This window comes from Argiope bruennichi, chromosome 1 (genome assembly GCF_947563725.1).
Source record: "Argiope bruennichi chromosome 1, qqArgBrue1.1, whole genome shotgun sequence".
Lineage (NCBI taxonomy): Eukaryota > Metazoa > Arthropoda > Arachnida > Araneae > Araneidae > Argiope > Argiope bruennichi.
In genome coordinates this window covers 102505650-102714311 of record NC_079151.1, presented here as the reverse complement: position 1 = coordinate 102714311, position 208662 = coordinate 102505650, and the positions used below count along the sequence as shown (strand labels likewise).

Below are 208662 nucleotides of genomic sequence, written 5' to 3'. Positions count from 1 at the left end.
GACCACTCTAATCTAAATAAAAGAATATGAATCCATCCCATGGACAAATAACTGCTTGATGTCTCCTTACAAGAAGAGCGAGAAAGCTGATGAATGTCAGTTGTTAACTCTAGTTGAAAATGAAGGATCGATCAATTCTATACTTTAAAATTGATAACGTTAAACAACATAGTGATTAAATTCAATGAATATTTTTGTGTACATTTGAACACATCTATTGTGTCTCAGGTGATTTTGATTGTATACAGTGAGTAATAAGATTAACTGCGATCACATTAAGTAGTGTCCATTATATACATAGTGATATTTTGAGATATTTATTTTTCTTAATATATTTTTTTGCAAATAATTATATAGTATTATATACATTGAAAAATTCATTTTGATTCCCGGAGTATTGGGCGGTCATAAGAAAGCTTAACTGTTATTCAATTTTTAGATGCTGTAAGAATCAACGAATGCGTTTGGATATAAGTATTCCAAAGTCTGCATTTCAAAACCAAATGAATAATAAAATATATGCTCTCTGAGGGTTACGGTCGCATCGACAGTATTTTGGGAAATTCAAAAAACAGCATCATCTTCCGTGCATTGCAGCTTGATCGGCGAAATGAAAAAATGCAGGTAGCAGGAGAAATGTGAAAGCAAAATAGCAAAACACAGAAGTTTTAAATAAAACCACAGAAAGGAGAAATAAAGACTTAAATTGAAAGAATAACAAAACATATTAATTTATTTTCCAAACTAGGCATATTTAACATTTCAGTAAGAGCAACGATATGTCTGTGTTGCCATTTTAAGAGGAATCATACCTTATGATTGTTCTTAATAAACCTAATAAGTAGTATAAAATTTGAAAATTTGATTTGTAACCTTAAATCTTAGAAATCCCTACAGCCAGATATTTAGTATAGCACCATCAAAGACCATGGTGTTCAGAGAAACAATAAATGGCTGCCGATGCACTAAATAAATTTCTTATACCAAACTGCTGCGTTAGAAAGCATTTGAAAAAAAAATCTCATGTAAGGAAAACGTGGCATTTCCCATCCATACTAAATTAAATAACTAATTTTCTTTACTGCAATTTAAAAATGAAATTATTAGTAAAAAGTATTTTTCAGAAATCCCTCATTGCAATACAGATTCTTTCATTTGTGGGAATAAACTAGTTGCAGAAATAAAATTCATAAAATGAAAGACAATTTTTATCACCTACCACAAAATTATTCTTGGACGTTTTAATTAATGATAGTTACGTAGACGATATACTTCGCTGACCTTTTAAGTAATTTTTATGTTTCTACATTATTTTGCTTTTAGTAGAGCTTATTTTTCCCTGGGGCGATCGCTTATCAATCTATGAGCAAATTACTGCCTTAGAATTTTTTTTTCTCTGAGATCGCAACCGTTATAGCTCAGTTTGGTTATTATTCATAGTTCGGAACGCAGGCTTTGAAATGCCTATATATGGATTTCCATTCGCATTTGAATCATTGGGCATACATATAATTGAAATCATCTTATATTTATTTTAAAGGGGAATAGCACTTATTCCTACGAAACTCTGTTCCACACATTTTATTGATCAGAGAATTAAATCATTTATTATTTCATATATATATTGTCTATTCATTACTTCTAACTAAGATGACTTGCCTATTAAAAATCAATTAATTCATACATTTCGAGCATATTTTTTACACCTCCTCTTGATATTTTAATGATTAATTTTTATGCATTATTTGTGTTGTATATTGGAATCGATTGCAATAATCGAATATTTTAGCCCGATATAAAAGGAATTTCTTTATTATTTATCAACGCACGATTAAAGTTACTGTCCATTTGTTTAAAAGAAATTTTATTAAGGATTTTAAACATATTGTTTTATTATGATTTAAAAAGAAAATACAATCGTAGAATAAAAAGAATTGAGATTGTCTTTATTCAATATCTAATAATTTTACCTGTTATGCGCCTCAATAATATATCGTTATGTGCACCAATAATATATCGTTTTTATCAATAATCTATCGTTTTGCATACGATATATGAATAACATATCGTATCTTAAGAGGGATAAAAAATTCTTCATATAATGAATTAATATATTTATTGTTTATTCTTTCCCTTGTGCACAAAAGATTTTTTTTTTTTACAATTTTCTAAAATTCTACATTAAACCTTGCATTAATCATACATTAACTACACTTGTGTAATAGTATCTGTACTTATATTTCATTTTAATTATTACTTTATAAATATTTATCTAAAATATTTTGTAAAATAAAAGATGATTTAAGTATTTATTATAAATGTTTATTTCTTATAATAGTTATTCAACTTCATGTCAAAAACAACAAATACAATATATTTAGTAATCACCACCTCAAAAATAAAACATTGAGTGTAAAATATCTGGTTGTCTATAAATTGGTGAAAAGAAAATAATAATACAATTAATAATAATAATAATAATAATAATACATAATACATATTTAGTAGACAATTAATAATACAACATATATCTTATTAATAACGTATGCTAGCATTAGTAAAAAAACCATACTATTATCATTCTGTGATCATTATTATAACAGTTTACTTTTCGTTTATAAAAATTATCTTGCATTATTATCAAGAAAGAGCACGATCTGATGATTAGGATGAAAACGTATAAAAAATTATATAATCTTATAAAATGTAATAAAATCTCTTTTAGATAAAAACAATTTTTTAAATTATTTTTTTAGTATTACTTTTGAAGTTCAATAAAAATAAAATTTCAATATTGAGCTAGAAATGACCTTGAAGTGTAAAGTGCTAAATACTTAGCGATGACTTCAAAAGAAAGATATTTCTGTTTTTGTATTAGCTAATTAATTAAGTCACGAAACTAGACATTTTTACGATTTCACAGAAGTCTTAAAGTTTTTTTTTCAAACATGCTATGTAAATAATGTTTTTTTTTGAGATAATAAACTAATTTAAGTACCTAGTTTGCAAAGCAACTGTCAAGGAATATAATTATTAATATGAAAATATTAATTAAAACTACTGTGCTGTTCATTTTTATGTAAGACGCATTTATTTTAATTCTGTCTTTTAATCGGTGAATTTATTTTTATACTGCATTTTATAATTTAACCATTTATGGCCGTATTTTATATGGAAGTTGGAAACAATTTTGGTAGTTTGGGGCGCATTCGCCGAAAATCATGTCCCTAATGTTATTCTAACTAGAATACAAAAGAGATAATAACATTGAAAATATACCAATTGAATAAAAGTATATAAATATTGCATGTAAAAAATTTAATAAAAGTAATTAAAGTTTTTTTTTCGCTGTAGAGCATATAGTCTCAGATGCGCCTTTTTTCATTTTTCATGCATGTTATTTAAATTAAAATACTTCCGTTTTAATGAAATATTTTGTGTCAAGTCATATTATTACTAGTATTGTAATTTTAGTTAACAAATCTGTGTATATATTTTTAAGGCCTTAGACAGTCATTTTTCAAATTCTTTGTTTCTACAATAAGTTTATTTACTATTTTAAAAATTTCGGTCGTGTTTAATATTAAAAAGGAAAACAAAAATTGTAATTCCGATATATCCATACCATTCAAATTGTTGCATAGGATCATGTCTCTTCATGGTGACTTAATTAGAAATAAAAGAAAATTAACCAATTTGCATATATAACCAATGGTTTGGTGAATAGTTATCACTCTTCTGAAAAAAATAAAATCTATTCCTTGTATAGAGAATAATCGGTGAGAAATAATCGAAAAGGATTTTTAAATTGTAGGAAGAAAACTAGGATTAAGTAACACAAGTGCATTTCTAAATGCTATCTATATGTTTTTTTATGAATATATGTATATCAAGAATTTAAATATAAAATGATTCAGTAAAAATATAGAAACTACATTTCGAGTGACATTTAACAGTAAATATATCCAGAAAGTAATGGCAAAATGTATTATACCGAAATAAATACTTATGGAAAGCAGGTGAACATGACTACTTATTTTATAGTCAAAATTATTACTCTCAACAATGGAAAAATACTTTTAAATCTTAAAAAGAGATCAGCACAAATGTGTACAGAGCAAATCGCAGGCAGTGAGATATAAATATAAAATCATAGACTTGTTATTGAATATATTTGCTGAAAAATATTCAAAATATTCTATAATTTGATAGATCAAGCACTGATGGCCATGACATTTAAAAAAATAAAATTAGCAGAATAAAATTGAAAAGATCTCATAAATTAACTTTTTAAAATTAATTTATGTTAGTTAACAAGAACTCTTATGATAGAAATATAAAGTTGCTTAGATTTTTTCTTTCAAATTTTTTAGGCATATATATAATTGTGCTTTTTATACAATTGAAAGAAATCTTGTGCTAAAATATTGGGAAATAAATAATAAATAAGTTGTATATTATCTATAAAGCTGTCTTGACTATGTTGGCACGACAGTGCCATTACAAGCATACTACCTTTTTAAATCACTTATGTCTTCGCAAAAAACAAGTTGATTTTTTAGCTTTGAATTTAGAACATTAATCATGAATATGTTCAAGTAAAAATTAGCAAGAAAATTATCTTGCGTAACATTATTATCATAAGGAGCGAAAGCGATATTTTTGGTAAATAATCATGATAATTATAGTGAATACCTCTAAACTAATAAGCAAGATTTAATTTTTTTCCTTGTCACTTATTGAAAAATATATTTTTATGCAATAAAGTCAGCATTTTGCATCACGTGGGCTAGAAATATCTTCAGTTTTAGTCTCATATTGAAAAATTCAGGTATTATATTAAAAACAACTCTTTTATAACATAATGTTGAAAGTATTCAGCTTGAGATGAAAGAGAAAAAAAAATCAAAGACAGAAAAACTATCGAAGAAAGAGCAGGTTTCAAATTCAATGGATTCAATTCCAATTCAATCGCCAATTACTATTCTTACAACTTCAAAACTTTGATGAAGAAAAATTTCGATGCAAATTGCAATTTTGTACATGTGTGTCATTGATTGCATATATCCAATGATGCAAGATTACAAATATTTGTAATTATATATGACAGAAAATCTGTTTTTAAACCTCCTCAAGAACACAAAAGCAATGCACATAAAGCCTAGAGAGTTTGAGCATAAAACTTATGTTGAAACAATCTTAAACCTAACCGGCTACTCCGACTCTCGTCGAAGGCATACGGATTAATCTGATTGATGAACCACCGCGACAGCAACAATGGAGGAGCTATGGTTCAGTTCTAAGGACCATCACCGGCCCCGGTATAACTCTTCCCGTGAGAAGCACATTCCGCAATCCATAGGAGATAGCCGATTCCCACCCTTTTTGTACCCATCCGAGTGGCGAGAACCAACCACCATACCGGAATATACTCATCTTCATCTCTGAAGTGCCTCTCTGTGGGATTGATGATGAAAACAAATTATTCAAAATATTACATAGTAATCTGCATCCATACTTATAATACTGAAGATTGTTTTAATATTTATTTCTCTGTCCCATTTTGCACAATATGAAATTTATTGATCTATAGCATAGGAATAAAATAGCTTGATCCGTATACAAGATGGGATGCTACAATAATAGATGAATGCACTTAAACATATGCATTCCAATGCATTAGATGAATTCAGAATTAGATGAATAAAAATACTTCTGTCAAGGTTACGGCTATAATGCAAATGTTCAAAGAATTCAAAACAGACAATAGTCACTTTCATGCTTCGATGCTTAATTGGCAAAGTATATATATATATATAAAAAAACAGGTAGCATAAGAAATGTTAAACAAAAGCACAAGAACAATGAAATGCAGACACAGCAGAAAAATGACTGAAGATCAAATTAAAATATTTTGGCTCCCAAAATAAACAGATTTATTTGACACTCCACAAATAAGAAAAATATTGTCTGTGTTCCCATTGTAAGAAGAATAATCTCTTATAAATGTTCTAATAACCATTCCAAATCGCAAGATTTGAATTGAATCTTTAATTTAAAATAAATTAATTACATATATCTTAACTTTTTAATTTTAATTTTTGGAATTTCCACAACCAGAAATTCATTACTGTAGCATCAAAGTCTGGGATGGTCTTAGAAACAATAAACAGATGAAGATGCTCAAAGGGTACACTTTTTGCTTCAAATTATAGTGTTCAGAAGCATTTAAAAGAAAATAGCAAGTAAGAGAAAAGGCAATCTAACACGACATCAACGCCGGGTTTTATTTTGCTGTAGTAAAAAACTTAGTCATTCTTGAGTCTAAATATGTTAACGTCACGTTTCATGTCAACACTAAGTTTATTTAGCGACGGATCCCTAATTCTGACCCGTGGTCAGAAGAGGAGGACGGTACCTAAGCTGTTGCCCCCTTTCCAAATTTCCGCATCACACCAGTAGGAGGGCGTTTGGTCCTGACGGATTGTGCTTGCGTCACGTCCGCTTGCGCGGCGGTTCTTCGGTGGAATCGGGTCTCGAACCTGAAGCCCTCCGTTCCGATGACGAGACCTTACAACCAGGCTTTTAGTAATCTATTTCTAATATTTAAACTTGCCTTTTTTTCACTCGAACCGTAACCATGAAACTCGCTTTCTTTTATTCATTGCCTTTTGGGCCATATATTTTGAAATATTTATATCTTCTATTTCCTTCTCATTTGTTGAGCGCTTCGATCGTTCTACATGAGAATCAGCAATTATTTTTTGACTATTCTATAGTTATGTTGGAAGGGTGTGTTATTGTTGTTCAGCGCTTTTTATTGCTCAGCGAATTTAATCAAAATCACTGAAACAAAGCGGCTTTCGATTTCTTTTTCTTGTTATTTATTCTCTAATAATTATATCTGACATATGCATTAGTAATAGAGCTATTGTAAGAGAGATAACCAAATGATTCCTTTAACGGTTTACTTTTTTGATTTCTATTTTATGCTTTATTCTCTAGTAATTTCGTCTACTGTATTAACCTTAAAAATACATCAAAACTTACATTAATGATACATTAGCAACTATGGTATACTATGTGAATAGTGAATTTACTGTTTTATAAATATTTATTCTTAAAAATATTTTGTAATAAAAGCTACTTTCTGCATTTATTATAAATGATGTACAGTTATTTTTTGCAATAATTATTCAACTACGACGTGAAATACAAACATACATCATAAGATTTATTCATTTGGATAAAAATAATTTAATTACTGATAACAAATAGTTGATTATAAATTGATGATAAGATATATTAATGATTTAACATTTATCCCATTGATAATATATGCTTGCATTAGTAAAAATTTGCTGATAATTTACACATGTCAGTATTATTTTGTGATCTCGAAAATTGTTTCGAATCAGCCTTCCGGGATGTTTACCTCTTAACGTAAAAAAAAGAAGAAACCAAGGCAATATTATTAGAAAAAAAAATTATAATAACACTTATAAGCTGTCTCAGACAAAAAATTTCGTTAATGGTTGAGCCGCGGTGGCTGGGTGGTAAGTCTCGGCTTCGGAACCGGAGGGTTTCAGGCTTCACCGATGAACCGTCGTGTAAGCGGGTCGGGTAAAACGTTAATTCCGTCGGGGCCGAATGCTCTCCCACTGGTGTAGTGTGAAAATGTGGAGAGGAGGGTGCCAGCTCAGGTATCGTCCTCATCATCTGGCACGGTTCAAAATTATGAGGTCCGTCCAGAAATTGCTCTAGTGTTACTGTAAGACAGGAAGTTAATATAACTAAACTTCTTGCGTGATTTATAAATATTTTTTCAAATTCATTTAAAATAAAATTTTAATATTCAGCAAAAAATGGTTTTGAAGTGGGCAATGCTAAGTATAAAGTTGATATAATTAAAAGAAAAACCTCCTAGGCACAGTCTAAAATTTCTGTTCTATATTGCTTTATCTATTAAATCATGAGATTGGATATTTGTTATGGCTGTGTCGCGGAGGTTTTTCTTTTAATCATGATATATAATGTAAGATTTTCTTGAGTTGAAAAAATATTTTGAGTAGCTAGTTTGGAAAGGAGCTAGAGAGGCATATTATTGTTAATATCATAATTTTAACTCAAAAGATTTCGTCCATTATTTAGATCTGTGGCAGCCCTTTCTTAAAAATTCATGTATTCATTAATTTTTGAAAATTTCTTTATTCATTAAATTTATTTCTTTAAGCAGAAGTATTGAATTTAGACATATACGATCGTAATTATAATGGAAATGAGAAAATTTTAGCAACTTGAGGCACATCTGTTCGAGCCAACTCAATAATTAAAATGCTTTCTAAAGTTGCCATAATTCAAAGAAAAAATGAAACAAAATAGCTAACAACATAAAAACTATACCATTTCAATAAAATTATTTCTTATCAAAGGAAAATCCCAAAACAAAATAAAGCAAACATTAATAAAAGTTTTTAGCTGTAAAACAAATGCTGCAACATCTAAAAATAAAGGAGTATTTTAACTTATTCCAAGAAGGGAAAAAAACTTGAAGATATAGTGTAAAAGAATATAGTAAAAATTAGGAATAAAAACAAAAACGAAACTAATTAATAAAAAAAAGGGAGAAGTGTCAGGTCTTTACAGAAAAAAAAATTCCCTTTTAATTCCTGCCTGAAGGTGATCTTTAATAAATTTTTAGGCAGGTTTGATTTTTTTCATCAATCTTTTTCTTTTTTTAGTTTTTATTCTTATTTTTTTACTCTATTTTTTCCATTATAATCTTCGAGGTCTTTCTTCTTTTAATAAGTTGTTCTTAAAATGAAAATTATTTTTTCTATGGTGCACATATAGTCTCAGGCGCATCTTTTTTTTATATATAATTTTTGCTTCTTGTTTGCATAAGTGTAAGTAAAGTATAATATTTTTAATGCTTTCATTTTAACAAAAAAAAAAAAACTGCATATACGTTTTATAGGCCTTAGATAGTTTTTCGTATTCTGTGTTTTCGTACTATCTTACTTAATGCAATATTTTTAAATTTTAAGTTTCCAAGTTTAAATGCATAAAAAGTAGACTAATTAGCTAGTAAACGAAAGTAAAGAAATCACATCAACAAAACAAATAAATATATTACTGGCAATAAATAATTTTTAAAAGAAGTATTTATAAAAGTTGCATCGATAACATCTTAAAAGTACTATTGACACTGAAGTTTTAGACCTAAATTTCACACATCTAAAAACGCACATAACAGTAAAAGACCTAAAATTATTTTTAAATAATTAAAACTATTTAAATATCTTTAAAACATTAAACACGATCCATCGCTTAACATTTCAAACACTCAAAGACACAACATTAAACACACACACACCGATTATTTTAATGCACATGTTACTGATAACAGTTTTATAAAAATGACATTCAAAATATTTATTCAAGATGAAATCCACGAAAACTGCTGTTTACTCCAACTTTTATGATATAATATTGATAATCTAAAGGGTGTCCCAAAATTAACGCAAGATTTGAATTATCCGTGCAGTAAAGAGTTGGTAACCCAACTAAAAAAATTATTTGAAGTTGATAGTTTAGGGCTAATAAAAAAGGTGCGTTACACGATAGAATAACGTGTTCCCATTGTTGAACAATATTTCAAAAATAATAAAAGTCTGGCGGCCACAGTTCAAAAATTTGAGAATCGGCCCTTTAGATCGTGGGATTTAACACCATTGGATTTCTTTCCATGGTGTTAATTGATGCTAACAAGCAAGGTATTTAAGGAAAAAATTCAAAGATGCATCAAAGAAATTCAGCTACATTTATGCAAAAGGGTCCTGGAAAATTTCGACAAAAGAGTGCGTATGTTCCAGCAAAGCCATAGGGACCATTTGCCCTATGTGTTATTCCATACATAACTCTATTCTATGTACTTCAAGATTCAATAAAAATATAACAATTTAAAGGCCAAAATGTGTTTTTTATTTAATTTAAATCTTGCGTTAATATGTTGTTCTATCGTGTAACGATCCGTTTTTACAAACCCTAAACTATCAGCTGTCAAATGGATTTTTTATAGCGTTGCCAGCTCTTTATTGCAAGAATGGTAGGAAATTCAAATCGTGCATTAATTTTGGGACACCCTTTCTTTGTTTTTACTGTTAGAATCAAAATAGTCAATACTTACTGTATAGCAAACTCTTATTATGCAATAACTCATAAACCATTAATATATCTAAGACATCAAAAATTATTGCTTCATTCGCAGTTTTATTTTCACACTCAAAACGAATTAGCAAATCAGAAGCTGTTTAAATTTGTCATTATCTGGGAAATTCATAAAATAAATGGAACATTTTTATCTAAAAGAGCTATGTGTAACTAAATTTGTATTAAATTGTCAATATTGTTTAATAAGATATCTTCTGTTCGAAATAATTTTATTACAAAAAAGAATTAAATTATATTCGAAACTAAAAGGTAATTTTTGTGCGAAAATTTCATTGTGATTCTCTAAAAAAGTGTATCAATGTGTAAATGCAATAGAAGTTAAGCGTGTTTTTTTTTTATTCAATGAAAATTTTTCTTTCAACACTTAGACTTCAATAACGGTACAATTGCAAAACTATGAACTTTCATATGATAACAAGAAACAATTGGCATCTAAATTTATGAATAACATTTTTGGGGAGTTGCATTTGCATCTCGAGCAGTTTATTTACTATTGTGTGACAGAAAAAGAAACTGCAACGTCTGAAATATGTTCAGAGAGAAGATCGACATGAAAATAGTCGAAAAGGTGAGTCTCTGATTTTTTAGACTTTCAATATAGAATGCGAATTAATCTCTTTAGAAAAAAATAATTTTCTAATAATCGCCTTCGGCAACAAGTTTGTTCGTCGTTGATATTGGTTATATTTCTTTCCAATTAAACTGTTTATTTATACTTTCATGCCCATAGTTCTACTAAACTGTCAGAAATTGATTTCGTATTATTTTAATTGTCATACATATATTTTTATAGTATACATATATTTTACAAATGGAGACCAGCCAAATGATGTTATAGCGCTACTGAAAACGTAATATTCCTATTCATCTATCCTTTAAATTTTGTGGCACATATTTTTATTCCTTCTTATAAACTACACATATTAAATACAATTCGTTTTCTTTAGCCTTCAGCAATGAAAGGAAATCGCGCTATTAGCTATGTGATGAAGCAATGCAAACAGTTTGAATTTCAGTACAGCAATATCATGTATTATTGGAAATGAAAATAAAAATATTTTTTAAAAATTCCGAGCATTTATACACATTTTGCATGATTGTAAATTTGATATCATTAAAAAGACAGTGATTTAAATTTTGAAACAATATAAAATCCCTTCTTGTGCAAGAGTATTTTTTGGGGAATTATCTCTGAAAAATGCCTTTAATAAATTAAAATTCTAATTGAAATTACAAAAAAAAAATGTCTTGAATTTATATTTTCACTCTCTAAGTTAGATATGTGTCAAATTTGGTACCTGCATGCCAAACTGTTTGGTTTGTAGAACGCTAACACGCACTTATTCATCTATATCAGATCAAGATTAAATCCAGATGATTCATCTAGTGGATCAGTAGAGATAGAGATTAAGAATGAATTTTCATGTTACCTAACAAAAAAAATAATCTATTTATGATCAAATTTGACTTATACATTATAACTAAAGTTATCTTAATTATTATATGTTAAGATTCAAAATTTTGTTACTATTTGATAATTCTATCTTAGTTTTTAATTAATTAAAATTCTAACTGAAACTGTAAAAAAATGCTTCGAATGTTCATTCCCACTCTCCAAAATGTATATATATATATGTATGTGTGTGTGTCAAATTTGGCAGCTGCATACCAAACTGTTTGGTTTGTAGAACGCCAACACGCACATATTCATCTAGAGATAAAAGATTAAGAATGAATTTTCATGTTACCTAACAAAATATTATCTATTTATGATCAAATTTGACTTGCAAATCATAACTAAAATTATCTCAATTATTATATGTTCACATTCAAAATGTTGTTACTATTTGATAATTCTATCTTAGTCTTTAATTAATTAAAATTATAACTGAAATTACAAAAAAAAGATGCTCCGAATGCTTATTCCCATTCTCCAAGATGTATATATATATATGTATGTGTGTTAAATTTGGAACCTGCATGCCAAACTGTCTGGTTTGTAGAACGCCAACACGCACATATTCATCTATATCAGATCTAAATTAAATCTAGATCTGATATAGATGATTCATCTAGAGGTAAGAGATTAAGAATGAATTTTCATGTTACCTAACAAAATATTATCTATTTATGATCAAATTTAATTGGCACATTATAACAAAAATTATCTTAATTATTATATGTTCAGTTTCAAAATTTTGATAATTATATCTTAGTATTTAATAAATTAAAATTGCAAAAAAAAAAAAAAACATTGCTTCGAATGTTTATTCCCATTCTCCAAAATGTATATATATGTGTGTCCCTTTCTGAGTCAATTGTGTTTACATCCTTAAGAAAGTGAAAACCGACAGATAATCATCTCCTTAACGGATTTGACTCAAAATTCAATGTGGTCTGACACTAAATCTATGTAACATATTTCATCCATCTAGCCTTTTACGTTTTGTAGTTGTTGTGATAGTTTGTAATTGGGCAATCATACTCGCAAATTTTATTCAAAATTTGATTTAAATCTATTATTTTCATGTAAAGAATGCATCACATATTTTATTAATCTAGTTCTGGTCATTTCTGAGTTACAATGCTGAGACAGAATGGCAGAGACTAAGATGACAATTTGATGATAAAAGTTTGACAATTTTTATCTTAATTTATGAGAAAATAGAAAGTGAACGTTTGTAGAAGAATAAATAATTTTCTTTGACTATGTAAATCCCGAATTTTTCTGAATTTGTCTTTTGAAATATGAAAGCATTTTCTTCCTAAAAATTCAGCTATAAACGATAAATATTATAACATCCTTGTGCCTTTCAGAGACTGTAAAATATTAATGATATTTATTATTATGTCCCTGTATCAAGAAATCTTCCGTGATAGATTACTGGATTATATTAGAAGAATAATTTATGAAATAGGAGAACAAAAGTTCTTTCCATTCTTATTCTAATCTCTTCCTTATTATTATCTCACATCTTGAACAGCTGTTAAAAATCCCTCTTTAATCCCTCTTTAAAATACTATTTTTATTCTCTTCACCTCGAGTACAAAGCCTTTGTCTATACAAAAATGCCTTGCTGATTATAATGAGACATGCAGGAAGTGTCTAAAAATATATGTAATGGAAAAATTTTCAGGGCCTCTCACCACTTTTCCAAAAAGAAAGTAACTCTGTAATTTATGCAATAAAACAAATAATTTTTTCATTATTATAAAAATACAATTAATTAGTTGATTATTCAAAAATGCGATTATTGATCCTAATTTGAGCTCATGAGTGATTAGTGGGTTAAGAGAAGACATGATGGGAGTTTCAAACTGGTGGAAGAATGGCACGTGCTCTGTCATGCTGGACTTTTAATTCTATCAATACTGACATGCCATCAAACGCCCATTAAACGAAACAACAGCTGTTGCACGAGACGCCTTGATATTACTTCAAAATTTTCGCCTCCTTACGTTAAGTGATTCAGATTGAATACCCATGGTGTGTGCTTTGTTCATTAAAAAGACCCACTCGAGAGGGTTTAATTACAGAAAGCTTTTTTCAGAATCTCACTCCGAGCATACATTTTTATACAGTTAAATGGGGTCCCATTTTGCGTTTCAAGTCCTTAAGTACAAAGGCTGTCATTGTGAGAGAACCTGGGACATTATAATACTTTGAGACACCTGAACTTGAATGTTCTTAATAATGGGTTTAATCAGTGAGCAGTAAATTGGTAGACAAGTACGTTCCATAGAAGCGAATTCCTGGCTATAGTAAGGTATGATGTGGAAGATTTTTCTTAATATAAAATATAAATTTAGGTGATATTTATTTGAAATACTTCCAGTAAGATAACTTACTCCCATATACATACATGCATACACACTCATACACATATATGTGTAATGATATCTCAAAATTTAAATTAAATCCTAATTAATTTTAAAATTTTAACTTAATTTAACCCATATTAACTTTTCTAAAATGTTCTCCTATTTCCTGAACAAATTCCACCTTTTTTATTTAATTAATGCTTCGCAGCTCTGTAAAACTGTTGAAATCGGCAAGTTCCCACACTCCAAGTGAAGAGATAAAAATCTGTCGGTCTGCTCAAACGTTTTGAAAAGATTGCATATTGATTGCTTATATAGCTAGTTCAATTGGCAAAAATGCTTTCAGGAGTGATATGAAGAAGATTTTATACAATATCATTAAATATTGTGGTCAAGAAGCTGAAAACGGGGAATTATTTATTCCTTTCGCACATTCTTGTTTCTATTAGCAGCATTAAGAAGATTCGACGAGAAATAGGACATAAACTTGATCCAAATTCTGTTTGTCCTAGAAAAAACAGTGAAAAAGGGATATTCTTGAAAAACATCAATTAATGAATTATATTGTAGTATTATGAGACAAACTGTGCGGGATTTTTATGTGAACGAAAGTAAAATCTCTTCTTTGAATAAATTGCTTCAAATTTTGAAAAAAAATCACACAATGAAATTTAATTGCAGTAATTGAACTTTAAGGAAAAATTTACATAAAATTGACTTAAATGGAAAAGGTCTCAGAATAAATGAAAAATATTAGTTGAAGGGGGGGGGCACAGTTTTAAATAGAATTCAGTTTTTGAGAACCATAAAAGGAAAAAATGAACTTTAAGTGGAGAAAGGGAGCTTTAAGGAAAATTCCACATAAAATTGACTTTACATGGAAAAAGTTTCAGTATAAACGGAAAATATTGGTTGAAGGAGGGGACAATTTTAAAGACAATTCAATTTTTCGAAATCATAAAAAGATATCGCACAGAAAATAGACCAATAATTTATACTGATGAAACTTGGGTCGATAGTAACCTGACTTTTAATAAACTAGCCGCTTTTGGCGAACGGTTCGTTCGTCCAGTTTATCGACGTTTTAAGTTGTTTAATGATTAATTTATTTGATACGACTGAATTCAATTAGTATACTGCAAATTAAAAAGTATATATATATATATATATATATATATATATATATATATATATATATATATATATTGCGGAATAAAAGCGTAACTGAAAATCCTACTACTGAATTAATGACTGGGAAAGGCACACGATTGAATATTTTGTTGTATAATATGAATTCCTTCATAGCATTTAAAAACACTTTTTTTACATAATTTATCAAATTGAATTAAAATATTATAGGAAATTGCGAAGAAATGAAATTGATATCATTTGAAAGATAATTTTTTGAGTCTTCTGACAATACAAATATCAGTTTTTTGCAAGATAATCGCTTCAGAAAATATGAATATCAATTTCCAAAAGAAAAAGATACGGTTAGACGTAAAATTAATGTACGGTCGCTAAAACTGATTTTTAGGGGCCAATATTTTTGAAATCTCTAAAAGTCATTTGTTACCATTGCTGATATTTCCATCCAGAAATGCAATTTTTAAGCCGTTTTTGGACGATTGGCATGATTTTTATGTGCTTGTTCAGAAACCCTAAATTTATCTGAAACCTTACCACGATTACTTATATCTAAATGGTTAAGCCTATTTTATCACTCGATTAAACTTTTTGTTTGAAGTCTTTTTCTTTATTTCATTTATATCTTCTTTCCAATGAATGAATGTACTTTTTGGTGAGATGGCGAAACATCTCCTTAGTATTTCTAATAATTTTTTGCAGTTCCATTAAATTTCTGGAGCAAGCGTTGGATTTAATTCACCTGTAAAAATATTCATTCAATGAAACAATCTGAAATACGTATGATGGTTTGTTGATATTTGAATATTGCTATTCTATGGTAAGAAATAAGCATTATTTCTGTGCCACATACGTTAGCGTTTTATATATTTAGATATTGTCAGTCAGAAAATATAGACGGCATACTCCAAACAGGAAATGCTTCATGTCGCATTATTGTGCTGGGAGCTTCTTCTTCTTTTGTACAGACGACCCCCCCCCTCCACCACTGAACTCAGTACCGAGAGTATTTGTTGTGGCCGATTATGGCTTTAACATAATCTATCCACATTACTGACAAATTCTCTCAAATAGCATCCTCTTCGAGGCGGTTTGCTCTAAGCCACAGATGGTCAATCTTTGACCTTCCTCCTTATCCTCCCCTACATTTGTCATCCTATTTTACGAACAGAAGGTCAACACTTTGAGAAAACCTTCTCAAAATTCTCTGTATTCGTCTAAATGTGCGTCCCACAACAGAAGAAAGGCAAACACTTTTAAACACTAAATTTTTGGTAAAAAAAAAACTCAATTTTCAACATTATGTCTTTTGGTATTTTAAGATTTTCTGCCACCGCTGAATTTAAGTCATTATTTTCAACTTTCAGATTCATTCTTAGTTCTGAGACTTCTATATATTCGTTTAAATAATGGTAAACACTACCGATTCCTCCAGGGATGGATTTATTTTCCAGCATTCTTCCAAATCTTTCCAACATTCTTCTCCCCTATCCTGATATAATTTAGATTATCAGTAGATGGTATTTTATAATTTTTATTTCTGGGTTAGGAATAAAGTCATAAGTTATTCTTCCAATCTTGGACATATATCTGTCAAACCATTGTAACTTTATTTCTTCTATCAAATCTCATTTTAAGACACTATTTGGTTTGGAGACAATTATATCAACACTCTCTTTCTGTATAGCCAACTTTGCACATTGATCCGCCTTTTCATTACCATATATTCCAATATGGGCTTTAACCCAATTCAACTCTCTCCACTTATTATTTTTACATTTTTTATTTGATGGAAGCTTCATTGGATTTTTGCATTAAATAAATTTTATCTATAAAGTCAGCAACACGAAAGGGGACTACCACAAACAGATGAACCTGCAAATTTTTGAGAAGCAAGCTAAAAAAAAATTGATCCCTAATTTTCCAGAAAATGCTCTGGTTGTAATTGTAGCGCACCATATACTGCACAGGTTGATAAAGTTCCAAATTATAAAAGCCCCAAAAGATAAATTTTAGATTGGCTGGCAGAAAATTCTGTTATTCATTTACCTGATTCCTTAAAAATAGGATTATTACAAACTTGCAAAATCAAATGACCCAAAATATAAGAATTATAAATTTAATATTATTTTGCAAGAACGCGGTTTTCAAGTGCGTCGCCTTCCGCCATAACATTGCAACATCAATGCAATCGAGTACAATTGGGCAGATTACAAAAAAGACAAATTAGAGATGCCAATTTCACAGCCGACATGTCAATGAATAAATTACTCAGAGAAACGGAAGATAATGTCGGAAGTCCAATGATAGGTGGCAGTCTCATTGTAAGTACGTGGAAAAACTTGAAGTGAAATATTGGAAAAATGACGCTATTATTGAAGAAATGTGCGAAACATTCGAAATTTCTTTAATGAATGAAGAAGAAAGTGATAGCGAGCATGATAGCCACCCTTTCAACGGAAAATGAGGATGACAATATTTAAAGGTAAAATTTTGCTTATTATTTCGTGTAATATATTTTAAAATAATAAGATTCTTAAGTAGAGAAATCATTAATAATAATGTTTTTATAAATATCAAAATATATAAAATATCATATATTTTAAAAATAATATTTATAATATTTTTAAGACGTTCCATATTTATCTTATTATCCTTAAATGAAAAATAAAATGTTTTAAATAAAATAAACTCTTGACTATCCATTGTTGTTTATCTTAAAATATTGTCAAAAAATTCAATAACTTATAAAAAAAGAAGTCTTTTAACATTAACAAAAAATCGTTATTATTTTGTAAAAAATTGAATAACCATCTTTTATGAACAGAAATTTTTCATTTATTTCATTCATTCTATTTTATCATAATTTGTTTATGCCCCTTACATTAAATAAAAATTGCCCTGAAAGACTTTATTGTGCATTAGTACCTTTTTCTGTCATTATTACAAATTATCTGCAGTGTTACGCCCCATAAATCCGCAAGTAATCCGAGTATACTTTATTGTTAAATGTTAATTTCTCCTCCTATCATCTTTCCTCCCCCCCCCCCCATTTTGACGAATTAAACTCATCCTAATTCGTGCGCTGAAAATCTGAAAATCAAATTTGTGCTTTAGATACATTTTTATCAATCGATTGCAATAAAAATTTGACGCAAACTGCACTTTCAATAACAAAATCCTATACCAAATTTGGTATATTTCAGTCATTGCGTTTTTGAATTATTGTGTATACACATATCTTAGTGAGGAAAAGTAGATTTATTTAAAAAATGCTCTACGGAGCTGTAAAGATTGTGTTTACTAATATATTCTATTTTATACACTTATCTTAGTGAAGAAAAGTAGATTTATTTAAAAAAATGTTCTACGGAGCTGCAAAGATTATGTTCACTAATATCTTCTATTTAATACACATATCTTAGTGAAAAAAAGCATATTTATTTAAAAAAATGCTCTATGGAGCTGCAAAGATTATGTTCACTAAAATCTTCTATTTGATACACATTTCTTAGTTAAGAAAAGTAGATTTATTTAAAAAATGCTCTACGGAGCTGTAAAGATTGTGTTTACTAATATATTCTATTTTATACACTTATCTTAGTGAAGAAAAGTAGATTTATTTAAAAAAAATGTTCTACGGAGCTGCAAAGATTATGTTCACTAATATCTTCTATTTAATACACATATCTTAGTGAAAAAAAGCATATTTATTTTAAAAAATGCTCTATGGAGCTGCAAAGATTATGTTCACTAAAATCTTCTATTTGATACACATTTCTTAGTTAAGAAAAGCAGATTTATTTAAAAAATGCACGACCCATAAATTCTGGGAACCAACGTCTTCTTCCAGAGGAAGAAAATGTTGTATATGTTATTGCTGAAGTGCAGAAATCAGTTAATCTGCAGATTCGCTTGCTAATATGCACGGACATCAATTAAAGTGCTGAAAATTGTTTCATTTCTCAAATTACCTAGGTAATCTGCAAATTACCTAGATAATCTCATACATTATCTACAAGGCATTCGTAAAAGTGAAAATAAAATCCTTACTGGAACAACAGCAACATTTCTGTATGCTTGAATTAAATGTTGTTTATTTATTTTTGATATCTAAAGAATGAATTCAATCGAACAACCAACAGATTACTTGATAGAATTAATCGTAAATCAAATTAAAAACTTAAAAGCAAAGAATCAAACGGTTAAATTATTTTTGCAATTAAGGAAATTTACCTAATATTATTTATTTATTTATCTAAAGAATTATTATCTAAGGAATCACGTTAATAAATCAAGCAAACAACAACTTAGTTGATGGAATCAATCATCAATTGAAAAAAATATAATACAAAGCATCAAATGGGTTAAAATATTATTACAATTAAAGAAATGAATTCATGAAACGCATGCTAAAATTATGCTTACTTATTATTGCAATCTAAAGATTGGTGACACTTTGAATTGCATAGCAATTGGGTTTTGTTAAACGAACACCTATTTGTGGTACATTTAGATTTGCAGTCACACTTTTTGAAACCTTGCCCTGTATCAAGGGATTGTTTCATTGCTGATTGTCGTAAAAATATTTCTACAGCAGGGATACCTTCTTTCGTTAAAAATCTCTCTTTGCAAACACTGAACTGAGATCTCGGATACAATTGTTTTAAAATACCTGTTTTAATATCAAGTTTATAAAACACATCCTCTGTTTTACTAAGAACCACAGCTAAAATTGAGCGAGCATCTGTATTTGCTCTGTATACGCCGGGTAATTTTAAATTTTAATGATATGGAAACCACTTATGTGTATATTACCTAGATAAAATGCGGAAAACTCTTGATTCTGCACTTTAATGGCGCAAATCAATTAATCTGCAAATTAGCGGGGTAATCTGCACATTAATGGCTTTCGAGTTTTAACGGTAACATATCCATAAACAGCAAAGCGTCGTTTATCTTGGGAAAAATAATGGCATACTGTAAAAAAATTATGAAATTTCTGCGAAATAAATAATGTAACATCTTATTTCAAAAATGATTAAAATAATGGATTGCATTTCAAGCAAAATGTTTTGGAAAATTGCATTTTTTGATGAGTTTTTATTATTTTTAGATGTATTACCAATTATAAGCAGGAAACTGATGAAAAAGTTCTATAAATACAATAAACTTTTTGAGTAATAGGGAATGTGTAGTAAATTTCAACGAAATTGACTGAAACATTGAACACTACTCCAAATTGCGTTGTCGCAATCGCAATTTATTTCTTTTGCACATAAGTTATAAGAGATAATCAGTTACAATTATGAAAAAGCGCGAAATGCAAGTAAATGAGAGAAAAGGCGTATATATATGCATTTCCCCCATTTATCTACTACTGATTTATATTATAAATGCCTATAAATGAAAAAAAAATATTTCCTTGAATGTAAAATCTTTGCCTCATCTTATTGCCCATATTATTTGGAACCTGTTTTGAAACATTAAAGCAATTACCTCCGTTAGATTTTGAGTTACCATAGTGACGATGTGAGATTTTTATGAAGAACTAAGTTTTGAAAAAAATTGCAGTTAAAGAGCTCTTTTAATTGAAATACTTGTTCGCAAGATTTAAAATTTCTTAAATCGATAGATCTGACTTTCGTCTTTCTTTTTTTTCTGCAAGGTTTTTGTTTCTTTTTTTAAAAAGTTTTTTTCAGCGAAAATAATTTTTCATTTAATCTTTGCTTTTGCAAAGATTGTCTTTCGCAATCTTTAGTTTGATCATTTTCAATTAACGTCAATTCTTTTCACAAGCAAATTTTATTTTTCGTTTTTAAACTTTTTTGAACCATTAATATAATTTTATAATTGCTATAATTTAATTTCACCAAAGAACGGATTTAAATTATCATAGTGGCATTGTTTTTAAATCTACAAATTGTTATTTTGGAATTCTATAACATGCCATTAAATATTCATTTGTGTTTGCGTTTTCCTATGCCGGTTCTTTTACATTTTTTAAAAAGCGGCTTTTTTAATGTTTATTCTATGTTGTGTGCCCTGCTAACTAATTCTTGAAAGCCTTTTCTTCTTGATATTTGCAACAACAACCCACTATTTTTGGATTTTAATAATTTCACTATGAAGAAACATTAAAATAATAGCACTTTGCAAAACTTGTGTAGTAGTTTTGCAATTTCTTGATGTAGCGATAGTTCAATTTTTCTTTTTAATTTATTTCTTATTTTTTTTTGTGTATATATATATATATATATATATATATATATATATATGTAATGATATTTTAACTCTAATTTCAATTTAATTAATTTTCATAATAACTTCATCTTAATTTAGCCCATAGTAACTTCATTCTAAAATATTCTCTTATTTCGTGATCCAATTCCACTGTCTCTACTTAATTAATTCAAGAGAAGCTTTGTTAAATTGTTGAATCAGCTAAAATCTAACTTTCCCACACTACGCGTGAAGAGATAACATACCGCTGATCAAGTAAATTCTTTTTTAAAATCTCCCTTTGTTTCCCCTACCTTCTCGGCGCCTGTAATGAAAATCCCTATCGAAATCTCATAATACATTAGCACTGTGAAGAAATGTTTTCCCTATCAAATTCATAGGTTATATAAGACCAGGGATAAAATGTCCGAGAGCTCTTCCCTCATTTCCTTTCTGTGTCGTTCTGTGTGCTCGTCGCTTGTACATATGCTTGCTTCGTCAAAATGAAATAAAACGACGTCACTAAATTAAAAGTATCTTCATTGTCTTCAAACTGCATCATGCTTCACATCAAATAATATTACATATATATATATATATATATATATATATATATATATATATATATATATATATATATATATATATATATATATATATATATATATATATATATATATATATATATATATATATATATATATATATATATATATATATATATATATATATATATATATATATATATATACATACACAAATTCTGTAATTCAGTTTAAGAATGCTACTTCCAGTTTTTTTTTTTTTTGCTTTAAACACAGCATATTATAGTCACTGTAAATTTTTTCGGATATACTGAGGAGAAAAGGGCAAGTAGGTTATGAAAAAAAAAGTGTGATTAACAGGGAAAAAAAATCGATTTTTTTTTATTTTTTTTTGCAAAAATGGTCTGAAACCGATGTTTTGAATATAATCGGATACTTTAAACACATATGTATTGAGGTTAATTGTTCAAAGCTAAGAAGATGGTCGGATGAATGAAAATGCAGGGACAGTAACATTCATTAGTGACATCGTGTAGAGATTGAACCGAAGTTTTCGGAAGTTATACTATTTCTCTTGGGGTTTTTCTTCGACACTTAAACTTTGTACTTTTAAAAATTGAATTCTTAGTTTGGGATCTGCTCATTCTTTTTCAAACAATAACAAGTGTTTTGGTCTTTTTAAAAAATTATTATTTAATCTTGATCTTGAAATGAAATTGTGAGCGTTTTCCTTTGTACTCTTTTTTTAAAAAAATCAAATCCTTTAAACTTTTTTTCCTTCAAAAATCAACAGAATTATTTTGTTAAATAGTATTTTCTTAAATTTCATTCGCAACAATAAATATTTATATATAATATATCTATTGTTTGTTGACGGATTCTAAAACCATCCTCACTTTTTTGTATGCATTAGGATGGGTTTCAAATAGGGGTAAGAGGAAAGATGAAAGGATGAGATGTTTACATTTAATAAAATCTCGGATTACTCGCAGACTAAATTAAATTAAATTAATAAAATAAGCAACGATAGGATACTCACATACACGTGAAAAAAATTGAATGAAAAGTATCTAATAGGGCGGGAATCAAGGTCAAAGAATGTCTAAGAATTCCGGAAATGCGCTCATTCTTTCGTGTCTCACCCTTGTTGAGATTGAAGCGAACAGTAGGTCAGATTTCAACCTCGTACAATCTAAATTCTCCATGCTCCTTTCATAAATAGCAACTCGCACATTTCCGCATTGTCAGTTCTTGTCCAATTATGTTAGATTATGTGGGATTGGTCTAGCGTAAATTTTGAATTTGCAGAATTTTAATGCAGGGGTTTTATTCCATAGCGGTTACAGAGTAACTTAGAGTTGCAATCCAATTTATTTAACATTTGAACTTATATGGTAAAATATTATTATAGTGAGTAAATATTATATAGTGAATGGAATATGTTATTATAGTGAGAATTTTTTATTTGATATATTTCGTACCTGAAAAAGGTGAATTTTTAAATATATGTAATCCAACCAGGAATCTAAACGAAAATACTTCTTTATATTTAGTACTTAATATACCTTTATAATCATAAAATGCATTAATGTCCTTTATAAACATAAAATGTTTTAATTACTTAATTTTTCTCTTTTTAGACTCTAAGATTCTAAGATATCTTCTAAGACTTTAGATCTTTTGCAAACTAACATTTTAAATTTGTAAGTCCGGTCTGTTTTTTTTTAATGAGATCTGCTTTGAGACAAAAATGAATAAAATAAAGAATACGGTAAACTAAACATTTTTTTGTTTAATATTCAATTCTCTATTTTTTCATCATAATATCCTTACCGGCTATTACATTTACCATAGCAGACTACCAGTTGTTTTGAATATTTCCTCAATAGATATGTTCCGCTTGTGATAATAGTCAGTTATGCAAAACCATTTTCATTACTCCATCAATGTTTACGCAATGGCCCTGGTCTGATGGTAGAATATGTGATTATTTGGTGTCAGGTCCAAACTATACTTTCTTTCTTTTGCCACAGAATATCCCCGAACTTGGAATCTCGAGGATTCCCTGTCGGTTGAAAGGATATACGTGGGAGTATTTATTAAGATTTTTTTTTAGTTTACATGTACAATATTACATACACATATACAACTATATTACATACACATTACATATACAACTATATACAATATTATAATGATGAAGGAAGTGTTCGGTGGGGAGTAGGAGTAGATGAAATCTATTGAAGTTAATATATTCTGGAGCTTGGTTGAGAAATGAAACGAAAATTTATACTGGGCTTGGGTCTGGAGAAATCAATTCCTCGTTCTCTTGTAGGAACAGCACAAGATTTTTAATTTTGACCTTGGACATCTTGTTTCTCATAACGTTGGTCCACCAGATATTTTCTAGGTCGTGGGGGGGGGTGTTTTGAGATGAAAAGATGTGGTGAGAGGGCAATAAGTGGCATAATGAAGGGGATCGCCTATTTCGCCGCAGCCACATTGATCCGATCCTTTAATATTGAATCTCTTGAAATATGAAGGGAAAGGGTCATGGCCAGTTGCAAAGATAATGTCATACCTATTCCAAGATGATGGGTTAAAGGACACTTTCGAGATGATTTGATAGATGTTTCTGCCAGTTGAGCCATTGTCCCATTCTTCTTGCTATCTCTATAGGCTCAATTAATTTAGAATACTTTTCAGGTGGCTTTTAGGAGCTGGGTATTGAACGGGCGTACCTGCAGAAATGGCGTGTTTGGCTAGGGAATCTGCAACCTCGGTCCAAACTATACTGCGGATGGTTGAAAATCATCATGTTAAAAATTAAGTTAGTCTTTAAAATGTTAACGTGTATCATCAGGACGACGCTATCTGACAGCATTTTACAATTTTTATTAGAGATATTTCAAAGAAAATCATTGAGGGCTTCACAGATGAAGGCGAGTAACTCATTGCTCGTTTGGTATAAAAAATATCTCATAACAAAGATATCCTGCTTAACTCAAAACATAAATATAACTTTTTGAAAGCCTCTCTTCCTTATAATTTGACTGATAATGATATATATTGTTACTTTACTGATTTTTTTTATAGAGATTCATATTTTCCTTTGACGATATAACTTTAAAAGTCTACACGCTCTTTGCCTTAACGGTACAAAAAATTTAAAGTACATATCATTTTTTTCTCATTATTTTAAACTAGAAGTAGTTTAAAGACAGATATTTATTCTTGTACTTGAGTTCTCAGACACAAATTCAAATAAAATAAGTCTTGAAATTTCGAGGAATTCTGATTAGAGTTTAGAAGTTGTGGATATCCTGTTTGAATGATTTTCGTTGCCAATTACTTGTCATAATCATGTGTTTTATGGATGGTTGGGCAGTTCCCGAACTTCCTTGAACTTCCTTTTGTCCATTTTCTTAATTTACTATCAGTCTTTGCAATGTTCATTATTCCTTTCATATATCTGAGGATGAATGCATGTACTCTTGTGTTTCTTACTCTCATGACCCAGATAACTAGCCGTGTTGTACAGTCCACTTGCTCTCGAATTTCTTAAATATTTTAATTTTAATTATAAAGCGTATATACTGACTCATTGGATAGGACTCAGACTCTGCGTTAAGAATGTTAGGAGCATGATTCCTTGCTCATTTTGTTGTTTTACGAGGGAAATCTGAAGCAGTATCAACAAAAAGAAATTACTTAAAAAATGACAGTCGCATAATTGATTCGGACAATAACTTTTGAATATTTTATTATTTACTTATTTCTTGAGTTTGTGTATTGTTTCACATTTCTGTATCTCTGTGTTAGCACCCTACAGGATAGAAAATTTGATCTACAGTTAACAAATAAAATGTATATGGGGGATGACTAAGCACATCAGAGAGATTATTTTTTAGCGATTCGAGTAAGAATTTTCATTAACATATTAGCTGAATTTTGGCATTTTATATAATAACTTCCAACGATATCATTAAATCAAAATTATTTTTATTCAGTTTGAAAATACAAAAAATTTCTTTTTAAGGTTTTTATTTATTTTTTTGACAATATTTTAAAATTTTTTATTGCAATAATTTCAATAATAATATTGTTTCTTTTTCTTTGTTCAAAAAATTTGGCATTTTATATCATAACTTACAACGATATCATCAAATCAAATTTACTTCTACGGAATCTGAAAATGCAGAAATTTTCTTTTTAATGATTTTTTTTCAATTATATGCAGTTTTTTCTATTTTTGATAATATTTTAGAATTTTTTTATACAATATTTTCAACAATAATATTAATATTATTTTTTCTCTTCGCTGTTGAAAAATAAGGAATGAATCTCCTGTTTTTTTTTCTTTCGTAGTCTTTGAAAATAATATTATGAAAAGTTACTTTCTTATTTTATTAAATCAAATATTTTTAGGAACCTATTAACAAAACCCTATAAGATACTAAATAATATTTCGATATGCTGAAAATTATAATTACTATTTTGTAGTTTTTCAGCAGCATGTTTGATTCCAGATAACATGCTATAAGTATACTCATAGAATACAGGTAATATTCGATATATCCTTTTAGTATTAGAATCAATTGCACACTTCAAGAAAAAAAAATGAAATTATCACACTATATAACATAGAATTAGATGAAGTAGGAAATTATATTTATACTAGCCGCCTTTGGCGACCAGCCGGTTCGCCCATCTTAATGTTCGTTAAAATTTTAATAATTAAATATTTTATGCAATTCCTACTTTAATAACTTCTTCATCAAAATATTTTAAAACTTCAAATTTTGATATATAATTCACTCATAATATTATAAACGCCTTCAGTCACAACGTAATATGTATCTCTCTCATTTTCTGTTAGTTCTCGTAGAATTTATACTATAAATTAAAGTGGAAAGGATTAATCTGCAATTAATATAATAATATTTTTTACTGAAACAAAGTATTTTTTTGTAATATGATTACTGAAAAGAGTCACTGAGCGTTTAAACTTCATGGGCACTAAAGAATATCTTTCCTAATTTATGTAATATTTCAAGAATTTGTCAACAAAATATTCTCAGATTCATCATGACCAGAACGATTCATTAACAATGTTTAATTTTAAATGCATCAAACATTAAGAAAATAAAACGAATCGTTTAAAATAATCGGTTGAAAACAGGTTAAAAAAAACTACTTAAAAAACGATGTACTTAAAACTATAAGCGTATACAAAAAATATATAACTAACTTAAATACAATTTAATTACAAAAACATGCAACGAACCTAAAAATAATTTAAATCGAGTCCGCTTCCGTTGAAATGTAAACAATCATAATACAATGCGCATGCGTGAATTTTCAACGCCAGTTACGGAACGCAAATGCGTGATTTTTTCTACGCCAGTTGGGGTAACGCTATGCAGATTAGAAATTTTTAATTTCCTTTATTCTGTTTTATTTTAATTCAAAAGTACTTAAGAATGAATCTGAAAGATCGATTCATTAACAATGTTTCATTTTAAATGCATAAAACATTAAGAAAATAAATAGAATCGTTTCAAATAATCAGCCGAAAAATCTTAAGCCTAGCCTCATGACTGTTGGGAAAAAAAATTGAAGCCGTACTCATTTGGCGATTTGAAGATTTTTTTGGCGGGAAAGTTAGTTTTTAATTAATAATTAAAATTCTAATTAAAAATTCAAAAAAGGGCTATCCTATCTTTTAAGTTAGATCAAACTGCACACGGTGTGCAAATTTGATTAAAATCGGTTAAGTAGTTTAGGAGTCCATCGCGGACAAACAACGTGACACGTAATTTATATATATTAAGATGAAAAAAAAAGATTTGATACCAGAAGGAATGTTCCTCTTTGCAATATACATAACAGGGAAACAACACCATATAAATATCTATTGTACTTTGATGATAAAAACCTCTTATTGATGGAATTATTAATAGTAAAAAAGTTAATTGATATTCAGCGCCTCCAATATTGTTGCTGAACCGTTTGCCAAAAAAGGTTAGTTATCAACAATAGTATAAACCAAAATAATGTTCTGCTAGAAAATTCTGCATTAAAGCAGATTATTGGAATGCAAGAAAAATTCTGTCATTAATGTAGATTATTGGAATTAATTGCCCACTTCAAATAAAAATTTGAAGTTATCACTCTAGGTAATATGTAACTAGAATTAGGTCAATGGGAAATTACAACTATATGTAAAATTTATTTGGCTCCAGGAGGAATGTTCCTGTTTGCAATAAACATAACAAGCAAATGACACCATATGATCTGTCTGTTATAATTTGATTATTGGAATTAATTGCACTCTTAAAATAAAAAAATTGAAGTTATCACACTAGGTAATAAGCAATTAGATTTAAGTGAATAGAAAATTACAATTACATGAAAAATTGATTTGATTCCTGGAGGAATGTGCCTATTTACAATACACATAACAAGGAAATGACACCATATAAATATCTGTTGTAATTTGATGTTAAAAATTCTTTATTGTAGCAATTATTATAATAAGAATTTTAATTGAAATTACGTGCCCCCAATACTGTTGCTGAAGCAGGTGGTTCCAAAAACTGGCTAGTCTACAACAATAATATAAACCATGACGATGTTTTGCAAGAAAAATTCTGTCATTAATGCAGATTTAAAAAAAATATTCTGTTTAAACAGCAGTGTGACACATTTTTATGAGGTTGTTAACATATGGTTTTTCTTTTCACCTGTTTTTAAGTAAATATTATAAATTTCAGTGACCAATCTTGTAATGATAAAACACTCTCTTTAATCTAACATCACATTTGGAATGAGCTTTAATACAGTATAATATCTGTCATAATTCTTCTTGGCCTTGTAAATTTATATTGAACACCTGTTCTTGTATTTTTCTTTATGCAGTAAAATATCTAACTTCTTTTCAGAAAACTAAGCTACAAGATCAGTCTGTTGTTGGTCTATAAGCTCTGCGTGTTTTAATAAATAACTCAGCAAATGTAAGTTAGTTTATAATATTAATCGCTTATCATTCATTAAAAATGTAATTATATTACCAGCCTTTATCAATAAATCGTTAAATTAAATTTAAAAGAAAATCTTACTTAAATATGAGAAAATAAATCCGTAAGGCCATAGTTTAATGTGAATTATTCAATATTTTATATGTGCTTTCACTTTAAGATTTTTAATTGTTTATTATTCCATCATGAAATTAAGTTGATTCATTAAACAACTGAAACTCTGCAATCAAATGACTTGCTAAGAGGTAAAAAAAATCCACGTCATTTTTTTGATTTAATTTAAATTGTATTTTAATATTTAATTATAACATTTCTAAACATAATATAATAATTTGACGGAAAGGTTTTCATTATTTTCAGTTATACACATAAAAAGTCTATCGTCAAGACATATGCTTCTAAAATGTTCATTTTATATAAAGAAACTAAAAAAATGCTGAGTAGTTGTTTTGAATATTTATTTCATTCATATTTAACCCTTTTGATAAGGCAGGCAAAAAATTACATGTTTTTTCTTATAAATTGAAACGATTTATTGAATTTTAAATAAATGGCTTTGCTTAAGGTATAATTAATTGCATTTCATGATAACATTAAGTATTCACTATATTGTTCGATTTTTTTTCTTCTTTTTTTCAAGAATTTTTCCCCCCAAGATTTTATATCTCACAATTTAAATGGATATTCGAGCGTTACTTTCTTCATTACTTTCTTCCCTATGTTTTCTTTAAATTCGTTTCTTAGATTCAAAACTTCTTACTGAATTTCAACAAAAATGGTTATTTTTCTCAGAGCAAATTTTAACAATTTAATTGCTGCTGATTAAAAAATATTTAGTCATATAAAATAAGTTTATAAAATATTTTTTTTATCATGAACATTTCATTTCGTAGCCTGTATTGAATTTCTTAAATTTCAATCATTACCAATTGATGATGATAGCAAAAGGAAGTGCCTCATCTTTTAAATTTCATAGCGACTCATCATTCATCATTATCATGGAGCCCAAGTCTTTCAAATTTTTCTCTCATATCAACTTGGATTCCAAATCAGCAGATTTAACAATCCATTAAATCTATATATATGGCGACTTTTAAGTGAAATCGCTTTTCACAACCATGATACTATGATAAGTATACTGAAATTCTACCACGCAATTACAAACAGTCAAACAAAATGAAAAATCTTAACATGAACTTATAGATATCGACGAAGATAGACGACAAACGAAGGGAGCCATATCTTTTGTGTAGGATATTTTTCTTGTTATGGCCGTTCATTTAGTAGTTACATATTGTTTTACAAACCTGTTAAATTGCTTCCCAGCATGGTTAGTTCTATCACCGGAAAGACTGATTTACAATCATCTGTATTGGATGTTGCTCGGATACCGAGCAAGTAATCCCAGAGCTTGGCGACAAACTTGACGACCATTTGGCGACTTGTATTGGATGTTGCTCGGGTACCGAGCAAGTAATCCCACAGCTTGGCGACAAACTTGAAGACCATTTGGCGACTTGGAGACGAATTTAGCGACTTTGGCGGCAAAATAGATATTACTGGAAACTTCGAGAATTTTAACGATACATCCATTAGAAACCGAGGTACGTCTGATTGGCCTAGAGGTTTCTCGGCCCACCTCCCGGGAACTATAAAAGGATGGCAGTCTCAAACCAGATCGGATTGTAGAAAAGTAACGAGTTAGCGAAGCAACGGAGGAGTGCCAGTGTTGTGTGAAACCCAAACTACTGCTGAACTGGGCTGTGTGCCGAGTCTTTTGTTGTCTATTGTGGAAGCAGCATCAAGTTGTATGTGGAGTAGCCAAACGTGTGGCAGTGAGTTGGCGATTGGATACAGCTAAAGTGAAGAGACAGAGGAGTGATTCAGTCGTCTGGAGAGACCGTAGAGCGAAGCTCCGGTGACCCTCTCTCCTGCTGAATTCTGCCTGGCCGCTTTGTGAGCTGTGGTCGATTACTACTTGTGGGCTACTGTTTGCTGTAGTGTGCTGCTGTGTGTGTACGTTTCGGCTGTATAGAATCTTGTCTGTCGGCTGCCGTCATCTGTGTCTTTGTGTTTAATAAACGTCGTCGTTGTTTTCTACGGAGGCCTGCTGATTGTGTTTTCACACCATACACCCACTATAAGCGAACCCGGTGACGTTAAGGACTTGGTAAGTACTTAGAAATGGAAGTAAATTCGTAACAATATTTTGGAATGAATTTTTTAAATTTTAATGATAATCAGACACCAGAAGAACTAGAACATCATTCTTCAGATTTTCGTCTAACTCTAACATGAGAATATTTTATTTATGACAGTAGGTTGCTCACTAGAACCTATAAACACGGAAAAACGTCGATGGAATTGCGTTTCATAGTCCTGATAATCGGATATATATATATATTGAAACTTTAACATGCAATCCTTATTATACAAATGAAGAAGAGTACTACAATCTATACAGGGGATTTAATTGAAATTTATTTAATGCAGGAACACGGCACAAAGATTCCATCAGAAAGATGTAAGATCACATCCTGTACAGAATTTTAACTTCCAGTTCCCCATTTTCAAACGAAAATCATTGATTTTTCTCAATTATTTCCATTTTTTTCCTTTCTTTTCATACTTTTATTTTGTGAACTATTAGCATAGAGTTGACGCTTGAATTTAATACACCGCTTTTAAGCTGTAATTAAAGGGTGAGATTGTCCTATAATTTCCTACAGAATTGAAACAGTTTCTCATTTGGACTAGCCTATTACATATAAATTCTTTTGAATTTTAAGGTTTTTCTAAAAAAAATAGAATTGAATTAATGATCTTCGGTTTTACAGAATACTGAAAATATTTTAAAGGCTTCATTACAAACAATATATAAATGTAGATTATTATATATAGTTGCCTAACTATAATGCCATTTATCATTATTTTCTGTTTTTCTAGCTATGATCTATTAGGTTAAACCGAACTTCTGCTTTTCCATAATGGCTCAGCTCTTAGATTCTTGGGACTATGTGGTTCTTGCATCGACTTTGGCTGTGTCCGCTTGCATAGGAATATATTTCCGTTTCACTGGCGATCGACAGAAGAGTCTGGAACAATTTTTATTAGGTGGAAGAAACATGTCAATACTACCTGTTGCTATAAGTCTCCTAGCAACTTTCTTATCAGCAATAGCTATTCTTGGAGTACCAGCTGAGATTTACTTATACGGATTACAATTATCTGCAATGTTATTAGGACTTCCATTAGGATACTTCTTGTGTGCATTCGGGTGTTTGCCTATATATTTTGATTTAAAAGTATCTACGTCATATGAAGTAAGTAAATTTTACAATAAGAAATAAGAATCAACTCGATACTATAAATGAGTGTTTTATAAGCACAATACGTAATGTTAGTGTTAATTATCAAGATTCAGTAAAATTCAAACTAGGATCATTTATAATATACTGAACATGTAATCAGTTTCTTCCTTTCTATAATTTCAAGAGAGAGTTTCACATTAACCATTGAACTGTTAAGACTTTTAAACTACGTAAGAAACACACTGATAAAATGACTAGAATAAATTTACCAAAGAAATAACGAATTCTTTAGTTTTAAATCCTGATGTTAAACTAACAGATATTCTTAACACGGATAATTTTGCACTATTATTTACATTGCGATGTAATTCTGCGTAATCGACTATTACAGAGAATTATATCATTCTAGATATTGTGCTGAAGTATTCATCGTAAGTGAATATTTTTAAGAAAAGAAAGAAAAAATAAACCAGGAGGAGTGATTTCCACAAAATTTTCTCGGATACACTCTAATGAACGTATTATCCTAAAGAGCGCCTTGGATAACATTGGTGAACAATAGTTGCGAAATATTAAATTTTGGTGTGAATTTAGTACTTTTACTGAATCTATCTTACGATCTTTGGCGAGTTTTTTGGTGATTAATCCCTGACATACGCTTACTAGTATCCAAAAATCGAATTTGTTCTTAAGACATGTTTTTCCCAACCGATTCAAACAAAAACCTGACACAAAACTATACTTGCAGTCACAAAATACCTTACCAAATTTGATATATTTAAAAGATTGCGTTTTTGATTCGTCGAGTTTACATGTTTCCAAAAGAACAATCCAATAAACAGTCAATCCCTTGCTGGATGTAACTCAAAATTTGATTGGTGTGTTAAAATATGGATGTTAAATCTGTATACCGAATTTTATCTATCTAGCTTCTTTCGGTTTGTAGTTATCGTTTTAATATATATATTGAGACAGCCGGACAGACAGACTTTCTCAGAGCGGATTTTATTCAAAATTTGACAAACATCTATAAGTTTAGTATAAAGAACATATACCTAATTTCCCCTGTCTAACTCGAAACGTTTTTGAGTTATCATTGTCACAGATAGAGAAAGAGACAGATGGACAAAAAGATATACATTTTTACAAAAATGAGGTTTTTAGAACTTAGGAAGATATAAAACGAGAAGATTCGTCAAAATTTAGAGTTTGAAATTTTTGACGATTACAGTACTTTTTTTATACTTCGTACACGAGAAGCAAAGACATTGCACAAACTGATTATTGATAATTTATCTGTACTTATAGGGTTGGAATGTGAACCTAGGGGCGCTTTTTTGAAATTTTAATTAAGTAAATATAAGTTAGATTTTCATGTCTTTTCGCTGTAGCATTAGAAAATAATACTGTACGAAAGTGACTTTTACGTCATTTCAAAACTAAAAAAATTAATTTTCTGAATATATCAATTTAACAGTAATATACACTTATACCGAATTTTATCAATTTTTTTTAATAATTATTTCATTTTCGCCTGTTTTCAACAATAGATGACATCGATATCCTAAATTCAAACCGTCTCAATTATTTCATTAACTAGTTGATTGCATGATTTTTTTCCATTGTTAACAGTTAAATAATACTTTTTTAGCATCTGTGCAGTTTACGAGATAGATTAAAAACTGAAGTTAAAACACTGTGAAATTTCGAAGATAGATGAACCACGCATTTATATATTTAATGGCGCCAAGATGTCATGGAAAGCCAAGGCGCCAAGCCAATGGAAAGCCAATGGCGCCAAGATGTCATGGGTCTGGTGTCCATTAGAAAGTTTCATGTTTCAAGAATGAATTGAATACTATAAAAATAAAAAGGTTTTAATAACCGATAATTTGACGGATCATGGATGTGAACTTTTATCTAAACGATTTAATTGAAATTAAATATAACCAAATAATTCTGCGAACTAGTTAGTAGTCAAAGTCCAATTGTTTTAAATAAAATTACAAAAAAATGAAGGTAAATTATATCTTCAAACAACAGCTTCCTTTTTTTACTATATTTTGATTTGCTTATTAGTGAAAAGAAAGAAAACAGCTATTTCAAGCTAATTATTGATGATTTTATAAACAGAATCAGAATAAAATAAATACAATTTATATCTTCAATAACAGTTTCTTTTTTTACAGTATTTGGAAATAAGATTTGGGAAAACCATACGAAATATCGCTGCTTTTCTCTACATCATTCGATCGGTCAGTTCATATTTTGTAAAATCTTATATAGAAATATAGATGATTTAAAGTTATTTGTGAATTTATAGTATATAGGAAGCATGGTATTTAAAATATATGAAGCTGAAAATTTTTAAAGATTTAATCATTTATTTATTGTTAGAGAAGGAATAAAAATGTTAAAAATATATTTCCGCGAGGATACAATAAAATATTTTTGATAGTTATTTTAAAGTTATTGAAAAGTCTTATGGTGTCAAATGTTGGTCTCTATGTCATTATATATCATTTCTGTTGATATTTCATGCTTAATACTTTCTACTTTCTAAAACGCGAGCCTTTTGAAGAGTTTTAACAATTAAATGCCATTGTATCCCAAGCTTCATTAGTTCAAAATTCTTAAGAAAAAAGTCCCAAAATTATAACTTTTCTTTCATCATATTCTTATTTTCTACTGACAGCCTAAAGGAACGGAGACTAACTTGCTGAAACTTAAAATTCTGAGTATGCATAGCAAACTTAAATGTTAAAAAAATTTTCTGTATAAAATTATCCAGAAAATTAGAAATAGTTTTAAGGCTTTTGTTTTTTTAATATTAAAAAAAAGTTTCCTATATAATATTATCCAGAAAATTAGAAATAGCTTTAAAGCTTCAGTTTTTTAAATATTAAAAAAAGTTTTCTATATAATTTTATCCAGGGAATTAGAAATAGCTTTAAAGCTTTAGTTTTTTAAATATTAAAAAAAAAGTTTTCGATATAAAATTATCCAAAAAATTAGAGATAACTTTAAGGCTTTTTTGTGATTAAAGTGTCATTATTTATACATAATGAAAGTAAAATTAATTAAATTATTTAATTAAATATTTTATTCTTCCATCGATGATAGCTAAAAAAATACAAATAAAACTACCTTAAAGATGAAGAAGGGATTTTTTTTTTAATGATTTCATAAAAGATTTTTATGTTAATAGTTCTTAGTTTAAAACCCATGTATTTCATGTATTTATTTTTTACATTCATATATAGAAGCTACTTTTATTTACCCTTTTTTTTAAATAAATATTTCTATAGATCTTTTACACTGCACTAGCATTATACACACCATCACTTGCACTAAACGCTGTTACCGGCATATCGACTTGGATTTCCGTACTAACTCTCACAGCAGTTTGTTCATTTTACTGCTCTTTGGTAAGAAAAAAAAATATCTGTTTTTATTACCTTCAAATATTAAATCTATTACTAAGAATTTTTAAATAAATGCACTAAGAAGTGCGATATATTCATATCATTTCCATTTATTTGTTTGATTATAACTTGTTAAATATTGATTAGATTCAACATTTTAATTCAAATTCTTTATTACTCAAATGTTATATATAGTCCCTTTAATTCCCTTACACACACACACACACACACACACACACACACACACACACACACACACACACACACACACACACACACACACACACACACACACACACACACACACACACACACACACATACTTCATATTTTTTTTCTTTCAGTGATTTTACTATGGGATTATTTTGACACGTCTAGACTTAGGAAAGGGAATCTTAAATATCTTTAAAAGAATGTTATAAGCATTAGAATTTTTCACTCCTTCGCTCGGAGCGTGAGAAAAGGATTAAGTAATCAGTTTTCTAGAGGTGTGTTAAAAATAATTAAATAAAAAATTATAACTGAATTAAGAAATAACAGAGCATTTTAGAATGATGTTAATATGGGCTAAATTAAGATAAAAATTGATATTAGGAAATTAAATAAGGTTTAAATTATATTTTAAAACATCAGTACACACACACACACACAATATATACTAAATAACATACAAACAAAAGAGAAATTTGAAAGAAAAGTACAACGGTAAGGCTTCAATAAATTATCTAATGAAGAAATTAAATACATGCTATGCCATGTATTTAAAAGAACCGAAAGTGACTTCAACGAAAAATTTAGCAATAAATCTGCTAAAAATTTCTTTTGCTCCATTAAAAATAAATTCCTTCCTTTTCAGAAAAGTTTTACGCCATTACGAAATATAAGATCATTACTTCCTTATTCTTATAAATAATCTTTATAGAGCAAGGATTAAAAAAGATTTGCTTCAAAACGACGAAAAATAAAAATATATTATACGTGACCTGTAGCTTTAAAGATCTATTATATGAAAAAGTTAGATCCAACTCTGTACTAATTCCGAATAATAGCTTCCGATCTATTTCCGATCAAAAACGTAAAAATGAACAACTGCTTCAAATACGATCAAAGTATTTGGGAAAGGATGTTCAGTTATCGTTCTTTTCTTAAAAAACACAGGAACAAATAAAAATGTCCTTGTAAAAAAGAAGAATTTTGAAACTACGTAGATATTTTTCATAACCATATTGTCACAACAACTTGGACATTATCAGAAATAAAAGAATTAAGGGAAACATATATTCAGAAGTGTTAAATTAAACTCAAAATTTTTTTGAAATGCATATTAAAAATTTTGCTTAATGATTTAGGCAATTTTACATAGAATAAAAATGAACCTTGTATTTTTTAATTTTTGAAACATCTATTTATATCTTCAGCAGTCTATTTATTCACTCCAACAAAATATAATTCTTTATACCATTTAAAGTATTCTTCTAATTTGAAGTTTATATTTATCTCTGATATTGTAGAAATATGCTACTAAACCGTCATTCGAGGGAATACTCTGTGTGTTAGTGTTTGTTAATCATACATTCATTTCTTTTCTTTTTTGTTTTAATATAGAAACAATTTTCAGATTGAATCAGATTTTTTTGCTTTTCTCTTTATATATATATATATATATATATATATATATATATATATATATAAGAGAGAGAGAGAGTAAACTTTTATCATATTTCATACATTCCGTATTCTATTGTCTTATTTATTAATGTTTAGAATTTGGTTTTGTTAATATTTCATATGTAATATTTGTAATATGTTTGATCGCATAAAGAAACTTAATCACTTTTTAATTACTAAGTTGTTGTTGTCATTTAAAATGGTGAAAAATTGACTTGAATTATTTTGCCATTTGAACACAAAACTGTAAAAGGTTTTTAGGAGACGGTTGTCTCAGTAAACTGTTTTATGTGTAGATTCCTTTAAGTTAGTTGCTCCTTTTGAATGAATAAAATAAAAATATTCCTTTGGTGTCCTTGTTAAATAATATAGTTTATAGTTTTCTCAATTAAATAATATTATTTAATTGAGAAAACAATTAAAAAATTAGTGTCATTGTTTTACACAAAGATGAAATTAATCTTTGTTTTAAATGAGTTTTGGGTGAGATTGTAAGTGTTTATTTCATTAAGACACTATAATAGCAATTGAAACTATTAAAACTCACTCTGGCCTCTAATAAAAGACTATCTCGAAAATTTGAAACTTGATCGTCCTTTACATGATTAATTTCTGAATGTGCAAAGCAAACTTTTGTTATTTACCTTCAAGTTTTACTTTAATATTTATTATGTAATCTACATTTGAGAATTACATGGTTAATTTTCATTCATTTCAATTGTATATTCCCCTTCTTTTTTAATAGAATTTCAGTTACTTACATTTATTAGAGTTTTTAATGTCATTTCCATTATTAACATTAATTTATTTCTTATTCATTTTTTCCTTTTATTGAAAAAAGAAAACAATTATATATTCAAATTATTGAAATAGATATATCACCGGGACGGCTTGTTAAGCAGTTTGTTGGCAACGCGCCAAGCTCCGAAGTTTCCGAAATAGGTTATATTATTTCGTAATTGTGTGAGTTTCGTCCAGCCAGAATCAGAAACAGAAAATAGCGTGATTTTATACTGTTAATAGTATAGCAATTCAAAGCTCCTTCTTATATAAAAATAACCCCATTTTTTATATTAGCATCATTTACATTATTTTGTCTCATCATATATTATTCTATCAGTATATTATTATTATATCAGTATATATATTATTCTTTCCATATTATCAGTATTATTATTACATCAGTATATTCTATTTTGGAATGCATTCTATAAGGGACTTCAAATTTACAATATTCTACTTTATAGCTACACAGCAACTTCTGTTATTAGTTTACCTGCATTAATAATACCTATTATCGGTCACAACAGTTATAATATTCCTCAGTGATTTTGCTTTTAAAGGAGAGATTTTAGTCATGGAAAAGAGAAATAAATTTCTTTAAATAAAGACCACTGTTTTAAGAAATTAATTATTAACAAATATTATTCCTTAAGACAATTATCATTCACGTAATTCATTGTATTGTAAAATCTAGGGAGGTCTGAAAGCTGTAGTGTGGACAGATGTCTTTCAGACTATTCTTATGTTTATTCCGTTGGTAGCAATTATTGCTTCAGGAATCCTGGCCATCGGATTTAGAAAACTATTGGAAATTAATACAGCAGGAGGGAGAATGATATTTTTCAAGTAAAGTATTCTTTTTATACATATACTTATACTACACTCATGTCCAAAATTAAGGTCACAAAAATGTTTTTCAAAGTAATTTTAAATGGTTATCAGTAAAATTTAAACAAATTATATTTTATATATTGTGAAGGACCGCTAACACGATATTAACCTTTTTTGTGGGAAAAAAGTGTTGCTTAGCATCAGTTTTTGGGGAACTACTGAAATTAGACCGTTTACGCATCTGATATTTTTGCCTGCAATTTTGTGAATATTGCATGAAAACAAAAAAATTAACCAGTTTCCAGTGAGAATGAGTTCTCATAATCGGTTAGACGATGTATTGAGATGGAGAACCGTTGGTAGGCTTGAAGCTGGACAGTCTCAAGCGGAGGTGGCTCGATGGTTATAAGTGGCACCAAGTGGTATCCAGATTGTGGAATCAATTTCAAACAAGTGGTATTGTAACCAGGAAGGCCGGCCAAGGCCGTCACAGAGCAGAGACACCTGCACAGGATCGCTATTTGGCATTAAGCGCACGACGGCATAGGCTGACAACGGTTACTCAACTTGCTCATGCTCTTGCTGCTGCGTCTGGAATAAGAATTTCCAGACAAAAAGTATACAGACGTCTAGCAGAGAGGACTCTTTATGCCCGGCGACCAATTTAGTGCGTCCCTTTGACTGCATCCAACAGAAAAGCCCGGCTGTTGTGGTGCCTAACATATCAGTCTTGGGCACAGTAAGAATGGGGGCGTGTTCTTTTCAGTGATGAGTCGAGATTTACCACACAGAGTGACACTTGTCGAATCTTCAACTGGAGAGAACGAGGAACTCACTATCATCTCTCCAACGTAAAAGAAATCGACAGATTTGGTGGCAGAGGAATCCTTATCTGGGGTGACATAATGTTGGACAGTCGTATACCACTGCACCTCTTCGATGTACTGTCAATCGGGTACTTCGGGTACTGTCAATGCACATCGCTATAGGGATGAGATCCTTGAAGCCTATGTGAGGTTGTTCCGGGGTACTTTTGGCCCAGACTTCATGTTTATGTAGGAAAACGCGCTTCCATACAGAGCCGAGATCTTTGATGATTTTCTTGAGGAAGAGGGTATTCGACGTATGGACTAGCCCTCGAGGTCTGCGAATCTCAATCCTATTGAGCATTTTTGGGATGGTCTCGTAAGAGCCATTTCACAGCGTAACCCCCCCCCCCTCCTAATACCCTCCAAGAGTTAAAAGTCGCGCGTTTGGAAGAATGGGCTTTGTTGCCCCAAGCATTTACTGAAACCCTCATAAACGGTATGAAAGCTTGTTGGGAAGCCTGTATAGCAGTGCACGGTGGTCACACTCCATATTTGACAGGCTTTTCCTGAGATAAATGCTTTATCTCTGATTCATAATGTAACACTTTTTGATATATCCTGTTTCTTAATTCCCAATTAAAATCTTTTCCATTATGTATCTATGTTCTTTCTTCCATTGTAGTGTACCTCTGTGCCAAATTTCGTGGCAACACAGTGAATAGCTTTTTATTTTTCACAGATTTTATGTTTGTGACCTTAATTTTAGACATGAGTGTAGATGTAATGTGATATCCAAAATTTAATGATTGGAATTCGAAAAAACAGCTATATCAAAATAAAATAAATAAACAAAATTCCAATGCCGAAACAAAGTATTCTTTTTATACATAAACTTATACTAGACGTAATGTGATATCCAGAATTTAATGACTGGAATTTAAAAAAACAGCGAGCTCAAAATAAAATAAATAAACAAAAATCCAATGCCGGAACATAGTAAACATCAAAATTTTTAATTTGAAAAATTATGGAAGTGTCTAATATAGTGTATAAACAAATAATTGAAAATCGCGATGAGTAATAATGGCATAATACTCTGATGTGACCTGGAGAACGTGCCATCAGGGCCAGCATGAAGGAACATAGTATAAGTGACATAGCAAATTCAATTAGTGCCAACACTGGCTTGAAACTGTTTTTATATGATAATTTGCAGCTTATTGAATTTTCATTTATAATTAACTGATTTGATATCCTGACTGAAAACTTTAATCATGATTGAAATAATATAGAAATTGTAAAGTGCACTGCATTACATTGGGAGCGAAGCTGTTATTTTATATCTAGTTATTTGTGGTTATCAAGATTATTTTTTTATTAATTTATAATGTCCCTAAGCGGACACCTCGTAATTGAGGATGAGAAACTTCCGGCATGGTAGTTGGTTCTTGCCACCCTTGAGGATATATGAAAGGGTGGGGTGACTACTTCTCATCGATGATGAGACGTACTTCCTTAGGGAAGGATTGTACCGTGGTCGGTGATGGTCCTTAGGACTCAGTCACAGTTCCCGCAAGTACTGCTATCGCGGCGGTTCGGTCATTCAAGTTTTTCCGTGTGCCTTTTGGCGAGTCTGAGTAGACAGTCGAGGATTTTTAATTTGGAATATCATTTTTAATTTTAAATAAGAATGTGTAGTTAACAAGGATAAAAATATTAATACATTGATGAAATTTAATGAAAATAATGAATTGATAATGCATTACTTTCACTATGATTATAAAAGATTTTGCTTGAACGAATACCTTTTGAATAGTTTTTTTGAAATATCTTCAATTTTTTTCAAATTAATATGACGATATCTTTGATTATCCAAAATGAACTTTAAACTTTGATATAGTTGTCTTTCATATTTCATTTTAATAAGTTACTTTTTTATCGAATTTCTTCTTGAAACTAAACTTTGAGAATATTAAAATACTATAAGCTAAAATTTAAACCCATACATGATAACTATTCTAATGAGTTTTACTTAAGGTATTAAAGTTAAGTTTTTTAAAGTTGAATTTTGAAAAAGAAATCTGACAATGTTTTCGATAATTATCATTTAAATTTTAACAAGATTGTCTTTGATATTTCATTCTGATATATTTCTACAGACTATTTTCAAATTTATTTCAAACTTAATTTTGAAATAATAAATACAATTCTTCAAAAAATGCAAATTGCAGTCATTTATTTTGGCGAAATCTCGGAATTTTATGTATAAAATAGTTTGGAGATCTTCACATAATCTGAAAATCCCCAAGTAAATCTGGGGGCCGTAAAAATAAACTAGTACTCTGAATTTTAATAAAATCGATATTTCCATGAAACGGCTTTCACTTTATTCGGAAGACTTAATTTTTCTTTGCATTTGCGTACATAAAATGATACTTGGTAATTGATGGTAAATGAATCTTTCAAACGGTTCAGTTGTAATAATTTCTCTTTACTAATCATATCCCTTTTTTATAGCATGTCTTTTGATTTGACGGAAAGATATACTTTCAGCAACTGTGTATTGTTAGGTGCGTACATTATGATTGAATTCAGTACAACAAAACAAGCACAAGTTCAGAGATTATTGAGCGTAGGAAATTTCAAGAAGGCCCAATGGTAAGTGTGCTGTATCTCCGGTATTCAGAGAATTTAGATTAAGTAAAGATTTAAATATTCAAAAAAAATTCCCTAAAAACATCTATAAGCAAAACTTCTATGATTCAAAATTTTTGAAATTTTAACTTCCATCGTGTTCTTAAACAATTATACTTTCGTGTATTTGTATTATACAAAGAAAAATCATCAAAAAATTGATTTCGGCATTTCGATGGATATTCATGGTTTAAATAGCATTCAGACAGAAAATAACGTTTTTGGAACTACGTCCGTCTTTCTCTTTATGTCTCACAAAAATCAGAACGAAGAATAAATATTTTTAATGATAATTACAAAACAATTTTAGATCTCAATCGCATTCTAGATGAAATCTATCAACTGAAGCCCATGTGTATATCCAAATGTATATAAACATGACTATTCAAAAAGAAATGAGCTATTTGGCTTATGGTTTAAGTATTGTTGGTTTGCAACAAAAATTTCATCGAATCCGTCAAAGATACGGTGTTTATGGATTTGTATATTCTTGTTTATTTGTATTTTATATATGCAGTTATACTAATTTCCAGAATTCAAAGAAAAAACAGTATGACCGGAGTTTAACCCCTTGCTTGGCGCAATTTTCAAAAATCGCCAACAATGGTCTTGCGAAATGTTCAAAAGCAAGAGAGCAGACGTCCAATCATAGTGCATAATAAAGATTGCCAACTTTGGCGCGTTATCGCAACTTGGCGAAGAAGGGGGTTAAACTCCGGTTCACCCGAAAAAACGAAAAAGAAGTTATAAAGTTAGAAAAAAGTTATGAATGTAAAATTTCCGTTCGTTAATATTTTCTAAAATCTGGCGAATGCAATAAAAAAACGTTTTTTTCACAAATTTGGCATATAAGAACAACAATAGACTGATTTTCAGTAATATGCTTATCTTGCTCCAATGGAACCATAAATTGTTAAATATTTTGGACAGTTTTGAATCATATTTTGAATCTGTGGAATGATCAATGTCATATTAACGATACTATATAATATCGGACAATATTCAAAATTGTCAGAAATTTTTATACAATTAAAATGAAATGATAACACAAAATATTAGTTCCAGCAAGATAAATCATTTTATATGGGATTTTATTTTAAAACACTCACTTGAAAACGTTCTGTTAAAAACTAAATAATTAAAATATTGGTAAAATTTTTAAACAATATTCAGTTTTATATTTAAAAATTTTAACCAATATTGCTTAGCATTATTATAAATTCTATATTAAATAATATCAATCATAGATAGAATAATAACATTTTAACACAATATATTAATTTAACAATATACATTTTTGTATATCATTAAATAACTACATTGGTAGATTTTTATATTTTTTTGTGGTTTTATCTAAAACTATTATACATCCGAGACAAGTTTATATATGCTTTAGTTTTGATTCTTTATTACAATTTTTAAAAACATTCGATTTTTAATAGTTTTTTAGATATATCTTAATTTGCTTATTTTTAAGTATATAAACTAATATTTTAAAAAAAACCTAACTAAATAACGGTATAAAAAGATGGTTAATGAAAATCTTTTACTTACTGCTTCTGTATCTCTTTGTAATAAATTACAAATATCATCTATGGCACTTGAAATTCTAGGTCTTTCTCGATGGCGTGTACTTCAAATTGATCTTATTTTTAAAATTGCAAAGTCTATGAATTACACAAGAGATTTTACTGTTTTGATATAAAGGATTAATTATTGCCCGAGTTTATTCCTTCAGCAATACGCTATCGTAGTTCTTAAGAGAAATAATATTGATTATTCGTCAAAAATCCATCAAAAAATTCACAAAATTTGCAGACGATTTTAAAGTTAAAGTCAATTATTAGGCTTCAATAAAATTCTATGTAGAAATTGAAATTCGATCTTAACTAGAATGTTTGATGATTGTTATTAGAATATGCTTGTAATTTATTATTTAATGATAAACAGCATGTTTATTAAACCAGAATATGTTTAATACTTTTTAAAAAAATTATTAATTTATACCATCATCTTGAAATGTCATTGGAAGGATAATGTGCACTTATTTTTCAGCAATTTTGAGTTATTAATAGTAATTTTAACATCTAATGTTTTTTTAAAAATATAACGAAAGAATTAAATAGAAAACGATTTGCAGCTTTCAATAATTTAATTCCTTTTTACTTTATTTATCTTGGTTTCTAAATATTTCCATTTTTAATCTGTTATTATCAGATTATAATTATAATCATAAATTACTTCTAAAACATTAATATAAATGGAAGTCGAGTTTTTATTTTTTGGGGAAATTAAATATCTTATTTAAAGTTTACTGTTTAATATTCCTTTTTGCAGGGCTCTATTTTGGGGAATGGTGTTAGTTGGCATCTTCAAGATATTTCTTTTTTTCACCGGAATGATTTTATATGGTATATTTCATGACTGCGATCCAGTTCAAAATCCTGAGGTCCAACTTGGTTCAGCCGATCAAGTAAGAATAATACTGTTACTTAAATTCAGTTCCTTTGGCTCCTTGTTGAAGTTCCAATTTGGCAATATTTAAGGCGAAATGGCGACAGATTTGGCCATATGTTATATTTTTACTTTTTTTTCAGAAAATTTGAATTTTGCTGTAATTGTTCATCAGTGAATTTCAACCTTTCTGCAATTGCTGATGCTATTCGGTCAATAAATAAGAGTGATATATGATTAGCAGTCTACGATTTTGATCATCTGACCGAAAGAAAATGGCCAAACTTGGCGTAGAATTTGAGATGATTAATCGCATGTCGTTTAATGTTTTTCACGTTCTTTGTGAGTGAATTAGTTTGAATTTTAATGGTTTATTGAAGATTGGATTGTTTATTCTTTTATCAACTGTAGATATTATTAAATAATTTTGCTGCTGTCTAAATGCTGATGCTGTTATGCTGTCTAAAATAAAGTTCATTCGAACAACGAACATGTCCAAGCCGTGTTAAATATTAACTCAGATGGTGTATTTACCTTACATGACCTTGCTGGATATTAGTTAGATTATTTAAATGAAAAGTTTTAGACTTTTATCTTTTAATTCATATTGAAATTAATTGTTTCTGGATAATAATAGGAAAGTTTCTCTTTTCCTTCAATGTTAATTATAGGAAACGACATGAATACGATTGAAATAAATAATTAACCATAGTGATCCCCTCCAAACTTTCTCGCATATTCTCTAATAAACTTGTTATGCAGAGAACGCCTTACATGACACAGGCGTATATTAGTTACGAAATATTAATCTTTGTCGCGAATTTAGTATTTTTGCTGAATCTATCGTGACATCTTTAGCGATCATATTAATATCAGAAAATGGAATTTTTGTTTTAGACTCGTTTTTCTCAACAAATTGAAATAAAAATTTGATGCTAAACTACTCTTGAAGTCACAAAATGCCCATACTATATGTAGTCCCATACAAAATTTGATATATTTAAGACAGCGCGTTTTCGAATTATAGCGTTTACATGTTTCTGAAAGTGCAGACGGACAGACTATCAATCCCTCATTGAATTTTCCTCAAAGTTTGACTGGTTTCTATACTATAGATGCTAAATCCATGTACCAAATTTTATGTATCTAGCTCTCTTCGTTTTGTTATATTCGAAAAGCTGGACAGATGGAGTTCATCTGGACAGATTATACTCAAAATTTGATTGAAATCTGAAAATTTCGTTTGAAGACCGTGTATCAAATTTCACCCTTATAACTCAAAGCGTTTACGAGTTATCTTTGTCAAACAGACAGACAGACAGACATTTTTCAAAAATGTGCTTTTCAAACTCGGGAGGTGGGGGTCTAAAACGTGAAAATTCATTGAAATCTCGAGTTTAAATTTTTTGACAATTATTATATTTTCTCTGTACTATATACATGAGAAAGTAAAAAAATGTACACAAATGTACGCATGAAAATTATCATCATAATAAATCTGTTTTTTAAATTCTTATACCTAGTTATAATTTTATTTATTATAATTTTATGCAGTATTTAATAATTTTATAAATTATTATTTTTTTATTTTGTTTTTATCATTATAAAATCCTAATTACATTATTTTCTATAAATTTCAACTAAGAAATAAGTGTGCATTTTATACAAACAAAGAATATTCTGTATAAAATAACATACAGGGACTTGTCATTCTAACGATTCAATTTAAACCTCCCAAAAGATATTTTTATAACAATCTAAACTTTTACTTCTACGATAGTAAAAGTATTTCGAATACTTCCTTCTGAAATACAGGAATTGATGAAAATGTGAAATCTTATTTTCAAAAAGATATGCTATTAGTTTTGAATTGATAAGAAATACTTTTTTTTTCTTTCTTACAAGATTATTTTTAATAGTCTCTCTTATATGCGCTTATTTAAAATACGATTTCGGGCTCTGTTAAATTGGGATGTGTTTCATGTTATTATTAGTATTAAGTAAATTACACATTCTCAAGTTACTGATTGGAACACCAAAAACAAATATTCTCTATAGGAAAAAACCCTCGGAAAGAAAGGAAATTTTCCAAACTGAAATTAATGGTTAACCTGAGTAGTATAGAGATGATGGCTCTCATATAAAAAGTACCTTTCACTAGATGATGGCTCTCATATAAAAAGTACCTTTCACTAGATGATGGCTCTCATATAAAAAGTACCTTTCACTAGATGATGGCTCTCATATAAAAAGTGCCTTTCAAAATAGTTGAAATATTCAACTAAATGAATTTTTTTATCTCATTTCAGAATTAAAAATTTAGAATAGCATTATAATTGCAACAAATGTCTCTAGATTATAATAAGAAATAAGTAAAATTTTATCTGTATACGGAGGAACATTGTTAACTCATATATTTAAACCGAAGCGATTAAATTCATCTAGAATTGTTTTTATAACTTTACAAGTTCATTTTTCACCGAAAGGAAATTGATAGAAGGGAAAAAACGTTACGATCAAGAATAAAATCATGAAAAACAATGAGTGAGAGAAGCATTGCTGGCTCATTCGATTGAACCGCGGCGATTAAAATGAGCGAGCAATGTTTTTGCAAGGTTATAAGTTCTATTCCCACTCAAAAAAAGAGGCACAACAACTAAAAGAACCTTCAGATAAATTACAGATCTGAAATGATGCACGCTGCAAATGAAGTTTGCTGAGAAGAGAGTATGCAGATACGAACCTTGGTACCATTGAAATCACGGTAGAAAATGATCCGTTAAAGCGGGGATGTATTCAGGTCGGGAGGAAAGGTTAAGTACAAGTTTGCGAAGAAGAGGAAATGCGCGTTCCATTTTTTTTTTTCCTAGGTGAAAAAAAAAGCATTTGTTTATAATGGGGGACATCTGAAGAAAAAAAGAATATAAAGAAATTTATCGATCGAAATCGTCATTTAGTCACTCAGTATACACGGGAAATGGATGGAAAAAAGTTGAGCTTGCTTGTTTTAATAATTCTAGCTACAGCAGAATTAATTTTTATAATATCAAACCACCTTGAGACGACTGACAACGAAATTAAAATTAATAATAAAACGTGCTTTCGTTCGATACATATAGGAAGGAAATTATTTTATCATGAATGTTTAAAACAGGGTGCAAATATTCATGACATACGATATTTTTTTAACGTAAATTCAACATATTTATCAGCAAGCTTTTTAGGAGTTCAAATGACTCAGAAGGAATTTCAGAAAGTATGTGAACAATGTTCAAATTGAAACATCCTTCGTGTTTACTATGTGTAGGAGCATCGCAGTCGGGTAAAACCTCATTGGTGCGACAAATGATTGCACATAAAGCATATGATTTTGAATTTAAAAATATTATCTGGTGCTATAAAGTTTTTCAGCCATGGTTTGCTAAAGAAAAAGAAATGAAATTTGTTCAAGGTTTTCCAGAAAAAGTCGAAAGCGGAAATCTATATGTATTTGATGATCAGATGGATCAACTTTGCCAAGATTATGCGGAATTGTTCACTATTACAGCACACCATTCTAGAATCAGTGTGATTCTGATTTTGCAGAATCTATTTCCCCGAAATAAAGTGATGCGAGACATAAGTCTGAATGCACAATATGTAATATTATTTAAAAACAATCGTGACGTGGGACAAATCCAGTGTTTCGCAAGACAAGTATACGGAAATAAGGCAGCATATTTTATGGATGCTTACAAAAAGAGCACGCAAGGCAATTTTAACTATTTGTTGGTGGACCTACACCCGAGAACGGATGAAAAATTTAGGCTCAGAGAGAGCGTGTTCCCTGATTCCAATGGATTTTATTGGATATATTTACCGATAAAATGAAGAATATAAAGAAGCATTATCACTTACTGAAACTACTACTCAGCGCATCTCCAGCACAAAAAAGAGCAATAATACAGACTGCTAACAAAAGTCAGTTACATTGCTTATGCGAAATTTGTGTAAACGTCTTAGGTGGTAATTTATCGGTGAGCGTAAAGAAATTACGTAAATATAAAACGGCCATAAGAAAAATTGTTAATAAAAAATTATCTTTAGAAAAAAAGAGAAAAGAATTAATTAACCAAACGGGAGGCTTCCTACCCCTCATTCTTTCCGCAGTTCTATCTGCGTTAGTAGGCCTTGCCGGAAAAGCAATAGGAAGCTGAATTTAATATTCGCAGCAATGTCTCGGAGAATGGCTCTCGTTCCTGAAGATTTAGCAGCAACTAACTTTTCGAAAACATCAGATACCGGAGTACATGGTATTGAAAACCAAATATTAAACCTTCTTCATGAGTCAAACTATTCGGATGATGCAAAAGCAAAACTGTTGAGCCAACTGCTTTTAAAATATCAGCATGCTATAAATGTGCCTAAACCACCGATACGTGTAACTATTGAAGACTCTAAGGAACAAGTTCAAGAATCGCCTAAAAGTAACTCAGTGGAAGATCCTATATTACGTGATATCATACTTTCAGTTCCTGCGAACTTCCAAAAATTTATTTCGCCTATTGCTGAAAAATTGAATACACGCAGCTATGCTTGGAATGAATATGGTGAATTGATGAAAGATAACGAAATCGTTAAAAACACAAACGTTATTGACTTATTTTCATATTTAATGAGAAATGTAAAGAAAGGTTATGAACCACATGGTTTTTCAGTGTTTTGGAGGGGTATTAAAGAGATAAAAATACCAACACGTTGGATTGGCAACCAGATGCTAGTAGAAAATTTCGGGTTTGACACAGACGCAGGCGAGATCCAAAACGAAATTAATCTGAAATCTCCAGATTCAAAAGCAAAGAAGAAGAAGCAAAACTCGAAAAGAAAATGGAAAGAATATTAGAAGCAGCATATTACGATTTCGCAAATCCTGCATCATTTGGCGGAATAAAGAAACTATCAGCAATCTCTAAAGTTCCATATGAGAAAGCTAAACGCTGGTTAATGACCCAAGATACTTATTCGTTACATAAACCAGTTCGGTATAAATTTTCTCGGATGTCGACGCTTTCATATGGTATAAATGATTTATGGCAATGCGATCTTGTGGATTTACAGCATTTAGCAGAACATAATAATGGGTTTAAGTATTTACTCACCGTAATTGATGTATTTTCGAAGTATGCCTATGTTATACCTCTTAAAAGCAAAACTTCTGTGGCTGTAAAAAATGCCTTTGAAAAATTGTTACAGCAGGTTAAGCCTAAACACATTCAAATCGATAAGGGCAAGGAATTTTACAATACGCAACTTCAGTCATTGTTTAAGAGGTACAGCATTAACCACTATTCAGCTGAAGGTGATCATAAAGCTAGTGTTATTGAGAGGTTCAACAGAACTTTAAAAAACAAAATGTTCAGGGTATTCACATATAGAAAATCTTATAGGTATGATGATGTGCTACAGTCACTAGTGAAGTCGTATAATGACAGTCAACATCGCAGCATTGGCATGGCACCTTCAAAAGTCACTCGTGATTTTGAACCACATATCTTCAAAAAATTATATGGTTACACATTGAAGAACTCGCGAGTGATTTTGAATAAGGGAGATTTAGTAAGAATATCGAAAGCGAATAAATCGTTCAGACGAGGATATTTACCAGGGTGGAGCGATGAGGTGTTTATGGTGTCAAAAGTATATCCCTCTTATCCAACTACATTCGAGCTTCAAGACCTTAAATCAGAAGCTATAAAAGGACGATTTTACGCAGAAGAACTCCAGAAAATATTGAAACGCCCTGAGGATTATTGGCATATAGAAAAGGTGCTTAAAAAAAAGGGCAAAGGTACGAAGAAAGAATATTACGTGAAGTGGAAAGGCTTTGATAATCGGTTCAACTCGTGGGTAAAAGCAGCATGGATGAAGTGAACGATTTTTACATTACGCTTCCCAGCAACTCTAGCATGGATTACTTTCCAAAAAATACGCAAGCATCATTCAGAACGAAATTATCTCGTCCAATAATACTAACTGGTGAATGGGAAGTTGGTTTATCAGAAATATTCGTTCCTCGAACCTGGTTCAACATCGGAAATCATAATAATAAATATTTGATAACTTACGAGGAAACAAAATTGGTGGAAAAGGATTTTCTGGAATACTCAATCAGAATAAAAATTGAACAGGGAACTTCTGATGAGGATATAATCGATAACATTAACCAAAGTATTGAAGCAATATGTGGACATTTCGTCTCTTTCGAACTGGATCACAAGAATATGAATATACTTATTGCTCCGAATTATGAACTACACTTGACAGCTGCTGATTCACCAAGATTGTTAACTATGTTAAACTTACCTAGAGAGGATAGAGTTATAAAAACATCGGAAAGTTTTATGTACAGAAAACCATCAAAGACAAACAAAGACAATATTTTCAAAATTATCGCTCGAAATATGAAAAGGCATTTTATAATTCGCGCCACCAGGTTTAATCATAAGTATACTGATATGGACAACATACATCACGAACTCTTTCAGCATATAAATCATAATCTAATGCAGACCGGTATAGGAGGTGCAGCGGATTTTATATTCGACTTTAAAGAAGATAAAGTAGAAATAACGGTTCAAAAGAATGTTGAACTCGAGTTTAGGTTATTATATGCCCCGTTGTTTATGCGAATGTTGGGCATGACGAAAGATATTGTTTTAACGGGTAGAACGTTACATGTTTTGCAAAAAATTGAAAGGCCTCCTATGAACGAATACTTCCGCGTGAGCATTACGGATAAACCAACAATTCCTGTGAAAATTAAAAAAAACAGAGGATATGGAACTACAAGTCGGATTTTATAAAAACTCAGAGCAGTTGTTTGGATCTTTTAAACACCTTGCTTTTAATCATTTAGCGAACAATAAGATCAAAATTCATATACCAGAAAATTCAACTCTGACTTTACAAGAAGGATTAAGAGATCTTTTAGGTTTCAAAGAATCCACATTAAATGGCGGAACTCATATATCTGACTATCAATTGGAGTTAGATGGAGGAATCACCGAAATTTATGTCTATAGTGATATCATAGAATCGCACTTTGTAGGGGATACAATTGCTCCTTTACTCCGTATTATTCCTGTTATGTCGAAAAAAGAAGACCAAATAGTAATAAATTATCAAAGACCGCTGTATTTTCCTTTGCGCAAAAATTATATCGATTGCATAGAAATCGAATTGAGAAGTAGCTCTGGAGATGGTATAATTTTTACCAGTGGGAAATCACTCTTGGTTCTCTCCTTCCGTCGCAGAACACTATAAAACTATTACTTATTTTGTGATGAATCATTTTAAATCCGATCGTGAAAGAGAATGCATTTGGATCAAAAAGCTTGTGAAGATTATTACTGCTCGCAAGTGCAGGCTGGCGGTGGACCATATTTTCAGGGTGTTGGCCACCAAAGAGGATATGGAATGTTTTCAAATTTATTTCGATTTATTTCTCCCATAGCACTGAAAGCTGGAAAGTATTTAGGAAAACACGTTCTAAGCGCAGGTTCAAAAGTAATGTCAGATGTTGCTTCAGGTTCATCTCTTAAAGACTCGGCAAGATCGCGATTTCGCGAAACATCAAAACAAATAAAAGACGACATTATTCATAAAATTCAGAGCGGTTCGGGTATAAAAAGAAAGAAATTCCAGAAGAAAAATCATTCGCAACGTGTCAAGCGGAGCCGAAAGAAATTAAAGAAAGCAGACATATTTTCATAATGGATTCCCGAGCGTGTGCTTGCTTGCAGAGTGAATTAGACCTTTTTAACGTGAATCCTGTACAATTATCAACAGAAGACAGCTCATTCACTGAGATTTTTCCTGTTGCATCTCTGAATGAAAAGACGCCAATTGAATTTTACGTAAGCGGAAGTGGTGAACATTATCTGGACTTATCCCATACACTCCTGCATCTACAAGTGAAAATTAAAAAGAGAAATGGAGCAGTAATTGGAACGCCTGATCAAGTGGCTCCTATCAATTATCTCCTTAATACGCTATTTTCTGAATGTTCAGTTACATTAAATGACAAGCAGGTTTCTTCGCAAGCTAACTACGCATATAGATGTATTTTCGATGCTTTGCTTTCACCTCGAGCTGTTCAAGAATCAATGCTAACATCGGGTCTTTTCTACAAAGACGCTGCTTCTAAGCATGAATCAGTAGAACTAGCTAATGTTGGTGATAATGCAAATTCCGGTTACCAAACTAGATATAACATCTGCAAAGATAGTAAACTTATAGATATGATAGGTCCATTACATTTCGATCTAGGCAATCAGAGCAAATGTCTTATAAATTCGGTGAATCTTCGGATCAAATTAGAAAGAAATAAGGATTCTTTTGCTCTGATGTCAGCCACGCAAGATTTTAAAGTAGTTATATATCATGCATCATTATTTGTTAGGAAAATTAAAGTCGCTCCCTCAGTCGTGATTGCCCATGAATTAGCTTTAAGCAAGGGAGTTATAAAAATGCCTATTCGCAGAACAGAAGTGAAATCATTCACACTTTCTTCAGGAATGCAATCAATAACTATCCCTAATGCGTTCATTGGACAATTACCGACACGACTTATAATGGGTATGGTATCTAATGCTGCATTTAATGGGGATTTTTCAAAAAATCCATTCAATTTCAAGCATTATGATTTATCATATCTTTGTATATTAGATGGCAATCGTATGATTCCGTCAAAGCCCTTTCAACCAAAATTTGATAATTCTAACAGTTACAGCAGATGTTATATGAGTCTATTTACTGATTTGGGTAGATATCATAAAGATCAAGACATTAATATAAGTTACACTGAATATAAAGATGGGTATACGCTGTTCGCTGTAGATTTGACGCCCGATCTCAACGCGGACGGAATGCACGAAAGTATTTCACGCAATGGTAATTTAACTATTGATATAAAATTCAGCAAAGCATTATCTGAAACTGTAAATTTAATAGTTTTTTCAGAGTATCGAAATACTATAGAAATCGACAAAAGTCGCAGTATTTTTTCAGATTTTTGAAAATGGATAGCACAACTTTGTGCAGACTTGCATGCAGCGACTTCCGTCTACGTTCTAAATTTGGAGGCGTATACGCTTCAGATGAATTGCCTAAGACAATAGATAGTTATTCATGTTTTATTGTAAATTTAGATCCTAAAACAAAACCGGGAAGTCATTGGGTTGCAATAGCATTTCGGAATAATAAATGTTACTATTTTTGTAGTTATGCTTCTGTGCCGAATAACAAATATATTTTAAAGTTCATAGAAAATAACGCTGCAAAATTTGCTTGGAACAAATGTAGATATCAAAGCTTAGTGTCGTATACTTGTGGTCATTTTTGCCTTCATTTCTTGTACAATTTTGTGAGAAAGCAAACTTTGTCACCTCTAGATTCTAATAAAATTGAAAATAACGAGAAGTTTATTAAAAAATTTGTAGCTAGCAAATTTCGTTTACAAAATTGCTGCTTTTCTCCATATTCAAATCAAATTTGTGAAGCTCGTGATTTCAGAAATAGACGTCTTTAGACATGTTTCAACAGAATATAATTATATATGCTCTCTCTATAAGCTCTCTATATAAATTTAACATATTTTTTTGGAGGTCACTTTTCATACAGAGCATATAAAAGAGATACACTAACTGTGGAATTCTCATTGTGCTTCAACTGATTCAGCAGAAACGATGACTTCCGAACTGAGATATGGCTTTATGTACTTGAAGCGTACTGGATCAGCTTATATGATTCATTGCTCCACCGATTCCCTTTACGAAAATATGATATCCTGTGTTCAAGCTGCGAACTCCTATCAAATGGATACAGTCGATTCAGACTGCAGATTGAAGATTGCCTATTTCAAGGTTCTCAACAACAATGATATTGTCAGAGAACTCCATAACGGTTCTGCTATGAATTATCGACAGACATTTGATTGTAAAACGTAATACAAAGCGAACTTCGGCGAATCAATTACTCATGATTCAAAGATCTGCAATGGAATTGTTGACAACTTCAGAGAAAATAAATGTAAATACTAAACTATACAGCTAAGATACTGAGAATAGCTCAGCATTGTAAACTCTATATAAAATTGTAATACTAAGCAGCACTAACTGTCATTTAATGTAACATCATCAATGAATCGATGTTCTACATGCATAAGCAACACGAAGAAACTGATTGCACCACTCGATGTAATATTTTAACAATCCCTGAATAAAAATATAATTTAACTGTATAATTGCGTCTGTCTTATTTTGCTTCGCTACATCAATATGTTTTTTGTAATATCCTATATCACCGTAAAATTACGTTGTTTTATTCTCAAGGTGGTGAAAGTGGGTTAAGGTAGGAAAATGCACATAAAGTTATTTTAAAATTACTTTAAGGTCACCAGTTCAGGGAGAACAAGGCGTTCCTGGGAAATTCTACAGATAATAAACAATTATTCCATTGCCACTTACATAAACAGGGGTATAAATATAAGCTACATCAGCCTTTGTACATATACTACCGATCTTGTTGAAGACTTCATCTTCATCTCTGTCTCCGTCTTCCTCAGAGTGCGTGTATCTAAGTACTACTCAGCTATCATGGACAGTCACAAAGCGAGCGTCAGTAAGTGATTGCATTTTCATATTCTTTTTAGATTGCTAAGCATGTGTAACATAATTTTTTAAAAATAACGTTAAGTTTTCACACTTCCTAATAGGCTTAACTGATAGCGATTCAGACGGCGAGCAGTTATTTCCCCTTCCTTCCAAGGAAAAGCATACAAGCGGTAAATTAGATTTGATTTTATAAGTCAATTTAGACTTTAGATTTTTAAATTCCCAAAGAAAAAACATGACAGTAAAATGTAAAATCATTTTACATTTTGTATCTTTAGATTTAATTTCAAAATATTATCCCTTTTCTGATAGCTAAAAGAAAATCAAACGATGAGAAAAAAGAGGAGTCCACCAAAAGAGCAAAGAATTTCGAGTATAATTTTTCTGATCCGACAGAAGAGAAAAAGCTCATACCCCCAATATGCGCTTACCTAGGAAAAGGGATTAACATCAGCATCAAGGAATACAGAAAGTCCTATTATCTTGCTTTCCAAAAGAATGTTGGAGATGAAACAAAGAACAGATTCAACATGAATCTTGACCAATTGGGAGCTTTAAAAAAAGCTATAAATGTGTTTGCAGAACATATAAAGAAAAATTGACATTCACGAGTTAAATGAAAATTTTGTAAAAAAATTGAACTAACTTGACAATTTTCCCTATATTCATCTTCTTAGAATGTCGTTTAATAGAATAGAATCAAGTTTTAGAGGTTATATTTCAGCTTACCGACACTCTCCGATACACTCTGATCCCTACAACTTATATAACGAAATTCGAGAAAACATTTACTTACTCTTATTAGAGCAAAACCTACCTTTCCGTCTTTTAATATGCATAAGCATTGAATTTATTAAAGATACTCATCCTGACAATTTACTGCAAAACGCTTACTTCTGTTCATTTGCTGAACGCATAATATCATATAACCAAGTAAAAAGTAAAGTTAAAAGCTGTTTTCAGAAAATATTCAATTCCATTGAAACATATATCCAAAACGGTAGTGGTTGGGTTATTAATAAAATTAACTTTTTAGATGTTAATATCGGACAGTACAGAGAACCGCGGGGAGGTTGCGGTAATATAAAATTACCTGACTGTTTAAAAAAAAAAAGAACTCTTCTAAATATACGTTGCGATGATCACAAATGCTTCATATATATTTGCTTAGCTCATCTCTTTCCTCCTGAAAAAAATTCTAATGCTCCAAGCAGTTACCAAAATAAACTAAAATACTTAAAATTGAAAAATGTAACCTTCCCCATGAAACTCTCTAACATAAAGCATTTTGAAAGTATCAACAGCTTAAAGATAAATATTTTTACTTATGACAAAGAAGTTTTCCTCATATATATCAGTAATAAAAAGTTGGGTTCGGAAATAAATTTACTTCTGTATAAAGAGCATTACTTCTTAATTAAAAATCTAAATCGTTTATTAAACTCCAAAAAAGGGATTCATCATTATTGCTCGCGATGCCTGATTGGATTTCAGAGGCGAAATAGTCTTGTAGATCGTAAGCGAGTGTGTTGCCAAAATGCCCCCCAAAAACTATCACCGCCTAAAATAAACACTGTAAAATTTACTAGCATTTACAAAATGTTGTTCCATCCTTTTATTTTGTATGCGGATTTTGAATGCATAACGAAAAATATATCTACTGTTTTACCAAATACATCTCAGAGTTTTTCAGCCAACCTAGAGCATCACGAACCAATCAGTTTCGCATTAATAGCAATTAATATAAAAAATGAAATAATATATCACAAATTCTATTGCGGAGAAAATCCAGTACAAATATTTTTAAAAACAATAAAAAAATTAGCAAAATCTTTATTTAAAAGACTATCATGCAATAAACCAATGATCGAGGAAAATATACCAACGGGAAAGCCTAGCACATGTTACATATGCAAGTTAAAATTTGAACCGAGTGATCGTATTGTCAGAGATCATTGCCATGTTTTAGGCATATTTAGAGGTTTCTGTCACAATTCATGCAATTTAAATTTAAAAAGAAGTAATTTCATTCCTGTAGTCATTCACAACCTTAAGGGGTACGATTCCCACTTATTGTTAAAACATATGTCTCCAGAATTCGCGCATCAGATTGATATAATTCCGACGAATAGTCAAAAATTTACTAGTTTCACTCTCGATAATTACATTAAATTTATTGATTCGTACGCATTTCTTGATTCTTCCTTATCTTCTCTTGTAGAAATTTTGAAAATTTCTGAACATCGGTTTGACATTTTTGATTCTTTTTTCCAAAATAAAACAAATAGAAACTTACTCAAACAAAAAGGATTTTTTCCTTATAGCTATTTTTCATCAAAAGATATTTTAAAACAAAAGACATTTCCACCTCACGAAGCCTTTTTTAACATTTTGACGAATTCGAACATAACAAAAAAAGAATACAAACACGCACTGAGGGTTTACCAAGAATTTCATTGTAAAAATTTTCAAGATTACCTTGAATTGTATCAAAATACAGATACAATTCTTTTAGCTGAAGTATTTCAATCGTTTCGACAAACAAGCATGATGCACTATCATTTGGACCCTGCTTATTTCCTAACTATTGCTGATTTAACGTGGCATTCTGGTTTAAAATTCACAGGTCAGGAATTAAAATTGTTATCGAATGTAGAAGACTATGTCTTACTTGAGACTCAAATGAGAGGTGGAATTTGCTTTCTCGGTCAAAGATATGCCCAGGCAAATAATCCATATCTTTCTTGTTATAACCCCGATGAACCTACAAATTATATTGTGAATTTAGATGTTAACAATCTTTACGGACATTGCATGTCTGAATATCTACCTGTGGGGGATTTTCGTTGGCTTTCACCTGAAGAAATAGCTGTTTTTGATTTAGCAAATGTATCTCGATACTCAGAAACGGGATATTTATTAGAGGTAGATTTACTATATGATAAATCAGCTCATGATTTCCATGATTTTCCCTTAGCAGCAGAACACTTAAATATAAATAAACAAATGTTATCAGATTATCAAAAAAAAATATTGTCTGAAAAAAATATTCCATTCACCGAGTGTAAAAAGTTAACACCAAATTTTTATCCAAAGAAACGCTACATTTTACACTACAGGAACTTAAAATACTATTTAAAGCATGGGATGTCTTTAAAAAAAATTTATCGGATCTTGGCTTTTTCACAATCAGACTGGTTGCGAAGCTATATAAATTTTAATAATGAAAAACGCCAACAAGCCAAAAGCGAGTTTGAAAAATCTTTCTTTAAAAAAATGAATAATGCTTTTTTCGGCAAAACATGCCAAAACGTCAGAAAAAGAATTAACTTAAAGACTGCTCTTACACCCGCTGAATGTAGAAAGCATTTAGCAAGTCCTTTACTTGAATACTTTGAGAGCATAAACGAAGACTTCGCTGTCTTTAAGATGAAAAAAATTAATCTAGTTCTCGACAAACCAATTTATGTAGGATTTTGCGTGCTTGAGCTAGCTAAATTACACATGTATACTTTATACTACTCTAAGTTCAAAAAATATTATAAAGAAAATTGCAAACTCTTATACACAGATACTGATTCTCTATTCATGCAAATATTTACAAATAATGTTTACAAAGATTTTAAAAACGAATTTTTTGATATCATGGATCTAAGCAACTATCCATCTTCAAGTGAATTTTTTAATTCGGAGAACCAAAATAAGTTAGGGTTTTTAAAAGACGAAACGAAATCTAAACCTATTTCAGAATTTATCGGTTTACGATGCAAAATGTACAGCTACAAATGTGAAAATACTGAAACGAAAAAGGCAAAAGATGTAAAACAGAGTTGTTTAAGAAACATAACACATGAACATTTTAAAACCTCTTTACTTAATGAAACGATTCATCGTCACGAGCAATATTCTATACAGTCAAAATCACATATTCTTTCTACAACCATATCAAACAAAATTTCTTTATCTCCGTTTTACGATAAAATATTTTTGAATGAGGATGGTGTGACCGGAAAATGCTTTGGTCACTATTCCTTGCTTGAAGAATAATGGTAGTATAATTTTCGTTTATTTTTATGTTCTTCAAAAAAAATTTTTTTTTTGAAAAACTATTAAGCATTTAATAGCTACCTTCTGTTAAGGGGAAAATTGTCTCTTAGTTCAATTTTATTTCACATGCTTTGTAAGTGAATCAAATGTTTACTCAGATCGACTGGTTGGACTGAGTTTTTTCATGGTTTTCTCAGTCTATAACGCAAATGCGAACCAATATAAGATCTTCCATAAGATATTATTAATAAATACCAAGAACATTTTATTTTTTAATGTAATCAATTTTTATACTATTTTTGCATGTACATATATATATGATTCAAGTTGTTGTTTTGTCTTACTTAATATTGTATTAATTGTTTGCACTGCTTTTTCGAATGAAATGAAAATAATTTGTATTCATATCCTTTCTTTATACATATATTTCTTTCTTATATATACAATAAAAATCGTTCAACAATTATCACTCTGTGCCTCTTTTTTTTGAGTGGGAATAAAATTTATAACCTTGCAGAAAACATTGCTCGCTCTTTTAGTAGTATAGAGATGATGGTTTTCATATAAAAAGTTTTTATATGAGAGCCATCATTTAGTGAAAGGTACTTTTTATATGAGAGCCATCATCTAGTGAAAGGTACTTTTTATATGAGAGCCATCATCTAGTGAAAGGTACTTTTTATATGAGAGCCATCATCTAGTGAAAGGTACTTTTTATATGAGAGCCATCATCTCTATACTACTAACCTGCAAAATCAATATGAAATAAGAATTTTAAATAAAAGCTAGAAAAAAATTTACATATACTAGAGTCTGGAGGAAATATAAGAGAAATTTTCACAATATTGGAGTATGTCATTTGATTCGATTGATACGAACATGTTATATCAATGCGTGGTGTAGATTATAAAGGAATTGCAACAATGCTGTCATTTCAATGAAATTTTATTGTTTGTTTCCTTAGATTTTACCATATACTATCCTCAAGATGTTTGGCGGTATTCTTTTCTTGCCTGGCCTCTGCATTTCCGGTATTTTCAGCGGAGCCCTCAGTTCCGTTTCTTCTGCTCTGAACACCATGGCGGTTGTGACAGTGGAAGATTTTATGAAACCGTACTGCAAATGCTCACAATTTACTTCCAAATGGATGAATATCATTGCTAAACTTTTGGGTGAGTATAGTGTCATTATTACATATCCCTTCCTCGAGGGGAATTCAGATATGCATCACCTATGAACGCCTCTCACAGCCGGGCCTACCACCCGTGCATTTCTAGAAGTCTAACTCTATGGACAGTGATGCATATGTGCATTTTAAATTGGAGCAATTTTTAAACGCCACTAGATGGCACCCTGTGTTTATTACTTTTGAAATAAATACAGTTTTAGTATCCTGACCTTCAGTTTGCTCATATTCAGCCTCACATTGGTATTTTACTCATCAGCTGTTGCGAGGGGGAGGGGTCAGTGTTATGTAAATAAACAGAGCTGGGCTGTGTAACTGTTCACTTGATAGAATCGTTCGCATTTTTTATCTCCCACCGAATTCCTTTCTTCTTTTTTCGTTATTACTGTGTAAGTGTAACAAGTCCTTTTGGTCTTTACCGTCAGTTCTGTTGTATTTCGCGTAGCTTTCGGATACATTTAGCGCACTTCCTTTTTATTACGGAAAAACTTGGTTTTGGTTTATAAAGACCAGAAAACGTTATTTTTCAGAGGAAAGATGTGCTGGTATTATGAATTAACTAATAATCTAAAAAGGTAGCAAAAATGATAGCGTTAGGACTTAAACTTTATTTTTTGTGATTTTTTTAAAAGTTACGCTTGGCGACTCAAAACCCCTGTCCAGTGGGATGATTCCTTTCGCGTACGCTCCGTCCTGTGCGTGTGTCTAGGGTTGAGGCCTCCCGTTCCACAAAAGGCAAAAGAGAATCAGACAAATTACAAGATTCCTTCCCAACAAAGCAGGAGATTTCTTTGAATTTTTAACAGAATCTGTCACATAATATATATTTTTATATAATTTTGTCCCGCGCACTTCTTTCTCCCAACAATTAGTGAAATAATTTTTAATGCTAGTGGCATCAAGGGTGTATGTTAGAGTTTTGACCATCCAAATGAACACAAAACTCCCAAATGGAGATGGAAAACGTATGAAATTTTGTATAAAGTTTTGACATTAAATTTTCTTATCTGTATTAAATATCAAGACAGTGTGTAAAAAAAAAAATGTGCTATTGTAAAATATGTTCTCGTTTCTCTTAGCTACATGACTAAGACAAAAACAAAGAAAACAATGTTATGGAATTTTTGCGAGCAAATTAAGGAAAAGCATTAAAGCTTGTTTGCTGTAACTAACAGAAAACAGATGTAAATATTCTTGATCTTTTACTTATAATTTATAATTACCTCCCTGCGTTGTTGCGCTATTGATTATTGTTAGAATAGTCCCATGGGAGAGGGCACCTCGTAAGTGAGGATGAGAAGTTTCTGGCAAGGAGATTGGTTTTCGCCACTCTTGTGGGTACAGATAAAGTTGGGAGTTTGTCTCCTTCCATTAATACGGGGCGTATTTCCCTCGGGAAGGATTGTATAGTGGCCGGTGATGACCTTTTGGACTCAACCACAGGTCCCTCCAGTATTGCTGTTTTGGAGGTCCGGTCATTCAGAATTTTCCGTGTGCCTCAGGGCGGATCAGAAAAGCCTGTTTAAAATTTAATGTTAATGTTACATGGGGTTTTACCACGAAATAGAAATGAGAAGCTTCCGGTATGGTGGTTGGTTCTCGCCATCCTGGCGGGTACAGAAATGATGGGAATATCTCCTATCGATGACCGGATGTACTTCTCTTTCGAAGGGTTGTACCGTGGCCGGTGATGACCCTTAGGACTCAACCTCCGCTTGCTGTCGCTTCGTTCTAACCAATCAATCTGAATGTCTTAATTAATCGGGACGGAGTAGCCAATATGATGACATCGGGTTTTAGAAGGTTCATGTTATAACGCTAAATGTTTTATCTATGAAATGAGCATTGCACTTACAGATAATGCATGGGATCTTATTAAAAAGTAACATCGTTTAAACACGACAGAAAATATTTGAGAAAATGTTTCTATATTGACTATTTTTCTTTCAATGTAGCTATTGCATTTGGATGTCTCAGCATACTTCTCATCGTTTTCGTCTCCCAATTTCGAGGAATTTTTGAAGCGGCTTATGTTATAAACGGTATTTATGATGGAGCATTCATTGGTATTTATTTGCTAGCAATGTTTACAACAACAGGTAATGAGCATGTAAGAATTTATTGTAATAACAAAAAAAGATTTCGTAGTTTTTTTGCAAATGTTTTTCGAATAATAAAATTTTGTTTATTTTTTATTCATCTTAAGTGAAAAATATATGTAATTTTCCATTTCTATTCCATAATTATGTACAATGTATTCTTATATCAGACGACTGCCTATAGTATCGACAGTACTCTGTATGCCTAAGAGCTCTTTGCAAATGTTTTTCGAATAATAAAATTTTGTTTATTTTTTATTCATCTTAAGTGAAAAATATATGTAATTTTCCATTTCTATTCCATAATTATGTACAATGTATTCTTATATCAGACGACTGCCTATAGTATCGACAGTACTCTGTATGCCTAAGAGCTCTTTGCAATTGATTTTTGAATTATAAAATTTGACTATATATATTCAAATCGTCGTCAGAGAAGAGCACATTTTTTCTTTTCAGATCCCATATCTGTGCACAATGCGTTATCCTGTGCATCGCATGCTGCTATATCAGATGACTACTTATTGTATCAGTTTTACTCAGTATGTTGATTTTGGGAGATAAGATTTCAGTGAATGCTTTTTGATTAATAATCTTTTGAATACTAATTTTATTCAGTATGTTGGAAGGGAAGATTGATTTCTTTTTTGTTTAACACTTGTTACTATTATGTTCAATATTTGGATATTATTTGTCGCTACATCAGATGATCATTTACAATATTGATATTATTTTGTATCGATTCATTTTTCTAGAAACCTGATTTTAAAAAAAGAAAGTCATGCATTATGTACCATACTTTATTAACATAATTATTACTTAAAAAGGAAGAAATAAAAGTTTGTTGAAAAGGTAAAGAAATGAAAGTTTTGGAAATTTTCACATTATTAACGGAGATAAATCCTAAAAGAAATGACAATTTCATTAGATTAAAAATAAGCATGTATATTTCGTCTTCTAAAAATAATTTAAAGAAAAATAATAAAGGAGATGCTTGTAAGTCTGTATGTTTGTTGGCGTTCCACAAACTGAAATATTTAATTAATATTTGTCACGTCTATAATTTAGAGGATGTAAAGTGTGTATATGAAAGCCATTTTTTGAATTTTTTACTAACAAGAAATTAAATTAGATGTTGATATTTTTCCACAATAGTTTCCAAAGGTATTAATGCAGAAAAATATGAATACAGTATTAAAAATTTAATGAATCTTGCCTCTTTAAAGACACCGATTTAAAAAGTGCTTTCTATTTATAGAATACAATTTTTTACTTTAATTTTGACGATTTTTTAAAAATACTTTTTTCCATATTTTTCAAAGCACGTTTCATAGTTTTAATTAAGTTTTATTTTTTATTGTTTCATCAAATATTTAATCATGTAATTATTTTCTTGATTTTCATAAGAAACAATGTTAAAGTACTGCTAATGATCACACGTCATTAGAAATAGTTTATCAGGCCTGTTATGTTTTTAATGGCATTCCGATACAAAAGATTTGACTCGAGTAAAAAGTCTCCTGTATAAAATTCGCAGACTAATGTAAACGTATTTAAATAATGTGTTTTCTTTCTGCCTTCGAGGCTTGAAAGTACGATGTCGGAAAAATCATAAATATCTAGTTTTCCAAAGAGAATTAAACATAATCAGTATTCTCGTTGAACCAGATGGTTAAAATAGTAGTCTCTAAAGGCGGTTAGTTTAAAATAAAATTAAAAAGATTTCGGATCAATTTTATGAATTTCTGTGATTGATTCTCTTAACCCTTATGTTCATTTTGTATAGTATACCATACATAAAACTTTATACAAATATACAACCACTATAAAATAAAAATATATATAAAATATAAAAAATATAATATATATATATATATATATATATATATATATGTTACAGTGAAAACCCGCAATCAGTCAAAACGCGAATTAACTAGTGAAAACGCGTTCTAACTGACATCGCCAGAGAGAACCCGAATTAACAAGGAAAAATGCGTTTTCTCACTAACAGCGCTAGATATAACCATTTTATTCATGTTTTGACTGATTTGTGGGACAAAATTATTTGCATCCATCCAAAATTATTATATTAAATTATACTTAGTAAAATAGTATTTGAGGAAAAACCCTATCATTGAACAAAAAATATTTTCTTCGGATATTCTTTAAAGCAGTACCGTTATTACAGATTATTTCGACAAGGCAAACTACTGTGACACAATTGCAAAGAGAATCATTTTTCATACATAAACATCTCTTTGAAGAACAGTGTTTTTTTACAAGAACAGTGGACTAACCCTTGCCCAGTTCCTATACTTATTTTTCTTTCTGCGGTTCGCAGAGATATTTCCTGATTCGGTATTTGTTCTTTAGTCAAGAAAATTTGCTGAGATTCATCGAATTCAGATCTAAAAATCAGGGAATATGTTAACCTTTTATATCAAACTTGCACAATGAATAGATATAATCTACTGTATAAATACTTATAAAATAATTTAAAGTTAATATAAATTGAATAAATTATATTTATAGAATAAATACTAAACTACTTAAGTTTAAATGTCATTTCTTACCTAGAATACAGTTTGTTCAGAACCAATTTTGTACAGGCCATCTTTATTTTTCAAGCACTACACAGATGATATTTCGAAAATTAGCTTTTGCTCTATCAACATCTGGAACGGGAACAAGAGCATTATCTCCAATATCAATATATGATGTGTTGTATCGGTGATCTTTTTTATTCATTTGGCTTGCTTTATTAAATTTTCTTTGGCTTCCTCTCTAATTAGAAAAATATTGATCGACTTCTTAGTAAGCAGTGCTCCCCTGATTATGCTTGCTCAGTTTCTTGTTCTTCTGCATTCATATCCTCGAAAATTTTTTGAAGCTCATCCTCGTCTTCGATAGTTTTTATAATATCTGATGGCAAAGTTGAAGTTGTCATTCCAACCCTTGGTTCAATCCCAAACATAGCTTTGTATGGTGATTATTTAATTCCTGAATGTAGAGCTCTGTTTTTCATGAACTGGACAAAACGAAAACCATAGGACCACTTTGTAGTTTTATTATCCTTGATCCATGAAGCTAACATATTTTCTATTTCTTGGTTGGCCCTCTCAATCGAACACTGCGACTGGCTGTGACGAGGTCTCCCATGAACATTCTGCAATTCTGGCCAATACGTACGTAACTGCTCTATAACTGAATTTACAAACTCTTTTCCATTATCAGATTTCAGTATGCAAGGAGCCCAAAATATCAAAAATATATCAAGTACTTCACCGCAACCTTTTCCACTTTGAAGTGGTCGCAGTAACACACATTTTATTAAATAGTCCTGGTAAACCATAATAAACCTAAATTCATTATCTGCCTGAGATTGCATGTTAATCAAATCCACTTGGCAGCGACTATTCATTTCTGAGTGAATGATAGGTTTGGAAACAAAACATTTCCTTTTCATATTTTATTTTCTGTTGACATGTTTCATACATTGATAAAAAAATTTGTGTCATTTCAGTAATTATATTAGCATATTTTCTTGAAGTTTCAATTTTAAGTCTGTCTCTACCACCATGTCCTATGGCCATGTTCACTTTCGATGACATCAAAAATTTCTTCAACTGGTAAATAATATTTGATGGGCTCATTTGAAGAAATCAACTTTTTTTACTCCACTGATTTCAAGAATGTCAAACCTTTTTAATTTTCAGTACTGAACAGAAGTCTTGCTAACGGCAGATTTTGCTTCTTTAACCTCAGAGAAAAGAGTTTTGTATTCATCACGTGTAATCACACTCAAATTAATCTTTTTCTGTAACGTAATTGTTCAAGAAATCTATTTTTTTTTTTCACTTTTTAGCCCAAAAAAAGCGTTAACAATATCTTCACTCATCGTATATAAATCAACCAGCACAAACACTTTCCAACAAGAATAAAACTGCACTTTGTTTTGAAAATTTCACGAACAATGAATCTAGATTCGCACTGTTTTACCTCGACAAAATCGTAAATAACTAGAGAAAATCCGTATTCCTTAGCGCTGTAATTCGGGTTTTCCCTCGCGCGCTGCCAGTTAGAACGCGTTTTCCCTAGTGAATTCGCGTTCTCCCTAGCGCTGTCAGTTAAAACGCGTTTTCCCTAGTTAATTCGCGTTTTGATTGATTTCGGGTTTTCACTGTAACATATATATATATATATATATATATAATATAAAATAAGCTACCTATATACATTTTTTTTTTGCTTTTCTTCAAAAAAAAAACCCAATCTTGCCACGATAAGGGTTAATAAAGACCCGGCAACGGAGAAAATTGCAGCTTATTTTGCGTGAGTGAACTGCATATTTCAAGATTGTACTAAGATCTACCTTTTAATTTCAGGGAGCAGTTTTAGGTTTTATAGTTGGGTTTGCGTTTAACTGCTGGATAGGTTTCGGAAACTACATGTCCGAGCATAAAATCGTGACTTTACCAAGAAGTATTTCGGGATGTGCGTCTTCAGCAACTGAATCAGCATATTCTTGGCAGTTTTACCAAAATTTTACCGAAGCGCCCTATTTTGATACAAAATACCAGAACATAACAATTCCTGATGATGTGGAGAGCAGGTGAGAAATCGTGACGTAAAACATTGAATAAAGATTTCAAAAATGTGGCCTAGGACAGATGCTTAGGGTATTTTCGAAATAACCATAAACATATATTCTTTTGGTAAGAGATATATTGATTGTAAGAATTCTTAACTCAGTCAGAAGTGAGAAAAACATTAATTGATGTCCTGGCAGTGTAATATGTTGCTCTATGTTATTGAAATCTTACAATAACAGTTATTATGTTACACAGTAATATGGTCAAAACAAAAGAATATAGAGTCTCATCGTAATACTGAGTTGCAGGTCCTGTCATTGTGAGATTATCATAATAAATTTATTTTGCTCTCAATAAGTTACTACAAGTTACTATAGATTATTTACAAGATTGCCTATTGAGAATTGTCTATTTCGTTCAGAGAATAAGTACATACCATTGATTGATTTTCCCTAAGATCATGGAAAACGATGGAAATGCTCAAAACAATCTTAGAAAAGGAAGAACTTGTTATATAGATACATATCGTCAAAGATATAGTCATAGATTCATATCGACAAAAGTAGCGTGATATGTTGCTAAGTAAAAATAATGAGTGTACGAAATACGTGTCACAGAACAGAAAGAGACAAAACTAAAACTATTTTTTCGCTTACCTGTAATATTCGAATTTATATTTCCCATTTTCAGTCTTCAAGTATTGATTTAACAGGAAAAGGTGATTTTCATAGGAATATTTAATTGAGAGATGAAAGAAAGGGTTTTTGATATCCTAACACAGAGAAATGACACATGGTTATTGGTATATGGAGCAATTTAAAAAATTACTTCGAATTTCAATAAAATTATTTTTCTTTCTTCGTTTTCTACTTCATTACATTCAGTCATTAATTTAAGCGATTTTAATATGCTATTTAATAAATGTTAGTAAATATGTTTCAACGTCCTTAACTCACTTTTAAAATTAAATTTTAATTAATATGTTATGTTAGTATTTCAGTTAAATTAAAGGATACGATAAATTTACCAAATGGAACTTTTCCATGTAGTTAACTCGCAAAATGTGGCAACCATCGTCATGATGATGAGCTATAACATAATCCGAAATTCCTTGGAAAATTTTTAATATTTTTCACGATTAAAAAGATTTTGTAGAAACTCCGTAGGATATGCTTTTGTTTTATAACAGTATTTGATTGACCATAATTGAAAAAAATAATCTAAATAATTAAAATTTAAAATAATTAAATCATACCTGAATAATTTAAATTTATCTACCATTTTATCTGAACAAACTGCCTAAATTTTGCTTAACAAAAAAAGGGTTACCTTGTTTTCATACAATGAAAATATTATTGCCTTATAAATACATATGCATAGATTTTTTTCCATTATGACAATTATATAAAATAAATTTAATAATTCACTCCAACATTCATTGATATAAATTATTAATTAACACCGCAACTTATATAGATAAATTTGTATGGAATTATGGGTCAAATTGGGCCAGTATATTATTGAAGAGATCAAAAATATTTTTCATTTAACATTGAACAGAAATAAAGATGATCAATAGTATATAATGTACTACATTACAAATTCTAATCAATATTTACAAATTCTATTCAATATTACAAATTCTATTCAACATGAATTTATTCAGTAAAAAATGTGATTATCTTTTGAAATGATGTTAGATAATAACAAATATAAATTTTATAATTTAAATCTCCTCATAAAGCACACATTTTTTTTTAATTTTTCGCAAATCGGAATTTTTCTAATGTTTCATGTCACTGCTCATTCTTCAGGCTCGTTTAAGAATAAAGTTGTATTTTAGGTATACATTTCCATTGTACAAATTATCCTCAGTATGGATGATGTCATGTGGCATGGCAGTTTCTTTTATCGTTGGATACATATCAAGTTTACTGCTGGGTAAGTTATTTAATTTTTCTACAAAATATTTAACAATTTAATTTAAACTAATTATCCTAATTTTTATATTAGCATAAATGTGTATGAAATTTAAAATATTAAAGCTGCCTGTATGTTATATTTATCTTGCATTCAATGAGTTAAAAACATTAAGAAAGATACTTATCTTTTCAGAATTCAGATGAACTTTCATGATCCAAAAATACAATCGATTTCTGCCATTATTAAAAAAAACATTTTATACATTGCAACTTGCATCAAAAATATGTAAAAGCAAATCAGAATTTTATTTTCAAACATAATTAATATAGAATTATAACATTTCACGAAGAGAAATACCATATTGCATAATATTGTAAAACATCGAATTAACAATATTGATCAATATGGAATAATATTTAAAGAGCATTGAAAAATTTAAAAAGCATTGTTACTGTAAAATTCTGGTGGAAAAATATTAATATTATATTAATAATTTATTTAGTTTTAAATTTTATTCCAAAACATTTAATTAGAAGGATTTTTCATTAAAAGCTAATTATTGTTTAATATTGTGAAAACAAAATTAAAAATTTTTCATTGAATAACGTTGAAGAATATATTGAAAATTACATTGGCATTCTGTGTTAAATAACATACAACGGAATAGTTTTAATCCGAAATTATCTTTCAAAATTAATATGTTGAACTATATTTTTAGTTCATACAATGCGCGAAAAAAGTATAAGGACAACATGTAATTGCATGAAAATATGCTTTATTTCCATTTCACCTAAATGAACTTTTTATATTTCTTACTTCTGCTGCATAACTTTCTGATAACACTTATACCACATAAAAAACATAATTTAGCTTCAAAATATTGATTTTAAAAAATTTAACATTAAAGGAAATACGGAAAAAATTATAAGGACATGTTGTAAAATACTTAAAAAATGTTTCAATAATCAAGAAAACTACCTTTTTTTTTTCAATCACTTGAATAATCCGAGAGGTCATAGATCCTGAAAGATCTTTTAAAATGTCCACAGATATTTTTTTCCAAGCGTCTTTGATAGCGACGACAAGATCTTGTGTACATTGATACTGTGTGCCGTTTTTATAGACTTCTCGGGCTAGAAGTCCCCATAAGTTTTCGATTGGATTAAGATCGGGACTTCTCGCCGGCCAATCAAGTAAATTTACAGAATTAGCTTCAAACCAGAGTTTTGCACTCGCAGAAACGTGTTTCGAGGCATTATCCTGCTGAAAAATATAGTCCCCTGAAGTAATTAGGGGCGCTTCAGGTAACAAACTTTCTCCTAACATATCAACATACCTGTCCGAATTCATTTTATGGTTGATAAATACAATTGGAGTGGTTCCATTTGCCGCAAAAGCGTCCCATACCATAACCGAGCCACCACCATATTGACGCCTGGAAAACACTTCCTTTGTCTTTCGCAGATCATACCAAAAATAACGGAAACCATCAGGTCCATCAAGATTGAACTTTTTTTCGTCCGAAAAAATTACATCAGCCCACTTTTGACCAAGAGAAATGTATTTTTTGGCAAAGTAAACTCTACTTTTCTTATGATGATTTGTAAGAGGGGGGCGTGACACTAATTTCCCATAAGAAACTTGAGGATGTTTACTCAAAACATTTTGAACAGTCCTTGTTGAGCATGGTAAACTCAAATTTTGTCTAACTTCATTTGTGGTTTCTCTTTTCTCGCAAGTTCTCCTTACAATCATTCTTTTTTGTCGACTAATGAGAGTTTCTGGTCTCCCAGTTCACTTTTTCATACCATACATCCCAGGATTTTTTAGAAAATTATAAACCACCGTTTTAGATCTCTTAATTCTTTTTGAAATTGCCCATCCACTTAATCCACATTCTCGAAAAGCAACAATTTTTCCTTTTTCAGAGTCAGAAAGTTGAGTTCCTTTGAGCATCGTTTAAAAATTCACACTGAAAGTCGACGAGTGGGAAATTCTTTTCGCAAATGAATCTTTTAACTCGGAATTGTCATTTTATGCTTTCAAATATGCAAATTTTTAAATAATTACTGGAGAAAAAGCAATGTCCTTATACTTTTTTCCGTTTTCATTTAGGTTTAAAAATCAAAATTTAAATTTTAGAAGATTTAAAATTGAAAATTTTAATTACTTTAGGCATAAAATATTTTAGTTTTACTTCTATTTTTGCTGCAAAAATTTGCATACGATTCTGTAAACAAGGCTTCTAGATTTGGAGATTTTTCGCTTGTCCTTATAATTTTTCGGGCACTGTAGATGTTTGCATGGTAAGTTAGGGAGTTTAGTTTAGCATGATAATAGAACATGCTTAATAAACATTGAATCACAAAAAATGCTGAAAAAATGAAAAGATAAACTATGCCTGATTGATTATTACACGTTAAAAGTTAAGTAAGGAATCAAAATATAAAATTTTCATTTTTGGTTATTAAAGTAAACAATACAGAAGAAAAAGCGAAAGAATAGAGTTCACTTTCTAAAAAATATAAAATTTACAACTAAGAAATGAATAAATTTTAAAAATTAGAAAAAAATTCATGCTTTTAGAATGAAAATAAGAAAGAAAGAATATTGTTAGGAATTCTATACATGGAAAGTTTAAAATAATTATAAATGCTTTTAAAAACTGTTATTTTGTTGGAAAGTTCATGCAAAAAACTTAGACATAACACTTAGTTATTCAACACGTGATCACTTTAAGTGTTCTTATGATAAATTAGCCGGAACTTTAAAATTACTGATATGTATGAATAAAATTAAAAAAGACAGAATATACTTTTGTGTCATAAATCTTTTTCTTTAATGCCTTTTAAAAGAACATATATATCTCGAAATGTGTTTTGGAAAGTCTTTTACAGGCTATTATTTCATCTAACTGCCACTTAAAACCATTTTTTGTGTTTAAAAATTTAAAAAAAAAGTTAATTGGGAGGGAAAAAATTTAAGAATGTCAAACATCAAGAAAACTACGACGACAGAATTGATGAATATTTCGAAAGATGGCTTTAAAAGTTATTTCCGAAATTTATGGAGCAGAACACAGAAGCGCATTAAGGCGGGTGAAATAACTAGAAAATGTATTAAATTATTATGTAACTTGCATGATATTTTCTAAATTATTAAATAATCAGGAAATTAACTGTGGCATCTTCTAGATTTTGGCAATTTAGATTCTTATAGAATTATGGATAAAAGAGTTTCTCTTTTCGTATGAGTATAAATATAAAGAGAAAAAGACAACATATTTTGATGATTTACTAATTCTAATAACATTTAGTTTATTTCTTAAATTCTATTTATTCTGTTCATCAAAATTTGGGGACGGTATTATAGATCTAGCTGACACAAAAATAATTTTTTTTTTCATTTAGAAAAAATAGTATTTTTTGTATGAATTGTGCACAGATCATCTCTAAATCTAACTTATATCTAATCTAAGTTTTATCAATTATCTCTACAGCTAACCAAGAGTCTATTTATTAATAAATTCACTGAAATAGATGCATGCTTCAAGTTTGTGCAAGATTTGTATAAAGATTATAAGATTTCTCAACCTTTCAACTTATTGGAAACAATCCTATTGCACTTCAAACTCAGCCCAAAGGAAAATTTTTTGTAATAAAAATGCTTCAAAATGTGTTGTGACAGATTTTAGGTTTGTGTCATCAGTCAAAGTCTTTTTTTGTATATTTCGACATATTTTTATACCTTGTTGCAATTAATTGTATATGCATTACATAAATTAGGCTCCTGAAAATAAGATACATTTATTTTAAATCTCCAAGCAATGATTTATCGATCCATTCTGAAATACCAAAATTTGAATTAAAATATTAATAATAATGTTAGAAATTTAAAAAAAAATCAACATCCTTTTTGCATTTCTAAAAATTGGCTAAATTTGATGGAGTCTGCAACCGTAACTTCTTATTTCAAATAAACTAAAATTTCTTCCAGACTAATCCATTTATATTATTATTGATTCTTAGGACACTGGAAAGAATATCCTAGTATTAACCCGAAGTGTTTAAGTCCATTTCTGAGAAGACTTTATTTTACATCTAGTGACATTGCCAAAGCTGAACAAACAACACATGAGGTAAAAAGAATATTTAATTCGATCTTTAGCTATTCTTAACTAAATGTAGATATTTATGAATGGGAATTTTCTGATTCTTTTTCTGATAAAAAAAGATACATTACTTTCTATTATATGTTATTGTAAGGGTATATTATTGTAATTAAACTAATCTCTATTAAGCTGTGTTTATTTAAATCAACACTCATATAATGTTTTGTTATTTATTAGAAGTGATTTAGTTCTTTTTGGTTTATTTTATATTTTTCTATGTTAAAATGTTAGTTCATAGCTGTAAATATCCATATCTACTTCATACCGAATAAAAACTATTCACCAAGTAATTTTGAATAAATATTTTAGAAAAAAAAATGTTTTAAAACGTTTACTACAGATATAGAATCATTGCTTTCAAGAAATCATTAAATTTTTTTGCTCATTCTCAATCTTATTTTTGTGAGTCCTCATTTTAAAAGTGCGTCACTTAGTCAGCAAATATTGGATGTACATAATTTATCATTGTGATTTATTCAATTCGTAATTGAACCTTGAAAAGATATGATGTGACATGGCATTTATATATGCCATAAAGTTTTTATCTCTGATATTTTGAAGCAGTAATACATCTATATATTTGAAATTACCGTCAAAACAAAGAAGCAAAACTTCTTTGTTTTGTCAGCTTCGAGCATACACCCAATTCTGTCAGTTTTTTCGGATAAGAGAGCTAAATTACTTGATATGTCATCAAAGTTCGCCTATCCATCATTGCCTGCAAAAGCACTACTTCCAAGTACATTCTTTATAGAAAAACTTATAAACAAAGTACCCTGGATACCAATTTCGACTTCGATACTAATTCAGTCAATTTAAATTTTTTTTCATATGAAAGCCCATGATCTCTGGATGTAGCATCAATGATGGTCAATGCTTCGTCACCATCCATATTTGAGAGGAATTTTAAAAACTCTACTTCATTATGGTTTTTTCCAGAGAAAATCGTGTTGGGTCCCCATCCCACATTAGAACCAGTAGCGATTTTTGCAATTTTTACTGAAATCATGAAACTTTAATACGTTATGAATGGTTTTCTGTCTTCCATTACTCCCCAGTTCTGAAAAATATCGCAAAATAGAGATTTAGAATAACCCTCTGCCCTTAATAATTGAACCGATTTTCTCAAATGATGTTGCCACTTGAAAATCAATTTATCAACCACAAGACGCTATATTTATTTCGCAGTTGTGTTTTCTTTTGAGGTAAACATCTGATCACCAAAGACGGCAAATGCTTTTTTTATTTTCCGTACTTCATATCGAATAAAAATTTCTAATCGATATTAAATTATTTTCTTGGTTGTTTTATTGCACTGAATTTTCATAAAATATTAATTTTATGAAAATCCATTTAAATACTCTTCTATCAAGGTCCATCTACTTTTCAAATAGAAACTTAAGTCTATTTTTTTTCCTAAAAAATGCGGAACACTATTTTATCATTTTCTTACGCAAAAAAATTTAACAGTTTTAATGTGTTAACATATTCAAGTGTTATGCAAGTCAATGTTTGAAGTGCTATTATTGGATTTTAAAATTAAATCCTTTTCCAAAATGTTTTAAAGTAAATGCATATCATTATTAATTTTAAAATATTAATTCAAAACGCGAACTTAATGCTTTATTTATTAAAAAAACAGAACAATCACAAAATACAGGTAAAATTGGCTAAGTAATGTATATTCGCCAAAATTTAATGATTTTGGGACGATTTCTCATCATATCTAATGTGACAATTTTTAATTACACAAAAATACGATTGTTACCATTTCTGATAGCGATACAAGATGACGGATTTTTGGTGAGTTTATGGACGAAGTTCACGATTTTTACTTGCTTAGCAAGAAACGATTTATTAAACTTCTTACCAAGCATCTTTTCATAATTAACTAAAACTACAAATTACTTCATAAAAATTTATTAAAAGGCTTAATATTCTATGACTGGAAACGACATATGCAATATTAATTGTGATTATACATGTAAAATCAAATAGCATAACCCGTTCTGAAGATTATATAATTACATGCTTTGAGAAAGTAAACGATTGAATCATGGTGAATTAATTTTGCTCATTATGTTTGTTAAATGTTTTAGGTTGAAATCAAGCAAAAGCAGATGATGGCTGATCTTTCTCCTAAAATTCATAATTTCACACAACTTTGATAGAGTTGACAGAGAATTCACATAATTATTATGTGAATTTCAATATACACCAACTGAAAAAAATTAAAAGCAGCGCCTCATGTGTAGAACTACTCTTATATGGATGTAAAGTGTTCGGAATATAAGATCTACAGAAGAGAAGATTTGAAATATTTCCTTTTCGTTTGATTATGGGTTCCTGCTTCGAGGAATGGACACTTATGTTTATCAAAGTGAATAACACTTTGCTGAAATAATAAGAATAAGCATATACTTATTTATTATATAAGACAATATTATATTATTTACTTATTTATTTAAATTAATTCTGTTAAGATTTGTGTGATTTGAGGGTAATCATATTTGAAGATGAAACAAAGAAACCGAGAGACTTGTTCCCAAACAGAAAAATTTTGTTCAACAAAAATATATTTATATGTTTTTTTTACTATTTTTACATTTTGTATGCTGAACAAAATATGAAATAAATGCATTATTATTGTCACCATGGAGATTGTAATGAACTTCTCAAAAGAATAAAAATTAATTTACACATTCTTAAAATTATTTGAACAAACTTTTAAAATATACAGAATTTGAACTTTTTAATGTGCAATAAGAATGTAAAAACTCGGTGTTACTTTTTCCTCTAAAAAAATGGCTTCAGCTCGGATATAATTTAAAATTTTAAACTATAATGTTGATGTAAGTAAATTAGTTACCTTGTAAAAATACAATTCAGTTCTTATTTACTTATTGATTATTTTTAATGTCCTTTAATCTTGCAACAGCAAATCTAACTGATATATCAGGAATAATTTTGAAGATGTTTGAAAATTTATCTTTATATTATTATTTTTTGACTTTATAATCTTTATATGCAATAGATTATAAAGCCAAATTAATTGCAATAAATACAGATTTAATTATGAAGCATTAATAAATAAAATTTATCCGGAGTTTAGTCAGAAATTTAACAGTTATTCTATTCATGTATTTATATAAGTCGACAGACAAGAGCCATAACTTTTACATAATCAGAAAAAGTTAACTTTAGAATTTTTCTGTATTAAAGATATTGCAAAATTAATCATAAATTATAGTTGTATCTAGATATTACAAATAATTGTTAAGTAACGCTTTGTTGAAAAAGAAATGATTTCGTAATTATATTTGTATCTAGATATTACAAATAGTTTTTAAATAATGCTTTGTTGAAAAAGAAATTATTTCGTTATTCCCTGCATAAGCTCCAATGGGAGGGGGGCACCTCGAATAGAAGATGAGTTGCTTCCGGCATGGTGATTGGATCTTGCCACCATGAAGGGTACATAAATAAGTGGGGGTCTGGTTTTTCCCATCGATGACTCGACGTACTTCCTCCGGGAAGGGTTGTACCTTGACCAGTAATTGCCCTTAGGTCTGAATCACATTTCCCGCCAATGTTGCTGCTGCGGCGGTCCGGTCATTCAGAACTTTTTTATCAATACTGATATGAATTCACTGCATAAGCTAATTTCACTGATGAAATTTTATTGGCATTATAAAATGAAAATTTAATTAAAATAACTAGGTTATAAAACAAAAAAATCATTATTCATTTTTTTATGAAAAAGATTTTATTTGCATTCTATTTTGTTACAATTTTTAAGGACATAAATACAGAAATTACAAATTTATTCAAGTAAAATTAACAATTGCTGTAAAATCTAGATGCACAAAAATTCACAACACATCACACAATCATGAAGCATGGACAATACAGTTTTAAATACAAATAATGAAGTCCAACGACAAATTGGAGGTTTTTCACCCGTATTTATGTTTCTTGCGTGTTTTTTTTTTAATTCATAAATATAATACCTTCCATCTTGAGATTTATTTTTGAAAACTGATTTTTATATCATATAGCAATATCTCACTGTATATGACTATATAAATATAAAGGACACTTTTATTTAATCTCTGATGAATCATAAAAAAGATAAGGGCAGAGAACAAAATAAATTTATTGTGGAATGCTGTGCCCACAAATGTTTACTTTTCGACATAATCACTCGTGAAATTACTGTTATTTTATAAGTAAATCCTCAATTTATCTCGCACAGCCACTTTTTAAGTACATTCAATTCCATGCCTTTACTGTATTTATCTCTTATGTCAAGAAATTAAGAACCTTGAACTCAAGCACCCCATGACATTCCCCTCAAATCGGTCGTGAAATTAAAGGCATTTCTCATATCGGTAGATTACGTTTTTGACATCTTTTTCGAGGAACATTGCCGTCGATGATGTAAGATGGGCTCTAATATTTCTTTGAAGCTCTTCGTTTGTCTGGAAGCTTTGATCATCGTTTCACTGAAAAAGATTAGGATTACTCAGTTCTTTCTTTCCCAATTAAATGGTAAAAGGGCGCAAGTCGGTTGCAACAAATGATCTTGTTCAACGAGATGATAAAGTAGCTCGGAAGAAAGGAGGATACTGGATTTTCCGGCTATGGGCTGGCCCCAAAACATACAAAATCACAATTTTGGTGAGTAAATGTTTAAACGTTCTTTTCCATATTTCTTCCTTAAGATAAAACCCAAGAAACTTTCAGACTGAGGAGGAGCTACAAAAGAACGTTAAAGCCCATCTCACATTAATAGCGATACGCTCTTCTAAGAAAGTATGGCCCACCGATATGACAAATGCCTAAGTCTCTCACTGTGTCGGAAAGTAACCATGTTTAATCATAAGTTTTGGTAAATTTATTTTTTCCATACCCTTGTATTTTATAATGGTTCATCAAATTAGCTAAAAAAACGACCCTTGTAGAATTAGTGGAGTTTAAGTATCGTCTGTCACTACATATGAAGGATTTATATTGCCTCCCTTTTCATTGAGTTCCACCTAAAATGATAAATTTTTTAAAATACATTATAATTGTTTATAAATTTATTATTTTTTTTATCTTACAATGATAATAATAGTTTCATTATAATTTGAAGAATGTGAAAAGAATTAAATGCTAATAAAATATGATTATAAATAAATAATAAATAATTTTTTGAAATATACGAAATTTTCCAAACATGCTATCAAAATTGATAATCAAATTTTGTAAACAAAAGTATAAAAAGTACATAGATATTATACTTAAAAACATTTCAATCAAATCGAAAAAATGTTCCTTCCAAGAAGGATAAATGAGATTTTTGTTTTTGTTTTGTTTTACACAGTTACTCGAGAGAAAAGAGAATTTTTATCTAGTTTCCTTCTGAAAACCGTTTTTGTAAAACGACGAACATCTACGATTTTTCTTCCAGGGAAAATTTAATGAGTAAATGAATAGCGATTTAAAGATTAATTATGCCATGATGAATTTACGACAACTTGCGAGTGAACTGTGTAATGACGCACTCTTTTAATTTTGCATGCATAAAATGTATTACAATAGTTTAAAATAACATTTAAAATTTGGTATTGCTTCTGAAACTAGTAGATCATAAGTTAATGTAAATTCAATTTATTGAAACGTTACTATAATGATCTTCCTCTAAATTTAAACATTAATTAATATTGATTATTATTTCAGATAACTTACAAAACACTAATATATATATAAATAAATATGTTTAAATTATACGAGATTTTAAAAAATTTCGAAATAGATTTCATTAAAGGCTAGAGTTTAGAAGTTTACAAGAAATGCAACATCGCAACACAAATTTTTAGAGTTTATGAGCTCTCAAATTCTCATAAAGAAACTCAGACCCATAACAAATATATTTACTAAGATTTCGAATGGAAATGTTTTGTTATTTTATAGGAGAATGTATTTATTTGTTTCTCTCGAGTTAAAATGATAATTTTTAATTAGCAATAAAATGAATGTTAAAGATTAAAAATCAATATAAGTTTACTATCTGCTCTGATATAGAAAATTTTATTTAAAAATACCAAAAATGAAGGATATTTTAAGTAATTTTTAAACTTTTTACTGAATTTATACAATTTTAAAATTAAAAAGTTTAAATTAAACTATTCAGTGATATTAATCCTCGATGCAAAAGGGAAATTTTAACCTATAACATCTTAAAAGGTCTATTAATTGAGACAATAAGACAACATACTCTCAAAGAAATAGAAAGGGAGTTCATCTAAATTTTATAGTGAAGAAAATAATAAAGGAGTTAACGAATAAGTAATTTTCAAATGCTTAGGTCAAAACCTTAAATTAAATTTACAACTAGTAATGGCGATATCACTTTAAAGAATTTGTATTAAAATAGTTTCTATTGATTTTATGTATTATTTAAAAATGTATGAAATTCTTTAGCCACATATTTATAACAATACAACTAAATTTTAAAAATAACTGAATATGAATGGCAATATTTCCAAATTAGCATGTTCGATGGTATTTCATTTTGTATCATTTTCAGAAATGAAGTTCATGGTTAGATAAACTTATAAAAGGGCAAATTTCAATAACTTTTTTTAAGATTTAAAATATTTTACTTCACTTAAAAACATTTGATTGCATTCAAATAAGTCACGCTTCTTTTTTCGAGTAATATTGTCTTTGGATAACTTCATTATTAAATATATTTTGTGTAAAAATAATTATAAAAAATGTAATTCCCAAATTTATCTTTTAAATTATTATTATCATTAAAACAGATATTATAATGAGCTTACCTCACCACTGGCAATTTTTGCCCTCTCAGTATTTGATGAGGTTTTGAAATAGATCCGTCGGACGAAAGGACTCACGTTCTCTGGTTTAACATCAGGTACATCAATCCAACAACCTTTTTAAGATAAAATTATGCATTTGCCAAATCTAATTAATATGTATGATGTTAACACGAATATTATGGATAATTCCAGTTTTACTATGTCAATACTTTCAATAGTAAATTCAGCCAATTTAAATTACTTTGTGTTAAACCAGTTTGTATGAATTATTAAAAGAAATATAATGATGCCTTCTCTTTACAAAATGGAAATGTTTAATTGGTATGGAGTTATTTGCTTGTTATTAACCCTTAACTGGGGACGTGCGGTCTGTGAGACCACTAGCGAGGATTTTCTGTCACCCCTATTCTATTTTTAGCTCAATTGAATGGATTGACCCTATAGCTTCCTGTTTTAAGACCTTCAATAGACGTGCACTTTTTCAACCGATTTCAGCAAATACTTTTTGAAATAATTCAATTATTTCTTTAAGCGGGATCTCTAAGACCGCATCTCCCTGTTAGTGTCCCAGTGATAAACAATGCTTAGCAGATGGCGCTAAAACTTGAACCCCGAAATATCATCCAGTTTACTGATCCTATTATGAAGCAATGCTCAAGACACTTTTATATGAAGCAGAAAGTGATTTTAGTGATAATGATAATTGTACAGAAGACTTTTTCGATGAAAGTTCGCATTCGACTGATTTTGATATGTATGCTCAAACACAATTATTTTTTCTTGTGATAATGTATTTTGAAAAATTTATAAAATATATTAATATACCAAGAGATATATATACAGAATTTATAGGTTGATTCTTATACTAGTTCTTAACCTGTATGTTTAAAATGCCCTAGAAAACCATGCTATGAAAATCACACCTGATAAAAAAAGGGCCAATTTTACCCATTGTCATTTATTTTTTCATATAATTGTTGAATTTTAAATTATATTGTCTTCTATATACATTCATATACTGCAAAAATAAATATGATTTAAAAAGTAAAAAGTAATATGCTTTTTTCAAGAATATTATTTATTGTAACATGTAATTTGAGAAGAAAATGTATGTTCCAACGAATTTACTTTTTTCAATGACAATATATTTTGAAAAATTTCTAAAACATATCTATATATCAAGAAAAATATCTGCAAAATATATTGGCAGATTTTCATACTAATACATTCATTAGAAAATTTAATTTGAGTGTTAATGAAATACGGTCTCGTAGACCGCACCTCCCCAGTTAAGTCCTAAAATTTCACCTCCCCAGTTAAGTCCTAAAATTTCACCTCCCCAGTTAAGTCCTAAAATTTCACCTCCCCAGTTAAGTCCTAAAATTTCACCTCCCCAGTTAAGGGTTAAAAACAAGAATAAGAATAATTAGAAGAAAAAATTAGAATTATCAGAACAAAGAATAGGCATAATCACACTAATAGAATTCTAATTACAATAAATAATAAATTCTTCTTAAAACTTTTAGAAAATTACACATTATTTACAACAATATTGCTTAAATATCTGTAGAGTTTTGTTATGCAAATACAATTAACAAATAAATTAAATATATTAATAAATACTTAACTGAAACAAAGCCAATAATTATGTGCAATTACTACTAAAAATAATAATATTTAAACATCAGTTGTTTCTCTTTTTTTTTCCAAGATATCTTTCAAACAATGGTTTCGCCAAAGTTAATAATTAAATTTTATTACCGCCTGCAGAAGAAAAAAAAATAGTTCTAATGTCCATACCTTTCAGTAATGATTTTTTTAAAAATCAAACCTTGATTAAAATTCAAGGTTTTCAATTTCTGTAATATACGAAACATTCCTAAAGCATAAGAAGTTTATAGAATAATAATACAGATTCAATAAAACTCCTAATTCTAAATCTAATAAAGGAAAATGATTCACTGAGAAAAGATTCATAAATCTTGAATTTAATGTTTTAAAAGAAGCATACGTGCTATTAAATTATTGTCATATATTAAACTGTAAGTTCGAAAGTTACTACAAAGTAACCGATACTTGATTACTGTCTTACAGATTTTTATTCAATGTTAAAGTATTATTATATGATAGAAGATGAATTTCTATATTTTTAATCTATGTTTTCTTTAAGCTAACAACTGTGTAAAAGAAATTCTTAAATTTGAAAAGATGGTGAAAGAAGAATCTATAGTAATACTAATGGTCGAAATTACTAATCTCTGCAATTTTCTAGGAGAAGCATTTATCAGTAATTGTAATTTTTTTGGTATCTATTCTTTGGTCATATTTTTATAACATAATATGGTTGTCTGTGCGATAGAAAAATTTGACAAGTTGTAGTTTCAAGATATCTTTCAGGATAATTTGGAAGAGTTTTATAAGCTTTAAGGTACGATGGTCAAGCAGTAAGGTCTCAACTTTCGTATCGAAGGATTCTAGGTCTGAAATAGGATTCTACTAATAATCTCTCGTTCATTTAGGCTGGAGTGAAACGCTCTTTCGATGGTGAGGTGCATAAGTTTAAAGGGAAAGGTGTATCTGAAGCATCTTCCTCGTCATGTAATTGCGATTCAAGATTACGAGAGAACTTCCAAAATGCCAATTGTATTGCTTCAAAATAAGATATAAATATAGCAAAACGAAACTGACATATTTTAAGTATATTTCAGACTTTATAAAAGCAAATCAGTAGAAACGTATCAACAGGAAATTCATGCTGATTTATGTGAAATTTACTATATTTTTGATTGATAAACATAAAACAGCAATTGTTCTGTTAAAGGTTACCAAATGCTATAAAGCAGTAAACAGCAATGCTGATATGAATTTATCGTTTGCGATGGTCAATGGAAATGAAATGCTTTTCTAATAGATGCATTTCACGAACCGTTTTCACTTTCCAACCAATTTTTCGTAAACACTATGGTATAAAAGTTTCTGTTTTGATTCCTGTATCTAAAGTAAGAAAATATTACTTTTAGATCGAGAAACTGCTAAGTAAAATGTATGTTTTGGAATTTTTCCCACTGAAGTTTGTTGAAACACTTTCTAATTGCTCCGTATTCAAGATTATTAACAACGCATTTAAAAGACTGTATATAATATTGATGATGCAGATTAAGCTTGAAGATACTACATGCATGAATAACTATTTAGAAGCTAGAAGTAATAAAAAAAATTAAATCATCAATAAGTCAAAGTTAACCAAATAAAACTTATTTCCTCTGTCCAAAAAATGTTATACATTTTAAAATACGTTAAAAATCAATGAATCAAACTAACAATTTGATAACTTAGCAACGTAGTTGTTTCAGTTTTAAAAAATAATACATTTTAGTTGGCACAGATTTTTTTTGACTTACTGAAAAGCTTTTATTACAGAAAATATAGTCTCGTATTTTCAGTAAAATAAAGTAATATCTGCTATAATCAGAAAATGGAACGTTTTAACAGAATTAATATTGAGCTGCAATGAATGAATAAGAAATCAAAACAATAAACTGACAGAAAGCACAATCTATATTTCAGAAATTATTATAATTGAAAAAATATTTTAAAGATCTGGAGCGTTGGGCTTTTAATAAGATTGCAGTTGTATTTGAAGTAAATCAGTAAATATAGCATGTTCCGGATGTTCTAAAGAAGTTTAGATCTCATTTCAACTAAAAAAATCGTATTTTATAAATTCATACTCACAATAATCTTTAAAATTGCAATTTCTAAATATTTGCCGTACATTTGGACGAAAATAATTTTAAAATATTTATTACATTTTCGGACAGGTGGGAATATATAAATAACAAAAAAGGCTAAAAATGGATAAAATTATAAAAACAAATAAATAATTCATTAGAAATTAAAATTAAAGTTATAATCAGATTTAATATCAATGGGAAATATCTTACTTCAAATTAATGATACATACTGCACGATTAAAGTCAAGATAATTTTTATTGTTAGAGTTTAAAACTGGCTTAAAGATTTTTGCTATTTTTCTGAAAAAGTTTTGCATGACCTTATAATTTTGCTTCCGAACTATTAAAACTCTACTACAAAGACATTTTTTTCAAGTAGAAAAGAGGGAAAACAATCTGGTTTATAAATATTATTCTTTTGTGATCTGTTTTAAAAAGATCTAATATTTTGTTCCGTGTTTTCTATCATAAATAATTGATCTTTTTATTAAAAAATTATTCAATATTCTCGTAATATAAAATGCTGAAGGATTAGTAGGGACAAAAACATTTTTTATCTCTGTATTTTGAGTGCAAGACGTTGACTGATATTTAATGCTTCAACAATTTATCGAAGTACAAAAAATTAAAAACATCCTTAAATCATAAAAAAATGAAGCTATCGTTAACATTTTCAAAATTGCTTATCATTTCTTCTGCTCTAAATATTATAGGGGGTCTCTTCCTAAATTCAAATTAATTAATTTTTTTAGATATAATAATTTTATTTGCTATGAGATAATGTTAAGTAGGAAGAGAAAAATAAACATAAAATTTCAAACAAATTATACGCTTTTATTTAGCACTTGTAGGTGATAAAAAGGTTCGATTAAAAAGTATGAGAGACTCCTGTTAAATAATTCTCTATTTCCCTCATTAATTACAGTTTTTCAGTTCTTGTGATTAGTTGCTATCTTTAATCCTTAAAACTGGGGAGATGCGGTATTCAGACCGCTAAGGATGGACTTTCGGTCAACCCTATTCTATTTTCGGCTCAATAGAATGGAATGACCCCATAGCTTCTCGTTTCGAGACGTTCACTACTCTAGCACTTTTTCAACATATTTTTTTTTTTTTGTGTTTCGAATGCTTTTTTTTAAAAAAAATTTTGAGCTATTTGCTTGCGCGACGTCTGTGAGACCGCACCATCCTTTTAGAGATTCAGTATTGTACAAGGCTTAGCAGATGGCTCTAAAACTTAATCCTCGAAATATCATCTAATTTACTGATCCCCTTATGAAGCAGAACTCCAAAAACTTTTAAATGAAGCAGAAAGCAATTTTAGTAATAAGGATAATTGTGCAGAAGATTTTTTTCGATGAAAGTTTGCATTCGATTGATCTGATATGCACGTTCAAATATAATTAATTTTTCTAGTGATAATATATTTTGAAAAATTTCTAAAATATATTAATAAACCAATAGAAATATCTGCAGAATCTATAGGATGAATTTTATAATAGTACTTAACCTGTCTGTTTAAAATGTCTTTAAAAACCGTGCTACGAAAATCACATAAGCCTTAAAAAAAGGTTCAATTTTTCCCATTGTTATTTTTATTTTTTATTTTTCCTATAATTGCTGAATTTTCTATTATATTGTTTTCTTTATACCTTTGTATACTACAAAAATAAATATGATTTAAAAAGTAAAAAGTAATAAATTTTTCATGAATGTTATTTGTTGTAAAATGCAATTTGAGAAGAAAATGCACGTTCAAACGCAATTACTTTTTTCAATGATAATGTATTTTGAAAAATTTCTAAATCATATTTATCGAAAGACCTTTAAATGAAGCAGAAAGTAATTTTAGTAAGAAAAGAATCTGCTAAGAAAAATGTCTTCAGAATATATTGGTTGATTTTCATACTAATACTTTTATTCGAAAATTTAATTTGAATATAAAGAGAATGCTTTCTCGTAGATAGCACTTCCCCAGTTAAGTCGTAAATTTTCACCTCCCCAGTTAAATCAAATTTCGATTTATATCCCAATTCTTTCGATATATGTTAGAAAGTTAAAAAATATTTTAAAAGGCAATTTATCCTGCAAAATAAATTCTAGCTGCAGAATAATTTTGCTGGCCATAATTAAATGTTAAGCGATTATAGTAATAAACTTAAGAATTAATTCTAAAGTATATTTTTGAGCTTGCTTAATCTCATATAGCATTCTATTCAGATTGCAAATAGCCTAGAAAACAAGAAAAACAAATAACATCAACTTACTTAGAATATAGCTAGCTATATAACCAACAATTAATACGATGATAGTCGCAAAGAAAGTTAACCACATGTATGACCATTTGTAAACAGGGAAAATATATCTAGAAGAAAGAAAAACAGGATTATCATGAATCATATGATTTTGTTTATTATTGTCAATGAGAAATAAATGAAGGTAATTTTTCTTTTAACATTAAAACTAATAAAAAAATAAAGGAGGGGAAGCTGAATTTGAATTAAAATCTCTAATGCAGGAATTCAATGAAAAATGAAACATATCGGTGTAAAATTTTATTACCAACAATGGTAGACAAAGAGACTTAGTTTAATTTATATAGTGTTATAAGAAAATATCTCAATTAAATCTTGGACAAAACACTCATTATTTATTAATAAGGTATCAAATGCTGAAATTACATTTAGTTTTCAATATTTTTCATTAATTTGTATAAAAATCTCGCATTGTCACAATATTGTATATGATACTTGTTAGCTGAGTTTTGGAACTTATGTATAGAAACAAAAATAGTTATTTGTTACGAGGCTGTAATAAACAACAATTACAGGTTGCTGCAGCAATAAACACCATTTTGAAAATAGGAAAAAATCAATGTAAAAAGTAACTACACTTTTATGATGCAAATTGCACAAATTTTGATTTTAAAACTAATATCTTATAGTAATACTAATTTTAATTCTTTAAGTTATAGTAAACACATGCTACGTATTAGATTAAAGATCCTCATATATATGATTAAAATAGGATATTATAAATATAAAAAATTGAAGATAAAGGGAGGACAAATAGTACTGTGGAGATTACTGAAATTCAAAATTGTTCAGAATTCTGCATCCTGATAGTTGAGAAGTTTTTAAATAAAGAATATGTACAAAGATTTGTCATCATTGATTACAAATTGAATTTTGTTTTTTCCTCTTAGTTTTTTTTTTCTATTTTTTCTTTTTTCCTTACTTTCTTATTTTTTAATTTTATATTTCATTTTAGTGTTTGACTGTTATTTTATGAGATTACAAGGTATGTTATCAAATAACTGATAAATCATGATCAATTATTCTCTGAATTATCTTGTTATTCTATGAAATAATAGGTATTATACGTTAATGCTAAGACACACACACACACATATATCTTAAATTATAAGTCTACGAAAGAATCCTGTATGTATCTCTAAGTTATATACGAAAAAAATAAATATTCGGTTATCTGCTTTCGACATATTTTTATTGAACTTGGCTTGCTTCATATTTCCAAAGATAGTATTTTGTAAATAATATTTTACTCCCTTTCCAATGTGACAGAATTTTAAAATTTTTTACAGTTGAATTTGATCAAAGACAATTTATCTTTATTTTTAAAATTTATTTATTAGTTAACCAATAACTTTAATTAAAATTTTATTCCTTAAAAAGAATAGTACATGATAGAGTATTTTAGAAGAATGTCATTTCCAGATTTCATAATATTCATAATGAGTTATAAATTAAATAATAAAATGTAGAAAAATAGCTCAATAAAGTATAATCTTTTTATTTTACTAATGAATATTCGTTTTTAAGATTTTTTTTATTTAAGAATAATTGAGAATTTTTTTTAAATGAAAAAAAAAAAATCTGAAAAAAAAATATGTATCTTGTTACTTTTCTTCTGCCGTGTCTGGAAGAATTTGCGTGCTGTTATCTGCAGTAATTGATAATACCGTGGCTTTGAAATATTCCATACTGTAATTTCTAGGACATCCTGAAATACTCCGTACTAAAGTAGGGACTTTAGCTTTCGTCATGTAAGAGCCAAATCCCATCCATAAATATACGACGAAACCTGCTAATAAGCCAAACAAAGTACCCTGCAATAAAGTAGACGAAAATGTGAAAGTTAAATTCATTATTTAAAAAAAATGAAATAAAAAAATGTTTAAATCAAAAATTTGAAGTCTTTCTGGTAACAAAGAAAAATAAAATGATACACTATCGATAAACAATCCAATAAATAAAAAAATAAATAAAAAAACTCATTGGGAGACCATTTGGGATTAATTATAGATTTTACCCTTTTATGTTTTTTTGTGGTCTTACTATAACTCTTTTGATTATTTCAAAGAAATTTGTGTTGAGATGACAAAATTTTGAAAGTTACTTTTTCCAATCCAGATTTCCTTTCCTAAATTTTCAGATAAAGATAAGCAAAATGTAGTGAATAAAATTAGAAACAGTCTTTCATGCATAATATTCAGAATAAATGCTTTTTCGTCTCACCTTGAATCTTACAATTTCTTTCACGTGAAATTAAAAAAAAAAATATAGAGAAATTATTAAATTGTATTATCTGAGATCAGGCATATGATGTTTTCCAGCTTTATATACATTTCTCATTACTGTTACAAACCATTTTTATGAAGCAAAAATTATCTATAATATCTTTAATAATAAATATCAAATATTTATATAGTCTAAACGAAATTATAATATTGTTTTTCTGCGATGTGAGTCTCATCGCTGAAAAGTGGAATTTACAGATATTATTTATGAATTCTGATTGGAGGACAGGTAAATTATCCCCACTTTTGGCGACTTGCCATAGATTTGGCGACAAAAATAAATTTTCTATAAAGTGGCTATAGCTCTATTAAAATTCGAGTTTTATCCTCAATTAGAAAACCTATATATACGCGAGAAAACTTAAACGAGATATTCAAGTAATCCCCTTTGAATGTTGATTATGGATTGTCATATTGCTGTTCGTTTGCATTGTAACAACTTATTGTTTGTATTGCTGATTTTTGCATGTGTATGTTTGTGTATGTTTCGGTTCTTGTTTTGCTACCTATTATTGCCTATTATTTAGTCATTGGTCTTATTGGACTAGATTTATTTACATATCAATTTTCTAACATCACTAAATCAGATTAGCTGTTAATTTAAAATATTCTATGAATTTCGATTACTTACAGGTTCGTTTGCTGTCGTGCTGAACATTCCTAATGAATAAACGCCCAGAATTGGTCCCCCTACCATGCCAATAATGACATTGGCTGCTTCAATAACACCTCGGAAGTTAGATACAATCAAAGTTACCAGCAGAGTGAGACCAATGTATCCTGCAGCTAAAAGAAAAAAAGATAATATTTTAAACCATGAATTGACGAATGTAAATTTAAAAAAAAATATTTTAACTCATCACCATATCTATCCACTTTTGAAATATTAAACATACACAGGGACATTTTAACCACAGATTATAAGATGGTTACTCATTGTTTTACTAGTTTTAATAAAAATAAAGAACGCAAAAAAAAATATTTGAATATTTTTCCGTGCAAACAATGCTTTTTTTGCATATATTTGTTATTTTCAGTTGCAAGAAATAAAATTAAACTAATCTCAATGTTTCGATGACTGCATCCCCTCTTTCCTTACATGTTTCATTTATATAAAAGTTAATGAAAAAAGTACAAGAAATTTTTTTATTCTGAAATTTCCAACTTATTCAAAAATCAGTATTTTCACATCATTTACATTTTTTTTTATCCTGATTATATTGTTAACTGAATTAGCAAACCATCAATCCAGTTTGTCTTCTGTACCATCCATCATATGAAAAGTAGAACCAATTGCTGGTTTTGAGATATTCTAAACTGACTTAACAAAAGAAACACAATGAAGTGAAAAACGGCCATAAATGCTTTTTAATGCAAACTATGGGATAGAAAATGTAATTAGATTTTAAATTATATTCTTAAAAACAGATAATAATACAAATTTCATTTTTTGTTCATGAAACTAATTTGTTATCACCAGTAGTTTGATCATTTAGTAATTTTTGAAGCGGCAAAATTCAGAATTTGATACACATATACAATTCATTCGGTTTTTAAGAGAATATCCCCCCTGCCAATCCCCAACCAAATAACTTAGAACTTATTCTATAAATAAAGCTTTTTGTAATTATAAAAGCGTACACATGTAGTCTCTAATGTAAAAGATGATACTTAGAAGAATCTTATTAAGAAATATGCAACGAAAGGTCACACAGCGGATCAAGTAGAAAAAAAATTCCTTCATGTGCCCTTATTACCGCTTAGAAGGAAATTGCTATTCTGGTTAACAATTACAGTTTCATATTTATCATAAGTTTCATGGACATTCCATGAGCTCCAGAGATCAAATTTATGAAAATTCTTTAGAACATTTTATTTGATATAATTTCGAAATGGCAAATATGTTGTGCCCATTTCTTTTGGTAAAATGTGGTAAATTTTTTATAATATTATACTTTTCGTATTTTGCAAATTTTTATTTTCTGATTTATACATTGATAAATTATCAATAATTATTGAAGCAAACCTTAAACAGAAAAAATATTTGTCTTGTTGTCAATTTTAAATGAATATTTTATGCAGTATTTAAATAAGGATTAAGCCTGCAATATTTTTTTTTTCTTTTAGATGACATATTCTTGATAGTTTAATGGTAAGTGTTCAGTTTAGAAAGAAAAGGATCGAAAATTGGAGACTGATATTGCATTTTGGCTTAAGAAAGATAAACATTTTGCGATTAAAAGTTTACTCGCTAGTATTGTGCTGATTTTCGGTTTCGGAGTACCTGTTCAAGTGTAATTGTTGTTATCTGATCAATCTTCCCCTTTGTAACTCATATGTGGTTTCAAAATGGGATTTATCTATCAAAGCTAAACATATAAATGATTGTGGGTCACAAATAGGACAGTTGCAGAATATTCATCAGAAAGATGAATCTACTAATGTAAATAATCAAAATCAATAAAAAGATATTCATACACATTAAATTTACTTATCTTACACGAGATGTTCATAATTAAGTTTTTAGAATTCTAATAAATGCAAAAAAATAGTTTCTTATGATTGGAAAGATATGTAAACATTCTAATTGATAATCATGGCATACTTGCAACTTTTTTAAATAATTAAAGCAGACCAAGAATTTTGTTTTGACAATAGCCATTTATTCTGTTTCATCTTTCAATACAAATAGTAAGAAAAATTACCTAGAAGTTTGGCCACAAAAGTCATCCAGATATCACTAATCTTGCAGGAACAGTAAGGTTTGATGAAATCTTGTACGGTGACACCAGCCAATGAATTGACAGCAGAGGATAAAGTTCCGAGGGATGCACTAAACACTCCAGCTATACATAAACCGGTTAGACCAGGAATATTTCCAAACATCTTCAGAATAGCAAACGGTAAAATCTGAAAGATATAAGAAATATTATCCACTTAAATGAAAGTTTTAAATAGAAGAAGTTTAGAAGAAAACTGCATTTTGCAATGATTCTCATGATACTTCTTTCGGGAAAAAATTTTTTCATTGTAAGATATTATATAAATATTCATTCATGATTTTTGTTCGATCTAAAATTTATATAATATAGATTGAATTTCATCAAATGAAAAATGCTCATCTCGGCTGCATTCGAGGATGGGACATTACAATTCAAGGGGATAGAAATGTAAATATGATTTCTTTTCGTACAATATAGAATTTATATAACAGTTGTCTTCAGTCCTTCAGAAGTTCGACTTCGAAAATGATTTTATATCCAATAGCTTTGACTTTGTTTGTATATGGATTTTTACATTTACCTATATGAATTTTTTATTATTATTATTTATATCTATGTTTATAAATATTATGTGTTGATGAAAACTTAAAAAAAACTGTGATGAGAAGATCTATAAGTAGTTGTATTTTTTTCCACTTTCCTTTAAGCTTATAGTTCTAAATCTTATAAAGTTAGTAATGGAAAACATTGATGACGGAGGAGCAGGTGAAATGTTAATTTTCTTATGCCTTCAGATAAAATAAATCTACTTTTACTTTCCGTCGTGTCGTCACATAAAGGTCATCTTAATAAAATTGTTTATTGAAAATATTGGTCGAAAATTATTTGATTTAAGTCCACACCAAAGCAATATATTGCAAAAGGCATAAGAAACTTCCATATTAAATTTTAAAAAAAATATCAGAGAAATAAAACAAATTTGTTAGTTAATTTTTTTCTAAATAATCAATGTAAATCTGAATTCTGGACGATATTTAAACATACTATTAATTGGAAATTCAAAGATTTGTGGAAAAATATTTGAATTACTCAAAAACGAATCTCTCATTTTGCAGTCATAAAATATAATACTAAAAGAAAAATACGGAAATTATAATCGGTACTCTATTTCAGACTTTGATTTTTTTACATGAAGGATAAAATATGGCCAGAAAGTGAATTTTACTTGATCTGCTGAGCCGAGTTTCACACTCTCGTCTTTCATAGGGTCACAATCCTGAAATAATGCGAAGACAGCGAGACCATCCCAAGTCGTAAATATGCAGAAAAGTACGATGAGTGGAATGCTTACAAACAATGCCCTAGAAAAAAGATTAGTTTTTATCCAAAGAATGAATAATAGGTAATTTTTCATCATAGATAACAATTAATTATGGTAAAAATGAAAAACAAAATGAGATTCATTTTAGCAGGTACAATTATTATTCTTCAGATACCAATTATATAGGTTGAATCAGAATTATTGTTTTGAATTTAGGGCTTCGACGAACAATAATTTCGATATTTGTTTGAATTATAAAGGCTTGAGGAGATAATGCTATTAATAAGTATGCGTTTTTAAAATCTTAAGGCCAATGCCTTGATTTCAGAACTTTGACAAGCAACAAGTAGTATCGATTTCTTCTTGAAATATACAAATTTTAAGGTATAATACTATTAATAAACTTTTTTTAAGAATTCTTCTTATTTAAGAAAATTAGAAAATATATTAAGTTATACGAAAATAAATTAGAATTTGTTAGTTTTATTGTTATTGCTTTCACAATACCAGTTATACAAAATATTTAAATGGATGAATGCAATATATTCAAATTTCTAGATCATTATGTTTAAAATAAACTCCCTTTATTAAGTAGCATACCTCAAATGCTATTTAACAGCTTTTCAGATTGATGGAATTCTTACCAATCCTTTAGCAACCGACATATTTGTTCTATACTAGAAGCAATGATAAGGGTTTTCACAACAAAAAAATATTGATTGAATATTGAATATGAAGAAGAGTAATAGCATTAACTGCATCGATGAATGGATAGCTCTACAGAAAAATATAGAGAACTGTTACTTTGAAATTAAATTTAGCCTTATTTGTTTTTTGAGAAAATTATCAGAACATTGTCGTGTTTCATCATCCATATACACTTACCACCTCTAATATCTCTAGAGAGTCACATATCATTGTGGCCATTGTGACTCTCTAGAGAGACATGCTACGGAAGATTCAGAAAAAATTGCATTTCTGATTGTTGTGACAAAGGAAATTACTTTGAATTATGGAATGTATGGAATATCCGTAATTCATGTGATTAAACTTGAATATGTTATTCATGAATCTTTCAGTTAAATAGAGATTTTGCGAAGTGAGATCTTAGACATTTATCTTCAAGAGATAGTAAAAAAATTTTTTAATTTGATAAAAGAAGAATAAAAATTTTATTTCCTTCTGAAACTACATATATTACTATAATTAAGAAGCTATTTTCAAAGTTGAAAAGAATTATAAAATTTTTAAAGATGAGATTCTAATTTTGAAATGCGTTATAACACCAAGATTCTTGCCAATGAAATACATAACAAAGGTTTGCAATGAAAACATGAAATGTAGAAAATAAAAGATAAATGATTACTTGCAAGATTTCCATATAGATAAAATCTTTGTGTTACCTTGTTATTCTGAAATTGTGTTTTTGGCTTAAAATAAACTTATTATATTGGTTAAAAATCTTATATAAAACTTATGGAGGAACTTGCCTCTTATCTTACCTTGTTATTTTCTGTTTATCAATATGAGTGGCTCTCAAAATGCCAATGAATTAATTCAGTTTTCTTTTTAAATATAATATATATTCTTCATATTTTAAATATGTGTGATTCGTTTTTTAATGCTGAAAACTCAATTAAATTCTGTTCTTCCCAGCTGTTCCTATGATTTAAGACTCTTTCATGTTGTTTTCCTTTTAAATTACTACATATGAAAAAATCAATTAGAAGTGACAGAAAGCCTAGAATAGATTTATAAACAGCATAAAAGAATGAAGAACATAAATGAACAGCATAAAAGAATGAATGAAAAATACTCTATGATGTTGCCTCCATCTATACACTGGGAATAATTTCTGAGCATCCAGCGTTAAAGCTGTTAAAATGTTATTCATTAATAATTCTTTTTTGATAAATGTAGATGGTACATTCTGATTAAGTTTTCGATGATACTTACATTTGGGCCTTCTGTAAGTTTCCCACACTCAAAAATCTCTGTATTTGCGTTTGATTTGTACCAAAAGTGCAGAGATAAAAAATAATTCCATTTGCGACTGCGTTCCAAAACGTATAGCGCTTTGTTAGATCTCCAGTCAAGCTGAGAAAGAAAATTCATTTTAGAATATTTATTATTCAAGCCATAATAAAAATATTGATATAAGTAGAATGAATGAGGATTTACTTTCCATGTAAGGAAATTCTATTACAAGATCATACAGAAAATGATCAAAGTTTTCTGACTTTCAAAATGATAATTTTGTAGATTGTTCTTTTAACACTTTGAATGCTTTACCCGTGAGTTACCATTGATAAACTGGTTGATTCAGAGCATTGGAATATGCATTTCTTACTGGCATCCCAGTTTTACATTGCGAGCAAGAAGCTGCTTTCTTGCAATAACATAATTTCTGATGGTTGAATTTCTTTAAATAAATTGGGCAGTCAAAATGTTGGATTTAAGCCATTCATAATTCAAGCCCCACAAACCCTAATTACATGTATTATAAATTAAATTATTGTTGAAGATCGTTATGGATTTTTTTTTTTTGGAAATATGGGTATCGTCTGTTTATGAAATCAATACAGAGTAGAAAATTTGATGATGTGAGATTCTGTTCTAAGCAGTCAGCAAGTGCGAATTAAATTATTGTTAAAAAATTAAATTATGAATCGGAAATTGGGAAGAAAATAAAAAGTCGACTTTGAGTATTACAGATACAATGATCATAATTTGAAAATTTTAAAACCTCGGCACAGCAAAAAGCTGCTATTGAGCTGATACGATATCTCTTGTACGGTGTGATAAGACCTGAAGAAAAATTCTGGATATAACTTAGAAGGACAAAAAAAAAAAAAGATAGTATTTGAATGACAACAACCTTTTTCATCTTCGAAGGGTGGCACGCACATGAGTTCAAAAGTTGGTGGATAGAAAAGACTCAGGAATCCGAATTTTAAGATGTCTGAATGGATAAAGAACATTGAGACTCAATGGTTTATGCTAATAAATTGTCTTCTGGCGAATAGCTCCCAATAAAGATAATACAAACCCATTGCTGTTTGGTCGGCACTGCGAAAAGCTGCTACTGAGCGGATACGATATCTCTTGTAAGCAATGATAAAACACTGACAAAAAAAATTCTGAAAATAATTAAGAAGAAAAAAAAAAAGAGATAATTTTCGAGTGGCAAAGTTATTTGTCGTGTTGGAAGAGTGGTAGTTGCATGAGTTCAAAAGATGTTGGATGAAAGGACTCGGGAAAATAGGGGAACAAGTTGTCTGAACGAATAAAGAACGAATGGTTTATGTTAATACATTGTATTCTGATAAGTATCTTCTAATAAAGTTAATGCAATGAATCAATAGTCAGTTGTAAATCATTAAGTTTTTAGTTACTAAAGGGAAAATATCAAACAAATGTTTCATTTGCCTGCCTTCACACACATTAGTAGTGAAAAAAAAACCGGTGGATAACAAATTAAATTATCTTGGAAAGAAAAATCTATTTAATTGTGCTTAAACAAAGTTAATTTTACATTTTTAATATATATGAGTAAGAAAATTGAATATCATGGTTATGAAATAACATTTAAATGAATTAACCAAAATTAAATAAAACCAATATATTTCTGTCAAATCAGTTGGTCTCTAAAAGCGTTTGGTAAGCAGTTTTTTATGTTACATTACTTGCCAAATTTTTAAGCAATCTTCCGTTTTCAAGTGAAAATCTATATGTTATGTAATTTGAAAAATCCGAATCTCAATTAGTATTTCATTGATATAACTTATGAATAAGTGGAAAATAATTGTCAATTTTTTAATTACTCAAAGAAGATAAGACGACCCCCTCTTTTAGAAATATTGAAAGTCTCATTGAAACCTTTCATCATTGATATTTTCACAATGACAGCGATCATGGCTGTATACATAAGAAGGGCTTGAAAAACGGTGGTCCATAGAATAGCTTTCAAACCTCCCTGTGGAAAAAACAAGAATATAAACTTATTAAGAAATTCGATTTAAATAATTATTTTTACAACTATTGCTATATTTTTTTCTGCTTTTTACGTGAAGTAAAACAGTTGATTGAGATTGTTGAAGAGCTATTAAAGGTCTTTTTTAAATGTATTATTAATAAAAGTGTTTTAATGTTTCTCATTTTTATATCAATTTGTTGATATAAGATAGATTTTACCTAATTAAAATATGAAAGGTAAAGGAAAGAAAATTGTTTTTTACACACTTTTATTTAACTCGCTTTTCTTCGTATTTGAAGATATAACTTTGAAGCTCATTTTCCCCCTTTTCTTGTGTGGTGGAAATTTCAAAGTTGGAGCATTCATGCATTTGGAAAGCCAAAACGCTATTTAAAAATTTCTAGATCTTTATTGCTGACCAATCAATAAACTTTATTAAAATTTATTACAATACAAAAGGCGCCATCTGGTATAAATTTTGTGAAAAATTAAGCTTAAGGTTCCATAATATTTTTATAGAATTCATTCAGAATATTTCAAAGAATTATTAAAAAATAAAATATGTAATAAATAGGAATAAAATTTAAGTTATTTAAAATGATTTTTCAAGCCTCTTTTTTTGTTTTTGTCTTTACATTTTTATTCAGAAATTATATTCTTTTTAAAAGGAAATGAAAACGTGTTTCTTGAAAACCTTCGTTTTATTAATATATATTCCTATTTAGCATTACAAATGAGAAGCCGCAATGAATAAGAATTAAGAAAAAATATGCAATGAAAAAAGTTTTAAAAAATTATATAACAATTCCTTAATTTTTTCTTATCTATGTCTTATAACTAGAATAGAATCTTACCTGTGAACTATAAAATATACAAACAGCTGCTATTGATAGAATGGATGCCCACGTGGACAAGCCTGTAACAGCATTTAAAGCCAGTGAGGGGGCATATAGTACAACACCCATGTACAGAACCTAAAATAAAGTAGGTCTAAAATAATTGATTAACATTAAAATTAAAAATACTTTATGCATAATTTGTATATAAAAGGACTTCCAAGAACAAAAGTCATTTTTGAAGTCATATTACGTAGTAACATAAAAAAGGCAAACGCATAAAAATAATAAAAAATTTATGACCATAATCGAAGTTTTTAGAAAATAATCTAAATAAATAATATGGCTTTCCATTCCTTATCAAGAAATGTCTTGCTTTTCTTGATAAGGAAAGAAAGAAAAAAGTCTCCCAGAAAAATGAATTCTTTGGAATTCTATGATAAATCTTAAGCTCTATTATAACAATAGAAAGTGTAAAATACACAAAATGATTTAAATAAAGGCTATATTGTTGCAGAAATTTTTAAAATGTGTTACCGAAAGAAATGCAAATACTTTCAATACTTCTTAGAATTATTTATTTAATTTATTAAGCATTTATTGTCTTGAGGGGTGATTTTATTTCAGCATTATTGTTTATATTTCTTGCCTCTAATTTCACTTTGATTGTCATATTAAATTATAAATTTTTGAAAACTTAATATATTGGAGCAGACTTGAGACCAAAATTAATACCTTGAAAATATCTATGTTAGAAATCAGTTCTTCATCACTAATAAGTGTAAAAGTGCATAGAAAAGTTAATTATGATTTTAAAAAAATAGTTGCGGTTGCACATGTATAATAAATTTTGATGAAAATATTCATACCATTTGCAAGGTGAAAAGAACTGCTGCCACTGTTCGTGTTGTTTTACCAAATCTTTTCTCTAAATACTTAAAAAAAACAATGAATAAATAAATAAATGATTCAAAATTATACTAACTCATTACATTTCACTTTCACTCATTAAAATTATCATTTAATTCATTTTCACTGAAAATATATTGCATTGCATTCAAATTTTAAATATAAATATATCCATATCTCATAGTTCGTCACTGTTTGAATTGAAAATGATGAATATTGATTGATCTCTGTCTTCTCATAAGTCATCTCCAGCACAAATTCTTATTTTAAGCTTAAATATACATTTATGATTCATTTCTCACAATCTGGGCCATTAAAATATATTTCTGAATAAATAGTATAGTTTTCTAATAAATTTAAATTTATTGATTTTTAAATACGGATAATGCCATAGTTTTAAAACCTTCATTTTAAAGTTGTAGAAACTCTCACACACTAAATACATGACTAAAAATAATGCACTATCCATGTGTGAGTTTCTTCCTTTTCATATGTTATTAGTCTCTATTTTATGATTATCCAATATATATCAGCTAATAGATTAATTGGTAATTAAATCCTAAATTATTAATATTATATTAATCATCAAGAGCGCTAAATTATATAGCATATCAGTATTCCGACAGGCAAGGAAATGAGTTTGAAATAGATTAGAAAATTCCCTTTGTATTCACAAGAAACAAATTAAATTAATTAAGAATCAGCCATAAAAGCAAATTAATAGATTTAAAATGATTCGACAGATAAGTATCTAGACACTCTGATAAAGAATCATAATAAAAAGTGACAATATATGATAACGAAATTCAAATATTTTTACCTCATAAGCTGTGGATACTTTCATATCGTAAAAAACTGGTAGAAATCCGTAGACTGCTATAAATCCTCCTATTGGAATGCCTACCATGGACATCAGTATTTGCGTTCCATATAAATAAGTTTCCGCCGGCACCCCCAGCACAGCGACAGATGACAAGCAGGTGGCCATGAGAGAGAAAGCTACAGGCCAAATTCCCATTGTCCGGCTACCCATTAAAAATTCGTCAGTTGTTTTCTGTCTGCCCCCAGAAAAGCGAAAATATAAACCAATCAGTGCGGACACGCACAGCATGATAGCTATCACTACGTAATCGAAAACACCCAACAAGTTTGCCATAGTAGATATAAAAGAAGTTGTTGATTCTGAAATTAAAAGGATATTGATGGATAACAACATTCAGGAATAAGAAATTTTGATAAGAATTTGAAAACTTCGGCACATTTATTTATTTTAAATGTAAAGCTAAAATACATTTCAAAAGATGGTATAAAAATCAATTGTTAACGTTATTAAGCTTGAATTTTTATATTCATTTTAGAAAAACATTAAGGATTATTTAAATGTTATAACTATAACAAAAGTCAGAGAAGAGGCTCTTCTGTATTTCGTATATACAAAATTGGTTATGGATTAATTACAAAACATTAGACGAAAATCCACGAAACTATTTCAAATACCATTTGTATTAAAATGCATATTGTATGGTTTGTTCTATTAGCTAGATCAATTCGCATGTAGGTGTTTATTACGACGTTAGCAGGTCGTCAAATGTTAGGCCACCATAAGATACTCGGATGACCATACTTTTAATAACTACGAAAAAGTTGAGACAATTTCTTGCTGATTACCTTGGAAATGAACGTTTTTTTCATTTAATTTATTGACTTCATATGTTACAGTTTATTTAATTTATGTTATAGTCATGGAAACTTACTGTAGGATATAAAAAATATAGCAAGAGTATAATTGAAAAGCTGCCGCGTGAATCCAATAATATTAAAATTATTCATATGAATGAAGTAATCTCTACGATGATGCTCAGAAATTTCCAAATATTATTTAATAGTATTCTATGGAACAGAATTTTACATCAGACTTATTTAACCTTTCTCATAGTTAAGAAATACGAATAATTATTTTCAAATCTCCCTATATAAGAAGATTACAAAGATTGTATTCCTATTGTGTTTAAGGTATAAACTCATGAGTTTAAACTACAATCAGTAGAATAAGTTTGCAATCTATTTTCCAAATTTCTACAAAAAAACTATTTGCATCAAAGCGTAATAAACAAAGACCTAGACGCTTAGCAACCAGCTTTATTATTTAAACATACTCAGATATAAGGCATTAATTATTGCAGATCTTAAGAATATTGTGGCAAGATGACATTCAGATGTCATTGTGTCGGTTTACTTGAATGAAATTTCTGCTTCATAGGGAGATTTAGTGTATTAATCTTGATAGTTATTACAATTTGTTTTATACATTTCCGCTTGATAACTGTAAATTCCGACAAATTTTTTGAATGTTATGTAGTAATTTCAGAAAAGAGCATACTGTTTAATAAAGCGAAACCTCAGATATTTTTTTTAAATTTTATTATACAATTTAATTTTTATCAGAGACCAAAATGTCTTCTGTGCATTTATTTGGAGATTTGTAGTGTTTTGAAACATTACAGAATATTTTTGTCTCTATTTTGTCTATAATTAGTTTGTCTATTATTTTGTCTATAATTGCAAAAAAAAACATTTATATCAGAATTTCATTTGACTTCTTGGAAGAATGTACTTACTTTTCTAAATTATTTCGCTTGGAATTCAAGAATATTTCATATGGAAATTATTCAGCAAAATTTCTTATAAGATTAGTGTATAAATTTTCGAAATCAAAAGTATTAAGTTTATTAATGTTGTTATCTTTAAGAAAATCCAATACTTCTTTGTTACTAGAAATAATAAAGTTGTCTTCATTTTTTTTTTTTTTTTTTTTTTTATGAAAATTTATACACTAATCTACCTCATGAAAAATTAATAAAGGTCTGCACTTTTATATATGACGAATATTTAAATGAAAATATCATTCCTAAAAATAACTGGCTTGAGTTATGTAATTTTAATATTACTGAAAATTACGTGTTTAATGGTATTAATTTTTATAAACAAGTCAAGGGCATTCCAATGGGGACAGCTTTCTCAAGTGCTTTAGCTAATATTTTCCTGCATTACTATGAGAAAAAAATAATTAAATATAATTTAATAAACGGGTGGAGATATATTGATGACCTACTTTTGATTAACTTCGACAATACTAATATTATTACTAATTGCTATCCAAAAGATTTAATTCTAAAAGATACAAATATAAATCAACTTGAGGCTACCTTTCTAGATTTAAAAATCGAAATTGCTAATGATAAAACAATAGTTGGTATATACGATAAAAGGGATGATTTCAACTTTAAAATAACAAAACTATGTAACTACCATTCCAATCTAAACTCTAAAATTTTCAAAAATCTTATTTTCTCACAAGTTAACAGGATCAAAAGGGTTTGCAATAATAAAAATTCTTATATTGAAGCATCAAATATCCTACTTAAAAATTTAATTAAAAATGATTTTCCTAGAAATTACTGTAATGTCAATTTTTTAATTAAACAAGGTATGGTTTGGGATTAATCTTTTGGCTTAAATAAAAATAGAAATTTACTTGCATATTGGATCACTCAATAGATGGCGCTGGGTGCCTACCTCTGTTTACATAATTTACCGTTAACTTTCAAAAACAGGAAATCACAATCGATTGTTTAAAGTTTCGTTCACTGTTGGATGGTATGTCTTGGCCTTTTCGTTTTTAATTTTAATTTTAATGCTGTTTTTGTTTTTATTGTTATTGTTTTTATTGTATTTTTACTTTGTGGTTTTTTTCTAATTTGTTATTTTGTATTTCCTTTCTGTTAAAATGGTATATCTCTTGAGCATAATTTCGGGGGATTTTCGGGTCACGAGGAATCATTATTAGACTTAATGTCTGTATGTCCTCACAGAAAAAATCCCTTTATTTGAATCCCTGCCTGAGGGTGACCCTTGAAAAAGTCTTCAGGCCGGATTCTTTTTTAATATTTTTTAATAATTTTTTTGGTTTAATTTTTATTTGGTTTTTGTTTTTCCTATTAACTTGATTCTAATACTTTTGTATATATATATATATATATATATATATATATATATATATATTTAAATATATATATATATATAAACTCTCTTATGGAATTTTTTTGAAGAAGAACGTGCAATTTATTGAGAAGAGCATTCTGCTATGATTGAAATGAGTTTTAAAATACGTAATTATTATCTTTGATTCTAAAAAAAGTAATAACAATCTTCAATGGCATATTTTTGGGCTAAAAATAATCATAAAAAACTTCCTCCTACAAAGCAAAAATTCAGACATTTTTTTTTTTAATTATAAAGATAGAAATACTTTAGACATACATTTAAAACTCTTCAATACAATACAAGCAATACCTTATGTTTTGTTTATAAAATGATATATTCAATTGTTATTGTCTCTAAAATATTGATGATTATACATTACTCTTTGAACTATGTATTTTTGTTCCAGGGAAAAAAAACTTAACATTCTTAAAAACCATGTTTTGTTCAGATTTCATTCACAATTCATTTCATTTTTTAATTAAATAAACAAAAAATACGTTTCTGAATTATTAATTACCTTTAAATATGAAGATATCCCTAATTTGTTTACTGATACATTCAAACTGAATGCCAAGAATAAATAAATTAATATTTTTTTATTAATTTTAAGCTTATTTTATCATTGTTTTTGTTTACTATTTGCCAAGAATAAATAAATTAATATTTTTTTATTAATTTTAAGCTTATTTTATCATTGTTTTTGTTTACTATTTAAATCTTTTCTTACATTTTTCAAGTGTTCATCAAAGTACGTAATATAAAGATTTAACGCACGTTATTACAAACAAACAAATATAATATATTTACTACTTGTTAACTGTTTATAAAACCGAATCTTGCAATTAATCTTTCCAAATTCCTAATTTACGAGTAACATATAAATCAGTTATACTATTTTTATGAAACAGGAATTTATCCATATAATATTTGACAGAATTTGTATAAATAATTTCAAAATTTTTGTAATGTCATTGCAAATCCGCACACTTATCAAATGGATTTAAAATTTCAAGAGCTTGAAACTAATTTTAATTTTAATCAGGAACCTCGTAAGTAAATTATTTCAAATATTCTTTTTAGGAAATTTTACCACAAGATAAAAGAATTTCTCTTTTATTCTAATAGTAACGATAAAAATGATTTCCTTAAACCTTTACATATAATTTAAAAAAGAAATTTCGTAGAACTAAACTACACGGCACTAAACTAACTTAATGAACTAAAATCTAAGCAGCATTTCTATCCATTTTTCTCTGAATACTGGGACTTGACATAAAACAAACATAAAATATTTCCAAATGTATAGATTACTTACTCTCTCATTCAGGAGCTGAAGAATATATTGAGAAATTATTTCATCAAATTTGAACAAAAAATATGCATTAGAATTTAGTTTATGGCAATTTTCGTAAGAAAATTCTACCAAAGATAAGAATTTGAGAAAATAACTATCAAAAATATAAAATAGCATTAAAACATGTATAAATGCGAAAGTAAAAATCAGTGTAACTTCCCAAGAAATGCACTTAGAAACAAAACTGAAATGATATTTATAAAGAAAACTGTTTATGCACCAATAAAATTAAACAAAAAAATTCATATCTTTACAAGAAATCGACTTTTTTAACGTAATTTCATCTCTTAAAAAATTACTGATAGATTAATTAAAAAGATTGTTCTTTAAGAAAGCAATTGCATTACAAGTTAGAAACTAACATTTCTGTTAAATTTTAGGTAATTCGTAAATATATTTTTAAAATTTGTTTAACCAATAACAATAGAAAAAACCTACCTTTAGATTTTTTTTTCAATCCGATTCTGACAGTTCATTGACGGAAAGATACCAACATATTTAATAGTTCAATAGGAAAAATATTTACTTAAATAAATTCTAAAAATTCTATGCCATGGAATTAGTAGTTCATTAATCGAAAGGTAATTCATTAATCCATAATACGCGCACAAGCAATACCTTCTAATCTCAAGATGTGCAAGATATTCTGAGGCAAAGGAAGACACTCACAAAAAATATCAATCAAAAGTTGAATAGACTCGCTAAGCAAAACGGTGTGACGTTTGTTTATTAATATTGAATAAGTGATAAGTTCTAGCACACGAGGTCACGATAAGTAATGGAAAAACGTTGTCTTCGTGTGAAAGAATTGTGCATAAAGCGACTTTCTAACTTCTTCTATTATTCTTTTATTTGCTTTAAATGACATATGAATGCTGACAGTTTTACGTAATATCAAATATATGGCATTTGAAAAAAGAAATTATTATACGCCATATAAATTTATATTCTTCTAAAAATGTTAATAAGATATTGAGAGAAGTTTTTATTTATTTATTTATTTTTTTTTATTTTTGAAAGGAATAACTTTTTAGCTTTTCTTTAATATTCGAAATTCACGCTTACAATATGAAAAGTTTTCAAATAAAACTGATCTACCAATATATATAGTCTTTATATTATTTTAAGTCCGAGTCTTTTGTCTACCGATAATATTTTATCAACTTCACCTTTGAAAGGTAGGTTAGCAAAAGGAAACACATTTGAAACAACAAATTTAGAAAAAATAATGAATTCGAAGTGAATAAAAAGGAGTTATCATTAATAAATTGTAATTTGTTTCTGATTAAAAAAAAGAAACACCATGAAACTAAAAATGCCTGAAAAATGTGCAGTACATTTCCTGATGTCGCGAGATTTATTTTAATATTCATCAGGAAACTGGGATAGAATTTGTAAAAGCTACACATAATAGTACGAAGGATGATCAGACTTAGAAGAGGGGGCATTTTTATTTGATTGATAGTAAAAAAAAAGACCCTACAAATTTCAAGGTTTATTAATTTATGATATGCTAAAGCTTTAAGCGCAATTACCATTTTATTGCATGCAATTCTAGAAGAAAAAAAAGGGATATTCTAGAAAAAACTGGGTTGTTTGGTTGATTTTTTTTATGACATAAGATTCATTCTTGGCCATATTGCGCCATCCATATGGTAAAAAGTAGAGAATTATTGATGTTTGAAACTTCGTATAAAATCAAGTTATTGTATGTATGTACAAAACTAATATATAATAGCTAAATTACAGATGAAAACGAAATATGACATCTTTGTTTTAAAATAAAAATTTTAAAAAATGGAAATTGTTTAAGTTAAATATATGATAAAATGTGTGTAGCAATTAAAAATTTAAAAATATTTGAATCTTAAATTTTTCCCAGCAATTCTGGGAGAGTTGATGAATGAAAAAAATGGTGTCGATGGGATTCAAAAGCTTGGCATTCAATCAAAATATGACCAACTGTCAATTCAGTGTGGCATGAGGAGCACACAGGTGCCCTTTCTCCGAATAATAGATACTTGTGGGTAATACGAGTATGCGCAATACGCAGGAGAGATAATTTTACGTCAATCCCACGCATTGGTAAAACTGACTATGTGTCAATAACAGGTTTTATAAAATGCAGTTTATTCTGTATCTGCAAGATCCCATGTCTCTTACCACAGAGAAACTTTTTTATTAGCAATAAATTTCTTTATATCAATATATTTTATTCTGTGATGCAAGAGAGAAGATGCAATTTTTGTAGTATGATCCACCTGCTCATTGCCAGTAATTCTCATATGACTGGGAATCCAGCAAAATAAAATATTAAAACATCTATTTTGAAGAGTTTCAAAAGTCCCAAGATTTCTACAACAACTGAATGTGTATGAGGATTAAATTGAGAGAGGATTTCTAAAGAATTCATGCTATATGTATATGTACAAAACTTTCTCCCAGATGAGATCAAGATATTCACCAGAGCATGAGAAATTGCCACTAATTCGGCTGACAAATCTAAAAACGATGTATGCAGATGGAAACTATTTATGTCGGAATCAAAACATCTATTTTGAAGAGTTTCAAAAGTCCCAAGATTTCTACAACAACTGAATGTGTATAAGGATTAAATTGATAGAGGATTTCTAAAGAATTCATGCTATATGTATATGTACAAAACTTTCTCCCAGATGAGATCAAGATATTCATCAGAGCATGAGAAATTGCCACTAATTCGGCTGACAAATCTAAAAACGAAGTATGCAGATGGAAACTATTTATGTCGGAATCAAAGACAATTCCACAACCAACATGCTCGGTTGTTTTTGAACCGTCAGTGAAGACAAGCACAAAAGAAGGATACTGATTACGATGGAAACAAAATATTTGCTGAAAAATCACTGGAGCAGTCGTATCTTTTATGAAACAAGAGATAGGATTTTAAAAAGAAAAATTGGGAATATCTAAAGGTAGAAAATTTTGAAAAACAACAGTCTGGATTTCAGGAAACTGCAATCGCCCCCCCCTCCCCCCACACACAAAAAAAAAAACTGGGATAAAATGTATAAAAGTTACATTTGGTGAAACAAAGAATGCTCTAATTTAGAAAAGGGGAAATTTGCGTTTGATTGATAAAAAAAAAACTCTACAAGCTTCAAGATTTAAAAATTTATCATGCGCTAAAGATTTAAGCGCAATAACTGTTTTATTGTATGCTATTCAAAAAAGAAATATTAAACAATGTTTAATTAATTTGTGTCCTATTTTATATCTTCCAAGAATGAAAAAGATTCAACTTTTATCACTTTTTCACCTGGCTCCACTACTGGTGCAGGATAACACTTTTAAAATACATTTTTAAATATTAATATAATATTAATTATAATGAAATAAAAAAAATATTTAACGAAATACAGCGCAGGAAAACGCTATTTTATTAATGGTTATGAAATAAAACCCATTTACTTCAAAAATTGAGTTTATAATATAATTACTTTTTTAATTTTTCCTAATGATCTGAATCATTTAAAAATTTCCTGAGAGTATAGTAAGTAGAATGAAAGATTTTCTCAGATGATTTTTTTCAGTTCTCATGAAAGAATAACAAGAATACATTCTTTGAAGAGCTATTACTAGAAGAAAATACTGTTTCATAACAAAAATTAATTTATATAAGTGAAGTATTTTGTCATCAAAAGAAGATCTAGAATTACTGATCATAATTTTTTAAATGTTGTAGATAATGCAGATCAAAGAAATTATTAACAAGTAATCTTGTACAGAGATTCATTTTCTCGCTAATAAATATAATGAGTTCTTTGCCTGTGCCTGATATGGAGCTATAAATTTCATGCTTAAAATATCCCTTACGAAAATAAATCATTAGTATGAAAACTGATAAGATTGGAAAGAGAGATCAAGTGATCCTTTAACATCACAATGGTAATGTTAAGTGGTTTCATTAATTTCAAAGTCTTTCAGAAGTAGTCATTCAATAACCAACCATTAGATCATTCAATTTCAGGTATTTGAGAATACTAGGACACCTGATTTTATTCAGAATCTAGGAAGTCTGAGATTATTCAGAATCTAGGACGCTTGAGATTATTTAGAATTTAGGACGCTTGAGATTATTCAGAATTCTAGGATGCTAGGATGAGATTATTCAGAATCTAGGATGCCTGAGATTATTCAGAATCCAGGATGCCTGAGATTATTCAGAATCCAGGATGCCTGAGATTATTCAGAATCTAGGAAGCGTCAGATTATTCAGAATCCAGGATGCCTGAGATTATTCAGAATCCAGGATGCCTGAGATTATTCAGAATCCAGGATGCCTGAGATTATTCAGAATCTAGGAAGCCTCAGATTATTCAGAATCCAGGATGCCTGAGATTATTCAGAATCTAGGATGCCTAAGATTATTCAGAATCTAGGACGCCAGAGAAAAATTATTATCTTCTCAAAAACTGCAGTGACAAATTGTGTTTTGGAAATATTGATATACAAAGAGGACCCTGCTTAATTGAGGACTATTAAGCAAATATATGCTCGGGCATTCCTTAAGATTTTACAGGAACCCTTCTTTCTCTCAAATCAATTTAGTAAATCGCCCCTAAGGAACAAAGCCTATGTTATTTGTATGCTTTTTTCTCAATTGATTGCAGTGTAATTTTTTTAAAATTAAGTCCACCTACATCTATACCAAACCAGAAAAGGGTCACATGAGCTCCTGGAGCGGAATTGGAGCATGATGTTACTTGTTAAAGAATACAGCATGTACCACGGGTATTCAATTAATCACACTTGATGAACGGATGAAGGAAGTTTGTAATGATATCCACTCATCTCGGGCGCCCACCATAATTCCGTTGAAAGAGATTTATTCAATTTTAAATAAATCTGCTTAGCATTATATGTTCAAATTAAAAAAAAGTTATGTTTTTTTTAAATACGTATGCTTACAAACTATCCTACTTTGTAAATATCTGAAAAAATTACGATTTTCTCCACTATCAAAAGGTGAAAATCTAGCCGTTACAGTTGTGACAATTATTTAAACTAATTTTTCTGATGAAGTATTCTTTTAAAGTTGTATATCTTATTAGTACAAAAATTATGTAAAAAACGTGATTAGTTACTTAGGTTCCTGAAACTTTCGATACATGACAAGATTATATATTTATTTATTATATAAGTTAGGTAACCTTGATACATGCTATAAATAAATAATATTCATTCAATATAACTTATTTCTTTACTGTACCATGTATTAAGAAAAAAATTATGATTCAATAATCTGTTGCTTGATAATTTTTATTTATGTTATGATAATTTCATCTATTAAACTGGTATTTGAAATATTTACTTGAAAAAGTAATAAGCGATTTTACAATACTGCGATATTCAAAGATACCAAGAAATATACAAAAGATGTGAAAAAAATAATGAACAATGAATAAAACTGATAGTTCCCACGATGCTTGTAAGCCTTAGATCCATGGTTTTGACTTAATGAAAATTTTCATATTTTACATGAAACTATGCTCTAATAATATATATACACAGAACAAAGTAAACATATTGATTTTAATAATAATTTAAATGTTTAGTTACAAAGTCTTAACTTTTCACTAGTCCCTGAATACTTCAATAATAAATTTTACAAAATTTGAAATGGCTATCGAAATTTTTAAGAAAAAAATGATAAAAGCGATTCTTCCAGTTCGCTTTTGTCATAATCGATCAGTGAAGATTTGATCAAAAAGTTTCAAAATTTTCCAAGATTTCATTCTTATTTCCTGAATGCATCCAACAATGCATTCAGAAATGCATGCATTCTTATTTTCAGAATGCATTCAAGAACTTTTTTTTCTTCTTACAATAGGCTCTAATCTATAGTATTATATATTCCATAATAAGGAGAGAAACAAGAAACAAAGATGAATATTGTATTGTTCTTTTTGTATGTGTACCTTTAGATAAGCAGGCGAACAACCTGAATAATCGCTGAATAACTTACTTCTCATCCCTTTGTACAAACAACAGACACATGTATTGCTTGATTGATTGCCATTTGTTTCTTCTTTTAGCAATTCTTTTACTTTCCCTTCTTTCTTCGCTGATCCTAATTGCTACTGAACATTAGCATCGATTTTTATATAGTGATAAATATTTATATAGAAGCATATTTACCTACATTTTCTAAAATATACCACTCTCTGTCATAATTAATTAGATCCTTTTAAATGTTCAATAAATACAATATCCCTTGCTTTAAAGTATTTTTAATATTTTTTTTCTAATTCAATTAATTCATGTGACTTTAATAAATAAATATACATTTTACTCTTAGAAAATATTTTATAAAGGCATTTTATAACTAATTTTTTTAAGATGTCCATAAGCAAATATCAGTATTATCGTCACAGGTCCCCTTGTTTTCATTGTCAAAGCAAATTTAACTTTCAATGCAAAATACAAAATCAATATTCATTGAACAGTTAAGTAATTTAAAATAAATTATTTATGAATTTGTACAAACTTGGCTTATTTAGAAGTAATAAATAGGTTTAGTTGATGAATATTATACTCGTATTTATTAATTGTATGAGCATTTACATTAAAATTAAATAGGCACATTGATCATATGTTTAAAAATAATAGAAAATGTTAGGAAATTTATTACATGATATATTTGATATATATTTATCGATCCATTATCAACGTTCTGTAAAATTTTTTGGTATGCCTTCAAAAGTTATAGTAAATATGAATAAAGTGCCTATTATAATGTTCTCTGAATTATCAATAGGAATGTCGTATATTAGTATTTTTAGCTGATACTAGAAAATGTGATAAAGACAGGACAGATCTTGCAGGTTTATTTCGGACAATTCAGTCTTAATTCGATCAAAGAAGGACAATAGTCATGCTGTTGTTACTTATGGCACTTGTCATAGAAAAGTCCTTTGACAAAGTCAGCGATTTAATCCGACTTTGTGTAGTAGCTTCTGGTTGTAAAAACCCCTGAGTACCCGAGGACAGAAGTCTGACTTCTAGCTCATATGAAGATGATATTCTCACACTTGCTTGCACAACCCTTAGCCTTACATGGGGGTTCTTTCACACACTTCATAGACAGAACATAGGATAAAGAACAACCATGGCTGAATCAGGACTCGAACTCGAACTCGGGATGCCCAGATCACGGAAAGACGTGCAACCCCTAGACCAGGATGCCGGAAGTTATGGAGATAACACAGATTTTAATACAAATATGTAACATCAGCTGCCTGAAAGACTACAATCTACAACTATCAGGGGAAGGCAACTTGAAGGCGAACCAAAGTTCAGAGAGGGAGAGCGAGAGAGTTCTTCAATCTGCACTTATCGCTGAAGCCTGACGAAGTTGCCAACAAAAGGTTAAAAATTAGACAGGGAGAATGGTTGTTGGCATTCATAGTTAAATCCCCTTTTCTAAAGCAGTTACAAAATACAGGTACATCAAGCCGTTCTTTATTATATTAGAAGATATATTTAATGTGGATTTTTGTTCATTACGGGAAATTTCTGAATATAAAATCAGGAAATTGCAAATATGCATTGGTTTAAAAACTATGTAACTGTAGATTTTATTGATTAAGATTACTGTATAATGTGCCATCTTATTCAAAAAGTTAAATCCGAATTATTGCTTGATAGTTGATATTGTAATTACTCACTGAATTACTCAATGAAAGTAATTCGTTGATCACGATAGTTTTTATTTGGATATAGAAATGGGAAAGCTTAAGAAAAATTTTCATCGGGTGTATTTACTTTTTACTTTTTCCAGCCAAAAAGTTATTGAATTATTCCTTAAAGATCAACGATATTCTAGTTGATAATTGCCAAGTCAAATCAACAATCAAAACAGATTATCATATTACAAAATGGGAAATTAAACAGGATCTGCAAATTCCTTATGCAGACATTGAAAATATTTAAGGTAAATTTACAGCAAAAAAAAAAAAGGAAATGAAAATTGATTTATGAGTTTCTTGTGATTTGAAATAAACTCTCTTAGAAACGGCCCTGACATCGAATTCATGAATGATAATAAAAACGATCCATTTTTGAAACGTTTGTTTTTTGGAGAGAAAAAATAGATTAATAGCAATGAAAATAAATTATGATCTAGGGTAAATGAGATCCAAATCTGATTATTATTAACGCCTCATTTTAATGGATAACAAATTAATTATACGGTTTTGAAAATTTAAATCTCAAATAGACGGTGAATTCAGATTATTCCATTCAATAAGTAAGTAACATCACATAATTTTATTGACGAAATAATGTAATTGAAGGAAAATTAGTAGAATGGAATTACGATGATTCACTCATACTATAAAGTAGTTCTACTGAATTAGAATTAGAATTTTCAAATAATAAAAATATATTTTGTGAAAACCAAACTGAATCAAATATATTTTTGTGATACACAGTTTCAATTTATTTCAATTATAATAACTTTTCAAATTCAATATTATTCTCATTATATTTGAAATAATATGTCACATTTTCTTAATTTTTGAAACCTCATTTTTGATTTATGATTCAAATTCATTTAATTTTATACCTATTTTAAAATATATCTCACAATATTTCAAGCAATATTACACTTAAATGTCACTAAAATTCTTTTTTATTTAATTTTGTATCCTAATTAATTTCCTCATCGTAAATTTTAAATTCTCCTGATGAATATTACCGATAATGACGTACATTATAAAAGACCAATGAAAATTCTTTTAGTTAAATTTCAATTCCATTTGTATTTTATTCTCATTTTTAAACTAATGTTCCGCTGGCGATGTCTTAAATAACAGTATACATTTTAAGATAAGTAACTTCTGAATCTTCACATTTTTGCTTTATGTAACATTAACAAAGCATCAGTAAAATTAAGCTGATGTATTTTTATACATAAACAACGCTTATTCAAAGCAAGTAGTAATTTTTATATACCATGCCAGGATGCATAATTCTATTTCGGACGTGTTTGATTGCTATCCTTAGAAGAATAAGTCTTGAATAAAAGATGTTTATATACATGCATGCTCATTTGCTGTCATAAAATAAACGATATTGATCATCATTATCAATAAACATGAGGATATAAATATTTTTCTATTGTCCTTTCTATATTTTATTTAAATGTTCGGGAATTTTTTTCGCTTGAAAGATTGAAGGTCGGAGCGCAATCAAGGTTCAGCGATTGTAGGATTTAGTATATCTCTACTGACAATAAAAGAGAGAGCATGTCTCTGTGTGTGAATATGATAGAGTTCTACGAACTAGATAGTGTGTTTTATAGCAACCAAATTTCCCACAAATATATCTTGCAGGATGATAAATGCAAATAGGAGAGGAGATTTTCGAAATTTCAGTGGGATTTGAATTAGTTAAGAATTAATGGAAGGCATTTTTCAACTTAAAATATTATTGCATAAAGTTGACTATTCGGCCACCAGAAAAAGCTAGTATTAGAAAAGCAGCATCATAAAATGAAAAAAAATGTATAAAAAATGTAAATAATAATCTATTTTTATGTATATGTATATAAATGTAAATAAATATCTATTTTTTAAATATGACATAGACTTCATGTAATTGTAAGATTTGGTTATTTAATTATTTTATAATCTAATACATTAAAAGCAAAACATTTAGAACATTTATTAAAACATTTACTATACATATTAAATTTTTTGTTGAAAACTGCCAATGTTAAATATTTTAACTGTGCTTATTATATCTTTATATTCTGCTTATGATATTAGGTTAATTCTTTTAAAATCATATAAATTTATTACATTAAAAAATTTTGAGGATTTCACACTTGATCTTAAAATGGGTCTCTTTTTTTTTTTTTTTTTTTTTTTTAGTAGGCTTACGTATGTGTTGGCTAAATTGCCCAAAGTCAGTGCCTTTCCAGCTCACGTGATATTGTTTTTCGGATACATGAGCTTTAGGGTAGTAAACACTTATTTCAAAACTGATTTTCATGGATTGGTATGCGGATATCATACTAAGAAAAACTTTAATTTTTCTTGGCAAAAATTATATTTATCTTATATATTTTAATTAATATGTATAAAGATTTTAATTTATTAGATAAATTCTAGTAGGGAACTGAATTTATTTTTTGATTAAATCAATATAGTTTTCCGATTTTGAAACAAATTTTACTGCAGAAATAAAAAAAATAATTTCATCAAATTAAACAAATCAAAATTCAAGACATCAAGATTTACAACAGATTTAATAAATCATCTGATAATACAAGTTTCTGTGCCAGCCTTGAATGCAAATACTGCAAGCACTTGCGCAGATTCTGTAGTTTCTTGTCCCCGATGCTTGTATTTCTTATTATCTTCACCGATGATTATGAAGATAATATCTTCCAATCTGAGATTGCTTTTTGGAGACTTGGTTTCAATAAATATTGAAATCACAATGAATAAAGATCTTCCTTCAGGTTCTTAACAGTAATTTATGTTTCATCAGTAATCGTATATGAAGGATTTACATTGCCTTTCTTTTCATTCAACTCCACCTAAAATAATGAATACGGTAAACATTTTATATAAGCAATAAATTCAGTATTTCCGCATTTATTAATTTAATTCTTTTTTTTAATTTGCATATATATAAGTAAAAACCTTTTTTCTTTGAGTAGTGTTGAAATTTGTCTCTTCCCACTCTTCTCAAGGTTTAATTACTATAATTTTAACTGCATAATGTTCAGTTTCAGTATTATGTGAAAATCACACGCCTAAAAAGTAATATCGAGTTAGATATTTTTTTGGAACATGTCATTCTTCCACCACGTAAAAATTCGATGAGTTCAAATGTTTCATTTTTCTGTCTTCATACTGATGGTTATTTCTTCAAAAACTTAAAATTATCTCAGGAACCAACTTTTTGCTTAACAATAAAGAAACGAAACAAAGTTGTGATTTAAGAAAATTCTCTGTCCTTACTTAGCATCAAGCATTTCTTAGATTTATAATGTTTTTATTTTTTTTAGAAACAGCAAAACTACTTTCATTAAATTGAATCCTGAAATTCGAAATTAAGAGCTAACGAAGCAATACTAATATTTTTATGTTTTACAAAAAGATGATAAGTACGAAAATTTTTGTTCGAACGGAGCAACAGTCTTCGTTTTATAGTCTTCTTATCGAAAGAAAAAAAAAAGTTGTATTTTTATTTTCAACCAAATATTTTTTCGCAATTTTTTTACAATAAAAGTTTAATGATAATATCACGTAGGTACTCTAGTGTGGAAACTCAATGACACACACAAGAAGTAGAGCTAAACTAATTTATTAACTCAACTCTGAACTCAGAACACAGTGACTGACAGATCTCCTGCTTTTATACTAGCAGGGAAAGTTCCAGAATACTTTTCTGGATACAGCAAGAAAAGTCCAGAACACTTGTCTGGTAAACTAAAGAAAGGTCCAGAATCTTCTGGAATATAAAATAAAGGAAAACATAAAATCAAGGAATTAAATATTTACACATACTGTGATTCGCATTGTTTCTAGCTGTATTCGAACTTACGATCTCATAATTATGAGATCAGAGCAGTTGACTCACCATTAGGCCATGGTGAGTCAACTGCCTCTTTTCAATGCGGCAATAAAGTAAGAAATTAACAATCCATAAACAAAGCAAAATTAAGTTAAAATTATAAATAATCTTAATTTATATAGATATTTTCACTCAAAATAACATTACATATTACATTACATTTTATTAAAAACTTTATGTGTGGAAGATGATGTAGAAATATGTATCATTCCACATAAAAATTAGATTTTTTCTACTCCTACTTGTAGAAATATACTTTGCAAAGGACTCTTCTACTTTAGAAGACTTTCTATGATTTCGATATGCAAATCAAAATTAAATGAAATTTAACAAAATATTTATTTATTAACTAATAGAATTAATTATACAATGGAACATAAAGGTCAGTAAAAGAAAGGTGTCATAATAATAATTCTCTATTTGTTGTATGACACAGTTTTATTTTAAACCAGCTAAAAAAACATTTTTTTTGTCTAGAAAAATAATTAAATTGAACAATAGTTATGGAATTTTGTATTCAAAGATTGATAGTATTTGAAAAATCGCTTGGTTTGTTATTTCATATTTTTATAAATATTTGATAAATTCACAAGATTTATACATTTTTGGGTGAATAGTAGGATAATCGAAGGCATTTGAATATTCTTGTTTTCATAAAATTATTACTCATCCACTTCTTTAATTATGACTTCTGAAACTAATGAACTTACCTCGTTACATTTCGATTTCTTGGCATTTTCCTTAGGCTTAAAGTAGAGATTTCGGACAAATGGACTCATGTACTCGGGTTTGACGTCAGGTAGAGAAATCAAATAACCTTTGTAAGAATAAAATATAAAAATTACGTGCTTTTCTCTAATCTCAATACGCATATTCTTTCATTGAACTGATTTATTTACTAATTATTATTAGAAAGAATATATTATTCTTTCTGTACACTACAATTCAACAGAAATTTAATACAAAAGGCCATACGCTAGAACCAAAGGAAGAATTATAACAGCACCAGCAATATTACCTGCAACTGACTGCTCATACCAGTTAACGCTTGCATGGATAATACGAATTTAAGAATGTTTCGAATAAACTATTAAAATATTAATTCATATAAATTGTATATTTATCATAAAAGCGTGCTAAAACATTATCTGAGATGATATTATACAAATTATAGATATTAATGAATATTATTCAAATGTCATTGCCAAAAATTGAACAGAAGAAACACATATAATTATGACAAAAAAGAAATATTTTTATATCGGCAGTGCTTTAGTAAATATTAAATTTTATAATTCATCTGAAACATTTCATGACATATTTAAATGCCCGATATATATAAAAAAATATTTTTCTACCAAATAAAAATTTAGTGACGATATAGTCATTCTTGCAAAGGTATTAAAAAATAATTTTTTTTTAAATTTCTCTATTCTATTACCCATTTGTAATAAGATATTCACTCGAGAATTATTATAACATTACAAAAAATTTTATTCAAAATTTATAGGGGAAAAAACACCAAAAAAGGCATCAATGAATTTTAATAAGAAGGCTAAAATTTTGGTCAAATATACTCACACATTAAAATTAATTACAGTTGAAAAATAGACTTATAACACCAGCAAATCAACAATTCTACCCACATCTAATACAATAAGAGCCAAAGGGAGAACTGATAATCAATTCGTCGATATTACCTAATTGCCCTAAATAATTAATGCAGAGCCATATGGAGCTAAATAACCAGCAGTGAAAACTACACGAGTAACAAATATGCTATTTCCAAACATTTCTATCTGTATTCTATTTTATGTTCTGTATTGTGTTTTGAAATTAATATTATAGTGCTGTCATAGTGTAAAGTAATCTTAAACATTGTTCATATTAGCACAATGCAATGAAGAAATATTGTTGTTTCTGTAATTGATCTCAGTGAAATTATATGTAAAGAGATATGTAAGTAATCTGTAAAATCTACAGGGAAATTATATGTAAAGAGATATATAAGTAATCTATAAAGTTTCAGGGAAAACTATAAAAGCTGTAAATAAGTTACTACCAAATATTTCTTTTCTTCTATTTTATGTTCAGCAGTTGATCTCAGTGAAAATCTTCAGTGATCTTCAATTAAAACTACACGAACAACAAATAGGCTGCTACCGAACATTTCTCTCTTTTATTTTATGTTCTGTATTATGTTTTGAAATTAATATTGTAGAGATACTAGTCCTAGTACAAGATATCTTAAATATTGCTTATATTAACGCAACGCAATAAAGCAATGTTGTTCTTTCTGTAATTGAGCTGTAATAGAGGGGAAAAAAATGCAAACTTACTAAGAACATAGCTGGCTAGATAACCAACAATTATTACTATGATGAGGGAAAAAAAAGTTAACCACATGTATGACCACTTATATACTGGAAAGACGTATCTAAAAAGAAAAAATAATAATAAAGTTAATATATAATGCATTATTTATCTTAATTTCCCTGATTAACAACAAATATAGGCATTAAGTATATCGTTATTAAAGCAAATATGAAATAAAAGAGAGCAGACCATTAATGAATTAATAATTTAAATCAAATTAAAATATTGAAACAAAGGATTTTTTATTAATCATATCTGATTTTTTATTAATCATATTTTTCATAATGCATGGTGAATAAGAAGTCATTGAAAGAACGTTTCAGGAGTGGAAAAGCACGCACAAATAAGTATTTCGTATATAAAAAATGTACAAAGAGAAAGTATTGCAATCATTAAAAAAAAAGCACTTTCTAATTAGAGATATCGATGAATCAATTTCATACTTTCCTGAGTTCTAAAAACACATTTTTGGAATTATATCTGTGGACAGACACGATAACACAAAAGCGCTTTGAGCTATACTGATGAAATCTGGTATACTGACTTACTCCAAAGCTGTAGATTTTTGCCGAATTTTTCATTTATTGTATTTACAGGAAGATAAAATTCCGAAAATGTGTTTTTTCGACTCATGGATGACAGAAACGTGAGATACGTCAAAATCTTGAGTGAATCTATTTTTGTGAAGATTGTAATACTGTATATACGGAAAAGAGACAAATGCCGCTGTTTAAATAAATAAAATTTAGTATGTGACCTTGTTACTACAATTGTACTATCAGCAGACGAATTGTACTGTATCAGGTGAAAAAAAATAACGTGATCAAAATGTGTATTTGGCTTTTCTTTACTGTGCAACAAAACATAAATCTTTCATGTGTGTAAAGAATGAAATAAAAAATGAGGAGGTGAAAATAAAAATCTGAGCATTTGTGATGTTCATGGCCATGAACATGGTTTACAATTTCATCCGAGTGATAACACCTGCATTCAAAAACACACAAAGCAAGTTCTGGAAAGTACACTTTTGCTGGTCACGCTTTTATTTAATTGGGAGGATCTTAAACTCTAGTCTTAATTTACCCTTCGTATGCATGAAAGATTTGAAGGTGTAAAGAGAAAATGCTTCGTATTATAATGAGATGGATTCACGCATAGATGTAATATGCGTACCCAAGAGAAATGTCATTGAGAAATTATGCAGGGTGATACTGATTCTTTAAATTTCCTTTTGTATAGTAATAATACTCAATTTTTTTTTATTCAGTTAACCAGCATTTCATCAGAAAATATATCTAAGAGATTTCGGCTTTCTTTATAAGCAATTATTTTAAAACCTTAATGCATATATAGGTGTAAACCAAATACCAAAATCAAAACGCAATAGATTGATACTCCTGAATGTATAGAATATCCATAAAACAATTTTTCCTATCTAGAGGCAGATTTAGCTAAAAATAATGGATGAAGTCGTGGTCACCAAATATTGTATAAAATGTTTACATTTGCTTAATATCTTTACTTTGTACAACTTTTCTTATCTAGAGGCAGATTTAGCTAAAAATAATGGATGAAGTCGTGGTCACCAAATATTGTATAAAATGTTTACATTTGCTTAATATCTTTACTTTGTACAACTTTTCTTATCTAGAGGCAGATTTAGCTAAAAATAATGGATGAAGTCGTGGTCACCAAATATTGTATAAAATGTTTACATTTGCTTAATATCTTTACTTTGTACAACTTTTCTTATCTAGAGGCAGATTTAGCTAAAAATAATGGATGAAGTCGTGGTCACCAAATATTGTATAAAATGTTTACATTTGCTTAATATCTTTACTTTGTACAATTTTTCTTATCTAGAGGCAGATTTAGCTAAAAATAATGGATGAAGTCGTGGTCACCAAATATTGTATAAAATGTTTACATTTGCTTAATATCTTTACTTTGTACAACTTTTCTTATCTAGAGGCAGATTTAGCTAAAAATAATGGATGAAGTCGTGGTCACCAAATATTGTATAAAATGTTTACATTTGCTTAATATCTTTACTTTGTACAACTTTTCTTATTTAGAGGCAGATTTAGCTAAAAATAATGGATGAAGTCGTGGTCACCAAATATTGTATAAAATGTTTACATTTGCTTAATATCTTTACTTTGTACAACTTTTCTTATCTAGAGGCAGATTTAGCTAAAAATAATGAATGAAGTCGTGGTCACCAAATATTGTATAAAATGTTTACATTTGCTTAATATCTTTACTTTGTACAACTTTTCTTATCTAGAGGCAGATTTAGCTAAAAATAATGAATGAAGTCGTGGTCACCAAATATTGTATAAAATGTTTACATTTCTTAATATCTTTACTTTGTACAACTTTTCTTATCTAGAGGCAGATTTAGCTAAAAATAATGAATGAAGTCGTGGTCACCAAATATTGTATAAAATGTTTACATTTGCTTAATATCTTTACTTTGTACAACTTTTCTTATCTAGAGGCAGATTTAGCTAAAAATAATGGATGAAGTCGTGGTCACCAAATATTGTATAAAATGTTTACATTTGCTTAATATCTTTACTTTGTACAACTTTTCTTATCTAGAGGCAGATTTAGCTAAAAATAATGGATGAAGTCGTGGTCACCAAATGTTGTATAAAATGTTTACATTTGCTTAATATCTTTATTTCGTGCAACTTTTCTTATCTAGAGGCAGATTTAGCTAAAAATAATGGATGAAGTCGTGGTCATCAAACATTTTATAAAATGTTTACATTTGCTTAATCTCTTTATTTCGTGCAACTTTTCTTATCTAGAGGCAGATTTAGCTAAAAATAATGGATGAAGTCGTGGTCACCAAATATTGTATAAAATGTTTACATTTGCTTAATCTCTTTATTTCGTGCAACTTTTCTTATCTAGAGGCAGATTTAGCTAAAAATAATGGATGAAGTCGTGGTCACCAAATATTGTATAAAATGTTTACATTTGCTTAATATCTTTACTTTGTACAACTTTTCTTATCTAGAGGCAGATTTAGCTAAAAATAATGGATGAAGTCGTGGTCATCAAACATTTTATAAAATGTTTACATTTGCTTAATCTCTTTATTTCGTGCAATGTTTTAGAAACAGTCTCTTTTTTAAAGGGCTATCTAAATTCACGTGGAAAAATAAAATTGGAAACAAAAATATTTGAGAATTCATTCATTATAAATAGGGAAAAGATGTTTGCATATTCACTTATACTACATCACAAAAAACGATTTTTTCATAATTAATATTCCTAAAAATAATCAGGAAATAAATCGAGCTATACTTAATAAATATGAATCCCGTTACTTTTCATCTTCTATAAAAGGAAGAGAATGTGTGATGTTTTCTAAAAGAGTTGATGGTGTCGTGACTTGGAAAAATTCTATGCTTGAATTTGTAGAACATCCTGAAGTACTTCGTGATAAAGTCGGGATTTTAGCTTTCGCCACATAAGAGCCAAATCCCATCCATAAATATATAATGACACCTGTTATGAAGCCAACCAGAGTACCCTATAATAATACAAACAAAAATTTAAATTTAAAAAAATCAAAATAAGAAAATTAGAAACGAAAACCTAGAAATCATTCATATAACGAAGCATAATAGAAAGATACAAAGGAAACAGAGACCCAAGAAAAAATATAGGAAACAGAGACCCAAGAAAAAATATAGGAAACAGAGACCCAAAAGTAAATAAAATTAACACCGGCAATTATGTACTTGTATTTTAAAAAACTGATAAAAATATAATATGTCACAAGCTTTAAGATTATACTTTTAAGTGTAGTTAAACAGAGCTTAATATAAATTTTACCAGCTAAAATTTCTACAGTGATCTCATAATACAAGTTGGCCATTAAAGTGCGGCTTGGAATTTGAGTTCTTCATGTTCTTGACATCCTTCAGTAACGTTGAACCATTCTCATGATACTAAAATATATGTATCAATTTATAATGAAATCGGAATATGAAATTTGTGCTAAGTCCAAACGGCTAAAAATATGGAAATCATTCGTGATGAGAAAAATGATGCAAAGTATCTAATATCAGAAAGCATAGCTAAAAAGTTGAAACACAATTTTAATACCCAACATTTTTTTATAAAACTAAAAAGTTTAAATGAATAGTTTTGAAAAACGAATCATTCGAGTTTATTTCATACATTGAAAACACATTCGACGCTATGAAGCAAATCTTGGACACTATACGACGATGCGCAAAATAATAAAAAAACAGCTACAAAATGAACAAAAAGAGACAAATATCCCCTCAGTTAATAGGTGCTTTAAGTGTGACCAACTTTTAGCCATATGAAAATAATATGGAATTCATAATGTGTGTCAGATATCAATATGCCGGCGTCCTGGCATAGGGGTAGCGCGTCTTCCCCGTGATCTGGGCGTCCCGGGTTCGAGTCCCAGTTTGGGCATGGTTGTTCTTCTGTTGTTCTATCTGTGAGATGTGTGAATGTGCCCTCCTGTAAAAAGGGGTTGTGCAAGCGAATGAGTGATGCGTGAGTGGCAAAGTCGTACTCTTGGCCCTAGTTGGCGCTGCTATAAAAAATAAGAGACGTTCCCCTCAGGCTTAAATCGTTGTCTTCGTAACAGTGGGCTTGTCAGTGGCAAGTGCCATAACAAACAAACAACAAGATATCAATATGGGCCTAATTTCAAGTACATTATTATGAATCACCGTGTCTCAGTCAGTCTAACTTCTGAAATGTAAAATATGAGTGTATGTGTGTATGTATGTAATGATATATCATTAATTTATTTAATTCTCATTTAATTTTCCTTTCTTTTATCTTAGAATCGTACATATTACTGTATCTAATATTTTTTCTTATTTTCTTATCCAAATTAATTATTAGTTCTATTATTTAATTATTACCAAAACGTGCTCTGAAATCAACGCGCTCTCTTTCTCAACAAGAAATTACTTTTTCTTTGTTTTCCTATACCGCAAACGAAGACATACGAATCCTCGGCGCCTGTACAGGTTTCTCAAAGATACCTGCGATTCCCTTCCTTAAGTCGATGTGTGATCAATAAAATCGATATCTGAATGTCATAGTAAAAATACTGAAACAAAAAATTCTATACTTTTCTCTTATACTTCGATGTAAACTAATGTCTAACTACCTTCCTTATACAAATTATGTCTGTCGGATGAAGTAAATAGAAGTTAAAATTTCTTCTGCCATACATCTGTAAAATTATGTTTATATATACATATATATACCCTTGTTTCGAGTCAAATATAGTAAAACGAACAAACCAAAATGTCGTTTGCACTCTGTTGTAAGCTTGGGTGGAATATATATGAAAAAAGCTGCCAAAAGCGTCGATGCCTTATATTTTATACAAAGAAGGTCACCACACTAAAAATATTGCTCTAAATAGTATTCTGCATGTGCACATTAATATCTCTTGAGCAGTAATGAAATATTCAAAATACATTTTCTGTGCGTTTGTTATACTTACTAATGTCTGTGTTTTTGATCCAAAAACACCAAAATCTTCTCCATTGGATGTTTTCATGACTATTTGTTTTGCATGTAATTTATCTCCTCTTACTTTTTACAGTTTATGATATTTATTTTTATTTCATTCGTTATTTTTAGATGTAGATACTTCGAAACAGAAAAAATTGTTCCATAAACGCATTATTGTTTTAAGATTGGATGTCAATTCTTGCTTTAATTTCAATTTTACAGTAATTAAATATGACTCTCTTTGTATTCTTCCTCCTTCTTTGTGTGTATATATATATATATATATATATATATATATATATATATATATATATATATATATATATATATATATATATATATATATATATATATATATATATATATATATATATATATATATATATATATATATGTATGTATGTGTGTGTGTGTGTGTAAAGATATTTTAAACTCTTAATTTAAACCAAATTAATTTCCAAGATTTTATCTTAATTTAGCCATAGTAACTTCCTTCTAAAAATATTCTCTTATTTCGTGATCCAATTCCACTTTCGGTTTAATTAATTCCTTTATAAAACTAATGTGCCATCAATACTACGTATCAAACGAAAGTGATACTTCCGTTACCCTTGTCAAAGGTCAACATATGTATTCCGTCGGTACGTGGCCTGAAATCTCATGTTATATAAGACTAGTGATCATTTGTTTCGTTGTTTCATTACTTCTGCTTTTGTGTCGCACTGTAGCGGACGTGCCTTGTCCGCGTCTCTGCTTGTAAATAATTATGCTTTCACGAAATGGATATTAAAATTAATTAAAAAATATAACATATCTCTTCGACGTCTTCGAACCTGCATTCTGTTTTACACACACACACACGCACACACACACACACACACACACACACACACACACACACACACACACACACACACACACACACACACACACACACACACACACAGACACAGACACACACACACACATATATTGACTTCAACAAGACCTTTATAAAAATAAAAGATTTGATTCTCTTTTGTTTTGAAAATATTTCTTTCATTCTGGCTCCTAAGAATAAGTAGTAAGTAGATAAACAGAAAATCTTTTGAGCACATAAACTAGCCATTCGTGAGATGAGAAAAAAATTATACAGATTCATTCCAATTACTTACAGGTTCGTTTGCTGTCAAGCTGAACATTCCTAATGCATAAACACCTAGAATCGGACCTCCTACAACGCCAGTGATAATAGTGGCTGCTTCAACAACTCCTCGGAAATTAGCTACGATGAAAGTTACCAGCAAAGTGAGGCCGATGTATCCCACAGCTGTAAAGGAAAAAATATTTGCATCATTTTAGGTTTATAGTGATGATTAAATTTCATAATTAATTTTACTTTAGCTCTTACATTCATTTTCACTTTCTCGTATACAAAGTAAAGAGAAAGTATTGAAATGGTCAAGAAAACTCTTAATTTCTAACTCGAAATTTTAATGAATATTCACGTTTTGAGACCTCATTGAGTTTGATGTTTTTTTGTTTGAAATATGGTTGTCAGTTTGTGAACATGAAAACTAGAAAATGCTTTGAGCTAAACGGATGAAATTTGAGACGTGGACTTGTGGCGGATTTGTGATGAGCGAGGATAGAACCTGGTACCTTGTGGTTCGCAATCCAGTAACATGACCATGATACAAAAGCAATTGCTCGTGCAGCGTAGCTGTTAACTAGCTTATAAGCTTTCATCACAGACTTATGATCAAATTTGTAGATTTCTGCCAAATTTTGAACGAAATCAGTTCACAGGAAGTACAGCCGTTTGGCTGTTCGATGAGATAGAAGCTTGATAATTCCGATCGTAAAGTACTCGGTAAATAAAATCCAGTACGCATATTTGGCATCTAAAAAAATAACAATTTTGAACTAAGTTTGTCAAATAGCTGACCGCCTGCCGATTTGTATTGTTGCATGCATATAAATGGAGTAACTCATAAATGTAATGATGTATGTCAGTGAAATTCTTTATGATATTTTGCGATTACAGTTGTAATTCTAAATTTTGATTTCATTTGGTCGGTAAAAAAGGCATTCGAAATTTATATTCACATGATATATTGGTAAAAATGTTAGAATATATATATTTCGTAACTACACTCATGTCCAAAATTAAGGTCACAGACATAAAATCTGCGAAAAATGAAAAACTATTCACTGTGTTGTCCCGAAATTTGGCATAGAGGTACACTACAATGGAAGAAAGAACATAGACACATAACAACATGGAAAAGATTTTAATTGGGAATTAAGGAACAGGTTATATCAAAGAGTGTTAAATTATGAATCAGGGATAAAGCATTTATCTCGGGGAAAGCCTGTCTAATATGGAGTATGCTATACAGGCTTCACAACCAGCTTTCATACTGCTTATGAGGGTGTCAATAAATGCTTGGGGCAACAAAGCCCATTCTTCCAAAAGCGCGACTTTTAACTCTTAGAGGGTATTAGGAGGGGGTTACGCTGTGCAATGACTCTTCCGAGACCATCCCAAATATGTTCAATAGGATTAGGATCCGGAGATCTCGATTGCCAGTCCATACGTCGAATATCCTCTTCCTCAAGAAAATCATCAAGGATCTGGGTTCTGTGTGGACGCGCGTTATCGTCCATAAACATGAAGTCTGGGCCAAAAGCACCCCAGAACAACCTCACATAGGCTTCAAGGATCTCATCCCTATAGCGATGTGCATTGACAGTACCCACATCGAAGACGTGCAGTGGTGTACAACTGCCCAATGTTATGCCACCCCAGACAAGGATTCCTCTGCCACCAAATCTGTCGATTTCTTTTACGTAGGATGGATGATTTCGAGCTCCTCACTCTTTCCAGATGAAGATTCTACGAGTGTCACTCTGTGCGGTAAATCTCGACTCATCACAGAAAAGAACACGCACCCATTCTTGCTATGCCCAAGACTGATGTGTTCGGCACCAGAACAACCGGGCTTTTCTGTTGGATGCAGTCAAAGGGACGCACTCAACTGGTCGCCGGGCATAAAGGGCCATCTCTGCTAGACGTCTGTATACTATTTGTCTGGAAATTCTTATTAAAGACGCAGCAGCAAGGTCACAAACAAGTTGAGGAGCTGTTGTCAGCCTATGCCGTAGTGAACTTAATGTCAAATAGCGATCCTGTGCAGGCGTCGTTGCTCTGTGACAGCCTTGGCCGGCCTTCCTGGTTACAGTACCACTTGTTTGGAATTGATTCCACAACCTGAATACCACTTTCGGTGCCACTTGTAACTATCGAGCCACCTCCGCCTGAGACTGCCCAGCTTCAAGCCTGCGAACGGCTCTCCATCTCAAGGAATCGTCTAAACGATTATGAGAACTCATTTTCACTGGAAACAGGTAAATTTTTTTTTTAAATTCAATATTCACAAAATTGCAAGGAAAACTCCTAGATGCCTAAACGGTCTAATTTCAGTAGTTCCTCAAAAACTAACGCTAAACAACATTTTTTTCCCACAACAAAGGTTAATATCGTGTTATCGGTCCTTCACAATATACAAAATATAATTTGTGTAAATTTTACTGGTAGCTACTTAGAATGACTTTGAAAAACATTTTTGTGACCTTAATTTTGGACATGAGTGCATTTTTGCTAATTCGATAAAAGACATTTACTAAAGGTTCATAATTTTATGCTAGGAGAGGAAAACAAGACTTTATTATAGAGTACGCGAGTAGATTTCATGGAGATCACCCCTACTGTTTTTATCATTAAACTCACATGGAATCATTTCAGTTTAAAATTAGAAGATAATTATTGGTCATTTCATTTCATTTATTACTAAAAAGTACTACTTTTAATATAGAAATATTTCTTTGTGTATAAGCTATTACTCTTATACGATAACAATTCCTATATAAGATTAAAGGAAATGTAGCTATTATTTATTTCATCTAAACATTTTCTGCTTTTTTATATTCATTTCCTTTATAAAATGTTTATGCCTAAAATTGTATAAATTATTTTTAAAATATTATTTTACATTTAGATTATATCTTTGATTTCTGGAAATCTACAAAGAGAATGTATTGTTATCATCTTTTGTCTCTCGGATATTCTTAAGACATTCCATCCACTTTCATTGGGCCTCATCCTACGAGTATATCGAGTTGAAGAGCAATGAATTAGCTGATATCATGTCCAGGATTACTGCATTTAAAATCATGTATAGAGATAATGCACTCCTTTACTTTGAAGCCTCTTAATTAAAATTTTTTAAATGGAAGTAAATATAGAAAATCTTCGTATTGATTAAGTGGCTTTGTATCTGGCTGAGGCCCAGGAGAGTCCTTTTAATTCAAGAGTAAACTTTCTAGAAAACTGCAGACGACCCTTTCATGATTTATTGTTAAGATGACTAGTGCTCCATTCGTGTTCACCAGACTTTCCCCTTCCAACATTTGATTATCTAAGTTTTTACAAAAACTATGTTATAAAGGACACAATTTTATTCATCATCTTTTTGATGGTTTTTGAATTTATGGAACACTAGACTTTCTAGACTTACTATTAATGAAAGCAATTTTATAATCATCAAAAGTTTGATTTTGAAATTTCAACCTATCTCTACATTTCAAACCTTCCTGATTCCGAAAAGCGCATTTTCAGAATTTTATTGGTGAACGCGATAATTGAAATATGTTTTGAGCTATAAGGATGAAATTCGGAATGTCTTCTTTATACCAAATTTGTAGATTTCTGTCAAATTTTGAATAACATTCAAAATAGGAAGAATGTCGTTCTCTCTGTTTGACCAGCTGCAAGAGAACACGATAACGATAAGACGTGAAGAATTAAATAAAATTTCGTACATAGTTTTAGCGCCGGAAATTCTTATTGTTTGCAAATTTTGAAACGCATTCTTTGTTTAACCATTGGCCTTTCTCATGTATATGAACAAGATAACAATAAGCTGGAGTAGTATCCGGAAAACCTTTTCGTGTGCACTCTAACAAAGATGTTGTCCATCTCCTCTCCTCTTCATAAAATTGTGGATATCCTTATAACATTGAAAGGCCATAAATGCCAAGAATGAATGCTGAAAGTTTTATTTTCAGAGTTGAGATAGTTGTATATCTCATAGTATAGTAAAAGAACAAATAGTTTCTTATTAATTGCAGGACATTATCAAATACGATATATAGATATACAATTTTTTTTAACAAAATCTACAATATTTTGTAAATCTATATCGATATACAAAAATTTAGATTAAGTGTTATAACAATTCTATCTCGTAAGCATGGTATATTTGAGACTTTATTAAACAATTAAAACAGGATCGTCTTCAAGATAAATATTAGAAAAGGATTTACCTAGAAGTTTAGCAGCAAAAGTCATCCAAATGTCAGTAATCTTACAAGGGCAGTAAGGTTTAATGAAATCCTCGACGGTGATACCAGCCAATGAATTGACAGTTGAAGATAAAGTTCCAAGAGACGCGCTGAATATTCCAGCAATGCACAGACCAGTTAAACCCGGAATGCTGCCAAACATTTTTAGTATAGCAAAAGGGAATATCTGAAATATATAGGGAGTAGTCTTGATTTAGATGAACGATTTTTAACACAAGATTAAATTGCATTTTTCACTAATCCAGAAAGAAAAGTGGGTAATTCTAGCAATTTGTATTCAAAATTATCTGTCACATAAAAAAACACTATTATTTATTTTTCCTTATATTGAATTCTTGATTGAAGTAAAAGCATTTTTTAATCTTTTATTAACACTCAAAAAAGTGAAACCTAGTTCGAAAACTAGTTCGTTCTATTTTAATAAACATTCTCTCTTACATTACAATAAATTTATTTATACTTTTACTTAAAAGAATCATATGTAAGTTTTCCAAAATTGTTTTTAACAATTGTATGATTCCAATAAAATCGAAAACTTGTAAGTAAATTTACCATTACCAACTGTTATATGACTTTAATACCCTTTCCAACTCTAATTTCACGATTTATCAGGTACCCAATATATTTCTCTAAAGACCAGATTCAATATAAAAAATATATTATCACATGACAAACAGAGTTTTGTTCATATGGGAAAGGTTATGGTTATTCAGTTTGGTGCAAAGACATATTTGGGTTTCGAGGTCTTTGGAAATAGAACTAGTACGTTTGGTCAATTGATTATGCTTTTCATTTCAAGAATAATCTCACGTGAACCGTTTTTTGGTAAAACACCACTATTTGATTTCCATCTTTCATTACATTTGTTTCTTACTGCCATTTTTGATTTTTCTGCAAATAATAATAATAATAATAATAAATAAAAAAAAATAATAATGGAAATGAATGGAAATATGAATTGGACAGTGACATTGAAATGAAATGCGTCTTAACGTTTTCAAGCTGTTTTTTTTATTCTGAATTTTTGAATAAGAAATGTGAAAAACATATTATTAAAAATTAAACTAAAATGGATTTTGATCAAAATTAGATTTTGTGATTAATAATTTGATTTTAAACCCATATTATAAATTATAAAAAGTAGACTAATTTCTAATTTTAGGAACAATTTTTTCAAATAGATTCCTGGAGAATGCAATGCAAAATTATTTATATTGTCTGAATATATTCTAGATTTTGAAAATAACATTAAAACTTTGGTGAAAATTTATAATAACTGCTTTGTTATCTCTAAAATATTTATTTTAATAGAATTTTGTTTTTAATTCTAGTGCATTTTCCAGTCTCAAGTATACAATTTATTCATACGTAAATTTTCTTTTCCAATTAATAAAAAGTTTGAGCTCTAACGTAGTTCTAATATTTCAAAATTTCCACCAAAACAACAAAAAGTAAGAATTTTTGTAAATTTTTAATAATTAACGCATAGAAGTAATTTTTTATTATAAATAAAAGCAAATTCAAAAAAAATCTATTCAAGTTATTCAATATTATATATTTTGAGAAAAATTGTTCAACCTGTTCGGATACATTAATTTGAATAATATGCACAAAAGTAATGAATGAATATGAATAATATGCACAAAAAATACTTTCAACTTCTGATGAGATTTCGAACAATATTCGATTTTTCAAGATTATTGTGATAGGTCAAATTTGTTTCTACAAAAATATATTTATATCTTGAATGTATATTTGTAATATAAAAAACACATTAATGACAAACAAAATTAATTCATTGGTCTACAAAATCCATATTTGTGTGACATTTTGATTTTGTTTCGTGAAAGAATTTGTTGAATGAATGAATGAATTTGCAAAATAGTAAATTATTATTTTGTATTTCGATAACATGTATTTTATAATAAATCGCTGTTTCAATGAAAAGTGGCTTACTCGAAGCTGAAGTGATTAACAATGAAAATTTGATTTTTACAAAATTTGTATGAGGAAGTACAGCATACTATACTCGTATAATATTGGTATGACTGTGTAATATTAGTAATTTCTAATTAGAGATTTTCTCACTGCATAGGCAACGAGTTACTATTTGTTTTCTGTGTAAATCTTGATTATGTTTCAAACAGCGTTTACTAAACTAAAGATCGTTATCCTTTACTTTCCTTGTTGGACTTCTTGCAAAAACACTATATAACAGTATAGTAACTCATCAACGGTATATTTCTCATTATTTTCGTAACAGTATAACGGTTCATTGAAATTTAAAAGAAAATTTGTAAGGACGTTAGAGAAATTTCGTACTAAAGCAAGTTAAAATTCCCTAAATAGAATAATAAAGGAACATCTAAGGAAAATCAGACTTCGTTTTTCTAATGTAATGAACGAAAGGAGACTTAAAAACATCGAGCCTTACTTGATCGGGTGAGCTGAGCTTTACATTCTCGTCTTCCATCGGATCACAATCATGAAATAAGGCAAAAACAGCTATTCCATCCCAAACCGTAAATATGCGGAAAAGTAACATGAGTGGAAGGCTCAAAAGTAATGCTCTAGGATAAAAAAAATTGATTTTTTTACATAAAATACAATAATAAGAATATTTTATATATAATATTTTAAATTTAACTATGCAAAAAATTACCAATGAAACACTGCAGAATGTGGTTATTGTTCTAAAGGTATTTTTCAAAATATGCATTACGGTAAGATCAAATATATATATATATATATATATATATATATATATATACAAAAGTATTAGAATCAAGTTAATAGGAAAAACAAAAAATCAAAAATAATTATAAAAAATTTAAAAAAGAATCCGGCTTGAAGATTTTTTCAAGGGTCACCCTCAGGCAGGGATTCAAAGAAAGGGATTTTTTCTGTGAGGAAAAACAAACATTGTCTAAAAATGATTCCTCGTGACCCGAAAATCCCCTGAAATTATGCTCAAGAGATATACCATTTTAACAGAAAGGAAATATAAAACAACAAATAAGAAGAAATTAACCACAACAAAGATAACAATAAAAACAAACAATAGCACTAAAATTAAAAATAATTAAAAATAAAAACGAAAAGGCCAGTTTTTTTTTTTTTTTTTCGTTTTTATTTTTAATTATTTTCATCTGTGTTTTAGAAGTAGCTGCAATTGCGCTCTCTAAATACTATGAAGTTCTTTTTTGGTTTTAGTTTAAATAGGTTATAAATTTTAGTTGCGATTTCGAAACTGTTTTTGTTTCGTTTTCATTTCAGTTTCGTTTTCAAACTTTTTCTTACTTAAGATTGGTTATATATATATATATATATATATATATATATATATATATATATATATATATATATATATATATATATATATATATATATATATATATATATATATTTAGAACCATTACTGGTGTATGTCGATAAGTTCAGACAAGCGTTAGTGGGAGCTGGAATGATAAGTCGAAAAAAGCTAGAGAAAAAAGAAAAAGGAAATATTTTTGAAAAAATTTGTACAATCACTATATCGAAAATTATATTCGATATATAATCAATATATCTAATTATATTCTCAAGACAAATATTGATGAGTTGCAACTTATCATGTTTTCATATCAAGGTTTGACTGAACAGCACAAAGTTATTTTTATAAAAAGAGCAATCGCGAAAGAGAAGTTACCAATAGAAGCAATAATTTATTTGAAATTCCGAAAGAAAATTACCTCTCGCTGACGTTGGAGGCGTATTTCGAATATTAGTATCTAATGTTTACCGTGGTCGTAAACATGTCCAAAACATGCTGTCGATTTTTAGTAGAGCGGAGAAATCCAACTGTTATGAATTAACAAACAGAAATGGTGCCCTCAAGCAACAAATAAGCCGTTAATCTCATAATGCCGTTAGTTGTATGCCGTTAATCACATAATTTCCACGTATTTCGTTTCTTATTTAAATGTTCTATTTTTTAGGTTCAGCAATTTTTTATGTGCCGCTTTGTAAACTTTCTCCTATTTTGACTTATATCATAATATATTTTAATAATAAAGTGTGATTTTAAGCTTTGCAATTTTATCTTAATGTAATACTAATATTTTGATCCAAACATTATCTTCAGTGCTTGCTCAATGTCGATATATGTCGACAGTGAGAAGTAACGATATTTAGTATATACTTGAATTGACATTCTCTGGAAAACATGTTACAATTCGGTCAACCCATGATTTAAAAAAAGATACAAAAATATCAATGTCTAAATTTCAAAGCTTAGCAGTGTCAAGATATTTGGTGGATTATATATTCTTGAAGAAGTAATATATGCAGCTTTTGACTGTAAGCATTACATTTGTTCAAAAATCTATGTATGCACTTTTTTAAACATAAAACAAACCCTCAATGCAGTTCTTACCGTTCTTTCAGTAGTATGCTTTTGTTCTTCTAGGAATATCATCAATTATATGATGTGTTTTTAAATTATCGATTATCGTTGGGCATTAACTTGTTGACTGCCTTGTCACTCACATTCGCGTGATAGCAAAAGTGCTCAGACAATGTAGAATTTAATGGGAGTAGAACAAGCCTATGTTTAGTTTATATTTCCTTTTTCATCACGTTGCTAAATACTTGAATCACCTGTGATTCATACAGACTATATAATTAGATATTTTTTTCTTTATTACTATTAAAAGAGAGTAAGTAATTAGACATCTTATTAGACAGAGGTCCGAATCACAGGCATCAATCATGGCAGCGAACCCGTTAAATAATGAACCACATCTTTGTACAGTTTGTGCAAAATAAAAAGTTAGAAAACGCTTATTTTGAAAGCCACAATACACAAATTGCAGTCTATTCCCTTGTAGAAATTTATAAAAATAGTACACTCATATCAATCTATCATCTTTTATATATATTAAATTATTGATTAGTTGTTTGCCGAGTAATTAAAGGAATTTTCCTTGCTTAAGCAGCTGAAATTAATGAATGAAATGAAATTTAATTGCATATTAAGATTGTCGAAAGCCAATGAAAATGCATTTCAGAAAGAAAATCTTTCAAAAGCATTTGTCATTCTGCAAAACAAGTGACGTCGACTTAACAATGACTCATTAATTTAAGACTAATTTAGCGAAATGTAATTCACTTTTAATTCACAATAATTAAATTGACGAGAGCCGATTGTATGCACATCGCTTCCAAACAAAACTTTTTTCCAGCAGATGGCGCTACGGTATTGAGAAGGTGCAGCAAATTTGCTAAAAAATTAACAATAAAAGATACTGATGATACAAATTTTTCAGAATTATCGGAATGAAGAAAATTATATTAATAATTGCGACTGACGCGCGAAAAATCGATAATATAAAATTTTTTCAATGTTTGAATAATGAAAAATATATGTTTTGAAGTAAACGGTTCCAGAAAGTAATCCACAGAATTTTTTTTTTATTAATCAATATCAGGTAACAGTTTCTTTCTGCTGATTTTTACCTTTTTATATAAGATATTGAAATTCTTTTATTGTTAACTTTTTTGGGGGGATTTATATCCCAATATCTTTTATACTGCATATGAGATTAGATTTTATTCCGCTCTTAATTTTAGCAGCAGACATGTTGCAAAAGAGAATATTATAGTGTCCCTGCATTTTCTCATAAAATATGTATTTTTTAAACCGAAGTATCAATTTATTGCATAGTAAAATTTTGAAATTCTTATATATTCTAATTCAAAATAAGAATGATAAAATAAGATTTCATTCGTTTCAAAATTTCATATTTTACTGAATTCCTTGAACAAAAAAGAGATTTGTGCAAATTTAGAAATTTTATTTATTAAATAATCTATATTTTTATGAAATTAAACCTATAGAGCGTCTAAAAAATATCTGAATTTATATTTATCATTTTATGTATAGAATAAGAAAGAAGTGTAAAAAGAAGATGGAATATTAATTATTTAAAAAAAATAATAAAGAAAGAGTTCAACAAAGAGTATTAAAGATTTGTCTTTCGAAAATAATTTATTTCCTCGTAGATTCTCTCTCATGGCAGATTTCAGCGGTTATGGTAATGTCTGGTAATCGCAATATGGTAATTCTTAAAAGACAAAAAATATATGAAAGATTTATTGTATTTAAAGCTACAAATGATCAGTAAAACGTGACGTTTGGTAAAGGTTTTTTTAAACGTTAGCATTGCATATGGCATTTGTATTCAGACTTTTTTCGCTAACAAAATTTGAAAGAAAGCTATAGAAGAAAAATATAATGGATATTTATTTTAATATAATTGCAATATTATATTAGGGAATTCATAAGAAATGAACGTCTGGTGTAATTTTTCTATTCAGCTAACTGCTTATTAATACACGTATTTCCCTTTTTCTTTGTCCTGCTGAATATTCGAAGCTGCGATTATTTTCGAAAGCAATAAAAAAAAGTGATTTGTATTCCTATATTTCTTATTCAAGGATTATTTATTTATTCAAGGATTCTTAACAGATATTACTCAATATGGCCAACTATTACTCTATTCAACTCAATATGGCCAACATTACATTATAATCGAAGAAGGAAATTTGCTGAGAAATTTTTACAAGTGATTTTCTTTTAATCGAAATTCATGGACAGAAAAAAAAAATCTGTTCTAAAATACCATTCTTTGATTCCAGATGGTATCACTTGGGGATTTCCAAAATAAATAAATAAATTTTAAAAAGAAAAAAAATTAATAGAAGTGTTCACAAATGCTGAATATAGTTGTCATCATCTTCAGACACTATTAACAAATACAAAATGCTAATACAAAATTCAGTTTTCACTGCTTTTTATCGAAAATCAGCCATTATGATTAGATTTGAAATCGAAGCACAAAATTTTTAGAATAATATTTTTTTTTCGGTCCACAAAATCTGCTTTTAAGGGGAATATTTAAATGTATGTACAAAAATATTTAAAGGGATTTTTTTCACATCTTTTTTCTTTTTAATAAACCTAAAAAATTCGAAAAGAAGGCAAATATCGATATGTCCACTTGGCCTATTTACCAGATTTTTCCCACTTTGTTACGCTTATTTAAAATGGAAATCCAAAGAGTTTGCTCAAAGTAAAAAATAATAATAATAATAATTAAAATTTCTTTAAAATCTATGCTTTTTAAAAATTTACCCTAGCTGTAATTAAGCTATCTTAAGTACTGTTCGATTGGAACGTTAATAATTGTTAACCACTTAATTTTATCAACACATTTTAATCACCATGTGTTAGTAACTGCATTAATACTTCTTGGAAAATGAAGACAAATTACTAATAAAATCTCAAGAATTATAGAAGAGTTTTATTCCAACAACACTATTTCGTCATTCATATTTTAATTCGCATTTGAATATATTTTGATACACCCAGTTACAATTCTTTTGTTTCTTATGTATAATCAGTTTTTCATTTTTAAACTATTAATAAAATCTTAAGAAATCAGTATCAGAACGGTGCATTGCATCTGAAAAATGTTCAACAGAAGAAACAAATATAGAGTAAAGGTCTACAGCGAAAAAAATGGAGTATGGGAAAAAATATTTATCAGTCATTTTTGATATATACAAATTAATAACGGAATATTAGCTTGCTTTCCAAAACTGCATCTTCAGCTTAGAATGTCTAATAACTGAAGTAACTAATTAGAAATATCATCTAAAATCTAAGTAGGAGGCTACTTTCCTGCATAGTATGCCTTTTAGTAAGGAAGTTAGTTTCACTAATAGCTATAACAAAGGCTGAATTGATGCTAGATCACCCCCCCCCCTTCTTCAGCCTTAATAACTTTAGCGGCAAAAAAAAAAAAAAAAAAAAAAAGGATTTCCTATCCTTAAGGAATCTTCACAATACTACTTTTTCTCTAGAAGCTTCTTTGTCCTGTAACAAAAATATAAAAGTCGAGGATCTTTAAAGATGAAGACGACCCGAGAGAAGTCAGTAGTTGAGTGAAGTCTTTCTAATGCAAATTCTATCTGAGCACTTAGTGGAGTTACAGTAGTTTATATTCGAAATGCTATTTGTATACTGTAGTATACTGCAAGCGCTATTCTAGTGTATGCTTCAGTTGTGTTTTATTACCTATGCAAAAGTGTCGAAAAAAAAAAACGTATTTAACCGTTATTGAACTCTTTGGACATTTTCACCTTATACATAATGGATTTGGATTTTCCATAACAATATAGTATCAAGTATTTTCAAGAGTAAACATTCTTTCATGTTATTGCGTTTCAATGAAACATCAGATAAATCAAGTCCATAAAAAGAAAAACCGATATATATATACAAAACAAATCAAAATCAACGTATTCTCAACAATTTATCCATTTATCAACTACAAAATTATATTACATAACTTATAAGGAAACTTATTTCAAGATACATTTTGTTAATGTTTGAGATGTTTCAATACATCTCAAAATTTACTACTATAACAAATAAACGAATGATTATTAACTTCTTAATTTATTGTTTTCGATATATGGCTCATTCTGAAAAAGTTTTTTGCAATACTTACATTTGTGCTTTATGTAAATTTCCGATACTCAAAAACCTCTGAATCTGTGACTGGTTTGTACCAAAAGTAGCCAAGTAATAAACAATTCCATTTGCGATGGCATTCCAAAATGTGTAGCGTTTTGTCACATCACCAGACAAGCTGAAAAAGCAGATGTACATGAGTGTACTTAGATTTAAAAACACAATATTGACATTTAAATAGAATGAATAATGATTTTTCTTCCACAAAGGAAAATTATATTTTTACATCGTATAATGAATGTAAGATCTTACAATGATCTTTTTTGGTTCAACTGTCATATATCTGTCAGCTTAAATTCAATGTCTAGTGCTAGTAGTTTTTTTCAAAGGACTGCAGTTTCATTGTAAATTTTATTTGACAAAGTATCATGATCTTGTTTTTGGATTTTTAATATTCATCAAGTTTTATCCTTATTTAAATTATGTTAATATTTTAAAAGAACTTCCTACAGCTACCTCCTAAGAAGATTTTAATACTTTTACAGTGATATGATTTTATATTTTCTTTGGAGCAGCGCAATCAGCTTCATGGATCTTGCGATACAAAAAAAATCTAATCTCCTGGTTATTGCAATCTGAATTATAATTATGCCATTGCACAATGAACTTTAAATTCTAATCGTTTGATGTCTTATACTTTCCAATTAAGTTTTGGAATTTGTATTTCAAAATTTAAAAATCAGAAATAAAAATTAATTCATTGCTAAAAATGATGGATATTGATTTTTTTTTTGTTGCAAAACTGTTTTATGTATACAAAATAAGTATTGATTGATTTTAATATAAGTTTGCTGATGAATGCCTCTAGTAGACATAAAGATCATTTAGAAAATTTGTGTTTCAAAATTCAAAAAACAAAAATTAAGATGACAAACACATTAAATCGTCGCTAAAAATGATTCATATTGATTTTTTTCCAAATACTTTTTATATATACAAATTAGATAAACAGAAGCTTTTATGTAACTGTGTTGATGTATTTTCTATAGTAGACATAAAGATCATTAAGAGTACAATCATTTTAAATAAATGCGTTCGAAAATAAGAAGATACAAAACTAATCTTGAAGGTTTTTATAATGATTAAAATTTCAAAAAATAATTCCAATAACAACGCATTCTTAATTGATTGACTCAGAGAAATATCATGATTGGCATCAACACGCTTATACTATTTTTAAAAAGGAGGTTTAAGTTATAGAAAAAATATTCTGGGAATAACCGTAAGCATTACAAAGAATAAACCATAAACCTGCTAATATTCAATATGACTATTATCAAATAAAACAACACTTAGCATGCTGAAAAGGACGAGCATCACGAAGCACGGAATATGGGAGGAAAATTCTATTCATCATTGTTTTCGATAGTTTCTTTCGATTCATTCATATAGTTCTGTTCTTTTTAATTTTCAATTGATTTTGTATCATTAAAAAGACGAGTATAAGATACATATAAAACATTCTGGGAATAAACAATTACTACAAAGAAATGACCGTAAACAATGCAATTCTCAACGTGACTATATGTACCGAAAACAACTCGTGAGAGATGATGGACACTAAAGAAGCACGGAATCTAGGAAGATCTTTTCAATTTTGCATTTGATAATTTCTTTCAATTTATTACAAATTTTTACAAATTAATCTTTCAATTTTGCATTCGATAATTTCTTTCAATTTATTACAAATTTTTACAAATTACAAGTCTTTCTAATCAATCTATTACAAATTATTACTTTCTTTATTAAAAATATTTCAATTTATTACAAATTGCAGATTTGATAAGCATCAATAAACATTAGATCAGTTTTTCTAATTTCCATTTTCAATTGCTTTATTAGCTTTAGAAAAGAAGTGTGTAGGATACATAAAAACAATTTCTGGAGAAAATACCAAAAAGTACAGAGAAGCAACCGTAAATAATGGTCAACATGACTATCTTCATACAAAATAAAATTTCATACGAAACATGGAAAGGAAAACTTATATTCCATTATGTCCATTAGTGCCTTTCTGTTTATCACAATTTGCGGATTTGAGAGCCACTCATAAATCTTAGAACAATTTGATCGATTTCAACATTTTTAATTCGAATTCATTGTCACTTTATTATTATTTTGGTTTTAAAATTTACATTTATATAATGTTCAAATATGATCAAAAATTCCAATTTATTTTGCTAATATGAATTCATAGTTATAATTTTTTTAAAAAAAATATTATGCTACCATTTGTCATAATTTGACAGTTATGCAAAGCTTTTAATTAATAAAAATTAAAAAAAAAACTTCCAACAGATTAGATTTGAACTATTCTGAATAGTTTAAAATTTCTTTCTATTATTGATATGATTGAAGTGCGATTTACAATTTTTTATTAAAAATATTTTCTTTTTTATAGATATTAAAAATTAAATCGTATTCTTGAATAATATTCATTATTTTTTATTAAAATTATTTGCTCTTTATTTATTATTTATGGATTATTTATAAAAATTAAGCGATAGATTAAATCCTTTTGTCACTTTCACTTTAGAAAAATGATATTTTTAATTATAATCATAATCATTATTTTCTTATATCAAATTCTTGAATTAATTAATTTTTTGTGCGTAACTAAATTCTATTATATCAATATCTATGTATATTATATTATCCATCGATTATTCTGGCTGCTTGGAAGTCGTATTTCGACAAAATTGCTTATGATTATTCCGCGTATAAGCAAAAATATTTTACCAAATCAAAATAAGAACATATATTTCAATACCATTTTAGTGAAATATTAATAATTTATGAATTTAAATATCTAATCTGACCTCAGTTCCATGCACATGATTAAAGAATACGTAATAGTCACATTCGTTTATTTAGAAAATAAACTATCATCTCAGTATTTCAATTATTTTTGCCTATCATTTAATTCAGAATTGGCTAAGTGAAAATTTCCTTACTCAAAGAAAATAAGACGACCTCCTTCATTAGAAATACTGAAAGTCTCCTTGAAACCTTTCATCATTGATATTTTAACAATGACAGCGATCATGGCTGTGTACATAAGAAGGGCTTGGAAGACGATGGTCCATAGAACTGCTTTCAGACCTCCCTGTGAAAAAAGGAAGAGAGAAATTCTACTATAAAAAATTAGATTTAAGTTCTTATATTTAAGATTAGAGATAGATTAATTTTCTATTTTTGATTAAGAAGAATTTATCTATGCATTCATATGACCGACGTTTAAATTTTAAAAATCAAAATTCTTTATTAATCTTCTCTTTTCTTGAAGAGACAGGCCAAAGCTAGGTCTCAAAGTTTTCTCCATCTCACACTATCTAGCTTAGTAGAAATTCATTGGTTCCCTTCTATCTACTTCTTTTCTACACTATCCAAATATCTGATAAGTGCTCTTCCTTTTCATCAATTTTCATCTATTCTTGAAAAGTTCAGTTTTTAGTTGGAAATTCAATATTATATCTGGATATTTAACTCAACCATCTAATGCGAAATGCTTTTACTAATTTGCAAATGTTGGGTTTATCACATGTTTTATAAATTTCATGCTTATTTACAATTTTCTAAACTTATTTTTTTTATTGTTCCAAAGATCTGCAGCTGCCAAACAGGCGATAAATGACTGTTTGTTTCGCCAACTGGCGATAAGCATCAATCATACCTTTGGAGATGAACTTTGCTCTCCAACGGATACGAGTGACTCACTTCCTGCCTTCGCCAGCTGGCTTAGAACGTCTGTCTCCTGCTGGTCGATGGAATTACGGTCAATGTATCATGATCTATATATATTTGTTAATTTAATTTGTAATTAAAATTTATTTTTGTTATTTATATGGCTGGCAGTTTTCATTAAGTAAAAATGTTTTAATACTTTAATTTAAAGTAAATTTGGCAATGCGTGTTAAACCACGCACCAAAGATCTTCCTTAAGACTCTCCTCATAAAAATTAAGGACAAATTCTTTTTGTTAAGCGTCCAGAATTCATTCCTCTAGAGGATTTATCAAGTCTAATACATACTTCATTTTGTTTTTGTGTTCATAAATTTTGATTAAAATTGATTTCTATGGCTATTAAATTTCCTTTAGCCATGGATAGTTTATTTTTATTTAGAGTTTTATATCATTTCCAATATATTACATTAGCACTCGATTTCCGATTATTGCTCTTGAACTTTTTTTATTTTGTCATAAAAACTATAGAAAAAAAAAGCCGGGAGACAGAACTGATGTCAGTCCTTTTTGTAGATGAGGCAAGAAACGTGAATGATTGCAATGAGTTCAAGCGATTAGATGAGCGAGTTCTCTCACAGCGCTTTGTGCAATTATAATTGTTTATCATTGATTTGCTGCTTGTGGGCTCTGTTTATTGTAAATGCCATTTTGTGTTTATCTGTGTTTTGTTATAGCAACTTCGCGCTTTCGTATAGAATAAAATGTAGCCATCGTTTTTTTTACTTGATGGAATCTTTTTTCCGCACACATATCCAAAGAATTTTGGATTTTTCGTAATAATATAAATATATAATTAAATTTTCCTGTGAGAATATAAATGATTTATTTTTCAAATAAAATACCTTACTTGTGAGCTATAAAACATGCAAACAGCTGCTAGCGATAGGACGGAAGTCCATGTGGATAAACCAGTAACAGCGTTCAGTGCCAGCGATGGTGCGTAAAGTACAACCCCCATGTACAGAATCTAAGAAAAATATGTCCAAAAGTAAAATTACGAAGTATTTTATTCATAATTTGATTTCTGTGAAATTTTAGGAAAAAGATATATTCTTAAAGTTTGTTGCACGACAAGATAAAGAAATGACGTCAAAACGATGAAAGCAACAAACTACTATTATAATAATTTGAAGCTTTGTAAAATATTTGTATATTTTGTTCTCAAATCTGTGATTAAAAATAACAGAACAGCATATTATACATTTTAGTTAAAAACAGTTTGATTTAATAATAACATTATTTTCTTTATTCCCTGGAAAATTTATAATCAGTATTTTTTTTTTCAATGAAATACGAAAGTCTTAAAAAGTTAATCGCACTTTTAAGAAAGTAAAATAGAATAAAAATGTTATACTAACTTTAATTTTTTCCTAAAGTTGCTGGTAAAATCTATTTTTTGACCTAATTATCTTACAGTTCTACCTTACAGTTCTCGAGACATGGTGCAAATTTTCAATGCCTTCTGAAAAGAAAATTCGTCCTGTTTGGGGACCAGATGGAATGTAGGTGCCCAGATAAGGAATCTCGATTTTGAACACTGAATCCTTCCAAATACGTTTATGTAATCATGATGTGCATTAATTGGGCCTAGTTTATTTAAAAAAATTAGAGACTAGATCGTATCTCAAGTATCATTCTCTTTAGCCAGCCATGGCTAAAACCAATGAGATTTGGTGATGGATTTTCCTCATGTGTCTACAAAACGGGGTGTTTAATCTAACAAATCAACTCAATTACTCAATAATATATAAACCAATTACAATATTATTAACTCTCTCTGTCCAAAAAATACATGCAGACTACAGAAATCATTTTAATTCTAAATTATAGTTGAATACATAATGTGGCGTCGGAAACAGCTTTAAAAAACATCAGTAAAAGAACTGAGAATACTGCCTGAACTTGCCAAAATTACGTGAAATAATTTTAGTAGTTTGTTAATTTTTAAGAAATGGTTTTTAAACAATTTTATTAATTATATTTCGTTTCAAAATTTGGCGTTTTTGGATGCATAGTATATTGAAAAAGACATGAAGCCAATGATTTGCTTGAGATTCAGCAAGCAGTAAATTAAATATTTTTTTTATTTATTGAAATTACAAAACATAGATAATTAAAGAGTGAAATAATCTACTAGTACAAACAGTTACAGACACAAGCATAAGATATATTTTGAAAAAATATATTCATACCATTTGCAAAGTGAAAAGAACAGCTGTCAAAGTCCGAGTTGTTTTACCAAACCTTCTTTCTAAATACTTAAAAGAAAATAATAATAGTTAGTAACATATAACTTTTAATTATTTTCATTTTACCCTCTGAATTTATTAATTAATATTCATATAGACTCTTTTAAATCTTGTATCCGAAGAAAGTCATAAATGGATCTTTTTTATTTCCATGATTTGAAAGAAAAAGAAGAACTGATGTTGTGTGAAATTTTCTGTCATGAAATATCTTTATTACTATTTCTATTTAGTAAAGAAGTTAGAATTGATTACTAAATGATTGATAAATCATCTACAGTATAACAACAAATATCACAGCAAACTCTTATTGCGAATATAATTTTTTTAATTGTTTGAATTTTAATGTAGCAGTTAAAAGGTATTTCCACCTGTAAAAGTGAGAAACTACACAATATTTTATCAAAAATTATTGATGTATTTGTATTATTGATGTATTGATACGAATTATTGATGTATTTGTGCATATACCTGTTAAACGAAGCTTGATTCTTGTAATTCATCAACAGATATTTTTAAGGATTAAAATATAATAAAAATCATGTTATGTTTTAATAGTCTTTTACCTGTTCTGTCTATTGTCTAAATGAACATTCCTCATGCAATCAAGTTCTATGATGTCATAGCAAATTAGAAACCTGTCTGGGAAGTCTGGTTAATTTATTTTCTAATTGCATTGTTCCTTTCACGGTAATGTAACTTCATCTCTTTTTCTTCATATAAACTGCAGAGATAATGGATATGATATTCCTTCTTTAGCTTTTTAACATGGTAGGAAAACGATCTATTAACTCTATTACTTTTTGATAAATAATGAAAAATGATTTAATTCTATTGCAATAATGAAATAAATATTTGAAATTTATGCATTTTTTAATAGTTTAATTTACAGAAAAAGCTTTGCATTTAAATTAGTGTCATTCAAATTTTTTTAAAAAAATTTTTGATGTGTTTCAAAACATATTTTTGTGTAGTAATATTTTTAAAAATTCAATAAAGGTCGCAGTTTTGCTTAATTTTTAATTAATTAACATTATAATTAAAATTTGTATAAACATTACTCCAGCATATATTTCCGTCGTTCACCGAATATTTTCAACAAATTTGCTAATTCTAAATCTAACAATGTATCTTGTAGAGTGGCAACATACGCATTCTACATGGTTTCTAATAGAGATGAAATGAATTTTTAAATAATGAATCAAATATATCTAATTTACAGAAAAAATTAATTATTTAAAGATAAAATAAATTAATTATAATCATCATAATTAATTGTAATATATATTTTTCACTTAAAAATTATAGGGATTTTGTTCGTATGACATTAATTGTAGTTTAATTTATCTGAAGTATCGTTTTCACCATCTCAAGCATTTATAATCATGCTGCAAACCACCAGATTCTTAATAAAAATATATTCTAATTTTTATGTAACACACTAACAAAAGAGTGCTATGAAGTACATTTTATATTTTTGATTTCTTTCATATGAAATCATTTATCTAGTGTTTTTTTTTCAGAATCTTGTTCTTATTATTCTTCAGAAAGAAAGAATTATTAATAAAGAAACAACAAAGAATCATCCATTGATAAAAGAAGCGAGTGTTATGAAGTATTTTGTACTTGTTTCGTTTTACGACTCCCCAATGTTACTTAATGATTTTCAAATTATGTCTAGATCGTAAAGCTTTATTTTACATAGAATGCAAAGAAAATAGCATTCCTAGGACTTTTTGGCCATTTTCTGGTGATTAAGTCAAGAACTTTGAGAAAATGAATTTACTAGGCAATCTTCAGATTATGTTAAGATTGTTAACGCCGAGTTGCTAACGGCAAAACTTGCTATGCCCGGCATTTCTTGGCGATTTATCATGAGACTAATAAAAATAAATAAATGCCATATATTTCAATATTCAATATAAAATTTAGGAGATTTACCAACAAAAGGAGCTCTGAAAATTTACTCAGTAATCAAACAAATCCTTTATTTATTAAAACTAAAACAAATTTTTGTGACTGAGGGGGGGGGGCAAAAGCCACATTTTAAAGAGAACAAAATATTCTTCAATATATCAATTATTGCATAAAATAGATGGGGCTAGTTTTCCGAAACTTTCTCGAATATCCTCTAAGAAGATTATTTCTCTCTCATCTCCGCGGACTTTGTGCAAAGCTGTGAATAATAACAAGATTGTTCAGCTTTTTGTTTTCAGAACTCCGTACATGAAAGCTTTTTGCTACGAAGTACAATAAGGAAAACCGAACTGACTGACGCCAAAATTTGCAAACAAAAACGTTAACATTTACAAGAAACAACTTATATTTTAATAAAGATATCTTACTAAATTGCATTTATCTAAATTGTTCCATTTTTGAGCTATCGCGTTTTACATACAAGTGGAATTGCTTACCGAAAATGGTTCAAAATGTGATAAATATCTACTTCTTAGATGTACATCCCTGTAGCAAAATGAATTTAATTTTTTTAACATTTTGTAGTTATCTGATTCTCTTGTATTCAGAGAAAGACTTCCTGTGAATGGATCTCTTTCAAAGTTTGCAAAAAATTTGGGCCTTTTGTGCAAAGACCACATATCCAATTTAATTAATCTATCTTTAAGTGTTTTTGATATATCATGTTTAGATAAAGACATTTGGAGCAATAGAAATATAGGTAGAGATTATTGCAAAGATTTTTCAGGCTTAACCATGAAACGGAGAAATGTATCAAAATCTCGACGTAAAATTTTTTTTGCAGTTAAAATACTTTCTTTTTTCTTAATTGATAAAAGAAAAAGTAAAAATAACTTCTAACTTGGTAGCCAGAATAGACTTCGGCATGCGTATCGTTTAGTTGCAAAAGAAACGTACACACACCTTGAATGCGGATGTTTAAATGAAGCTACTCTGAGAATAAAACAAACGAGCACACTTGCATGACCAGTCCTAAGCCCGTTAACTAAACACCCAACCATTATCCTTCGAAAAAACCCGAAAATTCAGAAAAATCAAGTTGAGGCGTTCCGAAGGTTTAAACAAATTAATCAATTAAATGATAATTTTTTTCACGAAAATAATAAAATATTAAATTATTTTCTCAAACATAAAATTAAATAAAATTTTAAATTTTAGAAATTGAAGGCTAAATCAATGAAAAACTCGATGAAGCATGTATGGTGTTTGAGATGATGGATAAGGCGAACCACTTTAAAACTAAAACAAAGGCTTTTATTTCATGGTCTTTTATATGTGCCCAGATACAAATTATGCTACAATTATTATATGGATAAGAAAAAGTTACAGTTTGAATGATGGCGGATAACAGGTGGATAATCACTGAGATTCGAATCCGAGGTTTCACTGGTGAGATTTCAGTCCGCAGATCTCCTCAAATGAAAATTATTAAATAAAAGCGTTTAAAAATATTTTAAATGAATCAATAAATAATCCATAATCATTATAAGAGTCTTACAATCATTGAAATTAAGAAATAATATGTTACAGTAAAACAGTTTAAATATTCTTACCTCATATGATGTTGCTACTTTCATGTCGTAAAACACTGGAAGAAATCCATAGACTGCTATAAATCCTCCTATTGGAATACCCACGATGGACAAAAGTATTTCAGTTCCATAAAGATATGTTTCTGCAGGTATCCCCAGCACAGAAACGGATGACAAACAGGTGGCCATGACGGAAAAAGCTACAGGACCAATGCCCATCGCCCGGCTGCCCATTAAAAATTCATCCGTCGTTTTCTGTCTACCACCAGAAAAACGAAAATATACGCCAATTAGCGCAGAGACGGACAACATGATGGCTATCACTACATAATCGAAAATACCCAACCAGTTTGCCATAGTGGATTTGAAGAGATGTTCTGTTTTTCTGAAATTAAAAGAAGTATTGAATGAAATCTCACAATAAAAGATATCTACTAGTAATAACATAAGAATATAGGCTTTCTTAGATTATTCAGCTATAGAATAATTAAATCATAATTTCAATTAAATTATATCATCAACAAAAAGATTCTGAATTTCTGATACGTTTATTTCTGTTCTTATTTTTAAAATTACTTAAAATATCAGTTAAATCTTATAGAAATGGTAGGATGTGCCGATAAGACTTTACATTTCATAAATTTCAATTATCATAAATCGGAAATTTTCTTCATTTTTTATTATTATTAAGTGAGCTATTATTTGTCAATGGAACCAACGGGAGTGGTCTCTCTTAAACTTTCTCGCATACTCTCAAATATAGATGTTATCCCAGAAACTTCTTTGCATGGCATTGGTATATAATAGTTAAAAAATATTAACTTGTAGTGTGATTTTAGCATCTTTACTGAATCTATCATGTGATCCTTGGCAGTGCTTTTGGCGATTAATCCTTGGTATAATCAAAAAGTATCCAAAGTATCCAAAAATAGAATTTGAGTTTCATATGCGTTCTTCCCAACCGACTAATACAAAAATTTGATATAAAACTACATTTAAAGTCGCAAAATTATATACCAAATTTTATAAATTTGTCTCTACGTTTTAGAGATACCACATTTACATGTTTCTGAAAGTACAGACCGATAGACAGTCAAACCTTGCTGGATTTCGCTCAAAATTCGATACACTTCTCTCCTGAAGACGTGGAATCCGTGTAAGTAATTTTATCTATCTGGCTCTCTTCGTTTTGCAGTTATCGTGTTATTCGAGCCAGACAGGCAGGTTTCCCCTGAACGGATTTTGCTCAAAATTTTATAGAAATCTACAAATTTGGTATAAAACGTGTATACCAAATTTGTGTACATCATTTGTCTAGATCAATGCGTTTTTGAGTTGTCTGCCACAGATAGACAGACAGACATTTTCCAAAAATATATTTTTTGAACTCAAGGATTATTGAACTTTACAATCTCGATTTCGAATTTTTTGTTGATTGCTATACGTTTACGAGAAAATAAAAATTAGGAGATTTACAGTTAGTTTGAGAGAATATTTCAACCCGACTAAGCTACTATATTTCAAAATGTTCCGTCTATTTTCCATATTATATTTATGAAACAATACAACAGCTAAAAAATGACAACATTTAAGGACAGACATTAAAGGCGTATAATATTTGAATAACTCATTAGAATAAACAAATTGTTATGAAAGCAGTCATGAAGCACTTATACTGCAAAAGGAGGACTCAAGTAATTTCATGGCGGACATCGCAGCAAGGGGATATAAAACTGCAGGATATTGCATGGAATGAGATAATAAAAAAGAAAGGCTTAACATTTTAAAACTACACTACTCCTCCATTTCAAGAACTCTCGGGCACTTATCAAGCTTAGTACAGAACATTGAATTATTCGTTTAATGATAACTTCAAAGTTGTGAAGATTTCAAATATTTTGAAGTATGTTCAGCCATTTATAAGGCGATGGAAATTAATTATTTTTAAATAAGCATTTCTAAAAAAAATAAACTGTATCTTTCAAATTTCAAGTTCTGCAGTGGATTTATATTATGTTTCAATTTTTCTTTCATGAATATGAGGGCAAATGCCGTTCTGAAGTTTCAACTCACTCCTTAAATTATTATTCTGATGTTAATTTTCAATTTATTTTTCTTTCCTTTTAATTTTAGAGATTGTAAATGAAGAAAAATGTCAACTCTTAAATTAATTAAAATAATACAAAAAATAACTTTATCAAAAATGTATGTGAAATTAATTTTTAATATATGTAATATTTCATGAAATGAAGAATTACTTTATTTTCTTTTTGAAAATAAAATATATATATAAAAAAAAACTCGGCTGCAAATATAGTAAAATTATCTCAATTTTTTTTAAGAAAATACAATTTCCTAAATTTAAAAATTTAAATTAGAATTATATGATGCAAAAATTTTAATAATAGTAATTAATTTCAATACAACAAGAAAATGTTCTTTTCAAATTTTATACTTTTATATTGCAAAATGTTTTTCAAAAACCAGTTTAGTTATTAATAATCGAGAGAACTTACCTTTCGAACTTTTTATACGGGATCCTTAAATTTTCAGTGAATATATTATATAGATATAATTAAATGGTTTTATGAAAATTTAATTAATTCTCAACTTCACTGCATAATTGAGGTAAGTAATTCTATTAATTCTATTAAGTAATACAAATCATTACCTAATAGAACACTGATTCATTCAATTATCTGCAGAAAGCGTTAAGTTCGTTGGCTTTCTTACATCACTTCTGATTAATGCAATCTAAAACTGTTCCAAACATTACTAAAAAAGGACACGGCATCTGGGCGAAGCAAAGATTTCTCAATGAATAAGCTGGTTGAGAAAAGACTGTGACGTTTATGCTTCTTAATTCTGAATAACTTATTGCTTCCAACAAAACGACACACAATACAGAATGGATAAACAAACTATTCGCATGATGGATTTATGCATAAACGTAAGAGTCTTTAACACCTTGTATTTTCTTCTGAGTTAAATTATAGATTGCATGCTAGCAATTTCAAGCAGATTTATATATCCTTTGACGAGAAGCAAAAAAATAATAATAGGCGTATAATTTATTTTGATTTCCCCTTCAAAGAATATTAAGGACAAATAAAAAAGAAATATATGTAAAAAAATTTCGGCTGCAAATATAGTGAAATTATCTCAAATTTTTTTAAAAGAAAATACAATTTCCTAAATTTAAAAATTTAAATTAGAATTATATGATTTAATAATTTGAAATATATGAATAATAGTAATTAATTTCAATACAACAAGAGAATGTTCTTTTCAAATTTTATACTAATTTTTATATTGCAAAATGTTTTTCGAAAATCAGTTTAGTTATTAGTAATCGAGAGAACTTACCTTTGGAACGTCTTATATGGGATCCTTACACTTTCAGTGAATATATTATATAGATATAATTAAAGGGTTTTATGAAAATTTAATTAATTCTCAAGTTAAGTTAAATTATAGATTACATGCTAGCAATTTCAAGCAGATTTATATATCCTTTGATGAAAAGCAAAAAATAATAATAAGCGTATAATTTATTTTGATTTCCCCTTGAAAGAATATTAAGGACAAATAAAAAAGAAATATATATAAAAAAATTTCGGCTGCAAATATAGTGAAATTATCTCAATATATATTATATAGATATAATGAAATGGTTTTATGAAAATTTAATTAATTCTCTAAGTTGAGTTAAATTATAGATTACATGCTAGCAATTTCAAGCAGATTTATATATCCTTTGATGAGAAGCAAAAAATAATTATAGGTGTATAATTTATTTTGATTTCCCCTTCAAAGAATATTAAGGACAAATAAAAAAGAAAGAAATTCATTTTCATTTGTAAAATCGCTGTAGTTTTATATTTTTAACCATTTTGAATAAATTATTAATAAATAAAAGTCATGCATTGTAAAATTTCTTCGAGTATTCAACAATTCTAATCATACAAATCAAAAGGATTGTATATTCTATTTGGTAATTTAAGAATTATTTCATAATTAGAAAATATAAATCATAAATGAAAAATAATTTTTAAAAAACTAATTTGTTAAAAAAATATTTTTTAAGGAAAAATCGAAATACATCATCGCTGCTACATCTAAAACACAAATGAAATTCATATTTATACTTATATAGTATTAAAATGGAATAAAATGGTAAACTAAAGAAAACTGGTGAAAAATAATGAATCCGGCCTATACAGAGTCATCTATGTAACGATCTATAACAGAGACCTTTCTTGTGATGGATCAAATATGTACAATACATAGAGAATAAATTAGAAGTCCTAATTAGAAGTAAAAATTCAGTAGTAAAATTGATAAAATTTATGTTTTTTTTAAATATAATTATACAAATTCTTCGAAAGGTTTGAAAAAATATAAAATTGCGATATAATAATTGCACAGATGATATTAAAAAAAAAACAAAAAACAGAAAATTGCAAAAATCGTAGTAGTAAGTAAAAGATAGTCAAAATAAATTTTTTGCTCTGGAATACTTTTTTTCCTTAAATTTTGTTAAGTTCAATAAGAAGCGCAATTAAAGCAGAAATAGTGATTTAATATTTGGTTGTTATTAAAAGGTTGTGAAATAAGGAAAAAGTTCTGTGTGCTTTTATATCACTTCAACGCTGCCATTATTGTTTTTTGTCAATCTTAGAGTTTTTAAAGCGCTTGCAGCACCAAGCTTTTGCATTTGAAAATACTGATGCATTCAAAATAAAGATAACAGATGATATGTCTAGTGTCACAGTCGAAATGTTGGACAATGCTTAGCAAGAACCGAAGTACCGTTTGTCATTTTTCGAGCTACGACAGCTGCTCACATTTAAATTTACTGACTGAAATAGTTTATTTCAAATTATATAAACACTTTTACAATACAGCGAAACAACCATATGTCGAATTATAATTTTAAAAAATTAAATATTTTTTAAAAAAATTATTAAGTTAAAGATTTTGCCACCATCTTGTATTACCAAAATTACTTTGATAATATGCATCAAAGATCTATAACTAAAATTAATTTATACAAATATAGAATTTTGTTACCTGTCGGACGAATATGAGTTGTTAGTCTCATAGTTCAGTCACTTTTAATAAAGTCAATTAATGGAATTGTAAATTCTCTAAATGTGTCAATTTGCATTTAGATGTACTCTCTTTTAATGACTTAATGATTGCTGCAGGTCATGAAATATTGATATGTCATAACCAGCAGCAATATGAATGCTTCGAAACAAAACCTTTCAGGGTGAAAACCAATAAATTTATGAGGAATTCAAGGCTATCTTTTTATCTTCATCATCTGTTCACAAGAATTTCATTAGATCTTTATGAGCGATGTGGTATTGATTGCTGCTAGAACTATAAATATTATATGTCGTAAATCCTCTACAAAACAAAACCCATCGAATCAGAGACATCTTATGTCTTCATCATCTGTTCACAAGAATTTCATTAGATCTTTATGAGCGATGTGGTATTGATTGCTGCTAGAACTATAAATATTATATGTCGTAAATCCTCTACAAAACAAAACCCATCGAATCATAGACATCTTATGTCTTCATCATCTGTTCACAAGAATTTCATGCCAGATCTTTATGAACGATGTGGTATTGATTGCTGATACAACTATAAATATTATATGTCGTAAATCCTCTACAAAACAAAACCCATCGAATCATAGACATCTTATGTCTTCATCATCTGTTCACAAGAATTTCATCATGCTAGATCTTTATGAGCGATGTGGTATTGATTGCTGCTAGAACTATAAATATTATATGTCGTAAATCCTCTACAAAACAAAACCCATCGAATCATAGACATCTTATGTCTTCATCATCGGTTCACAAGAATTTCATCATGCTAGATCTTTATGAGCGATGTGGTATTGATTGCTGCTAGAACTATAAATATTATATGTCGTAAATCCTCTACAAAACAAAACCCATCGAATCATAGACATCTTATGTCTTCATCATCTGTTCACAAGAATTTCATCATGCTAGATCTTTATGAGCGATGTGGTATTGATTGCTGCTAGAACTATAAATATTATATGTCGTAAATCCTCTACAAAACAAAACCCATCGAATCATAGACATCTTATGTCTTCATCATCGGTTCACAAGAATTTCATCATGCTAGATCTTTATGAGCGATGTGGCATTGATTGCTGCTAGAACTATAAATATTATATGTCGTAAATCCTCTACAAAACAAAACCCATCGAATCATAGACATCTTATGTCTTCATCATCTGTTCACAAGAATTTCATCATGCTAGATCTTTATGAGCGATGTGGTATTGATTGCTGCTAGAACTATAAATATTATATGTCGTAAATCCTCTACAAAACAAAACCCATCGAATCATAGACATCTTATGTCTTCATCATCGGTTCACAAGAATTTCATCATGCTAGATCTTTATGAGCGATGTGGCATTGTTTGCTGCTAGAACTATAAATATTATATGTCGTAAATCCTCTACAAAACAAAACCCATCGAATCATAGACATCTTATGTCTTCATCATCGGTTCACAAGAATTTCATCATGCTAGATCTTTATGAGCGATGTGGCATTGATTGCTGCTAGAACTATAAATATTATATGTCGTAAATCCTCTACAAAACAAAACCCATCGAATCATAGACATCTTATGTCTTCATCATCTGTTCACAAGAATTTCATCATGCTAGATCTTTATGAGCGATGTGGTATTGATTGCTGCTAGAACTATAAATATTATATGTCGTAAATCCTCTACAAAACAAAACCCATCGAATCATAGACATCTTATGTCTTCATAATCTGTTCACAAGAATTTCATCATGCTAGATCTTTATGAGCGATGTGGCATTGATTGCTGCTAGAACTATAAATATTATATGTCGTAAATCCTCTACAAAACAAAACGCATCGAATCAGAGACATCTTATGTCTTCATCATCGGTTCACAAGAATTTCATGCCAGATCTTTATGAACGATGTGGTATTGATTGCTGCTACAACTATAAATATTATATGTCGTAAATCCTCTACAAAACAAAACCCATCGAATCATAGACATCTTACGTCTTCATCATAGACATATGTTCAGTAAAATTTCGTTAGTATAAACACTTAAGTAGCGATGTGGTAGGGATTGTGGTTACTCGTTCTTTCACTGTTGATTTAAATATAAATAGTGTATGTCATTTAAATTTTTCAAAAATCAAAAATCAAAGTTTTCGTTATAATCATCTGTTTACTAGAATGGTGTCATGACGGACTATTATGCAGCAACGACATGGTACTGCATTCTGCTTCAAGTATCATTTTTCATTTCCAAATTTATTTTCATAATTTTTGAAGGTTCCTAATGTTTCTAGCTGCAAGTTTAGATAATCACCACTCATGGAATTATATACCAATTTATAAAAACATATTAGTTAATTATAATTTTTTTGTTTTTTAATTACAATGTATCTTAATCTTAAATTTTCATAATTAAAATACCTGCCTTTGATAACTAGCTTGTTCCACGGGATATTGTATTTCCAGGAAGATAATACAGTCTATATTATTATTTTAAGTTTAAATTTGTGTTTGTTATTAGTCAAAGGTAAAAAAAAAAAAAAAATCACGAAATTAATTGAATCAGTCTACTATAAGTTTCTCCATGGGCATAATTCTATGCTTTAATGGATTAATAAAAATTTGAATTTCAGCATAATAACAAATGTAATATAGATAAATTACAATAGACTGTGTATCAAATTCAATTTTAGAAACTTATTATAATTTCATTAAATATATAACCATTAAAAAGTAAAATTTTTTTCTGAAAAATAACTTTAAATCATTCTCATGATACTATTTATTCAGAAGTTGTGAATGAGAAATACGCAATAAAAATTATTTAACTCTTTAATTATTATTATTTTAACATTTTTTGGGTTTCGGAAAGTTGAAAATGAATATCCTTTTGTCTTAAAGAGCATGTATGCCTTTATTTTGTTATGATTGAATAAATAAAATGAGATTTCATTAGAAGACATACAAACAAATGATTATCTTCATAAGAAGAGACATACTTAAAATAAATATATTGTTGCCTACAGTATTTTATTTTTATAGCATGAATAAAGCATCGACCATATTTCTTGCAAATTTCAAAGTTCAACAAAAAAGTCATCATGAAAATAGGAAATATGTTTTATCACCAGTAGTATCGATTTAAGATATATTTATTCATAATTATATTCCTAATTTTATATATATATTCATAATTTCTGAAATTCTCCGTATGATGATTTCATTCTGTATAATCTTTTTACAAATGCACATAAAGTAAAATATTCAAAAAAATTTAAAAAATTAAAATAGTGGTTGTGATTACTGAAAAATCCTTCAGTTTTAATTGGATCTAAATTCCTCTAAGGATTATGAATGTATCTTAAAGACCGTGTGTTAATTTCAAGCAGGAATCTCTAATAATAATAAATATGAATCAATGAGTCTGGGTGACCGTTGATTGCTGATTTCAAGCAAGAATCTCTAATAATAATAAAGATGAGTCAACGCGTCTGGGTGTACCGATATTTTTTAACTGTTGCTCACCAATACAAGTGATACATAAGTCATTAATACTTTACCATGCACAGAACTCCATGCGTGGATCTCTGAAATTAGAATTCTGAACTAGTCCTCACCTGAAGTCCACAATTTTATATGACGAATGATGCAATGTCATTAATAACAAAAAGTAAGCGAAAACCCTTGAAGGAGGTCACGCTTGCTGATTGTTTGTGTTTGTTTTAGCAATCATGCTTATTCTGCTTTTATAATAAGCATAATTAAGCAATTTATAATCATGAATTATAAAAATCATGTCTTTTATAATAAACAATAATAATCATGACCTAGCTCATGGCTTTTATTGCATATTTGAACAACAGAATGCAGATATATCTTCAAAAATATTAAAGGCATATCCTATCTATTATTTATGCGGAGAAATTATTTTGTAAATAAAATTTCTTTCAAAGATTGTAGTTTAAAATCTGACAAGAAAACTAAAAGAAAAATATGTGTTTTAAAACAAACGATTCCTTACATATTTCATTTAAGAAATGTAATTTTTCGTATATATGTGTAGCAATTAAAAAAAATGCCTCTTAATGCAGCTGAGCGAAACTGAAGAATATAAAATTAACCAGCTGAGTGGTCTCTCCGAAACTTTCTCGTATACTCTAAAATAAAATTTTTATCTCCTTCCCCGACATTAAATTGAGGACCTTGGGTAAGATCGCGAATAACTTGCATGATATTGGTGAAAGATAATTACAGAATATGAATTATTAGTGGCAAAACATGAATTACTTTGGCGTGAATCTAGCATTTTTAAGGAATCTACCGAGAGAATATACATTTTGGGACTTTTATTACTGACTGAGAGACAAAATTTGTCACAAAATATAATCAATTGTCACAAGATAACATGCAAAATTTCATTGATGTAGTGATTGGGTTTATGAGTTATTGTGTTTATATACATGCGGTCAACTTTTCAAAGATTTGGTTGAAAAATCTGGTAAGTATCTACATTTTAGATGCTAAACCTGTGTACGAAAACTTAGCTACCTGGATATTTTGAGTTTTATAGTAAAGGAGTTCACTTGAATTCGATGAACCAGCAGACAGACTTCCTTAGGAATAGATTTTGTTCGAAATTAGAAAGAAATTCACAAATTTAGTCATAATTCCATACACAAAATTTCTAATGGCTAGCTAAAAGACTGTTTGAGGGATCATGTTCATAGATAGACAAACTTAATGCCAAAAATGTATTTTCCGCAGTCAGCAAGGTCTGAAACATGAATTTTCAAAATCTCGAATTCGAATTTTTTGACGATTTAATACTTTATCTATACTAGAAAGTGAAATGGAGGGATTGGTTGATTTTTCAGTCAGATTTGAAATGCTTGTTATTGAAATGTTAATGGTAAATTATCACGAATATTTTTCTTGGGAAGTGATTGCTATAACCTTCTAAAATACTTAAAATTGTAATCCTGACGTAACTAACTACCTACATTATGTCTTCAAAGGGGAATGTAAAATTTGTGGAATCTGATTAGTATTATGTATGGTGTAATACAATAAATGCTTACAAACTTCTAAATAACATCCTTGACTTTTATTTAAAAACAATAACTCATATAAGCGGAAGCATATAAATAATGCTAAATCCTTGACTAACTGAATACATTTCCCTCTAAATAAATATTATTAATATCTAAATAAATAAATTGCTCCACAATTTTACACATGTTATGCAACTTCTTTTTTATTCTATTTTTAAATGTATGAAGTATTTTCATACCATTCCTTTTCAATGTAAGATATTTTATTAGAATAAAAGGGAATCCATAATAAATTATCTAAGATGCAAATTCATAAGTGAGTTAGTTATCAATAGAATTGGCAAAGCCTTTTTTTATACAAAGGACTCTTATAAAATCCAGATTTTTTAACATAAATTTTCGGAAAAAGGAAAGACGTTTTCGAAGAACATTTCAACAATAGTCTGTCGTTGATTCCAAGATTGCAGAAAGAAATTTTAGAATTTCATTTTCTTGTACAAATTAAAAAGAAAACAAAGGATAAAATTATGTATTAAAACGATATAAAGATAAGTTTGGATACACGCACAAATATAATTTTTTCTGCTGAGTTACGTATCGAAGAAAACTCAAACCATGCAATTGTTATTTTTGGCCAGTCTTATTTCCAAACCTAAATGGAAAAGGCAAAGTTTTCAGAACTACACCTCTCATTTCTGTTTTTCTTGACATATTTCTCATTTGCAACTGTGGAAAAATCAGTCTTTATATTTACAGGAGCTGCTTTCAGTCTTTCATTGAGTCGATGTTAATACTATGACAGTTTGTAGTCTTCTCCTTTACCAGGCAGTTACAGTCTTCTCCTTTTGCGTTTCCGTCTGAAATATATGAAATTCTTATTTTTACAAGATATTTTAGTATTCGAATAATATGCGTACTGATTTAAATAGATTTTTAAAAAATCCTAAGAATTGTAACGAATAATAAAGTACTCTACTGATACCAAAGATAATTATATATATGTTGATGTTTCAAAGACCAAGCTTAGAAAGGCCAACAGCTATTACATTTAACACAAATATTCTATGGAATGAGGGAATGTGCATGCATTTCTTAAAAATTTTAATTAAAATTGAGTGAAATTTTAATTTTTCTGTAGAAATTTCCGAAAATAATACGGCAAATAAATTAACGTTTGTATAATTTAATTCTGAGAATAATCTTTTCAATATATCAACTTTTCACGTAAGGTTTCATTATTAATTTTAATTCTGGAAAAGTATTTTAAGGGTATCTTACAACAGAATGTATATCATTCTTGAAGTGAAAGTTAAATAGTTTTCATTTTTGCTCTAACACTTCATGGCACTTTTTTTCCCGGTTGCAATCAAAATATGAAGATTATATTTATTTTTCATGTTAAATAGATTTCAGATACTTTTAATATTTTTTTTTATTTTTTAATAGGCTACTATTAAAGTTTAACATCAGAATAAGATAATGGAAAAAATTGTTAAGTTATATCATTTTTAAATAAAGATAGATTAACAGTGTATAATCTAAATGTCGGGCATACCCTTTTACAGTTGCATTATAAAACACTTCGAGGGTTACTTTGAGGAAGATGCTAAACTATCAGAAGTTATGATTTTTCTTAAGTGCGAAGAAAAAATGTACAGTACGTAAGAACGTAAAAATCAATTTTCGATTTTTAATTTGCAATAGCGCGGAAAAGTTGCCTTTTGGTGCAGATAAAATAAATATGAAAAATATTGGAGTATATTTTGAGGTGCTGCAAAAACGTTAAAGTTTCATAAAAACACATTTTTTGCAACTTTTTAAGGATTTTTGCGTGCATCGATTATGAAATAAAAAGCTTTCATTATGCATTGTCATGTGAATAGAAGTATAAAAGCAGTTTTATTATTGCACTGGCATGGCACTGAATCATTGCCGGAGCGGTTGTTATTGAGGTAAGGTGTATATTTGTTTGCGTCAGGTGACAAGGACAGACCTGGTTTCAAATCAGTAGCTTTGCCGATTTCAGTTGATTTGGTGTCTCCCCTCCGTCTATTGTACAACTGATTAACGTAACTGATTTTTTAGATTGTGCTTCGGTGCTTTGCTGTGAGTAAAAATAGCTCAGTCTAAATTAATGAAAGCAAGACAAATATTTGAGTGTTCTGTTTTTGGGAAATTTAGTGGTTTGCTTGAAGTTGAACACACTACTGACGAATCTATATTATATTAGACATAATCTCAAAATTGCTTCAGAGAAGGATCCTTCTGTAAGCGAAATATGTGACACTTTAATTCCCATATCCATCTAATAGACACGAAGCGATAAAACTACCAAGTGCCTGTGCGGTTTAACATTAAGTTAAAACTTTATACAGAAGGCATCTGAAGCTGAAGCAAATAGCTTAAGGGAATCGGTTATCGACTTTTCTTGGCTTCCTTGTCACATTCAAGCAGTGGTAAGAGCTGTAAAATTGGAGGCCGAATCGGCTCAAAATGTCTGTGGCTCCATCACAAGAGAAGGATACATAACAGCAAAAATTGACTGACGTGTGAATATGCCAAAATTTAATTTTAATAAACTGTTTAATGTGGAAGTGAAATAGAAACAAATATTTTGCAGCTGTAACATTTGTAATCATTAAGGATACAAAAGTAAGAAATGTAAAACTGGACATAAATATTTTTTTAATATTATACTTTGTAATAAATAATTTTTTCCAATTGTAATGCTTATATATGTATTTAAAATCATCTTTTGTAACATTATATGAACTACGAATTCTTAAAAATATTTTATCAACTTATCCACTTTTATATTTTATCAACTTTTTCGCACTATTACCAAACTAATATATAAAAAAAATGAAGACCATTTTCGTTCCACCCTAATGTACAGGATGGTTATAATTAAACTTCCTCTATAAACAGCATCCTACAACGTAAACGTATGAACGTATGCGAAAAGTATGCGAAATTTAATACATAGAATATACACGAGATGCGCACACGGAATTTCGAAAGAAAAAAATAGTTCGAAAATGTTCGCCTTTTCCAGAAAAATATTAATTTTAACACAATAAACAACCAAAAAGAAATACAGAAACAATATTAACATTTATTGACTAGTTTCTGACCAAATTCTCATCGAGTAAGGTTAGGAAAAAATAACAGTATTCTATTTTAGGGAAAAAAAAGTTCAGTTTGCAGAAGCAAGAACAGATTAGGACGAAATTGCACAAGAGAAGCAATTGTTAATCATGTTCAGGAGGATGTAGGGAAAGGTGCTCCATGTCAACACCCTCATTCGTCTGCGAAATTTCAAATCGATGGACAGTGTGTTCAACAGCAGATCATGACTGATCAGTTGCGATGCTTCGCACATGAAGTGTTATGGAGTTCTTGTCATTCAACATCGCAACACCGTCGCAACAAGATACCGTCATTATTACAGCCGAAAACATCGACATAAAACATGACAACGAATGCAAGTGTCTCTTACTCTAACCTGTTTTGCAAAAAGCTTCCTCTTCTTCGCAAGCATGCAAATTTCGATATTTTTTTTCCCCCTAGAATTGACAGCTTTTACCGTTTTTACATTTTATTACTCATAATTCTTATTCTGGATTGCTAATATTGTTTCTGTATTCCGTTTTGTTCGTTTATTATGTTAAATTTAAGGTTTTTCCCAGAAAAGCCACCCTCTGGTGAACATTTTGATTTAAAAGCTCTTTTTCAAACTTCCGTGAGCGCATCTCATGTATAGTCTACATACAAAATTTCACTGCAATTCATTTATCCATTTGCGTTGCAGGATGCTGTTTATAGGGGAAGTTTAATTATAACCACTCTGTATATGTATGAGGAATGAAAATTTTCTTTATCATTAGGTATTCGCATTCTTTTCAAATCCTGCTTTGATCTCTGAATTCCTACGAACTGAACTAAAACAGACATATGGAAAAAGTAATTTTAATCGATCATTTTAAAAATATGGCATTTCACATTAGGGCACGTTCCCTCTTTGTGTTTTCTATATCGGTTTTATTAGAAATTAAGAAAGACAGTTTCGGAATATTTGATTTTCGATCTTCAGATTTGACTGCTATCCGTTTCATTTTTCACGATAATATTTTAAAGTAGTAAAATAAATTACGGAAAAAGTTTTCAAATGCTAACACGATGATTCAACTTTTTTTTTCTCCTTTTTGCCAATAATTCCCTAAAAAGCTCTTAAAAGAGTTTAATAATTTCACAATGAAACATTTTTTTTAATCAAAAAGTAAATAATCTTGGAATGAACATAATTCAAAATACTTATGAAAGTTGGTTAATTTTTACTGTTAAAAATAAGAAAAACTTTTTTCTGACACCTAATCATAACTAATAATAAAGATGAAAATGCATGCGCACGATGTGTATTTGTATCTGTCTGGAGCTCCCCAGATCAGACTATTTTACTTGCAGCTAAAAGAAATGGTATGGACATTCACTTTAAAAAGAAAGGAATTACATAGCGCAGCGATATTTTAAAATTTCAATTAATCAAAAATATTAAATAAAATTAGGCATTTTTCAGTGATAGCTCCCAAAAATATTATTTTGGCATCATTTCAAAATTTAAAAAAAAGGTGCTTCTTAGCGAAATTATAATTTACTAGAAAGAATAAGTAATACTAAAGAATAATTTACTAGAGGAATAAAGAAATGATGTTACAATACTATGAAATTTAGAGATGGGATGGTATACACATTTACATTTTTAATAACGCTTTGATGACAAGAGGCTGGTTTCCATTAGAAAGGTCCATGACTACAATGAAGAGAACATATGTAACATAATGAAAGTAACAACTTTTATGTCTGGTAATATGATGATATCACAGGCACGAAGTTATAGCTAAATTATTTCGCTGAAGTTGAATATAATCACCATTTACGGCAAACCAGCTGGTAGCGAAGGGCGATTAATATATACGATAAGAAAATGCACTCCAAGAGAACACACTTATTCAAAATAAAACAATTTATTGCATGCAAAAAATTTGGATTGATTTTGTGAAGAAATGCAAAAATATTAACTTACCTTTTTAATTTTTAATTTGGATTTCTCTGTGTCCGCAGATGTTTTAAAATACAATTTTCTAACGAAAGGGCTAATAGTTTCCGGTTTTACTTCAGGCACATGGATACAAAATTCTTAAACAGAACAATATACATTAATTTCTTTTATCAAATCTAGTGAATCATTTGAAAACTTCATACAAAAGTTCATGACAACGCTCGCACTTTTAAGTTTAATAAATTAATAAATTAAAATAAAATATGCATTAAAATAAATTAATCAATAAAAATAAATTAATCAATAAAAATAATTTAATAAATTAAAATAAAACGGAAGGAATTAAGTTAAATACATAAAATGCCAAAAAATCTATTATGTTATTTACACTCTTTGAAAATAGATTTGTTTAAATGTGAATTGATTTTTGATATCGTAAAGTTTTAAACAATTTTCAAAGACAAATCTAATAATTATGATTTTAAAATTACAACGATTTACAAAGAATACTCAATTTAGTTTATAAGCAAAATATTTTAATTCTGATTCAAAAGGCTGTCAAATGCATTTTAATTCAATAAATAAAATAAAATTCGCACGTGATAATTCAATTGATATTATTCTTTTTTTAAAATATAAAAATCCTTAACAAATGAATATTCTTTTACATGCACATAATAGTTGATATACATGTTTGCTATGCTTCCTGAATAAAACTACGCCGGAATATTCATGATATGATGACGAATGCTATTTTTAATTCAAATACAGATTCAGATCTTGTACGTTCGAATTTTTACTTCATGTAAACCGTAGTAATCAGATATCATTTGAAATGACATCAAAAGAATGATGACACGCTACTGGAAAATAAAACAAATAGCTCCTAAATCGCTAAATGCTGTTTTAATATCTGTTTTATAGATCAAAAATATGTTTCGCTATACACTTTCTACCTAAAGATGATGTGGAAATAAAGGCTTTGAGGACCGCAGTAAAATTCAGATGTCCTTTTAATGGATTTATGAGGATTTTTTTTGCCTTAGAGTTATAAAGTCTTCTGCTATTCGTTAGTATAAAGGCTTAAACTTTCAGTTTAGCAACATGCGTGATTTATAAGTAGAAAATGCAAATTTCATTGGATGATATTTCGCGCAGTCGAATATGGTATACACAAGAGAAATTAACAGACTCATACTGTTAACCTCTCTCCGTCAAAAATGCATACAAAATATAGGAATTTAATGCAAGTAAATTCGATTTTTCCGCTTCTATCAAGCAGGCTTTTAAATTAATTTGTTCTTTCAAATTATTTCACATGTACAGTAGAGATTAGACTGATGGATTCTCTGAGCATTTTCGCTAGTACTCCCAAAGACAGAACTGCAACATATATTTTTTGTTCTGAATTTTTCTAGAAAAAGCAATGTAGATATTTTCAGATAATTACATAGTTCTCACGTGCAATCCGCTTTCTTTTTATCTAAGGAATAATGTCAGTGATAGAGATTGCAATACCGGTATACCGAATACCGGTATTTTGAGTCATTGCACAATTTTGTAATACCGGTATTCACAAGTTTAAATACCGGTTTTTTGCTATTTACTAAACATTTTTTTAATTGTCTCCACTATATGTTCAGGGATCGCGAAAATAGCAAAATAGTATACGTTTTTATTTTTATGTCTCCCTAACGGGTGAAATTAATTAGCTAATTAATGGCTTAATTAATTACTTAAATCCAAATTAGCGAAACATGGATTATCCCCGAAAGAAGATATTGTATCCTTAACGACTGATGGAGCAACAGTTATGAAAAAAGTTGGAAAGTTGATTGGTGCAAATCAGCAATTGTGCTATGCTCATGGAATTCAATTAGGAGTAATAGATGTTTTATACCAAAAAAATAAAGAACAGAAGAATCCAAATACTGTGGTTATAGAAACTTCGGATTCCAACTTTGAAGAGAGTAAGTGATATTGACAATGAAGATAATGACAATGTAATTGTTTAAGAAGATATTGCTAATAAGGATGAAATATTAACCCATCAAGAATTGCTTCCTATAATTTACAAAGTTCGAAAAATTGTTAAGATATTTAAACGTTCCCCTATAAAAAAATAGCATATTATTAAACTATATACTAACTGAAAATAAAACAGAATATATGTTAATATTAGATTCTAAAACACGTTGGAACAGTTCCTAATGATAGAACGATCTTTGAAACTGAGAAATCCAAAAAGCAATAATCGACTTAAACCTGTAAATTAATTTTTCAGATAGTGAATTAGACTTAATATCCAGAACTATATCAGCTCTACTTCCAATAAAATTGATTATTGAGGCATTATGTCGGAGAGATTCTAATTTATTAACAGCTAATGCAACAATAAATTTCATGTTGCAGTGACTGAAAGAACAGATCACATCACTATCTGAAGAATTATATATTACATTGAAAAATCGCACAGAAGAAAGGCATACCGAAATAGAAAATGTCTTATGGTATTTACATAATTATAATGATTTTAAAAATGAAAAGGAAAAAGAAAAGAAAATAACGAATTCAAATCTGATTAAGTTTAGAGTAAATTTTCTTAAAATTTGTTACCCAAAAACCTATCCACATTCAGAAGAATTCGGTTTAGTTATCGAAGATTATGATGATATTAATGTCGATAGTGAAAAGGAATTGCCTCTTGAACAAAAAATAGAATTCGCATTAAATAAAAAAAAAATCAACGAACCAAAATACAATAGAGAAATCAGCTATATCCAAAACCATCCGACGATAAATCGATTTGTTTGAAGATGAGGGATTTAGAGGTAAATACTTGGAAAAAATATATCGCGCATTGCTAACAGTACCACGAACTAGCGTTGATACCGAAAGAGCGTTTTCGACAGCTGGTAATTTTTGCACAAAATTACTTTTCAGGCTTAATGACAGTACAATTAATGCATTATGTTTTTTAAGATCACTTTTCAAAAATTTGTAATAGTACCACAGACTGAATAGTGATATTTACTGATTTTTACACTTTGTGATTTAAATAAATAAGATGTTTTTTACTTTTTTGCGTTCTTTATATACTGTTATAATTTATAGCTTACAAATTATTTTTTGTGATATTTACATTCTCGAATAAAACTGGCAAATACAAAGAAACTCCAGAGTTTTTTTCCTTTTTCTAAAATTTCTAATACCGGTATTAAAACCGGTATTCCGGTATTAAGATCTAAAAAATACCGAATACCGGTATTGAAATTTTTGTCCGGTATTGCAATCCCTAGTCAGTGCAAATAAGCTGTAACATAAAATATATTTTTTAAATTTTTTTTTCAGTTTATAAGTAAGTAGTAAATTAAATTCGTTTTATTATTACTCTCAGATTCGATGCATAAAAGAAGTCGATGAATAAAATAAAGTCCTTTAAAGCGTCGTATATTTTGTAAAATCCAAACAAGCAAGAATGGAAAGCGGGAATACCTGGTCAGCTGTATACCAATGGTCTTCTTGGAAAAGCTGTGCAACTGCTGGAATGTAAGCTCATTTGCAAGTTTATTAACAAATTGTGAAAGAGTAATCTGTTTCCTGGTAAGTTAATGAAAGTTGAGTTGAAATGAATCGGTTAAAGTTCTTTTAAACTGAAAAAATCCACCAGGAATTTTATCAAAATATTAATTGTACTATTGACTTGTGTTAAAAGGCCATCAATTGAGGAATTTGAATTCAAATGATTATAAGCCCATACCTTTATATCATCGTTGTCCAAATTTTAATTTATTTGGAACTATAGAAAGTGATCTAAAGCCTTTTCAAGTTAAAAACTGCTAAAATTCAAAATTGTTTCCTCCCAAGTCTGTATTAACATTTCGAATTCTTTTTATGTTATAAAGCATAAAATTGAAAATAAGTAAATTTTATAACAACTGCACAGCCGATAAAAAAATTATTAAAGTGGGGATTTTTTTTAATTATTGAAATTATGATAAAATATTTATATGTTGTTTATTTATTTGAAACTGATACAAAATTTTATTACAAAATCTAAATCAAGAAATATGGAAAATTTTAAAAATTATTTTTTAATGCAAAAAAGTACGACGGTATTTCTTGTATTCATATGTTTCACCTATACAGTTTATAAGATATTATTAAAATAATAACATATTTTGGTATAAAAATGCAATAAGGTTAATTAATATCTAATAATAACTTACTTAAAAGAAAGCTAGTTAGGTAACCGACAACTAATGTTATGACCACAGAAAACAGAGGAAGCCACATGTAAGACAGTTTGTAGACTATGAAAATGTCACTGAAAAGAGCAGAATATTTCATACAAAGAAAACAATGCTATCATTCGCCGTTATTTAATTTATTTATGCAATAACTAAACTATTTATAAATGCAATAATGAATTAATAGTTTTAATTTAGTACATTCTAGTTTTGATTGCAACTCAAGTGGCCAAATCAAGATAGAAAGTTTGAACTAACATTTAATTGCAATTCTGACATTGATAGAAGTTCGTGCTCTGAGATTTGATTTCAGCGTAATCCACTATTTGCCTTCAAAAGAATTTTTAATGAAATTTATTGGATTTTTTTTATTATTGAGAGTGTTATCTTCATGCAATTGCTGAAAAATATCTTAAAAATATATTTACAAGAAATTTACCTTACTGAAGATAAAATATGTGTGTGAATATCAGGAAAGTAGTAAGATTGCTGAGTTTTTGGTTTGTTCCTAAATTCCACATAAGATATTACACGATTTAAAATTTGTTTCCAACTTCAAACCTTAAATGTGTTAAATGGAACATATAAAAAATTTATACTATTCTGAATAGAAATTTCGGTATATTTTAAAAGTGATTTAAAAAATTGAAGAAAAATGAGTTATAACTGCTTAATAGTTATATGGAGCAATCTTCAGCGCCAAAAGGTTATTTTAATTAAAAATTGAGACTTATCTCAAACGGAATGTGATGGAGACAAAACGGTCATCGATCACATATTTAGTTTATGTACTTTCATCTCTACTAACAATAAAGTTGTTTTTGTTTAAATTTCAGTTACAATGCACACAAAATTCTGCCATTTCCCCACGATAATTCACAATAATATTATGTTTTCTTCAATTAAAAAAAATTATTTTAAAATACATTAAATTAATAATCATGTAGATTTTTTAATTTCGTCAATTTTCTAAAAATATTTTAACTTCGATTTTCATCAACAGATTAAATTATATAGCATTGAAATTCAAATCCTGCTTATTGTTTCATCAAATATTTAATAGCATGATCTTCAACCATTGTTGAAAACAAAGGAAGAAGGATACCGTTTCATATATGAATTACTTTTAATTATTTGAAAAATAAAAAATTGAGGTTACAAAATACATTAACCGGACAATTATGTTTTTGGTGATTGTGATTTCATTGGACATATTACAAGAGTCCATTTGATATTAAGCAGTATACAAAACGATACAAAGCAATCCTATTATGTTAACTTTAAATTATGGTGTAATTTAATACTTAAAATAATTTTACAAGGAAATTATGTTTATTAAAATATTCATAATTATACATAATACATATAAATAAATATAGTATACATAGAAATTATATATAAGAGACTTGATTAAAATAAACCCAATATTCCCGATGAACCAGGTGAACGCCAGAAATTACTAGTGCAAACTGAAAAGCGGCAAAATTGGAGAAGAGTCTAGGAATGGGGATTTTATGGCTTTATCAGTTATTTTTAATACATATAAATATTTATATATTGTTGGTAGAATTCCTAAAATGTTTTCTGAGTATCTGCTAAAATACTCTTTAATTATCTAGAATTATTGCAACTGAAGAAATAATCAAAATTCCTTGCTTATATAGAAATTCTCTTTGTCCTTTATCTTATAATATTATAATTTCCCCAGAGTCTCATCAATTACAGAGAGCTTACGCGCAATTTCCGGTATTTGCTAATATTCCTGAAATACGAATTCCATTTTCCCACACTACATATCATTCATGTAATTGACTTATTTGAACCGGTTATAATATATGCGAGACAACCTCTTGTAATTCAAAACATATAACATGAATTACTCAAATTTTTACTGCCTATAAACCAAAAATGCTTGTTACCTTTCTTCGTTTTTGGTGAGATGAAGTACATCAGTGGAGCTTTCTATTATAGTTGCATCAGTTGAAATATTAACAAATTCTGTGCTTGAATTCGTATAACAACCTGTAGTATTTCGAGGCAGGGTTGTAATTCCAGGTTTGGTGATGTAGTTACCAAACCCTGCCCAAGCATACAAAGTCACACCCGTCAAGAGACCTACCAATGTACCCTGGATAAGAGAATAGGTATATAAAGAATTATAGTGGATAAATGAATGAATATTAAACTACAAAATTGTGTGAATTTATTTACTTCAAAAGTGCAATTTAAAGAATGAAATTTAAATAAATGTACAATCAATTTATTCTCATAAATTTATTAATTATACTAAAGTTTCAATAGATATTTTATCAAGCTATTATTTAAATTATAATTAAATATATAAATATCTCTGTACATCAGAACAAGCAAAATATTTAATAATGAAATTTTCTGAATAACTTATTAATTGTTTTAAAATAGAATGAAATTCGAAGCATTCAAATTTGTTTTACTATATATGAACACAGTTATTGAAACATAAATTACTAGTGCGATTTTATGGTGACTACTGTTCTTCAAGGGATTCAAAAAGGTTGAAAGATTTAAATATGTTCTTTGTTTTTGGAAAAACTCTGAATGTAAGTAGAAAGACACCGATATTCTTCACCAAAAACTATTAATTGCAAATATTTTAATAATGTATAACAAACGACTAAATTTTTGAAAACTTATTTATTTTCACATTGTCAATTTTTCAAATAAGTCTCCGTCCTATTTTTCGTGTAATCTTTAAAATATATTCATAGAAACGAGAAGTTCTTGTCGTTCAATTTCATCTGATAACGTCATGCTTAATTTAATGATTTACTACATCAGAAATAAAGATTAATTTCGTCTTTTTTTTTTTTTTTACTTTGCTAATAAATTATTCCGAATAAAACTCATTGTTCTAGAAAGATTTGGCGATTTCATGTGTTTTTGAATCGCCAAATCTTTCTTAAAGGACAATGATGATGAAATTTAAACTAGTTTTCAATTGTATATAATGTACGAATTCCAAATTCTCAAAATTTTCATTATGAAATAATTAGAAATTATTTTCTTTAATCGATTAAAATTAAAATTCCTTTCGGTCTCTATCGACGCATATTCTTTCAAAATTACTGAAATTTTAATATAGGTCCAACATAATTATATAAAACATCCTAAGAGGCAGTTCTTTGCAATTAATAAAATTTACGATAAGAAAGCAAATGTGGTCACCATTTTATTAATACATTCATAAATGCACAATGCATTTCAGATTCCTATTTATACCACAAAGAAAGAGACCCAGAAGTCTCACTTCGAAGTTTGGGAAACGATTGTGGTGCCACCTCTGTTGATGATTTGTATGGGAACTAAGCATAAATCGGCGAATTTTCGAAACGAAACATGAAATTGCCTCCATTTTGAGCGTTCTGCTTGTTGTTTTCAGCGCGTTGCTGAAACCTTGAAGATTCTCTTTTGATTCATTTTTTTGCATTTGAAATTATTATTTTACTTGATTTATCTTGTTTGTGCATTTTCTCTTTTTTTATTTGTTTAGATTTTTCTTCCTTGTGTACTGTGTTTCTTGTATATTTTTAGAATGGATGCGAACGCCGGACCTTGTGTGACTACGAATAAAATCATCGAGAAAATTCTAAGTGAACAGATTTAGATGTTGTCTTTGTTGTAGAAGGCGGAATGAAACACCTGGATTGATATTATTCGAATTTAATTCGGATGAGAGCAGATATCTTTAATAATTGTTTTGAAATTGAATTTGAAAATAAATTGAACGAATTAGAATTACCTTATTTAGAGAACATGTGAAATTTCCATTTGTGTTATTGAATTACTGTCATATTTCGTAAATTTAATCATATAAAATAATATTTCTAGTTATATTTCATTGATTCTTATTTTTTTTTTCTTAATATATTTTAATGGATTTAATGCTTTATATATGACGGTATGGCAAAATTTTCCAATCTTTTGTTGTAATTTTAGTGTAATAATGCTCTGAATTTGAATGTTTAATAATAATGTAAGCGTGTGGAATAAAGAAAATGAATGTAAAACTGACAGTTCAGGTAGAGATAGTCATAATATAATACTTTTTTCTTATTATTAATTACGGCATACTTATTCTAAAACTTTCTACATCATCTGCTTAAGTATTTACGGATTAACCTACCACACTTATTATATTCTGTATAAATTTCCAAAACGTCTGAACAAAATTTTCACTTTATAGTCAGTTTCATTTTCAAAAGAATGAAGATTTATTTGTACTTAATGGACAGTAAATTCAAAATCACCTTTTAGATTAACTTCTACTTCTTTGATTTACATTCACTAGGAAGTTCAACTTTTATTTAATTAATGTCTTATTCATAATAATGTATAATATAAAAATGTTTTTTAATTAAAAAGAAAGAAGTTGCCTGAATTGTTTTCTACAGTATTTGTTTTATATTTGTAGGTACTTAGCCACTCTGTTGCAACTGCTTTGAATTTACATGTTGCAGCTAATAACACTGAGAACAAAGGAATTGAAACAGCAGAATTCCTTTGGAAAATTGACAAACGTTTTGACTGTGTTTATTCAAGAACATTGTATCATGAAAAGAAAGAATTATGTGCATTAACAAAGGGCAGTTTCCATATTTCGTTCTGAGAAGAAATGATAGAATGGATAGCAACATTGCATTTTAGATCAAGAAAAAGGAATAGGAGGAATGTTGTACCATGTAAAAATGGTTGGATCTGAGCCTTTATGTGCTTTCATTGGAATTTTGGAATATTTATTCACTAAAGTCAAATTTATCCTTACCAATAGATTTAATCTAGATGCTTTAGAGAATACATTTTCTTGTGTTAGACGACGTGGAAGCTTCCGAGACAATCCAGATGCTTATGAATTCAGATATACTATTCACAAAGTAATAATTACTAATTTTTTTAAAAAAAGTCAAAAAATAAAAACAGTGAGGATGATGATGCCTCTAATTTGATCTATTTCCCCTCTTTAAACAAGAAAGAATTGGGTGAGTTAATAAATGAAAATTCTGAGGACTTGGATGAAGAAAAGGAACAATATGACGTGGATAACTTGAACATAAGTACTATAAATATAGTGGAAGAAAATATTTTATCATATGTATCGGGTTTTCTAGCAAAGAAGTTTTTGTCTTCTCATAAATGTATTAAATGCAGAAAATTACTAGTAAATGATGAAAAAAGTTTAGATAATCATACATTTTTTTTATAATTTAAAGAATATGACATGCGTAAATCAGGATTAAAATGGCCAACTGAATATTTATTACAAGACTTTTCTAAATTATATGAATATTTTTCTGGTAATTTTAGCCTTTTTTTTCCAAAGAGATGGTAAAAGTCAGAAATTTAAAACTAAGTTACTTTAGTATTTTGTAATAATCACATAGAAAACAAAGAAAAAGCACAGTTTTATTTTTTTCTTTTATACGGATGATGTTTAAACATAGTATCAAAAAAATGAATGATGAAATAACAACCTACTTTTCTCGAAAAAAATTAAAGGTTCACATGTATAGTTTTTTAATTTTTTTTTTTGAAATTAATTAGTAATAGTTATGTCTGTTTGTTGTTTTCATGTTTTCCACTTTTTTAATTTACCATCTGAAGCATGTTAAAAATGTGACTCAAGCCAATTGTATTTTTATCTTGTAAAATTAGCATTGATATTGCATAAGAACCTTTTTCTCATAGATTTTAAACTTATAAAATTAACCACTCCTCATTTCTGGTTGACATTTCTTTTTCAAATGAGCTTATATTATATTTACTAATATTTTTGCCATGTAATATGTGGATTGTTTTCAGTTATTTTTTTCTTCAATAAAATAAGACAACATTATTTGGGTTGTTTGTTATTTATTACATGATTATTCTGTAATACTAAATATATGTATTTAATTTTGTTAGAATTTGTAAAAAAATTTCGGAAATTAATTTTTACTCTTAAAATAACTTACATACAATTAAATTAGAGTAGCCAAACCTAATATATGAGTGATTAAAGCTATATATGAGTAAAATTGATTAAAAGTGGTCCAAATTGGACTAAAATATTTTAAAACTCATAAATTGCAGTTTAAAATCTACTGATATATATTATAATTAATGGAAAGTGAAAGTTAATTATCAATAATAGAACTTAATATAAAATGCATTTCATCCATTGTAAAATTTCAAATTTGTTCTTTAGATAGTCAAAAATAAGTATTTACCTTACATATAAACTTTAAAAAATCATTTCTGGTGGAATAGAATTTTAAAAAAATCTGATGGAATTTCATAGTGAAGTGTAAATGTAATTTAATTAATCTGAAATTGCGGTAATAAAGCATCTGAATTTCACTAGTATACAACAAGCAAGGATGATTTTTTTTTTGTATAAGAAGGGAGAAATATGAAAAAAATAATTATTTCATTAACAATTTATTAGGGGATATTATCCCAAGACTGAAATTTGGCCGAAAAAAGTCAATATAATAAATGCTTTGCTTTTTTGACATTCGTATCATGACGTCATGAAAAAAGTTGACGTCATTCCACCGCGAAATAGTTCCAAGTCGCAGGTAACAACAGAGACGGCGCTACTGTCTATGTGAATGACCATGTTAAAAAAGTTGCCATTAGTGTCTATGAGAGTGAGACCTCTGGATCTCTCTCTCAGTGATTTATACATTTTAATTTCAAAATATTTTAAGGCATATTATTCTTATTCTGGTATTTTCATTATATTACGTATTTAAACTTTCAAAATTTTAGATATATAAAAAAAGTAACAATTTCTATTAAAAGTAACTATAAACTATTTCTAAAGGCTTTAAGATTTATTCGATCCAAAGAACTGCCTAATCTGATTGCTTAAAATCAGATTTTATTTAAAATTATTTCATAAAGATTAAAATGCATGAAAAAACACTCACTTTTTCATTGGCTGTTGTACTGAACATTCCCAATAAATATATTCCTAGAATCGGTGCTGTTATCATGCAATATATGATTGTGGCAGCTTCAAGGATGCTTCTGAAGGAGGAAGCTACCAGCGCCATTAACAAAATGAGACCTATGTACCCTACAGCTGCAAGAAAATATAATTCTGATGGGAAAGACATAATAGTTATAAATTGAAAAGTTTCATAACATACTTAACAAAGTTAAAATTTCATTACCTTTCTATGATCTAATTACAAAAAAAGCGAACTCGTGTGTGTACATGCTTGCTTGCATTCATGCTGGTGCTTTAAGAGACATAATTTAATTCATAGTTATTATATGTATTTTAAGTGTTTGTGAAGTGTCATCTGAAGCGATTTTTAAAAATTTAACAGAAAATTAAATGAGAATTTGGATTTTCGACGATAACTCTCGAAAATATTTTTATAATTTCACAAAAAATGTTACATAATTTTCAAGAACAGACTTCAACGTTTACTGTTTCAAGAAGATATTTCAATTTTTACTGTTTAACCAGACATTTACTTCCTGGTCACTCAAGCGACCCGTCGGTTCTTTGCTAGTATTGGTTATATCTAATTTTAGATATAACTTCCTGCCAGTGACTCCACCAAATTATTTGACATTAAATCCATGTTATTTTACTGGTATTACTTAAGTTTTATTTATATGTATAGACACCTTTCTATTGGAGGCAGTCCCATAGCATCATAGCACTATTAAAAACATCAATATCCGGTTCATCAATCTTCCAAATTTCGCGATGTTATAACTTCACCATTCTATTCATTGTGTATACTACACAATACTAAGCATAATGTTTTTCAACAATAAATGGGCATCAAGGGATCAAATATTTGATGAAACAATGAAAACGGTTTGAATTTTGAGATAATAATGTAATCTAGTGTTTGAAATGAGAGGATAAATGTTTAAGAAAGTGTCAAACTTCAGGACAAATTCCCACAACTATTAAATTGTTATCCCTTCTAAAGGAGAATATACACATAATTTTAGATATAACTTCCTGCCAGTGACTCCACCAAATTATTTGACATTAAATCCATGTTATTTTACTGGTATTACTTAAGTTTTATTTATATGTATAGACACCTTTCTATTGGAGGCAGTCCCATAGCATCATAGCACTATTAAAAACATCAATATCCGGTTCATCAATCTTCCAAATTTCGCGATGTTATAACTTCACCATTCTATTCATTGTGTATACTACACAATACTAAGCATAATGTTTTTCAACAATAAATGGGCATCAAGGGATCAAATATTTGATGAAACAATGAAAACGGTTTGAATTTTGAGATAATAATGTAATCTAGTGTTTGAAATGAGAGGATAAATGTTTAAGAAAGTGTCAAACTTCAGGACAAATTCCCACAACTATTAAATTGTTATCCCTTCTAAAGGAGAATATATAAAATTTAGCTCTCTTCAGGAAAGACGCTTTCAGTTAGAGAAACCAAATTTTTTCCATCTATACTTATGAGAGCAGGAACGAGCACTTTGCAGCGATTTTGTTTTTCAAATTTTAATTAAGATATACGACTAGGTTGTAAAAATGCCTTTTCCAGAAAAACTTGATTTTTTTTTTGAATCTGAAAATGAAGTTCAAACTTCGTAGATTCAAAAACAGATTTTGTTTTCAATACATAAAAGATAGAACTATAGATACAGTAGTTTCAATAATATACAACAAATAAAAATGAAATCGGAAACAGCGGTATTTTTAATCGAAAATGAATGATTTATTTTACTTTTTTCCACAAAGTTGTCTAAAATAATGTTTTAATTGTTTATATTCACTTTCTACCTAATCAGCCGTATTTGCTAATTTTTGGTATTTCTATAAAAAAAAGTGTGAAATCTACATTAGTTTCCAACACATTTGGATTAATTAGTTTACAATTAGAATTTCTAAACGCATTTTCTGAAGAATGAATATTTCACTGTGACTGATTCACGCACAACATGATATCTCAAAATCAATGCAATAAAATATCATAAAATTTGGTATCCATGCATCCAAAAGCTTTCAGGATGTGATAAACCGAGGATTTTGAGAGCTTCATTTAGACATGTTTTACAGATACTTTACGTTAAAAAACAGACAAATTTTGACAAAAAAAATCATTAACAGCAACTTCAAGTGCTCACAAAATTTTTATTTATTAAAATAATTTTTATCTTGTGTTCTATTTTATGTAGTTTGAGCTATTTATAGGTGAAAAATATTTCCATTATTTTTTAACTTACTTTGCTTTTCCTAACATTGAAAATTTCGCTAAATTTTCATTAACTAAGCATTATTTTCAAAAACTAAAAGTAATTATTGCATTTTTTTCTTTTAGTAGTGATCTTTCAAGTCTGATTTAGCCATTTGGTACAATAAAATAATTTTGTGTATCATTTTTTTTAAATGTGCTTCCGAATCTAGTCGGATACCTTAAGTAAAATATAAGAAATACCTTACGTAAAAGATTTTGTTTAGTTATAAATTCCGGAAGTATTATTGAACAAAACTAAATTTTATATCATTAAGATTTTAAAATTGCCTTTTCTTTCATATCAATATAAAGGTCATAAAAATCTTCTGAAATTTTAATAATTATTTAAAAATATTTTCTGCGGATAATTTTCAAAAATAAGTTTTATTCCTACAGTAAAATTCAATCAAAATTTTCATTGTTAAACTAGAAATTTTATCGCCTGATGTTCCTTCATTGTTGAAAGTTAAGAAGTAAAAACCCTAGGAATTAAGAGTTCATTTGACATGAAGAATCAAAACCAAATGAGATTACTGCAAAAGAAAAATAGCGCAATTGGAAAAAGATTACAGAGCCATTGAAAACTGAAATGCCTGGATAATATCGAGGGATTCGATTCCACTAATAAGATTTCTGTACACAATAAACTAAACAAATGTAAATCCATTAAACTAACACGGCTGTAAAATCCATAACGTTCCGCTTAAAAAAAATTCTTATTAAGGAAATCAAGAATAACAAGGTATATAAGGTAACAAGGAAAAAATTGAAAACTAACACTGTCAAGTAATCCAAAATATCTAGCTAGTAGTCAAAGGCGCCTAGTATATCATAATAATGGACTAAGATACAAAAAATACTTACCAAGTAACTTGGCTATGAAAGTCATCCAAGTATCACTTATATTTCTGCAACAGAAGGGTTTTATAAAGTCCTCTACTGTGATGTTAGCCAAAGCGTTCACGGCTGATGATAGTGCACCGAGCGACGCACTGAACACCCCGGCGATGCACAAACCGGTGAGACCCGGTATGTTACCAAATATGTATAGAATGCCATAAGGCATCAGCTGAAAGACAGAAATGTCCTAAACGTGAGTCTGGATAGTAAAAGTCGCATTATACCATTGTGCAGAGTTCTGTAAAACTAATAAATGTTTCCTTTAAAAAAGTATTTCGGAATAAATAATTTAGCTTAAAGATAGGGTTGATTTAAAAAAATCTTTTATACTGGTATTGCATCGATTAAATATTAAAATATAATAAAAAATACTGATAGTGATATATTGGTTAACTTTTAAACTAGCCACCAGGCTTTTACTTATATATTTTATTTTATTTATATATCTTATTAAGATTTTTTTAAGCAAATCATTTTTGAAATTTATAAATTCAAGATCTGTTACAACAATAAAAATTCATTTCAAAGATTTCGAGTTATTGGATTAAAATAAATAATAATTGAAGAACTTATTAATATTATTCTCCATTAATATATTCACAAAAGAATATATATTAAAATATTAAATTATTTGGCTAATTAATTTGCTTACTTAACCATTAAACTGTATTTTTTCCCGTAATGATATGTTAAAAAATGTTGACATAAAGAATACTTAAGAAAATGAATTCATTACGTATATTAGACAAAAAAAAAAAACTCTTATTAATAAATAATTAACAAAATATAAATTGTTATAGTTTAAGATTTTAAAATGAATTTTCGCCATTTTTTTGTTTACTTTACAAATTTATTGAGAACATCAATCTTCTCAGCAGTATTAGGTTATGGCAAAAGTTTTGTTTCAAAATAACAATTAGAATTACATCTAACTAATAAATAAGTTGAATGTTAAAATTTAAATTAAAATAATTAAAATTAAAAAATTATTTATTAATCAAATTAGTAATTGTTCTAAGACCTAATTGTGATTTATGAGACAAAAGGTGGAAGTTCTAACACGAAGTGGTAAAATACTTTATTGTTTATTATACCTTGAACATTGCTAACAAAAATTTAAGAAAACATTGCGGTAATTTAAATTGTGTTATAACTTACTTGGTCGGCGGACCTGAGTTTCACATTTTCATCTTCTATCGGATCGCAGTCATAAAATAGGGCATAGAGAGCGATTCCGTCCCATAGGGTGAAAACGGTAAAAAACATCAGGAATGGAATGCTCAGAATCAATGCTCTGCCATAATAATCAGTCATTTGTGACATATTCTTAATAATTTTAATACCTTATTTTTAGTTATGTTTATTATTTTAGTTTTACTATATGACATAAATCAATGCTTTAAGACATATATAATATTTATATTCTATATTTAGTTTATACAGTGCAACTGGATATATGGGATATTTGCATCTTTTTTTAAGTATGAAGGATTTAATTTTTTTAAAACCATTAAGTAGTAAGAGTTGATGCGTCTTCAGTGTAAGCCCACGATCTCACTCACCAGTTGTAATGGAATAAATTCATAAAAAAATACAATTTTAATTAAATATTATGAGTAAATAATTGGTTAAAATTTAAAATTCTCCATACTAGGTATATAAAAATATTCAAAGATTAGATTCTTTTGAACACTTTTAAGTACTGCAATAGTATAAAAGAAAAAAAATTAATATTACAAATACATTTTAAGTTAGAATAAACTTATAATATTGTGAAATTGATGCTTATTTATCCAGCCTTATTTTAAACATTTGCAAGAATAAAATGAAAAAAAAATTATAATTTAGACAATTTTTATTCCATTACCTAAAATGCAGTTTTAATTTCTATAGTTATAAATCATTTTATTTGCTTGAAAATTTAATAAGCAATGTAATATTTTTTTCCCCAGGATCGAAGGAAAGTTTCTTCTAGTTCACATAATTTTCAAAATCTCACTCGAGATTTCTTAAAAATACACTTAGAGATACTTTACACTTACACATACTTGATACATTTTTTACACTTAGAGATCTTTATTTAGATGTATATTTATAATAAGCAATCTCAAGTGGAACTACCTAAATTTAAAGAACATATCTCCTCCAAGGTTAGGAAACCCATTCATAAACAGAAGCAAGCAGCATACAACTCATTAGCAACTATTTATAGCTTTTTCATAAGCGACCTTCAGACATATGTTTATTTTTATTGTAATCAAAAGAAGAACAACAAGAAAGACAGAATAAGAAAAAAAATAATAAGGAAAAATCTGTATCGCTACTTATTTCCTAATCTATCTTATAAACAAAATCACTCGTCCGTTTAAAATAAAATATATTTGCATAATTTTTAATGCATTTTTTTTATCGGATGTAAAGAAATTATATTCGGCATCCAAAAATTTATCTTCAATTATAAAAGAAAAAATAGAATTCATTATACAAATATTTGGAACGTAAATGGAAGTTTGATATATGGGTATTTTATGGTTATCTTTCCAAGAATTTAAATTAATCTTGAAAATATGTCATACAATTTGATTTGTTTGAGGAAATGGGCATTAATTTAAGCTCTCAAAAATAGCTTCCAGATTTTAAAAAAATCCTCCATCCCATAATTTTGTCATTTAGTTTATTTGAAAATTTTTGTTTTAAGCTCTCGGTGCGTCTTTTTTTTTTATCGGTTTTTTTTTTTTTTTTGTTCCTATGATTTCCTAAACTTCCCGAATTTTTTTGACTGAACATCTCCCGTTTCCTCACACCTTCTCTGTTTTCGTTTTTTCCTATTTTACTCTACTCTTTTCCAACACTGTAATTACTCCACCCTCTATCTACTCAATTACTCTACTCCCCCCTCTCTCTCCTCAATAACTACTCTACTCCCCCCCTCTCTCCTCAATAACTACTCTACTCCCCCCCTCTCTCCTCAATAACTACTCTACTCCCCCCCTCTCTCCTCAATAACTACTCTACTCCCCCCCTCTCTCCTCAATAACTACTCTACTCCCCCCCCTCTCTCTCTCTCCTCAATAATTACTCTACCATCTATAATAAGATCGTCTGAAGATGCCGTAGTTCTTGATCGACATCCATGGAACTGGTGCATAAGTTTAGAATTGATTCCTTTACTAAACACCATCATAAGAGATACCCTATTTATCTGTGATGTCTGCTTGAGACTGTCTATTTTTCATCACTACCGATTATGATTTATCTCCACCAATCATCCAAATGATTACGATAAATTATTTTAGGCGTAATCTGTCGTTAGCTTTTATAGAGTAAAATATCTAGGCAAAAACTGATAAATTATAAATTAAATTTTCTTATCTAACATTCTTCGAACAATTTAATAACCATTAGATACTTATGTTGCAACATTCATTCTTTAAACTATATACTGTTACAAAATTTTTTTCTTCTACTACAAATACCGTCAATTAATCGTAATGACGCAGCACATTTAATTAATCATTAGTTCAGCAACTTGCTTGCTTGCTAATCCTCCAAAATCTCTACGTGTCGGCGACTCCGACTCCTCTCACACACGTCTTCTGACGATCCACACGACAACTTCTTCCGATACACACGACACGACTTCTTCCGATATCCACACAACAACAACAACTTCGTAGCTTCTGAGTGCCCGTCTTTTATAGTTCCGGGAGGAGGGGCTAAAATCTTCTGACCAATCAGGGCGTACCTGGCTGCATCTCGGTTGTTAGTGGATGGATCTTGAAAGTTCTCGAACTTCCCGGTACTATCCATTTAGTCGCCAAACTCGCCAAATTTATCGCCAAGCCGCCAAATGCTCGCCAAGTCTGTCGCCAAGCTCTAAGTTCATTGATCTCAGCACGTACAGGACCGATCGTACAACGGTCTTTCTTACGATGACTCTATTCGTGCCGGGTAGCAATATTATAGGTTCGTAACAATACAGAATCAATTTTCAAAGTTATAATATATTAAATAATTTGCAATTATTGTTTCGCAATTACATTTCGAAAAATTCTAAATTGCTTTAGTTTGATTTAATTCTTTAATATAACAGTATATTTGCAATAAATGAAAGGACTTGCAAACACTAAGTTTTGTAATCACAATTGTTTCAAAACCACTGCATTGCATTAATTTGATTTAATAGTTCTATTTCAGAAAAATAACGGAAAGTGTGTTTGTAACATTCATTTTAGATACCAGTGCACTTGCCAATCAAAATTTTGTAATACTTAAATTTGAATTTTTTTCGTTTATTTATAGTAAGAATTGTTATTAATACTTGTTCATGTGTTTATTATAAGAATATCCAGATATTGTTAATTATTTCTCACTGTTGAGCCTTTCTTAGACTTCCAACACTCAAAAATCTCTGTATGGTTGATTGATTTGATCCGTATAACAACAACCAGAAAGTAAAGCCATAAGCAAAAGAGTTCCAAAATGTGTAACGCTCAGTCAGGTCCCCGGAAAACCTGAAAAATAAAGTTTATTCTATATAAAAGGTACTAACTTAAATCAATCAGACTTCCTTTAATTTCTGATTGACAATATGTGCAAATATATATGAGTCTAGATGTAATAAACGGTTATGCACTATGATAAGACCGTCTACAGTGCCATCTTGAGAAAAATTCATGAGTTAACTATCCCATCGAGAAATCACCATAAGTTAGGGAAGAAATGTAAAGTTGTACAGCGTTTCCGATTTAATTAAAAATGCACCAAGAGCACCTTAGTGCCAACAAAAAAATAACACTTAAAAATGCACATTTGTACTTGATTTTTGAAACATTACTTCACAGAATGTGTTAAACATAAAAGAAACAGTTCATACAAGATTTCCTTATCTTCGTTGTTCAAATTACTTTCCATGATCCACAATATAGATTTAGCCTATTGTTTCAATTTCATTTTGTGAACATTTAGCATATCAGTTGGTGCACTACACAAGCGCATCTAAATATTAGCTTCGATGTTAGCATTTTTTTAACGTCATGGTGTTGGAAAATGCGAACAAATGTGAGGGCTTTTTTAACATCAATGTTCATCAGAAGGATCTTTTTTGTATTAAATTGATTAAATTCAACTATATTGTAGATGCATTTCTACCTATCTTGCACTGTTTCGTCACAGGCACAATAACTGCAAAGTTTTCATGCAGGTGGAGCTGTATGATTTCGAAACGTGTAACACATTCCTTTTATTATATCTAGACTTTGCTATCATGACTGTAGCTGCCATGGTCCTGAAATTATGGGGGGGAGATGTGAGGGATTGATATATATACCCTACATAGAATATTCATTGAGTAGCTAAATATTTCGGAAAAACAATTTCAATATTTTACATTATTTATTACTATTAAATACTGTAAGAGTTTTTTGAACACATTAATTTATTTTTATTATATTGAAAGTAACATTTCTTTCCTTGTATTTAATATTGTTATTTTACAAAATTTAGCCACAGGTACAGATTTAATTTTTTTTGTCTTTATCCCTTTTATATACATAAAATCTGAATTTCCAATTGTTTGTTAAATAAAATTTCATTTTTTTAAAAAAACAATGGGAATACATTAAAATTTGGAAATTTTAGAACAAACTGAATTTTTTTTTTTATTCATAAGTGCAACATGTCTTTTGGGTATTTTATTTAATGTATTACTAAAAATATATATATAATTCCTTAACTATGAAAGTTAACTAGGAAATTGACGGAAAATGTTTCATTGGGACAAAAGAGTTAAAAAAAACGGCAATGATATCAGATGTTTGTTGCCACTAATTATTTATCGAATTCTTGATTGTAATACCTAAAGATAATTAGCAGTAAATATAGAGATTAGCTCTCTTCTCTTTCTTAAATGATCTATAAAATAATGAATCCCTGATATCTTTGCATTTAATATAATCATTTGTTCTCCCATTAAAAACCATTTGATTGATGGTCATAGTTTAAAATTTTATAATTACTCAACTATCAAATGAAAAATGTTTCACATTCATCAAGAATTATAAATACAAAAACAAATCTTACTCAAAGAAAATGAATCTACCTCCTCTTCTGGCTATGTCAAAAACTTCATTGAAGCCTAGCATCATAGATATCTTCACAATAAGAGCAACCATGGCCAAATACATAAGAGCAGACTGAAATACAACTGTCCATACAACTGCTTTGAGTCCTCCCTGGTGAACAGAAAAAGAATTGAGACATCATAAACAAATCTAGATTCTAAAATCTTCTATTACACCAGAAAGTGCCTAATTATTCGACATCTTATTGTTCATATAAGTACATATAAATAAACAGATGATTAAGACAAGAATTTACTATGACCTCTCAATTTATTGGCCAGCCAATTATTATTTTTTTTTTGTAGTTAAGAAGTAAAAATATAGTGTTATTAATCCAAGACCCATTAGGATTCGATGAAATAAAAGGACCTATATTAGACATGACACGTTTAGCACTGTTTGCAATCCAATAACAATATTTACCGACAATATTTGAACAGTAACAATCACTGAAAAATATTTACAATGATTATTACTATTGTCAATGTTGAATTTACCAATGAATTTTAATAGCAATTATTGACAAATATCGCAATGATTGTCATAATTCTATTTTTATGCAAATTATTTTGATATATATAATACTCTTACTAAGCACTTATTGAAAACCATTTAAATGGAAAATATGAGCTGATTGCAAAACCTGAACGTTTCAGCACAAAAGAACGATATATTTTTCTTGTGAACCATAATATAAGCACTAAATATTATATTTAATTTTTGATATGCAGTATATATTCTGTTAAATATTATCAAAAGCGACATACTTGGGAACTGTAAACCATGCACACTGCGGCAATTGATAAAATAGATGCCCAGGTTGATAGACCGGTCACAGCGTTAAGTGCTAATGCAGGAGCGTATAACACAACACCCATATCTAATACCTGAAAAGAAACTAATATGAAAGAGAATTTTGAATGCTGTTGTCTTTACATTTTTCACTAAATGTTTGCTATCCTAATTATATTTTTATTTATTATATTTATTTTATATTGATGAATAAAAGAAGAGAATTAAAATCATTCCTTGGAAATGCTGTTTTACACTGATTTACGAGTGATTAAAATAATTCCATTATTGAAATATTTCTGAAATGAAGAAAAAATAAAGATCTGAAATTCATATAAAACGTTTCGATCTAAATATCTAATATATTTTACATATATGTCAAAGGCGTCTGAAACGGAGCAGAAACAAAATATTAAAAGATCGTCCTTAGAGATAAAAATATCAAATACACTTATATAATCAAGCATTTAATGTCGATAATTTAATATTGTTCAAAAGTATAACTATGAAAATAAAAAAAAAACCCTGATAAAACAGAAATATTTGAACATTTTTGAATATTTACAATTTGGAATTTTTATTCCGTTAAGCGAAAAACAATTATAAATTAGTCTTATTCTCTCAGGTAATAGGGGAGAGTGGTATTGTTATGGGACATCATTTATTGAACAAGCTGTATGCAGACGATTTAAACATAATCTGAGATGCAATATCTGCTAAATAGTTCATTACGAAATATGCATTTCAAAACTCTGGCAATAAACTGATTTATGTTTTAGCAATTGGAATATTTTCCACTTCTACATCACAAGACTACTACTTCCTGTGATTCATTTCGTCTTCAATCTCTTAATGTTAAAAAAAAAAAAATCAGTATCCATGACATGGCCAAACAAAAGGAGGAAACTCTGATTTCCAAGTTTACAGTCAATTCTCAGATACGGAAACCCTCCGAGTTTTTGCGCATACATTATGAGATTTTTCCCTCCTTCCCATTAAAATAAGGGTGATGAAAGGGGTTATTAATTGTAATTAAGGTTATTCAGAAGGCCGGGATAGCCTGGTTGGTAGAGCGTTGGATTCGCGTCCCTTAGGTTGCGAGTTCGAACCCCGCAACTGAAGATTAGGTGAAGACCAAGCAAATCATGAAAATGTGTTCGCTTTAACAGTGCATCATCACCACTTTGCAAAGCGAATTGTCCAAAAATGCTGGTTCCGTATCTACAACGAACAGTCTGTTGCAATATGAAAGAGTGCTGAAGATTCTGCATATTCAAAAACAATAAAGTCGTTTGCTAATTAAGTACAATTTTCTAATACATGAAAAAATCAAATCCCGTCATTTATCATTTTGCAAGAGAATGAGGTTTGCTCTACATTTGGTATTTTTGTAGAAGTGAAAGTATCGAAATAAAAAAATTAGTATCTACAGTCGCTCCAACCCAACCTCGGACATCCAAGAAAAGAGACCAATACACTCAAAATTTTTAAACTAAAAATGATAAACATAGTTAAATGAATTTTTGATTGTATATTTATTGCAATTATGAAAACAAATAATAAAAATTATAAATTCATTCTCTTTAACCAGAAATGAGGGCAAAAAGTAAAACAAAACACTAAATAATCCACAAGCCAACCCCGGGCGGATAAGACGACTTCAAAAACTAGTTAATATTTCAAATGATTTATTATTTTGTATACAAGTCCTTGTTTTTCAGAACCATTTTTAAACGTTTAGGCATAGATTGCACAACATTTTCACAAAAATTGAATTCAATACTTTTTCATCCTTGCAAGAATACTCTTTTCATCTTTACAGGAAATGGCGGGTTCCCTGATTTTTTTCTTAAAGCATTCCAATAAATTTTCGATGGAATTTAAATAAGAGCTTTAGTGTAGAGTGTCCATGGCTTTAGAACAATTATATAGAAGCCAGGAACGCACTCGATAAGTTTTATGTTTCGGATTATTATCCTGACAAAAATGCCAGCTGTTGCCAAGAGAAGGCTTTAGCACATATTATTCTAATTTTTTCTTTCAAATGTCGAGATATACATCCTGGTCCATTTTCCCTTCAATAAAATGCAGGGTTCTGGCCCAATAATTGAAAACGATCCCCAGAACGTTAATGATCCACCACCATGCTTCACAGTTGCTTTCAAATTTTTTTGTGAAATTCCTCGTTCAGTTTTCTTTCTCCAGACGTAAGTCTTGCCATCGGATACAAAAATGTCGAATTTGCTCTTTGCCAGTAAATAAGACATTTTCCCAATAAGATAAATCTTTATTTCCATATTCCTTGCGAATTTAAGTACTTATTTTCCGAATTGAAGTCTTAGTCTGATTTCGCTTACTTATGAAAGGCTTTTGTCTGTTTGTTTTTTCCCATTGAGATCTCTTATAAAACACTTTTTTTTTTATCGTTGATCGTTTATTCCCTAATTCTTACTCAACAATAACGAATAGGTTCGATGCACTAAGGAACGGATTTTCTTTTATTTTTTGATTAAATATCGATTATCTGCTTCTTTAAAAACCTTATTGTGGGTTGTCTTAGGCTTATTTTCCACCTGATTATTGGTTTTGAAGTGTTTTATGATATCATGAACCATTTTATGACTTCTGTGGACAATCTCTGGTATTTCTGGTACATACTTTCTATCTTCAGCTTAGTAACCAATCTTCTTAACTCAATGCTCGTTCGGTCCTTTTGCTTTGATATTTTAATTAAATTAATATTTACTTCAACAGTAAACGAAAATAAAATTAAGATATTCCTCTGAACAATTATAATGTTAACCATAAAGGTGGCAATAATTTTTAACCAGCGTTGCAATTATTTGAAACTTAATTATGAGAAGTCCAAGCTTGGCTTGCGGAATCTTTTTCACAAATTTCACTTTTATGTCTAAATTTTTAATTATAATTTATGAATTCGTGCTATTTGGTTTTATTTTTAGCTGTACAATAAATTCACTGTTAAAAAAAAAACATTTCGCTTTTTTTTCTAATGCATTTTAGTTAAAATATTTTCGCAGAGTTAGTTTTTTTTCCTATGGTGTCCGAGTTTGGCTTGCAATGACTGTCATTGGATATTTTGTCATATAATATAAATATTTGTCATTGGATATTTTTACTAAATTTGGATTGTTTCATGCTTGTAAAGTCGAAATTTTTTCCAATCCACTTTTCCTCACATGCTGATGCGCCAAATTTTTAAACATTTATTCATTCGTGTTCTCGCGTAACAACATACTAATTTCGTATTTTCAGGACTTGCTTATCAGTTAAAAAGTTATTAACTGACTCCATACCGTGGCGCCATCTGATATTGAATTTCTGATTAATTTAGAACAAGATTCAGTGTTTTCAATGAGTTATAAATCAAAAGGATAAAAATATTTTAAATTAATAAAAAACTTTTTAATACATTAATAAAGTTATGCTTTTAGAAATATTAAAAAATCATTTGTTATTTTGGATTTAGTTTATTTTATTTGTGATTATGTATTATATGAATATATTATTATGAGCCATCTAAAACATTACTTACCGTTAGAAAAGTGTAGAGGGTTGCTACAAAAGTTCGAATTGTTTTCCCAAATCTTTTTTCCAAGTACTGAAAGTGAATAAATTAGAATTAAATATTTTATTCGTTAGATATTTTTTTTTGTTTCTCATGTTTTAATTTTTAAACTTTTATTTCTCATTCACATTAGTTTAAAGCTAATAAATTAAATTATTAAGTAAACACAGTAATGAAACAATTAATTTAAAAGTAATTTAAAGTATCATTAAAACTGAAATATTCTTAATCTCTTCGTATAAAACTTAAACAGAAATAACTTCGAATTACTACTTTCAAGTTGTTTTGAAAGAGTTAAGATTGAATCCGTCCTTTTCTGTCCAGCTGAAGAGGTTAAACATTAAATTTGGAAAAATTAAGTTAATACGTTTCGAACATTATTTCCACCACTATGAGAAAATATGGCAGTGTAAAGTGCTCTATAGATAGTATAGATAGTCAAAATAATGAAAACATGTGACCAAATTAATTATGTAAATTTTTAGTTTTTTAATTTTTATTTCTTTAGATTAGAAGATTTCAATTTATTTAGAGAAATTTATTATTTGATATTTTCAAGGAGAAATCAGCATTTCCATAATAAAAAGAACAAAAACATTAAAAATGTCAGGAATAATTGCGATGGTTGCATAGAAGTTAAGAGCCATCTTTCATGTCTTGTTAAAATACACAAAATAATCTGACTACAGAAGGAATTTTTAAAATAAACTGCCTAACCAAACATAACATGCAATTTCCATATATCTTGAGCTTTTGTCAATCAAAATGAATGCTCATCTTCTTACAATCTCTCAAGTATTTTGAAATCTATTTACTGTAAATTGTCGAAATTAAGAAATTAACCATTTTTGTTTTCCATTTGTTATTTTAAATTGTCATTTAAGTAAATCCTCAATTTTTCTTGCACAACTACTTACTAAGGAATGTCATTGCCATGTCATTACTCGATTCACCTGTTATGTCCTAAGGCTAAGAACATTGAGTTCAAGCACTCCGTGACACTCCCTTCATATCCGGTAACCATTGTTGCTTCATCCGTTCTCTTTTCCTTTTAATTATTTATAGCAGTACCCAGATAAAGAAAGGAAAAAACCATGCAATAAAACAAAAAATTCAAAAACGTAAGGCTTCTATTGATAATATTAAAACTTCAATATCCCCAAGAACTCAGAAAATACGATGCTGATATTTTATCATAGAAATGTGATTATAAACAATTTAATTGAAGAACTATTGATTTAGTAGTGTTACAAGTAAAAAGTAGCTACCTGATATGCTGTGGACACTTGCATTTCATAGAAAACAGGTAAGAATCCATAGGCGGCCAATAGTCCTCCTAGTGGTATGCCCAAGCCAGTAATTACGTACTGCGTGCCATGCAGGTACATTTCTGCTGGTACACCCAATACAGAAACAGACGACAAGCTCGTAGCTATGATAGAGACAGCGACAGGTAGAATGTGCACATTTTGATTACCCATTAGGAACTCATTGGTTGTTTTCTGACGACCACCCGAAAAACGAAAATATAAGCCAATCAATGTCGATAGAGCTAGCGTAATGGCTATCACAATGTAGTCGACGATACCTAATAATTGTGCCATGATTATTCAGGAATCAGACCTAAAAGAATAAAAGTAAGGCGAATATAAAATCACGATGGATACTTGGAAGATAAAGTCGATCAATTATGTTTGCTTAAAATGATAGTAATTCTATATTTTCACATATAAGTTATTGCAAAATACGCCAAATACCTTAGGACTGTTTAATGTGCCGATTTGTAAATACAATAATCGATATAACTCATACTACACATTTTCAGGTACGAGTTTTTGTAAAATATGTCAAATACCTTAAGAAAGTTTGATATATGAATTCGCAAATACAAGAATCGATATAATTCCAGTTAAACATTACATTTATCAACTATGAGTGAACCATAACATAAATGATCGCCCGACTATATTGAATTGAATATCAGGTTGAAAATGCGAACTGGCTGATGCCATTAAACTGATGCTTTAATTGTAGATTTGGCATTGTTTTGTTTTTAAAAGGAATGTTTAAAGAGAGATTCTTCAGTTTTTTTCATTTATTATTATATATCTTTATTATTTCATTAGCATTAAACATATCTCCATTCCATCGGTACATTGGTTTTATCAATGGAAAACTGTAATTTGACCATTTACGGTAAGTTTGTATCAAGAAACTCAATCCAATATACACCTAGACATTTTCCAAATTTGATAGCTTTTTTATAAAGTAATATCTAATATACGGAGAACTGGCAGAAATCAACTCTTTCACTACTATTAGCTTTACATTTTTTTAAAAATAAAAATGTTGCGACAAGTCAATAACTCATGACTTTATTATTTCATTAACATTAAACGTACTGACATTTCCCCGATATATTAGTTCTACTACTGGAAAACGATAATTTGACCGCTCGTGGTAGATTTAGTATTTCTTAAAAATTATGTTGAGAAAAGTCAGTAACTCAAGAAGGTAAAAAATTCAAAACACTTGTATGACTAAATAAAAAAAAATTGATTTTTCAAATGATTTATTATTTTACTTTTTATTCCTTTCATACTTACGGTAAAATTCCTTTTATTTCAATATAAATCTATAATTCCATTTCCTTTGTTAAATAAAATGACTTAACATATTAAGACTTTTCTTGTAACTTACCACAACGGCTTGTTCCTCTTTCTCACAGATATGCAGCTACTCCTTGAATGCAATTCAAAATTACAATTGAAAAGAGAGAAATGTGAAAAAGAGAAAATAATTTGATTACTATTGTAGACACCTATTCAGACTCAATCCAGACAAAATTTCTCTTCAGATGACGACATATAGGAAACGCGAATTATTTTATGATCTATCTGCATCGAAAAAGGCATACATCACTATAAATTCATTATACTTGAGCGCAATGTTGTAATCTATAAATATATAATAAGAAAAGTGAAGTAGCGTGACAAATTACTTTCTCTGATTATTTAGGATGAATTGAAACATTACAGGCATGAATTGCTTCCTTCCTTGAATGTCAAGGCATTTATATAAACATAATAGGACAAAAAAAGAATATTTATATTTTCGTCCATTTTTCTAAGATTAATTTTTGATTTTGAGGGGAAAATATTTAACCCTACACTTCATAGTATAGGCATTTGGCTACAAGTTTTTATTTCCATTTATAAGCTTCACATGTCTATTTCAAAGGGCAATAAAAATGTTTGAAGTTCTTTCTTTATGTGTTTTTTGAAAAAATTTGTAGAAAAGACCGATATTTGGCAATAGCGGCATCAGCGTTAGATTTAAACTGAAAACTTGGAAAAGTGCCAAAAAGGCTGTTGCATGAATAGTTTTACCTTTAAAAATACTATCAATATATATATATATATATATATATATATATATATATATATTGCACTGTAAAAAATATATTGGTAAAAGGTATTTTTATTTTTATTGCAGAATTGCTACAATATGACATATCACTGGGATATTGTTTGATTCATAAAGTGACCATTTGGTACATTTTAATTTTTTTTTAATTTCAAAAAAAAAAAAATTAAAATTTTCCAAAATTATATGCAGCTATTCAAAACGCGCATATATATATATATATAGGTGTTTATCAAAATAATGGAAACACCTGTGAATAAAAGTGGCATTTTTGAATTCGCGTCAAAAGCATTAAAATATAATAATAGCCTTCAGTTTTTTCTTAAATAGCAATGTATATATTCTGGTAGTATGTGTTAGGTTTATTAAAGTTCTGAAATTCTTGGATTTTTTTCAAAAGCGTAAAATGTCGGATCTCTCAGATTTTCAATGAGGTCAAACTGTAGGAGCCCGTCTCGCTGGAGCAAGTGTGACCGAAACATCCCAATTTTTAGGCGTTTCTAGAGGTACGGTATCTAAAGTCATGACATCATACACAAAGCGCGGCAAGACAAGCTCGGCAAAGCAAAATGATAGGCGGAAAGAGAATCTCAGTGAAACGGGTATTGAAGCGGATTGTAATGTCTAAGCTACCAACTGCAGCAAAAGTAACCGCAGAATTCAACTTCCATCTGGATTCTCTAGTGTCAGTGATTACAGTTAAAAGGCATCTTCATAAATAGAACATTTTTGGCAGAGCAGCAATTCTCCAGCCATTTGTCATAGATGTTAATGATAAATGTCGTCTACAGTGGTGTCACACTCAGAAACATGGTCGATTGATAAGTAGAAGAAAATAATATGGTCTGACGAATCGTGTTTCACACTTTTCCCTACAATAGGACGGGTGCACGTTTAGAGGACACCTGCACAAGCGTATGATTGTGATTGCCTCTTTCCAACTGTCAAGCATGGAGGTGGATCTGTCTCGACAGGAGCAACCATGTCGTGGTTTTATGCAGGATCAATCGTAACCCTCAAAGGAAGAATCACTGGGGAGAAGTATAGATAAAATTTTTACTGACCAGGTCCATCCTATGATGCAAACTGATTTCTGCAAGAGATGAAATTTTCAAGGATGATAATGCACGTATCAGTGCAACGAGACTTGTCCAATGATGGTTTGATGAACACCAGGATGAAGTTAAACGTCTGTTTTGGCCTGAAAAGTCACCCGACCTTAATATAATTGAACCATTATGGTCTATTTTAGAGTGTTCAATAGGAATTCGATATCCTCCATCGACATCTCTCCCAGAACTTTCACAATATCTCCAGGAAGAATGGTACAATATTCCTCTAAACACTATTCAACACTTGTATGAATGGATTCCTAGGCGAATACACACTGCATTATATGCCAAAGGTGGTCCAACACCATACTAATAAAGGATTCTTTATAAATCTAAGGTGTTCCCATTGTTTTGATAACCACCTGTATATATAAGGCATGCTTTCTAGGGTTAAGATCCTCGTAAATGCTTAAACGTTTATAAACAAATTTCAGTCATTAGTAAATGAGATGTCTATTTAACGTTATTTTATTTTCTAAATCCGATGTAGAGAGAGTAGTGCAATTAGCAATCATATTTAAAATATAGATGTTGATAGATCTCCATGTTACTCTTCTCCGAGTCCGTAAAACACATTCTTAGAATTTGAAATAAGCCTGTTGCTCTTCTGTCTGTGAACATGATCGCTGAACATACTTTGGACTGGATGGCAGAAATTCAATGCGTGGTCTTCATATGGATATATTTCTTTGAAATTTTGAATTAAATTCAGTCATAGAAAACATCTGTCTGTCTATCTGAGTATACAAAACGTACAGATCGACAGAGACAAAATTTGGAACACAGTTTAGCATTGAAAGTGTAGATTCGTTTCAAAATTTTAAATCAAATCAGGGGAGATGATCATCTAAAAATCTATACTTTCACATGTATATAAATGAGATAATTAAAAAAGCAATTTGGTAAATGAAATTTAGTTCCCCATTTCAGCATCGCAAGTATAGATTTTATCAAATTTTCCATTAAATGTGTGAAAAGGTTAGCTGCCTGTCACTCAATGCAATCTCATGTACAGAAATACTGGAACTAAAAAAATTCAACCGCTTAAAAGAATGAAATTTGGTACGAGATCTTTTTTACTGCATCATACTCGATTAATAAAAATTTGACAACTCGTGGCATTCAAGTCTTGTCCAAGGTTACAAGACAAATATTTCTTATCTCTAAAAATTTATGAATAAGAAAATATTTAATTTCGAAATCTGAAAAAAAAAGTAATCACTGTCATGATCAATGTGTTTTAAGACACAAAATAAAGCAGAAAATTATTTCAATGATATTAATAATTTCAGCAAAGAAAATGAGCTTCCGTCGACAAGATAACCCATATAAAATCACCTAAAAATGGGATATTAAAAAAAATTCAGTTTCTATGAGGTAACTCGTCATTAACTCATTTAAAAAAGCGAAAAAAATAATGATATTTTTTCCTCCAGGTACATTCAGCTATAACAGTTATAATAAAAGTACGGAGTTTCGCTGAATCTGAAATTTAATAACTAAATTTAGTGATTTTTTTTAAAAAAAAAAATTCTAGTTTATATATACAGGGTATTCATTCTAATTTTCGTCCAATAGCAATTTTCTAAATTATTAAAAAAAGTCATACTTCTAGATGGAAAAAAGATTTTAATCGATGCAAGAAATTATAATTTATGCCATTTGTGTCAATAAATGTAATGCCGATAAATCAATCTAAATTTGGAATGGTCGCGTGGCATAATTAGACATATTTAGTAAAACATTCTCTAGTCTAATATTTTAAACAGAAACTATTTCTTATATTCTGAACTGAAACCGATCAAGCCGTGAAGCAGTAAATTTTATAATTTTAAGCCAATTAGCATTTGTATATTTGCCTTGAGACGGAAAATGAAATAATATAAAACAGTGATATTTAAAACTTCCTAATTATAGTTGTAGGAGAATGGAACTTTCTTTATTTTAATGTTTGTGTGTCAAGAACATTTTATCAAATACGATTAATAGGATGAGAATAGAGGATAATTAAAAATTTAAACTTATCAATTTTTTTAGCTTTACAATTATTAACACACACACAAAAAAGACTTTTTTAGAGTATTTTAAAGTATTTTTCTAGTTCCAATAGCTTACAAATTAGCTCTAAATCTTCTATTAGAATGGGAAACCTGAAATATTTATTTATGCTTAAAGTGTAACACAATACATTAGTGAAGACACATCTAGAACTAATTTTTATTCCTTGATATCAGGTTATTATATATTAAGCAGAAAATGTTGAACTTTCTTTTTACTTTTATACAACAAATTTCAGAACCAGGAAAAAAGAAAGGAAAAAATTTAAGAAAAAAAAAAGATAATGCACTTTTGAGAGAGGTTTCTGTTATCTGTAATATATACAGCAATATTTCTTAGGGTATAGAAAAAAAATTAATTAAATTTATAACTAAAATTAATTAAAATCTTACCATATTCAAGAGAAAGAATTAATAATAAAATTATTTTATTGACTCGACGCTTAAGTTTTCAGATTTAATGAAAAAAAAGGCAAAAATGTAAATGGTTCATAAAGAATACACAGCTTATCTCACTGCAAGAGCTGCCACTGCTTCCATTTTAAAAAAATGTTCACATTTATCAAATTTACAGCCGAAAATAAACAATATTTAGTCTGAAAGTGCCTACTCGGATCTTTGATAAACAAACACAACGAATTGCTGACGAAACAAATCAAATGAGTTTTCCTTGCAAGCTTGTGTTCTTGGAAAGAAATTACAGAGAAATACCAATTTGATGTTTATTACTTACAAACTACCCTTTTTTTACATAATATAGTGGAAATAACGGGGATAATATTTTCATATGACTGAATCTTTCATTAAATTAACATAAATTACTGTAATTTAATGCCACTTAAAAATATTTCCTTTTAGAAATTAATTATTTTACAATAGTTGAAGTATTTTATTAACATACCTTCTCTTTACTATCTATTTGGTACAGATTTTGCAATTGATTTTAAACTAATTTCCTGGTGATCTAAAGATTTGAAATTTCATAGTTCAAAACTAGATGAAAAGGCTTTATTAACATGCTTTCTTGTCTGTTCGGTACAAATTTTGCAATTCATTAAAAAATTTTCATTTCGACAGATGGCAAATCAGCAGCAAATTAATTTAATACACACATATTATTTTATTATATAATATTTTATAATATAATGTTATAAAACAGATTATAGAAATACATTTAACTTGTTAATCTGATCTTACATTAGACTTAATGATTAAAGCGACTATAGCAAATAGAAAAACAGTAAAAACTACATTGATTTGAACTTACCATAAAAAACTCTTATGCTATGAAATCTTCCGATTAATCTTAAACAGGTGCTTTTCCTTTCACATTAAACTATAAAGATTACAGAGTGGATAAAGTTGAAACTTCTGTTCCTGCAAGCCGTTTCCATCTAATTAAAAATATGCATTAGTAGATATGAATTTGAAATCACTGCTATTCTTTTGCGATAAAAAAATACCAATTTCAAAAGATGTGATCAGTGTAAAATTCAGAGCCGTTTGTCAAGTAGTAATGTATGTAGTCCATATCGAATAGTAAAAGCCGCATTAAGACTCAAGCAATATATTCACTTAGGATTTTTGCCGAAAACTGGATTCAAAGAGCAGCATATTCAGCTGTAGAAATCGACAAATTCCCAGCGATTTTTCCAGCTTCATATATTAATTAGACCTTCAGAGATGATAAACTATCTTTTTGTCCTTGGCTTGTCGAGGTTTTCGAAGTGAAACGGAAGTATTATTGTTATTACTTAGATACTTTGATAACAAAACTTTACTCGAAAAAATCCTTCTCTCTAACGCAGCATTGCCTACACAAATACATACCGGACAGATGCGAGATACTGATAGCATTCGGTGCTATTTTATGCCTACAAATTCTATAAATTTTGATAAGAAATTTGCATCTTCTCGATTCAGCATAATATATCTTGATAACAGTTTTTCTATTAGTGGCACTTTTTCGCTATTCAAATGATTCTTTTTATAATAATCGAATCTTGTTATCTATAACAAAAATGAAAAGCTCACTTTTGACACAATAAACCATTTCTTTAGTTACGAAAACAATGTTCCAATCAACAAATAATTAACCTTGGGAGTTTGTTTAGTTTTCATATTTCCGAAATACCCGATTAAAAAAATCATTAAAAATATAATCAGATAATATTTCTGGAAAATTATCTACCTGCTGTCATCATTTTTTCGTTTTCTGTTTTAGAGAATGTAGTAACGAAATAGATATTAGCATATTCACCTTGATTTTTCTTTACTTTTTGCTTATACCTCCAATATTTGTATTCATATTTTTATATTTTTAATTTTTTAAATGTTTATAAATATTCGATAAATTCAAATTATTAACATTTTTACAATTTAATTATTTTTCTAACTACTTGAATTCAAATTTAGAAACTTTTACTTTTGAATTGTGCAGGTTTTTAGCTTTATCCAAATTTTTCAGGGTCTAATTTTTACAATTTAAGCTGAGCTCTCTATCGTATAGAACATTTATGCAAAAGAATGGGGAGTAATAAAAGTCATTAACATTCAGCGTTTTTTTTTATGTTTAATTTATTAGTTTTGACACCGGGAAAAGTTTATAGAAAACTAAATACTTATACCAGTTGGTTTTAAAAATGTAAGATTTCATTAAATTAAAAAAAAAAAATACTTTCTTTGATGAATGGAAGTTATAGACAACAGCGTTTTTATTCATTAAAATAATTTGTTATTTTCTATAATGAAGAAGGTGATGTGGATATAATTCTAATACAGGATAAATATACACAAGAAGGTAATAAGACAGCAGAAAGAATTAAATAGCTAAAATAAATTAAATAAAAGAAGTAAATCAATACATTAATTAGGTAATCAAATGTATTCAAAGAGGTTTCAATACAATATACTGTTTTAATGGATTTATATTAATATTTGAGGTCATTATAAAACGAGAGATCGATGTAAAAATTTTGGCACTCAGCTGATAATCAAATGCTTTTAATTATTATTCAAAGAATTCTACTTCCTTAATAATAAACGAATGTATAGAATGGTTTTGAAAAGAAACCATAGCATTGTTTTGCTATTTTTCTTATAAATATTAGAATCTGACAATTTTAGTAATATTTATTTCATATTTCTTATCGTCGCAACATTTGTAGTAAATTCTAAAAACTGGATCTCTCTGTTAATACGGGTTTAAATATGAAGTAGTTTAATTAAAGTAACGCGGAACAAGAGTTCATGATATTAAATATGATGAGCTCTTGTTCAAATATTCATTTCGTATTACATCATTCTTAAATTTGTACGAACAGCTATCTAAAACTCTGATAAAATTTCAGCCATGCAAATATAAGGAAAAATTCTAACCAAAAGCATAATAATTCTAATCATAATATTTTATTAACAAACCTGAATCTTATCATTTTTAATCTGAATTCAATATTCAGGAAGAAGCTGAATATGCAGCTATGCAATTATTTCTTTCGTTTTTATTTACCGTGCTATTAATGGTGGTTTTCTTGCTTTTATCCTAAAAATTCAAGTGATTGTCTTTTTTTATTACAACTACATCCGAAAAGAAATTACATTTCTTAAAATGACTAAATAGAGCAAATGTAATTTCATAAATTAATCGCACATCTCTTGAATCTTTAGAATTAAATAAAATCGACAAAATTCTTACTATTTATGTGAAATGTACATTACAATGCAAAAATATTTTATCAAGATTCCTTTTACTAGATATTCCAAAAAATACTTCATAACAAAAACCTCGTGAAAAAGAAAAAACAAAACTTATCTGCGAAAGAAATTTGGCAATTAATTTAACAGTGCATCTTATCTCCCTAAAAAATTCTTGATACAATATACGATATTACTATCATTACTAATGTCCACATTTGGTGAGCTAGAATTTACTTGTTTGATAATCCTCAAATGAGTTGCAATTGCCATTCAGCCATTAAATTAGATATCGCAATCCTTACGAATCGTTAAATGTTCAGTTTAATCGCATCCTATTGCATCAATCATGTATCAATTCATTGTGTTAGTTGCATTCGATATTAAGATATGATGTCATATGCTAATATATGCCATCAGATTCTGATTCTCTTCCTAATATTCAATAAATATTTTTTGGAAATATAAATGCATTAATCATTGCCCTTAAATGAAACTCGAAAACAATATATCGATTACTTCGAACCCTGCATTTCATATATTTAAAACCAACAAGTTATCTCACCTATAGTTCACAACTACCATTTAACTGTATCAGCCAGCTATCTACCTCATATCTACATTAATTGATAGGTAGCAAATAAAAGAACATTTAATTAATTAGATGAGCTGGTATAACAGATGTGATTAGTGGCACGAATCTGTTAAAGCAGCTACTGTTATCTCTGACCCAATAGTATAGCTAAGACAGTGACCACTCTGTAGCTGACGGCCAACTGCCTCGAAGAGAATGCCAGATCGGTGAATCGGCTGGTGTTAAGGTGGGTTCACACGAGGCTAACAGTTGCGAGCAATTGTTGTCTCTCTACTGTTGTCCCTGTGTGAACAGTTGAGGCAACGTCGATGGGACAATGGCTAATAGTTGTCTCGACGGGACAACCATTTGCCATTGTCCCGTAGCAGTCACGTGATTTTCCTGAAGTAGGCGTGACCTTCTAATGTGCTCAATAGTTGGCTTCGTGTGAACCCACCTTTATGGACAGGTTATGTTAGGACAGCAGTCGGTTACAACAAATCCTGTCGATACTGCTTCATTCCATGATGGCGGGTTGATCGGTTGTACACAAGAAAAAATATCGGTATGATATTTTTACAATATTGCACAATATACTTTGGGATTAGGGATTACATCTGAGAGAGTTATAAAATTTCGAATATTCTATGCTATAAAAACGCTCGATTTTAGATCACTTCATTGATAATCTCAAAAAAGATAGCTAAACAGTTCTCGGAGATTTCCTAAGAGAGATCAGTTTAAAATTATGAAATTGTTGAATGCTGTAAAATAGTAGTAATAAAAACTTTACAATTCAATAATATGTGGTCTCAGAAAATAGAAACGTTGTTTATTTAAAATTTAAGTGGCAAAAATATTTCACTAAATATTATTCCTTAGGATCATGGGACTGTATAAAATTTAAACATCACAAGTTTCATAGAAGTATATTTATTGACAGAAAAATATTATTATAATAAAATAAAATTTTATTATTTACGTCTTTTAAATTTTATTGAATGTGAAACTTAAAATTGAATTTTATGATGAATAATAAATTTTTTATTTCATATTTCTTAGAGATATAGCATAGATTATAAATAGTGTTCTGTAGTGTTGAATAGATTTTAATGCTGAATAATTCAGATTTTTGTACTCATATTTTGAAGAAACAGTTGCAATTTGAAGAAAAAATTAAAAATAATGCAAAAAAAAAATTTGCATTAATTGAATCACTTCGTTTTATAGTTCAAATTTTACGTGGCCTGACAGAAAATTTGAGAGATACATAATATAATGGACAAACTGGCGTAAGACATCTATAATAGTATGAGTTATATGACAAATTTGAAGCTTAAGAATATCTTACTGAAGAAGATATTATGAGACCAAGTTACATAAAATATTTAATTAAAAATTTAGTGAGCAATAAATGTTCTGAATGAGGTTTATTCTAATGTAAGAAATACAAGATTTGCATCGTTTCTTGGAGATTATCAGTCCTGTTTGTATTCAAAATTTGAACTCATATTTAATTAAATAGAGCTTGCAATTAATATTCACCATTTTAAAAACTGATATTTTTAAACTTTTTTGGCAGATTATGAATTATGAGTTATAGAAAGACTTTGTATTTAATATACAAATCAAGTTAATGTTAAATGTAGCTAAATATAACAATCCTCAGATACATATTTTATGAAGTAATTATTATTCCGTACATGCAATTAAAATTTAATATTCAAATATAAATCTGATCAAAATATGTGCTTCATTATTTTGTACCAAATACGATCATGAAATTATGTATTGAGCAAGTTTAACAAGCAAATTTCAATAATTTACAGAACATTAAATTTGTAAACGTTTCTGATTTTTAAGGAAAAAAATGTGCAAGTGTATTTATAAGCTGTTTTTGAAGTTGTAGTGAAAGCTTATAAGCCAGTTAACAACTACGCTACCCGAACAATTGATTTTCTATCGTGGTTATGTTACTGGACTGCGATCCACAAGGTCACAGTGGATCGCAGTCCACTGGGACCTCTATTCTCGCTCGTTGCAAATTCGCCACATTGGTCTGTAGTGAAAGCTTATAAGCCAATTAACAACTACACCACCACGAGCAATTGCTTTATATCATGGTCATGTTACTGGGCTGCAAACCACAAGGTCCCAGGTTCTATCCTCACTCATACCAATCACCTACATTGGTGACTTCGGACGATGAACTTTCAAACTCCGTACAGCTGTTGTGGCGCCATCTACCCACATCAAAGCAAACCGAAGTCGTCAGATTCACATGAAGCAAAAACACAAAAAGGCAGCAGCAATCTAACGGCGTCAGACTCACTTGATACAGCATCAGCAACCACACACGCTCCCCATAACGCTTTGCGCAACTCAAATGGGTATAGGTGCATTAAAATCAACAGCTAATACATCATCAACCAACAGCCATATCGTTCGTCTCACCTCCGACTCACTGGAGGGAGAGTCTGTGGTGAACGCGTATAAGCCAGTTAACAACTACGCTACACTCGCAATTGCTCTTGTATTGTGGTCATGTTACTGGGCTGCGAAGCACAAGGTCCCAGGTTCTAATCTCGCTCACCACAATCCGTTACAAAATAAATATAATTATTCTCTAATAAATATGCCCTACTTCCCAAAAACATTTGGAAATTTCAAGCAAAAAAGGAGATAATTGTTCTATTTTATTTCTAGATTTATTTCAAAATAAAATTCTTTCAAAAAAATTAATGAATAGTTGGCGAGAACGATAAAAGAGCATTTTCATATAAAATCATTAACTAATAGAGATTATACCACACATCACTTTCGATGAAATGATGAGTATGTTAGTTACTGCTTGGCTGTGATATAACTGATGACCAGATTGCATTCTTGTTCTGACATCTCAGCTATATTTACCAGCTGAAAATAACCAGCGTTTGCTGGATCTGAAATTTCATGCCATTTGGTGATAAAAGGTTTATGACTTCATTAATTGTCACCAAAGCTTCATTAAAACCTTGCTTATATTTCAATATTTGTGAGTAAAATTTAATTATTTGTTGAATGCGAAAAAGAAAAGAAAAGAAAAAATTCTAGTTCTCAATAAAATCTTACCGCATCTGTGAAGAAACTCTTTACAAATAATTTATTTCCCACAGAGAAGGAGATCCAGAGGTCTCACTCTCATAGACACTAATGGCAACTTTTTTAACATGGCCATTCACATAGGCAGTAGCGCCATCTCTGTTGTTACCTGCTAACCTAATTCTGGAACTATTGCGCGGTGGAATGGCGTCATGATACGGATGTCAACAAAACAACTGCATTTATTATATTGACTTTTCTCGACCAGATTTCAGTCTTGGGATAATATCCCATAATAAATTGTTATCTGAAATTATTTTTTTTTATTTATTTTCTCCCTTATTATATAAAAACAAAAAATTTCATCTCTGCTTGTTGCGTACTAATGAAATTCAGATGCATTATTACCATATTTCAGATTAATTAAATTACATTTAATCTTCATTATGAAATTCCATCAAATTATTAAAAAAAATTCTTTTCCACCAGAAATGATTTTTTAAAGTTCATATGTAAGGTAATTACTTACTTTTGGCTATTTAAAGAACAAATTGAAATTTTACAGTAGATGAATTGCATATTATATTAATTCATTCACTGTATTAATAATTGCATATTATTATGTTCAATTATTGATTAATAATTTTCATTTTCTATTAATTATAATATATACCAGTAGATTTTAAACCGCAATTTATGAATTTTAAAATATGTTATTCCAATTTGGGCCACTTCTAATCAATTTCACTCTGTATTTATTTTAGCTTTAAGCACTCTCATATATCAAGTTTGGCTACTCTAATTTAATTTTACCTAAGTTATTTTAAGAGTTAAAATTAATTTTAGAAATTTTTTATAAATTCTAACAGAATTAAATACATATATTTAGTATTACAGAATAATCACGTATTAAATAATAAACAACCCAAATAATGTTGTTTTATTTTATTGAAGAAAAAATAATTGAAAACAATCCACATATTACATGGCAAAAAGCTCATTTGAAAAAGAAATTTCAATTAAAAATGAGGAGTGATTATTTTTATAAATTTAAAATCTATGAGAAAAAGGTTCTTATGCAATAACAATGCTAATTTTACAAGATAAAAATAATTGAAAACAATTGGCTTGAGTCACATTTTTAACATGCTTCAGATGGTAAATTAAAAAAGTGGAATACTGAAAACAACAAATTGGCCATAATTATTACTATTAATTTTCAAAAAATAAAAAAAAAAACTATACATGTAAAACTTTTTTAATTTTTTTCGAGAATAGTAGGTTGTCATTTTATCATTCATTTTTTTGATATTATGTTTAATCATCATCCGTATAAAAGAAGAAATAAAAAAACGCTCTGCTTTTTCTTTGTGTTCTATATTATTATTAAAAAAAATCTAAAGTAACTTGCTTTAAAACAGTTTTTAACTTCTGACATACTATCTCTTTGGAAAAAAAAGCTAAAACAACCAGAAAAACATTCGTGTCATTTGGAAATGTATTGTAATAAATATTCAGTTGGCCATTTTAATCCTGATTTACACATGTCATATTCTTTAAAATATAAAAAAATTGTATGACTATTTAAATTTTTTCGTCATTTACTAGTAATTTTCTGCATTTAATACATTCATGAGAAGACAAAAAAATTTTTGCTAAAAAAATGTTTCATCATATGTACATATGATATATATGTACATATGATAAAACATTTTCTTCCACTATATTTAGAGTACTTATGTTCAAGTTATCCATGTCATATTGTTTCTTTCCTTCATCCAAGTCCTCGGAATTTTCATTTATTAACTCACACAATTCTTTCTTGTTTAAAGAGGTGAAATTGATTAAAGTAGAAGCATCATCATCCTACAGTTTTTGATTGTTGACTGTTTTTAAAAAAAATTATTGATTATTACTTTGTGAATAGTATGTCTGAATTCATAAGCATCTGAATTGTCTCGGAAACCTCCACGTCGTCTAACAGAAAAAAATATATTCTCTAAAGCCTCTTGATTAAATTTATTGGTAAGGATAAATTTGACTTTAGTGAATAAATATTCCGAAATTCCAATTAAAGCATTTAAAGTTAAGATCCAAACATTTTTACATGGTACAACAAAATCCTATTGCTTTTTCTTGATCTAAAATGCCATGTTGCTATCCACTCTATTATTTATTTCCAGATCGAAATATGGAAACTGCCCTTTGTTAATGCACATAATTCTTTCTTTTCATGATACAATGTTCTTGAATAAACAGAGTCAAAACGTTTGTTAATCTTCCAAATCAATTCTGCTGTTTCTATTCCTTTGTTCTCAATGTTATTACCTGCAACATGCAAATTCAAAGCAGCTGTAACAGAGTGACTAAGTACCTATAATAATAAAACAAATGTTGTAGAAAACATTTCAGGAAACTTGTTTCTTTTTAATTAAAAAACATTAATATATTATACATTATTATGAATAAGACAGCAATTAAATAAAAGTTGAACTTTCTAGTGAATGTGAATCAAAGAAGCAGAAGTTAATCTAAAAGGTGATTTTGAATTTACTATCCAATAAGTATATAAAGAAATCTTCATTCTTTGAAAATAAAACTGAATATAATGTAAAATTTTGATCAGACATTTTGGAAATTTTTACAGAACATAATAAGTGTGGTAAGTTAATTCGTAAATGCTTAAGTAGATGATGTAGAAAGTTTTAGAACAGGTATACTGGAATTAATAGTAAGAGAAAAGTATTATATTATGACTATCTCTACCTGAGCTACTAGTTTTACTTTCATTTTCTTTAGTCCACACACTTCATTATGTTTTTTGTAAACTTCCTACAGGCAAAAAATTTTAAAAAAAATAGAGTGAAGAACACAATTACTATAAAAGTAAATGTCCATAATATAACCTATTTTATTGATTTATAAAGTGATTATAAAATTACCATTACTTATTCATTATAAAATTACCATTATTGATTTATTTTTATTTATTATTGGCATTTTTATTTATTACCATTATTCATTATAAAATTACCATTATATATTTAAAACCATATATTACATCCAGAAAATTTTATTATCTATTACAAGATTGATACAAGCATAGAGAAAAATATTAAACATTCAAATTCAGAGCTCTATTATACTAGCAAAATTACAATAAAAGATAGGAAACATTCTACCATCACATCATATTTAAAGCGTTAAATCCATTAGAATATATCAAGAAAAAAAAATTTAAAAATCAATGAAATATAATTAGAAATATTATTTTATATGATTAAATTTACTAAATATGACAGTAATTCAATAACACAAATGGAAATTTCACATGCTCTCTAAATAAAGTAATTTTAATTCGTTCAAATTTATTTTCATACTTAATTTTCAAACAATTATTAAACATACCTGCTCTCATCCGAAAGAAACTTGAATCATATCAATCCAGGTTGTTTCATTCAGACTTCTACAACAAAGACAACATCTAAATTTGCTCCCAGAGAATTTCCTCGATGATTTATCCGGAGTCACACAAAGTCCGGCGCTCGCATCCATTCTAAAAATATACAAGAAACACAGTACACAAGGAAGAAAAATCTAAACAAATAAAAAAGAGAAAATGCACAAAACAAGATAAATCCAAGCAAAATAATAATTTTAAATGAAAAAAAATAAAAAAACGAATCAAAAGAGAATCTTAAAGATTTCAGCAACACGCTCAAAATGGCAGAGAGTTTCAGTTTCGTTTCGAAAATTCACGGCTTTCGTTTAGTTCCTGTACAAAGGCATCAACAGAGGTGGCGCTACAATCGTTTACCAAACTTCGAAGTGAGACCTCTGAATCTCTTTCTCTGTGTTATTTCCAACACAAAAGCTTCTTTTATATAAAATATTGTAATACACTAAATATATTTATCGCCTGCAATTTCATTTTCGATTACTGGATTTTAAGTTATTTTAAAACTAATAAAAAATCACCAAAAATATTTAACGGAATAAACAGATGCCACCGTTTCAATTATTTATTATATATTGCAGTGATTTCTATTACTTTAAAATAATCTTGCATCTATTAGATTACTTATAAAATCGAAAAATTATAAAAATTGAAGAAAAAAATGTCAAATATTATTCGTAATTCATAATATATAATTAAAAATAATTTAAATTAGCAATTAATGCAATTAAAAAAAGCAATTTTATTTTGAACTTTCAAATAACGCCGTATAAATATTCAAATATTTTATAATTATTCTTTTTATTATATGTAAAAATATTCAAAATTTTTTTTTGAAAATCCTTATCAATCTTCTCATAGAAATAAAATAAAAATCATTTTACAAAAATTAAAAAATCTTAACGGTATTTGGTTGGAAGATCTTTATTAATAAACTACATATATAGTTCTGAAATTTAAACAACAACAACAAAAAAAACTATTTTTTGCACATACACGGCTAAAAATTATTTATTACAAAATGTTTACATTTCCTCGAACATCCTCTGTATTTACTTCTGGCTTTAAAATATTCTTTCTTGCTATATTGAAATCTGTTTTTAAGTTTTCGCATGATTTATGTAGGGAACTCTGTATGTATATTAAGTAACAAAAAAACAGATTAAAAAAACCCTGTAAATATTCCTGGATATATGTTTTATTATTATGAAAATGCACACTAATACTACGAACAGTAAAAATAATAATAATGAAAATTCCTGATCATTATCAGTTTCTTACAGAATAGGTAAAATTAAACTGATTTTCTTCTTCATAAATTTCTTATCTTTTACCAAAATGTCTTTGAAAATGTATTCAAACATTTTTTTTTACATGATCGAAGTTCGAGGGGATTTTACACAGTCTTAATTCGGAAAAATGTCATTTTGTTCTCGGATAATTGACTTAATTTTTTTAACTTTATAAATTCCTTAATATTTTAACTTAAAATAATTCTGTAACTTTATAATAATATATGGTTATAGTTGGGCTCATCTATTTGTCTAAATATTTGAACCAAGAATTTACTTGAAAGAATTTACTAATCATTTGAACAAGAAGAATTACTTGAAGTTTCCTTTCTGACGGAATGGTATTATGAAGGTAATCGGCACCCTAGACAAATTGTTACTTATTCGTTCTCATTCTTCACAATTTATAAAGAAAAACTAAATGAAACCTTTTTTTTTTTCATTCTGTCATTATATTTTACATTGAAAAGTGACAAAACATTTTGTTTTGTTTTCGTGCTTACCTCCCCCCTCCCCTTACTGAAGCCTTGGGCATATATACTTCCCAGTCACTAATGTATTAGTCTAACACAGTATTAAAACGACGTACAATTTTTTTCAGCATTAAGTTTTAATATTTGAACTGGATACATTCCTGCTAAAAATACATTTTGGTTTTGATTTTTAAGTAAGGTGTCGGTTTCACCATTATTTTTCATAGTTTATGAAATCGATTGATTAAAAAATTTATAATTAACCATTCATTTAAAGTTATAATTCTAATTTTAAAATATTGAAGGAGGTTCTTAAAATCTATCAAAAATAATAGTTAGTAGTTTTTCTATATCAGAAGAGAAATATTAAAATCTTTATACCTTCATTTCAATCCACTGAGAAGTTACTACACACTTAAATTATTCCAGAAATAATTGTATTGGAATAAAATAAAGTAGCTGCATAAAAAAGTCTAAAATTCTAGATTTAATTTGAAGCATTTCTGAAAGATAATCTAAATCAGCTGCTAGTAAAATGTGTATTTAATAACGAATGCTGATCATTTAGAATGCCAGATATATTGTTTTAAGATTGCCAGATATATTGTTTTTTGCTAACTACTTTTCAGCGTAATATTATCGCAATGTAATCTTATGTATCGAATTCTAAGTAAACCATATCTAATCTTACTTTTTAAAAATTAATTGCCTTAAATCTGGGGATTACCTACGTATTAGTAAATTTTTGTGCAGAAAAATATTTTTTTTTTTATAATCCAGGTATTATTGTCTGCAAAATTGAGCATAGTTTTCAAAAATACTACACTGCAATGAGTAACCAACTTTTGAAAACCAACATTTTTATTGTTGGGTTAATCTTTCACTAATATAACTTGGAAAAAGTTTCGAATATAATTGCAGAATTCGGACAAAGGGCAAACTTAAAAAAAATTGAAATACATCATAGGGATTAATTTATATATTTTTACAATTCCTAATGCACCGTCTTAAATCTTATTTGATTATTTGTATACATCTGTGTGTTTTGCATAGCTTGCAAATCATATCGAATCTTTTTGTTATGTGTCTGAAATAAGTGACCTTAAAAATTCCTAACAAATTTAATTCAAAAACTGAAGGGAAAAAAGCATGTTTCAATACTGATGACATTTTTGCTGTCCTTTTATATCTTGAAAAATGTAATAAATATATTTCTGTGTTCAGAAGGAAATAAACTGTTACGACAAATGATGACATTAATTCCTGGTTGCTAATTCTTTGATCTAAATTCATCAGAAACAAGATATAATTACTTTTTAGGTAGGTATTTATGAAAAACCAATTAATTATTTCAAATATAAAATTTTTTTTATTTAATACACTTAGTTTTTAAATCAGTTTCTTTATAAATCGTTGAAATTTTGTTTTTACGCTCTTCTTTTGGCGTTTGAATTCATTTGTATTTTCACACTTTCATAAAATAAGTTACAGTGTAATTTGATATTTTAGGATTATATTTACATAAATTCTAAATTTTGGCAAATTTTTCTGATGGAAAAGCCTCATAAATAAAAATCTAATATATTTTTTTACTCAGATTAAGAATAATGATTTCTCATCATGTATTATAATCCCTTAGCCGAAAAAGAGCAACCTGTCTCTTTTGAAATTTTGTACAATTGTTTTGATAATTCATAAGGAGAGGAAAAAAAAATTGAAAATTTTATTGAAAAACCCAAGATACAATACTCAAAACAACCACTTGTCTGATTTCTACAATTATATTTGAAATTCATGATCCCTATATATGTCCTCAAGGGTAATCTCTCTCTCATCAACCATGTTTTTCCAGAGAAATCTCAAAAAAATTACTTTATTGTATATTTGCTATAAGAATATACCACGATAGATTTCCCTAATGCAATCATTGCACCAATTTCTCCCCTTTTTATTTCATTTGTATTCATATATCAATAATAATCGCTTGATTTTTCCTACATTTTTGAGAAACACCACAAAACAAAATCATAGCACAGCTTCAACAGGAAAATATCGCGATAGATTTCTCCAACTCCAATCACTGCAACAGTTTCCCCCATTTTTATTTCATTTGTTTTTATGTATTAACAATAATCGTTTATTTTTTCTGTCCTCTATTTTTAAGAAACATCTCAAAACAAAACCTTGGCCCAGCTTTTAGCTGACATGATTTTTTATGTTTATTCGTAACTTAACTTCGCTGTTTTGCTTGCATTCTTTATAATTTATAATACTCTATATTTATTGTATAAATATAAATATAAAATAAATTCATTTGCTATAAGATTCAGCTCATCAAAGTTGAATGATCTTAATTA

The 208662-nt window shown here is 28.8% G+C and overlaps 6 protein-coding genes across 12 annotated transcripts; 2 read left to right on the top strand and 4 right to left on the bottom strand.

Moving 5' to 3' along the window:
• The first annotated feature begins 17548 nt into the window (after positions 1-17548).
• LOC129965093 (putative sodium-dependent multivitamin transporter) lies at positions 17549-76300 on the top strand. 4 transcript variants are annotated; one of them, XM_056079156.1, is made up of 15 exons: positions 17549-17686; positions 28913-28984; positions 31955-32331; positions 34509-34574; positions 35628-35747; positions 38890-39041; positions 42353-42493; positions 44867-45002; positions 60647-60854; positions 62824-62910; positions 63427-63509; positions 67353-67579; positions 69403-69500; positions 73511-73620; positions 75753-76300. In XM_056079156.1, the coding sequence occupies exons 3-15, from the start codon at positions 31996-31998 to the stop codon at positions 75819-75821; spliced, it is 1833 nt and encodes a 610-aa protein (XP_055935131.1). In that variant the 5' UTR covers positions 17549-17686; positions 28913-28984; positions 31955-31995; the 3' UTR covers positions 75822-76300. The 4 variants fall into 4 exon arrangements, with proteins under 4 accessions (XP_055935131.1, XP_055935129.1, XP_055935130.1 ...); XM_056079154.1 differs by having other exon boundaries at positions 62824-62967; XM_056079155.1 differs by lacking the exon at positions 28913-28984 and having other exon boundaries at positions 62824-62967.
• LOC129965140 (uncharacterized) lies at positions 55240-56411 on the top strand. 2 transcript variants are annotated; one of them, XM_056079158.1, is made up of 3 exons: positions 55246-55642; positions 55737-55805; positions 55948-56411. In XM_056079158.1, the coding sequence occupies exons 1-3, from the start codon at positions 55618-55620 to the stop codon at positions 56235-56237; spliced, it is 384 nt and encodes a 127-aa protein (XP_055935133.1). In that variant the 5' UTR covers positions 55246-55617; the 3' UTR covers positions 56238-56411. The 2 variants fall into 2 exon arrangements, with proteins under 2 accessions (XP_055935134.1, XP_055935133.1); XM_056079159.1 differs by lacking the exon at positions 55737-55805 and having other exon boundaries at positions 55240-55642.
• Positions 76301-78629: 2329 nt separating the features above from the next.
• Positions 78630-91703, bottom strand: LOC129973953 (putative sodium-dependent multivitamin transporter). The gene is made up of 6 exons (XM_056087527.1): positions 91523-91703; positions 89449-89603; positions 88141-88346; positions 86485-86582; positions 80484-80596; positions 78630-78692 (listed from the first exon to the last, which is right to left on the bottom strand). Exons 1-6 carry the CDS (start codon positions 91701-91703, stop codon positions 78630-78632), a joined length of 816 nt encoding a protein of 271 aa, XP_055943502.1.
• A 4978-nt stretch (positions 91704-96681) lies between these two features.
• LOC129973937 (putative sodium-dependent multivitamin transporter) lies at positions 96682-99738 on the bottom strand. The gene is made up of 3 exons (XM_056087526.1): positions 99403-99738; positions 97692-97811; positions 96682-96837 (listed from the first exon to the last, which is right to left on the bottom strand). Exons 1-3 carry the CDS (start codon positions 99736-99738, stop codon positions 96682-96684), a joined length of 612 nt encoding a protein of 203 aa, XP_055943501.1.
• Positions 99739-114292: 14554 nt separating this feature from the next.
• LOC129978458 (putative sodium-dependent multivitamin transporter) lies at positions 114293-149654 on the bottom strand. The gene is made up of 13 exons (XM_056090636.1): positions 149520-149654; positions 147025-147388; positions 143441-143506; positions 142096-142215; positions 140458-140609; positions 137481-137621; positions 131360-131495; positions 128887-129091; positions 124674-124828; positions 121329-121534; positions 117951-118048; positions 116322-116428; positions 114293-114568 (listed from the first exon to the last, which is right to left on the bottom strand). Exons 2-13 carry the CDS (start codon positions 147358-147360, stop codon positions 114506-114508), a joined length of 1785 nt encoding a protein of 594 aa, XP_055946611.1. The 5' UTR covers positions 147361-147388; positions 149520-149654; the 3' UTR covers positions 114293-114505.
• Positions 149655-157279: 7625 nt separating this feature from the next.
• Positions 157280-197570, bottom strand: LOC129978474 (putative sodium-dependent multivitamin transporter). Of its 3 annotated transcripts, none has more exons than XM_056090637.1 (14): positions 197430-197570; positions 195003-195129; positions 188409-188763; positions 187108-187173; positions 183527-183646; positions 182719-182870; positions 181011-181151; positions 177796-177931; positions 176602-176806; positions 173422-173576; positions 168394-168602; positions 166454-166551; positions 162249-162361; positions 157280-158022 (listed from the first exon to the last, which is right to left on the bottom strand). In XM_056090637.1, the coding sequence occupies exons 3-14, from the start codon at positions 188742-188744 to the stop codon at positions 157984-157986; spliced, it is 1770 nt and encodes a 589-aa protein (XP_055946612.1). In that variant the 5' UTR covers positions 188745-188763; positions 195003-195129; positions 197430-197570; the 3' UTR covers positions 157280-157983. The 3 variants fall into 3 exon arrangements, with proteins under 3 accessions (XP_055946612.1, XP_055946613.1, XP_055946614.1); XM_056090638.1 differs by lacking the exon at positions 197430-197570 and adding an exon at positions 197156-197243; XM_056090639.1 differs by lacking the exons at positions 195003-195129; positions 197430-197570 and adding an exon at positions 189841-189875.
• Positions 197571-208662: the final 11092 nt, after the last annotated feature.

Bases quoted from the DNA above. Each gene is read 5' to 3' on its own strand.
- LOC129973953 (XM_056087527.1), bottom strand. From the start codon at position 91,703: ATGTTTGGAAATATTCCTGGTCTAACCGGTTTATGTATAGCTGGAGTG. The intron at 88,347-89,448 runs GTAAGTAATCGA...ACTTTATTGCAG, and splicing joins GCACGACAGCAAACGAACCT to GGTACTTTGTTTGGCTTATT. The intron at 78,693-80,483 runs GTAAGCTCATTA...TTATCATTTTAG, and splicing joins CAAAAATTGCCAGTGGTGAG to GTGGAACTCAATGAAAAGGG.
- LOC129965140 (XM_056079158.1), top strand. From the start codon at position 55,618: ATGGACAGTCACAAAGCGAGCGTCA. The intron at 55,643-55,736 runs GTAAGTGATTGC...ACTTCCTAATAG, and splicing joins CAGTCACAAAGCGAGCGTCA to GCTTAACTGATAGCGATTCA. The intron at 55,806-55,947 runs GTAAATTAGATT...CTTTTCTGATAG, and splicing joins CAAGGAAAAGCATACAAGCG to CTAAAAGAAAATCAAACGAT.
- LOC129978458 (XM_056090636.1), bottom strand. From the start codon at position 147,360: ATGGCAAACTGGTTGGGTATTTTCGATTATGTAGTGATAGCCATCATG. The intron at 142,216-143,440 runs GTATGAATATAT...TATTTTTCTTAG, and splicing joins TTCTTTTCACTTTGCAAATG to ATTCTGTACATGGGGGTTGT. The intron at 116,429-117,950 runs GTAAGTTTGCAT...ATTCTTACAAAG, and splicing joins TCTAGCCAGCTATGTTCTTA to GTTATTTGATTTCTCTACCT.
- LOC129978474 (XM_056090637.1), bottom strand. From the start codon at position 188,744: ATGGCACAATTATTAGGTATCGTCGACTACATTGTGATAGCCATTACG. The intron at 176,807-177,795 runs GTAAGTTATAAC...TCTGTCTTTCAG, and splicing joins AACTCAGGTCCGCCGACCAA to CTGATGCCTTATGGCATTCT. The intron at 173,577-176,601 runs GTAAGTATTTTT...ATTTTCTTGCAG, and splicing joins TTTCATAGCCAAGTTACTTG to CTGTAGGGTACATAGGTCTC.
- LOC129965093 (XM_056079155.1), top strand. From the start codon at position 31,996: ATGGCTCAGCTCTTAGATTCTTGGGACTATGTGGTTCTTGCATCGACT. The intron at 32,332-34,508 runs GTAAGTAAATTT...CTTTTTTTACAG, and splicing joins AAGTATCTACGTCATATGAA to TATTTGGAAATAAGATTTGG. The intron at 63,510-67,352 runs GTATGTTGATTT...TTTTAATTTCAG, and splicing joins TATTGTATCAGTTTTACTCA to GGAGCAGTTTTAGGTTTTAT.
- LOC129973937 (XM_056087526.1), bottom strand. From the start codon at position 99,738: ATGGCAAACTTGTTGGGTGTTTTCGATTACGTAGTGATAGCTATCATG. The intron at 97,812-99,402 runs GTAAAAATATTT...ACTTTATTTTAG, and splicing joins AAGTATCCACAGCTTATGAG to GTTCTGTACATGGGTGTTGT. The intron at 96,838-97,691 runs GTAAGATTCTAT...TTTTTTCCACAG, and splicing joins GTATATTTTATAGTTCACAG to GGAGGTTTGAAAGCTATTCT.